Here is a 232,826-nt window from a genome sequence, read left to right on the forward strand (position 1 = left end):
ACAGTTTTCTACAACTAATATGCTGAAATATAGTTTCAAAATTTTAAGCTTACAAATCCTTGGATTTACTAAGGTAAAACTTTCCATTTGTATAGAAAAATGTGCTTCTGTTGTTCTTTTAAGAAATTGACAGAAGGAAAGAGAAGCACAGATACAGAGTGACTAGAGATGTGATTTTCTTTGTACTTTTCTTGGAAGGATCATAGCTCACTGCAGCCTCAAATTCCCGGCAGCCTCCAGTGACCACCCTGGACGATGGGCTCCGACCGCTGGCTCAACTCTCTTGTCTTTCTTTCTAAACACGAAGTAACGGGCAAGCTGCTGCTTTGTATTGTTAAAGCCCACTTTCCAAGGTTTTCTTAGTGAAAACCCTGAGATTCTTAGTTTCAGCTATGCTCTAAGTCAAGTTTGAGTCAAAGAACTTGGGGCCCATAACCTTACGGATTTTTAACCATTACCACACATTTATTTGAAATAACTTTTTTTTTTTTTTGCCATTTCTGTGACTTCCGTGATTTCTGCCATATATATCTGTATCCTAACTATCTATGTATCTATCTCTCTCTCTATCCAAATATCTCTCTGGCTATCTATACTTTACTCTTTCATGTCTTTCACTTTTTATACTGTTTGTCTGAAATTACTTAACATTTTCTTTAACTGGGCTGACCCCATCATCCAACAAGGGAATGAGGCTTGGTGGTGTGAGAGATTCACAGCCTAGCAGTCTTTCTAATAGGGCTTCTGGCTGAGGTGCGATTCAAGAGCCTGGTTTTGTTTTCCTGAGTTTATTTTTCTTTCTACCTTCTGTTTATGACAAGCAATACTTGTCAAGCCACTTACGGTGGTGGTAAGAATATAAGCTTTCTGTTTAAAATGAGTCACTGAAAAGAAAAAATAAAGGATACCAGTATTTACTCTGCATTCAAAAACAGTCAAGTCGTGAGGTAATTATTTGAGTTTAGTTAACAGCCCTAGTTCAGCCCTGATCATCTCTCCTCCACTGTTGTAAGAGCTTCCAAAGCATTCTCCCTGGCTTTGTTCACCTGCACACCGTACAGAAATTTCCTCACACAAAATCATGAATCTGCCGAAGTTACTCCCTGTCCCTTGATCACTGAGTGCCCGCAGAATGCCTTTGGCTACTGCCTCTGAAAAAATGGAAACTCTCCATTGTGGTATGAATAGAAGGGTGCTCAGAATCTGAGCTCTCACCATCCCTTTCTCCTGTGAACTCCGTGCTTAGGGTTACTCCGAGGTAACATATGTGATACCTCCCTAAAATGGATTTGTATAAACTCATACTAATCTCATATTGCTGCACAACCTATTGTGGTTTTGCTGCTGTCTTTTAACCTTTTTCTCATTAATTCTTTAGTTTTCCCAAATTCCATTTTCACCCAGGCTATAGATGAAATAAAGGCCATAGCATCAAGAGCACCTTGCTAGGCTTTGCCACTGCTTACGTGTATGTGCTCTTAGCAGCCTTTGAATACCAATGATAGGCTGGACCCTATTCATAATCGGATGCCCTTATGGCATTTTTAAATCCGGTCTTTCGGTGGATATTACACGCTAGTAACTGTACCACCGCTCCCATCACAAGGGTGAACATGAACGATTCTGACCTGGTTCCAGCTCTCTTGGAGCACATACCCTGGAGGTGATATAGGTAAATAGGTGACTACAATCCAGGTGTGTTAGGGGAACCCCAGAGTAACTTAAAGGAGTTTTTGGCTGATACTTAGGAAGCAAAAGCAGCACATCTCAACCGAGACCTGAATGATGAGGTAACAGGTAGCGAGGTGAAGATAGAGAAGAGGGTCTTAGCAGAGGGAATAGCACATGTACAAACCTGGAGGTGAGCGAGCATAGCAGATCAGCACCTGCGAAGCATCGAACACTGTGCTTAGGCCAGGCCAAGCCACCTGAAGCCCTGGAACAGGGCGTACTTCTGTTAACACGCTTCTGTTAATGCCTTCGTTTCTGTGAATGCGGCACACGGAAAAGGATGTGTCACAATCCATGAAGCTAAATGTCAAAGAGAAAAGAAGACTTTCGCAGGAGGCGGGGAGGGAGCGGAGGGTGGGGAGGGATAACATGAGGAGAAATGCCAGATACAGTATGCACCTAAAGTAAAATAAATAAATTTAAAAAAAAATAAATAAAAATAAAGAAAAGAAGACTTTCGTTGTCATCAACACTGGGCTACGTTCTCTTCCTAAGGCAAGGACTTGGTAGACGCTGCTTTCCAGCAGAGACTGCTCGACAGGGATTAGAGAGGTACAAGTATTTTGAGACGTGAACAACAGCTGACGTTGAGAGGTTTGAAATAAACATTTGCTGGGAAGGTGAAAGCAGATGAAAATGTCATTTCAGAGCCTCCTCTTGTGTACTCTTTTGACAGGAATGAGGCTGCCATTCACCTTTGGGGTGAAGCCAAGTCTCTTCTGGAAATCCACTGGCATGGGCTGTAGTTACACCTGTGGTGTGTGGCAGTCCACAGGACGTACTCGAGGGCCTAATGTGAAGCCTCTCTCTGTCACTCAGCACGTGTGTGATTTGGGACTGCTTACTTTATCTCTCTGTGCCTCATTTCCCTGCCCTGAAAATTGGTGCCAACATTAGTACCAACTTCAAAACCATGCTTTTGTGAGATGAAAACTGAATAACTACAGCACTTAGTGTAGCGCTGGGCGTGTGGTGGGCACCGTGTAACTATTTGCTATGCTATTATTTGCTGTCAGAATGCAAAGGCAGTTTTATTGTTTGGGCTAGAAGCCACCGATGCCTCTAAACCTTCACTTACCTGCCCTCTTCCTTGCCTCCTGGAGTGGTTTGAAGCAAACCCCAGACATTATACCATTTCATCCACAAATATTTTAGTATGATTGAGATCTATTTTAACAGTTGCATAGTAACCTACCAAGTGGACCTTCTACACCTGTATTTAAACATTGCTTTGTAGCCTGCCAGATTTTTAGGTGGTAGATTTTTAACTTTTTACTGTCGAGCATACAGAGTATATGTTTCTGTATATATATTTATATAACATATACATGTATATTTATATATGTTTAGATTTTTTCCTCCTAAATTAATGAAATCAAAGGATGTAAACTTTTTAAAGACATTTACCTGATACATATTCCTGATTTTAATTTATTATTAAATTAAAAATAAATTTGTATTATTAAATTAAAAATAATTTTAAAATTATTATTCAATTAAATACATTTTATTTATCTAATAAATACTTTATTTCCGCAAGCAACATAAGACCAGGAATTTAGTCGGTTTTGTTTAATGCTTTATCTCCAATAGTTTGACCAATATCTGACATATAATAATGCTCAATAAATGTAAATGAATGAATGGCACTCCTTTTACATTGTTCCTGCTAGCATTCATTCATTCGCTGGACAAATATTTGTTGAGCACGCTCTCCATTCCAGACTTCATGGCAGGTACTGGATACTCAGGGGAAAACAGTATTGCCGCCATTCCTACCTTCATGGAACCCGTTGTCTCCTTCGGGGTTCTGGGCGGAGCACCCCAGAGGGAGGTGCTGGGCTCGTGCTGGCTGGCAGACTCTTGGCCTGCAGTGAGATCAGAATGAAAATCAGAGTGAGTATTCCGAAACACATGCAGCCCGCTATAAAAGAGGAATTTTACATTTGATGCATCTTATATTTGTATTTTCTATGTTTAAAACAATCATTTTCCTGGTAATTTATTTTTATTGTATTCTTGCAAAAGTATTTGTCCAAGAAGAGGGGAAGAAAACTAGCCCTTCACTAAAGACAGAATGAAAAGCAACATTTTGCTTGATCTGGGTGCATGAGAAAAATACTAGAGCTTTTTTGCATGTATTCATGTATTAGAAAGGCAATTGAACTTCGAGAGTGTTCGGTTTGGGGAGACTCTGTGTTATTATGATGCCTGTGTGGCCACTTTTCAAGCACAGTTGCCAGGTGAATGAAAGATGTTTGTCCAGTGAATGAATGAATGCTATCACAGTTGCCAGGCAAATGAGCGAATTATTTGTCCAGCGAATGAATGATATTTGCCCAGCAAATGAATGAATGCTAGCAGGAATGATGTAAAAGGAGTACAGTTGCCAGACCTCCCAGAGAACAGTGTAGCATTCACTATGCCTGGGATCAAGAGCGTCCCCTTCTCTCTCTTTGCTTTCAACGTATTGTAATAGCTTGCAGTTTAGTTGCGCCTAGTTAAATGTATTTGCAGATTACATTATCTGATACTAACTAAACCAACACTACAAAATGAACAGGAGACTAAACAGATTCCTGTGAAGAAATAATGAATTGAAGATAATGGCAACAATAAAAACACAAGCTAAAATTAAGAAATGGTAGAGTTATTACTCTTACACCTAAAACAAGCTTGTGGCCAGATGCAGTGGCTCACAGCTGTAATCTCAGCACTTTGGAAGGCTGAGGCTGGTGGATCACTTGAGGCCGGGAGTTTAAGACCAGCCTGGCCAGCATAGCAAAACCTCATCTCTACTAAAAATACAAAAAATTAGCCGGGCATGGTGGTGCGTGCCTGTAATCCCAGCTGCTCTGGAGGCTGAGGTAGGAGAATTGCTTGAACCCAGGAGGTGGAGGTTGCAGTGAGTCGAGATCGTGCCACTGCACTCCAGTCTGGGCTACAGAGTGGCTCTGTCTCCAAAAAAAAAAATCAAGCTCATTATCAGTCACATATAAGGTAGGAAAAAGAATCAGACCTAACAATAAATCACACAGAAATTGAAATTATCAATAAGAAAAAATTTGAAAAATACCAATAATAATAAGCCTCACCATAATGTCTTGATATATATGCAAATACTAGCAAACAGGGACCACAGATAACTCAGTACCTGCAAAGCAGACATCTGGAACACAAGACAAATCTCTACATTTTTACAGACATGTTAATTAAGATAGAAGGTCCCTGGTAACCATCCAGCGCTATGTATCGGTTGCTGGGAAAAAAGTTAAAATCTCAGCACAAAAGCTTTCTCTTATGTCTACTCTGCAGTTTTTGTACTTATAGCAAAAGGCAAACAGCTACATCATATTGGAGAGCTACCAAAGACCCTCAGGAACACACCTGCGGTTGAGGAAGGTGTATCATGCTTGCTGCAGCGAGAGAAAGCGAACACCACGGAACACCGTGGATGTCTCAGGAAGAGGGTGTTGAAACTAGCATAGGATTTGGGTTTGGAGCAGGTGATTTTGAAAGAGGGTTTCAGGGAATGGGGCTTTGGAAAGAATCAATACAGCCAGGAGGCAGGGGCAATTTTACAGATTGAGCTTAATCTTAAAATGAGAAACAAGGCTGAAGCTGTTTGTAAAGAAGCGGCATTTACTGACACTGGCCAGGAGAGGGCGATGTTTGGCCATTTTGTGGTTTGAAAAATACTTTTTTCAAAAAATTTTCATTTTATTGTGGTAAGAACACTTAACATGAAATCCATTCTTTTAATACATTGTAAGTGTACAACACATTATTGTCGACTCTAGGTACGGTGTTATACAGCTGATCTCTACAGCGTATTCATTTTGCTTAACTGAAACTTTATGTCTGTTGATCAGTAACTCCCCATTTCCCCATTACCAGGCCCTAGTCACCACCATTCCAGTCTTTAATTTTATGAATTTGACTACTTTAGATACCTCATATAAGAGAAATCATGTAGTACTTGTCTTTAAATATCTGGCTTGTTTCACTTACCATAACGTTCTCAAGGTCTTTCATGGTGTCGTATTGCAGAATTGTCTTTTTCTTTAAAGGCTGAATAGTATTTCATTACACACAAGTGTGTTTTTGTATATACTTTTTCTTTTCTTTTTTTTTGAGACGGAGTTTCGCTCTTGTTACCCAGGCTGGAGTGCAATGATGCGATCTTGGCTCACCGCAACCTCCGCCTCCTGGGCTCAGGCAATTCTCCTGCCTCAGCCTCCTGAGTAGCTGGGATTACAGGCACGCGCCACCATGCCCAGCTAATTTTTTGTATTTTTAGTAGAGACGGAGTTTTACCATGTTGACCAGGATGGTCTCGATCTCTTGACCTCGTGATCCACCCGCCTCGGCCTCCCAAAGTGCTGGGATTACAGGTTTGAGCTACCGTGCCCGGCCCTATACTTTTTCTTTTTAAAAAACTTTTGCAAAAGAACATTTTTTACTTTTAGAAATGGAGTCTTGCTATTTGGCCCAGGCTGGCCTTGAATCATGGCTCAAGCAGTCCTCCTGCCTCCGCCTCCTGAATGGCTGGAACTATAGGCATGCACCGCTGTGCCCGATGTACCACATTTTCTTTATCTGTTCACCCATTGATGATTAAACAACACTCAATTGTTTCGACTTCTTGGATGTTGTGAATAATGCTGCAAATTAATACGGGAGGACAGATATGTCTTCAAGATCCTGATATCAATTCTTTTGGACACCCACAAATGAGATGGTTGGATCATATGGTATTTCTAATGTTAATTTTTTGAAGATCCTGTATACTGTTTTCCATAGTGGCTGCACTGTTTTGCATTCCTAACACTGGTGTGCAAAGTTTCCACATTCTTGCTAACAGTTGTCCTGTTTTTTGATAGTAGCCGTCTCAGCATGTGTCGATAAGATGATACTTAATGCAGTTTTGATTTGCATTTTCCTAATAATCAGGGATGATGAGCATTTCTTTTCCTCCTTTGCTGTCTGTCTTTGTGTTTTGTTTTTCTTGTGCTCTCTGTGCTGGTGTCTGCTCATTAGACAAAGCAGCCATCTCTGCTGGTCTTCATGGTCTGAGCTCGTATAGGAGGTGACCCCCATCGGTCAGACTGGGCAGAGATTCTGGGGGCCTCTACCAAATCTTTACCTCTCCAGGAAGAGGCAAGAAGCTATCATTTTTGTCCAACCACTGTGGGGAGCAGAATGGGGAGCTATAGTCTTTGCCAGCCGGAGCTGCTCTTCCCACTGTCCTCCAGGATGGTAAGCTGTGGTTGACCTGTCTGGGCTTCAATGGTAGCAGGACAGTGGTCAATCTTCTGGGGAGCTGCCTTGGGAAACTTGGGGTGCTGGACCTGGAAACCAAACCCTTCCCCCATTGGGAGAAACCAGGAGCTAAGAGGTCTCTTTCTGATTACATGGCACTGCACTCGGGACAGGGACCCCAGTGAGTGGGTGTCCCAAATCTCCCTACCAGCTTTGGTGAGTCTGATTTCATGGAGTGCAGGAGCTTGCCACGTACTTTCTGAATTTCTTACAAAGGGAAATTGTCTTGATTAGTCATGGCCACAGAATGACCTTGTCTGATTTTTGCGTTCTGTGAAATAGTTTGTGTTCAACAGTATAGAACACCCAAGCTTACCTGTGAAAGCTAGGTGAGCACCAGTGATGTCTTCCAGAATGTCGGCATTTATTCTGAGGAACCAGAAAGCCATTCCAGTATTCAAACAGAGGAATACCATTTTTTCCTTGTGTTTAAACAGGATCACCTCGGATGCTAGTTGGATAATTTATTTTACAATATAGTACTTTGATATATTTAGGAAGACTTAAAGTTATGTACTAATCTTTCATAAGATGGATTCCAATACTCCTTTCTGGGGGGGTCAGATTTTTGTCAAGCCATCTTGCATTGTATCTTACTGAAAATGACAGAAAACGAAGTGAAAAATAACAACCTTAATTTTTTTATTTTTATTTTTATTTTTTTAGGCAGGGCTTTGCTTTGTTACCCAGGCTGGAGTGTAGTGGCATACTCTACTATAATAGCTCATAATTAAACCATTAATTAGTTTATTTAATAAACTAATATTAAAATTAGTTGATATTTATCTTTTATCAAAAATTCAACCAAAGTTTTGAACATTAAAAAAAAAGATCTGTAAACATTTTTTTACTTGGCTCTCTCTGACATCTTCACTGTACTTAATTATATTAGTTTAAACAGTAAAAAAAAGAAGGAAAATGTTAGGCACTTTATATTATACTGTAGAAGTAAAAGAGAACTTTGCATTTTGCTTAGTCATTCTTTTATTTTAATAAAATTTGAAGCTTCTCAATCAGCATACACAGTAGTACACACTCAAGCAAACACATAGAAAAGTACCAAAGAGGTTGTCTCAAGTCATACTAAAGCTTGTCTTCCCTTCTGGAATTAAAGGAGCGTTTAGAGAAGTGTGGGTTGTGCCAGGCTGCCTGATCACAGAGTCTCTGAGCCTGTCGTGCCATGCTTGAACCCACCAACGTGGAGATCCTCTTCAGACAACTTCTTTCTTTAAAATTTGGTGTCATTCTGCACCTACATATATTCTTTTTAATATTGATCATTTAAATAGGTAATTATTAAATAGTCAAAATGTTAAAAAAAAAAAACAGTAAAAAATGTAACAAGAACCTACCACCCAGATTTCACAGATGTCAGCATACTTCCCTAAGAAAAAAATAACCTTAGATATTTTTGTAGCAATTAACGGACTTATATCGGTGATTTTGTTGACAGGCAGTTAGGAGGGAAAGATTCTATTTGATGTCACATGGATGGAATATATCCATCTAATTTCAGCACTGTTGATGATATTTAAATATTTCTGTAGTACTTTCACCACATCTTTGTGATTTTAAGTTGCCTATTTTCCCTCTGCCCTTGACCCATTCATTGTGAAATGCTGCTTAGGATTTAGGATGTCCAGGCTATGAACAGTTTTATACAATGTGGTTTAAAAGTGAAAAAACTATCTTGTAAAAATGTTCTGAAAGTGAAGATGCCTAAATAAATATTTTAGAAATCATGCTTTTCATATTTGTCACCTTTCCTTGTCTTTCTTGGCATCTCCTTTCTTTTGTTCTTAATCTTTTTTATTTTTTTATTTTTTTATTTTTATTTTTTTTTTAACCCTCCAACAGTCCTGGAAGATCTCCATTCAAAACAATCCCATCTTCCCTTAGTATTCTCCTTCTTACTTATGTCTAGCCTAAGAGTTTGGGTAAGGTATAAGGTTGTATTATATTTTCTCTGAATTAGATATGATATAATTTCACAGTTTCTAAAAATTTAGAATTAAAAAAGCCAGCGTTGTAAAATTAAGTGCATTATTGTTGATAACCACTCTTTTGATTATAATTTTGTCATGAATACATAGAATTTAGTACTTGATTATTTTTCACTATCGATATTGAGAAAGTATTCATGTATATTCCAAATTAAAAGAAAACTAATTCTAATATATATAATCTATGTATTTTTCTCTCTCCTCTCTTTGTGTCTCCCATAGGCTTATAATATATATCTTTCACATTGAGAAAATGAAAGTATTAGTTTATAATTCCTGCCAAATAACCACATTCAGCCACAGTCAGTATTTTGAGAGTATAAGAATATATTGAGACGTGACATTGGAATATGCACTTGCTCCTTGCTTAGGTAATATTCCTGACAGGCCTAGAATGGATGCCTTTAGCACTCACTCGCCTTCCTCAGGCCCCTTTTGACTGAATGTGCTCCACTTCCTCAGCATCTCCAATCTGTTCTTGACTTTCCATCTCAATAAGACTTCGCACGATTCTCATTCCACTCCTCTTTACTCCAGGATCTCCCCTTCCTTCCCATTTTCCAAATAGCCAGGGATATTTTTCTTTCTTTCTTTCTTTTTTTGAGACAGAGTCTTGCTCTGTTGCCAGGTGCCAGGCTGGAGTGCAGTGGCAGGATCTCGGCTCACTGCAACCTCCGCCTCCTGGGTTCAGGCAATTCTCCTGCCTCAGCCTCCCAAGTAGCTGGGATTACAGGCATGCGCCACCACGCCCAGCTAATTTTTGTATTTCTCAGTAGAGACGGGGTTTCACCATGTTGGCCAGGATGGTCTCGATCTCTTGACCTCGTGATCCACCCGTGTCGCCTCCCAAAGTGCTGGGATTACAGGCGTGAGCCACTGCTCCCGGCCATAGCCAGTGATATTTTATATATTACACAGCTCTATACTGATCACGTTCTGCTTAAAACCCAAGCTAACAAGCAAGAAATACAGAACCACTTTGGATGGCTTTTGTGACCTTCATGAACCTGCTCTGGGTTATCTTTGCAGAATCATCCTCAGGTACTCATTACAGCCTAGAGCCTACCATGTGGCTATTAGTCCTTCCGTGAAAATTGTGCATTTTATGTCTCTGTGCTCTTTTTGGCAAATTGTTTTTTCTGCAGGGAATGTCTTTTCTTCCCCTTTTTGCTTGGCAAAACGTGACATAATCTTCAATTGTCACTGTCTCTCAAGGAAGAAAGAACCATGCACTCTTCTGCGGCCTCATTGCTGTGTGTCCAATCTTAGGGCATTGATCAGAGTGTATCCATTGGTACAAATCTAACTACTTTGAGAAAGCCAAGTCTTTTATTAAAATAGAACAACCTTTGGAGAACAGGATTTAAATTTCAGCACTGCCACCTTCAGTTCTGCAGACTTTAGATTCAACCTTTTCTATGCAAAGGGAATCATCATGTCCATCTTGGGGTGCTGTTTTGTACAAGGCAATCAACAGATGTATTGTTTGTTCTTCGTGCATGCTGTCCATATTATGATCTCTTCACGGTTCTCTTCATCCTTCTTTGTACCCAGTACCTAGCACAGACTGTAGCATGCAGCAAACTCTCAAATATTTATTGAATGAATGATAGAATATGTAAGCAGAGATTAACTATAAGCATTGAAAGGGAATGGAACTGAAATTATATGATATGCTTTATTAAGTATATAAACTAGCTGGACTTCAGTTATGGTTAACACAGAGAGAAAATCGTATCTTGTCATCTTATAATAAAGGATTTTCAATTTGACTTCTGATTAGATGGACAAACCAGAAACTCAAATTCTACTTCCTTGATTTACTCGTAGAAAATTATTTTCAGGCTGAAACGACCGGCTTGTATGCTTTAAACTCAGAATTTATAACTCAGAAGTCCTCAATCATTTGAAATTTGGTTAAATACAAAATCAAACCTAATTCAGCCCATTAATTACAGAGCTCCTAATGTTCTATTCAGCTTTGATAGCTATATTCTTTAGAAGAAAACAGCAACAATTATAAAACAGTTATTTCTGTTGGCTAGGAAATTTCAACTTCTTTGGGATTTTACCCAACTCTACATTTATTCAACCACATTTTCCCTCTTGTTAGGAGGAAGGTGGACGGAGAAATGGCACAGATTAGCTTCAGCTACTTTGCATTCAGCATCAGTAAGAGTAAGCCAGGGCTGTGAGGCAAGAAGACTGGACAGATGTCATTTTGCCTGCCCTGTTTGTTCCTCCTCTGGTCATAGCACCCTCATTTTGCTTTAGGGATTTAACCCCTGCACTATCTCAGACTTGGCAGCACTGTAAACCAAGGCATTCTTTCCCGTCCCGCGCCATCAGTGGTGACCTATCTAAGCCAACAAGACGCTCTCTACCCATCTCGGACACCATACCCAGATGTCAAGGTGTCTACTCATTCCTGCTTCTCAGGTCTCCAGAGCCGCCCTTGGTTCCAGTCTGCCCAAGGGCCAGTTCTGCAGCTTCCCTTCAATTCTGGGAATCACCTGAGGTCCCAGAATAATAAATCCCTTTCACTTAACAAAGGGTGGGTTCCCATTGCTTATAACCAAGGAATTCTAACTAATGCATGTACAAAAATTCATTTTATAGGGAAAAATATTTTAATCTCAGTATTATCTTATTCAATGTCAAGTAGTTGTACCCAATCAACGCACTGTACAGTAATGAGTGTTTGACAACAGATGGCTCCTGTGACTGGGAGCAGGCTGCCAGGTCTCCAGAGCTCGGCTTTCTCATCTGTAAAACGATGATTATAAAACTACTAGATACTGTTTTTTACTAGGCTTGCTGTGGCAGCAAATTTTTTCAAAAAAATAATGAAAGTGTTTTTTGAATCATGAAGCAGTCTACAAACTAAGGTATTTAGCTTACGTTTATTCTTTTAACACACATTTCCTACAACACAAACTGTTCCTACAAAAAAAATTACCATGAGAATATTTTGGCGTTCATAGTGTATATTGCAAAGCCGTAGTAGACTCTATCCAAAAGTGCGGAATCCACATATCTGAATGCCGACAATGTCCTAAGCAGGTGCGATGGCCCCTTGCTTTGTTTTCGTTTGCAACAATCTCCAGATGGCAATTGCTTTGTTTTGTGTTTGATGAGTATGCATAGCGAAGAGTATATACTTAGATATTTTGAGAGAGTTTTGAGGGAGAATATCATGGTATCTAATCAACAATTTCAGTTGGCTTTTTTCTTTTCTTTTTTTTTTTTTTTTTTTTTTTGAGACGGAGTTTCGCTCTTGTTACCCAGGCTGGAGTGCAATGGCGCGATCTCGGCTCACCGCAACCTCCGCCTCCTGGGTTCAGGCAATTCTCCTGCCTCAGCCTCCTGAGTAGCTGGGATTGCAGGCATGCGCCACCATGCCCAGCTAATTTTTTGTATTTTTAGTAGAGGCAAGGTTTCACCATGTTGACCAGGATGGTCTCGATCTCTTGACCTCATGATCCACCCACCTCGGCCTCCCAAAGTGCTGGAATTACAGGCTTGAGCCACCGCGCCCGGCCCTGTGTTGGCTTTTTTCTTATGTCAAAATGTAACATCAGGCTAGGTGTGATGGCTTACACCTGTAATCCCAGCACTTTGGGAGGCTGAGGCAGACAGATCATTTAAGTTCAGGAGTTCGAGACCAGCCTGGCCAACATGTCAAAACACCGTCTCTACCAAAAATATAAAAAATTAGCTGGGTGTGGTAGTGTGTGCCTGTAATTCCACCTACTCGGGAGGGTGAGGTAAGAGAATGTCTTGAACCCGAGAGGCAAAGGTTACAGCGGGTTGAGATCGTGCCACTGAACTCCAGCCTAGGCATTAGACTGAAACTCCAACTCAAAAAATAAAAAATGAGGGCCAGGCGTGGTTGCTCATGCCTGTAATCCCAGAACTTTGGGAGGACGAGGTGGGTAGATCACGAGGTCAAGAGATCGAGACCATCCTGGTCAACAAGGTGAAACCCCGTCTCTACTAAAAATACAAAAAATTAGCTGGGCATGGTGATGCGTGCCTGTAATCCCAGCTACTCAGGAGGCTGAGACAGGAGAATTGCCTGAACCCAGGAGGCGGAGGTTGCGGTGAGCTGAGATCGCGCCATTGCACTTCAGCCTGGGTAATGAGCGAAACTCCGTCTCAAAAAATAAAATAAAATAAAATAATAAAAATAAAAAATGAAAAAATAAAATAAAAAATAAATAAGTAACATCAGTCTTCATTGTCTTTCTCGAGGGACGAGGATGTACAGTGGAAAACCACACGTGATGTCAGCAGGAGCATTGGGGTCCAAGGCCAGCCTTCTTCATTTATTATCTTTGTGTCTTCCAGAGACTGGTACTATTCTACACCTTTTCCTCATCCTCCAAATAAACCTAATTCTGTCCCATGTTGTAAGAATTCAGTGAGATTATGAATTCTTTCTGAAGTGCAATGCACCAGCAAATGTAAGCCAATGTTTATCGATCAAGAGTTATTATTTGCTTACAATCAAATAGTTACTTAATGCTACTCATATTTCAACCACCTCATGATTACCTTCAGCTAAACAGGTGTGGTCTTGCCTTTTTCTTCCACTCGGGCATTCCATGATTGATATTAAGAAAGCACCATGTGTGAATCGATGTCATTTAGACGAGGCTGCTCTGTATGCACAGGGACAAGCAGCAGCAGAATCCTCTTGCAGCTTGTTAGAGATCCACATTCCTGGCTCCACACCAGATGGGCTGAGGCAGAGCCCTGTGGAGGAGCCCAGTATCCACGTTTGAGCACGCAGTTGACTAGGTGTCTGAGCAGGTGTCTGAGCAAGTGGTTGAACAGATGTTTTTGAGCAGGTGTTGTTTGAGCAGGTGGTTTGAGCAGGTGGTTTGAGCAGGTGTTGTTTGAGCAGGCATTTTAGTAGGTGTTTGAGCAGATGTTTGTTTGAGCAGGTGTTTGAGCAGGGGTTTGTTTGAGCAGGTGTTTGAGCAGGTGTTGTTTGAGCAGGTGGTTTGAGCAGGTGTTTGAGCAGGTGGTGTTTGAGCAGGTGGTTTGAGCAGGTGTTTGAACAGGTGTTTGAGCAGGTATTTGTTTGAGCAGGTGTTTTATCAGGTGTTTGAGCAGGTGTTTGAGCAGGTGTTTGTTTGAGCAGGTGTTTGAGCAGGGCCTTCAGGGGATTCTGATGTCCACTTAGGTAGAGAAGCACTGGCTTAGACCTTTCCATTCCAGCTACTCAGTTCTACACCAAATGTAACTTTTCATTTTAGTCATAATAACTATAATATTAATGATAGTACAATCATAGTGATAGTATAATAATAACTATAACCACGGTGTCCCCTCCTTCTTTCAGGTTAATATTCATCAGAAACCTGAGTGACCTCAAAAAGATAATGACACTCTTCTGTTCAAAACCTTATAGAGGCTTCCTGTGCTCACTTGAAGTAAAATACAAAGTGCTGACTGTGATTACCAGCTCCTCTGGCTGGCCTGCTGCGAGATGGCTTCTCCACCAGCCTCCCATTCAAGGCCTCCACGTCTTCCTCTGTGGTCTCTGTACTGTTCTGTAGCACCCGAAGCATGTTCCCATCTCAAGGCAGTGGCCCTTGCAGTTCGTCTGTTTCTCCTCTGGTCTGTGCCTGACTGGTTCTTGTTTCTTTTGAACTCTAACCGGGTGCACCTCATGAGAGAGGACTTCCCTGAATTCCTTCCTCCATTCCTCTCACTGGCCCCGTCTGACATGCTTGCCTTCCCCCTCCCCTGCCTCCATCCCCCTGCAAGCCCCATGAGAGAAAGGCCTCTATCTTTAGACAGATGTGTTTCCCCAGAACCCAGGACAGGACAGCCACACAGGAGGCAACTGACACATTTTTCTTAAGTGATGGAATAAAGTACTAACTTTCAAGCACTCATATGGTTTGGTTTTGTGTCTCCACCCAGATCTCATCTCCAATTGTAATCCCCATGTGTCCAGGAAGGACCTAGTGGGAAGTGATTGGATCATAGGGCCAGTTTCCCCCATGTTGTTCTCATGATAATGAGGGATTTCTCACAATACCTAATGATTTAAAACTGGCAGCGTCCCCTGCTCTCTTTCTCTCTCTCTCCTGCTGCCATATATGATATGTCTTACTTCCCCTTTGCCTTCTACTATGATTGTAAGTTTCCTGAAGCCTTCCCAGCCATGTGGAACTGGGAGTCAACTAAACCTCCTTTATTTTTAAATTACCCAGTCTCAAGTATTCTTTACAACAGTGTGAAAATGGACTAATACAGAGAATTGGTACCAAGGTAGTGGGGCATTGCTATAATCTTATTTTACCTAAGAATGTGGAAGCAACTTTGGAACTGGGTAACTGACAGAGTTACCCAGTTGGAACAGTTTGGAGGGTCCAGAAGACAGGAAGATGTGGGAAAATTGGAACTTCCTAGAGACTTGTTGAATGGTTTTGGCCAAAATGCTCATAGTGCATGGACAATGAAGTCCAGGCTGAGGTGGTCTCAGATGGAGATGAGGAACTTACCAGAAACTGGAGTAAAGGCCACTACTTCTATGCTTTAGCAAAAAGACTGGTGGCATTTTGCGCCACCCTGGAGATCTGTGGAACTTTGAACTTGAGAGAGATAATTTAGGGTATGTGGTAGAAGAAATTTCTAAGCAGCAAAGCATTCAAGAAGTGACCTGGATTTTCCTGAAAGTGTACGGTTATATGTGTTTACAAAGAGATGGTTTGAAATTGGAACTTATGTTTAAAAGGGAAACAGAGTATAATAGTTTGGAAAATTTGTAGCCTGACCACACAGTAGAAAAGAAAAACCCATTTTCTGGGAAGAAATTTAAGCCAGCTGCTGAAATTTGCATAAGTAACAAGGAGCCTAACGTTAATAACCAAGACAATGGAGAAAATGTCTCTAGGGCATGTCAGAGATCTTAGCAGCAGCCCCTCTCATCACAGGCCCAGAGACCTAGGAGGAAAAAATGGTATTGTGGGGCCAGGCCCAGAGCCCAGCTTCTCTGTGCAGCCTTGGGACTTGGTGCCCTGTGTTGTAGCCACTCCAGCTTCAGTCCTGGCTAAAAGGGGACAAGGTGCAGCTTGGGCCATTGCTTCAGAGGGTGCAAGCCCCAAGCCCTGGCAGCTTCCACATGATATTGTGCCTGTGGGTTCACAGAAGACAAAATTGGAGGTTTGGAGCCTCCATGTAGATTTCAGAATGTATGGAAAAGCCTGGATGTCCTGGCAGAAATCTGCTGCAGGGAAAGACCCCTCCCCCCATGGAGAACCTCTGCTAGTGCAGAGCAGAAGGGAAATGTGAGGTTGGAGCCCCCACACAGAATCCCCATGGGGCACAGCCTAGGGTCGCTGTGAGAAGAGGGCCACTGTCCTCCAGACCCCAGGATGGTAGATCTACTGACAGTTTGCACCATGTGCTTGGAAAAGCTGCAGGCACTCAACACCAGCCCTTGAAAGCAGCTGTGTGGGCAGAGCTGCCCAAGGCCTTGGGAGCTCACCCCTGGATGTGAGACATGAAGTCAAAGGAGGTTTTGGAGTTTTAAGATTTAATGAATGTTTGGCTGTATTTCAGACTTGCATGGAGCTGGTGGTCCCTTTGCACTGGCCGTTTTTTCCCATTTGGAATGGAACATTTACCCAGTGTTTGTACCTCTATTGTATCTTGAAAGTAACTAACTTGCTTGTGATTTTACAGGCTCATAGGTGGAAGGGACTAGCCTTGGCTGAGATGAGATTTGGACTTTGAACGTTTGAGTTATTACTGGAATGAATTCAGACTTCGGTGATGATTGGGAAGGCGTGACTGTATTTTGCAATGTGAGAAGGATGCGAGACCTGGGAGGGGCTAAGAGTGGAATGATATGGTTTGGTTTGTGAATCTACCCAAATCTCATGCCAAATTGCAGTCCTCAGTGTTGAAGCTGGGACCTGGTAGGAGGTGATTGGATCACGGGGGTGGATTTTTTATGACTGGCTTAGTACCATCCACTTGGTACTGTTCTTGAAATAGTGAGTGCATTCTCCCGAGATATGGTTGTTTACAAGTGTGTGGCATCTCCCGTTCCCCACTCCCTTCCTTACATGGCAAGAGCAGGAGTTTGCACGGGGCCTGCTCTTGCCATGTAAGTTGTTTCTCCTTTACCTTCCACCATGATTGGAAGTTTCCTGAGTCCTTCCAAGGAGCAGAAGCCTCTGTGCTTCCTGTATGGCTTGAAGAACTGTGAACAAGTTAAACTTCCTTTCTTATAAATTACCCAGTCTCAGATATTTCTTTATAGCAATCAAGAATGAACTAATACAGATATAAATACAAACATTTTATTTACTAAGACTGCCAGCTCTTGGCTCTCCTTAGTGACAGCTCAACAGAATCCTTCTTATGTGTCCAGTGAAAATACTATTATTACTTTGACTAAGCACAGCTTCCTCTCTGGATGTTTTTCTTCCACTATCTTGAAGAATAGTTCAGTGCAAAATATTCTATGAAATGAAAAAGAAAAGTAATAATTTAACCATGAGAAAAGATTTTCTTTTCTTTTTCCTGTTTTTTTTTTTTTTTTTTTTTTTTTTTTTTTGAGATAGTGTCTGATTCTGTCACCCAGGCTGGAATGTAGTGGCACAATCTTGATACAGCCTCAAACTCTTCTGGGCTCAAACAATCCTCCCACCTGAGCCTCCTGAGTAGTTGGGACTACAGGCATGCATCACCATGTCTGGCTAGCTTTTAGCATTTTTTTTTTTTTGTAGTGATGAGGTCTCCCCGTGTTGTCCAGGCTAGTCTTGAACTCCTGCTGTCAAGTCATCCGTCTGCCTTGGCCTCCCAAAGTCCTGGAATTATAGTCATGACCCATTGTACCTGGTCTACTGTCTCATTCTTAATGATGAAATAATAGCCAATAATCAGTAGTCATTTGAGGAAAGTCAATAAAGAAAGAACCAAAGAAAAAGAAAGAAGGAAAGAAAGAAAGAGAAAAAAAGAGAGCAAGGAAGAAAAGGAAAAAATAATGAACAAACCAAAATAGGAAAAAAATAAAGGAAGTAAAGGGGGAAAATGATAAATATGTTAGAATAAAACAATAAAAATTATATTTAAGACCCTTGGAAAAACAGGATATGACATTTTATTCAAGGATAGGTATCAGAAGACTAAGAAAAGGGCAGCAACAGGGAACAACAAAGAACTCTGAAAAACAGGTAAGAACTGAAACAAAAACTCAGTTATAAGATGCAGAAGACAGAGTGGAGAAAGCCTTCCAGAAGCAATTTAAAAAGGTATAAAGAGAAGAACAGGAGAGGAAAGATAAAAATTTTTTAAAGTCTGTGAGTTTTAATGTCTCTTTAAGAATTTCACTAAAAGAAGAAAAAAACGGAAAAGAAAATATTTTTAAAAAAAATATTTTTAATGCAGTTTCTTTTTTTTTTTTTCATATCTGAAAGGCATGGCCATACATGACCGCTCATGTCTGTAATCTCAGCACTTTGGGAGGCTGAGGTGGGAGGGTCCTTTGAGTCCAGGACTTTGCCTGGGCAAAAAAGTGAGACCCCATCTCTACACACACACACACACACACACACAAAAAAAAAAAAAAAAAAAAAAAGAAAAAAAGAAAAAAAAATTTAACGAATAATAAAAAATCTGAAAAACATTAGTTTCTGGGAAATTTAAAAAGAATTAATTATAGAAACCTAGAAAATCAAGCTAATAAAAATGTACAGAAAAGAAAATGTGTTGGTAGTACCCTGACTGGTTCAGGAGTTAAAAACAAAACCAGATTGTCAATAGTGTTCACACTCAGTATTAATCAGGAAACTGTTAACTGCTTCTATTTTTTTCCCCAGTAGAACAAATTCTTAAATTTCCCACCAGTGCTCTCTGAACACCTCTGGACCTGCGCTTCCACAGAGTCCACACCTCCCGCAGCTCAGCCCGTCCGGTTTTCTTTCTCCGCTGGAAGCCCCCACGCTCAGGCTCTGGTTGGCACCCGGTGCGCCCAGCTCTGCTGCACAGGTGTCTCCCGGGGCCTCGCTTTCCTCTTGTCTTCTTTTCTGAGTCTCGTGGTCTGTTCTCTGGAACCTGCCTCTTACTCTCTTCTGATGCATGCTTGGTGTCAGGGAACACACCCTCTTTTCTAGAGGGCTGTGTTTTAGTGTTGGAGAAAGGCCTAAATCCCTGTCCTTCACAGCAGAATAGCTCTAAACAAATCAACAAACGTGTTTGAGACGGTTTCTACCTAAGACTGGAGACAGGAAGGTCAATGCCAAGGAAATAGCTAAATGAATTGAATGTGGCAGACTCCGAGGAGGATGCCCTGAAGGGGCAAAAGGGCAGGTCGGGGGCAGACTGTGTGACTTTAATGGCGTGAAAATATACTGCAAGGGTTCAAACATTAATTATAAATAAATAAATATTTTTACAAATTTTAATGAATTGATGCAAATAAATTGTAGACAATAAGTGTAATAAATAAATTATACTGTTCGGGAAAAGTATAATTTCTTTCTGATACTTTCTCTATGCTAATTTCTATATTGTCCGTTATTTTCTATACTTTCCTAACTTAGGAATCTATGATTAAAAATATTCCTGGAACTGGTTTTGTGACCGTATGTGTGTACCAGTCAGGGGACCCGTGGGAATAAGACACTCTTTAATGAGGATCATTTTAGGAAGATTTAATAACAGCCTACATAAGAGGAACAGACTGAGGGTAAGAAGCCACCAGCGCTGTGCCCAGCGTGGAAAGGAAAGTCGTCTGCAGCCGCTGCATTGGCGGACCTGGGGCGTAGGCGGAGGGACTCACCTGCCGGGCTGGGGAGGGCCCGGGGATAAAACCTCAGCTTCCCCTTCCTCCCCCAGATGTCCTGTCCAGGCTCAGGAGCCTCCGGCGACAGTGCAGGGCTGAGGGAAAAAGGATGGAGGCTGCATCTGTAAGAGGCACATTGAAGTTACCTGCGAGACAGGGACGAGGGCACAGCCGGGCATGCACTCCCGCCGACTTATTTCAGGCACGGCTCAGGGGAAACGTGCCTCGCTCCGCCCCTGTGTCTGGCAAGTCTCCCGTTCTGTGCCCAGCGGAAATTGGGACTCTGACATCTGTGTAAACACCTGGGCCCTATTTCTCTTCCTGCGCAGTCCAGGCTTCTAGACTTAGGCCCCTGTGCAACTGACTTCGCTTTCTGAATTTGCAGGCTGTTTGCCGCCTTCACCTCCACTGATCTTTTGTTGTGAGCCACGTCATTTATCATTCACTTGTTGCCTGAAAGGCAGGCAGCACAGAGGGATGGAAGGAGGGCATCCAATCCCCACGGCTCCACGCCAGCTTCACGACTCGGGGAATCGTTTCATCTCTGTGAGTCTCATATTCCTCTTCAGAGCATTGGGGAAAACACTTCTTAAGCTTTCTGTGAGAACTAAATAAGATAATGTATGTGAATGTGGGCGCTAGTACAGTGCCCAGAAAGTGCCATCTCTCTCCTTTATTCCACACAGAGTGGGCACAAGACATTCAGAGAATGTTGAACGGGGGTGGTGAGAGCAGACTTGATGAATTCCAGGAATCAAGGGAGAAATAGTTTCATGGGAGAGAAACCCCTAGACGTTTTTAGAAGTCAAAGGAAATGCTGTGGGAAGTAAGGCGTGCTTTCTTCCACATTACAGCACAGGTAATGGACTAACTACTACGTACAATTTGGTGTCTTCACTTTAAAAGTAGAGTGAATTATGATTGTCCTTCTCTGCTATGATAACGCACAACAGATGCTTAGAACAGCATCAGGCTCACAGAGGGACTCACGCCGGTTAGTTTCGGGTGGTGCCTTGAGCCTTTGAGACATATCCCATGCTCATCACTTTCCAGATTTTTCATTCACTTTTGGTAGAATAAAAACCAACATGCAGCGGAGTCTGATTCTCTATTCTGAAACACAAAGCGAAAGGGGACTGGAGTAATGACAACCCTACAGCCAATCTTTGGAGAAAGGAGGTAGAGTGTTCAACGAGAAACGCAATGTGCAGAAAGAAAGAAAGTGAGCTCAATTTTTAGTAGATCCAGTTGCTTTAGGGGACTCAGCTGTCAGGAGGCCCAGACGTGATTTTCTGACTCAAAATTATCCAGTGTCCATCGGCAGGCTCCCAACGGCATCAAGTTGTCTTGTGGATTTCCAGACACGTGGATTTCTACGTCCGGTTCTAGAGGCGGGGCCTCCACACAGTGCTCTCCGGTGTGCTTGGGAATGTGTTTTCAGCCCTATGAGTCGGGCTGGTGCCCCCTCCATGAAGTCACGCTTCAAGCAGCCACTTCCATCATCCCCAGGCTTTTGTGCTGATGTGTTCGCATTTATCCCTGTTCCTGGATCTCTCTGTTCCTTCTGAGCAATGTGTATGGTGAGGAGTACTCACTGGTAATGTCAGTGCATTATGTTCGCTATATATTCAGCTTTGCCCATCATTGCAAAGCAGAATTCAGTGTCATATGAGATGCGTACAAAAATGTTCATTTTCTGTCTGAAGCTTTTCTTGTTATTGACTTAGTATATTAGCATTGGAGACTTTTCATCCATTCAGTCAATATTTGTTAAGTATCCATTACATACCAGGTACTACAAGGCAGGGGATAGAGAAGTCATACAGACAGAAGTAGCTAGGCATGGTGGCTCACACCTGTAATCCCAGCACTTTGGTAGGCCAATGCAGGAGGATTGCTTGAAGCCAGGGGTTCAAGACCAGCCTGGGCAACATAGTGATACTCCATCTACACAAAATAAAAAATGAAAAAAATAGCATAGTATGGTGGCATGTGCCTGGAGTCCCAGCCACTCTGGAGGCTGAGGCAGGAGAATCACTTGAGCTCAGGATTTCACAGTGGGCTAGGATTGTACCACTGCACTCCAGCACACGCAACAGAGCAAGGCCTTGTCTCGAAAAAAAAAAAAAGAGGTAGAAACACCCCCATCTTCTTGGAGCCTACTGTGATATTTATAAAATGGATTTGAGATTTTACATATATGATCACCCTAAAGATGACAGCCTTGAACTACTAATATACCAGGATTTGATCTGAAAAGCCTCGTCAGACAAGGCTAAGAAATCCACTGGGGTTGCTATATAGGAGTCCATATTAATTTTGTGAGGACCAGCTAAGAAAATGTTTTCTTAATTAAAAATATGTTTATCTATCCCAAGTGGTGATAAGAAGATAGAAATACTTTATTGGGCTGGTTGTCAGTGATGATTTTTTGGGTTTTCAGAATGTTATCTGGAGTCTTAAAAATCAAAGCTGTTTTCCATCAAGTTTTTCAATGTTATTAAGATGTTAAAATACATTTGTTGTTTTGAACAGTAGACTGGGTGTTTTCACAGACTTTAAGAAATACATAGAGCCATGGGGTACTGAAAACACAATGTATTTTTCAAGTTAGAACAGCCGTGAATGGCAAATTGTACTTGCTTCTGGGTGAGCAAATAGTATTCAGCATTTAATCCTATTATCAAAGTGGGTTAACAGAATCCAATTTAAATACCAGTTTAGATATGTTAGTACAGGTCTGAATAATGAATGTGTACTGCAGATCTCCTGGCGTCTGACTCTGAGATGAATACTTGTTTGTTTCAAACTTTTTGACATGCTCTTGATAAACTGATGACCTCTGTGTGGGGGTGTGTGTGTGATATGTGTGTAGTGTGTGTGTGACTTTGTGTGGTGTGTGCATATGAGTGTGTGTCAGCATTAACTACGTCTCTGACATCTGACTAGCTTTTACGTTTTTTGTCTTCATTGAAAGAATGCTACTCCTGTTCCAATGGCAAGCTTTTTTTCTTTGACTAGTATTCAGATCTATCACGATTTTCAGGAAGAATAAGAAAATGTAGACATTCATAGATTTGAGCTGATTCTATACCAACATCTTTGTAGTAAACCTTTGTTTTATTATTGTTGAATAACAGTGTAATATTCAAGGACACCTTAGATATGCCATTTTTGACTCTATGGGAAAAGCAGGAAAAAATAAAAATTCATAAGTCAAAAGGGATTGAAATAAAAATAAAGCTGGAAAAGGGCAGAGAACTACATCTTATAGGAATTCAGAAATCACAATCAGACATGCAACTTACAGAGCCATGGAGATTTGATCTAAAAAAGTCTTAATAATAAAATTTATTTTCTGTGTTATCCTCAAGCAGTCATAATTAAACTTGTTCCAAAATTTAAGGTGAGTCAACGTTCTTAAAAGTTGTTTTGACATTGACATTCCTCTTTTCTAGAGGAAAAAAAATGCCTTGATTTCAACACATTTAAAATAGAATAAACTTTTAAAGGAAGCCAATGTAAAACTTAGTGCTAATTTTCGGAAAAGTTTGCTGATTTTTAAATCTTTTTTAAGCTTGAAAATTTAGAGTACATATAAATAAAATAAAGACCAGATAAGTACCAATTCAGATGTAATTTTGCCCTTGTCACTAACATTCATGACAGATAAATGAATGAAAATGTTTTCATGAAGTGCAGGATAGAGTTTTAAAAATTCTCATGTGGTGTAGAATTAGTACTAGAATCATTTGTTCAGGTAAGTAGGTTGAAATTGTAAATAATTCTCAGAGTATTTTTACATAGATGTTATTTTTAACAATACAGACTTGACAATTTGCAAATGTAATACCTCTGTTTTCCAGAATACTTTTTTATTTCTAATGGTACTCTGGATACTCAAGCTATATTTGGAAGGTTGAAATTATTTTAATAAAAACAATGTAGAATGAACTTCAGGCCTTCCTTGGCATTAAATTTGCGAGGGACCTTCCTGAAGCCTACTACAGTGAAGGCATGATTGGATGTTTACATTTTTTTGAAATGAATCCCTCAAGCTGAGTCATCATGAGCCTCATAGCGACATTTCAGTCAATGACAGACTGCGTATGTAACGATGGTCCTATTCTATCTCATACTATATTTTTACTGTACTTTTTCTAGGTTTGGATATGTTTAGATACACAAATACCACTGTGTTCCAATTGCCTGCAGCATCCAGTACAGTCCCATGCTGCGTGGTTCTGCAGCCTAGTAGCAATGGGCTGTACCGTATAGCTTGAGTGTAGGGTCTGCTCTACCATCTAGGTTTGTGTAAGTTTCACACTATAGCATTCACGCAATGTCAGAATTGCCTAACAATGCGTTTCTCAGAAGGCATTGCTGCCATTAAGCAACACGTAACTGTAATTGAAAGGACTTTGTGGAAATTACCTAATTTGGAGTGAGTAACTGCACCAGGTTCACATAAGTAAATCTCAAGGTAAATACTTGGCAAATGACTTGTTTAGTTAATTAATTTGCTAGGGCTGCCATAACTAAGTAGCGCCAACTGGGTGACTTAAGCAACAGAAGTTTGTTTTCTCACGATTCTGGAGGCTGGAAGTCTGAGATCAAGGTGTCAGCAGAGTTGGTTCTCTTGAGGTCTCTCTCCTTGGCTTCTAGAGAACATCATCTTCCTGAGTCTTCAGATGGGCTTCCCTCTGTGTCTCTCTGTATCCTAATCTCTTCTTAAAAGGACACCAGCCATACTGGAGTAGCGCCCACCCTAATAACCTCATTTTAACTAAATCACCTCTTTAAAGACCCTATCTCGAAACACAGTCCCATTTTAAGGGACTGAAGGTTAGGCCCTCAACATACGCATTTTGAAAGGACAGCAATCGGCCCACAACATTTCGCTTCCACACCTTCAATTAACCCGACACATTTCGTGTCAGCCTAGAACTCTCAACACTTGGAAATTGCCTGGGTATTCTTCCATCGTTTCAAGTGTTCTCCTTTCCTCTTTACTGCCCCGACATTCAGAGTAGCCAGATGTTTCAGTATCGTGGAGAGGAAACTCACAGAGTAACATATTTTACAGAGACGAGACCCCTTCACTGACTCAGGAACTGCACATGGCAAGCTCTGAAAAAACAACTTGGGCTCCGGATGGGGGCTGGCATCCTCGCTGGCTTTCAGGGTCTCCTTCCGCTCAGACCAGATGCTTCTGTCTCTGTGCTTGTGTGGTTCACATGCAGGTGGGTAGCCCCGGACTGCCGCGCTCTCGTCAACATCTTTTGCTGATCACCTTAAGATCGCCTCCATCGCCATCCACAAGAGGCATACTTAGCATGGTCCAATGTTTCATCTGCCTTTTCATTGCTTTCCAACCCAAACTGGGAAATGAAACCACAAACCCACTTGCTTCATATCTCCCTCTCCCTCCGGGCAGTCTTTTTTCTACTTTCTCCAAATGCTTCTCTAGACGGTCGAGCAATAGACAACACTTGGTGATTCATTTCTGTCATTTTCCTTCTGCTTCATCTCCATGCTGTTGGTTTAGCGTGTTCTCATTACTTCTCATCTGCAAAGGTACCCGTCTGTCCTTCAAGTAAATCGGTCATTACTATCTCTCATTGCTTTTAATTTTTACAACTTGAGTTGGAAATGGAAATTCTCTCTACTGTTGTGGTGAATTATCCTCTACAGTCATCTGAGACTCATCTGTGACCTCTGCTTTCCCTCTCCATTCATATTTTTCCCCCAGTTGCTGTGGATGGCTCCTACCCCTCCCATGCATCTTCAACGCATCCCTTCTTTTAATTCCCACTGTCACTGCGTGGTTCCCACCTGCATAATCTCCTGCCTGGATTAAGCCATAAGAGCCTCCAGTCTGGTGACCACACCCCAAATATCACCCTTGCCTCCACAGATCTGCTACAATGCTGGTGGAATAAAGGAACTTTCTAAAACTCATACCAGATAAGGTGATTCTCCTGCTTAAAATTCTTCAATGGCTTCCAACTAAACAAATTCTGAAATTGTTTTCATGACGTTTGAAGCCCTTGAGAATATAATTCCTCCCTATTTCTTGCATGTTTCCCAATTACATTTGTGCTAGGCTGAGCTGACCCCTGTTCCTGTCACCGGGGGGACTTCCAGGACTTCATTCCACCCCTGAATGGACCTGATATGACATTTGCTTGTTTCATATACTGTAGTCAATTATTTTTTACTTGCATAATTTTTCTTCTAGAGTCTAGACAAGGAGCCTCCATGAGCACAGACTTCATCCTTTAGAATGTATTTGTCTTTGCATATTTAATGTAGAATTAGTCCTCAGAACTTACAGTTGGATTAATACATATTTATAAAAATCTGAGGTCAGGTTGTATTCCCAGTACCTTTTAAAAAAATTATCAGTCATTTCTTGAATAATTATCATAATTTACACATCACGTATTTCCAAAAATTGGAATTATCTAACAAGTTTGTACCATGTTAATATACTGAGGCTAAAATGGCAGGAGTTACCCAGTGCAGAATGGATCGGTGTGTAAAATGCCACCTCGACGGTTGGGGGAGAACAAATGAAAAAGTAAAACCAAAACACACAAAAAACTACCTGTCATTGAGTGTCATAGCTTTGTTATTTTTCTTTTTTAATAAAAGGTTGTTGATTGTGGCTCTGAATTTAGTTTCTTACCTTAAAAAATCTTGAACTATGAAGCTGTTCTCTGATAGCTACTGTATTTTTTCTACTGAACACATTTCCCCTTCTCACTACAGGGCTTGTGGTAAGATCACGGTCAGGACAATCTCGGCCTTTGGATTCCATTAGGGTCATATTTAGGAGTTGGCTGGAGTGGGCATTTGGCAGCCACTCACCCCTCTCTAACCAGCATTCTGTTTGGCAAAGCCTGCCAGGTGCCTGATTGTGCAGAGAAATGGGATGGGATCACTCAGTGTGACAGTCGGGAGAGATTTCACAGATCACAAGTGTTTGGAGAGGCAAGGCAGAGCTGAGCCATGGAAACGGGGATGCATCGCCCTGAGTGGGAGTGGCCTGCCAGCAGGAGTCCAAGGTCACAGGAGTCACCTCGCCCTTGGACAAGGCCCAATGCAGAGAGGCCTCGAGGTACACCACCGGGGCATGTAATTCTTTTGAAAATTCTGAACTAGCTGCTTTACCTAGTCAGCCTGCAAGCACAAGGAAATTGGAATTTAACATGACTTGGTGGATAATAAGCCTTTAAATAATGACATTGTTACAGTCCGTCCTCAAAGGAGTACATTGCCAACTTTGTTGTGAGGCAGATGGTGGGGAAAAAGGTGGATGTGCATCTGATCATTTAGCAGGCAAATTAATTTATGTGACAATAACCAGCCTCCAAATTGGGTTTATTGACTCATTACATTTTCTCCCTATGAAATTTAGTAAAATGCCAAACTCTACATTTTAGAGGAGCTGAAGGTTATTTTCTCATTTTCAAAGGGATCACTTTCAGCATTTGTTTGAATCTATACAAATAATATTCCCCCAGCTTAAAGAAAGTTGGTGACTTTTTTGGTAGCTTAAGGAAAATACATTTGTAATAAAATTACAGTTCCTTAGGCAATCCTCAATTAATCTTAAACATAATCAATTACTTAATTTATGGATCACTTTCCTTGAAGCCAAAGTAATTTTCCAAACAAAACTAAAGTAAATTAGACCAGTAAAACCTCAAATCATCTTAATAAGAAAAAAAAAAAGAAGAAAGAAAAAAATTAAAAAATGAAGAGAAAAGAAAACAGACAAAAGATTTTAACATCACCTTAGCTGCTCTTTGAATTGAAGAAATCTCCTTACTGATATAGGTGATGGGGAGGAAGGTAGCAAACCACACTGCCACGTGTGTACCGGTACAACAATCTTGCATGTTCTTCACGTGTACCCCCAAACCTAAAATGCAATAAAATAAAAAAATAAAATGAAATAAAATAAAATAAAATAAATCTGCTTACCATGGAAAGGTGATCTTATTTGATCCTCTAAGATCAACTGAGTAAAGAGGAAATACTTTCATGGTAGAAAATCAAGAAGAGAAACAGAAACTGTGTGGTAGGTTACACAATAAATTCTTACAGCCCACAACTTAGAACTGCTGTCTCCAGGGCACAGGTTCAGGGATGTCTGTGGCCTTTCCAAAGCCAGCTGGGCGTGGCATGCCTCATCACGCTGACAGCTGAAGGCTCCTGGGACAGGTGGACGCTTCACCCTCCCGGGACCCCCAGGACTCACCCAGTTGCAAGCTCCGGGACCAGCTCAGCTCCATCTTTTTGGAGCCACATTCTCTCAGAGCTTTGTCCTTCTCGTCTCTGTTCCTCTTCACGTGCTAAGAAAATTGGGTAGAGATTTCTTTTCGGTTGGCAATACGAACATTAGGAACTATTTTTAAATGTATGTTTTAATACATTTAAAGGGATACATTTAAAGGGGCAAGGGGAAGGAGATAATTAGGACAAATACCGAATGCATGCAGGACTTGAAACCTAGATGATGGGTTGATGGGTGCAGCAAACCACCGTGGCACATGCATACCTACGTAACAAACCTGCACGTTCTGCACACTTATCCCAGAACTTAAAGTAAAAATTGAAAAAATGAAATAAATACATTCTTGTTGGCAAAAATGTGAGCAGTGGGGATAGATATAGACTGATGAGGGCGTGTTCCCTTTTCCTCTCTAGAGCATTGAGGTATTTGGCTATGGATTTATGAAAGCAGGGGTATGAATATGTTGGTATTGCTCGATTTGTTTTTTAACTCAGTAGGCTGATGTCCTGATGATGGTTCCCTGACTCATGTTAGTCACAGAACAACGTGCACATGCTGCGTCACTGCACACGCTGTACCTCAGGCTTTAAATGGCTGCATCATATTCAAAAGCACGGGTGGGTTCCATTTCCTGCATTATAGCTTTTCGTTTCCTTCTCTGAGGCAGATGAAAGGGGATACAGCTTCCTTTTTGTGGACAGAAGTTCTGACTTCACCATTGTCGTATGTCCTCCTCAGAAGGAACAGCTGGTGGCAGACATTGGAAAATAAGTATAACAAAGCATGTCAAGGATTAATCATCAGTAATTTATTTGGAAAGCAATTTATAAGAATTTTTTCCTATACAATGATTTGCTGCCACTGCGGGTCCCCCCAGAATATCCCCTGGTATAGATGCATGGCCACCACGTCCTCACATGCCTCCCGCTGGCCCAGCTCTCTGCAGAACCCTCCCCGTCCTCTGTCTTTCCTGCCTCCCCCTAGCATGGAGCATCACCTTCAGACTTATTCTAAATGCCAACCATGGTATCTTGTGCTCAGAACCTGTTAATGGCTCTCAGCAGCCAGACTCGGATGAACTTGGAGTTCCCCGCAGTGACATCCCTAGCCCCTCGCAGCCCAACTTCAGCTGTAGTCAGGGGAGGGGGTGTTCTGAACGGTCTCCACAGGTGACCAGCTGTGATCCCGTCATTGATCCTCCCCGGGTCTCAGTTTCCTCATCCATAAAGGTAAGATCCTGACCGCACAACCTATGTCATTATTTGCCATTGTGAGACTCACAGCGTATTTCAGCATTGATCAGAGTTCAGAAGTTCACTTTGCCATGCCAACTTTAAGATCAGCAGTGTCTTTCATCCTCACTCCAACACAGTTTAAGATCTTTTGAGGGATTTTGCTTCTGTTTCAAACATGTGAGTACTGATGGTTATTGAAATCCCAAAGCCGGATGGGATCCTGGCTTTCTCACATCCTGGCACCATTCTGCAGCCAGTGACATGAGGTGCGTCTGCCAGCAAGGCCTGTTTTAATCAAAAGCTTTCATCTGAAGTGCAATTCACAATTTCTGGGTGGTAAAGAATGAATCCCCACAGGATGCCAGTACACAGCTGTAATGCTAAACTCTTTAAATGCCTTTTCGAGGAGTTAAAAGGTATGAAACACACTTGCTTCAAGTACTCTTTTTTGGACATCATCCTAAAGACAAGTAACGGTTAAGTTGATGCCCCTGCCCTCAGGCAGATTAGAGTCCAGCAGCAGATAGGCCATAACTACGCTGTGTCCGAACATGGCAAAGGTCACTAGAGAAGCATTAAGAGCTCTGGGAATTCGCAGAAGGGACGCAAGCACTCGTGATTGGGAAAAGGAAGGAAACATTCATAAAGAAAGTGGAATTCACGTTGCCTGGCTTTGCCGTTGTTAGTAGCAGTTGAAGGGGCTGTGAAGTAGGAAGTTGGAACTGTAGTTTAGAATTATGTGTATAGCGAGGTAGATTTCTTTCCCCTCACCTCTCCACCTAGCCTAACTGTCAGCTGATGTTCAGAGATTAAAGAATTCTGGGATGGCACAGATGTCATGCCTCCCTGGAGCACATGTCCGGGCATTTGAGTGGTGGAGAGGCAGAGTTTCAAGTGGGAACCAAAGCCCTGCAGCTCGTACTGTTTGTAAGTTTCAGTCAGCCTAACCTTACCCCGTAAAACCCTGTTACCGTGGTTGAGGTTTTAGTGGCTATAATCCTGCATACTCTGGTTCCTTCTCCAAGCCTGGGAGCAGCAGAAAAATAGATGCAGAAATCAGTTGGGTGGTCCAGGTCATATTCACTGTATTCCTGAGGAGCCTAAGTTGGGGAGTGCAGAAGGGTCTGGACATGACTGGGCTCTGCAGCAACTCCATGCCCCCTTCCTGCCACCTGCGTTGACTTGACCTCCCAAGCCACAGGCCTCCTTGCAGGGGAAGAGTGACTGAAGATCAAGCATGGGTTGCTGAGGACAAGTAGCTAGCCACAGAAGAAAGGATGCATTGCATAGAGACGCAGTTTCCTGTAGGAACCGACCAATCAGAAGAGCTACATCTCCTCTGGGGACAATTGGGAAGCCCAGCAAGTGTGGGGCAGAGGCAGTGGCCAGAGGCCAGGTATGCTTCTCCAGCAGGAGCATCCCACCAAAATAGCCAAGGCATTTGAACATCCCTGGGGGCCTGTTTTTTATTTTATTTTTAAAATTTTCATTTTTGTTTATTTTTTTTGGGGGGGGGAATGGAATCTCACTCCATTGCCCAGGCTGGAATGCAGTGGCACGATCTCCGCTCACTGCAACCTCCACCTACTGGGTTCAAGTGATTCTCCTGCCTCAGCCTCCCGAGTAGCTGATTACAGGCTTGTGCCACTATACCTGGCTAATTTTTGTATTTTTAGTAGAGACGGGGTTTCACCATGTTAGCCAGGCTGGTCTCAAACTCCTGACCTCAGGCAATCTGCCCACCTCGACCTCTCAAAGTGCTGGGATTACAGATGTGAGCCACCATGCCGGGCCCCGATTTTTGCTTTTTTTTTGAAACAGGGTCTTGCTCTGCAATCCAGACTGGAGTTCAGTGGCACAATCATGGTTTACTGCAGCCTCGAACTCCTGGGCTCAAGTGGTCTTCCCACCTCAGCCTCTTGAGTACCCAGGACCACAGGAATGCACTACCATCCCCTGCCACGTAGTTCCCTTAAACTGGCTGCAGTTCATCACTAAAAGCAGTAAATCAGCAGTTTTCTTCATCAGCTGAGCTCCAGCTTATTTCAGGTGGGTGCCCTGGCATTCGGGTTTCCCTGCAGCATTGCTCTGTTGAACCAGCTCAATTATCTCCTTTTTGCTCCAGAAGATTGTTGTCCTAAGGCTGACAGTTTGTTTCCTGTTCTACTCTTCAGCTCTTGGTAGGTACATTTATATGTATGTAGCTCATGTATGTACACACATGTATACATATAATACACACACGCATAAGCAAATCACTCTTGGTATCACAGTTAATCCAAGCAAAGAACCCAGGAGTTAATATCATCTAGAAGCACATGGCTGGCACCAACCTGAGACCAACCAGGGCAAGACAAGGTCACATCTGACAGAAGAAAGAAAATTGATGTCAGCCATGAGGCTGTTGTATAGACGTGGGTTTAATGGCAGGACTCACCCATCAAGCTCATCATAGCTGGGAAGAAAGCTCATCTCTAGAGGCTGTTTTCTCCTCAGCACTTCGAAAATTTTCTTGCAAAATTTAGACATTTGCACTACTTGGAGCCATAGACCCTAGATTTTCTTAACTTTTATTTTTGCATTTACTTCAATTAATTACTTTTTTAAAAGATTCAGTGAGGGTGTACATGTGTGGGTTTGTTTCATGGGTGTATTGTATGATGCTGAGATTTGGGCTTCTGTTGAGCTGGTCACCGAATAGTTAACATAGTACCCAATAGGCAGTCTTTCAACCTGCACCTCCTTCCTCTCCTCCCCAGCCTAGCAGTGCCCAGTGTCTATTGCTGCCATCTTTATTTCCATGTGTACCCAATGGTTAACCCCCACTTGTGAGAACATGGGATACTGGGTTTTGTCTTCCTGTGTTAACTGACTTAGGATAATGATCTCCGGCTGCATGTATGTTTCTGCAAAGGAATCTCATAAAAATGAAAAACCTCATCTTTTTTATGGCTGCATAGTATTCCACGGTATATATGTGCTCCAGTGGTATATATGTATTGTATTTTCTTTATTCAGTTCACTATTGATGGGCACCTAGCTTGATGTCACATCTTTGCTATTGTGAATGGTGCTGGAATGAGTGTATGGGTGCCTGTGTCTTTTTGGTAGAACGATTTATTTTCCTGTGGGTATATACCCAGTAGTGGGCTTGCTGTAGACCCTTGATATATTGAGTATATTGAGGTGCATCTCTTTGCCATCGAGCATAATCAAACCTCTATTTCTAATGCCCTTCTTTTTCTGGTGGCCCTGACCTTTTAGGGCTGAGCTGAGGTCAGGGCTCGGACCGATGCCGCAGCTCCTGTGCCTTCTCCTGAGCAGCGTCGTCTGTGCTCCAGTGGATGCCATCACTGCCTCTGACTGTCGAGTTTCTGGGACTGTGCTGCCTGCCTCCCCTACAGAAGTTCTCCCCTGCAGAGTCACAGTTGGCAGATGAAGAGACACAGCTGATGCTGTGGAAGCCAGAGCCCTGTGGTTGCTGCAGAGGATCAGCCCTGCCAGGGTTCCTTCTCCACCCACTTCCTCTCCTCACTTCGAATTTCTCAGGCAATGAATATCTTGTGATTCTTTAATACCAACATACACGTTTCTTTCTGCCACGTGATTTTCTACAGTGGTGTAATATCCCTCTAGTATTCTATGTTCTCTGTGGTTCCCTTGATCTCTTCTAAAATACTTGGATGACTTTTTAGAAGTTTAACTTTTTAAAGAAACATTTGGTTCCTCCCATTGCAGTTTGCTGAGACCGAGTGCTTTATTTATTTTCATTGTTTTAGACAGATTATTTTCATATGTTTCTAGACTCTACCTCTTGGAAAAAGGTAAGATTCTACCTCTTAAAGGAGTTCTAGGCTGGCCAGCAGTGTCCGTCAGCTTGCCTCCCAACTATGTAGGGAAGGTCACCTGAGTGATCTGACATTATACACAGCTTTAACCAAGAACCAGGCTTTTTAGCAAACCAGTGAGAGGCCAGTACCATCAGCATTCCCTGAAAGCTTCTTAGAAATGTAAATCATCGAGCCCCACCTTACACCTGCTGAATTGGTAATTCTGGGCGTGGGGCCGGCATCTGTGTTTAAACTGCTGTTGCTTATACTCAGTGTTAGCCCCGGCTGCCTCAGCAAAAGCACCATAGACAAGGTGGCTGAAACAACATAAATCTATTCCTCACAGTCCTGAAGGCTGTGCTGTCCACGATCCAAGTGCGGGCCAACTGGATTCCTGGTAAGGGCTGTTTTCCTGCTTGGCAGACAGCTACTTTCCACTGTGTCCTGGCAGGGAAAGAAAAAGAGAGGTCATCTCTTTCCTGTCTCTTTCTAATCCTCTCATAAGGGCACTAATTTCACTCATGAGGGCTCCAACCTCATGACCTGATCACCTCTCAAAGGTCCCACCTCCAAATCCCATCACACTGGGGGGTTAGGATTTCAACACAGGAGTGTTAGGAGCCCACAGACATTCATCCCATAGCACTCAAGTTTGCGAGCCACTGCCTTCAACAGTATCTAGGCTCTGACTGGCTCAGCCACATGGGCTTAGGAGGAGGGATTTCCTGTGCTCCCTGGCCGAGTTGAGAGTTCTGCAGGGTTCATGGATATGGCAGCTCACCTTCTTCAGACTGCTAGCATAGCAGAGGTGGTCCTAGCACTGTAGTGAGAGCACCCATGCTGCCTGGGCTCCAGCCAGCTCTACTGGTTCAAATAGAGTGACCCAGTAGTCTTCACGGCAGCCTTAACGAGATAGGTTCTCAATTTACTCTCTTTTCTTTTCATCCCTCCCTCTCCCCTAACTGTGGGCAGCCAGTGAGTCTTTTGCTGTCCCCATACCCTTCCTTGTTCCAGAATGTCATAGAGTTGGAATCATACAGTGTGCAGCCTTTTCAGGTTGGCTTCCTTCACTTAGTAATATGCATTTAAGATTTCCACATTTTTTCACGGCTTGAGAACTAATGTCTTCATAACTCTGAATAACATTCCATTTTCTGGATGTACCGAAGTTTATTTACATATGCATCTACTAGTTTTATATTCATTTTACTGACAGGAAAGCTGAGGCACTTTGGGTTAACTACATACCCAACCCCCCACACAGACAACGGGAGGCTGGGGTAGGGCTGGGGCTGAGGCGCCACCGTCAGTAGCCACGCTCATTGCCAGAGAAACCCAACGTAAGGGTTACTGCCGAGTTTAAAATGAGGAAACTGAGGCCAGCATAAGAAAATTAAATGCCAATTTATTCAACTCCCTGGCGAGGTTTCAGGGTCCTGGGGAAAGGGGCCAGGGAAGTCACAGTGAGGCTTCGGAGGTGGGGTTTTATAGCGAGTGAGGGTGTCCTGATTGGTTACGAGGGAACAGGCCATGCTTGGGGCAAGCTGCTATTGGTAGGTAGGCGGGATTTCTGGTGAGCAGGCTGCCCAGGGGGCATGGGGCCTGGGCGGGGCAAAATGCTATTGGACAGGTTTTGGTGGGGCTTCTTTTAAATTTTGGCGGGGTTTTTCAACGCAGGCTTGGTGCCCAGTGAGGAGTGGTGACCTAGTGGGATGGGCGTGTCCAGCTCCCGACAGGGCAACCGGCCTTGTACCCACTGTCCTCAGCTGACCGTGTCGGCATCTCTGTTCTGTCACTCACCAGTATTCACGTACTCTGAGGCTCCTCCACACAAACCAGTCTTCTGAGCCTAGTTAGCTCTTACAAAAATAACTCATACAACATACTTGTTTGAAATCATATCCTCAAACATGTGAAAAGCCCGTGTGATTTCTTTCCTGTGGATTAGCTTTCTCTAAGAAGCTATCGAGAAAACATTTCACAAAAGATGCCACATGTCAGGTTGCCACGTGCTGATGGCCGATCAGGGCCACGTATCTCCCCTCACACATAACCAAAGGCACGTGCCACCAAAAGTGCAATGGTTTTGCAGGAAGATGACCTGAGACGGAATTTTGGCATTTGTACTTGGAACCTGTTCTCCAAAAGGAAAGCAACTGCCCTGAACCTCAGGTTCAAGAAAGAAGGAAGGAAGGAGGGAAGGAGGGAAGGAGGGAGGGAAGGAAGGAGAAAAGGAGAGATGTCTCATCCAATACAGATCAACATATCATCCAGCACAGCCAAGCACGCCCCGAGCCCAGGCAGCCCTGTGGGATGTGGGCCCTGTCCGGGCAGGCCCTACTTTCAGTTAACTACGTCGGAAAGTCCTGGATTCTGTCTCTCTCCCTCAACAAGATTAATGCCACAAAGGAAGCTGCAAGCATGTCGGAAACATTTTGGAGCCAAAAGGAAAGTGAACAGAAATCATTTTTCAAGACCTCTGCTATGCACCACAGTATTACCATATCAGGGTTTTTAGCTTTGAAGTTGAAAAACGGATTGGTACTAATAGTCCTTCCAGAGATCATTTATGGGCGCGGGTAGAGTCAGGACATTCAAAAACATTCAACGGGTAAAAAGAGAATTTGCTAGGTTCAGAAATGCACTGCAATTCTGAAGACCCAATGGCTGAAAGTTCCAGGAATGCTGGTGGCAGCTTATATTAAGTCTGGCATACATAACTACCTTTTGCTATAGCTGAAAACTTTGAGGAAAAAGTTACATTTTTTAAAAGTCTCGAGCATGGCTACCTAAAAAAATATTTTGTTAATATAATCTACCGTAATATCACTTATTTAGGGGTTTAGATATGAAAACTTCTTTATGAGCCAATAAAAATATTACAGAGAAAAAAACGCTTTTACAAAACTTGAGGTTAAGTACTATGAGGCATTTTCTTTTTGGGCTGTAAACACACAGTTTACTGTCCCTTCTTGAAACACAAATGTTTGGATTTCCTGAGCTTCATGGATAACAGCAGGAGGGAAGTCTGCATAGAAAATTTGCAGTGTGTCAACAATTTACTTAAAAAAAGAACTTTTAAGGAAGGAAGGAAGGAAGGAGAAAAGGAAGAAGCAGAGAAAGTAATATATCCCTCCCGAGCTTGTGAATATGAAGTGAGCAGATGAGCTGCAGAAATCTAGCATAAGTCTCACCAGAGGCTGCTCAGCCTGACTTTCTCCTTCTGTGTAAAATTTCATATTCCGCATGCATAAAAGTAAAAATGACAAAATGTGTTTTTTATGCACACACAAAGGTAACCCATATTGAAAGTATTCAGCTTAAGTTTGAGCACTCACGAAGAAAACATTGTCAAGGCAAAAAGCAGGTCCTGGCACCTTCTCACTTCCCTGGAGCAGGACTTGGCTTGTTCGTGGAGAGGGAAGTGCAGACAGCCTGGACATCAGGGGCCCCAGTGCCTTGATGGTCACATTCACAGCAGAGACATGCAGGGTTTCTCTTGTCGACATCATTGGACCTATTTAACTGAGGACAGAACAGCGTTTCTGTAGTTAGCTGATGCCAGAGCCACCAGAAACGCAGGAGGCCCGCGAGAGCCTAACCCTTGTCATTCTTAGGAATCAGGCTAACATTTCCTCTTCAGCTGAACATCCAGAAATTTATTTTTCTTTCTGAAGATACTTAGGCGATTCTTTGACTCAGCTGTAGTAGTGAACATTTCATTAGAATGGAAAATGAGGATAAAAATCATCTCATTGAATTAAAGCAAAGGGCTTCTTTCAGAAAGAGGCGGCATGCGTGAGCCCCACCTCGCCACTGCTGGTGAGAGCGCAGGCTTTGCCGAGTGTGGTGAGCACCCGGGACTCAAGCTGGGGCTCCTGGAGTTGTTTTCATCCATGTAACTGTGTGGACTGAATCGTCTGCCCCATATCCACCTGCTGACATCCTCATTCCAGTACCCAAGAATGTGGCTGTGTTTGGAGATAGGTTCTCTAAAGAGGTAGTTAAGGCACATTGTTTTTTTAAAAAGAGGAGATTAGGACTCAGACAGAGACACCAGACAACGGCACGCATGGAGAGACACCCCTGCAACATCTGGGCAAAGGCGACCATCTGTGCGGCAAGGAGAGGGGCCTCAAAGAAACCAACCTTGATGAGCCTTGACCTTGAACTTCCAGCCTCCAGAACTGTGAGAAAATACATTTTCACTGTTTAAGGCACCCAGTTTGTGGTAGGTTGTTAGGGCATCACTAGAAAACGAATCAGTAACACATTCATTTCATTTTTCACTTTTGTTCTGAATGAAAAATAAGGAATGAAGCATGTACCCTAATTTAGCCCCACAATCTCCCTTTTTCTGAGACAGCAAGGAGAAAATGTGTGAGCACTATCTTCAAATCTTTATCTCCTACCAAGTGGTATGTTTTGTGAGGATAATAGCAGATAGATTATATTTTGAGTCAATTCCAAAGTTCAAAAAATACTCTATGATTAATCCAAATTCTTCTAAAAGTAAACATGACATATACATTCCATTAAATTAGGGAATGAAACCACTTTACAGTTGGGAGGACACCATCTGACTTGTTGAAGCAAAACACTATTCAATGAAATCAGGATTTTAAGGGTCTTAGTGAAATATTTTCCGACGTAAAACCAACCAGTATTCATAAATTGGAATGTAAATTTGCCTTGCTCAAACTTCCATAATTGCTTCTAACAAAGGTAATTTTACAAGACTTTTAAGTATACGCCTGAATGATTATTCTAGCTTCCCAGACGAGATTGCAATCGGAACTGCCTACCCTTCAAAATCCATTCTTCCTGGCAGAATGTTGGGAAGTTCCTGGATTGTAAAAGAACATGATCTCTGCCGCTAGCTGACACATCTGTGTCTGCGTGCCATTGTCGATCCTCTCAGGGAACTTCTTGATTCAAAAAGCCTAAAAACTTCCAAAAAGAAGCAGTGACTATCGTCCACATTTGTGTTCTGTGCATTCATAAAAATGACCAGATGTTACAGTCACTAATTGTCTGAGTATCTCTAATCAACAACAAAAAGCTTAAAAAAAAAATTAAAGGTAATTAACAATGACGCTCTAAAAGCTTTCTTTAATGTGCATTCCTCTACAAGACTTTAAAAGTCTCAGAGACTTTTAAAAGGTTTTGTATATATTGATATTAAAGCGGTCTTTTTTGTGTGATGTTTTGTCTACTTGCTTTTGAATAAGTAAAAATAAAAACCTGTTGTAGCTGATAGCAATTATAGCAAAAAAAATTTCAGCAGATCCACATTTTAGCCAAAGGATGTGACCTGAACTTTTGATTCTGATTCTTGCTCGGATGCTATTTCAGACATCATGTGGTGTGATTACAATAAAGGCCACTGAACAAATGAAATGAATGTTAAAATATGAGCAGGCAAAAATGTGTCTGTATTGTCTCATTTCTTAAGCTGGATTCAGGGTACATGAGTGTTTGTTCTATCTGCTTCAGTACTTTTTGGTATGTCTGAAATAATCTCATGATAAAAATAAAATGAAAAAAAGTGTGTTCCCAGCATTTTTTTATTTCCCTCTTTCATGGGTCTTCTGACAACTCTTGGCTCCACTCTTCTCTGCGGAGTGGGTGCCAGGGGTGGCATGGGCTGTGGGATCACAGGTCTCAGGACCAGCTTGGGCATAATGTACCCTGGCATTTAGTCTGTTGATGTCATCATTTTAAAAAGATGCTTGCATGGATTCTTGCATTCATAGTAGGGGATCAAAATGGATTTTTGATGATTGAGAATCTCATGGTGTTTCAGGAAGCTTTAAAGAAAGAAGCCTTAAAAGAAGGATTCTTTTGATACTGGGGTGGGAAGAGCAGAAAAGCCCCTGTGAGGAGGCACCCATCATCAGTCACCAGTGAAGGCAGATTATTGTTTTGTGTGGAAAATAAAAGAATGGCTGGACGCAGTGGCTCACGCCTATAATCTCAACACTTTGGGAAGCTGAGGCAGGCTGATCACTTGAGGTCGGGAGGTCAAGACCAACCTGACCAACATGGAGAAAACCCGTCTCGACTAAAAATACAAAAAAAAAAAAAAAAATTAGCTGGGCCTGGTGGTGTGCACTTGTAGTCCCAGCTACTCAGGAGTCTGAGGCAGGAGAATCGCTTGAACCTGGGAGGCGGAGATTGTGGTGAGCCAAGATTGTGTCACTGCACTCCAGCCAGGGTAAGAATAGCAAAACTCCATCTCAGAAAAAATAAATAAATAAAAGAAAATTAAAAAATAAAAAAGGAAAACAACATGGAAAACAAAGTACCTACCTACGACATAAAGAGTGTGAGAAGCATTTGAGTAGACGAGCTCTAAATTTAAAGCCCTGACCTCCCTATGCAAAAATATTGAAAATTCATTATTTCACAAGTAATTCCCAAGAAACTATTGTATTCCAAAAACTGTAAGTAATACATTGGTATGATGAACAGCCCGAATTCAGAAAGTTTACAAAAGTACCACTGATTTAATAGTAACTGTTCAGAAGAAAAGAAAGTACAATTTCATTAAAAATTTGTAAAGCACATACTAATTGCAGATGTGTTAAAATGTGAAAAGTCATACACCTTAGATTTGAGGAAATACAACATTACAGAAATTGACCTTAATCTGCACATACGGTATCCTAGAGAGGAGAGGGCAGTGCAGACTCGTAAGAGCTTATACAATGTACTTTAGGTCAGGCACGGAGGCTCATGCCTGTAATCCCAGCACTTTGGGTGGCTGAGGCAGGATGAGTACTTGAGCCCAGAAGTTGGAGACCAGCTGGGGCAACATGGTGAGACCTTCACCTCCACAGGAAATAAAAAATATTAGCTAGGCATGGTGGCACAGGCCTATAGTCCCAGGTACTAGGGAGGCTGAGGCAGGAGGATCGCTTGAGCCCAGGAAGTCAAGGCAGCTTTGAGCCACGTTCTGACCACTGCACTCCAGCCTGGGCAACAGAGTGAGAGCACTGCTAGAACTGGCTAATGTTATTACTCCTAGTGGCATGACTTTGTGAAAGTTATTTAGCTCCTTTAAGTCTTGGTTTCCTCATTGATAACATGAGAGTAATAATATTGTCTAATTCGTATGGCTGGAGGAATTAAATGAACTATCAGATATCACATGTCTGGTAGTGTTGAGTAAGATCTTAGAAATGGCCACGGTTATTTTCACCGCACACAATGTCAGGAGTCATCTGCGGGTCCCATTCGTGTCTCTGTCCCTGCTTGTCTATTTCCTGTGTTTCCTCTGTCCTAGCAACAAATCAACCTAAAGTTCACATTTCACCTACGTGTTTCTGTGATTCCTGCCCTGGAATCTGGAAAAATAGCAATCATCGATTAAGTGTCCTACAGATTCCTTCAACGAATTACCTTATTTCTTCGCTATGACAATTTCTGCAAGGTACATGGCACTAACCTCATTTTGCAGATTTACAACCAGGGACAGAGACATTAAGTGACTTGCTCAAGATTCTGGAACAGTGAGGAGTATGCCCAGAAAGAAATAAGAGCTAGATCTCCATGCTCCTTTGACATACTTTTGTTCAGCATAGCCAATTATTGGAACAAATAACCAAACTGGTTTCCTACTATGCTTTCTCAGATTTTTTTCATATTGTTTCCCTTCCTCTCCCAGACTCGTGTTTAAAGTAGGCCACTGTTTTTGACACCATCTCATTACTTTTACATCGTGCGGGTGATTTATTAGTCCATCCTTTCTCTGAGACCTGCACAGTTAAGGGCTGTGCACACTGAGCGTAGCTAGGGAAATCCACCTCATCTATGAGCAATGGCTCAAAGTCTGAGACTGCCAACCTGCTTCTGCCTACTCGGGCTATTTCACAGAAATGGAGTCACACAACATGTGGTCATTAGTGATGGACTACTTCCACCTCGCCTGATGTCCTCAAGCTTCCTAGCATGTATCAGTACTTCATTCTTCTTTAAGGCTGAATATTTCATTGTGTGCGTACACTGTAATTTGTTCATTCATTCATTCATCAGTCAGTGGATGTTGGGTTGATTTTACATTTTGGCTCCTGCGAATGGTGCTGGTATTAACATTCCTTTACAAGTATTTATTTTATTACCTGTTTTCAATTCTTTGGATATATACCTAGGAGTGGAATTCCTGGACAATCTGGAAACCCTGTGTTTAACTTTTTGAGGAAATGTCAAACTGTTTTTCACAACGGTTGAACCATTTTGTAGTCTCACCAGTAATGTATGAAGGTTCCAGTTTCTCCAAATGCCCACCAATGCTTGTTATTTTCATAGACATCATTTTGGGTCGTAAATGCACTTTTACTGTGGTTTTTGACCTGTGTTTCCCTAATGCAGGCACTTATTAGATACTTGTATATTTTCTTTGGAGAAATGTCTATCTGTATCCCTTGCCGATATCTTTTCTACATTTTTCATGGTGGGATTCTTCTAAAACTTTTTTGTTTTTAATTTTTGTGGGTACATAGTAAGTTGGTGATACATGAGATGTTTTGTGATATATTTATGTGATACATGAGATGTTTTGATATAGGCATGCAATGCATAATAAACACATCAGGTATTCATTCTCTCAAACATTTCTTTTATCCTTTGTGTTATAAACAATCCAATTACACTCTTTTAGTTATTTTTAAATATACAATTAGGTTTTTATTGACGATAGTCACCTTGTCATGCTATCAAACAGTAGGTCTTATTCATTCTTTCTATTATTTTTGTACCCACTTGCCATCCCCACCTCCTCTCAACACCCCCACTACCCTTCCCAGCCCCTGATAAACACCCTTCTACTCTGTACGTCCATGAGTTCAATTGTTTTGATTGTTAGATCCCACGAATAAGTGAGCAAATGTGATGTTTGTTTCTCTGTACCTGGCTTATTTCACTTAACATACTAATCTTCAGTTCCCTCCATGTTGTTGCAAATGATTGGATCTCATTCTTTTTTATGGCTGAATAGTACTCCATTTGTATATGTACCACATTTTCTTTATCCATTTATCTGTTGATGACACTTAGCTTGCTTCCAAATCCCGGCTGTCGTGAAAAGGGCTGCAGCAAATACGGGAGTGCAGATACCTCTTTGATATACTGATTTCCTTTGTTTTGGGTACATATGTACTATTTTTAGTATTTTGAGGCACCTCCAAAGTGTTCTCCGGTTGTACTGATTTACCTTTGCCCATATCTTAGTGTATTACTTGTCTTTTTATGATTAGATTGTAAGTGTTTTTTGTATATTTTAGATGTGATTTCCTTATCAGATACATGATTTACAAATATTTTTCCATTTCTGTGTTGTCTTTTTAACTTTCTTGATACTGTCCTTTGATGCACAAACATTTACGTTTTAAGTCCAATTTGTCTATTTTTCTTCTTTTTTTGCTCATGCTTTTGGCATCCTATCTAAGAATCCATTGCCAAATTTAATCTCATGAATATTTATTCCTGCGTTTCCTTCTAAGAGTTTTGTAGTTTTAGATTTCAGTTAGGTCTTTAATCCATTTTGAGTTAATTTTTGTGTATAATATAAAGAAAGAGTTCAAATTCATTTTTTCTTTTTTCTTTTTGTTTTACATGTGGGTATCTGTTGTCTAGCACCATTTGTTGAACAAATTATTCTTTTTTAATTGAATGGTCTTGGCATTCTTGTAGAAACTCAAGAGATCATGAATTGTATATGCATTGATCATATGTATATACTCATGCTAGCATTAATTTGTCTTAACTATTGTTGCTTTATAGTAAGATGTGAAATTCAGAATATTAAGTCCTCAAATTTTGCTTTTTTATTTCAAGATCGTTTTGGCACTTCTGAGTCACTTGAGTTTCCATCCTAATTTTAGGATCATCTTGTCAATTTATGCAAAATAGTTAGCTGGTATTCTGATGTGGATGGCATTGGATATATAGATTGGTTTGGGGAGTATGAACATGGGGTGGCTTTAAATTTATTTAGATATTCTTTAATTTCTTTTACTAAGGAGTTGTAATTTTGACATCGTAAGTTTTACACTCCTTTTGGTAAATTTAAAGCTAAGCATTTTATTCTTTTTGATGTTATATATAAAGCTGTTTTCATAATTATATTTAAGTATTGTTATCCGTATTTAGAAATACCATTGATTTTTGTAAATTGGTCTTATATCCTACAACTTTGTTGAATATATTCTAATAATTTTAAAGTAGATTAACTGGAATTTTTAAAATATACAAGGCATATTATCTGTGAATAGAAATTCTATTAAGTCCTCCCTCCAGTCTGGTGCCTTGTATTTCATTTCCTTGCCAAATTTCCCTGGCTAGACCTTCTAGTAAGTACAATGCTGAATATAAGTGGTAGGAACAGATATCCTTCTTTTATTTATGGTCTCAGGAGAAAGTAAGCAGTTTTTCGTATTGAATATGATGTTAACTATGGAATTTTTACAAATTTCCTTTGTCAGGTTAAAGAGATTACCTTCTATTTTTAGTTTGTTAAGTGCTTTTTTCATTCAAGGGTATTGAGTTTTGTCAAATGCTTTTTCTGCATTAATTGAGATCAGGTGGTTTTTATTATTCAGTTGATATAGTATATTATATCAATTAATTTTTATATATTAAACAAACCTCGAATTACTGGTATAAATTCAAATTTGGTCATAGTGTATAATTTTTATTTTTTAACGTTTCATGTTTTAGCTTACCAGTTTTCTGTTGAGAATTTTTGTATCTGTATTCATAACATATATTGATCTGTAGTTTAAAAATCTTTGGCTGGCTTTGGTGTCAGGGTAATAGCTAGTCTATAGAATTAGTTGAGAAGCGTTTTCTTCTCTTTTTATGAAGGGGAATTGTTTATGAAGAACTGGTATTAATTCATCTCTAAATATTTTTTAGAAATATTGGCCTGGGTGTTTCATTGATGGTAATTTTTTGATTATGAATTTAATCTCATTACTTATGATAGGCCTATTCAGATTTCCATATTCTTTATTTTGTTTGAACTTAATTTTTTTGTTTGTTTGTTTTGAGACAGGATTTTGCTCTGTTACCCAGGCTGGAGTGCTGTGACACAATTATGGTTCACTGCAACTTTGACCTCCTGGGCTCAAGCTATATTCCAAGCTCAGTCTCCCAACTAGCTGGAACTACAGCTATGCACCACCATGTCCAGCTAATTTTTTAATTTCTAAAAATGTTTTATTTTTTACTACTTTTTAATTTCAGTAGTTTTTGGGGGAACAGGTGGTTTTTTATTACACGGATCAGTTCTTTAGGGCTGCTTTCTGAGATTTTGGTGCACCCATCACAAGAGCAATGTACACTGTACCCAGTGTGAAGTCTTTTGTCACTCACCCCGCTCACAACCTTCCCCTTGAGTTCCCATAGTCTATTATATCATTCTTATGCCTTTGTGGCCTCACAGCTTTAGCCTCCACCTGTAAATGAGAACATGCGATGTTTGGTTTTCCATTCCTGAGTTACTTTACTTAGAAAAATGGCCTCCAACTCCATCCGGGTTGCTGTGAATGCCATTATTTTGTTACTTTTTATGACTGAGTAGTATTCCATGGTGTGCATGTGTGTATATCAACTTTGTTTACCTTTTCAAAAAACTCAGCTTTTTGTTTCATGTATCTCTTGTATTATTTTTGTTTGTTTTAATTTCATTGAGTTATGATCTGATCTTCGTTATTTCTTTTCTTCTTCTGGGTTTGGGTTTGGTTTGTTCTTGTTTCTCTAGTTCCTTGAGATGTGACCTTCAATTGTCTATTTGTGCTCTTTCAGACTTTTTGATGTAGGCATTTAATGCTATGAACTTTCCTCTTAGCACTGCTTTTGCTGTTACCCAAAGATTTTGGTAAGTTGTGTCACTATTATCATTCAGTTCAAAGAATTTTTAAATTTCTATCTTGATTTCATTGTTGATCCAAATAGCATCCAAGAGAAGATTATTTAATTTACCTGCATTTGTTTAGTATTGAGGTACCTTTTGTAGTTAATTTCCAGTTTTATTCCATTGTGGTCTGAGAGAGTCCCTGATTCAGTTCTGATTTCCTTAAATTTATTGAGACTTGTTTTGTGATCTACCATATGGTCTATCCTGGAGAATGTGAGCTCCAAGTGTTAGGTGCCTATGTATTTAGGATTGTGATATTTTCCTGTTGGAGTAATCCTTTTATCATTATATAATGTTCTTCTTTATCTTTTTAAACTGTTATTGCATTAACATTTGTTTTGTCTGATATCAGAATAGCTACTCCTGCTTGTTTTTGGTTTCCATTTACATGGAACATCTTTTCCCACCCCTTTACCTTAAGTTTATGTGAGCTCTACATGTTAGGTCAGTCTGAAGACAGCAGATACTTGGTTGGTGGATTTTTAAATTCATTCTGCCATTCTGTATCTTTTAAATGGAGCATTTAGGCCATATATATTTAGCATTAATATTGACATGTGAGGTACTGTTCTATTCATCATGCTAGTTGTTGCCTGAATACCTTGTGTTCTTTTTTTCTTACTGTTATTGTTTTATAGGCCCTGTGATAATTTTGCTTCAAGGAGGGTCTACTTTGGTGTATGAGGTTTTGTTTCAAGATTTAGAACTTCTTTTATCATTTCTTGTAGTGCTGGCTTGGTAGTGGCGAGTTCTGTCAGCATTTGTTTGTCTAAAAAAGACTTTATCTTTTTTTCATTTATGAAGCATAGTTTTGCTGGATACAAAATTCTCAGCTGACAATTATTTTGTTTGGGGAGGCTTAAGATAGAACCCCAGACCCTAATTCCTTCTGGCTTGCAGAGTTTCTGCTAAGAAGTCTGCTGTTACTCTGATACGTTTTCCTTTATAGGTTACCCGATGTTTTTGTCTCACAGCTCTTAAGATTCTTTCCTTTGTCTTGACTTTAGCTAACCTAATAACTATGTGCCTAGGTGATGATCTTTTTGCAATGAATTTCCCAGGTGTTCTTCAAGCTTCTTGTGTTTAGATGTCCAGATCTCTAGCAAGGTCAGGGAGGTTTTCCTCAATTATATTCTCAGGTGAGTTTTCCAGGCTTCTAGATTTCTCTTCTTCCTCATGAACATTTATTCTTAGGTTTGGCTGTTTAACATAATCCCACATTTCTTTGAGGATTTGTCCATTTTTAAAAAATTATTTTTTCTTTGTCTTTGTTGGATTGGGTTAATTCAAAAGCCTTGTCTTTGAGCTCTGCAATTCTTTCTTCTACTTGTTTGATGCTATTCCTGAGACTTTTGAGTGCATTTGTATTTCCCTAAGTGTGTTTTTCATTTCCAGAGGTTGTGATTGTTTCTTCATGCTATCTATTTCTGTAGAGAATTTTTCATTCATATCCTGTGTTGTTTTTCAAATTTCTTTAAGTTAGTTTCAACATCCTCTGGTATCTCCTTGGATAGCTTAATAATCAACCTTCTGAATTCTTTATCTGGCAATTCAGAGATTTCTTCTTGGTTTGGATTTATTGCTGGGGAGCTCATGTGATGTTTTGGGGGTGTTATAGAATCTTGTTTTGTTGTATTACCAGAATTACTGTTCTGATTCCTTCTCATTCTGGTAGACTGTTTCAGTGGACAAATCTGGAACTCAAAGGCTGCTGTTCAGATTCTTTTGCCCCACCGAGTGATCCCTTGATGTGGTGCTCTCCCCCTTTTCCTAGGGATGGGCTTCCTGAGAGCTGGGCTGCAGTGATTGTTATTGCTCTCTGGGTCTAACCACCCAGTGGGACTATCAGGCTCTGGGCTGGTGCTGGAGAATGCCTGCAAAGAGTGAAATGATCTGTCTTCAGGTCTTCCAGCCATGGATACCAGCACCTGCTTTGATGGAGGTGGCAGGAGAGTGAAGTAGACTGTCTGACAGTCATTGGTTGTAGATATGTTTAGTGTGCCGGCTATTTCAGATGCTGGGTATGCTAGTAGTGAAATTGATACATGGATAGACTCAGGACCTCTGGTTACCCAAGATGTTGCAAGCATTGAAATTAACTGTTGTTAACCCTACTTCCTGGGAGTAGAATTACTCTGTCATGAGTTGCTGCAATGGCCTGAGTTGGTGGCCTCTAGCCAGGAGGTGGCACGTTCAAGAGAGCACCAGCTGCAGTGGTAGAAGGGAGATATAAGCTTGCCCTAAGTTGGCCAGCATGAGTAAGGCCAGTGCAGGCAATGGGCAGGGCCATAAAATTTCCCCAGAATTTATGTCTTTTATGTTCAGCTACAAGGGTGGGCAGAGAAAAACTGTGAGGTGGGGACAGGGTTAGGCAGGTCCGAGCTCAGACTTTCCTTGGGCAGGACTTGCCACAGCCACTATGGGGGATGAAGGACGGCTCTCAGGCCAATGAGGTCATGTTCCAGAGGGGATTACAGCTGCCTCTGTTGTGCCGTCTAATTCGCCAGGGAAGTGGGGGAAAGCCAGTAGATGACAGGCCTCACTCAGCTCCCATGCAGTTGGTGAGGCTGGTCTTGCTTCTGCAGTGCTCCGCGAACAGTGCTGAGTTTAGATCCAGGCAGCCAGTGCACGGGACTCAGACCTTGCCCTAGGACATAAGCTTCCTTGCTGAGAAAGCAAGCACACCTTTCAGGCCTCGCTTTTCCCCATCTGCCCACAATGCCAGCAGTGGCTCTTGTGCTCATATCTGCATCAATTCCCATCCCATTCCCAGATTCTGCTCAAGAAAATTTGTGCCCAGCCAAAATTATTACAAAATTCATGTGAAAACTTCTTTCACCCTGTGACCCCTTCCTAATTCCACTGGCTGCCTTCCCCAAGACCCTCCCTTGTGAGATACAGTCAGGGATGTCTTCCCTGGGCCCAGGCTGGATACTGGGAGTGCTTACAACGCTCTCCCTGCTGCCGCTTCTACTTTTATGTTTTGCATGGCTCCCGAAATCTGTTTCAGCTCTAGGTGAAGTTAAATTCTTCTCCTGTTATCTGGATTTTCAGGTTCTTCAGTGAGGATGTGTTTTCAGAGGTAGGTCCGCCCCACCCCCCCAACCCCGCCACACACACACTTTGGGAACTCAAGTTTTTCACCTGTCTCACGGAATTGACAGCAACATGCCACTTCTTTCAAATGATTTGTGAATTCTTTTGGTTTCCTTAGTATGTTCCTGCGGTGGTTCCTGGAGCAAAAGCTCACAGTGTGAGTTTCCACATGTTGTTCTGTTCATCCAAGTGGGAGCTGCATGTTAGCCCTGTCTCCTATCCGCCCTCTTTCTTCACTCTCCCTATTGAGATTTTCTGTTTCTTCTTAAGTCTGTTTCAGTATCTGTGTTCTCTAGGAATTTGTCCTCTTCATCTAAGTTTTCTAATTTATTGACACAACTACTTGTACTATATCTTCATAATCCTTTTTCTAAGATTGGAAATAAAGTCTCCTCTTTCATTTCTGATTTAGTTTTTCTGTATCCTTGTATATAAACTATGTCTTCTATTGACAGCATGTAGCCGGATCTTGTTTTTCTTAAATATTATCTGGCAATTTGCTTTTTGATTGGGTTATTAATTTGGTAACATTTAATGTTATTATTGATATAGTTGGATTTATATCCAACTATAACTTCCAATTTATGGAACTGGAATTCCATAAATCAGATATATATCCAACTATATCAATAATAACATTAAATGTTTACATGGTGTTTTGCTTTTTTTCAATGTCTCATATCTTTTCTGTTCCTCTATCACTCCTTTTTTTGCTTTCTTTTGCATTTAGTGGATGTCTTCTAATGTACTATTTCTATTTCTTCAATAATTTTTGCTATTTTTTCAGGGTTTTTTTTTAGTAGCTGCTCTAAGGCTTACAATATGCACCTTACCTTATGAAAATCAGTTTAATATTTTTATTAATTTAATTCCAATGAAATATGAAAATGTTACGTATATGAAGGTCTATTCCTTTTTACTGCTTTTTTGCGGTATGTATCATTGTTATACATATTATATCTATAAACATTACAAATTCAACAATACATTCCTATAAATGATTACCTTATACAATCTTACATGTGCTTTAAAGAAGCTGAGAGGGAAAAGGAAAGCAAGTAAATATTTATGGTCTTTGTTGCATTAACCCTGGTTTTTAAAGTTAGTGCAGATTTTCTTCATTCGTTCTGTGACTTTGATCTGCCATCTGAAGTCCTTTCCATAATCCAGTATAGTCTTATTCCAACTCACCTCCTTTGTAATGCTATTGTCACATGAATTGCATTTTTATATATTATACGTCCAAAAATAAAATTATGTACATATTTATAATTAATCGTTAAACCAGTTGAGAGAAGGAAGGGAAAGAATATGCACCTTATGCTGTATTTCATGAATATCTGTAATAATTACTTTTTATCTCTTATTTTTTTCCATGTGGATTATAATTATCGTCACTTGCTTTGATATTAAGTAAAGTTCTTCTGCATTTATTGTAAGGTAAATCTGCTAGCAACACATTCTCTTAGTGTTTGTTTGTGTAGGAGTGTCTGTATTTTGCCTTCGTTTCTGCAGAATAACTTTGGTGAATATAAGATTCTCCATTGATTGATTTTTTTTTCCCTTTCTTCCGACCTCCTTCATTACTTTTCTTTAACTTACTTTTTAAACTAACAAATAAAAATTGTATATATTTATGATGTACAGCATGTTGTCTTAAAGTGCGTATACATTGTGGAATGGGTAAATCGAGCTAACTGATGCATGTATTACCTCACTTTTTATGGTGAGAACACTTAAAATCTACTATCTTAGCATTTTTCAAGAATATAATGAATATTATGAACTAGAGTCATTATGTTGTGCAATAAATCTCTTGCACTGATTTATCCTAACTAAAGTTTTGTATCCTTTGACCAACATCTCCCCAACCACACACTCTTTCCCCAGACCGTAGCTGACCATCATTCTCCTCTGTACTTCTATGAGTTCCTTTTTCAGATTCCACATATAAATGAGGTCATATGCTATTTGTTTTTCTGTGCCTGGCTCATTTTACTTAACACAGTATTCTTCAGGTTCATCCATGTTTTTGCAAATGACAGGGTTTTCTTCCTTTTTAAAGGCTGAATAGTATCCCATTAGTATACTGCATGTTCTAGGCCTCCGTAATTTCCTGTAAGTCAACTATAATCTTATTTGAGACCCCCTTCTAGGTAATCACTTATTTTTCTCTTGCTGATTTCAAGATTTCCTCATGAGACTATTCCACTTCCTTGGTGAGAGCTCCTGTATGGTTTTAACAATTTTAAAATTTTGTTAGTATTTATTTTGTTCAATTTCAGAAAATAATATATTATCTTATGGCTTCATTCTGCCATTATTTTATTATTTCATTCTGCCGTATTGCTTCAGAGGAACCTCTCAAATAAAAGAAAGATGGTACAAATTTGCAATTTCATCAGCCTACTTCTTGTGACCTATCCGAAAAGACTTTACATCTATCTTGAGACAAACCAAGAATGTCCAGAAACTAAGCTTCTGTATTTCTGACATGATCCGGGTACAAGAGTGATAAGATCCCACTCTCCCACTTTGTGACTTAACATCAAGAAATGTGTGACCTTACGAAAACACACTGTGACCAGCACCAGTGACATAATCCAGCCCTCCATGCTTTACACTTTATAATTGAAATTAACAGTCCATGGATGGTATTGATGTTTAATAGCACAATTGTGCCATCTGTTTCAACCCCACAGTTTGGGGGATTTCCACATAGTGCATTGAAGGATTATTTTAAGAGGCAAATTTATGATGAAGTCCCCTAATAGTGCCTCTTTACTAAACCAATTTGGTATTTATAAATGCCTAGGGGGAGAAAAAGTTACTGAAATTGCATCACCACCTTCAGAAACATTTTCAAAGGGCGTATTTAATATTAATGTAGTGTACAATTACTGTTGAGCTCCTGCCAAGAGTGCCAGCAGAACACAGGCTGTGAATATCCCAATGTGCCTGAAAATTATTTTAATTTACAAAAACCTACTCAAGCTGCGGTTTGTAGATTTAAATTTGAGGGCAGATTCTGCAAAAAAAAAAAAAAAAGGAGAACATTTGCAAAAGTATGCAAATAGACATCAGAATGAAGCCTTAGGTTTACAGCATGTTAAACCACCTGAGGTTACAAGACCCAAGAGGAGCTATGAAAGGATATTCAAAAGGACAAGAGGCTTTAGGATCTGCAGACCTTGCAGGAGAATTCAAAATTGGTTTTAAGTAAAGGAGGGAGTTACGTAGCTTAGGTAGCTCTCTCATGGAGTCCTTTTCACCTCGCCTTTTCTCTTGGTCCCTGTAATTCCCAATTTCTCTCTCCTAGTCTATCATTTTATTAAGCTACAAAAATCGGATTTCTTGTCTTCTCCAACTCCTTCCAGACAGTGTCCTAAAAGCCTTATTTTTCCCTAGAAAGTGTATTTTCATAAGCTAGGAGCCATCTATTCTAAAGTGAAAGATGTGTCTTTCTTAGTGTTTTACAAAGCATTTTCTCCGTTAGCGCTATATCACATCATCCTATTTTCATGTTTAATCGAATGCTTTTACATTGAAATCATGCACAATTCTAAATTATTATTAGACTGAAAGAGGACAACACAACACTTAAAGTATAAATAAGCAGAGATTGCATGAAAGCCTCTGAATTGAAGCTACTGTATCTTTGTTAATTATCTTTTGGATTATACACAGTATTTTGCAAGGGTGAGCAGACGTCAGTTTTCTCTGAAGTTCTGCCATCTATTGGTTAATTCACATAATAAAAATTTATTCTAACGTTAATTTAAAGCAAGCATCATAAGAAAGTCTTTCTATTTGTGAAATAGAAAATATGTACATTCTTTGTAGAATTATGTGCATTCTTTACAAACAAAGTCTCTATGATGGAGCTTTAAATATAAATTTTAGTGCCAGCAATTAAGTCCGGTTATTTTTATTAGACCTATTTTGTTTTTATGGTATTGTGGCTGAAGCCGAAGAAGAATTGAAAAAGAAGTTGGTAAATATCAAAATTTTATATCCGACCATCAAAAATGTAATACCAAATGTGATGTGTATACTATTTCCGTTTTATGGAAATAGGAGGTAGTTTAAGGAAGTTAAGTAACATCAAAAATCATACACAGAGTAACCAACAAAGCCAAGATTTCAAATCTGTTTATCTAATTTTATTTTTTTCCTCATACATAAGGAAACAATGTTTAATTTTAAAGTTCATGCTAATGCCAAGAGGAAAAGCAGCTGCTCAAAGGATCTATAATCTCGGTGGGTAATCAAAATAGTCACTTAAAAAAAGTATATATGTAAATTAAAAAGTATAGAATGTGTCCTTAGGATGGCTGTGGCTTCTCCTTCAATGCAGGAGTAACTACTATCTCATAGTAACCGAGACACCTACTGAGCATACCCCATGCAATCACTGCACGCAAGGCCCTGCACTGAATATGCAAGGGGAAGGAAGTTCCCATTTCTAGAAATGAGAGTCTCAGTTATGGGGAAAAGGACTAAAGAATAAGCTTAGTTGCTTCAAAGACATCTCACTATTGTCATTTCACTTCATCATCATCACGGGGCAGTGAGGCGGTATTATTCCCATTTCCTATGTGGGAAAACAAGATTTAAAGGTCAGGGATTCAATCACGGAGCCAATATGGTAGAATTGGACTCTGACTCAGGTGTTCAGACTGAATATCCCACACTCTTTCTACCCATTGAGTGAATGAATAATTAGTAATTAATTCTGAACAAGAAGAAAGAACTGGTTGGTAAAATGAGAGTGAGTGGGCTCTTAGAAGAAAGTTGGCTAGAGTATGTTTGTTGCTACAAAACAAACTACTCAAAACGTCATAGCTTAAAACCACATTCATTGTAGGTATTTATAATTCTGTGGTTCGGCATCCAGAGAAGTCTCAGCAGCATGGTTCATCCTACTTTGCGTGATGTCTCCCAAGACTGAAATGTACAAGATGTTCACTTCACTCATTTCTGGCTTCTCAGCTAAGCTGACTTTAATAACTGTGCCGGTTGGGATTGCTTAATGGGGATGAGATATCTATGTCTAGAGTTTGTGGATTTCTTTGTAAGCTGTGTTCCTTGGTTCTGCACTGTTGTAATATCAGGAGTCAATCTCTCTCTGTCTCTCCCCCATCTCCCTCCCAGAGTATCTTGTTTACATGGTGTTACCACATGGTTTCTTCACATGGTCTTTCCAGCAGGCGAGCCAGACCTCGTGCTTGAAAGCTCAAAGCTCCCAAGAGTGCAAAAGTAGACGTTTACAGAACTTTTCAAGATTAGTCAAAACTGGCACAATATCTTTCCTGAAATATTTTAAACATTAAGTCACAGGCTCAGCCCAGATTCAGGGATAGGCATGAATAATGAGAAGTGCGGTTAGATGGAGGTGCTTATTTAATGAGCTGCCGCAGTCCTGACCCCTCATGATTCACATTTCTGCCATATACATTACATATTCACTCTCTAGAATGCCTTCCAAAGATGTCTTTCTATTATGGCATGGGGCTCAGGCTTGAGATCCAGGGTCTCCTTATCTAATTTAGGCCCAAGTGCAGATGATGCTTTTCAGAAGTGGGTTCCGGAATGAGATCAAAATTCAACTTGTCTTCCATACGCCTGACACACATAGGTAAGGCGGTGCCAGGAAAATCAAAAAGACATTCCCGTTTACAGAGGGTGAAAGCAGAAGGCCCACAGTAACCAACAATTCATAGCAATTTTGAAATCCTGACAGGCATAAGTTTCTCATTCCTTAACTGGATCCCAGTCCTGCCCTCTGGGAGTGTTTCTTCACGGCCCTTCGTCTCCCTCCTAGAAGCATTTTTTTTTTCCCCTATGAGAAATGGCTTTTGTTTGGAGTTGAGTGGTTTTTGCAGCCTGTATGTTGGGGTTCCCAAGACCACCTCAGGCCCAGTGATTTACTGGAAGGACTCACTGGTCTTGGAAGCTTTATTTACGTAGTTACGCTTTATTCCAGTGAAAAGATACAGATTAAAATCAGCAAAGGAAAGATGCAAATGGTGTGAGTTCTGGGAGGAACCTGGTGTAAGCTTCCGGGTGTCCTGTTCCCGTGGAAAGTACTGACTCCTCTCAGCAACGATGTATGACCACCAGAAAAGCACCCCTGAACGTTGGCGTCCAGTTCCTTTGTTGAGAAGTCACCCAGACTCCTCCTTCCCGCAGCAAAATGGGCATTCACTGTAAGTCAAGTTGTCAGCGTAAACTCATTGTGAAGCTGGTACTGAATGTCCTGAGGCCTCAGGCATACAAACACACTCATCAGGCAGCATATTCCAGGGTCCCAGAGCTCATATCCCAGGCACCAGCCAAGGACTAGTCCCGAACACAGACTTCCTCAGAATGTGCAGGGTTTGAGCCACGTGGGTCTACTGAATGAACCCTTTCCTGAAAATTTAAAATTCTTTTTTCATTTTAAACTCTCTCCGATCTTTTGAGTTCAATATAGTATAATTTCTATAGAAAGTTAAAACATTTTCTACGTATCAAATTATAAATTCACCTCATTCAATAAAAGCTGTACCCGCAAATCTCTTCAAGACAGATCTCTTTCCACTTGGGCCTCAAAATCAGAGGGATAGGGGATAAATTAAGATTCTTAAAAGCCCCATTGTCTATCTAAATGGTTCCATAAGTTGTAAGTCTTTCTGAAGTCTTTTTTTTTTTCCAGACAAAGTCTTGCTCTGTCACCCAGGCTGGAGTACAGTGATGTGATCTTGGCTCACTGCAGCCTCTGCCTCCTGGGTTCAAGCAAAGTCTCCTCCCTCAACCTCTCAAGTAACTGGGATTATAGGTGTGTGCCACCAGGCCTAGCTAATTTTTGTATTTTAGTAGAGATGAGGTTTCACCATGTTGGCCAGGCTGGTCTAGAACTCCTGGCCTCATGATCTACCTGCCTTGGCCTCCCATTACAGGCGTGAGCCACAACGTCCGGCCTCTGAAGTCTTAACAAAGCATTTCAAATGTTTTTGTTCCTGTGATAACTCTTTTACTTGATTTGATCTTTATTGTGAGGAAATTCCTAATTCACTCTGAAAATCTTTTGCTATGAGAGACGGGATGAGAAACAGTTTTATGTTAGAATCCTCCAGTTCTGGTTTCTTTATATTTATCCTAAATTCTGCTGGAAGATAAAACTTTTTTCTATCTTATTTTATTGCTCCCAGGTTTTAACAGAGGCAGCTGAAAGAAGCTCCTTAAGCAGATCCATCATTTTATTAGAAGCTCTTTCTCCTGTCCATTTACAAAGGCAACAGCTCTCTGTACTCTGCTGCCCGCATATTGTTACGGAGCATCCAGTCTTCAGGCTTGCATCACTGTCTGGCCTCAAAGACCATGTGGCATGGCTTGGTGGTAAGGTCTTCTACTGTGATGATCGTTTTGGCAATTTCCCTTAAAATTCCACCAGGCTTTGCTATATCAACACGAATCACGGAACCACTTTTTAAGGTGTATACAAGTTCGTAATTTCCTTATATTTATGAACTTAATGGTTCCTTATGATTATTACCTGTCCTCTCACTTCATCTGCCTTAACGCTGTACCCTCAAAGTCTCTTTGGTTTGGTATTAATATCTCCATGCTATCTCTTTTTTGGTTTGCCAGTCATAGCATATCTTTTTCTAATTCTTTATTTTCAATGTTCTGAGCTTCTTTGCTTTACTTCTGCCTTATATAAGCACCGTATTGCTGGATTTAAAAAAATCTCCTTCCAGTAATAATAGCTACAGATACATTTGGACATGATTCTACCATCTTAGTTTGTGTTCTGTTTGCCGTTATTGAGGTGAGCCCATTTGAGCTGAGACCTTCGGGGTGAAAAGCATCCAGCCTTGAGACGTGCCCTTTGCAGGCAGAGAAAAGAACAAATGCAGCCTGGCCAGTATGATGAGACCCCATCTGTATTAAAAAATACAAAAATTAGCTGGCTGTGATGGTGCTTGCCTGTAGTCCCAGCTACTCAGGAGGCTGAGGCTGGAGAGTCGCTTGAACTTGGGAGGCAGAGGTTGCAGTGAGCCAAGATCATCATGCCACTGCACTTCAGCCTGGGTGACAGAGCAAGACTCTGTACAAAAACAAACAAACAAACAAACAAACAAACAAACAAAATGCAAAGAGAGGAGACAGAAAAGCACTTGACAAAGTCGAGGGCATTGTGGCTGAGGTGTAGTGAGAGTCCTGCAGGGTGGAGTCGCTGCAGGGACCCCATGGTGCAGGGGTTTGTAGCCATGGTGAATGCTGGAGGGGCTTTCCATTTGGAGAAGCGTCCTACGTCCCCCTGGAGGGGCTTTCCGTTAGGAGAAGGGTCCTGGCTTCTTTCTGTCTGAGGGAAACTAGTGAGTTCGCCAGATGTTGAGACACGGAGAGTGGCAAAGCAACCCTTCTGCATTCTCTCTTTGTCACGGATCCACCTGCCAGCAAAGGGCACGTGTCAGCTTCGTGCTCTACCATGGGGATGGACACTCCCTCTCCTGCGCTGGAACTCACGATTGTCCGGCAGTACCACTGTCCACCCCAGGCCTCTGTGCCAGCGGCTCACTGCTCCACACTCAGAGGCTGCATTTCCCGGTGCTGTCAGAAGTAAAGGTTATGCTTTGACCTCTATACGCCTGGCTCCTGTGTCTGGTAGGATACAGAAATAGTATTTAATATCAGTCCATGGGAAACAAGCAAACCATATCGTACAACTTAGGACTATTTTCAAACTGCAATGGGAAGATTTTGAAGGATTTTAAGTCGTAGTTTGGGTTGAAATAACCTAATGTATGCTCTGAAAAGATCATTTTTACTACTGAGAATAGAATGGAATATAGTGGTCAAAATTAGAAGCCAAGAAGTGAAATAGTAACGGGGAGGAGTTTGTGGTATCCCTTGGACTGTAGTCTTAGTAACTGAGTGGAAGGCACAGCTGGGAGTTTCATTGGAAAGCTTGGGAGGGTATCACCTTTAGGGGGTTTTAGGTAAGAACTCTGGGATTCATTGAGTTTGAAATGCTCATTAGTAAAGCATAGGTATCAGACCTATACTTTAAGTAAGTATAGGTATAGTAATTAAATTTGTTGCTGAAGTTTAGGGTTACATTAGGACTGGAGCCTTACATTTGGGAGTCATCAGCAAAACGTGGCATGGAATACCCTTGGATTCTGCATGAAACCTAACAGGTGTTTGACAGCTATATTACAGGGTGGGCAAGGGTGATGCTGTAACTCTGCAAAGCAGGGAGAAGATGCAGGAGTGCAAGCATCACAACCAGCAACAGTTGGGATAGTGGCTTTGTGAAACCACTCACTCTTCTCACAGTCGAGATAACCAGGAAGGGGTCATGGCATAAAGCTGGAAGAAAAATGTCAGGAATATTATGTCTAATCAAGAGGATGAACCATAATCTGATACAATCTCTGATTTTAAAATTACTTATTTCATTCCTTTATAATTTATTGCTAATGTGTAATTTCATGTGTGTTATTAATCTCATACAAACAAAATTTTGGAAAATAGAAAAGTGCATGTATCAATGCTCAAATCAGAAAAAGAATGATTTAAAATTTTATGCTCCTTATCTGAAAAGCACAGTGCAAACGGAGTGAGGGAAAACCTTAATATCTAAGGGAACAGAAACATCTGCAAAATCAGTGGATAAACATATGATTTTTCATTATTGAAGATAAGTTAGGAATCACTTGGAAGAATGAATAAAAGTAGGAGGAGAATATCCCAAAGTATTTGCCTTTATGGAATTGAAAGTTTTTAACTATAAAATGTAAGAGCCTGATGACATAAAAGGATGAATCTCTTAAAAAAAATACCGCAAAGGGGACTAAAACCATTGCAAACACTTTCAGAAAATATCTACAAATAGATTGCCCTCCCATTATTAGATTGGTGTTAATAATTATTCAGGCGCCAAATGGTAGTTTGGAGAATTACTGAGGGAAGATTTTCAGACCAAGTCTCCTATTTGAGACATTCTGGGACTCAGAAATGTGTGGAATTGAATTAAGGACTGGTAAAACAACTTGTTTTCTCTTCTCTGTTACAAATAAGCCTCTCTAGCATTCTGGTTGAAACCCTGAGCCAAGGGGAGAGGAAAAAAAGGAGCTAACATTTACGGAGACCAGAGGGGTGAGGTCCCCGGTCAGTCCATACGGTTTCAAGGGGAGTTAAGACCCTATTGCTGCATTGCTCCAGGTCTGAGTTCAGGTCCTGGATATCCTTGTTGATTTTCTGTCTTGTTAATCTGTCTAATATTGACAATGGGGTGTTAAATTCTCCCACTATTATTGTGTGGGAGTCTAAGTCTCTTTGTAAGTCATTAAGAACTTGCCTTACGTATCTGGCAATCAAAAACGATGAGTTCACGTCCTTTGCAGGGACATGGATGAACCTGGAAACCATCGTTCTCAGCAAACTGACACAAGAGCAGAAAATCAAACACTGCATGTTCTCACTCATAGGTGGGTGTTGAACAATGAGAACACATGGACACAGGGAGGGGAGCACTACACACTGGGGTCCGTTGGGGGGAAATGGGGGAGGGATGGGGGGTGGGGAGGTGGGAAGAGATAGCATGGGGAGAAATGACAGATACAGGTGAGGGGACGGAAGGCAGCAAACCACACTGCCATGTGTGTACCTATGCCACAATCTTGCATGTTCTTCACGTGTACCCCAAAACCTAAAATGCAATAAAAAAAAGACCCTATTGCTGCGTTCAAGGTGCTCATGTGGCTACTCGATCTCACAGCAGTTCCTGTGACAAGTAAAATTGCTCCTGTTGGATGAGGACACTGAGGCTGAAGAGGAGGGAGTGAGAGGATGAGGGGAGCTGCCCAGGGCCTCCCCTGGTGTGGCAGGAGGGAACCTGGCCCAACCTGGCTGCAGTGAGCAGCAGAAACTGAAGGTTTAAGATATGCTTTACAGGCAGAAGAGCATCAATAACAAGGAATCCGTTATTCATTCATAAGACATGCAATGTAATGCCAGTGTAGCCATACCAGGCACATGGAAGGAAAAGCAAATAACACCATGAGAAGAGACGCATCCTTTCCCTTAACAGTTTCCAGCCTAGCCAGAGGTTCACACAGTAATGATGAGAAAAATGCAATGTGGGAAATACTATGATGAGAAATGCTGTGGGTGTCGACACTTCACTCCTTCACAACTTATTCCGGTAACTTAGCCCTCACAGAGGTCCTGAGTCCCCTCCATCTCTTTTGATCAATATGGATGTTGATTATCAAGGGCTTATAATCAAACCTGAGTGTATTAACAGCTCTATATATGATAATTGGCTGATTATTTGTAAATTATAGATGAATCTTCCTGCTCTAGTCACTCTCCATAATCCCACAATTTTCATTATTTCATGTTTCTCCCAAGTTTTCAGGGAACACAGGAATAGTTGAAATGAAACTCAATAACTATGTATCTTGTTTGCATATTTGGTTAAAAAGAGAATATCAAAGATATATTTTTTAACTACCTGTTAATTTCAATTATACATGCCTTCACTGGCTTCTCTTTTTATTTCCACAAAAGTTTATCTGCGTTTCCAATAATTTGTCTCAATATTATTAAGAAGTAGATATGTTAACAGTTAATATCTTAAAAAATTGAATCAACATAAATTTTAAAAAATAATCTTGAAAGATATATTAAGTTTATGGTGATAAAATTTAAAAGTTCATATGAAAAAGATATTTAAAAATATTTTAATTGGCCGGGCGCGGTGGCTCAAGCCTGTAATCCCAGCACTTTGGGAGGCCGAGGCGGGTGGATCATGAGGTCAAGAGATTGAAACCATCCTGGTCAACATGGTGAAACCCCGTCTCTACTAAAATACAAAAAAAATTAGCTGGGCATGGTGGCACGTGCCTGTAATCCCAGCTACTAGGAGGCTGAGGCAGGAGAATTGCCTGAACCCAGGAGGCGGAGGTTGCGGTGAGCCGAGATCGTGCCATTGCACTCCAGCCTGGGTAACCAAGAGTGAAACTCCATCTCAAAAAAAAAAAAAAAAATTTTAATTGTAATTTTATTAACCTGAGATAACCACTGATAATATTTTGTTATAATTTTACATTGTTCTGGAGCTTACATATTTTTCTTAGAAGTATCTAAGACTTTTTTCTGTATTAGCATATATGCAGTTGGCCCTCTGTATTCATGAGTTTCACATCTGTAGATTCAACAGAGGTTCGGAAATATTCAAAAAAATAACTGCATCTTTACCGAACAGGTGCAAACGTTTTTCTTGTTATTACTTCCTACGCATTACAGTACAACTACTATTTAGATAACCTTTATATTGTATTAGGTAATAGAAGTAATCTAAAGATGATTTAAAGTACACTGGAGGGCCTGGTGCAGTGGCTCAAGCCTGTAATCCCAGCACTTTTGGAGGCCAAGGCAGGCAGATTGCTTGAGCTCAGGAGTCCAAGACCAGTCCCGCCAATATACCGAAACTCCATCTCTACTAATAATATAAAAATTAGCTGGGCGTGGTGGTGCACACCTGTAGTCTCAGCTATTGGGGAGGCTGAAGTGGTAGAATCACTTGAGCCCTGGAAGTCAAGGCTGCAGTGAGCTGTGATCAAGCCACTGCACTCCAGCCTGGGTGACAGAGAGAGACGCTGTCTCAAACATAAATAAATAAATAAATACAACAAAAGTATACAGGTGGATGTGTGTAGATTATATGCAAATACTACACCATTATATATGAGGGACTTGAGCTTTCTTGGCTTTTGATATCCATAGTGAGGGGTGGGGAAGAGGGTGCCCTGGAAGTAATCCCTGGATACTGAGGAAGAGGGTGCCCTGGAAGTAATCCCTGGATACTACATTACAGTAGAATGCTGTATGACCGTTGAAAGGTGATGTAACTTTACATCACCTTTCAACGGTCATACAGCATTCTACTGTAAAAATGTGCCATAAATAACTAAACTATCCTCTTGCTTAATGAGATATTTCTATATGCTCTTTATAAACAAGGCTTCTATGAACATCTTTGCACGTATAGTTGTTTCATTAGGTCTTATATTTAGAAATAAAATTGCAAGGTCAACCATACATGTTTAAGGCTTTTGATACATATTGTCAAATCTTTCTTCAGAAAGGAAGCAATCAATGCTTCTGGCAGCAGTCTACTAGAAAGCTTAGATCCCCAAACCCCTCATCATCATTAATTTGATGAATATAGTTCATTTTAATTAAAATTTAAAATGGGGGCCGGGCGCAGTGGCTCAAGCCTGTAATCCCAGCACTTTGGGAGGCCGAGGCGGGTGGATCACGAGGTCAAGAGATGGAGACCATCCTGGTCAACGTGGTGAAACCCCATCTCTACTAAAAATACAAAAACATTAGCTGGGCATGGCGGCGCGTGCCTGTAATCCCAGCTACTCAGGAGGCTGAGGCAGGAGAATTGCCTGAACCCAGGAGGCGGAGGTTGCGGTGAGCCGAGATCGCGCCATTGCACTCCAGCCTGGGTAACAAGAGCGAAACTCCGTCTCAAAAAAAAAAAAAAAAAAATTTAAAATGGAATACATGAACATTTTAAGTACAATCTTTTGATTTTTAAAAGGTTGTATGTAGGTGATCACAAAATAGGGAGCATGAAACGCCCGCTCTAAGCACTGAGCACACCAAGTGTAATGAAGAATTTGAAGAAAAGCTCTTTTGGATTTCATGCCAGGTAGGAACTGAAAAGCTCTAAGGATTAGGCCCGGCAAGGGTAAATAAAGGCAGGAGAAGGGACCTCCAGTCATGTGATCAGCCTTGGGCCCGCTTCACGAGGACTTCTGAGACCAGGTCAAGCTTTGGTAAACCCTCGAATGAACTGTCTGGAGATGCCCGGGGAAGGAGAATGAAACTGAGATGTTAAGGAACCCTGGGACAGAAACCCAGTAGGAAATTACTACAGGAGAGTAATTGAAATGCCATGACAACTATTCAGAGTTAAAAGAGAGCAGTGCATGGGAGGCTAAGGCTATACCCCTTCCCAGCTCTAGCCATTGCCTTCCCGTCTCCTTCACAGACCTCAACCGTGGAGATCCATGAAGGACAGTGTCACTGCTATTTTTTGATTATTTAAAAAGTAGTATTGTATTATACAGGCCTCTTTACCTTGCATAGCACATGGTGTATCTCAGGTGAACATGTTCGGATAGTCTCCAGGGAAGTTGGAGACACAAAAAGTGTTTGCCCCTTCTGAGACAGGATTGCTAAGGAGGTGGATAATAAGTAGCATGACAGGGTGCCTTCACCAGCACTCCCAAGGACATAAATAAAGGACTTAAGTGAGCACCTGCTATATCCATACAGGCAGTCTGGAGTGTGCAGAGGGAGCGTGATAGGGTGGGGCTTCCCACGAGTCTTATACCAGCCTCCATCCTAGACAGAAAAACTTAACTTCCCTCTGGAGACCTCCGACTGCCCATCCAACTGATAAAGCAACAGCAACGAAGAGACAGTTGCGGCTAATCAGAGATTTGCAGGTGGGAAATGCAGAGGCACCCTGGTCGGGAGCAAAAATAGCTTATCTTATGTGTTCAGATTCTTCATCATCTGTATCCACCAAGGACACCAGTAGTGGGCAATGGCGGCTCATGCCTGCAATCCCAGTGCTTTGGGAGGCCAAGGCAGAAGGATTATGAGCCTAGGATTTTGAAACCAGCCTGGGCAACATAGTGAGACCCCATTTCTACAGAAAAAAAGAAAGAAGGAGAGAGAGAGAGAGAAAGAAGGAAGGAAGGAAAGAAGGAGAGAAAGATAGGGGAAGAAAGAAAGAAAGAAAAAGAAAGGAGAAAAGAAAGAAAAGATAGCAAAGTGCAGTGGCATGCACTTGTGGTCTCAGCTACCCAGGAAGCTGAGGTGGGAAGATAGCTTGAGGAGTTTGAGGCTGCAGTGAGCTATGATTGTGGCACCTTGCTCTAGCCTGAGACCTGGTCTCAAACACACACACACACACACACACACACACACACACACACGCACACACACGATTTATAGGCACGATTGCTTTTCTCTTTCTCATGGAAATAGTCCTGTTAAGGCGGCAAGCTATGACTATTTTTGAATTCCTGTGACATTTTTAACGTTCTTATTAAATCAAAAGAGGGACCTGACTATGGAACTTTCCTCTAATACAGAATGATTCCATGCACAATAGCTCATCGGCTCTGCTCTGCGAGGAGTAATATGGGGTGCTGGGGACCTTAAACAGTCTGTGGTTACACATTAGACTCTCTACCTGCCCTTCTGAAGAAGGTGGAGCTCAGAACTCATTTGAACCTCTGGGGAAAAAAAGAAGAAATCTCATAGCAGATGACTTGAATAACTCCAGCAGAAGGCTGAAGCTAATGGAAATAATATCTAAGTGTTTAATACTTTTTTGGGTAGAGGATAAATGGATAACAGAAAACTTTGGCTAGCCTTAGTCTCTTATTGACACATAATGAACCCCTTGTTAGTTTTCAAAGAATCAATATTTAGCTTAGCTGAAAGACTTGGGCCATCATTAATTTTGACCAAATGTATCTAGCACTTCTTTAAAAGACAAGCTTGTGATAGTTGAATTAAAATATAAATATTACTTTTTCTCTTCACAAATAATGTCACAAAACAATGTTCTTACTCGTGATATATACATCAGAAGAAATTTACCATGTGTTAATGATTCTCCATTCTCAAGTTAGAAAGTACCCACCTTTTAGGAATTTCAATGCATACTGTAACTTTTCTACTGTGAATTTGATATTCTGGTATAATCTGTCATCACTAGAATTACTTCCCTTAGGTCATCTTAGAGAAGTGGCTGGAGCATCTAGAATGAAGATGCTGATTTGATCTGTTCATGCATAAATAAGCTTACATGTGGCTCAGCCCCAAACAGAAAATTACATTAATGTGGAAATATTCGATTAAATGAGATTACTGGTTCCTGAACAATTCTCTTGATGGGCATAGAATTTCTTTTGTTTGTTCCAATATGTGTTTTAAAGCAAACTCTAACCTTCTTAATTTTGCTTCGATCTAGCATCCATTGTAAACTGCAGCCTTGACCAGATGACTTTTGTTCTGAGAGTACAGCTTCTATTACCAGTGCTGGTGTAGAGAGGCCTTCAGAGGGAGATACAAGGAGCAATAGAGGAAGCCACAAAATGGCTGCAGGGGCTGAAATGTTTCACTAGGAAACTTTTAATAATATTTCCTTAGAAGAAAAAAATACCTAAAAGATCATCTAATCCAACTTCTGATTGTATTATTGTAGAATGCCGAGCCATAAATGGCTTCACCAAGGACATAAATGGCTTAATCAAGATTAGATGCAAGTCAAAAGCTAGAATATGCATCAACCGAGTTTAGTTTAATGTTCTCTCTACCTTGATGTCTCTATTCATCTATCCATCCATCCATCCTTCCACCCACTCACCCACCCATCAATTGATCTCTATACCAATATCTATGTAATCATGACTCTCTCTGTGTGTGTCTGTGTGTGTGTAGTGTTTTGGGAGACAATTTTCTGAAGTATCTTGTTCTCAGAAAGAATTTAAATTTGAAAGAAAGTCTAGAACAATTTCCTCCAAACTATGTGACCTTGATTCTTGAAGGAAATTCAGAATTTGAAATAATATAAACATGGCTTACTAAAGAATGCAATTGACTCATTCTGAATTGGGGATTTAAATTACACATTACTCACATTACCACCTTTTTATTGCCTCTACACATCATAATCAATTTATTACTAATTTAACATGTTGTTACAAAGTCACCTAATCTGCCAAAGAAATGAGGTTGTGTTAGCAAAGCTGGATGAATATACCACTTGTGGGAAAAATGTTTCAGAAGGAAGATACACAAAAATATTTGAATTAAAATAAACAAATGATAGGTTAATAAACCTCTGCTTGGCCCATGTGTTTCTCCTAAGTAAAACTTTATGAATATATTTTTGCTTTCGATGTTATAGATCAGAAATTTACTTCTCAGATTTAGTTCCTAGTGACAATAATAATAAAGTGTTAACAGCCAAAGTACCAAGCACTTTTTAATTACACGATCCATTATTTTGGAGATAGTAGAACCTACGTTACCTCTAAGATTCTGACTCAGAGCCAAGACATTGACGAAGGTGAGGAGAGACGGACGGAGGGAGTGGTTACCTGGGAGAATTCAGATCTCTGATAATGCGAAATATCTGCTTCCTCAGTGCACAAGGGCAGGAGGGGCAAGGAGCACTGATTAACGCAGGAAGTAGAATATGTCGTTTCTCCACTACTCATCTCTGCATCACCTTCCTCACTTTGACAAGAATCGAGGACGAGAAAGATCTACTGTTTGCCCAGAGAATGTGCTCAGCACTTTATGCAAGTCACTTCATATCAACCTTGAGAGTAAATAGGATTTTATCCTATTTTAAGGAGACAGACATCACCCGAAGTCTGTCCTGTTAGCCAGTATGTCATTCTCTGGTACCCATCTGCGGACCTGCCTTGTTCTGTTCGCACCTCCCTCTTTTGATCTCATGCCCTCCTGGTTCTCACCTCTGTTTCCCTTTTATAATCCCACTCCTGTTCCTTTGTACTTAGCATGTGATCTTCCTAGCTGTCCTTGAAGCTCCGTAAGGCGTTTGCTTTATTTTTTCCATGGGAAACTGAGCGTGTCAGTTTTGTTGTGACTCCTCTGAACAGGATGTTAATGACAGCGAAGACCCAAGCCTTGGAGAGGTTCAGCTAGTGGGTGGTTAACTAGACAGGATTCTTTTGGTTGAAGTGAGAGAATTCCAAATCAGATGAGCTCACGTAAGAATGGTAATGAATCGTTGGGAAGAAGGTTCTGGAAGCACTGTGCCCTGACATTTCTTTTCCCCTCCATTTATCGCCGAATCAGGCATCTCCTCAGATCTGTGGCCGCTATCACCTGCAAAGCTCTGGGTTTGGGAGAGGTCTCAGGTTCCGCTGAATGTCCCTGGTCATTTTGTTCTATGGCGATAGGCCAGGCAGTTAGCTCACGGGCAGCTTAGTGACAGGGACGGGAATGCTGAAGATGTTGGGGGTATCTTGAAGGTAAGGGATCTGTGGACCCCGGGGGAGGACATCGGTCCAGTGTGATGGGTCCCGAGTGGCTGGATTTTTCAGGATTGGCAAATACAGGAACACTGGAAAGCAAGAAGCTTGGACATGCTGAGAACCAGCAGAATAGTGTCAGTCTACTCTGCACTGAAAGTCCATAACAAGAGGAGAGGGGAAAGAGAGGGGGCCCATTTGTCTCCCATTCCCTTATGAGCAACTGGTTCAAGGAAAGGCTGAAGAGGGGTGAGATGTCTGTATCAGATATTTCAGGAAACGAATCCTCTTTCCTAAGGGAGTGCCATAGGAAGAAGCGGCCCGTCTTTATCCTCTGTCCACATCAGCCTGAGCTGTGGGGGGTACAGATGCTGCTCAGGAGAGCAGAGCACAGAAATGGGAGGACCCTGGCGTCTGGCTGAACTCACCAAGCCAATAAGCCACCCAACCCTGACGCTTCCCACATCTCTCGACACTCCGTTGTGTGAGATGGCGCGTGTCCTTGTTTAATCGAGTTGTAGCCAGGGTTTGTTACACGCTGCCCAATGCAACCTAACTGATGCAACTTGACAAGAGGTTACAAAGCAATTAAGTTAAATGGCATTAACTACAAAAATGAAGGATGGGGGTGGAACGAGAAGTGAGGACAAGAGAGACAGTTATATATATAGAGAGATGAGATGGAGAGGATAGAGACCCTACAACTACGTGTAAGGGGAAGAAAGTGTTCAGAGTAATGCTTAGTAGAAATCACTACAAAGTTTATACCGTGTAGAATTTTTTCTGTGGTTTTGCTTTTTCTGCAGTTTCAGTTATAGTCAACAATGATTGGAAAATATTACATAGGATATTCCAGAAAAAAACCATGTATAAGTTTTAAATTGCAGACCATTCTGTGTAGCGTAATGAGGCTTCACAGGGTCATGCTCTGTCCTTCCCGGGATGCCGGTCATCCCTTGGTGCAGCATCTCCACACTGTTCATCCCCACTCAGTAGCCACTTAGTAGCTGTCTCAAGCCATCAGATCAACAGATCACAGCAGATGATATTTTGAGAGAGGGAGAGATCCGTTCTCATAAATTTGATCACAGCATATTGTGATGATGGTTCTATTTTATTATTAGTTATTGTTACTAACCTCTTCCTGTGTCTAATTAATAAACTAAACTTTATCAGAGGTAAAAATGTATGTATATAGGGTTTTGTGTGATTTCTGGTTTCAGGCATCCACTGGAGGTCTTAGAATATATCACCCCAAGAGAAGGGGTGCAGGGATAGTTAACAGCACTATAGCCAAACTTTGGAAAATGTGTAACACTAGACTCTGGAGCTGCAGGAATCTGAAACTTCACCAAATTACTCTTTGAATTACTAGTGGTGTTCTAATCTTTTTTTTTTTTTTTTTTTTTTTTTTTTAAACAGAATCTCCCTCTGTGGCTTAGGCTGGAGTGCAGTGGCATGATCTCGGCTCACTGCAACCTCCTCCTCCCAGGTTCAAGTGATTCTCGTGCCTCAGCCTCCTGAGTAGCTGGGATTACAGGCACCCCCCACTGGACCTGGCTAATATTTGTATTTTACTAGATACAGGGTTTCACCATGCTGGCTAGGCTGATCTTGATCTCCTGACCTCGAGTGATCCACCCACCTCAATCTCCCAAAGTGCTGGGATTATAGGCATGAGCCACTGTGCCCAGCCTCTAATCTCTTTTAAAAACTCTTACATATGGCATGAATTAGTAATTTACTTAATTAAAAAATCCATTCAACATGAAGAATTTTATACTTTTAATAGCAAGGAAAGGTGATCACCCAAATTTATTATTATTTTAATCATTTGAAAATTTACTTCCACATTCTCACAGCAGTATTGCCAATTTATCCACCATGACTCTCTCTCCCAGCAGCAACCAGCCTCCATAAAAATGGAATTTGGAAAATCATGAAACTCCCATCTCCTTAACGAGTATTTTTGAGTAGTTACTGAAATTTATCATACTGGGAATGTGAGAGAGAAACGAGTTGTAAAATGACAGAACAGTCATCATTTCACCTTTTTAGCTAACAACCATCTTTAATGCTAGGCAGGTTTCCCGGGTTTACTCAGAACCGGTCAAACGCTCCTTTTTTTTTTTTTTTTTTTTTTTTTTTTTATTGCATTTTAGGTTTTTTGTCTGAGTTTCAGACCTGCACAGGGGCGCAGGTGCGGGGAGAGTCACGCACACGCGAACTGGCTGCTTTTGTGGCTGAAACACGCTCCTCTGGGCACCCCCTGGGGATGTTTGTGTGAGCGCCCTTCAGCGGCCGAGGGAGAAACTGCAGCTACCTAGTGTGAGCACTTCCTCCCTTCCACCGGTTCTTTTATCTTTACTTTAAACAAGATAGAAATAACAGGATAATTAGTTTGTCAGCCTGCTGCTTATATCTCGGTCAGGATAGAATTCAGGTGACAGTCTTTAAGACTGGCTCAAAGGTTACATTAAAAAAAATCTAATGTGATATAAACAGAGCAAGTGATACATTTTTAAAGTATATGAGAAAAAAAGAAAAATAACTAACAGTTGGTTGGGGATTGTTTTAGTTTGCTGTGGCTGCCATATCAAAGTACCAAAAACTGTATAGCTTAAACAGGAAATATTTATTGTCTCACAGGTTTATAGGGAATAAGTTTGAGATCAAAGCGTGGGCAGGTTCGGGTCCTTTGGCAGGCCCTGAGGAAAGAATTTCCTTGCTTTGTAGGTGCCCGTCTTCATGTTCACAGGGCATTCGTCCTGTACAAGTCAGTGTCTTAACTTCTGTTTTTATTTTGAGCTGAGATTGCACCACTGCACTCCAGGCTGGGCTACAGAGTGAGGCTCCGTCTCAAAACAAGTTCTTTTCTTTGTGAATATCCCCATCTCAGGAATTCTGTTATAGCAGCACAAATGAACTAAGACGGGGTCCAACGCTGGAGACAGAAGTCTGAGCCCTGTTCAGTTTACTCTCTGTTTTTGCCGACACCTCACAGCTCCTTACCACAGCGCTGCACTGCTGGGCGCAGAGACCTGAAACTCCAAGGAGTGTCCAGGACAGTGATGCCCAGCAGGGCAGAGGGTGCACATTCCTGCTGGAGACCTGCGGGCTCTTAATCCAAACCTACTGTGGACACACATACAGAATGACTCATGACTCCATGTCCAAGTTGACTCTCCCAACTATAGCTAGAGAACACCCAGAAAAGAGCCCAGGCTTCAGAGAGACAAGGAATGTCTGGATTTCAGTTCAGCAACGTTGTGCTTTTATGATGATAATTTCTGAGCTGAAGAAATAAATCTAAGTCAAATAATTGAATTTTAAAAGTTTCTAACAATGGTAGCAACTTATGACACCTAAGATTATTCTATCTCCCGAATGATTATTAGTTTGGAAATACAAGATACAGTTTGGTGCAAAGGCTCATTTTTTTGGAACACATGAAATGTCTTTTGAATAGCAGTCAGACTTCCAAAATTTTGAACGTGATACAGTAATTTACAAAATTAGCATATTTCCTCTGAAGAAATACAATGCCAGTCAGGTAAATCTATCAAGCAGGTTTTTTAACGTCTTTCTTCAGACATCATTGATGTACGATAAACTGTACATATTTAAAATGTGCATTATTTTACATTTCTGTAATGGGTGAAAGCATTATCTCCACCAAGATAAGAAGGTGTCCATCACACCCCAAATTTCCAGGTCCTCCTTGCTAATTCTACCCTTGTGCCTCTCCTCAACCCTGTCCTCCAAACCCAGCCAAACACTTGATAATGTTGAACTTGACCTGAGCCCTGTGCTCCTGAAAAACAGTAATGGCGAAGAAATCCTTCTACATCCTTTTGTTTTCAAAAATCTTCCCATCGTTTTGGATTCCAAAGAAAGAGCTAATAACCATAAACCCAAATATTCTGAGATAGGATCCCTCTCACGATTCCCACTTAAAGACTCAGTGAATCTCTTGTTTAACAGCTTTCTTTTCTCACAGATGTTCCTTATAAATGAACAGTCTCCCGATTTTGCAATAACCTGAATAAAATCATCTCCAGAAGTGCCCTGTGCATTTGGTTTGTCACTGTGGTGCTGTGACTAAATGGGATTGGACCTCACCTGGGAAGCCCTGTTTACTGCGCCCAGTAAGGAGGCCTTCTTCACGAGGCCCTTTTCTGACCCACTGTCTGGGGACCATGGGTATGTCCGATATCTGGCTCTGTGCTCTGCCTTTTGTCCAAACCACCCCCTTGTAAGTTTTTGGTTTCGCTTCTTTTTAAGTATTCACGTGATTTCTGGTGCCAGCTGCTTTTGATTTTATTGTCTAACCATTTGGGGTTCTCTGTAAGTGAATTAATGATTTACAGAAATCTTATGTCTGCTGGGTGAAAAATGACAGAGAATCTGCTTCATCTGTCTTTTCTTCTTTTTGTTTTTTTCTGAGACAGAGTCTTGGTCTGTCTCCAGGCTGGAGTGCAGTGGCACGGTCTCAGCTCACTGCAACATCCACCTCCTGGGTTCAAGTGATTCTTCCACCTCAGACTCCTGAGTAGCTGGGACCATAGGCACGTGCCACCATGCCTGGCTAGTTGTTGTATTGTTAGTAGAGACGGAGTTTCATCATGTTGGCCAGGATGGTCTCAATCTCTTGACCTTGTGATCCGCCCACCTTGGCCTCCCAAAGTGCCGGGATTACAGGTGTGAGCCACCGCGCCCGGCCTCTTTTCTTTTCTTAATTTGAGACAGGGTCTTGCTGTGTCACCCAGGTTGGAGTATAGTTGCACCATCATAACTGCAACCTCCCAGACTCAAACGAGCCTCCTGCCTCAGCCTCCCGAGTAGCTAGGACTGCAGATGGGCACCAGCCTGCTAATTTTTGTATTTTTTGTAGAGTTAGGGTTTTTCTGTATGCTCAGGCTGGTCTTGAACTCCTAGGCTCAAGTGATCTGAATGCCACACAACCTCCCGAAGTGCTGGGATTACAGCTGTGAGCCACTTCGCCCAGCCTGTTCATCTTTTCTGATTGTCTATTTTGAGCTCAAATCAATTAAGGATTCATACTCTCCAGGAAGAGAACAGCTTGTCAACATGGACTGGTGAATTTTGTGATTCTGTGTTTACTTTGACCCATGGCTGAAACTCCAAATTGAAACTATCAGCTTTCTCTCTATGTCATATTGTTTATATGTTTCTATGTCTGTAATTTAGAAAGATATTTATCTCTCGTTGTGTTCGTGTGTAATGTTTTCCCACTTCAAGATGGTGTTAATAACAAATTATAAAAATATCTTAAAGGGACACTACTCTGATTGGTTTGGAGATAAATAAGCACTTACAGCATTGAATATTCCTAAAATTCCCAGAAAGTAAGGACATTGAACTTCCACTATTTACAGTGTTCTAAAAAAGTGTATTCTTACAGAAACCAACTCAAATAAACACTTTCTCTACCGCAGTCAGCTGAAGACAATCACAAGTTCAACCCCCTGGCCCTGCCGGACATCGCCTCCTCTCCTTCTTCCTTCTGCTGCAGGCTCCGCGGCCTCCCCTGCCAGTGTCAGTGCTGGAGGAAGGGCCCTAATGACCGTCAGAGGCTTTATCCAAAACACGCATTTCCATTGTTATGTTATTGGACCTCTTTGCTACATTTCACATTAACTTTCTTCCTACTTAAGAGCTTCTGCTTCCCTGAATTCCAGGATACTGCCTTTTTCCCAGGACTTCTGACTTCTTGGTCTTTTTGTAGACTTCTCTGACTTACCGTAGACATGACACTCCTCAGTGCTCTTCTCTTTTGTTCTCTCTCTCTCTCTCTCTCTCTTTTTTTTTTTTTGCCCTGAGAAGGAGTTTCGCTCTTGTTACCCAGGCTGGGGTGCAATGGCGCGATCTCGGCTCACCACAACCTCTGCCTCCTGGGTTCAGGCAATTCTCCTGCCTCAGCCTCCTGAGTAGCTGGGATTACAGGCACACGCCACCATGCCCAGCTAATTTTTTGTATTTTTAGTAGAGACGGGGTTTCACCATGTTGACCAGGATGGTCTCGATCTCTTGACCTCGTGATCCACCCGCCTCGGCCTCCCAAAGTGCTGGGATTACAGGCGTGAGCCACCGCGCCCGGCCAGTACTCTCTCTTTTTAAGTCCACTGAGAGCACAAAGACTTCCTCTGAGTGAATCACACACAGCGGTCCCCCTTATTTTTGTGGAGACGGGCCTTTCTCTCTTGCCCAGGTTGGACTCCAATTCCTAAGCTCCAGAGTTCCTCCTGCCTCAGCCTCCCAAGTAGGGAGCCCCTTTTAAGTAGATGACTTGGCAGAAGGCAGAGCCATTTCCTCTTGTGCCATGGTCTAGACCAGGGCAGAAGTTTGGTGGGAACTAGATTTCACCTTCATGTCCTGTAGCTACCATTGTCCCAGTTCACAACCTGTGCAGCTGTACAGGGGTCTCTCTCACTGGGCAGTATTCTTCATGCTCGTGGTTTTGTTTGTTTTTTTGTTTTATGGGTTCCTTTAATCCTTGCTGTTTTCATTGTTTTGAGAAATGCAATTTTAAGAATCGGGGAGGGCAGCGGAGCAGGGTAGGTGTAAAAACGTCTAGGTGCAGCAGAGCTTGCCTGCTTTAGCACACCACCCCTTCACTGCACTCTGATAAATGAGATTGGCATGTATAATCAAAACAAGATTCACACCCAACTTTCACATTTTCTGAGCACAGCATGACACACAAAAGCACCTGGTAATATGCATGTTTCTGGATAAAATTACAGATTTTTTTTTTCTTCAGACTAGTTTTTCAAGAAGGTTTTTACTGACCAGGTTTTCCAACTCCTCTGTTCAATGATAAAAATCTTATTAAAATCTATAGGTGTTAGGAAAATTCCTCAGAAACTACTAGAGGAAGGCAGGAGAAAAAAATTTGCTACATAAGGAAATGGCTGCTGATAAAGAATGTGTATATTTAATGATGAACATTCCTTTAAATCTGTTTGTAGTTTTTTTGTGTAATTTTTTCTATATTTACTTGCTAATGCACTTGTATGTCAAAGAAGAATTTGCAAGAAAAAATGCAATGAAATTACAATGAAAAACAGTACTGTTATTTCCACTAGAAGTCAGACAAAAGAAACATATGAAGGAGATTTTTTTTTTTTTTTTTTTTGCCTGAATCCTTCATGAAACAAAGTAAAGACGAGTGGCTTGCAATATGTATGAAATACAGTCACAGGCTTTGTACTTCTGTTTTTCCATTGAGGGAAAAGAGAATGAGTCTATTACTGTAAATTATATTGTTGAAATTGTATCGATTTATTACCCTGACTTTTTAAACAAAATGAATAGTTTATGAACTAGTAACAAAATCGTAGGCTTTTATAATGTTATATTATTTATCCGATTGTTGCTAAAGTGACTCTTGTAAGGATATATGAAATTTCCTATCTTTTATTAAAGGTATACAATGTGAATTAGAGAAAAGGAATTCACAATTCTATTATAGTAACTAGATGGCCACACACGTCTTTGTAGTGAACATATATCATTCATTACAATATGTCCTCTTGAAAAGTTACATCAAACATTAAAACAGTAAAATCTGTACATGGCACTGGGAGTTTTACTTCTTCCTCTTTGCATTCACTAATGTAGAGAGATAGAAAAGCTGGGCTTGGGGTCAGGGAGACCCGGTGTCAATTCTGGGCCAGCTTCTCGCTGGCACTGTGAACCTCTCAGGAGGGCATGGCTTGTGCTCGTGATGGAAGAAGTCTCGGGGAACAAGGCCAGCAGTTGTGACTGCTTTGAGCAGTGACCAGAAATTTTGTGAGGCAGGAATTCAGAGTGAGTGGCGACCGGAAGAACGTACTCTCTCTGAGAACCCTAATACTTACTGGAGAAGGTGCTGGAATGCTCATAGGATATGAGGTAGAGACTTGAGCTAATTCACAGTTTCCTTCAATAGTCAATTGATTCAGAAGCTACAGTGTGAGGACGTTGCTAATACTTATAAATAATGCTGCCCAGAGCTACTGTTTTATCTTGTGACAGTGCACTAAAACAGACGTTACGGGTTCAATGTCCATCTTATTAGCTCATATTCTTCATTCCTGAGTGTCACTGACATGTCATGATTCCTTACTGCAGGCCCCAGGCTTCCTCCTGTCCTCCTCGCTGTTCTTCTGTGACACCTTTGTTCTGTTCCTTTTCCTTTATTGCCTTTGGTCAATCTGCACCACTCCACATTGGTCTAAAACCGCCGTCCTGCATGTTACATCTTTTCTTTTTTCATGCCGTTTTCTTCATTTAGAATGCCCATCTTTTATTCCTTTTTCCAAAATTCTGTTTATTGTTCAGATCCCAGCTCAGATTGCTTCCATGGGGCTCTCTTCAGTCTTACCAGAGATCTTCTTGTGTGTTCTCAGAACGCGTTGTTCTGAGGGCATTTTTTCCCTTTATCACAGTGCTTGCCACATTCTACTTGGTGATATAGTGATGAGAAGGAAGGCTTCCTGGTGAACTACCAGGCTGAAGCACTGAGCTCCCAGCTGCACGGAGTGTGGGTGCTTGGCCGCTGGCAGCTGAGTCCCTCTCCAGAACTAATCTGTCTCGGCTGGGTTGTATTCCCTTTCCTGGGCTGCTAGTCTAAGGATTCATCTATCTAGGATGAGTGGGTTTATAAAGGGCAAGCCCCCTTGCCTCAAAATGCAGCACCTCTGTTGGGCTGGCTCAGCTCCAGAGCTTCCCTTGGCTCAGCCAAGTTCTTGGTGGTGACTACATCGTGGTTCAACTCTTCCTTCTGCTCAATCTTGCTTTCTTCTCACTCCTAGGACTTGGTCCCAAGGGCATTCTCCATTAAGTTTCCACCATGCAAATTTCACCTCAGTTTCTCTTTCCTGGGATCCCACCTTTACCTCACTGGCAGCACGTGGCATGTGTCCACGGAGGTACTGAGATTGTGTTGATTCAGCAGAAGAGAGGTTCCTGTCCTACCTGTTAAAGACCAGTATAAAAAAGGTATCCATTCTAGTTCTTGCTCGCATGACATCTCTGAGTTGTTTAAAATGACTTATATAGGAGACCGGGTCTTTTATTCTTAGGTGAGACTGCAACGGATATTGAATTCAATTAAACCTATGTTTCCTACAGTGGGTGAAACGATTAAAGAAAGGTAAGAATCTCATCTGAGATCACACGTAAGAGAACTAGGTCTGCAACTTACTCCTTTCCACAATCAGGACAACTTCCCATTCATGTAGAGCCTGTGACTCACAGGCCCTCATAGAACTGTTATAGAAAATTAAAAAAAAAAAAAAAGCGTTTAGCTGTACATTGGTCTTCATGTTTCAAGCCCAACTTTGTTGCTGAACTGAAATCCAGACATTCCTTGTCTCTCTGAAGCCTGGGCTCTTTTCTGGGTGTTCTCTAGCTATAGTTGGGAGAGTCAACTTGGACATGGAGTCATGAGTCATTCTGTATGTGTGTCCACAGTAGGTTTGGATTAAGAGCCCGCAGGTCTCCAGCAGGAATGTGCACCCGCTGCCCTGCTGGGCATCACTGTCCTGGACACTCCTTGGAGTTTCAGGTCTCTGCGCCCAGCAGTGCAGCGCTGTGGTAAGGAGCTGTGAGGTGTCGGCAAAAACAGAGAGTAAACTGAACAGGGCTCAGACTTCTGTCTCCAGCGTTGGACCCCGTCTTAGTTCATTTGTGCTGCTATAACAGAATTCCTGAGATGGGGATATTCACAAAGAAAAGAAACGTACTTTCTCACCTTTGCAGAGGCTGGAAAGTCCAAGATCAAGGTGCTGACAGGTTCAGTTGCCAGTGACAGCTGCTGCTCTGAGTCCTCACAGAACAGAAAAGCAGAAAAGGAAGCTAGCCAGCTAGTTAAATACTGTGTGAAGCCATTTTTTAAAAGGACCTCACTCCCATTAACTAGGTAGGAGGCCCACGGTCTCATCACCCCTTGAAGGCCTCACATCTTAATATTATCATATCGGCAACACCTGAATTTTCAGAGGGACAGATTCAAACCATAGCCAGCCCCAAATCCATGGTTCGAATTCCTGATGGATCTGCCAAAACAGTAGAGTAAATGGCTGCAACATACTCAAAGTGGAGGTTTGGGGCTAAATTGTATCTCTCCCCATTCACACGTTGGAGCCCTAACCCACAGTATCTCAGAATGTGACTGTGTTTAGAGATAGGGCCTTTAAAGAGGCAATTAAGGTAAACTGAGGTCATTAGGGTGAGCCCTATTCCTATAGGACTGGTGTCCTTATAAGAAGAGAAGATGAGGAGGTAGACCACGGGAAGGAAGACCACAGGAAGGAAGACCACAGGAAGGAAGACCACAGGAAGACATGGGGAAAAGACAGTCATCCACAAATCTGCAAGCCGAGGTGAGAGACCCAGAGTAAACCCAACCTACTGACACCTTGATCTCAGACTTCCAGCCTCCAGAATGCGAAAAAAAAAAACACATTTCTGTTATTTAAGTCACATAGCATGGGGTATTTGTTATGACAGCCCCAACTGTGGTACAGTGGGTTAGCGTTAGGTGTGTGCCAAAGGAGTAGCTTCTTGGAACTCACCATTTCCATCTTCTCTGATAAGGCACGACCACGTGCCCTGAAAGGAGAAGGTTATATCCACTTGACAACTTTATGGGCCAGTTGTACGACATGAATTCTCTCTGTGGTTCTAGGTGGGAAATTACCGAGGGAAGATTATCTTGCCTTCTGACTTGGAGGGCTGCCCTTCAAATGGCCCCTGAAGGAATTGCACACACTGCAGTGATGTCTGCTTGGTAATCCTTGGGAGAAACAGGACATGCCACACTATGGCTGTATGTTATGCTTTTGTCTTATGACATCTCTGGATTTCCCAAAGCTGATAAAAGCAACCTTAGTATGGGAATTTTTAGAAGAAGCCCAAACATTCTGGAAACAATTAAAGGATATTATTAAGAGAAATTGTTTCTGGTCTACAAAACAGAAGAGTGGATATCAATAAACTATACATCTATTAACCAGGGCTTTTGACAAATTAAATCAGAGACTATGTCAGACTAATTTTCAAATAGAATACTGCATAGTATTGACTGAAAGACAAGTGTTAGAGCAAAAGAGATGGAAGAAAAGTTACAGTGAGGTGTTGAAAGGTGATGAAGCAAGGTCATTGTTGTTACTGTGTATAAAATACACGTAAATCCCATCTTTCCATTTTAATGAATTACAGTCCACACATCATGTAAAGCAAGGCTTTCACTAAAGAGTAAAAAGTTTATTTATATGTGACATAAGCTTTTCTTGCACTGTGTGTCCTAAGCATATCAGGTGTTTGAGGAATCAATTACAGAAACAGCCTCAAAATCATGGAAGGACATTTAGAAAAATGATATCCACTATGGTAGGAAATGAGTTTTGAAATTAAGAGCATCGTGGGAAATGTGTGTAATTCAGTCATAGGAGCAGGCTAAAAAAGGCTATTGAAAAGTTGATTTACTCATTGTTTGGTGCCAGATCCAAATGTAATTGCAGTGGAGAAATTAGCATTAGATTATTGCATAGCAGTTTTGAAAAACTGTATCTTGGCCAATTTGTTTTTCTAAATCAATATAACATTAGCTAACATGAGTCAGGCTGTAATATTTTTCAGGCTCTGCCTGCTTAGTGCCAAAAACCTTTAGATGAGAAGTGACAACTGTATTCACATAGATGCAGATGTTTTTGGCTCTAAGGCACAACCATTTCACCGAGGTGTCTTTCGGGTTTTGCTAATACGAATTATAGTTTTTCAGAAGTTTTCAGTGGGAAAAATAACAACAACGACTCGCCTGCGCTGTAGGATTTTCTGAGGCTCCCTGTTGGCTCCTGACCCTTCTGAAATCCCCAAACTAAGACCTCGGACTCACGTGGTTACCGGGAGGCAGAGGCTCCCAGTGTTAGGCCACGTCCCTCCGCTGCCCCGGGGCTGCGCCCCTGTCTCAGCCCTGACCCTCCGGAAGTTTCTGAGACCAAGATTCTTGCCAATGTGAGATTAGAAGGTGCTCCTGGGGAAAAGTGGTGTGGGAATGGGGATGCGGACGGGCAGAAGGCCATGCTAGGGACTCAGTCCCACCCGGGAGCTCTGGGAACCCTGGAGGTCCGGCGTCCAGGCCTTGTGGGTCAGGGAGAGGGAGCTGGGGTAGTGAAGGGCGGTCTGCGGGGAGCGGGTGCAACCCCCAGGCCCTGCCACCCTGGCGACACCACGGCAGCCTGACGGGGCCGTGCATCATTGGGCGCATCAGCGGTGTGCACCCCAGGCAGGGTGCGCGCACACCACTGTTAGAGGAATCCAGGGCGCCGAGACCCCAGACCCCAGGCAGGGCTGAGCGGACCCTCCCGCCGCTTCCCGGAGCCGCCTCCGCGGGGGACTTCAGGACCCGCCCAGGCCTCAGGGCCTCCTCTCCGCTTCGCTCCGCTCATCCCTGATGATGTACTTGAGCTCCCAGGTCTCCATCCTCCCTGACTTCCTTTCCTGGCCACGCATGTAGATATTCACAGGGTCTATCGGGGAAGACGTTTACCGCGATGACTGCAAATAGGTTGGAGGGCGAGGGGGACGCGCCCCTCAATGTGCCAGGCAAGCACGTGTCACATTTCAAGCCTGAACTCGTCTCATGTTTGACACGATCCTGGATTATCTCCACTTTATGGTACAAACGGAGGCTTCGACTTAGCTCGGGCCTGCCGGGAAGCAGCGGCGCAGGCCGGACGGGACGGTGGGGCGTGGGGGGCGCGCCTGCCTGCGCGCGGAGGGGAAGAGAGGGGGGCACGGGCTTCGGCCTGGGCCGAGTCTGACTCAGACCGAGGGGCGGGCGGAAGAGGCTGGGGCTGAGTGCGGTGCCAGGAAAAGGTTCCCGGGCCGTGGGGGGGGCTGCAGCGCGTCTCAGCGGGGGGCGCCGCTGGCCGGGTGGCGACGGGGCGGCCCTGCGCTGTGCGCGCCACGAGCCTTGGGGCTGGGGACGCGGCGGGCGCGGTCACTCCGGGCCCCACCCAGCGAGAGGGCAAATAATTTTCCGCGCGCGCCGTTGGCCGGTGGAGGGCTGGGGCTCAAGCCCTCTCCTTTTCACCATACTCTGCCTCATAATTGAGTTCTCCGCATTTTCTAGAACTTTATGGAGTTCTGCATTTTATAAGGGAAGGAATTGGGGTCTAGACAAATTCAGTGTTGTTTTTGTTTTTGTTTTTGTTTTTGTTTTTGTTTTCCCTGAGAGATTATACGGTATTAAGAATGCTGGCAATGGAAAGAAAATACGGAACTCGTGATGATGTCACGTGAGGTATTGGGTGATTTTTCAGGGCACCTCGAGCATTTCTAAAACGGAAAACCAGTGTGCGCTGAAGATTAACAGTGGTCGCAGTTGACATAGAGTATGTAAGTGAGATAAATACTACAGAGCTCTACTCTTTAAAAGTTAACCCCGTGTTCTACCTGTTACCATCCAACGGCCTTGAGCAGAGCTGGGTCATATACCATTTTACATTTGTGAAAAGAGGAAAAGGGAGTATCTGGTGACATTTTTTATGTCACTTGCTAAGTCCTTTCTTTACTGACTCCTTCATTCAGTTATTCCAACTCTGTTCTGGTGCCTCTCCGCAGCCCTGAGGAACGATGAGAGGCCCGGGGGTGTAGATCTGGACCTGCTGTAAGCTCGTGTTTCGGCTCCGCAGTCATACGCAAGTTGTGAAGTGTTTGGTGTATCTGAAATCCCAAAACACACGCCCATCCTGTCGGTGGGGATGTTGGGCTGGGTGGGAGTGGAACCCAGTGGGATGGATGTGCAGGAAAACTGAGCCTTTTAGCCTCTTCTGGTTGAATCATATAGGTAAGTGCATATCAAATGTTGGGCATATTTAATCCGTTTAATGAGTGTCCAACAATGGCAAATGTCCATTTTTTAGGAAGAAAAAAGACTGGTTACAATTTTTAAAATAATAGAACAAAAGTAATACTTAAGAAAATAATGAAGTTTAAAATTGCAGTGAAAGGGATACCATGATTTGAAAAACTTTCATCCAATTCTGCACAGGATAAATAAGCCACGGGTTCACGCTCCACATGCACTCGGCTCACCTCTCCCGGTAGAGAAAGTGAGAGGCCCACCTCCACACCCATTCTCGCCTCCTACTGAGGAATGGAACTCCCAACACAAATTATTAGCTATGCACATTATTACCCAGTAGAAAAGACTTCCTCGAGTTAGGTAAGTCCATGTGACTAATTCCAGCCAACGAAACATAAATACAAGTGTGATAGGTGGTGTCTGGGGTGGCTGATTAAAGTGATCTGGCTGAGTTCTGGGGGTTCCATTTTTGCTCTTTGGTCTTTCTTCCTTCCCATAATGAAGGATGCAGGTGAAATGGCTGGAGCTCTAGCAGCCATCTTAGCTGATGTGATAACTTTGAGGATGACAGGTTGATTGATTAGAAACGTAGATGACTAAAGGCTCATTGGATTGCTTACCAGCCTACTTCTTGCCGGAGAGAGAGAGAATTTTTTTTTTATCTTCTTAAAGCTACTCTTGCTGGGACTTTAATATTGTCTGGATAAAGCAAATCTAATACAAATAAGTGTATTATTCTTTATTTATATTAAATTGGGTAATTCTAACATAATTATAAGTCATTAAGATGATAGTAATTGTTCAGTGGCTCTGGTAGACAGTTTTGGATATTTGAACTGAAATTGGACCCAGAAATAACGCTGTCATTTCTCACTCCTTACTAATTTTAATTCTTCAAAGGTATTATGGTTGTAATAACCTAACCTGGGTTAGCCTAATGACTCGATCTTAGCTGCAAACCTGACACGATCTCTAGAGCCTCCCTCCCTGCCGCGGCCCCTCAGGTGCATTACTGGTTCACACTCCACTCAAAGCTTTGAACCGTTAAGAGTGGTTCACAGGGTTCCCAGCACCTGTAACCAGTGTAACCGCATCCGGTGGGCGGGTCTACCTGCTATTGGGAATACCTACCTTGGTGATTGATTGTATGGAAAGCTCCCCCTGCTACCCGGTTTGATGATCATATGGAAATACCCTTAGCAACCAACAATCCTGGGAGCCTCCTGCCCCTGGTTACCAGCTTCCTTCTACTTCACTTGCTTGTTCTGTGTCTGCAAAATTCTGCTTTAGCTAGGCTGCCCCCTCCCCTACCTAAATCAAGGTATAAAGGGAAATCAAGCCCCTTCCTAGGGGCTGAGAGATTTTGAGTGTTAGCTCTTAGTCGCCAGCTGAATAAAGGACTTCACTTGGTTATTACAAGGTGACACACACCTCATACTCAAAGACTGGGAGATTAAGTGTGAACCTGAACTATAGCTCTAGTCCTAATTTGCTCCTTAGTTGTATCTGTCTCTGGGAGCATTTTAGAAACTATTTGGTCTTAGTGTCATTTATAAATAAATAATCTAATAATGAGCCATTGATTTCTTTCCTCAGTGAGTGAAGAAATAATTGAGTAATCAAGTCCTGTAAGACACTGAATTTCAGGTGATTGGACTGTTTGATTCATGGTTTGCTTTACTCAGGACATGCTGCCATCTTGCTCTGAACATTAAAAACTGACATTTTCACTTTCAAATTCAGGTTCAGTGTAGGTAAGACACTGAATATGTTTGAGATCCAAAACAGACAAAGTTCAATGAAATCTTAGCAATGGTTTTAAGCAGCAGTATCAGGGTAATGAGAAAATATTTTGATCTCATTCTTGATTCAAAAAAATATTGGGGTCAGGCATGGTGCTTTATGCCTGTTATTCCAGCAATTTGGGAGGCCGGGAAGGAAAGATCTCTTGAGGTCAGGAGTATGAGACCTGCTTGGTCAACAGAGTGAGACCCTGGAAGTAAATACATAATAAAAAATCTTGAATTATACATACACCTTTTCCTTTGCTAGAGAGCATGCTTCAAGGTAAAAAAAGTAAACTCACTTTCTAGTTCTTCACTAAGCATGTGCTCCCTTTCTTGATATACATATATATATATGTATTTTCAGTCTCCAAAGATAAATTTTCAATGTCCACTATTTCCTCCAACACAGCATTAAGATCAAGAGACATATTGCAATGTCAGCTGCTGTCTGTGAACGAAGTAGTTTCTGGATGGGCGTTCAAGTTTAGCCAGTTTTATTCCAGTATTAAGGGCCTTCCTTTTTTCGCACTTATCACGTACTCCAAATTAGACCTAACATTAAGTATAAATAATGGATCAAAAATAGTCATTAATTTAGCAAGAAGTCTCACAGGCTTTGAATAATAACAGCAAGGGTCTCCCTCACTCACTTTGTGGCAGAATTTTATAGTGTGTGAATATGTGGGCTCCAGACCCACTATGTAGAGTTCAAATCCAAGCCCTGCCACTTAGGAGCTTCATAATCCTAACTTAAGAATTCTGTGTGCTGCTAAAATGTGTGTGTTGAAAACATAACCCCCAGGTGATGATATGAAGAAGTGGGCCTGTGGGAGGTGATTAGATCATGAGAGTTGAGCCCTCATGAATAGGATTAATGCCCTTATAAAAGACACCCCTGAGAGTTAGCTTGATTCCTCTTGCTTTCTGAGGATGGAGCAAAAAAACAGCCATCTATGAACCAGGAAGCAGGCCCTCGCCTCACCTTGATCTTGGTCTTCCCAGACTCAGAACTGTGGGAAATACATTTCTGTCATTTACAAGTCACCCGGTCTGTGGTAGTTTGTTATAGCAGCTGAAATGGACTAAGAGTTTTCCTCAGTTTCCCCATCTATCATTGGTGAGAATGTTGGTATCTGCCTCATGGGAGTATGATTCTTTTTTTTTTTAATTATTATTATTCATTTATTTTAGTTTAGGTGAATACTATATCTGGCATTTCTCCCCATGTTATCCCTCCCCACACTCTGTCCCTCCCCATCCCCCACTGTCACTTCCCTAGCCCCCCCAACTGCCCAGTGTGTGCTGCTCCCCTCCCTGTGTCCATGTGTTCTCATTGTTCAACACCCCATTATGAGTGAGAACATGCGGTGTTTGATTTTCTGTTCTTGTGTCAGTTTGCTGAGAGTGATGGTTTCCAGATTCATCCAAGTCCCTGCAAAGGACACAAATCCATCGTTTTTGATGGCTGCATAGTATTCCATGGTGTATATTACCACATTTTCTTTGTTCAGTCTATCACTGATGGGCAATTGGGTTGGTTCCAGGTCTTTGCTATTGTACACAGGGGTGCAGTGAACACACGTGTGCATGTGTTTTTATAGTAGAAAGGGAATATGATTCTTTAAGTTCAAATGTTTATGTTGGAATTGCCACCTCTCCATTTCACTTCAATAAATCAGTTTTGTATGCCTGATTCATTTGTGGCATCAGAAATATAATACAGCAAAAGAAGACGATGAAAACATAATCAACCTAAACAATACAGCACAAAGAATATGAAAAAACACCCGCTGAGACTCCCTGCACCCCATTCACTGAATGGGAGATTGCATAAGCCAACCCAAGCCATCCTACAGCTCATCTGTAATTCTCAAGAACCGGATGATAAATGGGATTTCTGTGAAAACAATAATTAAGTTCTCCTGAGTAGCTGAGACCCCAGGCATGTGCCACAACTCCCGGCTAATTTTTGCATTTTTAGTAGAGATGGGGTTTCACCACATTACCCAGGCTGGTCTCAAAATCCTGGGCTCAAGTGATTCCCCTGCCTCAGCCTCCCAAAGTGCTACCATTACAGACAAGAGCCACCATGCCCATCCTATTCCAACTATTATGGTGACCTTGTGAGCCAGAATTTGGTTATATAGATGAGTAATTGTGAAAAGAAAGAAAGAAAAAAAGCTAAAATGAGTAGGTTTTCAGGTTGTGTCAAATCAGGCACATTTGACACACTTGTGGATTTTAGAATGCGATTTAACTTTCTTTGTCTGATCATGTAAAGATTGTCATCCTCTTTAGTTATTTTCTGTTTTGTGGTGTTTCTCCCTCACAAAGAGGAAAAAAGCATTGTGATTTCTGAGCTATAGAAAAGATGAAAACTAGGTTTTTCCTTGGCTTTTCTTTTTAAACACCTTTTTGGTTTCTTGCAGAAAAAAGTGGTCAAACAGCACTGTTTTATCAAAATTCGATAAGAGCCACATATGTAATTTTGCATTTTCTAGCATTCTTTAGCATTTACAATGAAAATGAATAAAAAAGAAAAGGGAAAATTCATTTTAAAACTAGACTATATTTAAATGAATGTATTCAACACACTTTTATTTCAACTTGTGGTCTTGAGCCATAACTCAGTGCTCCACAGCTACTGTGGGTTTTTTGTTTGTTTTGTTTTGTTTCCTTGGGACAGAGCGTGGCTCTGTCACCCAGGCTGGAGTGCAGTGGCACAGTCTCAGTTCACTGCAATCCGTGCCTCCCAGGTTCCAAGCATTCTCCTGCCTCAGCCTCCTGAGTAGCTGGGACTACAAGCATGTAGTTCCAGCTACTACAACTGATTTTTTGTATTTTTAGTAGAGATGAGGTTTCACCACGTTGATCAGGCTGGTCTCGAACATTCGACCTCAGGTTATCTGCCCACTTCTGCCTCCCTAAGTGCTGGGATCACAGTCGTGAGCCACCATGCCTGGCCCACAGCTCCTGTTTTAAGAAGTGCAGTCAGGCTACAATGGAAGAGAAGCCAGTGAGGCAAGTGGCTAAGAGGAGAGATTGGGGGAACGGAGGGCAGAACTCCTTCCATGTATTGGGAAGGAGGCTCCACTCAGTGCTGAGAAGAGGATGCATACAGCTGTGCACACGTGACTGAGCCACTTTATGAATCCTTTAAAAGACATCTACTGAACCTAGAAATAGAAATTCCATTTGACCCAGCAATCCCATTACCGGGTATATATCCAAAGGATTATAAATCGTTCTCTTAAAAGGACACATGCACACGAATGTTCACTGAAGCACTGTTGACAATAGCAAAGACTTGGAACCAACCCAAATGCCCATCCATGATAGACTGGACATGTGGGAAAATGTGGCACACATACACTATGGAATACTATGCAGCCGTAAAAAATGATGAGTCCGTGTCTTTTGTAGGGACTGAACCTGGAAACCATCATTCTCATCAAACTGACACAAGAACAGAAAATCAAACACCACATGTTCTCACTCATAGGCAGGTGTTGAACAATGAGAACACATGGACACAGGGAGGGGAGCATCACACACTGGGGTCTATGGAGGGGAACTAGGGAAGGGCAGTAGGGGGCAGGGAGTTGGGGAGGGGTAACATGGGGAGGAAGGCAGCAAACCACACTGCCATGTATGTACCTATGCAACAATCTTGCATATTCTTCATATGTACCCCAAAACCTAAAATGCAATAATATGTATATATTTTTTAAAAAGACATCTCCTGATTATCATAATTCATAACGTACAGAATTGTTGTGAGAACTAAATAATAGATGTAATGCACTTGGGAATTTTCTGGTAAATATTAAATGCCTGATTAATGTTAAAACACACAGACAGAACTTTATAAAAACTTCAGGGTGACTTGCAGTGCCTGTGGGGAATTTGAACATTCCCAAGCCAGCATGTGAGCATCTGCTGCTGCCCTTGAGGAATTTGCATTGAGGTCTGACTGATTTTAAAAGCCTCATGTTATCAGGATGGATAAATTTTCTTATTTTTGTTTCTTCTCCTTTCCCCCATTCGTCCTTTCCTGGTTTTGTAGATTACGTACAGTTTTCCTGCTGATCTAGATGCATCTCTTGCCATGAAAAGGGTACGTGAGAGAGATAAAAACATTCCCCCCTTTTTCTTGTTCACAGAAATATCCAAGAAAGTTGTTGAAAACATTTACAGTTATAGCTTTCTGATGATTCAAAATTGAGCCATTTAGGTACCTAATTAGCAGAAAATTGGGGATACGAATGGAAGATACATTCGTGGGTCTATGTAGACATTACTTGGGTCTGTCAAAGGCTGGCTGCCACAAAATACAACCAAAATAATCTATTGATAAAACTGAGTTCACCTTCACAGAATCTTACCAGCATGTGAGGAAAGGGGGCTGGCAAGCAAGGGGTATTTATGTGATTTGAGGGTCTGGCTTAAGGAGGGCTGTTGAATGCGAGGGCATGATTAGCATCGGGCAAGTTCACAACTTAACACGGTAGGAGAAAGACACACAAAGCTAAGGTTTCAAAGCAAGTCTCAAAGAATAAACAATCACTTGACGTGATTGAGTGTCCTGAGAAGGGGTATTTATTCTGAGAGTACATTGAGTAGTTCTAGTTTTATCTGGTTCGGGTAATTGGATTGTTAGGAAGTTCTTGGAACAGATGATGAAGATATTTTCCATTTTTTATTTTGGGCAAGAATTTCCTGGAATAGTCAATTGGTATTAATGGAGCCAGTCCCCTAGTAGAGGCTTGTCCATGCAAACACTGACCCGTGGCCCAGGTACACAGCCAGCTGTGTGGGTGTGGATGTTTTTAGTCCTTGAGTCTTTGATGAGGCACAGAACTTGAGTGTTCTCTCTGTCATATTTTTGAAATTCAAGTATCCTCGTCTCAGGGATCAATATTTACGAAGATTTCTGGTGGCTAAAAGTTTGACCCTTTAAGGGCATTATTAAAGTATGTCTTAATATATTTTGTGTTGCTATAAAGGAATACTGGAGGCTGGATAATTTATAAAGAAAAGAGGTTTATTTGGCTCTCAGCTCTGCAGGCTGTACGTGCAGCCCTATGCCAGTGTCCACTCGGTGAGGGTCTCATGGGAAAGGTGAAGGGGGCCTGGTCTGTGCAGAGGGCACATGGTGAGGAAGAAAGCAGGGTGGCATGAGGTACCCAGCTCTCCTTAGCAACCAGCTCTCTCAATGAATGGAATGCGAACTCACTCACTTCCCACCCTCATAAGGGGATTAATCCATTTGCAGCAAATCCATCCTCATGACCCAAACTCCTCCCATTAGGCCCCACTTCCAACACTGGGGATTAAATTTCCACATGAGGTGTCAGGAGTCAAATATCCAAACCAGAGCAGCATGATATATCCCGGAAGTGCCACTCACACTTTCAAGTATCTAACCCAAGAATCTAACCCTGGATTTCATTTAAAGCTGAACGAGGCCATCAGTAACAGAAGGAAAATAACCACATTTATATTTGAGAATATACACCTGAGTGGAAAACTCTACTAATAGTAAACAGCAGCTGTTTCTGAAGAGCAGGAAGCTTTATATTCTTTTTGTGTTTTAAATATTTCATAGCTGGTAAAGGTCAGGGCAAATGTCTTTTTATTTGTTGGGGGCGAATTCAAAACTGTCAAACATACACAAAGCAGCTAATGACAAAAAAAAATAATTACATAATTTGGCTCTAAAAATGATATAAAAAATGAACAATTTGCATTTTTCTTATTTTTGGCTATGTATTATAACCCATATTAAGAATTTTCAATCCCAATTGTCAAACGCATTAAGATGTCACATTTTTTATGATATGCTTTTACAAGGCAGACACATCATAAAGTGTGGCGTAAATGTGAAAATGATGCTTCTTTGAGCGACTTTTCCTGGAATGGTGATTTCCTGAAATGGGCCCTGGTGTGTATCTCAACTGTTTCTTGCTTAATGACTCTGTCCACAGAGAGTGGTGAGGTGCTGGCCAGCACAGCAAGCAGGCTGAACACAGGCATGGCGGCCTGCGGAAGAGACAGGAGCTGGTCTCTTGGTCAGAGTTGAGTTGAATCCTGACCCTGGTACTTATCTCTGGGGCATCGAACAGTGATTTGAGTTCATGCTCTCTAACCCTTGGTTGTCTCTCAGTATAATGCTCATCATAATATTCTGTTGCAGTGTGGCCATGAAGCTTACAAGAGGGAATTTAAGGATGTACTCGTGATGTAGTGTTAAGATTTACGAATCTTGGAATCTGTCTGAGCCCTGGCACGTATCTTAATCTTACTTCATTCTTATTTTCCTTCCTCCAGATGAAACCACATCTGATGGGTGACGAGACAGATCCTGTTGGTTAGAGCAGCTAGGTCTAGGAGTCTACACGAGGCTCACGAATTTCTAAATGTGTGAGGCAGTGCGTTCTGCTATTGTCCTGATTACAGAAGGACTATCCACCACAGAACTGGTTTTGTAAAAACAGTGAGAAAGAGGCTTGCCTTGCTTTCAACCAAACACATCTGGGGTCGAATCCCAGCTGCACTGTTTCCTAGTTTTATGGTCTTGAGCAAGTTACTAACTTTGCTAAACACCAGTTTCCTCATCTGTTTAATTGTGCAGAGTGATATTTGCTTCATACATTTTATGAGACGAAGTATACAAAACATCACTGATTGTGCCTGACAGCGTGGATAGTTATTAGCCAATTAAATCTGCTTACTTTATAATTATCTGCTGAATAATGAGAGGAAATAGCAGGGCACTTTTCCCAGACCACAATAAAATGAATGTAGCGTGTGAAAAGAGATGTGGAAAACATTAGTTTTTACAAATATTAATAAAATATTTACATACCATTACAATTTAATTCTAAAAACTTTTTCTAATGGTACAAATCAAAGAATTATTCACCCTCTTCTTTTTATTCAGTTCCATGGCTCCAGTAGAAGGATTTTAGTCCTGTCTGAAGGCCCCAGGACTTTTCATGGGGTGGTATTGATAGCCTGTATATACTGGCCTGAAAATGATCACAGGAACACTCGCTACCAGTTTTTCTTTGTATCATACCCACATACACAGCACTGAATACTATTCTGTTGCCCTGATGTCTGAAAACTTAATCGTCTGAACTACTGGAATAAATTATCTGCAGTGAAAATCTGATGTTTCCATTCTCTGATTTTAAATTTGTCTTCCACATACTGAAGTCTGTGGAAATGAGAACTCTTTAGCGTGGCAGTCTACACGGTGACCCCCTCCTCACTCACTCACTGGGATTTGGCCTCTCACCGTCTCACTTCCCACCAATTTTTCAACGTTTTAAATACGTGAAGCTGATGCCTTGCTGATTGCCATGCTTTTGCACATGGTGTCGTCACTGCCGGCAGCACCTTTTCTCAAACTTTCCCTGCTGAATCAGGAGCAGTATTCTTCACAGGAAATCCAGGTTTGTTAAGTAACCTTCGCATGGTTTTCACAGGAGCCGGCATGTACCCAAACCAAAACACCTGTCGCCATTTCGCTGCCTTCCACGAGGCTGAACTCCCATGGCAGTAAGGAAGTCGGCCCAGCATAAACGTGTTCCGAGGAAACACGTTTATGATGAATGGATGAATGGATGACACGTTTTTGATGTCATCCATCTTTTTGACGAATGAATGACACATTGGTGACAGAGTTGCAGGCGCCACTCGTTGATATAAAATCCCAATCACAGGCCAGACGCGGTGGCTCACGCCCGTAATCCCAGCACTTCGGGAGGCCGAGATGGGTAGAGGCCAGCCTGGCCAACATGGCGAAACCATGTTTCTATTAAAAATACAAAAATTAGCCAGGCATGGTGGCAGGTGCCTGTCATCCCAACTACTTGGAAGCCTGAGGCAGGAGAATCGCTTGAACCCAGGAGGCGGAGGTTGCAGTGAGCCAAGATTACGCCATTGCACTCCAGCCTGGGCAACAAGAGTGAAACCCTGTCTCAAAAAAAAAAAAAAAAAAAAAAAAAAAAAAAAATCCCAATCAGGGCAAGATCCACATGCCTGGCCATGCCTGGCTAAGGGTAAGCTAAGAGCCTGGCTGAGCAGATTTGCGTTTTGCAACCCGTTTTATCTGCATCTTCAACATGTGAGTGTGGTGACTGCATGAAACCTATATTGTGCATTAATGATTATGTTTTGGCCCCTGGTAAATGGTCTCCCATGTACAACTCTGACTTTCCTCTGGGGATCCAGACTTCCCTTCAGTCAATTTAACTTCATTACATGGGTTAAATAGAATTTTTTGAGCCAAGTCGAGTGTAAGTGTAAACCTATTCTAGAGATGTATAAATCTAGGCAGAAACTGAAAAATTAAATTAGGTTGACTGTTTGACGTTAGGTAGAAAAAAAACCTCCAAGGAGAAAATGTGCTATCAAGAATTTATTATTATTTTTCTTTAATTTGAGTTTCTTTAACTTTAACTTACATGAATCTAAAGATATACTCCGTATCCAGAGTAATTTTGGAACCAGAAGGATGGGCCCTCTGTTTTATCACTTATTAGATCCCAGTGAATTTGCTGCTGTTAGCAAAGGTGTTCCTTATGTCAAAGCATTCCCTGTTCTGGAGGTGAATGCCACATCAAAGGCAGTGTCAGCTCGTCAACTGGCCCAAAGTGTTGTCCACTTTAAGGCAAGCAGACTGGCTGTCAGAGCAGAGAGGTCTCCGAATGACTGGCAGTTTCCAGTGCCCTCTGGGGACCTCACCAGGGCTTGTTCCGAACGGTGGATTCCATGGGAAAGGGGTACTAGTCTCCACATAAGAGCCTGAGAAAGGTCACATCAAAACTCGTTATCAATTTTTATTTCCTACCATACACCAAATGTACAGCACTGAACACGATTTTGTTGCTTTGATGTAAGAAATATTAAGTGTTTGGAGAAACAGTATACAAACAAACTACTTCAAATTAAAAAAATGCATACATCGTTGCCTTTTTTGTTGTTTACAAAAGACCCAATTTACAGTATTGATCATTAACATAGTTGAAAAGAAAACAAATTCAGTGCACATTTCAAAACACATCAAGTACAGAGGCAAATAAATACAAACATACTTCACAAAACATCCTGCTCAAACTATGCAAACACAAATAAATTAACCTGAAGTCATAGTAAATCATAGTAATAAATATGTAGGTTGGTAAGAGATTTCTTTTAAATTAAATAAAATATATAACAAACTTGTTAAAATATTTAGCAAATTAAATGTTTGTCTTTGTAATAAGTGAACTCATTTGTATGCATCTATGAAGTACTGTATAGCAAAATGTTTGCAAGTACATAACTGTAATAGAAAATTTTGCTTGCTGTCCCATTTATAATAGACAGCACAGATGGTAGCTCATTTTTTAAACTGATTTTTAAATAAACACCGTTTCTACCTAAGAACAGACGTTTCATCCTCACTAAACTAAGATTCAAGAGTTCAGATGAACTCCAAACCAAAGATAAGCCCCACTTAATGCATAACAGTGACCACAGTTTCATGGGAGTGGAATTACTGTTGAATATTGTTTTTCATTTGTGCAGGTAACAGTAATAACAGTGGAATACATCAAGCCTGTGAATGCCATCACGTTCCATCTAAATATCCATGAGGTTAATAAAAAATAAACACTTTTGTTTATAGCACAGAAAATTAAGCCCACACCAAGTTCATGTGTACATTTACACAGAGGCACGTCTGCACATGACATGTGTGTGCACACCAAAAAGGCAGTTTAGCTGGTTGTCTATACCTTTTCCTTAAAAAAAATAAATATAAAAAAACTTTTGAAACAATGCTTAACTACTTTACAATCCCTGAAACAGACATTGCCTTTACTATAGCAACTATGAAACTCTGATCCATTCGGAAATTCCAGATTGTGGGCTCAATTCGATGTGTGGATGAGTGTGTGTGTGTGTGTGCCTGTATGTGTGTGTGTATGAGTGTGTGTGTGTGTTTGTGTGTGTGTGTATTTTGTAACATTTGAAGTTCTATGGCAAAATTTTTGTCAAATTGAATGTTGTCTTGTTTCTCATGGAGAGTGAGACCCATGTTCCCTGTGTTTGAAGTAATCACTCAGATTGGAGTAGCAATTTTTTTCATGTGTTACTATATTTTCCGTTCCTTTCTAGTCAACCCAGTAAGATAAATGCTATTTCAGGGGATATGGTATCTACAAAATTTTTCATTTGGATGTGTTTGTATTTGCTAAGTACAAATCTACACCAATATTGTCACTTGTATATTGTACCAACATATGGCAGGAAAGCCTGGCTGGTCACACCAAGTCTTATTTTTCATCTTGGGATATGAGTTGCCAACGATCTGATATGACTTGAAAAACAGACAAATCTGCATCACTAAAAAAGCTTATGTTTCTTTAAAACATTTCAAATAAATAATTCATATTAACGAAAACCGTCCAGCCAAGTCGAATACTTTGCTGATTGCTATATTTAATTATTGCTAACAAATTCCGAGCAGGCTGTTTTCCAGCATCCTGTGCTTTCGGGAGTGCGGATTGCCCACCAGTGGGCGCCATTCGTCTTCTTATTCCTTCCGTGCAGCTCACCTTACCGAAAACTCATTTATCAATACAAAAACCAGTGAGGGGTGGGGGAAGAAGTGTGCAATAAAAATCAAACTCAACCATAGTGCAGCCCTCAGACAAGGATTTCCTTCACCCTTTCCTGTCTCCTCATTAAAACCCAGCAAGAAAGATGTCTTAGGAATAGCATTTCTATTTAAATCTCAGTGGAAAATAAATTAATAAACACACTTGTAAAAATATGGCAGACTTCAAAATGCAGTTAAAAGATAAAAAACTCTTTGATTAGTAATAAATAAATTATAAAAATGTCACATTTATTTTACATATACTTTACAAAAAAAAAAGAGTACAACGAGGAAATAAAAGAAAAACATATGAAAATAAATAAGATCTAATAATTGACTGCATTGCATTTAATCCGAGAAGTCTATCATAGTTTTTCTTTCTTTTTTATGTCAGCTGGGGAAAATAAAATTAGTGCAATGTTGCAATTGTAAATGCAGTGCGGCAACCTCCACGCCTTAGCAGTACACGAACCTCTAACAGATCCATCTGGAGTTTACTGCTGTTGGTAATTTCTGTTGCCCGGCAGCGCTGTGATCCTACACATGGATACCCTTCACTGCCTGTTTGATACTTTCCAGTAGAGCTTTGCATTCCGGGGAATAGTCCCGTTCCAGATTGCTGTACATGTCTGTGAGTGTATGTACATATGCTTCAAAATTCTGCTCACTGATAGGTCCCTAAATGGAGACAAAACACATTGACCCAATCACAGTGGTTCAAGCTGAGGGAAAAGAAGGACCCAGAGACACTGAAGAACATCAGCACCAGGATGGAAGGGAAGGGTGCATGCGGCTGCCGGGGGTTGCAGGTGATGGAGGTGGGTGGAGTGTGTGTGCGATTCATCTGTTCACTCTGAATTCGGGAGATGAACGTGACCGGCTTGCCCAGCGTTTGGGGTTGATTCGGAGCACATGAAGCATGTGCCTGGCTGTGGACTTGGACTCCACAAAACTTTTCTGCTTCTCTTGGGAGGCAGCCTCAGACTCGCACAACATGTGCAGAGGCCTCCTGTTTGTGGAAGGTGAGTATTTGTGAGGCTGGGAAGGAAGGGTTGCGTTTATCAAGCGACGCCTTTAACAGCACTGGGCAGAAATTTAAGGAATTTAAGATTTGAGCAAGTTGCTCAGTAGCAGTTGTGATGGGAAATTCTCCTCCTCCCTCCTCAGATACCTTTTAGCCTGTTTTTCTCCTGTGGCATCATTGTAATAAACTTTTTAAAACTTCTCGGCGTCTACAGGCAGAACATCAGTTTCGCAAGATTTAAATTGATTCATCCCCAACATTTTTTTTTTTTTTTTTTTTTTTTGGAGACAGAGTCTCACTCTGTCACCCAGGCTGGAGTGCAGTGGTGCAATCTCAGCTCACTGCAACCTCTGCCTCCTGGGTTGAAGCGACTCTCTTGCCTCAGCCACCCAAGTAGCTGGGATTACAGGCATGCACCACCATGTCTAGCTAATTTTTGTATTTTTAGTAGAGATGGGATTTCACCATGTTGGCCAGGCTGGTCTCGAACACCTGACCTCAGGTGATCCACCCGCTCAGCCTCCCAAAGTGCTGGGATTACAGGTGTGAGCCGCTTCGCCTGACCTCCCTGTTCTTTTTGCATGTTTTGGTCTCTCCTTTAGCCAGCGTGATTCTTCAAGGAGACCACACAAATTTACAGAATCGGAATGAAAGTCACAAGGAAAATGCTATTCAATCATTTCTGTTTCTCCACTTTCCCTCCTTTTTAAAAACACATGACATAAGTCTTACTTCGCAAGAGGCTCGGAAGAAAGGACTTTTAAAGGGTCAAAATATGGCTATTGTTGCTATTTATGAAATAAGCTTTCTAAATTTGAATAGCTCTGCTCTGCAAAGTGATCTAAATTACTAGTATTGTCCGATTGATTCTCTGTCCCCTTCTCTTTCCTGCCTTTACCACGTCTTGTGTTTCTTGGAGAGTCGCGAAATGGATGGGGACCCAGGGAGCAGAGAGGATAAGGGTCGCCCAGCAGGGCTGGACCCACTTGCCTTGTGTTGGCTTGGGAAACTTGATCAAATTAGGTAAGCTCTCTGAGCCCTGATTTCCTCAACTGAGGACTGGGAATACCAATGCTCACTGGTGCTTTTGTAACATTTTGTGTGATCGGTCCTAAAAATCACCACAAGAGTGTCCTGTGTGGTGAGTATCCAAGGCGCGAGTCGACTTTTGTGGTACCTATTTTTTATGGCAGTGGTGAAGAAGAAAATACTAAGGAAGGCATATTCAAAGTATGATTTACACAATGTTAATAAATATTACAATGATTTTTAAGAATTATCTTAATCCTGGCCATAGTGGCATCACTTATTTTGGTTTGTGCTCCTTATTACATTATTGAATTTTTGGCAAGGTTGTGGGGAAGCGGGTGGGAGTCAGGAAACACATTTGGAATTGGTTAAGATAAGAGCTCCGTGCTAGGAAGCTGGGTAAAATTGAGGGGCTTATTGGTTTAATCAAACCCAATTATATTTACCACATTGCTGCTTCTATAAATAATTTCATATATAAAATCGACGTCTTTGGAAAAATTATTCTAAAAATGTCAGTTCCGAGGAAATTAAAAGCATTTAGCAATGCAGTCTCTCCTCCAAAGATTTGTCTGTATTTAAGAATATGTGAAAGAAGCTAATTTTCTATGAATTCCAAACACAGTCAAGCAATGCATAACAGCATCTCAGTCAATGATAGACTGAATATATAATGGTAGTCTCATAAGATTACAACACCATATTTTTATGGTTTAGATATGTTTTTCCATGTTTAGATACATGAATACCATGGTGATGTAAGTGCCTGTTCAGTTCACTAACATGCTGTGCAGGTGGGTAACCTCGGAACAGTATGCTGCACTATACAGCCCAGGTGTACAGTATATAAAATAGGTTCTGTCATCTGGGTTTGTGGAAGTTCACTGTATGACATTCACACAGTGTCAAAATCACCTAAGGACACAGTTCTTAGAGCGCGTACCCATTGTTAAGCAATGCAGGACTATAGCTGCACACCTAAAAGACACGCTTAGATTTGGAAAATGAGGACGCCTGGCTCATTTGTTACTTTTTATTTTCTATGAGGAGAAGGGAAGTGTGAGGAGAGCACCTAGTCCATTGGGAATCGAACATTTTTGGCTACAGTTCTTGAGTTGGGAGGATGATGCAATAATTGGGTCTCGGATTTTGTAAGACGTGGACTCTTCTATTTGGAAATACGTTTTCGTCGAGGGAGTTTTTGCCTCCGACTTTCACATGACATTATTCACCATGCTTTAAAAAAATCCTTCCTTTTTCAATGGCTTTGGCCTCTAAAAAATTCTTGGCCTTAATATAATTTAAATAAATGCATCTACTACATTCCCAGAGAGGGAGATTACTCCAAGCCAGACCGTGATGAAATGTGGTCACTCTGTAACTGCTCACAGGTCTCCTCAAAGCTCAGTCGTGGCAACCCCGTGGGTAAATGCATAAGGACAGTGCAAACGCTTGTAACGGACCTGCAAGGTTCTGGCCTTGAACTTACCATCTGTGGAAGCTGGATGTCAGCGAGGCTTGAAATGAGAGCTTGGCTCAGACCCGCCAGCTCTTTCAGCAGACTTTCATTGTTCTGTTCTATGAGTTTGTTCTCCTCCTCTATCGTCTTTAAGTTGCTCTCCATAGACGTGATCTACAACAGAAACAGCTTGGGAACAGGAGAAGTGGAGTTTGGGAGGAGCACAGACATTTTCTCCCTGAAGGAAAAGGCATCAAGTGCATCTGAACACTAAGGGATGCTTGCGAGCCACTCCTCAGCATGCAATTGCTGCCCCATGGGATCATCTGAAGTGCTGGAATCACACTGGCAGATTTTCATCTTTAGCCCAGACTTCCTCGTGAATTGTAGAACTTCTCCACATGGTTGTGTGGTGAATTACCTCAAACTCACGTGCTTCCAGCAAACTTGGCTAGTTTCCCCAAACCTGCTCCATCCTCAGTCCACCTTTTCCAGCCAACAGCAACTCAGCTGTAGTGCAGATCTCCACACATCCCCATGGCTCTTTCTGTCATACCTCACCTCCACCGGTGCCTCCTTCAAAATATCCGGGATGGGACCACTGTCCCCTCCTCACTGCTGCCTCCTGGGTCCAACCACCAGTGTGACCGTGTCACCTTCTCGTGGGTGGCCCTGTGTCTGCCATTACCCCCTGTAATCTCTTCTCGGCCTTTCCTCAACACAGCCACCAAGACGAGCCTCTTAAAATGCAAGTCAGCATATCGATCAGATGGGATTATGTCACTCCTTGGCTCAAAACTGCGCAACAGTTCTGGATACATTCAGAATAAAAGCCAAGGTCTTCAAAATGGCCTAAGATGCCCCATGCGGGCTGCTGTGTTGCCTTTGAGACTGTCCTGTGACCCGCGCCACCCAGCTCACTCACCTGTGGCCACACTCCTTCTTGCTATTTCTCAGATAAACAGACCTTCTCATGACGAGTGCTTTTGTACCTGCAGGGTTTCTTCTGTCTGAAACACTTTTTCTCCATACCTGTTTGGCTAACTCCCTCATGCCTCAGGTCTTTGTGGATGCCTTTCTTCTCCCCGGGGGCTAGTGGTCCCATTTAGTATTGAAATCCAGCCACTTACCCAGACTTCCTCGTGAATTGTAGAACTTCATGTTAGCATATGACACAACTGATCATTTATGACCTTTTTTGGTTATTGTCTGTTCCTCCTATTGTCTGTTCTAGCCTGTAAGTCTCAGGAGGGCAGAAGCCTTTGTGTTCTTTGCTAATGGTTCTCTAGAGGAATTCCCGTGACTTCTAGACAAAAGTATCAATCTGTGGACCAGATGGCCATTAACAGATGATGGCGACCATGGTCACGCTGGGTAAGGAAATCAGAATTTCAGCTGGATTAAAATCCTTTATCTTAAGCTGCTGTGTGAGGACTTCCAAGGGATCCAGTAGCCATGGTGGTATAAAAATCCTACATTTCGGTTGGGCGAGGTGGCTAATGCCTGTAATCCCAGCACTTTGGGAGGCCGAGGCTGGTGGATCACAAGGTCAGGAGATCGAGACCATCCTGGCCAACATGGTGATCCATCTCTACTAAAAAATACAAAAATTAGCTGGGCGTGGTGGCGCGCACCTGTAGTCCCAGGTACTCGGGAGCCTGAGGCAGGAGAATTGCTTGAACCCGGAGGCAGAAGTTGCAGTGAGCCGAGATCGCGCCATTGCACTCCAGCTTGGCGCCTGGCAACCGAGCGAGACTCTGTCTCCAAAAACAAAAAAAAGAAAAGAAAAAAATCCTACATTTCAGAAAAGGAGAGAAGGGAAGGGGAGAAAGACACTCGGTCCGATGCTCTGTCTCATTCTTTCACTGCTAACTTGTTGCAAGAGAGTTATGATTCGTGTTTTAAAAGTCTTGGACCGAACTGTTGATTTCCAGAGGGAGAGGCAGACATCAAAAAGAAGATGCAGAAATGAGAAATTGCTTGTTTTTTGGGTAAATAATTTGCTCAAGAAAATGTTCAGTAAGCTCTGTTTCTAATAAATACTTAAACACTCACAGGTGTTCCAAAACCTTAAATGAAAAAGTTGCTATGTTTCACTTGAATTTTGAATAAAACTAAGGATTCTTACATTTTCATCACGTTTTTTTTTTTTTCTAACGCACTACATGTTCTACCAGACACTTTGAATATAGGCTGATCTGCCTTGTTCGATTATGAAAACTTTGATGCCACCAGGGCAAAAACATGAGAAAGCTTGCCCACAGCTACTGAATAAATGATAACCTGGGACGATCCACCTATTCAGAATTTTAAAATAATTACGGAATCTAGAAATACTCAGCATATTTAAGATGTCAGTATATTTTCACACAAGTTTTAAAAACTTCATTTTGTTTCCACCAAAGGTTATGATTACATTAAGGATTATGAATTACTTTTTTTTTTTTTTTTTTTTTTTTACCTGGGTCTGAAGTTTCATCATATCTGCTTCAATTTTAAGGTTGGATTCATTCAGTTCCTTTATTTCTTCATCCAAATGTCTAATTTCTTCATCACTCTCTATTCCTGTAAAGAGTAAGGCTGTTAACAAGTGAGTCATTTTATGTTTAATTTGTGATTTGCTAGTTGAAAACGAGACTTTCATTTGAAGTGTCTTTACCAAAACCATGCATATCCAGGATTCTGAAAAAGTGGGTAAGAGGAGTTACAGATTTAATTTCTTGGTAAGAAAGAAAAGAGGGAGTAGAAAAGTGCCGCCATTGCATGTGGCTCAGTTATGTTTTAGGGGTGCTGCCAGACACGTTCGTAAACGTGTCTTCAGTTACGTCTCACCGCACCCTGCAGCAGGATTTGCTCCGTCATGCCCTCCTCACATATGAAGACACCGGAGCCCCAGAGAGGTTAAATGAGGCCTCAGGAATCACTGACAGAAGTTGAATAACCTGCCCAAGTTCAAATTAAGAGGCAGAGCTGGGATTAAACCTCAAAGCCCTTGCATTCTCTTGTTCAAAATGCTGCAAGGACACTTTTATGCTGAGTAACTAAATATCTGTTTAGTTGAGTTAGACCTTAGGACCCATGACTGCAGGCAGAGCTGGGGGCTTCTGGCAGGTGAATTAGAGTCCAGAGACACATTGGCAGGGTTCTCCACATGGATATGGATGAGGAAAATGTGATTTAGGGGAAAGAGCATCAAATCAGGAGTTTGACTCCTGTTCTTGAACTTGGACAAACTCTTTTTTTTTTTTTTTTTGAGACAGAGTTTCGCTCTTGTTACCCAGGCTGGAGTGCAATGGCACGATCTCGGCTCACCGCAACCTCCGCCTCCTGAGTTCAAGCAATTCTCCTGCCTCAGCCTCCTGAGTAGCTGGGATTACAGGCACGCGCCACCACGCCCAGCTAATTTTTGCATTTTTAGTAGAGACGGGGTTTCACCATGTTGACTGGGATGGTCTCGGTCTCTTGACCTCGTGATCCACCCGCCTCGGCCTCCCAAAGTGCTGGGATTACAGGCTTGAGCCACCACGCCCGGCCGAACTTGAACAACTTCTAATCTTCTTTGTGCTTCAGTTTCCTCTTCTGTAAAGCAGGCACAATATCTACACTGTGAGAATGAATGCAATAAAATGTAGCACGCTAAACACGCCACAGGCTCTCAATACGTGGGGGTTATTTCCCATGATTACTTTGTAGAAGGAGTATGACTACATTTGAAAGGTTTTGGGGACCTGGGGAAGGTGGTCAATCTTAAGGGTGCCAGAAGCAGGATTGGAGCGAATTCTACCTTCCAGAAGAATGAGTCTGCACCAGCGTGAAGAGGAACACACGTGAACTTCCACACTGAGACTTCGTAAGAGCCATTTCATGAAGGCCGGAGAGAGGGTACTTGGCCTGACAATTGGTTTGAAAAAGATCTGGGCTCTTATACTTTCCCAGGGTGACTACTTTGGGAAGTCCTTCCTTGCCTCGTGAAGGCAAGCGCTCACGTTCTCTATGACCCTGCAATTTCTTCCTTAGGTACACACTCAGAACAAAAGGTTGTATACAGGAAGCATTTATACAGTGTACACAGCAGTACTGCTCACCAAAAGCACAGCTTGAAAGGAGGCCACATGCCCCCCAAAAACAACATGGGTGACTCTTAGTAATTCAGCACAAAGAGAAAAAATTAAGCCCCAAAGTTACATCACATACATTATGATAAAACAGACGGCTATCCTGTAGATGCTTACTGCTTTATTAAAAATGAGTACTAAATAAAGTGAGACATGCGTGGACCAATGGAGAGAGTGTGTCGTAAGATTGATCTCACTCTGGGCTCTAAGAGTTAACGGAAAAAGGAAAATACACTAATGTGTAAGATCTAGGTATCTTAGTAGCTAGACCAGTTTGAATGTGAATCAACAGTATGACACAGCTATGAAGAAAACAGCCCATAGTTACCCACGGCCATACTCATAGAACTAGAACTGTAGTATCAGGGACTCAGGATTCATCCTGTGCTGGCCGGCTGTGTCTGGAGAATTCCATTGCATCTCGGGGCACCATATTTTACTGGATGGTGCGCTGGCACAGGAATCATCTCTCAGACAATTGATGGGTAAGAGCTGTGGAAGGAAGGACTGAAATATCTGGATTCTCAATGAAAACAGGTATTTGGAGTGCTATCAGCGCTTGAAATTTTTCTGATTTGAGCAATTGAAAACTTCTATTGCTATATATTTCTTTGACATATTGTTTTTCTTTTCTGTCCTTTTGCAGTAAAATTCCACTTCAAAGAATGGCATTTTCTTACATAATATCTGGTGAGGCAGACAAAAACTGAGGAGACTCCTGTAAAACATGAAGTGCTCTAAAGGAGGCACACAGGGTGCTGGGAGGCCCTTTGCTGGAGAAGAGGCACTCTTTTTAAGACTTTAAAGAGCAGAAGGAGGCAGGCCTGTGAATAATCAGCCAGAAGCTGAGCATCCGAGAGGAGGGAGAAAGCCCAGAGCCCAGCGTGGGAAGGCAGTGGGTGCCCCGTGGACAGGAAGAATGTGAATGATGGAACTGAGCCACGGGGACCTCCTGGGAGCTTAGGTTTATTCCAAGTGTAACGGGAGCCGGGGAAGGGTTTTAGGTGGGGGAGGTGGGGTGATCAGGCTGCTTTTCATAAACATAATTTGGAGTTTTGAGTAGAGGATAGATTGGAGAACAGACAGAGCAGAAGCCAGGAGACCCGTGGGGAGGTGATCGCTGGAGTCCTGGCTGGATATAGGGAAGTGAGGTCAAGAGAGGGAGACAGATTTCAGGCTCTAATCTGTAGGTGGAATTTGCAGGACTTGTAAGGACTGGAAATGGGGTGAGAGAAGGGAGGAATTGACCATGATGGCTTGTTTGTGCCAGAGCAGGTGAGTAGCTGTAAGCTATCTCTGTGATGAGGCAGACTGGGGGTCTGAAGCCTGCAGTAGAGTAAATAAAAGTTCAATTTGACTAAGTTATGAGTGCTTGTGAGAAGACTGTTTAAGTGACAGCCTGGGGTTCTGAGATTCCTTTAGGATTATGTTTCCCTGAGGCTGATGTTCCTGAAGACACCCCAGCCTCTTAATCAGATGGGGCCGTTTGGAAGATGCCTAATAACAAAGGATGCCTGGAGCTTGTGAGGAAAGCTATGATCATAACATGAGATCCCCCCCACAAAAAAAAAAAAAAAAGTCATGTGATCTAATATGTAACAGGCTCCCCATACATTCTCACAGAATTAATAAATGAAGGAACTAATGTTTTTATTATAATTTCTGGGATTTGGGAAGCTATTTTAGCCACAGGATCAAATTCAATCAATCTCTTTATAATTCTTCCTGTTAACACATCACTTTATCTGGTTCCATGGAGTCTCTTACCTGCCAAACTCCTCTGCATGCACACAGTGTTTAAGAACCTTTAGATTTCACTCTGCGCCTCCAAATATTAACTCAAATAATCTTCATTTAACACCCATGAGGTAGAAACATTTATTACCTCAAAGTAAGGACTTTTCCTCAAAGTAAGGAAACTCTCTGGTTCCAAAATATGTTCTTTTAACCATGATAACGCTATCTTTACTGACAGATGTTTAATCTGTTTTGGAAGCATCAGTAAAAAGTGTGCCCTAATGTTTATAGGCATACTTCTAGTAAAATGTTGGACTAACTAGGTATTGCTGATGATCAAGAAAACCATATAAACTTTCCCTTGGATATTTTACTTAACTGTTCAGGAATTTTGATTATTTATGCAATCCAGCTATATAAAAGCAAGAGCATATGTTTTCTTTTCATTTAATAATTCTAATGTTTACTTGGTACTAATCTGGGTCTAATTTGTGTAATTGGGGATTATGTCATATATTTTCTTTACGTTCTGTATAATTATGCAAGTTATTTACATACCTGTATAGATCAGGTATTCTCAACTTATAAGAGGCTTTAAGTACTATAGTTAAGTTTTTCACATTATACAAATGAAGCAATTCTATTACATTTCAAACAAATTCTATTATATTTCTTGAGTGAACTTTTATTTTTAAATTGGGTTCCCACACCAAAATTGTACTTTTTTATTTAGGGGAAAATGAATTAATGTAAATTTGGCTATTTAGTTTCTAAAGGAGTGAGGAGAATTAACACCCAGAAAGAAATGATATATAACAATGTTTAGGACACACGATTTTGTCACGTGGGAAGAGCTAGCATGAACTCCTAAATGCAAGACTGTATATATAGATCAATCATCCTGACTTCTGCTTGTTCCTATGAAGCACAGAAGGACCAGCATTCTTTCTTATACAGATGGCCTAATTTTATTATCAAGGACTAGTAAAGGTCTTTAAAAATTAACATGGCAATTTATGACAAGGATGGAGAACTAAGGATCAATTCTTCTAAAATTAATGTACACATTTTTTGGTATAGACCATCCATGTTTGAACTGGTTTGTATGTAATATTCCCCTAAAATATTATCTAATTCAACTAATTGCGTGAATGATTTGTATCTAGTTTAAATTAACATAGTTATGCCAAAGTTAAAGCCATATGCACTTTATATTTTATTGCAATTTGATTTGACGTTTTAAATGTCTGAAGATGTGTTGGTTTACACCTGCTTTAAAGATCATCCAGACAATTATTGTGGCCACACTTTAAGGTAAGGGACCACGAGACACAGTGTCCTTAGTGCAGACCTCCAAATTACTTTAGATCCTTCTTGACCTTTAGTGAACCACTGACCTGAATTCAGGTGGGTGTTTTCTAATGCAAAGTCATTGCAGGTTTCACAGAGCATCAGCCTATATTTTCTTGGACTGTAAAACTGTACTTTCCCAGTTAGTTACCTGTCCACCTAGAATGACTGCACCCTGACACTTGTCAACGGGTTCGACCCATCTCACGGCTGCTGCATATTCTTTGAAAGCTCAGCTGAAGATGCTAGACATACAGGCACCTTGGAAACGTGCGCTCAGCCCTGCTGCTCCGGGGTCTCTGGGAAAGTCTGTAGTGGGTTCAGACAGACCAGCAATATGTGTGCTGGCCCCCTGCAAAGCTCTATCATAATTTGATGTAATGTTGCCGGGTCACTGTTTTATCTTTCTTAGGAGTAACCTTGTAATTTATATTCTGTTCAGAGTATGGATGGATGGTATGGGTGTTCCCATAATGAGAACTCATAAGAAATATTTCCTTTGTGCACTGGGTTCCAGAAGGAGTTTTGCCCTGAATTTTCTTACTACCCTGTGATTCATGTGGCGATTATAGCTTTCTTTTGTGTTGGCTTCTAAAAGTTGAGGTCAAATTTGCAATCCTTACTTACCTAGCGAGAAACAGCCCTTTGCACTAGTCTTAGTGTCCTCAGGCTTGCTCCGTCTCATTCTTATCTTTAACTTTCCTTTGTCTCATTTTTAAATTAAATTTTAACTAGATTTTTTTTTTAATTTCATGTAGCTTTGCAGTCCTTATCCTTGACATACTGTTTGAAATAAGTTGATAAATGAATACATATTAAGTTGTCCTCATTTCACTGCAAATGTACTGAGAAGTATTTAAGGGGATATTTCCAAGGAGCAGTAAGAGCATCGGGGGAAAAGCTCTTTTACTGAGTATGTGAATGTCGGAAAGACTGGAGGAGGCAGGCCTGTTCCCCGTAGCCAGGGCGTTATTTCTCTGCATGTACACTGCCCTCCTTCAGCGCTTAACAGTGAGGACCCACGGAGGGAGGGCAGCCCCCCAAGGACTACTTTAAATAAAGCAGATGAAGGTCTCAGAAGAAAGCAGTAGGAAGCTCGAGTGCTTTCCTCCCTTGGATACCACATATCTTCTCTTTAAAAACCACATACACAAATTAAAAGGATTGGGCAATGCTTTCAGAGAAAGTAACAACAGTGAAAGTCCCCAAAGTGATGTGCCAAAGGCACCATCAGATAAAGTCTCCAGAGCAAAAGAATCGCTCTGTCATTGTTTCTCAAATGCTTTGGAATGATCTTTGATGGAAACCAACACAGGACCCAGATAATGCTGATTAGAAATCTCAAGAAAAGCATTCAAGAGTCAAAGGAAAATTGGATGTTCCAAACAGAGAACTCAGAAACAGTATCTCTGAACTTGGAGAGGGAATTGACATTAAGGAACTATCTAGGGAAATGTAGACCTAGTTAAAGACATGGATGCTAAATCCAAACCTTCCAGAATCTCCGTAAAAATACCATGTTGAACACAAAACACAATTGAAGGATTCAAATACAGATGCCAGAAGCTGCTTCCTGAAATTTTATAGTGGACTTATACCAGAAAAATGCACACACACACACACACACACGTACACACACACACACACACGTACACACACACACACACACACGCACACACACACGTACACGCGCGCGCACACACACACACACACACACACACACACGAGAGAGAGAGACTGAAGGACACAACTTCCACCAGTGTATCTCTGCTGTTGTTGCTTTGTTTAGAGATTTGATTTCTTGCTGTCGCCCAGACTAGAAAGCAGTGGCATTATTATACTACCTTACCTCACTACAGCAGCCTCCATCCTGGGCTCCTGGGCTCTACAGTCCTCCCAGCTCAGCTTCCAGAGTAACTGGGACTACAGGTGGGCTCCGCTACCCTGGGCTAATTTTTTTTTTTTTTTTTTTTTTTAGAAATGAGGTCTAGCTGTGTTGCCCAGGCTGGTCACAAACTCCCAACCTCAAGCAATCCTCTTGCCTAGGCCTCCTAACACACTGGGATTACAGGCATGACTCACCATGTCCTGCCAACCACCAGTGTATCTTAATCTATCATACCTCACTGGCTGACTTTCTCTGTTGAAGATCTTTCCTTAAGAAGAAGGAAGACACCAAAAAATTTGTTTTAAAACAAATTTATAATTTCAGTTCAAATCTGAGGAAATCTTTCTTCTTGTACATTAAAATTACACTTCCCACCTAGAGAATACTCTGACACATGGAGCCCTTTGGAAAGCCAGGGTCTACACCCTGGCAGAGGTGGTGGCAGCCAGCCCTGCGCTCTTACCCCCAGTCGCTTTGAGCTTGATGGTCATGAGTTCTTCGGAAACCTTGCCCTTTTTGATAGCTTGTGCGTTGAGAGGACATCCAGATAAGCTGTGAAAACAGAAATTGCACTAATGTATGAAATGCACATGATTTCTTATAAAGCTTAAAACTTTTTATTCACAACCATTTGTGTTTTTGCTGCTGATGAATTACGTTACAACCCATAGTCTCTCTGTAGAGAGTAATGAATACATATCCATTTGAGCAAAGGCAAAAGGCCCACAAATAATGTCAAATGTTTTGTTTTCTTTCCTTAAAGTACAAACAGTTACTGCTGATACACAACTATTATTTAATTTATTTTGTTAAGTTGCTATTCATCTGCATTCAAGTATGGTCTTTTGTTTAGTAGTGGTTTATTTTCTGCAAATGTGAAATTGTACATATATATTATCAATGAGAATTGTTCCCAATTAGTCAAAGTTCCATGAGTAGTAAGGCAGAATCTAGTTCTTCCTGCCTTTATATAAAGTGTTCCTTGATCATTATAGAATGACTCAAAACAATAGAAGTCAAAATAACACCCTACCCACACCCCCATGGCAAATTCAGTTTGGTTATGGAAAAGTTTCTGATCTTTTTCTTTAACTTTTAACACATTTTTTTGAAAAAATCTCTCTTCCCTGGAAGGAGAATAAGAGGAACTGCCACAAGTCTGTCCAGTGTATCCAGATGCAATCACCGTACAGGCAGTCTGTTACATTGCAGTGGTGTTTATAACGCTTTCCATTAGTCGTGGCACTCTTTAGCAGGGTTTCTTTCCCTTAATGTCACCTGTTTCATTTAAATTGCACCAGCAGGATAAATGACCACACTGAAGAAAAACTTGTTTTCCATCGTTTATGATCAGATAATTTTGTTGTTCTAGGCAGTCATTAATTCTTTTGCAATCTTGCTGTGTTTTCGTAGAAACAATTTTTAGATTAAAATCATGACGATCATATTCAGTCATTCAAAATCTTTTTTTCTTACAGAAAGTTAGTTACAACTCATCTATAAAGCAATCATTTCACACTGAAGCGTAGCACATTTGGAAAAGTGAAAAAACAATATTTCCGAAGCAAAGCGCTTAATAAACGTGCTTAATTACTGTATTTTTCAAGAAACTAAATTATTCTACACTAAGAGCCTATGAAATATAAAAAATAATAGACATATATTATTATATATGCAGTCTGCCTAATGTGATAAGCTATACATTTTTCTACACAAAAAAGAAAATGATGAAAAGCAAAAACTTAACTTGGAAACTGCATCTTCTATTTTCGGAAGTTTCTCACTGTCAATTGTGGCCTATAAAAGTTTTGTTACCTTTTTTTATGGGGAGTTTGCACAAGTCTGTCTTCTTTTATGTCACATATTGCATTCTCGGAAAATAGTCATGAATATTTATTTGGTAAACTGGATATTTAAAGGTGACCTTTGGAAAGTCCCTTTGTAACATAATGGATATTAATACCTCATTAGAACTTCTCTGATCCTCACCCTTAAAGGATCTACTCTGGTCAGACAACACGCCAGAAAACTTTCAGGGTGACAGTGTTGTGGAAATGTTAATGAAGCATCCATCCATAATTACATGACTCAGAAGCAAAGAAGATAGTTATGAAAGAGAGGCTTTGCTTCCAAAATGCCGCTTCATTTTCATCTTCCAATGTAGATATTTCGTATCTTCCAGAATGTAAGATGAATCTTAAATTTTTTTAAAAAATGAAGAGGATAAACACTTTAAAAGTCCTTTTTCCTTTTGAAGGCAGATTTTAAGAGGCAGAGGTACAAACTTCTGAATTTGGCTCCATGTTGGAAAGGCAGAAAAAAATGTGGCTTATACGGTTTTCACCAAAATTGCCATTCTATTAAGACATATTAAGGCAATTTTTTTTTTTTTTGAGACAGAGTCTTGCTGTGTCACTCAGGCTGGAGTGACAGCCTGGTACAATCTTGGCTCACTGCAACCTCCACCTTCTGGGCTCAAGCAATTCTCCTGCCTCAGCCTCCTGAGTAGCTGGGATTATAGGTGCACACCACCACACCTGGCTAATTTTTGTATTTTCAGTAGAGACAGCGTTTCACCATATTGGCCAGACTGGTCTCGAACTCCTGACATCAAGTGATCTGCCCACCTTGGCCTCCCAAAGTGCTGGGATTACAGGCGTGAGCCACAGTGCCCAACTGCAATTTTAAATTATATTTTCATCTGCCTTCTTAAAGCAAAATGGCAGGCAGTGCAATGTATGTTGTGAACATAATTGCTTACAGTATATTAATAAGCTTTGATAAAATTGCAAAGATAAGGCATAGAACTAAATGAGTTCTATTGATCACAGAACTTCTGATCTTAAAGCTACAAACATTCATAGTAGTGTGTGTGTGTGTGTGTGTGTGTGTGTTTTAATGTATCACTTATCTTCTCAGATTGCTATTTTTTTCAAAAGGAAAATTTTGTCATATAGAGATTTAAAGCAAGGTTTGAAGGTACTCATTATATAAATATAATATGGATAGAGTGTGTGGGTCAGATTGTTCTTAATCATCCAACAAAGTGCATTTTGTAATTATTCTCATTTTGGTTGAGAAAACATCTATGCATTAGCATCTGTGATGCTTCAGCTTGGTGCCTGGCCCATGGCGAAGACCCATCTTTAAACCTTAGGGGAAGCAGGGTGACGCATGCTCTCTCGTGCCAACCCGTATTCAAAGCAATTCCATAACTTCCCTGTACTTGCTTCATCCTCTGTCAACTGAGGATAACTATAACACCTGTAGCTCACAGGGTTTTGTAAAGGTTTAAAGGAATAAACCCTGCCAGTTACTTTTAACAGCACTGTCTGTGGGCGAGAACCCTGAATATGTGTCGGCTATTATTAGGTAAAACAAGTGATGGAAAAGAGTACGAAAAGCCTCAGAGATTTCAGATTCAAAATACGTAACGTATAAAGCCTGTTGTGAGTTATAGTCAAGTCTAAGTCATTCTGCATATGTACACATAGGCTTAATATTATTTTCACAAACAGGAAAGGAAATCATCTGTGTTGAACCCCTACTGTATGCCAAGCACAAGCTAAGCGTTTTGTGATATTATTCCATTAAATTCTACACATAGGCTGGGCACAGTTGCTCATGTCTATAATCCCAGCATTTTGGGAGACCAAGCTGGGTGGATCATTTGAGGCCAGGAGTTCGAGACTAGCCTGACCAACTTAGTGAAACCCCATCTCTACTAAAAATACAAAATAAATAAATAAATAAATAAATAGCTATGTGTGGTGGTCCCAGCTACTTAGGAAGCTGAGGCAGGAGAATCACTTGAACCTGGGAGGCAGAGGTTACAGTGACCTGAGATCGCATCACTGCACTCTAGCCTGGGTGACAGAGTGAGACACCATCTCAAAAAAAAAAAAAAAAAAAAAAAAAATCTACACATAGAAAAGAGAGAGAGTCCCATCTTACACAGAATACCCCAAATTAAATATAGTCTCTTAAGTATTTTAAATAGCAAGATAAATTCAATTTCGTTAAATTCTACACACAGAAAAGAAAGAGTATTCCACCTTAAAGAGAATACCCCAAATTAAATCCAATTTCTTAAATATTTTAAATTGTAAGAGAAATTTTAAGTGAAGAGTGCTGAAATCTGAATTACTCTTTTGTCTAAATTCTTTACCACTTTCCATCTCCTAGAAAATAATACTTTGGAGGTTGGGTGCAGTGGCTCGCGCCTGTAATCCCAGCACTTTGGGAGGACGAGGCGGGTGGATCACCTCAGGTCAGGAGTTCGAGAGCAGCCTGGTCAACATGGCAAAACCCCATCTCTACTAAAACTACAAAAATTAGCATGGTATGGTGCCATGCACCTGTAGTCCCAGCCACTTGGGAGGCTGAGGCAGAAAAAAATAGTACCTTGGCATTAATATTGTAGTCTATGTTTTTGAAATCAAAGTTTCCTTTTTCTTATTATAAAATGCATAATATGTAAATGGGTACATATGATGTGTATTTGCAGTTTAAGGAATATTTTGGCTGGGCATGGTGACTCACACCTGTAATCCCAGAACTTTGGGAGGCGGCCGAGGTGGGCAGATTAACTGAGGTCATGAGTTCCACACCAGCCTGACCAACATGGAGAAACTCCATCTCTACTAAAAATACAAACAATTTTGCTGGGTGTAATGGTGCATGCCTATAATCCCTGCTACTCGGGAGGCTGAGGCAGGAGAATTGCTTGAACCTGGGAGGCAGAGGTTTCTGTGAGCTGAGATCATGACTACACTCCAGCCTGGGCAAGAAGAGTGAAGCTCCATCTCAAAACAAAAAAAAATTCTTTTTTCAGAGATGGTTTCTTGTTCTGTCACCAGGCTTGAGTACAGTGTAGCAATCATAGCTCATGGCAGCCTCAAACTCCTGGACTCAAGAGATCTTCCTACCTCGGCCTCCTGAGTAGCTGGGACCACAGGCACACAGCGTTACCAATAAGCACTGCTCATTTACCCACTTAACTGTTCGTGGGCACAAAGGTTGTTTCCAGTTTGGAGTTAGTAGAGCAATGCTGCTCAGATGTGCTCACACAGGTCTCTGGGTTCTAATATGCAGAGATCCTCTGGGCACAGGTCTGACAGCTCATAGCTGTGTGCTGGGGCCATGTGCATCCAACTTGACTCTTTAAAGGTAATTTGCTTCTGAAAGTGGCACTACCAGTTGCTCTCCCACCTCCAGAGTATGAGAGCACCTGTTGCTTCACATCCTCACCAAGTCTTGGCATCGCCATTTAAAACTTCCTCACAATTCTTAAAGATAACTTCATGATTGCTAACTGAGCGATGTGCTCACCACAGCACGGCATTACTATTTCATTAGCAGAATCAACACGGATATTACTGAGGTCATTACAAGGAAGTCAAGCTGCTGTGCGGGCAGGCACACTTGATTTGTGACTGAAGTTCCTGAATAAGAAACGATAATTCAAACTCAGAATAAAACAATGTGTGCTATTGCGCATAGAGGGCTACATCTGAAAACCATCAAAAAATAAACCACTTGAAAAAGTCAGGTTTTCTCCATAAACAGGTTTCACTGACTATTTAAATACCTTTACATAAGCAATTCCTGGAAGGCCTTATTTTCTGATCTCATCCATATATATCTTTAGAACTGAGCAAAATGTCAAAATGCTCTGATTTTGCTTAATGTTTACACGGCTCACATACAAAACATCGATGGTTTTCTAAAGCTTCATTGGGTTTTAAACTAGCATCATGTACAATGGCCCAAAAGATGAGCAGGGATCTCACTGGCTGGAGAAATATGGAGGGAATCGTCTAGTCTTTTCCTTTAGGTGAAATGTAAACCAAAAAGCTGGACAAAGATCACCGCTGCCCACCGAAGGGCTTGGTTGAACACATGACCCTTGCTGAGAAAGGAGCTCAGTCACTGAGAAGCCGTGAAAGGGCTTCTAGATGTTGGGCGCCCTGCTGCACACTTCACAGTCACTGTGTCATTTTCTTTCTTGCTGCTGCAGATGAGTCACATCTTCCCAGTAGCAAAATAACTACAATTCTGGCCCAAAATTGAGCCAGTCCGTTAAGACAGAGGGACCGCTATAAATATGTAAAGTGAACGTTTGCAATTACATAACATAATAGAGTAGATATGACCACTTGGAGCTGAAGTAAACCATTAAAAGACTGAACTGTTAAAAAATAGCCTAAGCAATATTTTAGAATACAAAAAAAAAAAAAAAAAACCTGCACATTTTCTAGAGCACTTGAGACCTGTGTAGCGAATTTTCAGAAATACAGAAAATAACATTTTTCATTCTTCATGCTTATCCAGTATCTATATGGCAAGACTTCATGTTATGACATCTCAAGTGCTACAGTGAGCAAGCTTTAGAGGGTTGTTCACAACCCTCTCCCCAAGGCAGCCTAGGTGACCACCGGTCACAAATGACAACAAAAAGACAAAAAACTCATGTTACCTTCGGTGGGTGACAAAAACATTATTTACATGGCCCAGCCCATTGCAGCCTGGCAAAGGACAATGTGGGAGCTCTTGCTTGTTCAGTTTCCAGGAGAGGGAGGTTCCATTGAGAGGATTCTCCTTCTGTCTCTTGGCAGCCAGGGGACAGCCAGAAGCTGTGCGATGTGACGTGTATTTACCTGATATGTGACCTTGGCCATCACACCCTATCACGGGACATCTAGGGAGAAAGCAGAGACATTACCAGCTGGAAAGAAGGTAGTGATAGTCCTACACTCTCCAGAGAACAAACATGCAATTACGGAGTTTTAATAAAAGATGCCACCACCACTAGCAAAACAGCATTGCATAAGTAGGCTCTGAGCTCTCAATCTATTGAGTAGAGAGTATTATTATCTCACTTTGTTGACGGGGAATAATGAGGTTTAGAGAGCTCGGGTAACGCCACCCATTTTACAAGAAGTGCAGTCAAGTTCATGCCCACACTTTTTAAGTCTAGAGCCAACCACATAAGGACTATGTTATGCTGCTTCCAAAGAGCAAGGGTAGAAAACACGCACTGCCTTGACCAATGCTACATAGCACATCATGCATAGAATTGGAATTTGGGTTTCTAAATGTTTAAATATTGCATCTAGAATTGTTGTTGAGAAAATAACTTAAAATTCTATGTCTATATCTGCATATAGCATCCAAGACCTTTCTTAAAGGAAGGAATTCAATTTAGATACAATTTCGCCTTAAGTAAAATTAAAGTTTCAGTGGGAAATGCTGCTATATTTGTCACTGTACAGCACTTCCACAGTGTTGCTTTCCTCTAAAACAATTGAGAATCATATGAAACTGTTCTGGTTTTCTTTTATCTTCTGCATTATCAAAGAACTATGGAAATATAGTTATAAATAGGAAACTTTTCTCAAACCTCCAAATAGTTTGACTCTTGCTTATGTTGAATACGGTACACCATTCCTGAAATTCAATCCATGTTCAATTGCATCCCAACCCCAAGGGCCCTTCCTTTTTCTTTTTCTTTTTCTTTTTTTTTTTTTTTGAGACGGAGTCTTGTTCTGTCACCAGGCTGGAATGCAGTGATGCAATCTTGGCTCACTGCAACCTCTGCCTCCTGGGTTCAAGCAATTCTTCTGCCTCAGCTTCCCAAGTAGCTGGGACCACAGGTGCGTGCTACCACTCCTGGCTAATTCTTTTGTATTTTTAGTAGAGATAGGGTTTCACCGTGTTGGCCAGGATGGCCTTGATCTCATGACCTTGTGATCTGCCCGCCTTGGCCTCCCAAAGTGCTGGGATTACAGGCGTCAGCCACTATGCCCGGCCAAGGGTCCTCCCATTTTACTAGCAAGAGACAGCTGACCCCCCATGTCTCAACCATTGCACTCACTTCAGTTCAGGGTCTTCTTTTTCTTCCTTGGTCGGGGTCATTTTGACACCACCTTTCCTTGCACGAGGGCATCCGGACAAGCTGAAATAGGGGCCCGACAAAGAACAAAACAAAGCCATGTGATCTCTCTGACTGCTGCGTACAAGCTCATTTCCACATCTCAGAAACAGGATCAATCCTACCTTCTGTGGGAAGCATAGTTTCCAGTCACGTGACCTGAGCCATCGCAGCCTGGGGTTGGGCACCTGGAAGGTACAGAAAGACAGCATCTGCCGAGAGGTTGTAGTGGAGGGGGTGGGGGTCACAGCTAAATTATTCAGATTCTTTAGTAATTACATTAATGTTCCACGTCTCTGTAGTTCACGTGCAGAGAGGGGGGCCACACATCCAAATACAACTAAAGACAATGAGCTGCTTTCTGTGGGAGTTTTTTTTTTTTTTTTTTGATTTTTTGTTTTTGCTTAAATATAATTAAATGTTGATTAATAATCTTTAAATATTTTTAAGATATATGACTACTGAGTGACAATGGATTAGTTGTTATTTATTGTACGTATTTTTTAACCTCTTATAGAAGGGACTTGAAAATCAGTCCATAACTTCTTGCTGGGCTTATGTCTACATCATGCAAAGTTTTTACCTTTTATGTAAAAAGAAAAGTTTCCCAAATTATTATCATTATATTATTATTATTTTTGAGACACAGTCTCACTGTGTCGCCCAGGCTGGAGTTTAGTGGCACGATCTTGGCTCACTGCAACCTTCGTCTCCTGGGTTCAAGCGATTCTCCTGTCTCAGCCTCCCAAGTAGCTGGGATTATAGGTGCACGCCCCACCCATCTAATTTTTGTACTTTTAGTAGACACAGCATTTCACCATGTTGGCCAGGCTGGTCTCGAACTCCTGACCTCAGGTTATCCACCTGCCTTGGCCTCCCAAAGTGCTGAGATTACAGGCATGAGCCACCATGCCCAGCCTCTAAATTATTCTTATGAATAATTTATTTTCTCTGAGATGCTGTGCTGCTATGACAATCTATTGATTTCAGATGAACAGCAGGGTACATGTGAACTGCAGAGACGAGGAACATTTATGGGATTACCAAAGAACCTCAACAATTTGCACCTGGTCTGTCCTGCCTCATGGCCTCATGGCACACGTTAAATGGTCTTTGGGGAAAATCCACCAATAACTGTATCAACAATCAACCATTAAATTTGAAATGAGAAAGTGAAGGATTACAGGGAATCCAATTTCTACTTGGAATGTAGAATGATTAGGAATAGGTTTCAAAATATTCTTAAATATAAAAGTTTATATAGACTTTCACCTTCCTTTTTTTTTTTTTGTCTTTTTAGAAAATCCCCCCAACATGGTGAGAAGTCATCACAAAATACTTGCTTTTCTGAATGCCCACCATGGTTCAGATCAAAAGTTCTATTTGAGAAAAACAATAATCCAAAGAAAAATGTGTTCACTATCCCTTTTCTTAAATTCCATTCCTCTAAACTTTCACAGAATGAATTTATATTCAAGCCTGAGGCAGAAAACAGGGAACAAATGCCTTTTTTTTTTTTTTTCAAATGAAATATAAGATCAGCACACATCTCTTCTGGCTAACCAGGGCAAACTGCATTGAGTCTTCTGTCAAGAATTTAAAGACATAATATGTATCCTCCATTATAAGACATTTTTGCATGCTAGTCTTTTTCTATTAACATTTTTTAGTAAAAAAAGTGGTTTTATAGCATATTGATACGGAAATATTTGTGCCGAATAATTGTTTTGGGGGATTCTCTGTGAATAGTTAAACAAGAGGTCAATAAAATCTCTTTGATTTTTCTTGCATGGAAGAAACTTTCTTGTATGGAAAAAATATCTATGGAAAAACCAAAGATATTACTTACTAGATAGCTGTATAAAATATTAAATAGTGAATATTGCTATAGGATCTCTCAATTTGCGTGTTTTAATGTATTACCAACATTTTTCTAGAAGTAAGTTTTAGAGAAAATAAGAGAACCAATAGCTGTAATTAAGATGTGGCAATACAGAATTTTAACGCAATTGAGCAAGCGTCTTTGTTTCTGTACATCTCACTTTTCAGTCTGCTACTTGTTACTCTCTACTTACTACTCATATTTTAGCCTAGAAAAATGGGAGTCAATAAAGTGATTTCTAGAATCCACACTGACACAGTAAATTGTACTTGACACTGAAAATGAGAAAGGTGGCCAGGCATGGTGGCTCACGCCTGTAATCCCAGCACTTTGGGAGCTGAGGTGGGTGGATCACCTGAGGTCAGGAGGTTGAGACTAGCCTGGCCAACATGGTGAAACCCTCTCTCTACTAAAAATACAACAATTACCCGGGTATGTGTTGCACGCCTGTAATCCCAGCTACTAGGGAGGCTGAGGCAGGAGAATCAGTTGAACCCAGGAGGCAGAGGTTGCAGTGAGCTAAGACCATGCGATTGCACTCCAGCCTGAGGGACAGAGCCAGACTCTGTCTCAAGAAAAACAAGAAAGATAAAAGGAAGGAAGGAAGGAAGGAAGGAAGTAAAGAGAGGGAAAGAAAAAGAGAGAGAGAAAGAAAAAAGAAAGAAAGGAAGGAAGAAAAGAAAGGAAGAAAGGAAATGATGCAAAAATTATATTTCACAGTTTCTTTTATTATTTTTGGTACTAAGATTCCAAATTTGCATATCTGATCATTATCACATCTTCTTTTATAAACTTAGTTTTAAAAATTTTTAGATAAAAAATTTTAAACAACTTAGAAAAGGAAAGACTAACAAAATAGTAAGAAAATACAATACATGAAATGTTACATGTGTTTTAGACACCAAATGCTGATGCTATTGTCTACACATATTGTTTTACCACTAGATGTAGTAATACGCATTTTTTTCCTAACGATTTCATTATTTGTAAATAAATTTAATTCGTTTGTTTAATCCTATTTATCTTTTAACATTTATGCCCCAATATATTTTAAGAAGGTAAAAGGTAGACTTTAAATGTTTATTGTTCTATATGTAATATAATAAGATATGAAAATAAACAAATGAAAACTTTGTATTAAAAGAAGATGAGCATGAAAAATAAAATCAATAAGTAGAAGTTAATACACATGTGACTTTGAGATCTTGTAGATGAGGCAGGAATGAACCAAGCTGTTTTCGGTACCCAAAAGTGAAAGGCAGTTGTATGAATCAAAATATGCAGACGGTAAAGGATTATGCAATTTCCTTAAAATTAGATGTTAGACACATTTTGGTACACCTTCACGGCTCTGATTTAATATGTACATTCTGAAATTTACAGAAAAAGTATTGTGTTTAACTATTACATCATTCTTTTGAAAATTGTTATAAAATACAAAGGCCCTGAAGCAAGTAAATTAACTAAATTAAGTTACAGCGATTTGGTTTCAGTTATCCAACAATTTATCGAGAAAGTGCCTTTGCCGCCATCCCGGCCGGCAGGATGTACTGCTGGTTGCAGACCACTTGGGCAATGAATGGACACTGAATGAGAGGGTCCTACCGTGTGGACAAACGGCAGGACGGCCACACTTCCCGCACTTACTTAAGCTCCTGAGAGTTGGCAGCCATGAGGGATTTAAGAGTCTTATCTGCTAAAGGACATCCAGAAACACTAGAGAGGAATGAGAAAAAACACAACACTGACGTATACAACTCTGAGTCAAATGATCCTGAGTCCTGACCATATGTTAAATTATTGGTGGTTGGGGAGTGGGAAAAAAGTAACTGGCTTTGAATCTGGCTGTTCTGTTCTCACCAGTCTGGGCTGGTGTCACTTCAACTATTTCTCGTAGACTCAGATTTTCTGTTCATCAAATGAATGGCTTTAACCAATGAGACTCCCCAACTCTAAAGCTCAGGGATGCAATGATCATCCACACACACAGAGTCCATTCCTGCTGGACCACCAGGTGATGGTGCTTTTCCAAAGGGAAGACAAATCCCATCAATGGAGATGGTAAGTGGAAAGATTAAAGCAGCCCCTTTGCACTGCTTAATCTCTCAAATGCCTCAATTTGTTATTTGCCCAGGACTGCGGGCATTACTTCCCCTGGGGCAAATGGTCAATTCAAATCACTCTGCTGTCTTCACTCCTTGTCCGCAAGCCACACGGAACTGAAGCCTGACATGAGCTCAGCTTTTCACTTGCAACCTGGGCTACAGGATCAGAAACATATTTTGACCAAGAATCATGACTTTTATGCCACATAACTTTATTTCTGAAAAACGAAATAAACCAAAAATCAAACCAACTCACTCTCCATTTCCTGCTTCAGATAATACCTGGCTAGAAAGGGTGAGAATAAGTATTTGAAATAGAACAAGACGATGAAAATCAGACTGCACATAAGGCCTTTGCGTACCTGCGATGAGATGCATAGTTTCCTGTCACGTGGCCACTCCCATCACATCCTGGTGTTGGGCAGCTGAGTCAATAGAAAATACATCATTAGAGTCAAGTGCATGTCACAAGTTCATTTCCTCTGCCCAGCAGATTATGGAGGAGGTAGCTTCTCTGTGCAAGTTAAATCAACAGAGTATAGGACGCGCAGAAGCTAGTGTATCAAGGATTTATATTATATGAGAACCAGTAGACTATCTAAAAGAAAACTAAAAATCATAGCCTGAGGTACTTTTAGGTGTCTGTTTCAACATCCCATGCGATTCTCTGATTCCATTGATGTGGGAAAGCGTTGTCCCAGTGATGATGCTGTCAGTTAGCAATCAATAACGTTTTAATTCATTTAAAAAATGTGTATGTTATAAACAATAAATATTAGAAACCCACACTTTACTATGATAGCAGATCTTAGGAACACCAGCACCAATTATATGACAGATTCCAGAAAGGAATTTTTGTGAGTTTTTAAGAGCAATGAAACCTAGTAACTTCATAAACATTTTAGAAACCAGTGAAAATCTTTGACTAAATGTAAACTGATATTTTAGGTGGGAAAGTTGCTGTCAGTATGAAGCAGGTAAGAAGTTTAGTCTGTAAAACATTCAAGCAATTTCACCCAAAGCTTGAAGGCAGCAAAGACGATTGGTAATTCACCAGTGGCCTAAGAATCGGCTCTCAGGTCATCTACGAAGAATCTCACTCCATTAAGATCTATGCCCCTGCATTTCATTTCATCTTAGAACCTGGCCATGTCCTGTCCATCTTATATGTGTTGTAAAAATAATGTAATCAGTTACTCAGGAGACTGAGGCAGGAGGACTGTTTGAGCCCAGGAGTTTGAGGCTACAGTGAGCTATGATTGTGCCACTGCACTCCAGGGTGGGTGACAGAGTGAGGCCCCATCTCTAAAATGATAATAATAATGTAAGAAGGTAGTAAGTTATCCTTAGCAGTTTTCTTCCACAATTAATAGATTCCTTGGTTTCTCAGTGATTTTGTTCCTCTGATGTTGTTCAGAAGTCACTCATTTGTAACAAGCGGTGGACTCCAGCCTACTCAGTGTTATTTGTGGTGGTGTCAGCAATCAGAGGGGAACATCAACTACGCCAGTCATTCATCTGATTTTTTCTTTTTTTGACATCCTGCCTAAAGTGAGGGCTTATCCAGATATACAGAATACAGGCTTTGCCCTTTTGAAGAGACATTTTGGGATAGATTAACACTATTCCTATATTTTCCGAGTTATTTTGTAAGTATTTCTTTTTGTGATCCACTTTCCAATTATTTTCAGATATCTAAAGAAATCACGAGAGGTAGAGCATTCCCGTCTTTCAAAGGAATGTTTGATTTCCAGGGTCTGATCCAAGCTAAGTCATCTATCTCTATTCCCCATCCATTTTCCTGGATAAGATCAGAAAAAAAAAAAAAAAAACTGTAAAAGCTATAAACACATGTTAAAAACTAAAGGAAAAATAACAGTTATTAACGTTTTGGCTGAGTTATCTTGCAAATGCCATTCACTCACTAAACGTAAAAAAAATATTCAGAGTGAGAAAGGTGTGTCAATTGCCTGGAAATTCCCACTTCAGAAATATATCGCCATCTAGTGTTAAAAACAACACTGCATTTATTATATATATATATATATATATATATATATATATATATATATACACACACACACACATATATATAACATATATTTACATATGTTCTATTTTTATTTTCAAATTACTCCCATTAATATTGCCAGGAGAAGCCAAGAAGTGTCAGTAGTTTTTAAGCATCAGCTATAAATTACCTATAAAATACAACAATAAAATATGCATTCAATTAGCTGATTTTTTTTTTTTAAGTTTGGTGGTATTGAAAGGTCAAGAAATAAAGAAAGAACTAGAGGCAACATTATACAGGGAAAAGTTTCAGTTTAGAATTCTGATAGCTACACTGAATTCCAAATCTACCGTGAAAATTCTTATATAGTGACATGTGCCAATATTAGTTGGGTGATACATTTTGGGAAGGTTCTCAGATGAAAACATAAAAATTAAAAGAAAGAAACTAGCTAATTATCTCAGTAAGTGGCACTGAAACTCTAAGGAAATTCTGAGATGATTAGCGACCTCCAAAATATCCTAATCTTAACAAAGTTTTTGGTAAGCAATCAAGGTACAATTATGTTAGAGACACAAAGGGAGGACAGGGTGACACGGAGGGCAGTATGACTTTTAGGAGACAAATATAGCAACACAGACACATGCAAATAAGTGATATCCATTAAAGCACTCACCCTGTCTAAAATGCATGAACCCGGCCAGGCGCAGTGGCTCACGCCTATAATCCCAGCACTTCAGGAGGCTGAGGTGGGCAGATTACCTGAGGTCAGGAGTTTGAGACCACCCTGGCCAGCATGGAAAAACTATGTCTCTACTAAAAATATAAAAATTAGCCAGGTGTGGTGGTGGGTGCCTGTAATCCCAGCTACTTGGGAGGCTGAGGCAGGAGAATCACTTGAACCCAGGAGGTGGAGGTTGCAGCAAGCTGAGATCGAGCCACTGCACTCTAGCCTGGGTGACAGAGTGAGGCTCCGTCCCAAAATAAATACATACATAATTGATGAAATTAAATGCACGAACTACGAGGCCTCTATGAGAGCAATCTCCTAGAAATTTTTGGAATGATTATATTTCAAAAATCATTCAAAATCTTTTTGAAATCCTTCCTCTTTTGTATTTACGTTCACACCAAAGAAGAGTGCCCATTGCACTTCCTTTTTCTGACCCAGAATGGCCTTGTAGGTTAATTTTCGATCTTTTACACTACATTTAGTTTGGGATGACATCTGGCAATTTCCAACAATCTACCTTCAAAGCATAAAAATTTGCCATTTTTGAAGACATTAAAAATAACACAAGGAAAAAAATACATACAAGGACGAAAAGTTTCAAACAGCAGGTCCACATGGGAAAAAGGGTCTGGCTGGCCTAAGAGGCTTCAAAGAAGTTTCTAAGAAGTTAGAAGTGGCTTCTAAGGTTTCAGGTCACTGAACCTGAAACAGTGTTCAAGCCGATGTAAGTTCCAGTATGTCTGGAGCCATCCATTACGGCGTCAATCACCAAGCCCCAGGCAGACATTAAGTTGATAAGGGAGCGTGCTATTTCAGCCAGTCATGTTTGCCTACAAAATCCTTAGAGATGCAAAGTCTAAGCTTATTTTAAAGACACTCACATGTCAATAGGGCAAACTGATGCCAGACTTGGAATAATGTTTACTGAGCACCTATTGTGTGTTCAGTAAAAATAATTCCGTCTTGACACTGGCATTTGAAACGTGTTCCCTGGTCCCAAGTCACTGTCCATGTAGGTGGGGAAATAAGAGGGAGTACAGTACATATTCTACACCAATGAGGCAGACAAGTAAGAGAACGAAGATGGGAAAGAGAAGACCCCTCACTTCGTGCCCTCTGAGGCTTTGTTCTTGGTGAAGATGGCAGAAAATAGAGAGTGGAGGGAAGGGAAGGAAAGATCTGGGAGCATCAGGGCTGTGGGTGGGGAAGTGCAGTAGCCTGAAGGCCTCTTACATAAATGATGTTTGAGAGAAGAGCTTCGCTGAGGGAGGGAGGAGAGGATGTGAGCCCTGCAGAGGCTTTGGGAACAGCATTCTGGGCAGAGGGAACAGAAACCCTGAAGCCCTGCCTAGTTCCTAGAGTGCTTATGGAGGTCACAGCGAGGTGGCAGCCAGGGAGTCCTCAGCAGGAGTGAGTGCAGATAGCAGGAAGGAAGGGTCCCAGGACAGAGCTCTGAGGCACCCCACTCTTTAGAGGGCTACACATAAGTCTAGAAGGGGTCATGGTGAGATGAGTGAGGAGTCCAGAGGTGAGGCATGCAAGAGGCCAAGTGTAGACAATGGATTGTGGAGGAGGGAGACCAGCTCTGTGGCATCCTGCTGCCTGTCAAGTAGGAACAGGAAGATTCAGGACCAAGATCCCAACAGGGGAAGAGGGCGCTGAGGGAAGGAAGGTCCCTGGAGATCTGTCCAGGACAGATTCAGAGGGAAAGTGGATCACACAGAAGCAACCACTTTCTTGATACATTCAACTGGAAAAGGAAGGGGAGACAGAGCGTCCAGATGGAAGCTGGGTCAGGAGAGGTTTTTACAGTTTGGTTTTTTTTTTTTTTTTTTTTTGGAAAAGTATTTTTTGATGAGGGATACAGAAGAGAGGGTACAGGCCTGATTCCTAAGTGGATGCATTACTCTTTGCTAAACTCTCATTAACTGACAGCTTTAAAAAGCTTTACATATGAGTACACTTGATTAATATTTAATCACTTATACATGAGAAACAGTTTCCTGCATTTCATTCACTCACTCACTCGCTAGTACATAACTCATACTGCCTTCGGGTACCCTGGTCTTTATGCTCTTCTGGGGCCTCAAAAACCATTTAAAAATGTGATGAAAACCATTAACTCCCTTGCCCAAATAACAATTTGCATCAAGTGTTAGAAGGTTAGTAGAGTCCCTGAAGACAACCCTTAGATCTGGGGGTCAATGGATATCAGGTTAAGAATTTTGGGTCAAAACATAAGCTTCTCTAAATGTGTTATCTTCTTTTGGTTTTTAATCAACAGGTTTTTAATTCTGTTAGCATAAGACCATGTATACCCTCTTAGTTTGAGTTAGATGCATGTTTAACATTTATCTGCTAGCTGGTAGAAATCACCTTAACATCAACTGTATAAGCCAAGATACCGTAACCCCAAGTCACAGACATGATTCTTTATTCCGGAATCTTAGAGAGCATGGCATTGGGCACTACTTACGTGATTAGTTCCTTTTTGAGATCTCTTGCATGAAGCTTGGGTTTAGGGCTTGGTATAGAGGCCTCTCCAGGATACTTTTTTTCCTCTAAATTTTCTAGAGAGCTCACTGGTTCTTTCTGGAAACAAAAAAATACAGAAGCCATTAGGGAACCCTGGAAAGACAACTAGATTTAAAATCATTGGGGCCAGGCTTGAGTTTTGTGTTGGGAATTGGACGTGGCTGGAATATCTTAGAGAATTTGTACAATAAATAAATGAGATAATGAGGATAAGAATATGTCCTGATTATTACAGATCTTTATCCTTAGTGAAGAATGAAAAAGCATAACTGATATGGAACACCTTTCAAAAGTTCATGTTCAAAACAAGAGCTTGGAGTCACAAAGAAGAATCAGCATTCTGGCAGAAAGCTTTCTCAGCAAGGCAATTTACTTCTGCAGAAGGGTGCCACTCGCACCTGGCATGTTTGCATCAGTACACCGGATAAGGGAGGGGAAGGGTTTCTTATTCCTAACAGAGCTCGTCTCTACTGCTGCATCATTCCCCTACTGGCTAGGGTTGGGCTGCACAGTCTAAGCTAATTCCGGTTGGCTATTTTAAAGAGAGCAAGGGTATGAGCTCTCGTGGCAGGGTGGGCAGTTTTGGCAGGAAGGACGACTACAGAGCAGGTGGCTAAGGATGACTAAGGACTCTAAAGATATGAGTATAAAGGCTAGAGGGGGTTGTGTACTGAAACTAAGGGCAAGGAGGTGTAAAGAACAAGGAAGTTCAACTTTAAAATGGAGAACAAAACTTAAGGAAGCTGAATATACTGACATACTGGTTTTTTGAAGACGAACTTAGAACTTGTACTTAATAGTTCACATTTTGGCAAGTATGATTACAGAGGTAGGTATTTTTTGAGCTATGTAATTAATATTTTAGTATGCTTCATGATTTCTTGTATAAGGAATGCTCCCTAGAGAGCACAGGAATTGTTTATATGTCTGGCAGTCATAACAGCAGTAAAACCAAAGAAATATTGCAAAAACAAATCACACAAACTTTTAACCAGAAAAGGAGAAAGTAAGTTTAGGTTAACAGAATGCCCTTTCTAATGTACAAATAATTAAGATCTAAATTATTTGTTTAAATATGTAATAACTGAGGCTTACTGTATTTAGGCATTTAATTTGATCTTTCTGGATAATTGGTTTTATTTTTATATCACTTCCTGTTTTTCTGAAATTACTTCTGTTGCTAAGTTGGTATCCTGTAGCACTTTCCTTCCTGGATAGAATATCTTGTTAGCTATCCCTAATTTTCATACTCTTAAGTTTAATACTGACCTTGATTTCATAAAGAAGGCTCCCCAATTCTTTCAAATAATTTATTTACCAAGTGATGTATTATTTTACAGATGACTAATGATGGTTTTTCTCAATCACATAATTAGCTTACTTTCATCATTAATCTTATATCCAGTAAATATAATACTTTCTGGATTTAATATTAAAATCAGATTAACTAATATAAAAAACTGTATTCTAAATCTCGAAAGTACTGATCTATTTAAGGTAAGTAAACAATTTTGAATTGTTCACAGTAAATCTTTTTAAAAATTAAATGAACATAAAAATACTATAGCATAATATAATTTTCGTAATTTTGAGTCTACTTCAAAAGTAATGAGGAAAAACAAAATTCCTGGATTTTCTCAACCAAAGAAAAATTCTAAATACTGATCTCAATCAAGGCAAATGTAATTTTTTTCATTAATTACTTGGATGACATTCAATCAATTATTTTACACAAGAGCATACTGTAGTAAATACATTGGCACACTGTCTCAACTGACGTTGTCTTCAGATCACATTAATACAACCTTATTCAGGACTATCTCTCCGTATTATTGATGGTGTTACATGTTTCATTTTGTTTTACTGGTAAATGTTTGAAAATAGAAGCTGATAAAAATACACATTTTAAAAATAAAGAGAAATGTGTGCTTGATACTAATTGCACACTAGGGTGCAAAGAGAAGTGCTAGTTTCATGCTGCGTCTGTGGGATCTACAGCAAAAATAGATGATTGAGACTTATCCTTTTAAAGTTTTACACTGTAAATGGCTACAGTGAATCAATTCCAAATGTTAAGGCCTTAAACCTGATAATTCTACCATCTATTCCATTTGGTCCTATCTGGATTTGGCCTGAGTGGTATTTTCCACTATAATTTAGAAATGTTTTGGCTTTTGGAAGTAGAAACAAATGCTAAATCCGATATTGTCTTAATGTGGAATAGCCTTTGTTTTTCTGTTCAGATGCTGATTTTTTCAAATGAAAATGGCATAAAGTAAAAAGTCATTTTATTATTTCTTTATGACAGAGTTAAGAACAAAGTCTTTCTAAGAAGACATGTATATTTAAGGATGATCACAAGTTTCCACCACCTGTTGTTTTAGGGCTGTGTCTATACATTACAGAAGGCAAGAGAATGAGGAATTTTGAAAGAAATGATCAATTATGAATACAAACATAAAGCTTGCAGAATATGTGTTATTTTACTTGGTATAGTAATATGTGGTAATGTTTCAGTAGGATAATTTTATTGCATATGACCTTTTAAGTATTTTGCAACTTTTTTTAACACATAGACTCATATGCATACAATTGTTTTATGAAATAATTGCTTTTCCTCCTTTTCTTTGCTCAACATTCTAGCCTTTGAAACCTGAAGAGAGTATATGTATCACAATCCAGGTGGCTGTCACTAAAAGAATTTATTTTGTTATGGAGGCATTTTATATTGAATGAGTTCCTAAACAGCCTCCAGTGTAAATCAATAGCATTTGTAAAAATCTTTTTTCAAAATTTAAAGAATCACTTTGAAAATAATAGTTTTATTTTGTGGATATGTAAAAGAGGATGTAGTATATATATGTGTGTGTTTAGAGAATACACACATGCAATGAAGTTCTTTTAATGTACAGATGGAAGTTTATATTGATTTCAGTAAAGACCAGGACATAATGGTAACATGAATAACAGATAATAGCATCTGGCACTCTTAACATTTTAAGCCCTGAAATCTTTGGAGAACTGACAGTTGAATGAAACTGACAGCCCTAGTTATCTCTCAACACTTTCCTTCTGAGATATTTTGAGTTTTTTCCAGATTCAGGAATTTTTTTTTTTAAGGGGGCATCTGGACAGGCTATTTCACTGAGAGAGACAGACAATATTTTCTGAAAATTACCACCAAAATTAAGCAACTGTTGTGCATATGAACTAGATAACAATGAATTAGAAATAATCACTCAATTTCTGGTTGTGTAAGTGTCTTATGTGGTGCAGGGAGAGGGAAGCTGCATGGGAAAGACATGGGTGGGAGCAGGGACATACGACAGTCCGGTGTCCAAACGCTAACAACAGATTTTCTAGGCTGCCCATAGCCATTCCAGGGAAGCTCACTAGTACGTGGTTTTTATGGCCACATTGTGTGGACTTGCCTGGGTCACAGGAGCTCCAGCCCTGCACCCACAGAAGCACTTTAGACAACTGCTGTCCCCAATGAACATTCCCACCTGCCATGTCTTCATTCTTCTCTTTTTTCCTTTCTCCTTAAATTTTTCTAAATATTCCCTAAGCAGTCTTCGGGGTTTTGGTGATTTTTTTTTCATTTCCTTTACCTTCTTCTCTTTTTTTCTTTGTTGCAGGGAATTCCAGGCCTATTACCTAATTTCACATGACCAGGAGCCGTAATTTTCCCTCCCTGAGGCTCAAATTTCTCCTCTAAAAAATTTGATAATAATCCTTCTTTTCAAGATTGTTGGGATAATAAGACATTGTGTATTAAGGTTCCTTGTTTTTATTTTATTGTACATGGTATCCCTCTGATAGCTTTTCAATAAGAGTGTTTAGTACAATCTAATTCTTCAAAATAATACCTACCAAGATTTCATTTTCAAGATTCAGAACAGGATGTGAAAAATACTGTTAATAAATAACCTTGGCACAGTTGAAGGAACAGAGAATAAGGGTGAGAAACTGTATCAGGAGTTACAGTAATTCAGAAGCACTTTTATGCGTGTGTCTCCATCAGACTTAGCTTCCCAAAGCAGTGAATCACCCTGTTCAGATAGCTGGGACAATAAGCATTTAGCTTAAAAAAAATTCTGTCAGTTCAAACCTAGGGCAAGTGCATTGAGCCCAAGAGCTCACTTAGCCTCTCCAAAGTCCTCTCCGGTACTCTTAGTGACACTGAATTCCCATATAGCTTCTAAATTCCAGATGTCACAATACTTTGGTTGAAAAATGTAGCAGTCCAAGCCTGTATTGTTAGACCTGGAGTAAGTAAGCCATTCTGTAAAGAGCATAAATCCACTCTAAAGAATCCCATTTTGTGTGGGAGAATTTGCTGGGAAATGAAACACTGTCCCAGATCTATATGCATGAGATAAAAACATGCTCTAGCTAAATCTATACAGCTGCCGCGATGAATCCAGATTTTTTTTTTGGGGGGGGGGGAATTAAGCAAAAACAAGATTAAAAAAACAACATAAAATATATCTTATGAAACCTCGTATCCTGGCTTTCTGGGTGATAAGAACTATGGCTAAGAAAGTTATAGAAGGGCCGGGGACGGTGGCTCACGCCTATAATCCCAGCACTTTAGAAGGCCGAGGCGGGTGGATCACGAGGTCAAGAGATCGAGACCATCCTGGTCAACATGGTGAAACCCGATCTCTACTAAAAATACAAAAAATTAGCTGGGCATGGTGGCGCATGCCTGTAGTCCAACTACTCGGGATACTGAGACAGGAGAATTGCTTGAACCCAGGAGGAGGAGGTTGCGGTGAGCCGAGATCGCGCCATTGCACTCCAGCCTGGGTAACAAGAGCGAAACTCCATCTCAAAAAAAAAAAAAAAAAAAAAGAAAGAAAAGAAAAGAAAAGAAAGAAAGTGATAGGAACGGGTCTCTGAGAATATGAAGAGTGCAATGTTGACATCGTGCTGAAGACGCAAAAGTCTAGTCATTGTCAAACAACACAAGATGCCAGTAGGTGAAGGTGAGAATCCACCTGAGGCAAATGCATTTTGCTACAACTCACAATTGGATGCTGATTGCTGACATTTTCTGGTGAATACATTCAACAGAGTCACAAGGGTGAATGCAGAAAGCCCAAGTGCCACACTGCAGATGACATTGAGATATGCCCAGAAATGAGAACATGCTGGGATTTTGACCCCGCGTGAAGCAGGTATACTTCATTCATAAAACACTGTCCTGTAACATAAGGACTTCTACTGAACCCACATCCACACATCCTGGGCCCAGGGTCAGGTTTCCCTTTAGGGGTGTGGATGCAATGTGCCATGATCTGAGCAGCAGTGGCCTGGCTGGAGATTAAGCTGCCGTTTGAATTGAAGGACATTCCCTTACCCAAAGCTAACTTGTATGTAGCAGGAATGCCTCAACAATTCCGATCTCATCACAGTAGTGCCTTTTACCCTGCCCACTTCCCAGCTGGCTGCTTACTTCCATTTCAGACAAGACGTGCAGAATGCTCAAGGGTTGTGAACACTGGTAGAATTTTAGATGATATGATACACAAACACAGAATTAGGTGCAACCTCTGCTCTTCGGCACAAGCCTGAGATGGCAGTGGGCACAGTGGTCAGGGAAGGATGCACGCCTGCCAGTTTGTGATTGTCACTGAAGGCAAATGAGCTTCTTATATTTCGCAGGCATCAGTTTCACATTCGTTATCAAATACATACTATTTTAATATATGGTTCTTCTAAAATTTTACCACGATAGATGAATTAAGGCCATCCTTGGATGCTTTGGGTGAATTTTGGAAAACTAAGCAGAATAAAATGACTAGGGCCAGTATGACTGAGTCAAATCAAAAGCTGCAGTGTGTGAACCCCCTCATCCTTCCTTGTGACGGCTTCAGTGGTGGAGACACAGAGGCTGCCTCAGATGCTGAGGATGTCTTCCAGGGACCCACACCCAGCCACCCAATGCAGTTAGCTATTCCTCCCCCTCCACACTGTGTGTCTGAGTGAGCTACTCTGTTTATCAGTGTATTTGGTTACAGGTCGGTCCTCTGAGCCTATGCATGACTACGGCACACATGCATGGTGAAAGCGTGTTCTATCCATCACTGTATCTCCAGGTTCCATGTCACGGCCTGGACTTGGATATGTTGGCCAAACTGTACTGAAGGGAAAAAGGAAGGAAGGAAGGGAGGGAGGGAGGGAGGGAAGGAGGGAGGGAGGGAAGGAGGGGAGGGAGGGAAGGAGGGAATCTCCCCTCTGATTCAAAAAGAATTAGTAAGCTGGCATTTCAGTGTTGAAAGATACATTGCCCCTTACAGCTGCTATATGAAGGGATAGATCCTATAATCTCTTGCACAGCACACAAAATTTCAGCCATAATAGGAGCAAAATTCACTATAGTGACATTATTTTAGGCAAGCGATAATAAAAGTTGGATTTGTTAATGAACTTCCTCTGACATTAAAAATCATCACTTCATTGAAATCTAAGACAAGGTACAGAATTATGTATCATCTAAACAGGAATGTGAAATATAATTTAGGAGGGAAAAGCTAGTTATACCCTGCAATCATACTGTCTTCAACTTACTGATCGACATACAGAAACAATACCTCTTTCTCCTCCTCTGTCTTCCCGTGGGTTTTGCTATAGTTGATAGGAGTGTCCCAGCCCTCTTGGTCACAAAGAGCCTGATAGAATGCCGCATTGACCAGAATGCTGCTTGTTTTGAATGGGGAAGAGGAAGGAGTTGGAATAGAAGTGTTAGAGGAAGTTAGGGGTGCAGCCTTGTCCAGGATTCGATTTTTTTTCATGCTTAAGTCCAATGTGCCATTTTCATCCACTTCTATTTCGGCTCCCTGGTATACAATAGGAAACAGAAAAACATTTAAGCCATTTGCAGTTATAGCCTAGCCATGTGGGGCTTTCAAGGGATCATTTTAAATGTCAGCTTTTATGTAAGTGTATCTGCTTTTAAGTCTAGCTTTCTGGTTTGCATTGGGTAATGTTCAATTCTTAGGCAGACTTTTAAGAACAGCCCCATTAGTGTGCTTTGTGTTTTGGGTTTAAACAAAGTAAGCTTAATGTAAATAAGATGCTCCACATACTAAATGTGTTGGTTAGAACGGTTTTGTAAAAATGTGTGTGTGTGTGTGTGTGTGTGTATACAAATCTTCTTTTCTAGTTTACGGAATTATCACTCCCAATGCATCATTTAAAGCATTCACATTTGTGTTTATCAAAAGCATGTATAACTTCCCAGCCCCTCAAATCACAATATTAATCTCACATGAGAAATATGCAAAAATAACCCGCTGGAAGAGAATTTTTATTGGAATATTAAACTAATATAAAAGCAACATTTCACCCTAGGCTATCTGAGCCGGAAATGCCTTGCTAAATTGTGGGGGGCAGGGAGAGGGAGGCAGTGCAAAGCACACTTCACCCCGGCGGGGGTGGGGGCTTTGGGTAGCAGCTGACAGCCTGAGGTTGAAGCCCTATGGTGAAAACTTCAGAATACTATAAAGGGGCTTGTTTTCTCCACATTTAGTGTGAGACTTAAAATTAAATCCACCACACAGTATTTCTTCTTGAGATACCTTCTACCTTTTGCCGTGTGTTATTTCTTGGTTTCGTTTTGTGTGTGTGTGTCGGGAGGAACAGTACCCCATTCTGTATTTGGTTGACGCTCTAGCAAACTGCTCACGTGCTTTGTCTGTTCTACAAGGTTCGCATGCAGGGATGGCTCGTGTGGCGTCATGAATGGTAAACATTACCACGCAGTCATTCTCAGAAGGTAGGGGGCAGGTGCCTGCCATTTTTCTAAATGGGTCAAGTAACACCTTTCTGGTGTTCTTACCATCATCGCCCGGTTCAAAATGAACTTCTTGACTATTTGGCTACTCTCTTTTTTTCTTTTGGCTGGGCACTGTTCTTTGAATATTGAACAAGAGCCTTAACTCTTGAGGTAACCGGCTATTTCCCGGGGGATTTGTTTTAACTCTTCCCTTTAAACGACCCCCACCCCCCGCCCCCAAACAGGCACCACTGGGCTGCATCAGCCGGGCTTCCTGCTTGCGCCTGACTTAGAAAACAAAAGCCCTGCTTTTATTTGCTTGTTTCACCTGCAAAGTTCATATTTTCAATCTCTAAGCCTACGAGACAGATACGCTTTACTGTATTTGTGGGAGGTAAATACACTTCTAATATGTTGTACTAAGATGCTTTGGCCGTATCTTTCTGTCCCTTTTTAGTAAATAGTTTAATCTCTCGTGATAGTTTTAAGCCCCGAATTTGGCAGTACAGCTTATCCGGGATAATAACTTAGTAACCACAACATCTTATGCCATCTGTATAATATCAAATACGTTTTTATACCGGCATTAATAAACCTTAGTTACAAAAATCCAAGATATTAACCATATCAGTGCCACATGTGCTCTGTCTCCATGATCTCACAATGTATTCTGCCAGGAGTGCCTCAAAACAATTTTTGGCTTCGTAGCTGATATGTAAATAGCAATGAAACAGAGCTATAGTAATCAAGTTTAATGGCCAACGTAAAGTAAAATGCTAAATATTGTAGTTGCTGACATTTTTCATAAAAAAAAATAAAAATAAAAAAACTTGGGTTAAGACTGCACAACCAACATTCACATAAAATTCCAGACCTCTGTGACAGATGGCTTAGGAAAAAGAAGCCATGTGACTGGGCTGCAGAGTTTTATAGTGCAAAACCCATAAATAGTGCAGATTCGATTTCTCTGAAAAATACCAACTCTTCCAAGACAAGACTAATACATATTTTAGTTTTTGCGGACACAAATTCTAAATAGTCCATTAAGACAATGATAGGTTCTAGGAGTTGTTATAATTATGCATTTTGACTCAATCACTCCTAATGTTCAAAAGAGGCGCTTTTCTACATCCTGCGCCCAGCCGGCTGCTCTGAGCACCTGACTTCACTGGGAGAGAGCGGGCGGCTCACTGGGGAGCAGGGTACAGATGGGCTTTAAGTGAGCGCACAGATGCCTTCAACAATTACACGCGGTACCAGAGAAGGGTCCCTTTCTGCCCATAGATGGGCGATCACACGTTTACAGCATGGGCTTTTATTCAGAGCAGTATCAATGGGCATCACTTCTCTCTGTGCTTGAAACTCCAAATGGCAGCACAAAAAGGAGGGAGGGGCTGGGGGAGCTGCGGCAGAGATGCTCCTCCACCCCCGCAAACTTCTAATATTCTGATTTGCTCAAGCGCTTTTTTGAATCTTTATTTTAAGTATTTAAAGTTCTTTTGTGGGTAGGTATAGGATTACTACTATTCATGTTCTTTCCAACTTCGCAGGCCATCCATTTCAGCCACTTTTGAGCTACTGATGCTACCTACGTTTTATTTACTCATTAAGTTATTGAGAAGGTACTTCATATTTTTAAGACACTAAAGGGAAAATAAAATTGAAAAATAGGTTGCTTCTGCCTTCAAGGAGCCTATTTTATGCATATAGATTTTTAGTGAAGATAATTTTATAAATGTAATGCAAATTAGAATTAAACTGAAGGTTGAAATAATTGCTCATTGTAATCCTTATCTTTACTATAAACTAAGAAATGACCAAGATGGCCACCAACAGAGAAATACTTAATGAAAATATGCTACCCCTACTTAATGGTGCATTATGTGGTCAGGAAAGTGTTCATTATGAGCCCTGTGTCTACATGGAAAATACTTATATCACTGACAGCAGAGAACAATGTGCCATTCCTGCTATACTTACTACTAGGGAAAAAAAGAAACAAGTTTTCTTTTTTTGTTTTTCTGTTTGTTTTCTTTTTTTGTTTTGTTTTCTGAAAAAGAACAAACAGGAAAGCACAGAAGTAATTGTAGGCCTTTGTATATAGAAAGTATGCTGTGGTTATATTCTTCCATTATTTTTCAGGCAAATGATAACATTCTATTTCTTTTGCAATCAAGTGTGCCCTCAAAGTTGGTGATGAAGTAAAAATAAAATTATAATTTAATCTCAAATGTTATATTGTGAAAATTATTAATTTTCCTAACATTGATAAAACAAGAAAGCTCCTGTTTTCCTGACTTGGCAAGCTGTCTTATGAATACAGGATGGGTCACCTGCCATCTTTTCCCTGTTGACTTGGCTGAGAGGAAGTGCTAAACTAAGTGTCCTTCTGACTAGGTTTCTGCCATAATTAGGGCCTGGCTTTCATCTCGCAGCTGATGTTTTTCATTCTTGCTTCAGGGTTTTTTGTTTTGGGAGTATCTTTTCCATCCTGAAAGCTATCTTAAATATGTTTTCAAAGTAGGCAGGGTATTAACAATAAACAGATGAAATGAAAATATCTTATTTTTACTAAACAGTGATTACTAAGACTGTTTAGATTATAATTTGTGAAATATACTCAATATAAATAGACGAGAAATGATCAGAAGAGAAATAACTAATATAAGGGGTAAAATTTAAGTGAAATTTAAAACAGCTTCCACGAGATCTTTGAGACTTGGAATCATGGTCCATGCTAATTGTCCAGCAGTTTAGGTGCTCTAAGATCTTAAGAAGTCAGACAGGCATGAGTTCAAATTTCTATTCTAACAGTTACAGTTGTGCCACTCAGAGAAAGTGATTTAGTATCTGTGTATTGCTGTTTCTTCATCTGCAAAATGGGATAATAATACCTGCTTTACAGGCTGGGCATGATGGCTCACACCTGTAATTCCAGCACTTTGGGAGGCCGAGGAGGGCGGATCACAAGGTCAGAAATTCGAGACCAGCCTGGTCAATATGGTGAAACCCCATCTCTACTAAGAATACAAAAATTAGCCAGGCGTGGTGGTGGGTGCCTGTCATCCCAGCTACTATGGAGGCTGAGGCAGAAGAATCCCTTGAACCCTGAAGGTGGAGGTTGCAGTCCGCCGAGATCATGCCACTGCACTCCAGCCTGGATGACAGAGCAAGACTCCGTCTCAAAAAAAAAAAAAAAAAAAAAAAAATCTGCTTTACAGAGATTCTAGAGGGATTAAAAAGGATTAATGGGAGCCACATGCTTACTTATAGTACCTGGCACATAGCATGTCTTCCGTAAATGACAGCTGATAATCATAATAATTTGACTGAGTTTGTTTTTTCAACTTTTACTTTATATTCAGGGGGTTGGACTAGGTTTTTGAATACCAAAAGAGACATGTCCCTAGGCTACTTTGCACAGGGCTAAAGAGCCAATTATTAAATAGCTGGTTTCCTTGCACCGGGATCAACCAGTTCCTTGTGATCCCTCACTCAAGACCCTCATAATATTTCACTCACAATGTGTGGCAAACCTGCCCTGCTCTTAGAAAGTTTCCAGAAAAGGCGGCATTAGGGTTCTCACCGCCCAGAGGGCCGCCAGACTTCCTGATACCAGGTGGCAAGAATGGCGCTGCCACATCATGTTATTTCTAGGCCATGTTCGAGCACAAAACAGACTTTGAACTTTAAACATTTCAAGCAAGTGTCAGTTTTTTGTTTTCTTTGAAGGCACACTCTGCATATGCCATTTTGTCTAAACAGGTGGGGAAACACCAAAACAGACAACAGAATGCCTGGCAAGCGGCAGTGATGAGGGTAAAGATAGATTGCAAGGCCTGTTCCTACCTCTGGTGATCAGGGTGGGAGGAAGGAAGAAAACGGGAGGGCATCTGCCTGCAGCCTGCACCGGAGGAAGATGCTCAGCAGGCCCCGCGGACCCAGGACCCTCTCCCACCTGAGGCCCCGTGGCCAGACCAAAGGGGGCTTTTTGGAGCTGTGGCCCCTTGTGTCTTCCAAATCACATTAATTCCAAATTAAAATGAAGGACATTATACACATCTTACAACCACGTTCTAGAACCACGTTACAGTGGTTCATGCCTGTAATCCTAGAATTTTGGGAGACTGAGGCAGGAGAATCTCACTTGAGCCCAGGAGATGGAGGCTGCAGTGAGCTATGATCACACCACTGCATTCCAGCCTAGGTGACAGAGCAGATCGTCTCTCTCTCGGAAAGTTCTAGAATCAAAATAAAGCTAATACTGTGACTCAACGCCTGTAATCCCAGAACTTTGGGAGGCTGAGGCTGGTGGATCACCTGAGGTCAGGAGTCCGAGGCCAGCCTGGGCAACCTGGTGAAACCCCCGTCTCTACTAAAAATACAAAAATTCGCCAGGTGTGGTGGTACACACCTGTCGTCCCACTACATGGGAGGCTGAGGCAGGAGAATTGCTTGAACCTGGGAGGTGGAGGCTGCAGTGAGTGGAGACCGCACCAATGCACTCCAGCCTGGGCAACAGAGTGAGACTCCATCTCAAAAAATAAAAATAAAGCTAATACTTAAGATGAAATTACTTTAACCATTATGTCATCCACTAAGCATTGCTAGTGCTAATTGTTTTCTCCTGACTTAATTCCTTAAAGAGATACTTAAAACATGTAAGCAATGTTGGTGGTACAAATATATTATATACATGCTGGACTCTATCCTAACAAATAAATGATTCCTTTGAAAACCTTCTGCCTTTGGGACATACTAGGCCCTAGTTTGGGCACTGGTACATTCAGGCTGGGGCATGATGGGAGCCTGCACCTGAGGGATGCTGGCTGAGTGAACGGATGACCGTGTGAACAGCAGCATGAGCCTTCTGTGTTGGGGAGGGGTGGATCAGTAACATGTTCCAGTGTTGGAGGCCATGGGACTTTGGAAAAAGGAGAAAATTTGGGATGTCCATATCATTTTTAGAGTGTGTAGGAAATCAAAGGTTTTTTTGCCCCTCTAAAAACAACCTCTGCTCCTATGATCTTCTGTAAGAGCAGTGATTTTACAAAGCACCAATTCGGATTGCCCATTAAACTTGGAGTCCGTTGTAAGAATACATACAGCCAGTTAATCTGTATTAGCCCCAACATGTGGGTGTGAAGGCAATTTCAGTTAGTGTTCTTTGGCTTGATGTCAAAAAGGTGGTACCCATGGATGACAGTAAAGTCTGTAATTCATACTCCTATGGAGTGCTTTATGCAAATGAGAGATGCTCATTGTGTAAAAGAAAGAACTGGATGGAAGCAGAGGGGAAGTGAGAAATCAGCCCTCACCCAAGTTCTGGTCAAATTCACTGCAAAGCCACCATGCATGCCCTGGATGAGAGGAAGCTGACCTCTTCAAGCGTAGCTTTCTACCGAGAGCCATGCAAGGCAGGGACAGCTCCCAGAGGGTCACTCCTTTCCTCTGCTTTGTTTGTCCTTTCTCCTCAAGGGCAGAGTCTGTGACTGACCCTAACCTGTGGCCGGAGCAGTCTAGCACTTAGAGGTCTTCGGTTGGTTCAGCTGTGAGTCCATCTCCCAGGATGTCTCGCTAGTACATGCAGAGTGCTCAGCTGTGAAAGTCTAGAGTAAGGAGAAGCTGTGCATCTCAAGACCCTTGTTTCTACAGGTGAAACTCAAGACTCAAGAGATAGATACATTTCAGCTATGAGAAGTAAGCATACTAATAGCCTGCCATAAAGGAAGAATCAAATCGTAGTGAAGAGAGAATCGGGCTAGTATTCAATGTGGAGGCAAAGTCTGTCTCTGCTTAATCCTACATTAAGTCAAAGGCAGCACTGACAACAGAAAAGGCCCACAATCAGGCATAGTTTCATCGGAGGCTCAGTTCCAGGGTGAATTACCTTGGCTCTCTCTCACTTTCACTAAAATAAATCTTTTGTTAATTCAGGAATACATGAGATTCTCTTCAACGTTTCGAAAATAAGATAACCAGGACAGAATTTTAGGAATGTTACAGTTGTGTACAAATGTTTGTGTGTGTGTGTGTGTGTGTGTGTGTGTGCGCTTGTGCATGCACTGGCAGAAGGATTCTACACAAAGTAACAATCTAGGGCGCCATATTTATCCCATTTTAGCAACTACTATGCAAAGGCGACAATTTTCGTGGGAAAATGGTTTTTAGAACTCCCAGCGTAACAAACTCCTTTGGGAAGTCAATCTGTGTGCTCTCTGTCTCTTCCAGTCTCGCCACCACATCAATTGTTTGGTTTCTGCGGTTAAGACTTGGTTGGCACTGCAAGGCTGAGGCATGCGGTGTGCTCCTGTCACCTGGGCATGCAGGATGAGCTCTGTGGAGCAGCCTGGCACAGAGAGCTCCCACCAGGAGTCCGACAACACGCACTGGAAATCCACTATTTGAATTTTCGAAACGTGTCCATTTAACAATTGCTTTTCTAACCAGAAATACCGTTTTTAAAAGAAAGGAATGTAGTTCAACAAGGGGAAAAGCCCTGTAATTTTAGCCATCTTTGTTTGATATGTTGCTTGGTGTCAATGTCATAGAACATGGAGAATCTAAAGGTGAGAGACAGAATCCTGAGGACCAGGAACACATCTCCACGTGCAGATGGATGGCATCCATTCTAGAACCACTTACCTAAGTAATTTCAGTAACATCAATAATTAGAACATTGGTACCTATATTCTCATAGGACAGCCTGAACAACCAAATACTAAAGGACTAAGAAGGAAACTATTTTCGTGTTTCTCCGAGTAGAGGATTATTAGAATACATACCTCTTAAAAGGAGAAATTTATTCAGATTAAAAAAAATAAATTTCAAAATAAAGTTGTATTTAAAAATTCCCCAAATCACCTATGTAAATAATTTGTGACTAGGAATCTTTTGAATTTGGATGGCCTGGTATACATATGTATATGTTTTTCATTTTTAGAGGATGTGTTTCTCTTTGTTTAAGAACCTCATTTGTTTAAAAATGGTTTCTGAGTGATTTTTGGCCACCAACTCTTCCTGGGGCTTACTTGGCTCGGCTTTGTCCAGAAGCTAATTTCGATTCTTCTGTCAAATGCTCGGTGGCACCGTGTTACCTGCTCTCCTGAAGGCCTGGCACGGCTCAGGCAGCAGCTGACCATGCCGGGGACCGGCACACTTAAAGGGGAAAAGAACTATGGTGTTCAAACGCCCGAGTTTCAGGGTTAGGGTTTAACTCAGAAATCTTCCACATAAAGCAAGCCAACACTTCTCAAATAATTCTGGAAACTTATTTCAGCGGCTTCAGCCTTCTAGGTAGGGAAATCATTTCTTTGAACTGAAGCTTTTTATGTAAACCAGAGTTCCTGCTCCAGCTGACAGCAGGGGCAAACGGCTGAGCCGCTCTTACAAGCTCTGTGGATCGCTGTGACTGTGGCATCAGGAGCCCTTCGCTGTCAAAGGGCATGGAGGAGCTTTGTTTCTTTGTTTCTTTTTTTTTTTTTTTTTGTCATCAAATCACTTCTCATTGTCAGTTGGGAGGGAAAGGAGAGGGTACTGGAGAAACGTGATTAATTTCATGGGCTTCAGAAAGGTGGTGTTTTTAAAAATTCACAGAATGTGATTTTGTATTTGAATGCCCTGAGTTCTCAACCTTCCATGAAACATCTCCTGTTGATTTAATGTATTCAGGTTACAGTATGTGTCCTTGGAGAATACTATAGCAACTTAGGCTGTCTTATGTTATACAACAGTAACATGTGCAATGATAAAATTTCATGGGTCAATTTTGCAAATGTTTTACAAGCCACCATTTAATCGCACATTTCTTACCATCTTTGATTTGCAGACACTGAAAGGCTTCCATTGTTGAGATTTATTTTAATAGCAATCCTCTTTCCTTGTGTGCCAAACTCCCCATAGCAAAAATAGCTTTGAAATGTGTAAATTCTCCCCAAGCCCTCTCTGTAACTCACTTGTCCCCAACTTTGGTACCCGAACTTCAAGAAGAGCCACAGAGCAAGAAGTGCACGCTTTCATCCTTCTTTGACCCCACCAAGCTCATCCCTGCCTGTGTTTCTCTGAGTCTCTTCCTGAGACAGGGAGGGGATCGCTTCAGAGGTGGGGGAGCGGAGTGGTAGTGAATGTGGTTAGAAACATGAAAGGCAGTTTATTCTCACGGTTCAGTCGCTGGCCCACCCTCTGGGCTCTTGGACTGGCCTACCTTGGCATGCAGACTCTGTGGCTTGTTGGAGAGGATGTCTGTGGCTTCCCTGCAGCGGGTGGAAAGGTTCAGGATGGCAGCAGCTGCTGCTATGTGGGTGTCTTCACTACATTGACCGTAGCTATAAGAGCTGGCACGGCTAGGGCTCTGGGTGTGGGCGCCTGCACTAGGCAGTCGATTTGGAAATTTCACTGGATTTGAAAAATGCTTTGCTGTTGAAGAGAGATTTGATTAGCAATTGCATGTACGTGGTTTCAGTCATTAAATAGATTTGTTTTTTTAAAGCTATAACTTCTTGCATTGATATAAGTGAAGAACAAATTCAAACATGATCCATTATCCATGGATACATTAAATGAAGGTTGTCCAGACTGGTTTTCAGAGATTTATAGAACAAACGACGTAATTGCTGGGAGAGAATGCCTATTCTCTTAATACTTTTTGCATTTAAACTTCTTATGACAAAAACTCCATAACTAAAGTTATGGGGCAGGTGCACTGGCAACATTTGTGGCAAAAATTGTAGATAAAAAACACACTAGCAAAATCCACCAGGGATTACAGAATGTTTAAGGTATGCCCATTGGAAAACTGCATGTATGGGAGGACCAGTGTTTCCAGTGGCGGAAAGAAAAAAGTGTCCTTTCAATATTTGTTTTCACAATAACAACTTCTACTTGGACATGGAATTGTATTTTTATTATTTGATATACAGGCTTGTTTTTTCCTTTAACCAGTAGAAGTTGTTCTTCATTCAACTAGATGGAACGAAATAGATGGTGGAGTCTTTAATGAGCTGGCGTTTTGCATATTCAGGGAGAAAGATAAACAAAGGGCAGGGAGGAAATGTTCTCAAGGTGAACAGAAAGGCAATTTAGCTATCAAGGCTGAGTTTCCATTTTATGCTTCTGTCGTGGGTACCAAGGCATTACTGAGAAACAGAATTAAACATATTTCTCTTCATTCTTGAGTATTTGTAAACATCACTCAAGGTTACAGGAGAAACACTTAAGATTTAATGTGAACTCACGTAAAAGCATTTAGCTTTTTATTTTACGTTAAATATTTTTTATTTTAAATATTTGACTTCATAAAACAAAATTTAAAACACTGGCAAATATCGTATTTCTATAATCACAAGAATGAAAATGTCACTGAATGTTTTGCACTTTAAAAAGTCAATATCCATACTATATGAATATATTGAGTGTTCTTATTAACTAGCTTCACTGGAATTAAACATATATGTATGTGTGCATATTGCATGCATATATAATAAAATTGTATATCTATATAGGCACACACAAAATTGCATGGATAGATAGATATAAAACTGTGTGTGTCTAACTTTTCCCCTAAATCTAACAGGTTGTTAGTGGTTATTTATGTTGGTTAGAACCTATTTTTGGTAAGTTTAGGCAAAATATCTTTTGGGGTGTCATATACCTCTCCCTGATAGGCAAGTTCCTTTCAAGTCTGTTTACTACTGGGTTTGACATAGAATTCTAGTTTTCTGAAAGAGTTTATCAACATCACACAATGAGCTAAACATTCTGTGTTCTTAAGAGCACTCAGTTTCGGTAACCTGGTGTAAGTTCAAAGGGATTCTATGGCTATGCAGAATGCTGTAAAACATTCATGGTGTAGGAGAACTCAGTGTGCACATTATTTAGCTCCTTCCTTTATGGAAGTTAAGTGACCATAATGAAGAAATCACCGCTTCTATCGGTTCCCACTATTTACTTTCGCACCTTTTCATTAGAACGTTTGAGGACTCTAAACAACTTGAAGAAACATGTAAGAAGAAAAACCACCAGGTTTTATATATTATACCATACTCAAGTTGTGGTCTTCTATATGGATGTGTTAGCATTAAAGAATATTAATGCATTTTAAATGTTTCTCTATTAATGCTTCAGTTTGGGAGTAAACATTTCCACAGCCACACAGTTTATTCTATTGTAGTAAAGTCCCGACTCTAGAATTGTTTCTTAGACTTCTTACCTTCCCTTTCACCTTTAGTTTGAATGCTTTTGCTGATTTAAGTAATTTTTTAAGCAGCATTTCAACATTTTACCTATCAAAGTTCCATTAATTTCTTTTTTTGAGACAGAGTCTTGCACTGTCACACAGGCTGGAATGCAATGGCACGATCACCACTCACTGCAACACCCGCCTCCCAGGTTCAAGCAATTCGCCTGCCTCAGGCTCTCGAGTAGCTGGGATTACAGGCACCCACCACCATGCTTGGCTAATTTTTTGTATTTTTAATAGAGACGGGGTTTTACTATGTTGGCCAGGCTGGTCTGGAACTCCTGACCTCATGATCCACTCTCTTCAGCCTCCCAAAGTCCTGGGATTACAGGCATGAGCCACTGCACCCGTCCAGATTTCCGTAATTTCAATAGAAATAAATATTACTGCATTACAACAGTCATCACATTTTTCAATATAGTAATCCAAACTCCAGCTAACTATGAATTAAATATGTCTTTAGCATTATTGTACTTAGATTCAACAATAGCATCATATTTGTAGAATAATTAATTTATTAACTATTCACTATGTTATATGTAACTTTCAGTATAAAATCAGTAATGTCAACTTATTCTCATTTTCCTTATTGTATTTCACTCTCCCGCCAGCTGTCTATAGTATATCATATATTTAAGTACATTCCCCAGGCCCCTGACACACACATACACCCATACACAAGAAACATTTTGGGAAAATGAGTATTAGAACTCAAAGCTTACATTCAGGAAATGGTGGTGTTTTTCGTCCTTGCCCTGTTTGTATGAGAGGGCGTTTACCAAAAACTTGGGCATCAAAACTGGCATAATCAAATGGTACTTTTCCAAACTTTTCCTGTTCTTTTGACACTGTGGCTCTGGAAGAGGTGATGGCTTGTGACGGGAAATTGAATTCAATTTGTCTCACCAAGCTTGTCCTGGAAAGCAGGGCGAAGTAGTACAGAAGAAGTACAATGAAACTATTGGCGGGCACGTCATTGTCAATTTACAGTAGATACATGCATCATCCCTGAAGGTACCCACAGAGACACTGAACAGTAAGAGAGACAGGGTCATGGCAGGAGAGAGCAGTTGTTCTCCGGACCCACAGCGAGAGATGGAAAGATGTGCTGGGCTCTGTATGGCTACGATGATGCTGCCTCCTTATTTCCCAGGCCTTCCAACAGCAAATTAAGAATATGCAATCCTCCATTCATCTTATGAAGAAGTCCTGAGCAAATATTTGATGCTTGCTATCATTTTGAGTTCTTAAAGTTCTTAAAGGAAAGCCATGTCGGGTGGGTGCAGTGGCTCACACCTGTAATCCCAGCACTTTGCAAGGCCAAGGTGGGTAGATCAACTGAACTCAGGAATTCGAGACCAGCCTGGCCAACATGGTGAAACCCCCATGTCTACTAAAAATACAAATATTAGCCAGGTGTGGTGGCACACTGCTGTAATCCCAGCTGCTCAGGAGGCTGAGGCAGGAGAGTCACCTAAACAAGGAGACAGAGGTTGCAGTGAGCCAAGATCGCGCCACTGCACTCCAGCCTGGGAGACAGAGCAAGACTCCATCTCAAAAACAAAAACAAAAACAAAAACACTGTGTCACCATCAGTAAATACTGGTTAAAGCACTGACAAGGTGTGCATGTTCTGCTTATTAGAATTGTTCATAAGGTTGGCAATGAATAGTCACAACTGTGACCAGTGAGGAAATGTCATTATATTCCATTCAGAAGTGATGCTAGGCTCTGCTGAGTCCTTCTGAGCTGGCAGACATCTGATGCCTAAGAGGGGCAGGCAGAGACCCGAGATATTCCTGAATTGGGTGTTTCTTTCTGGACTGTTCACCTTTTTCCCCTGCCTTCAGTCAGAATGTTTTTGCTGATTTAAATAATACTTCATATAGCATTTCAGTATTTTATCGATTGAATTGTCATCATTTCATATGAATCAAAATTACTGTATTATAATAGCTATCATATTTGCAACATAATTATCACAATCTAAGCTAAGTGTGAATTAAATATTCTTTTAGAATTGTATTTGGATTAAACAAAGGCATCAGATTTGTATAGCACTGATTCCAGTCAAATAAAGTACAAATGATTTTCTGCTGTGGTCTAATGGTAAGAGAACATAAACAAATATACCATTCAACATTTAGCATTATTAAAATATTTTTTTCTCTTTTTTCCCCCAAAAAGTGTTAAACTCATTAGAATGTCGAAGTTTTCAATGAGGTTTTTTGGATTAGATTTGAAAAAATCTTTTTATCTGCTGTATAAACATATTTGAGCAGCAAATTGATCTTATTATTGTCTATATAACTTGGTTGAGAGCCTAAAGCTACATGTATATTCTAATATAAAACAATCTTAAACTTTTAAGAAATGAGCAAAATGAAATGCAATGTTCTTTCTATTTTTGCTAACTAACTCACTTGGGAAGAAACTAGAGAATACAGTCATACCAACCAAGAATCCTACTTTAAGATTTTTCATTGCTACTTATTCAGTAATTCATAATTTTCACTTGACATATGTTCTTCACGCATGTGATTTCAATGCCAATTTTGACTCTTTTAATCAAATCTATAGAAGCAAAATATTAAGAAAAGTTGTATCTTGAAAATATGGAAATGTCTAATAACTGGTTTGTACTTCAGTGACTCAGTAACAATAGTTATTTATCATCTAACTTAATCCTGAAATCATCTTCCCTACAAAAATGATCTTAAGGTAATAAACATATAACTTCGCCCTAAATATCATCATACATACTTTAGTATTTAGATATAAGATCTTCCAAATTTCTAGACAGCACAAAGAGCCTGGGAGCTACCAGGACCACTAGAAGAGATTCTACGAATAGCCGTCAATCATGGAATGAATTTTTGTTTTAAAGACATTATATATGTTTGTGGAACTGAAGAATAAATACATAGCATCACATATTTCAGGAAGGTAGGAGTGACTTTGGATGGCATTTTCTCCAGGCAGAAAGGTGAAGTCAGTCATAAAGCTTGCTCATCTGACTTGTGGGTGCACTTAGTAACCCAAAATTCTGATTCATGTATGCTATCGTGTATGAATTCTTTTAGATTCACCTCCAATATGTTTCCTTTGCAAAGAGATGATTTTCAAGTTAAACTTCTAGAAGGCTTAGTAGTTTATTTCAGCGACAGTGTCATTAACGAGACCAGCCCCTGGTCTAGTGGGCCAGGCTGTACACCCAGGTCTACGAGGGCTGAGTGTGGAGGTCGAGCCACAGGGAAGTGACACACGAAGGACCAGGGGCCCTGCTGTGCAGGAGCCAGGAGGAAGAAAGCACCGAAGACATTGTGGGGAGTTCATACCTGTGGGCCTGGTCAGGACACTGCCCAGTTTGGGGAGAATCAAGCTGATTTTTATCCTGGGACATGGCCAATTTTTCAGCTGCAGCAATTGGACAACCAGAAAGACTGTTTAAAAAAGGAAACATGGCAGGACTTGAGTTAAAATGATAATACGGTTTGTTCTGGCGTGCGCCTCTCAGCACACTTGGCACGCACTGAATGTTAAGTCATATTAATAGTTCACTTAGCACCACGCACACACGGAAAGATCCCAAGGGCTTTTGCAAACGGCAGTGTCAACACTTGCTCCCATCCCCATCTCAGAGGTGAAAGGTAACAAACTCATTTTTAAACAAAAACATGATGTAAGAGATGAATGACTCAAGCATTCGGAAACCTCTTAATATTCTAAGTGAATGTGCTCATTCCGATTGCAATGTGTCCGACTCTAGAAGTCAGCATGCTAAGTCCTTGACTTATCTTCGCATCTTTAGAAAAATTTTAGAGACTCAGTTCTTTATCTCAGTTGAAATTCTAAGTGCAGAATATGAAGTTCTCTGGCACAGTGCTTGTAAGTCAAATGGCACCTCATCACCACATAATCTACTTGTAATATAAAATGTAAATATCAAACAATCAGCATTTTCACCCCAAATATTTATATATACATAATGCATTTGCATGTAAATGCACATATGTGTGTTTTACGCTAGTTGCGATTTCAATGAAATGATGTGTACCCTCCACCTGGTTTACAGTCACAACCATTGAAGCCCTGTTGGTACCTTTTTAATGTCTATTGGATGGAATCCAGGATAACCCAGAAGCAACTCTTTTCAATGTCAAAACAGCAATAATGAGGTTCTGGTGCAAAAGACAGCACATTCTATTTGTATGATTATATGAATATGTAACCCCAGCACCTTCAAATATAATATTTTTTCATTATCATAACTGGCTACTAATACCCAAATTTCTAAGAAAGGAAATGATGAGGTCCCTTCTTTCTGACAACGCACATGCTGAGAATATTTCTTCTCTGTTTCAAGTGTCACATATTGGACACGATGCAGCAATTTTCATGACACATCGCTAACCCATTATTTTATTGGTTGAACGGTTCCCCCACGTTTTTAAATGTAAAATGATTAGCGTCTGATGAGAATTACCTCCTGTGGGTGTTACGGTTGCTGTTCACATGACCCCTTCCTGTGCACCCCGGCGTGGGACACTTGAGCACATTTTCATGCATGGCAAGAACTAAGCACAAAACAGCACATAAAGGAAAGAAAACTTTACCATAAGTACAAAGCACACTAACACATGTATCTCTCAGCTTCACATTCAGGTGACTTCAGTTACGTCATCCACCATGCTCCCTCTCTATATATTCAGACACAAACAAGTGAGCATGGAAGAACTTCAGAAATTAAATCCAGCAAGCCTGATCAAGTTTTAATTTCCCTAAACTTCATGCTATGTTTACACTGGACTTAAATGAGATGATTCTGCTCATATTTGGTGTAAACTAAGAAGCTCATAACCTTCCCTTCACACAGATGTGATTTTCCTTGGGGGAGCAGACAGAGAACACTATTTATCATATAGTTCTTTCCATCTCTTCCCTGCAGTTCGAAGTTCTGTTCATAGTCTTCTTTATTTTCTAAGTGATATTATTTTATTCTTTCTCCATCCACCCCCTCCTCCCCGCACCCCACTGCCATTTGGTTACTGGGAGAAAAGGATGATCGGGTGAACAGCCAGAGAACCAGTCTGAGGAACTGCTAACCCAGCAGAACAGCACTGAGCTGATTAGACTTGGTGGCTTGCAAAATCTCACTCCCGAGAAGATTGATATTGAGCCCTTCCATTTTTGCGATTTGTTTTGGCCCAAGAGATGTCTCAGTAACTAGGTTCACAAAGCGGAGGATGGACCAGGTCGATGTGGTACCATGCAGAAGGTGGCCGCCCTCTGCTTCCCTGCCAGTGGGTAGCTCACAGTGGGGCTGAGGGCGGAGAAGGGGCTGAGGCTTGCTCCTGCTCAGGGACCTCTACTGCTGCAGGATATCCTGAGACAACATCAGGAGGGCGTCCCCACTGCGGGAGGAGGCCAGGAGGACAATGGTGACTGCCTTGTGATGCCCGAAGGCTGACTGGAAACCATGCCTCCAGGTGAAAGACAACGGTGCAGTCACACAGTTTAATAACCATGTCTTATTTTTATGTTCTGATGATTCAATATCTGGGGCCTTGCTGACTCTGGAGGGACTGCCCCTCCCAGGGCAGCCAATTCCTGGAGAGAATAAACAACTTCCTCACAAACACACTTTAAAAATGCAATCCAGCCAATCTGGAACCCACAGCCCAACCACCTCCTCTACTGAGCACTCACCCTCTGGGGCACGGTTCTTCCCTGGTCATTCCAGGGGCAGGTGCCAGACAATAAGGGACAGCCCCTATGCCCCAGAGCCTGTTGAAATCATTCAAACTGGCCAGTCCTAAGGCTGCTTACCCTGCCCCATCAGAAGCCACCAAAAAGGCTCTGGTCCCCTGTCCCCACTCCCTCTACCCCCAACCCACCCTGGTGCTTTCCTGCGTGGCTTTCTGTGTGGCGGCCTGGCCCTTCCTCTGAGCACTGTGAGGAGCTAGCTGTCTTTCCTATGGCAATTGTCCTTGATCTGTTGGTTTTCTTGGGCCTCGAATTTTCTATAAATACACTATATTTAAAAACCCATAGCTAGATGGAATTGGCTTCACACAGATCAAAAAACTTTATGTTTCCATTCCTAATTCCAAGTTGGAAGAGGAAGAGGATAAGATGGTGATGATCTGGCATGTATAAGAGGGAGCCTGTTTCTTTGAGGGACAAGCGGTACTCACTTTCCAGGGGAACCCGCACTTTGTGGGGGCACCCCGAAAGGCTGCGGTGGTGGGGGTAGAGCCCCGTCACATGTCCTGTGCCATCGCACCCAGGGATCGGGCACTTGGTCTCCCTCTTTTCAGGCCTCGGTGAATCTACAGAGAAATTAAATTGAGAAATGCATTTGGCTTCTCTTAGTTCCCTTCCCATTCAATAGAGTGGCCTTGCAGGGTGACATTCTCACTTTATTCAGTTTTACCGTCATAAACATTCTTCTCACATTGCCTTGAATAAGACCCTCAACTAAGACCTGTGGAAACAGAAAACATGTTTTCAATTTTCTTGGTTTCCTAAGCAAAGGCTGACACAGGGCAAGGGAGTGTTGAAATACAGAGATGGTTTTACGTTGTCATGTCACATATTGCAGTTAGAGCCTCATTATGAAAAATCAACCCTGTGCCAGGGGATGAACAGGCTCCCAAAAAGAAAAAAAAAAGTGAGAAAGAATTTATTCAAACAAAACCACTTCTTACTGAAAGTCTAGAAAGAGCCAGATTCAAAATGACAAAAATGAAGAAACCACCGTATCTGAGAAAGACCCATCTGGCCTTGGCCCTGCAGGTCCCTGGGCTTAGGGGTAGAGAGCAAAGCCTGCTCCCTGCAGAGCAGCTGGTGGAGTTAGGGCAGGGCAAGGGCACTGGCTGGGGTCCTGCCTGTCCAGTGCTAGTGACACACAGTCTCGAGATTCTAACACCCCCACAGGTTGCTACTTAGGATCAGCGTGCAGGGAGTGTGGGGAAGAAAGCTGCTGATCTCACTCTAAATGCAGAATCCGAAAACTGAGGCAGCAGGAAGACTTGGAAGGGAAATGTTCTTGCGGGAGATTTACAGAAAAGAGAAGTGCAAAGACTGCCGGCCACTGAGCAGCGATCCAGGGAGCAACCCTAGGGACACCAGTGTGGGCGTGGCTCACAGGAGCAGCCGGGCATGGCAAGGGACACCTGCTGATGCATTTTCTGGGAGCTGGGGTGGGAGAGGCTGCAGACAAGCTCGGGGTTTGATTTTTCTGGCACACACTTTCCCACAAGTTAAAGGGTTATATGAATACATGCAATAAATGAGGACCAAACATGAATGCTGGTGAGCTTAGAGCTAACACAGACGAAGCCTTATTCAGAAACGTTCACATTCGTGACTGAGGTGGCAGATAAAGTTGAAACAGAGATGTACTCATAGAGCCAAAATTGCCTTCCTAACTTGTGTGGGAATAACCCAACCATGGGGAGAGCCTGTCCCCCAGCACTTGGGGCATGGAGAAGAAAGAGCACCAGAAGATGAACAGAAGCCCTCCAAGAGGAACAATGTGGGAGGAAACGAGACTTTTGGGGTCTGCATCACGAAGCCTCAGGTATAATGAGCACCCTAGATGTGTAGATGTGAAGAGTGAAAATGGCCAGTGAGGTCCTGCCCAAGAAGATGCTGGTGATGGAACGTGGGGCCTGTGTGTGCTCCTGTGCAACGGGACACGAGGGCTGGCCGCTGTCGCGGGATGTGGCAGACATCTCCGGGGCACTGTATTGCGAGAGCAGACGTGCCCTCTGCGATATCATGGCACCCCAGTTGCTGGAAGATAAACAGTCCTGGGCAGATGGGGCACAGCAGGTTGTATGTAATGCAATTATATGGGGCATGGATTCAGCAGAAGGGGAAGAGCCAAGGATCCTTTGAGTCGTCCTGCACTGCAGGTTGGGGAGGTCAGGAGGCGATTCAGGAAGTCCTAAATGAGCAAGGAATGGTCAGTTGATGGGGCTGTGGCCAGCAGCGGGCATCTATGCTAAGGAAAGACAGGACCTAAATGTGCTGGTGTCGATCCTGTTCTCTTTGCATTTGTAAGAGACAAATTAAGAGTCTTGTGATACTCTATGATTTGTGGATATGTTTTATTTAATCCAAAAACAGTGCCAAATTTCAAGTGAATGTGAAATCTGTAGACCACTGGGTCCAAATTCCTAAAGTCTGATTAGAGGAACTGATGGGGCTGACGCCATAGCATAGTAAGTTAGAAAAAAGGAGACAAGCAATAATGTGTATTTCGATGCCCTTCCTCTCTTGGACCTTGCCCAGGTAAGGCCATGTTTCTAAACCACATTGAAAGGATTGGCGTCTCGCACTTCTCCTCCTTGCCACACTGTCTGCAGGAAGCCGGAGAGGGTGCTGGTGATAAGGCAGGCTGGCTCCTGCCCAGGTGCGGCCCACTGACAGTTCACGATACCCCTTTGTCTGCAAGTCCCTCCTCTTCTGGGCAAAACAAAGATGCAGGGAAATGCTCTGGAGGGTAGAACCTGTTTGCATGATAAGAAGCCAGAGCCCGAGCTTGGGGCGACTCTCAAGTGTGGCTCTTCCTCTATTTTCTTTACACAATGTGGCATAATGAGGGTGACCTTACACTCTGGTGATGTTACACCTTGGTTTTCCTGGGACTGTCCTCATTCACACCTGGGGTACTCATGTAATGATTCATAGTGTTCCCCTTTTCATAGGCGGGACAATCAATGATGTGGTGACTCTACTTACATTGCAACCTACATCTCACTACACGCTGACTAGCAAGAGTCTAACCACACTAATTTTGGAATTGCTGACTCATCTAAAAGCTGTGGTAAAATGAGGTTTTAAAATTCTTGCATTCTTTCCTTAACAGCGAAGTTGCATGGGCAAGGTGTCTGGGGAGTTAGGACGGTATTTTGGAGACTATGGCTCTCGGTTGGGATGAGCATTGACTTAGAGCATGGAATGCATGTCAGACAGAGAAAAAAAAAATGCTTCTTGTGCCATTAGATCCCACACTGGGAACAAGGAACAGGAAAGGGGATACTCGGTTTGGACTCTGCAGGCCTTCTGTAGACTAAGCCTGTGATTCCCCTGCAATGTGGGCTGTGCCTTCTTCACCTGTTTTGCTGACTAGCCTGCCTTGCAGAGGCTGCCTCCATGCCTTGGGCACTAAGACAGACCGCTGATTCATCCAGTCCTAGTAGGAATTCAGCAGGTCTCCAACCGGCCCAAATGTTTACAAACACAAATTATATACCCTTAATTTTTTAAAACAAACAAACAAAAAAAGAAGTTTCAAAAGCTCTATAAAAATATCCAAAGGATCGTCAAATACTTTAAGCTGTGGCTCAAATAAGGTTCTCTAAAGACTAGGTTCCATTGCCTGTAAGGTATCATCAACTGTAAAACAAAACAAAATAAAGCATCATTTTGTGTGCTACTTAGAAAGAAAAAAAAGGTTGGTAATTAAACTATGGCATACCCTTCTGAATTCAGAGATGATAAAACAGAGAGATGATGATGTCTGTAATCCCAGCACTTTGGGAGGCCAAGGAGGGGCAGATCACTTTCGAGACCAGCCTGGCCAACATGGCAAAACCCCATCTCTAATACAACATTAAATAATAAAATACAAACATTAGCTGGGTGTGGTGATGCACACCTGTAATCCCAGCTACTCGGGAGGCTGATGCAGGAGAATCACTTGGACCCAGGAGACAGAGGTTTCAGTGAGCTGAGACCATGTCATTGCACTCCAGCCTAAGCAACAGAGTGAAACTGTCTCAAACAAACAAAGGGAGAAATGATATCTCTTGGGATCAATAAAATATAGTGTATAAGAAATTGTGGATTTGGGGAAGTTTGGGTAAATATTCATCTTTTTTCTGATTTTGTAGTTTACTTAGAAAGTTAAATACAACCAGTTGCACATTAGTGGGAATGCACAGAGCTAGAAACAGCATCCTGTCCTGAACCACGGGCTAGTCATTACTATTCTGTCCCCACTGCAACCCTTGCAGGATGCTCACATGGGGTTATCTCGGTCCTCACTACATGACACCATTTTAGCCTTTTTTCTTTCCTCAGCTCTGAGCTGCAAGACATCATTTGTCAAGATTGCAGGTGAGTGCTAAAATGGATAACTCTCAGCAATCGGAACTTCTCAACCACACTAACATGTTATTCTTGTAAGCTCCTTGAGTTCACTGCCCTGAATTTTTCTAAGGTACTCCTCCCCCTAATTCTGTGGCTCTCAGGTTTCAGAGAGACCAATAATCACCTGGAAACTTATGGAAAATGGAAAAACAAGTTATGGTGCACTGATGATGATGGGATCTGGAAATACTCATCCTGATCAAGCAGTCTAGGCACTAAGGACTGCTGCTGGGAAGCCCCATAAGTGCTGGGAACAGCATCAGGCTGGTCTGGTGCAAGACTCCAGGGAGGAGGAGAAGGGAAATGCTTCAGTGAAGCAGAGACATGGTTTCCCCAAGGTCTGAAGGACAGTTCTAAAGTCTACTCAGAGCACATCTACTCTCGCATTCAAGTTTGGCCCTGAAATGTATAGGACCTCAGTTAGATAGCCGGTCTCATAAACACATGAACAGCCAGGTTTATCCCGAAAAAGACCAGAGCGTTCTGCCTGGATTGCAAGTTAGATAATCCAAGAATGAGGGCGGGAAAGAAAAGTTAAGTTTCTGGAACTGATTTGGCAATAAGTGATTTAAGATCCAGTAAATACTGAGGTATTTCAGTATTCAGTATTCCAACAATGTCAAATAAAGTGATTTCTAAAGGTATGACGCATTTTTCAAAAGCAGTTAAATTAAAAGAAATAGATGCAGTGAACCTTTTCTCATGTGTGAAAATACTCCAAAACTAACACAACTTGATTGGAGGATAATCTAGAGAGTGGGGAGAAAGACAGAAATTGTTTATTTTATAATTATAAATTGATTTCTAAGTTGCATTAAATTGTCAAAAAGCTATATGAAAAAATAATCAAATCTGACCTTTTTTTTTCCAAACCCTAAAGCACTCTTATTCCTAAAATAAGTGCAAAAAGGTGTCTTACGTTTATTGTTAAAGATTTGTCTTCCACCCATGTCAACAACTTTGGTTTGCCTCCTTTCCCCGGCTAGGTGCTCCAGCAGGAACCTGTCGAGCTCTTTGTAGGTTTTATGGAAAACACAGCCTCGCTCAGCCTGCAGAGCAATTGCCTGCTCCAGCAGACTTAAGTTCCCCTTGGCCTCTTCGAGGTCTTTAGACTCCTCCGTCATTGCTGCCAGGCTCTCGCTATCCTCCTCCCCAACATCGGGGAATGAGGGCCGGGCACTGCCATCCAGGGGTTCCGCGTGAGCATTCTGTGGGTCTTTCCTTTCTGTTTCAGAATCACACTTGTCCTCACAAGGGATAAACTTGTCACCTTCAGTTTTTATTTCAGGAACTTCCAACAGGTCTTTTTTATGATCTGTTAGAACATACTTTGGGGCCCCAGGGGGTTTGGTTTCTTCTGAGAAGTCGGAGCCACTGTCCCAGCCGTTTTCTGCACTTTCAGAGTTACGTTCGTTGTCATCAGAGGAGGAGAACAGTGGCTGAGAGTCCTCGATCTTGTCTCTTCCATCCTCAGAATGAATCAGAAAGCATTCTTCTGCTTCATCACTCTCTGCTCTTAAAGACTGGATGCCACTGTCATTTAAGTTTTCACTTATGGTCTGAACAGATACATTTTTTTCAAATTTCCCCAAGTGCATTAAAGACTTGACCACGAGCTCCTGATAACAAGGGTATCTGTCTTCCTTCCTACTGGAGTTTTCTTGCGCAGTTGAAAGAAGACTTTCATCCATAGATTTTATCACGATTTCCTCTATGGAAAAAGAAAGCCAATATTTGAAGAGCAAGAAAAAAAATATTTTAGGAAAATTTCACCAAGTTATATGTATATAAACATACGTATTCACATACATATGTATACACACATACATATATGTACACATATACATACTTAGTATGTGTAATATGCCATCTCTATTAATTTTATAAACATTGGTGAGAGAAACACATATCCTCTTAAGAGAACTTAATATTCTGAGAATTGTGTCAAAAGAAATGAGCTATTATAATTTCTAACATGTTAAGAGCTAAGTGCGTCTGGGGTATTGACCAAGACAAGAAATAGATATTTAACGATAATAGTGTTTGCTAAATGTGAAATTATTGCTGCTGTACTTCTTATATTCCCAACTCTTAGCCAACTAGAAGAAAATTAAATATATATAACAGTATACACCGTAAAGGCAGTATTAATCAGCTTCTCTGTTAGCATGGCAATGTATTTTCAAAGCCATTTGGTTTATGTTCTCTACTCTCTAGTCTTTCTCAGACATGCTTTCAGATTTCATGGAATGTTAGCTAAGATGCAAAATACATCTTCCTGAGACTTTCAAGACTTCCTATTTACCTTTGTAATTGTCAGCTTAAAATTCCATATTGAAGGAAATACACACAGGAAGATTAGCGTGATCAAACCATATCTTAAATCCTAACACATTTTCTGGTCCATGACTCGCTGCATTTGTGTAACGAGAAAATGAGACGAGGTGGGGCTGTTGGAGGGTGCTGGACGGTAGGTAACTAGCTGTTCTAAGTACCAGGTTGCTTTGGGTCCAGAATGTGAAGACACCCCATCAGGCGCCCCCCCCCGCCCCGTGCCTGTCTGTCCAGGACAGTCCCTTGGGTGCCTGTTGTCACAGGCAGCTGTTGTTGTCATGCCACCCCCTTTTGCTCTGGCAGTTGGCAGTTTGGGGTGACGGAGTGTATAGATAACAATCAGCCTACCCAAGCCCGTCCCACTGCAAGACACAGCAAGTGGGATGGGGAATCATCGGTGACTCCGGCCCAGGCCCAGGCACGTGGGGTGTGCCCAGCGCACAGCAGGCTGTGAAGTGCCTGCAACAGCCCCCAGACACCCGAAAAATAGGAGGCCCGTTTCTGTGTCTCAAGGGCAGGGTGGAGGGATGGGAAGCACCCGATCATAAGCCCCATTAAAAACTGTTAAATACCCCAAGAGCGGTGCATTCTGCGCTAATAAACATCTTTGGAGGGAAGAAAGGCACAGCCATCCGGTGTGAGCGCTGACAGAGAGGGTGTCTGTGCTGAAGACAATGTGTCTTTTTGGTCTCATTTAATTTTTTATAAACATTGTCTCCGACAAGGACACTCAGAAATACATCTCCATCATCTTCCTTTCTGGTAATTATCTCCCTAAATCAACACTGGACTGCCAGGATCAAGTAAATATTGCCATAGTAACTAAAAGCATTTTTGGATGCAGGGAAGAATTCAGTCACAACACTAGCCCCTGTAAATAATGCTGATTATAGGGTGCAGTCTTTTGTTGGGATCTATTCAACATAAACTGAAAAATTTAACATTTTAGTTCCTAGAAAAGAGGCTGGATAAACAGGCACATAATATTTGATAGGATGGCCTACCCTCTCCTGAATTCATATCGGAGGAACTCCAGGTTTAAATAATATATTAAACACAGTCTAAAATGCAAATGAAGTTTTTCTCAATATCACAGTTGGCTATTAAGAGAAAGTGTAAAGGGTTATGATAATTTTAAAGTATTATGAACTACGGAAAACAAATAAAAAGCATTTTCAGTGAATATGCTCAATTCATTGAACTATTCTCTCACTGCACTTAACTACCCACATGTGTACGATAATGATTTATAGACATTATACCTAATTATGCATATTTGGGCTGTGTTAGAGTGCTAACAAAAGCTCTAGAAAGCAACAATTACCTCTGTTGCTTAGCTACATAGTTTAAAATATTCCTATTAAGTGCAGATCACCAGAGAGGCGGGAGTGACAAAAACGCACATGTGCACGACAATGCATTTCACTGTGCTGCTGCCAACTGCTCGCATTTTGGGTCACTTCCAGTTTACATAATTGTTTGGTTCAACTGTTTGTTATATGCTAAAAGAAAATATTTATTAATTATTCCTCAGAAAAAGAGGAGCCCCACCGACAGAGGTGCCTACGTGCACAGCACGTGCGGGTTTCTGCAAATCTGTAAACCAACCTTCCACGTCCTCCCCCTCCCAGGATTTCGCCGGAGCCCTGAGAAAAGAAGTTGAGTCTGCGTTGGAAGCTGAGAGATCTGTGATGGGGCGCTTGTTTCCCCCAGCTTTGTGATGGGCGGCCTGCATTTTCTCAGGCTGCGCGTGTCTATTTTCCTTGGGGGCCTGGTGATTTATTTCTGCCACTGAACCAGCGTAAAGAGCCCTGTCGTTAGCATCAGGTGGACCCAGGCTTGAGTTCTGATCCTGACGCCCTTTCTTGCGAGCTCAGTGGGGCTGCATCACCCGCCTGAACCTGGCGCCACCATTGACGCATTGAGGAGAGCAGTGATCGCCCTGTGTACCCTGCAGGGGCCGAACGGAAATAGCCAACAGGTATCCAGCCAAGGGTGGCTTTCTTGTCCCTGCCCCAGGTATTATTTTAGAACGTAGTCACGGCATGGGTTGTATGCAACCCTTATCATAAATAAGATCGGCTTGTGTGTGTGTGTGTGTGTGTGTTTAACCTAGGATAATTGCTAACATTGACCCTCAAGGGTCCCGCTATCGAGAAGACTCAATTCAGCTCATCCCCACTCGCAGCACACTATGCCATGTTCACCAGCTGCCTTTGGAAACCGGGAGTGAGTGGGCAGTGTGCAGGGTGGAGAGGGAAATCTCTAGGGGGCTGAGGGTGTGGCTGGCCCGGAATGCCGGCCGCGTGACCTTGGACGGGCCCTTGGTTGCCTGAGACTGGGTCCTCATCTTCAAACCAAGGACGAGCCAATGATCTGATGACTGGATTAGCTCAGTCCAAGGATCCCTCTTAGGACAAAACAAACTGTTTCTGGCCTGGGGTTCAGCTGTGTATTTCATTTAATTGTCACAATAAGCACAAGAAAGGCACTTTCGACTCCAGCGCACACAAGGGAAACTGCAGTTCTATGGAGGGCGGGGCTTGCCTGAGACCACGTGGCCAGCCAGGGCCCGTCACTCCAGGTCCCACAGCCACAGAGGCTGTGTGTCCTGCTCGGTGTTTTGGAAACACAGCGGCACTTAGGAGAAACGGCTAAGAACACGAGTAGCTCATGATTTTCCCAAGTTTGAATATTTTCGAGCATGAATTTATATGAAGATCCTAAAATGCAATTGTCAGCTAACTTTCAATGAGAAGGATGAGGCTGAAATTATAAATAAAATAAACAACACAACAAAATAGAAACTAACAAGTGAATCAACCTCAGCTTTCTTAGCAGCAAAACTCTAAGAGGTCAGAAAATTTCTAGGGTCAGCTCTTGGTGGGGCATAACCAGAGGGTTACAGCCAGAGAGCAGACTGTTCACGGGTCCAGGACTTTCTCCATCCTGAGCCCATGTACAGTGTGGGGAGGGAGCAGGGGCTACAGCTGGGTTGCTTTCCTAGAGCAAAAAGTAAATGCTTCTGCCTGATACATACAAGTTCAAGGTTGTTTATTTACTTTAAACCAAGACCTCCTCTCGGAGTTTTCTGATAATCCTACAGATAGATACTAATGAATCCTGGCATACATGCTGGCTGTTCTGCGATGACACAACTTTAAAACATCCTCTGAAAGTCACAACATATTTTGAGTTTGTCTCCTTTGGTAGCTGGATTTTACTATAATTGGATTTCAGTTCTGTTTCTGTAACTAGCTAGGTTCCTTTTATAGGTAAATCGGTTTTCCAGGCCTTTTGAATATGTACATTTTACTGGGAATAAAAGCCTTGGAAAAATGAATTCGTGTTTCGAAGTTCTGAAAGCAGAGTGGTTTACGCCTTATGTGCTATCTGTTGAAAGATAATATATGTTAAAAGTGTTCTTCCAGCCCTTAAAACTTTTATGACTGTGACAGATTTCCCCATGAGTTTGTGGTTATGCTGCTGGGGACCCCACACCTGGGCTTGCTTCATCTTCCTTCCAGCGACTCTCATTCTCCCTGCCTGTGTCAGGAAAGCCCATCTTATTGCTCTTCCTCCTTTCTTTTAGTACTTACAAGCTCATCTCCCACGGAAGGAAGAGGTAACTGCATGGCTTGTCCATGTTTTCGTCTACCCCCTTAACAGGGACCTGGATCATTTTGAAAGACAGCAGCTTGGGGATATGGATGAAGTTTGTGCCATAAAACGGAATAAAACTTTGCAGCATTGAAGCTCCTGACCTCAGTCTCTTCCTGAGCACTAGCCCTTCTCTCACCATCTGAGCTTCCCAGTTGTAAAAGATATAATTGGGCACATACCTGCCAGGTAAATCCCCTGGGGTACCCAGAGTAAATGACAGACTGGATGAAAAGCCCTGTGCTGGCTTAGGCACTAACTCAGCTCTCTTTCCTCCTAGGAGGGTGGGGGCAGCTTGTTCAGAGGGCTGAAGGCAACTTAGAATCTTTGTTCTTTTGACCAGGCATGGGTCCTGCCATTACTGGAAATTGTGACTTCATGATTTGACATCGTAGGAAATTTGCCCAGTCTGGAGTCTGAAGGTAGTCGTTGCATGAAGACAACTGAATTAGACAGCACAGTTAGCTGGGAAATAATTATTTTGCTTGTCCTTCCTATTGTTTCCTAATTATCTTCCTTCTAACACCTATAAGATGCATTACCTTCAGCATCAAATCTCTTTAGTCCCCAGTGATTTCATCTGTACAGCTGTGCCCATAATCACACACACTGGTGGCATCATGTGGACTAAATGATATCATTTATGTGTCTGGAATATATTAAGAACTCAAAACCAGTGGTCACCCCTGTTGTAATTTTAGTATATTCATTATTATTATTATTATTATTATTATTAGTGGTTCTAATATGAAGTTTAAAAATAGTTAACCTATTTTTGTGAACTGCAAATAGATGCCCATCAATGCTTGTAACTGTATGTTTAACTGGAGTACATCTGGACTACATATTCACTTGGTTAATATTAAACATGTACAGTTATCAATAAACTACAATAGAAGGTGGCAAGTCAGCGACCACATGTAGTCGGTCTTCATAGCACTTCCAAGAATATGCTGATGCAAAAGTACACACATTTTCTTAAATACTTGACTAATTAATGCCAGCTAGAAGCATTATACTGCAAGTCTAACCACAAATGATTCAAAGACTTTCCCTAATACTAGATTCAACCTGCAAATGTTCATGAATTAACAAGTAAAACTGAGCCAGGAGCAGTGGCTCACATTTGTAATCCCAGCACTTCGGGAGGCTGAGGCAGGCGATCACTTCAGGTCAGGAGTTTGAGACCAGCCTAGCCAACATAGTGAAACCCTGTCTCTACCAAAAATACAAAAATTTGCTGGGCATGGCTGTAATCCCAGTTACTCAGGAGGCTGAGGCAGGAGAATTCCTGAACCTGGGAGGCAAAGGTTGCAGTGAGCCGAGATTGCACCACTGCACTCCAGCATGGGCGGCTGAGTGAGACTTCATCTCAAAAAAACAAAACAAAACAAACACACAAACAAAAAACAAACAAAACTGATCAGTTCAAGGAAACAAAAGAAGTCAAGTGTAATTACAATTTACAGATGAGCTATGAGGCTTTAAATCACCTGATAAATGCAGCAAAGCCAAATAATTTACTTAAACACCTTCAAATCAGAACACGACTTTGTTTTAACCGCAGAATTGCCAACTCTACTTCAAAGCCAATATTACTGGATCCAGGATGATTCTGACCTGAGATCTGTGCTCACTCATAAATGTGCTTTAAAATCTTTTCTATTAATTCTTATTGCTAACCATAATTTTATATGTCATAAAAATTTATCACATAAGAATCTCATTGCCTTTTGTTTGCATAATTAGCACTTCTTTTTAAGTAATGAAGCATTTTGATTCCTTTAAAATTCACATTCAGAAAAAAAATTAGGTTTAGTAGAATATACACCTAGTTTCATTTTCTACTAAGTCAAGTTTCAGATATTAATTGTTTTCTATAATTTTTGAGATTTTTTGCATGTCCCTCAGCTTCGGCCTCATTGCAGAAAGTGATCAACGATATTCCAATTCCTAGAGGCACGTGACTACCAGGAACTAAAGTGAATAACACTCAGTGGGGAGAAAAGAAATCCTCAAGTTTTGAAACAGTAAACACATTACACATAGCACACAAAGGGTGTTTGATGAATGTGAAGAAGTGAATCAATGAACTAAAATGTGTACCTAAAAGGAAACTTAAATCATTTATTTTTTAAACGATGGGCACAGTGGTATCTTTTCTATAATACATCATTTTCCTTCAGTCTCTTTCTGAAGAAGACTCTAATCTGCCAACTTTAGGTTGTTTCTGTAGTGGATTGCTATAAGCATTTATTCAAAAAAATATTAAAAATATTTAGGTCACAGACCAGTTGCATTGGTTCATGTTATTTTGGAGTAAATACCATCCATGTTGATTAAAAAATAAAAAACCAGTGTTTTAGCTGTAATATAGTATATATATTATAATCATTAATTAACATTATATGTAACTTGATCATTGCAAAGGTGTCTTAAAGCTTAAACATACCCTTGAATTTAAAAAATTCTTTCAAAAATCCTTCCTGTTAGGAAGAAAAAGTGCTCTTCAACTCTAAGACTTAGTATCTCATATTTTCTTCAAAAAGAGACGTAGTCCAATCCTCTGCTTTTGAAAATGGATAGGGCAAGGACTCTCCGTCTCTTCTCTATGGACCCTCCACAGTTACCGATTTAAAATGGGTCCTCAATAAATGAATGTCAGGTAAAATACATGTTTGATTTTGCTTCCAGATCTAAATATGCTCTTACAGCCATACAAGCCACATGCTCTAGGTGAATGAGGACAGAGTCCCTTGAGCCAGGGAGCAGGTCGGGTGTGGGCGGCCCTCCACGCTACCTGCGGTAGAGCGATCGCGTGTTTCCAGCGGGCCGTCGCCCTCCGTCCTGTCGTCACGGTCTTCTTGGCAGTCCGCGTTTGGGCTGTAGTGTCGGGGCTTCATTAGCAGGGATTTCCTTTTGTTGACTGGGACCCCCAACGCCTGATCTTCGGCTCTCCTCTTTTTTGCCATGGAGCAATCATAGGCAACACTGTAGTGATTGAGGCAAATTAAGAATATGGTCAACGAGCATTTACTGCTGTTTGGCATTTGACTTTCATGCAGTCTAACCTAAAGCCTTTGGAAACTTGGGACTAGAGGGTTAGGGTTAGTCACTGGCACTAACAAAAACGTCCCATCTGTGGAATCCATTGAACTGTGTGGATTCTATTTGACTGCCTATCAGAAGAGTTTTTTTTTTTTTTTTTAAATCATCCTTAATCCTGAGTAAGCATATGTTAATCTGTGCTTTGCTTGGCACTATACTAAATACCCAGGGAGGGATGAAACAAGATTTGCACTGGTTTGCTGATCCTAAGAAACAGCTAATGTGAAAAATATACCACCAGATAAAAAAAAAAAAGTGTCCAGTATGGATAAATCACAAGGTTTCTCAAATAGTTGTTTGCTACTGAAACTGCTTATCTCTGCCACAGTTGTGGCTCAAACTTGAAATGTCACACATCTTGGGCTTTGACTTGAAAGGAAAGCGCACAGAGCGAGGGGCTAGCTATGAGCCTCCTGTCTGCTCATCTCCAGTCATCAAACACAGAAAACATGAAAAGATGCTACGTGGCATTTTGCCTCCTGATTCTCACTCACTTGGCACATAGAACAAATAAAAGGAGGAGAAATAAGATTGGATTTCACAAAAATGGACAACAGTTTATCCTCACTCCTGTTCTCATGCGGTTTTATTTGGAAATGCTCCTGAGGGTGGCCCTTTCAGAATAGATTTCCTACATATACCTCACTCAGAATTAATGCATATCACTCTATGTGTGAAGTTAAGACAAACATTCTCTTGGCAAGATCCATGAAAATCAGAGGGTTTAGCTAACTGTGAGTCTATGAGAGATATTTATTAAATGTACTCTGAAGAAAAATGTGGAGCTGTACATGAAAAGATCCAGAGGAGAGACTCCTAGATTCAGAGTAAAAACATAGGACTTACTCCATCTCTAAAAGGTGACTAAATCCTCAGGAATATTACTTAAATAAAGAAAGGCCTTAAACCATTATTTTACAAACATCGACGCAAAAGATGGTGACCTATTCATGAAAATGACTCAGTTACAGTCACACAGGAACTCTTGGCTTTAGAAGAGCAGATTCAAAAACTTCCAATGGGGAAAAAAGCATCATTTCTTCTAAGAAAGAAAGAAAAAAAGATTCTGGAAGAAGACATAATTCAAGAGCTGAAAATGTCTTTAAGAAGATTTAAAAGTGTAGAATTAAAAATCACCTTGATGAATAAAACAAGAATGAAGTTTCTAAATCAAGCAATGTGCTTTCACAAAACTTCTCTGATGAGCCCACATTTAAAGGGACCATGTACAGAATATGGAGCAAAATAGAATATAACCAGATGACTGTGAGAGCACACACCACCGTGATAAGAAGACTGGGCAGAAGGTGAGGACCTGCATGAACTGCCTCTGCTCGTTTGTCAAGGACAACACACGTCTACACCGTAGATTATGATGTAGTGAGAGCCAGCACAGAGAAGGAGAAACATCTTATGCATGCCTTCTTTGTCAAAGGAGCCTGGCTTTGAGGGGTTCAACGAGGAGGCAGAAGACACAGATCAAAGGGGCATAGAGTTCCTAGAGAAACTCTACAAACCTCTTGAAACTTAAGAGTTAAACAGGTTCCCTAAAGTAGTTAAAGTACCCTAAGTCAAATGAACTTCCACCAAAAAAACCCTACAAAATATAAAACTAAGATCACTGAGCCATTGTCATGAGCCAAGATTTGTAGCAAATGAGAGAGACTCCTATGTCGTTCAGATATTAAAGCAGGGAAAAGAAGTGGATTCTAAAAATCACAGTCATTTAGGCATAACATTGGTAGTGGGGAAAAGGCTAACAAGGGCTATTAAAGTGAAAATGTTTCGGGATCCTGATTTCAATTCCTTTGCATAAATACCCAGAAGTGGGGCTGCTGGATCATATGGTAGTTGTATTTTTGAGGAGCATTCATCCAGCTTTCTGTGTTCATTACATTTCTGTGTTTATTGCAACTATTCCCAATAGCCAAGGTGTGGAAAGCACCTTAATGTCCATGAATAAATGATAAATTGATATGTGGTGCATACATACAATGAAATAAATATATTGTAATATGCAACAATATAGATGAAGTTTGAGGATGTTATTCTCAGTGAAATAAGCCAAACAAATGAAGGACAAACACGGAGTGAGTGCACTATAAGTATCTACAATAGTCAGAATTATAAAATCAGAGTGGGATGGTGGTTGCCAGGGGTTAAGGAGGGGGAAATGAGAGTTACTAATCAACAGGCATGCAGTTTCAGTCAAGCAAGATGAATTAGCTCTAGCATCTGCTGTTCAACACCGAACCTACAGTCAACAATAGTGTACTGTACACTTAAAAATAAGATCTCATGCTGCCTGTTCTTACCATAATGGAACAGAGGAAGGAGAGGAGAAAGAGGAGATCATCTGTTGGCATCAGGAAGCATTGGTCAAGGAGAACTTGTGTGGTGGGGATGGTTAATAAAGTATCAGTCATCAAAAAAAAGTCATTTCTTTTTTTGACAGCTGGGACGATGAGTGGGCCTGAACTCACACTACCATTGAGAGCCTTATAAACTGTGTGTTGTTAATATCATCTTCCAAATTTGTTTAGACTAACAAGTAACATTTTTAGAGTCACGTTAACTGCTAATAGTGAGGCCGATATTTGAATCCAAGTCTGTGAGTCCCCAAAGCTCTTGCCCTCTCCTCCATTTTACCACACCAGGACATAGATGTGAGTAATCTCTATATGCACCGACAGCTGGTTAAAGTAGAAGCTGGATGAAATAGCAATCTCTCGAACTAGAAGAAAGGTTCTGGGCACAGGACCTTGCCCAGTGATTTGAGTGAGGATATACACAATAATCATTCAATCTGAAGAAGATAGAGTTACAGCAATGAGAAACACATAGAAAAATATAGCTAAGATGCTCCCAAAACATCCATAGCCTGGGACAGCAGCATGAACCTAATGAGATGGCAGTTGATGGCCATAAAAATCAAGTTCAATATTTGGGTCCAAATAATAACTGTGTGAGTATAGAATAAAGAGGATATGTAAGGTTTTTATCACAACTACCCGTTTAGCTTATAATAAACTATTGTATTTGATAATAAGAGTATGTGAAATTACTTAGGTAATACTAGCTGTGTAATCTGCAACAGATAGTTAAATTTCTGGAACATCGCATTCTTCATCTACCAAATGGGAATAATAACTTCTATATCCACAGGTTTTGTGGATAAAAGAGATAACATCTGTGCTAGTAGTGACAAAAATAGGTAACGATGGAACTGTCCTGGCTCCCAGCTCAGGGCTCTCTGGATTCCATCAACACTAGCTAATGCTGTCACTTTGCAGGCTCACGAGCTTTCTCCCTGGCACGCTACAGAGATTTACGCATGCATGTATGTCCATAAATGCATTCTACTTTTTAACATATTATTTATATTTACATAAATTGCATTAGATTTACACATAACATTTGCTTTAAGTCTCACATTCTGTGCATTTCTCCATTGGAAAATACCCACAGCCCAGGCAGCATTTGGAGCTAAAATGAAAGGCTTTATAATAAATATTACCCTTTGTGTGTGCATGGAAAATGGTCCCTTTTCCTAGTTTTCCCTGAGGGCACACTATTTTGGCTTTATTGTGACACTTCACTGTGACACTGCAATGAGGGAAAGCCATGCTTTACATGTCACTGAGAGAAATGCCACAAAATGCTAACATATCTTCTCAAGGTTGCCAGAAATCATTTCCACTGGGCTGTGTTTTCCCATCTGTGGAGCTCTGAAATGTTAAGGAAATAAATGAGCTCTATTATCTATATTTTTCTAGTAGATGAGAAAGAAAGAGAAAAAATACACTCAGCTCTGCATTTATTGTTCTATTCAATCAAACTATTGCTTTAAACATCCGACATCCCCCAGGGAACTTTATCAGTGCAGAAAATATCTTTCAACTCCATACTTTTCAGGTTTTGATTGTATTAAAATATATTTAAAAGATCTACATTTTTTACCTGAAACTTTTTGATTACATATTTGAGAAATGCTTCCATTTAAAAACTTGAATTCTCACTTGAAATGGTATTTCCTTTGATGACAACAGTTGACTGAAATTTTATTTGAAAAATCATGGAAGCAAACCATTGTTAGATAACACTAGCGATCAATTCTGTGCTGGAAGTATGTTTAGAAGTCAAAGGTGTTGACTTTTCAGGTTTCAGAAAAGATATGTTAGGAAACTGTGAGTCCCCCAAATCTAGAGTTTTCAACTTGTCTACTATTGTAATAGATTCTCAATGCAGTTTTCAGAAGATATGTAACATATTTGTAAAACGTAGGTTCAGCAATAGATACATTCTGTGCACACATCTCGAAAAGAATAAAATACAAAAATAAACAAAGATTGTGAGCCTCTGAGTCCAAGGAAAACACTTACATGCTCCAACATTTTCATGGGGAATTCATAACAGGTATTCCTACTGATTTCTTCTAATTAGACATAACACCACAGATTCATTGAAAGCGGCCAAAAAGTATGAATCTGAATTAATACTAAGAAGACCGACAGAAAAAAAAACAAAGACAGGATGATTTGAAAAATAAAAAATTAGTCTATTATTATTTACAGAGACATGATTGTGTTTGAGGTAAATCCAAAAAAAATCTACACATACAATTTAAAAATAAGTAAATTTGTTGAGTTTACTGTTCAAAAATTAATTGTACTTCTATAAACCAGCCACACATAATTAGAAAATAAAAATTAAAGCGTACGATAACATAGAAATATGAAATACCTAGGAATAAATCTAACAGATGTACAAAACATATACACAATAAAGAACATAGTAAGAAACTAATGAAGACCTAAACAGATAGAGAGATTTAATGTGCTCATGGATGAAAAGAATCAGTATAGCAATTTCAGCTCTCCCCTTACTTGTCTGGTAGATTCAGTGCAATTTCTACCAGTGTTCCAGGGGATATTTCTTAGACATTAACAAGTTAATTCTACCAATTCTGTGGGAATGAAAAGAACAAAGAAGAGCAAAGACAACGTTGGCAAAGAACAACAAAGTTGGAAGACTTGCAATCTTAGATGCCAAACTTTATCATAAAACTGTGGTAGTTGAGACTAGGTATTACTGGTGCAAACATTAAAAACAACAACAACAACAACAACAAAAAAAAAACGGACCACTGGAACAGCACAGATATTCCATTTATCAGGTCCAGAAATAGACCCACACGTATATGGTAAATTGATGACAAAGGCGTCATTGGGCAAAGGGCTGTTTTTTCAGTGAATGGTACTCAATCACTTGTATATTTATCTGAAAAAAAGATGCCTCTACTTGTACTTCACAGTATATACAATAAACAACTCCAGAAGGACTGTGAATTTGCACAGTAATATAACAAAACTTCTAAAAGGAAATGTGAGATAATATCTTCATGACCTGGTGATAAGCAGACATTTCTCAAGCAGTTTACAAACAACGCTAATTTAAAGGAAAACACTGACAAATCAGAGCACATTAAAATGAAAAACTTTAATTTGTCTGAGGTTGCCAACCAGTAAGGGGAGCCTCCTATTAATATCCTACTTTTCCATCCATTTATACAAGCACTGTCAGGTTGTGAAGAGCCCTGAGCCCTGCTTCTTGATATGCACGCTCTTCTATATGTATGTCATGCTATATGGGTTTCCAAAGACCATTAAGAGAGAAAAAGCAAGCCAAAGAGTGGGAGAAGGTATTTGCAGTACTTACATCAAAAAGTAACTTATATACAGAATATATAAAGAATTCTTCCAAATAAATAAGAAAAGACAGACTGCCAATTTCAAAACTAGGCAAAGTACATGGGCAGTCACTTCACAAAAGAACTTTTGGCTGGTGCACAAATGCAAACGTGCTCAGATTCTTTCACCTCCGGAGAAATGCAAACACCTACTTAGGTACTGCTCATGCCAACTGGGATGGCTAAAATGAAAAGATCGACAAACCCCAAATGTCGGTAAGGAGGTCAGGCAACTGGAACACTCACTGCTGGCAAAAGTAAATCCGTATGGCTGCTTTGGAAACTTCTCAGCAGTATCTACTAAAGGTGAATAGATGTCTACCCATGGCCCAGAAATGCCATTCCTAAGTGCACACCTGAAAGAGCCATGTCCGTATATCCACAAAAAGGCATGTTTAATAATATTCACAGCAGTGGTCTCTCCCAAACTGGAAACATTGTGTAGCCCTTTGACTGCAGAATGAATAAAAGATGGTGGAATATTCATGCCCCTGAATACACTAGCCATGAGGAAAAGGCAACTGTTGCTACAAATAATGCTGATGAACTCCATACACATATGGTTGAGGCAAAGAATCTAGGCAATGAAAGTGGATACGTAACGTCCAAAACCAGCACAACTAATCGACAGGGGCAGAGTCAGGGTGATTACTTTTGTGAGGGTCACAGCTGGGGGAGGTATGAAAGAGATGGCTGGGATGCTGATAAAGTGCAGTTCCTTGTTCTGGTGGTGGTTTCATGGGTATATTCATCTAGTGAAAACTCATAAAGCTATACATACATAAGTTGTGATTTTTTCTGGATATGTGTTAGACTTCAATAAAGTGTTACTTTAAAAAAAAAAAAGAGTCTTAGCAGGTGCATTTGCAGCCTAGTATAATGTACCACCAATGTGAGCTGCAAATTTCTTTGATTACCAAAAGTATTTACAGACTCAAAGTCAAAGGTCCTGACTTTAATTGTAGGTTCTAAACCCAGGCGAGCCAATGATAACAGGTGAGATTTAGTGAGTTAAAACGTGCCAGGGAGTTTTCTAAATGATTTACACGTATCGGTCCACCAAATTCTTGTAATAGTATCCTGAGGTTGTTGCTATTATGTCTCTAAAGCTCAGAGAGGTTGATATGTCAAATATAAAGCAGCTATTAATGAAAGAGATTTGAACCCAGGCAGTCTGGACCTAAATTATATCTATAATTATGTAATACTAGCCTTAAAACTATCCATATCATACTACTCAATGATTTAATGAGCAGACTTGCTCCAGTGAGTGAACATAGCCAATGATGGAAGAGCATAAAAAGCTTTCCAAATTATGGTCTTACTTTGTAGAGAGCAATTGCTGAACTTCATTTGGCTTAGAATTACAGCCCTCAACTTTTTCTTATAGGATACTATCAAATTTCCTTTATGCTGATGAACCCCGTACACATAGGGTTGAGTCAAAGAATCTAGGCATATGTAACGTCCAAAACCAGCACAATTAATCCATGAGGGTGGAGTCAGGGATGACCACTGTTTTGAGATACTGATGGAGAAAATTTTCCTTGACCTAGGAAAGAACAGGCATTTTTCATTCACAAATATAAGACGAGGCATGACTAAAGAGAGGTGATTCTTTTTGTTTTTTTGGTTGAGAGTTTGCCTTGCAGCTGTTCTCAATGGTATCCATGTGTACATTTGGCCTAATTACCTAAATACATAAATTACTTAAAGAATCACATCTGTGTTAATTTGCATTTCCATACGACATTTCTAAAACAAATGCAATCTATAATTAGAATAATGGTTATTAATTAATGCCACTGATTTTTAATCCCTTTTGTATATGTCTAGGTAAAACAAAACTCAACAATTACTCAGCAAAATCAACGTATATGGACAGTGCTATATTTCTAGTTTATTTACCTTTGGAAATATTCACTTATTCAATAAACATGTAATAAGTGCTAAATAAACATTTATTTAGCAATATCCTAAGTTTTAAGGATACAGCATTGAAGAAAATTGAAAAAAAAATGTCTCTCTTCCTAGAGGTTTATTACGGGGAAAGGAGATAGAAAATTGTTAAATTAAGTAAAATACATAGTATGTTTGAAGATGTTTGCTTTGGAAAAAAAAATACAGCAGAAGTCCTTGCCTATGCCTATGTCCTGAATGATTTTGCCTTAAAAAAATATACAGCAGAAAAGGGAAGAGGAAATATATGCTAACAAAGGATCAGAGTTTTAGACTGTGTGGTCAGGAAAAGCGCCATCAAGAAGGCTGAATTTTAGTAAAGATCTGAAGGAGGTTAGGTAAGGGAGAAAATGCAGAAACAGTGAGGCACGGGATTTGAGGCAGCAGAAACAGCAGGTGCAAATGTCCCGAGCCAGCGTTGCACATGGCACATCTGAAGGCGAGCATGGAGGCTTAGGCACAGGGAGGGAGGAGGAATAATAGGACATGAGGTCAGAGAAATAATGGATTCAGATTGTGCTGAGAACTACAGATCATTTTAGGAACTTTGACTTAGTGAGATTTGAAGACATTGTAGTGTTTTGACAGAGTGGCAGGCTGATTTGTATTTTAGGAGGACTGCTCTGGCTTCCATGTTAAGAACAGGTTGTAGATAGGAGGTTAGAAACAAGGAGAATGGTCAGGGGTTATGTCAATAAACCAGATGAGAGATATAAATGATTTTTGACTATGGCTGTGCTAGCAGCGGTGGTGAGAACTGGTGAGATTCTGAAGATATTTGCAAGAGTAAGCAAATGGAATTATGAGAGATTAGATGAGCGATGTAAAAGAGAGCGAAGGATCAAGGATGCCCACAAGGTTTTTCTTTTAAGAACTGGAATCATGTAGTTACCATCGCTGAGATGGGTAGGACTTGCAGAATCAGGATTCGCAAGTGTTGGAGATTGGGAATTCGGACTGGAGCATGTTAAACTTGAAATGCCTACTGCGTATGGTGACAGGATCTGGGCCTTTCGGTTGACACACCAAAAAATATTAAATCCTTAGAGTGCCCTGGACCCTCTGAGCCATACGATTAGTCCTCTTTTCCTTGAATCACCATGGAGATGATGAATGCATGCTTCCGTCTCCCCTCCTTGCCCCCTAAACAATAACCAAATTCAACACACCACATCTGGCTTTCTAAGAGTGGGAAGGGTACCCGGGGCAAAAGGAGCTGCAGGATCTAGCTCATACGCATGGCAGGAGCTTGAGGTGTACAGACAGGCTGGATTCTGAAGGTGCTGGGTCCAAGGTATGGAAGATTAACTTGGATAAAAGAACGTGGATGTGCAAGCCATCTCCTATGCTGGACTGGCTTCTGAAAGCCTAGACAAACAATGACCCACACTAATCAACAATTCCAGAACTGCATTTGCAAAGGATAAAGAAAGGATCAAAAGATTCCGATAAGGGGACATTCTAGGACAGATGGCTTGCACAGGTCAGGAAACACATCCCAGTAAAAATCCATCATCCTTGGCCTTTTGTCTCTATACCTGTGGCAGTTGTTAAACTCAGAACCCAATGACTGAAAGAAAAGAGCCACGCCCTCTCAAGGATGCTCCCAACAGTGATCCTCTCCATAGTCTCTTTTCTTGAGGACCTATGGTCATTTATTTAGAGAAAAATTACTCTGGGGAAAAGGGCTGCACGAGCATGCAAAGACTGTTGCACTCACTGTCTGAGTTGATACCTAGGGTCCGAAGCTTCATCATGACCCTTTGATAGAGTGGGAGGATGTGGGGGCAGATCACAAATACAGCCCTGTCCCAGTGGGTTTCCTGGCTTCACAGATCTTTCTCATGGGTGTACCACTGGTCTCTGCATGTATAATTGGTGCAGATACATATTGGTTTCTTGGCTGGTTGTATAAGAGCTAATAAAGTGAGATCCACAAATGAAATCCTCTAAAACTTCTCCCATCCTGTTACCAGAGAGTAGATTTCAACATTCTATTCTGGATGGAATGGCAAACATTAGTACAGGTTGAGTGTCTCAAATCCAGCGATCCAAAATGCTCCAAAATTTGAATTTTGGGGGCATTGACATGATGCCACACATGGAAAATTCCACACCTGACCTCGTGTGACAGATTCAGGCAAAACACACAGTCAAAACTTTGTTTCATGCACAAAATCTTTAAAAAATATTGCATGAAATTAACTTCAGCCCATGTGTAAAACATGTAGATAAAACATAAATTAATTTCCTGTGCAGACTTGGGTCCCAACCCCAAGATATCTCATATATATGCAAATATTACACATTCTGAAAAATCCAAAATCAAATACACTTCTACGTCCCAAGCATTTCAGATAAGAGAGATTCAAGCTGTACTGCCCTTAAAACTTATAGGATGCATGGCTGATGGTCTTTATCTTTTTTTTTTTCCATTTAATTAAGCAGTGTGTGCCCTAAAAGACTGCTTCTAGAGACTGACAGTGGACTGCCGTCGAGTTAAACAAGTGCTGATTCCAACTGCAGCTGTTACGCCAAAATATGAGCTCTTTGCTTTAGTGGATTAACATAGACGCAAATGCACGTTTTGCAGTCCCTGATATGGTGTTCTTTTCCATCTCTGTCAGGAAGCGGAACCAAGAGTTGTTAGCATTCTGATGATGAAAAGAGTACAGAGTTGTGATCTTGCTGAAGGCCGTGCTAACTGTTGTCCTTTGTCAGGATATAGTCTGAAGGGACCCAGTTAATCTGGATAACCCACACACCATCCCATTAGTAAATTTTGTTGATGATACCATGCTAATGAGAACAGCGAAGCAAGAAGATTCCGGGCACACCGTTATCATTCAAGTGCTTAGGGGCTCAGTGGTCTGGGACATTCTGGCATGTGCCTACTTATAACAAAGGACCGATTATTACATCTCACACTTCCCACCACTGGGAAGGAAACATCGTGCCATATTGGCTGTTTAAGCTTCTGGGGATAGCATATTCCATACTTGGGACTACTGCTCTGAATCACACGTTGAGAGACAAGGCCAGCTTTGTGCACAGCAAGTCCAGGCTGCAGTGTGGGAAGCCCTGTTGCTTGGACCATACAAGCGGGTAAAGCCAATGGTTTGATTAGGGGTATCTGTGGTTTGAAAAGATGCCGACGGAATTCATGGCAAGGTCTAATAGACAAATCGCAATGCAGACCTACAGGGGACTGGAGCAAGGCGATGTCATGTGCTGCAGAGAATTATGCACTGCTATGAAAACAGCTCCAGCAGAGACAAAGTCCTTGACCACGATGTCAGAGCCAACCATCGTGAACTGGATCCTGTTAGAGCCACCGAGTCATAATGTCAAGCAGGCCCAGAAACAATCCATCATGAAAAGGAAGGTCTAAGATTCAGCTGAAGCATGTCTAGGGGGAACGAGCAACCTCCACGAGCAGGCAGCTCAGACCCACGACATCCACCACAGTGGCGGGAGTACCTCACCCTCAACTACCACACGCAGGGCATGTGCAGGCTTCGGAATACCAGCTATGAAGAAAAGAGAAGGAGGAGTTAGTTCATTCATGGGTCATTTCAGCATCTGAGTGCAGTCTGAAGACGGGCAGCAGGTCACAACTTAAGGGTGAGTCTGAAAAGAGCAGAGAGAAGAAATCTTCCCAAGGGGCAGAGTTACAGGGTGGCTGGTTCTCCACGTTGCGTGGAGAGAAAAGCGGCTGAGGTAAGAAAATACGTGGGCCCATGGGCAAAGTGAAGAGCTTAGCTAGTTAGGCAGGGACAAGGGGATGAAGGGTTTGACTGGAATACCAGGGAAAAGGAGGTCTGAGGAATAGGCATGTGGGTGAACTTGGGAGACTTGGGGTGAAATGGGAAGGTCTTAATCTTGCATGAGAGCAGTCACTGAAGAGCATTTCCAGAGGAGGCCTGAATCCACCCACAGGCAGCATGACCCGGCCAGGTGGAGCCGTCTGGTCTGTTTTCAACCTTCCCAGGGCTGGCCCAGTAGGGTCATTGATGGAGTAGCATTGGTGGTGGGCATTGAACAGGCCCAGTTAGCTATGCCCATAGCCCAATGTCCAATCTGCCTCCAAAAGACATCAATGCTGACAATGAATCCTCCCAACAAGGCTGCATTCCTGCATTCCTGGAAGAAACCAACCAACCACCGGACCTTTCCACTGTAGAAGGAGCAGTAACTGAACTTGACTGGAGCAGACATGAATTCTGGACTTGAATTTGCCTTCTCTGCCTTCAGAGCCTCAGCCAGGACCACTGTCTACTGGACGCCATGCAGAGTGTCTGCTCGGCCAACAGGAAATCCCCATGCATCTCCCGGGACCAAGGAACCCACTTAGGAAAATAACTGTGGGACTATAATCACAAGATTCACTGATACTATCACACCACACAGCCCAGAAATTGCTAGCCTGATGGAGCAGTGAAATGGCCTTGTGGAGGCATAGCTGAGAGGCCAGCTCGGAGGTAACACCTGCCAGGATGAGTGTCTTCCTGGGAGGTATCATGCCCAATAAAAAAATCATTAGAGAATGCTATGTCTTCAACAGTTTGAATGCAAGGATCCAAGAACAAAAAAGGTACAGTTAGGGGGAGCTTGGTTTACCATAATTCTCAATGACCTACTTAATGCATTTGTACATTTATTACCCCAAATCTAGGTCCTGTGGGTCTGAGGATCTTGGTTCCCAAGGAAACAATGCTTTCACTAGGGTACATGGCAAGAGCCCTATTGAACTTTGAGCTCAGACCCCTTTCTCAGTCACTTGGGTTCTTGTGCTGAGGGACAGCAGGAAGGGAGAATAGTCACCATCCTGACAGGAGTCACTAGCCCTGGTCACTGGAAGTTGTAGGGCTGGGGGCTTATGACATATTGGGACAGGATATATATATATAGAACCCAAGTGACCCACTGGGGTATCTCTTTACAGTTTCTGGCCCAAACTTGTCAGCGAATCAACAGGTTTGCAGCCAGAGAATCTGAAGGTCATGGTGACCAAGGGCTCAAAGGATCTGAGTCATGCAACCAAGTAAACTGTCTAGATCAGCAGAGGAACCTGGCAAGGATGAAGGGACGGGGGAGAGGTACAGGTGGATAATGACCTTAATATACAAAGCACGTATAAAAGGATTCAAGCTGGAAAGGTGCAGATGTGAGTGGGTACCGTGGTGTGCACTCCACGTCTCCTCAGGACTAAGGTATGCATCGTCCCAACCAGCTGAATGTGTGGGGAGCTGATGGGCCTTAGCTGAATTCACTTCTGAAAACTGCCCTCAACCAAAGAGCCATTTAACCCAAAGCCATATCTCCCTGGGAGAGCCCCTATTCACCCCCGCCTCAAGACAAGACTGATCTGAAGCGCAGTCTAGCACCAGAGGTCTCGGCAGAGCTGGCTAAGGCTTCCATTGCACTTGCTCTGCAATTCAACGTCTCCCCGTTCAGTCCTGCTTCCCTCACATCTGACAGGTACTGCTCCCTGGCAGGCTGGGCTGCAGGATACACAATCTCCACATGGCTAACTGGACTGCAGTTTTAGGAAATCAGGAGACAGAACCCTGGGGAAAAGTTCCAGTCTCGTGCCTTCATCTGAAATAGGCCTTGTGATTCCTAAGAGAGTTAATGGGCCACTGTAAATGACAAATTCACTTTTATCCAGGGAGGACTGTGGAGCTATTCCTCATTCTGCAAGGATAATCCCTGAACTTCATGAGCCGACTCTCTCAGCTATGTCTTAGAAACTTTGTGACCGCACTCATGTTTACAGAGCTACAGTGTGTCCAATAGTAACCCTATAATTGAAGGCTTTTCCTATTACTCATGTCATAAATTGAGCAACTAATAAGTTGTTGCTATTTATCGATGATTGGTTTGCTGTCGTGGAACACTGATTCCATTGGCAAGGTTATCTAATAATATCAGGTTTATAAAAGGTGAGAATTTTTTTCCATAAGGCTAGAGCTAATAGATGCTTTTTTCTCATTTAGTTGGGATTAAGTTTTATGAATGATAAATTAATTGCATATCATCTACCACACATTTTTTTTCATAAAATAACCAAGCCATTAAAAGACACAACTTAATAACAGTAAGAGGAGTAATAGGAAATTTTCCCCCGCTACAGAGGATGTGTTTTTGCAAGACAGCCAAAGAAGAAACAGGAAGTAAGTCAGCAGAAGCCAGTGAGCCATGTAACCCTAACTGGTCCACACAAAGATTGCCTGAATGGCCTCAACATCATGAACTGATCAGTTCCAAACTCTACTCTTCAAGAACATAAACAATCATAGTTTTAAAGATAATTTAATCCTCACGTGGACCAAAGTTTTTAAGGAAACAATTGTTTGATCATTGGCTAAAACACAAAATGATACAACAAAATTTGAAATACCATTTAATCTATATAAATGTCTTTCAATTCGTACTCAAACATGATGTGTCTCTTTTATTTTATTTATTTATTTATTTATTTGAGACAGAGTCTTGCTCTGTCGCCAGGCTGGAGTGCAGTGGTGCAATCTCGGCTCACTGCAACCTCCACCTCCTGGGTTCAAGCAATTCTCCTGCCTCAGCCTCCCAAGTAGCTGGGACCAGAGGTGACTGCTACCACACACCCGGCTAATTTTTGTATTTTTAGTAAAGATGGGGTTTCATCATGGCCAGGATGGTCTCGATCTCTTGACCTCATTATCTGCCCTCCTTGGCCTTCCAAAGTCCTGGGATTACAGGCATAACCCACGGCGCCCGGCCAAAGACGATGTGTCTTAGTTAAATCATCTGAGCACTCCCAAACCCCTTTTAAGTGCCTAGAGATTAACTGAGCCGTTCAGCTACTGCACAGCCATGGATTAGCTGTAAATATAGAAACAGGATCTGGCTTCTTCAGAAATGTGCTATGATGGATCACAGGGATGTACCCGAAAGAATAGCAGTTGAATATTATAAGATAAAATCAGAAAATTGAAGATACTAAGAGATGAACATTATGTGGATTTTAGAATCGAGATACTGAAAGAATTCAGAAAGAATTCACATACAGTGAGAGAGTTATTCGTATTTTTCTTTGCTAGTATATTTGGCTTCATTAAAGCCCACACTGTTATTTTAATTTGAGTAATACTTCAAATTACTTTCTTTTGAATATATAATGTAATAAAATATATGTGGTTTTATATCTATTTTGTCAAACAGCATTATAAAATGTAAATTATCAGAAAAAATTAAACATAAATTATCTTATTTTGATAATAAAAATAAAAATAAAATCCATATAGTTTATGAATATTTGCCTTACTGAAATCATCACTATGTTTGAGGAAGGAATATTTAAAATAATCTTTAAAAAAATTTAAAGAAGATTATTGCAGCATCTTAGTTAATCTTGGATAAGTACTGGATTTTATTATAGATGGTATCTGCTAAAAAATGTGGTTGAGTAAGAGGAGCACCTTAATCATTTAAGGTGATCATATTCCAGTTAAATGAATTTATAGAATTGAATTCAAAGAGCCTCAACTTTACCTTAACTAACTTGGTGAATAATCTAAATTCTCTTGTTTTGCTTGAAGTTTGTATTCCTAGCCAAAAAATAAAGTAATTGTCCATGCGTTCATTTTCCATGGTTTCAGTTGTCTGCAGTCAACCGAAGTCTAGAAATAGATGAGTATAGTACAACAAGGTATTTTGAGAGAGAGACCTCATTCACGTAACTTTTATTGCAGTATGTTTTTATAACTGGTTTATTTTATTAGTAGTTATGTTGTTAATGTCTTTCTACGTCTAAGTTATAGATTAAGCTTTATCACAGGTATGTATGCATAGGAAAAAGGATAGTATATATAGGGTTTGGTACTACCTGAAGTTTCAGGCAGCCATTGAGGTCTTGGAATTAACCCAAGAGGAGAAGGGAGCTGACTGCCCCTTGTGCATAGCGGGGTCTCCTGGAGGTCAGGGCTATTTGCTACGCATCTTGTGGGCACTGTGTAAACACTTCTTGCAGTTTGAGAAGAAATGGAACCCTTGCATGCATGCTTCCAAGAAAAGGACAAACAGGTAACTTTGTCATAAAAGTTAGAGTTCAAAGTAATTGCCGTTATTTTATGAACAAAATAAGAATGTTACCTTTTATTGGAGGTCGTTGAATAGAATGCGGAACCAGGAGCCAGGTTCTAGCAAAATCCATTTCAAAATTCTATTTCGGCTCTCAATATTGAATGGGGACATTGGAACATGTAAGTGACTGTGATTGTAAAATACTTAAAAAAAAAAGTCTGCTGCAAAGTTACTCTTGAATAAAAATAACAAAGGCAATTAATATTTTATTCATGTACCTAAACTCGAGTTCATGTTAATTATACAGACAACTCGGGGTGTGTGGGGGAGGTTATTGTGGACAGCCTAAAAAAATTATCTCTGTAACACATCATGTCCACACCCATCAAATACTAAGTTCCTATTTCTGTTTGTGAAGCAGGCACAGCCTTACTAATGAAAACGATCTCATTTATTCACAAAGTAAACATCATTAGCTGATGATGGGGTTTGGAGCTTCTTTGTTACTCTGGGTCAGTCACCCCCAGAAGCACTCAAACCAGGGCTACATATGTAAAATTGAGTTAATTTAGGAGGGCTTTAAGCGAAGACCAGGAAACATAAAGGTCTAATTAGTAAGATAATGAATAAAGTACAGATGTCCTTCTCTTCTCTAGCATGAACATTTAGAGTGGAACTCTGAAGAAGGAAAGATAAAAAGTGAGAAAGAGTGGGTAAGATGGAAGGAAACCGAAGGAATAAGGGCAGGAAGGCCAGAAAGAAGGAAGGGAACTAAGTGTGCATGTGCCACAGTTACATAGTCAAAGTCTAGCAGAAATACAGACACACAACCCACACAAAGACAGCCTACAGGGCAGACACAAGAATAGAAAGTAGAGACCCACAGAGGGAAAACACAGCAAAATAAAACAAGCACGAACACACACACACAGACAGAACTTCCTCAGTAATATGAGCAATAAAGTAATTTTCTGGCTTTTTAAGTTACTAAGACAAAAGGCATTTTAAAGACCACGTGGCTGTTGTATAACTACTACCATACATGTCAATTTCACTTCCTGACATTTACCTGAATACAGAGGTTTGGCCCCATAAATCTAGTCTCCTTTTTTTTTTAGCTTTTATACACACAAAAAAGCTAGAAACCTACAGATATACACAGGTCTTTACTAAATATGAATACGAATTGTTCAATATTTGAAATGCTTCAATGTATCCTTCTCCACTTCACTAGAACATTGCATGAATCACTTAACAGAACTGCTAACATACTGAAGTAATATTTAAAAGGAGGACCATGTGTTACAGTAGTCATGTGCACACTGAGTTAGCAGGGATCACCTACTTTGATATATTATTATAATTATGTGTATATAAATGTATGTGTAATATCTCTATGTGTGTGTATATGTATATATATGTACATACACAAATCTGTGAAATGTTTCCGCAGCCAAGTATCCTATTGAATTACAAATAACTTGAAACAGAAATAACCTGATAAAGAAGCACTCAGCTGAAAATGAAGCCTGCAAGCTCCACATATCACTTCCTGAAGCTCTAACCCCTCCCACATGCACCTGTGCCTTCCTCCACATGCAACAATAGAGCTACTGATGAACGACACTTCCTCAGGCCCACTTCCTTCCAGCCCCACTGAGGAGCTGTGGGCACCTGGGAGTCAGATAGGATTAGCCCCAACACTATTTCTGCCATGACCTCATTGATACTCATGGGTTCCCTGACGTTTCAGATTCACCAGTGGAAGTGGAAGTGGCCATTTTGCCAGTGCTTACATCCTCGTTGAAGATTCCATCACATAACCTTTTTTTTTTTAACATTTCATATTCTCATTCAGATTATTATAAAACTGCTCTTTCTGAAGAATGCCAAAACCACCCATAACACAATTCTGAGCCAGGATCTGTTCATCTAGACAAGGTGGACAGTAGCACCCACCTCCTGGTACTAAAGATCAAGACAAGGCATTTAAAGATGTCTGCACAGTTTCTGAGACACATGCCTCGCTTCAGGACATGGAAGGGCTCCGGATGCTCAGTTTACCATTTGGCCCTCATGTTGACTGGCTGGACTTCTGGAAGCTATCTTGCAAATGTAAATCATTACTTATAGGGCTGTTCCCTTGGTACACAGGGATTGTGGGAAGAAAAATCTGTCTGCAGCCTTGGTCTGCTGTGTTGCCAAGAAAAATTGCCCTGCATCTGTTATAAATATAGAAATAAACAGAACATCAAAGCTTTATTCATGAAGGCACAAAATTATAAAAATTGAAGACATTTGGTGAATTATAAGCTTTCTTTTGATACATGATTTTCTGTTGCTTTTAAAATATGGGGATATCTTGTTAAACATAGACCAGTAGAAGTCAGTTCAAAGTAATGGAGGGAATTGTGCTTCATATATACTCAAGGAGCAATCTCTATTCCTATATATGCTTGCTCCTTTGACCCCTGGCCACCTAAACCTATAGCAAACCAAGAACCAGGCTTCTGGAAGAGTTTGCCATGCACTCTCGTTTAGCTCATTTGAATGGAGTGCCTGGTTGGTGACAGCAGAATTTCCCTGGGCAAGTTCTCTTCCTTCAAACTCAGGTCAGACCCCCAGCCAGAAATCTGTTTCATAGGAATTACCGCAATGTGTTTTCATGAGTTGTAGGCTGTTAGCTTTCAAAAATTCCTGTGTCTCATTGCAGTGCCTTCTATGGTACTCAGAACACATTTATTCAGATTTTTTTTTCATTAGCTCCCATAATGTGGCAGGCACTATTCTAGATGTTGTGGTTATTATCAATGGGATAAAGAGATTCCTGCTCTCACAAAACATATTCTTATGAAGAAAGACAGATTAAGAATAAAGTAAATAAGTAGTTGGATTGTGTGTCAAAGGTGACAAGTTTTTTTTTTTTTCATAAAAAATAAAACAGAAGGAGAATAACAAAGAAAGCTGGAATAGGGGCTTGTAATTGCAAAGGCTAAGGTCAAGGAAGGTCTTGCTGAGAAGGAGGCATTGAGTAAAGACCTGGTGCAAGTGAGCATGTGAGACTCACGGCTGTGCAGGGAACAACGTTACAGACAGTGGGAACAGCATGCCAAGGCCTGAGGCCTCAGTAGGTCTGGGGTCCCAGTGAGGATTTTAGGTGGGCAGGAGGCAATGAACAGGGCAGGGAGACCAGTCCAGAGTAAAGATGTGTGGTCTTCTCCCTTGAGAAAGGGGAAACTCATTGAAGGGCTCCCAATGGTCTCCTGGAATGAATTTTACATGAGGAAGAACAGACACAGGGAAGCCTGTGAGAAGGTGCTGACAGTAATTCAGGTGAGCGGCGATGGCTTAGGGGCCTGGCGATAGCAGCAGAGGTGGTGAGAAGCACAGATTGTAGATTTGTTCTGAAGTCAGAGCCAGCAGGATGTTTGGACAGGTCGGGTACAGAATCTGAAGAGAAGAGTCAAGGATGCCTCCAGGACTCTTGAACTTTCGCATTTACTGACATGGGAAGGCAGTGGGTGTATGAATTTATAGAAGAAGATGATTTTAATTTTGAATACTCATCAGGGATCCATCTGGAGATGCTGTCTACACAGTTGGTTACATGAGTCTGAAATTCAGGGAAAAGAGGAGACCTGGGGATGTAAAATTACGGACACGCAAATGTACTGCAAACCCCAGTGAGATCACCAAAAGATCACTGCCAAGAGGATTAAGGATGCAAAGGGATCCAAAGAGGATCTTGGGGAATCCAGTGTCAGAGATTAGGATGTTGAGGAACCAGCAAAGATACCTGAGTCCGAGAGGTGGCGGAAACCAGGGAGGTGCAGTGTTGGGAAGCCATGTTTCTCTGACAGTGGCCGGGGGTGTGTGAGCCTTCCAGCTCTTCCTTCAAGAACACGGAGCTTGCTGATCCTACAGGACAGACTGTAGGCTCTGTGTCAGCTTCCAAAGACCAGGAGGATGGCCCACAGGGACTCGGGAGCAATTACCTTGAGGACTTCAAGAAGTGTAGGGGTCTACGTCGCTCTATTCTCACAGGGGCAACCAGGAAGAAGAGAGTTTGCCCTGCGCTGAGACATGGTGGCAAAGGCAAAGAGAACGCCCCCAGGGGCATATTCCAACATTTCCCTAGGCAGGTTTCACTCCCCTGCCCTGATGTTGCAAGAGTCCCTAGAAGAACATTCCCCCTCCCAGCTTTGAGAATCACCTCCAGATGAGCCTGCCCCATGGACGGGAGTGGTTCCTGTGCCTCAGGCAGAGAACCACAGTGAGAATCCTTAAAGAAAACTGCTGTTCAAGAGACTCTTCATCCTAATCTACACCTTCCATAACACCTTCCATGCCTGGCTGCTCAGCTTTCAATTTCATCTAAGTGTTCCTGGGTCCTGGCAGTCACTTGCTTTCTGACCCTGCAGCCTGAGACCATGCCCATCCTCAGACTCCCTGGGCTGAGCCCTTCCTACAAGCAGCTCAGGGATGGGCATTGTGTGCCTTAATTCCAGTTTTGTTTTCTCTCCTCGACTGAAAATGGCCAAATGAGACCAAGACAGACATCAGTAGAATTAAGAGCATCTCCCTTGTATGTCTGATAATTTGATAAAATATACTTATAAAGGAAGACCCTTATTGATTGTAGAAAAATGAGTTAGAAACGATTAAACATAGAATAGGCTGATTTGCAGTTGAGGGGCCAATGGAAACTGTTGGCTAAACAGTCTTGGTTTGAAAGGGGCAGAACTAGGTTGTTACGAGAGTGGGGCTCAGGTGTTCTTATCACAATAAAATAAAATTTTCTTAGAAAAAAAGTAGAGGGACAGCATTAGAGAATGAACTTAAGAATTTGGAAGGAAAGAAGTTGCAGGCACTTTAAAGACAGTTGTGGAGAATCAACATGTTAAATAGAAATGCCTTTATCATGAATTACAAGCTACATTATTTATTCTCAAAACGAACAGGGGTAGATAACGTAAAATCAAATATTTCTCAAGTAACATCATGTACGAGGCCTACACTGGTAAATAAAATAGATTCTTTGTCTTCAAAGAGTAGGCAGCATATTAAAAAGACAAGATTATAGATGATAAATTAAAGTTGTTTTTTTTAAAATATAGCTTGTTCCGTTTTTATTGTCTCCCCAAAGAAACTGTAAAGCCAAAGGCGGAGAATCTGCTTTCTTCTTCTGAATGGGTGGACAGATGGATGACTGAATGACGAAATAGCTACAATTCAAAGTAGTAAGTGTTTTTGAAACAGACAAGTGAAGAAGTGCTTGGGGAATACAATGGGAAAAAGTCTTAGTCTGGGAGGTCATGGAGACACCTTATGGAAAAGATGGTGTCAGTCCCGAGCTGAAAGAATGAGTACAGATTGCATATGTCGAGAGACAAAGGGGAGGATTCTGCCAGGCACCGCCCAGAGCAGAGTGGAGATGGAAAGAGCATTTTATAACGAGAAAAATCAGAAGTAGCTTCAGGTGCAGGATTTCCTCAGAAAATCGGATGGCGATACACTGAAAAAACAAAGTTTGTTGGTGGGCGGGGGGCTTGGGTACGAGGGATTTTCTCCTACAGGGACAAGAACTAAATGAGAAGAAAAATTATGCAAGTAAAAAACCCATATGAAAAGGTAGCAAAGAAGAGTATCAGAGATGAAGATGAACTCAAGACATAGCTGAAAACAGCAAGAGGTTAAACACACATGGGTTGATAATATGAAATAAAATATTTCTCAAGTAACATCATGTACGAGCCCTCCACTGGTAGATAAAATAGATTCTTTGCCTTCAAAAGGTAGGCAGTATATTAAAAAGGCAGAGTTATAGATGACAAAGGTTTTGTAAAGGATATGTTTTGAGATGGAAGGGGCAGGGGGAACCCTGATACCAGGACTCGAAGTGCTAGATGCAAAAAGTTTCATTCCTCAAGAAGGCAGCAAGGCTCAACCTTTGCACACATTACCAAGGTCACACAGCTAGTCAGGGAAACAGCCGTGGAACCCAGGACTGCTATTAACCCAGTGTTCTTTCCACCACACCGACTCTTGACATTTCTGCCAACCTTCATGCCATAGAATTTGACAAACCAGTCAAATCCTAGGCAAGGGTTTGTGGAAGAGTTATGAGGATTTGCCCATTGTGAGGAAATACTGGAAGCCACGGCACATGATGCTTGCTTTGTAGGGAGTCCGTTTGTCAACATTGTGGGACACATTTTATTTCAGTTCACATTTTACACAGGAAAAAAATTTACAAGGTGTCAGAAGCATTATGTTTGCAAACATATAATGTAACTAAAATAAGACCCCAAATAGGTGTAGTTTATGTAAAAGAGAGCAAGAAAGAAAGTGTTCTGCCCAATGATTAAAGTTCACGCATTTCTTCCAGCAGGACTGGGGAGAAATCAGAGAGGCAGTCAAATAATTTTGTTTGCGTTGGAAGTGCCGAAGAGCGCATGAGGGTGAGAAAACTTGGACCAAAGGGAGCAAATGACCCGAGCAAGTCCAAAGGAGCCTCAGGAATTTAGTTCCCAAATTATCAAAGCTGCAAGGGAGCTCTGTGACAGACATATGGAGGCTGGCAGAGACTTCGGATTTTGTGTGAGTCATGTAATTAAATACTCTGAGAACATAATCTAGGTGGCTATAGAGTCATCTGTGGAGGCATACAAAATAGCGTCTTCAAAGTTTCCTTCCTTAAATTCTCTTTTCTGATACACAATGAATGTTTAAGGAAGATCTGGACACTTCCAAGAGGTGGAAACAGAGACTCACAGAAAACGAAAGATTGTGCTTTTGGCCACACTACTGTCAAGATCTGGACGTTTGTTCTGTATTCTGCTGCTCTTCGTCAGGTAGAAATACAAACAATGATTAATATTCCCCAAGAATTCATAGGTCAAGAAAGATGCCAAAGAAACCCAGACTCTTGACTTTTCTACCAACTTGCATACCACCGAAAATTAGCAATGGCGAGAAGAGCTTTTCTAGGTCATTAGTAAAGTCTAACCTAGGGTCTCTGAGATGTGTGCCTCCCAGACTTCCAAACACCCATGAATTTCTTATAAATCTTGTTAAAAGGTGAGAGGGAGCCTCAGAGTCTGCACTTCCAGTGAGCCCCCAGGGGATGCCATGCTTCTGAGCCAGCAGGCTCTGGAGGCACCTCTGAGTCCCAAGCTAGACGTGGTCTCTCCTGCAGCAATGCTACTACATAATTCCCTGGATGTGTTACTGATGCTATGAATTGCATATTACTGCAGCATCTAATACTACGCTAGGTGCACAAGAACAAATATCAAAGGAAATAGTCATCCCTCAGTCAAGAGTGGCAGATTCTGCTGTGTAAAAAGATTTCAGTTACAAGAAAAGAAATACTAAATGGATGAAAAAATTATCTCTACAGGTAAGCTCCGACGATGCAAAAGCAACTATGCGAGGCAGCCTGCGGTGGGGATATTTTGCCACAGTTTTAGAAGATGTTTGATTTTTACAGGTGTTAGTGCCTTAGACTCTCAACTTCTGTAATCTGTTGGTTGACAGAGGCCACCAATATCCTTGTGATCATGTTTGAATGTAGAGAAAAATAGGGAAAGAAAACAAAGCACGTTTTCTTGTTCTTATTTTATTTCTGAGTCTCTTAACTCTATGGATATTTATTCATTAGCCCCATAGTATTTCTCTCAAATACAGATATTAAAATGTAAAGTAGACCTTAGACAAGCTGGGGATGTTCTGTCCTTTGTAATCAGCTATATATATATATATATTATCTATATAAACACTGTGTATAATAAAGCAAACACACACACACACACACACACACACTATGCTTTATTATACACAGTGTTTAATAAAGTCCTTCAAGTAGGACTGGGGAGAAGTTAGATAGGCAGTCAAATAATTTTCTTTGCATTAGAGGTGCTGAAGAGTGCATGAGTGTGAGAAGATACACACACACACACACACACACACAGCTTTCTTCCACTGTGTTGATATAATCGCAGTTTTATATATATATATGTATAATGTAATATGTAATTTGTGTAATAATATATATTTTTAATTACATACATGTGATAAAAACAGGAAAAACATAGCTATTTAGTCCTTTGTAGTTAGGGTACTAGGAAGGAACAGGATTCCACTTTTAGCCCGTTTGTAAATGAATATTACAGGCCTCAGGTGAAGGCTGTGACTCACACCTCTCATACTGCAAGATCAGCCTTGGAAGTACAAGGCCCTTGGCAGTTCATCATTTATTTGTTTTTTTCTTTTGAAATGGAAGACGGCATTTCAAAAGAAAAAACAAGTAACATAGATATTTATTTAAGTCATTTCTAGATGTTTTAACATCTATTTAAAATCAAACAGTTAACTCCTGGGAAACAATTTAGAAGGAAATGGCAGTGGTCTGTTTTTTTAAAAAAAATTTTTTTGAATTTTAATTTTCTTAATTTAATTTTATTTTTGATGGAGTCTCGCTCTGTCACCCAGACTGCAGGAGCACAGTTGTGTGAACTCGGCTCACTGCGACATCCGCCTCCTGGGTTCAAGCAACTCTCCTGCTTCAGTCTCTCTAGTAGCTGGGAATACAGGTGCCCGCCACCACCCCCAGCTAATTTTCATGTGTTTAGTAGAGACAGCGTTTCACCGTGTCGGTCAGGCTGGTCTCAAACTCCTGACCTCAAGTAATCCACCTGCCTTAGCCTCCCAAAGTGTTGGGATTACAGGTGTGAGCCACCACATCCCATGAATGGTCTCTGCACTGCAGGCAGTGCAGGGAATTAGGAAGGTGTGGCAGGGTCTGTCTGAAGGTTAGAATACTTTTCGGCTTGATTTATTAATTTATTGATAAAGTTTGAATTAGTTATCGCCCAAAGTGTGGACGATAAAATGGCACGCAGCAGCCACAGTGGCAGCAGACAATATGATGTGGCTGCAGGGGGAGCGGGGTTTGGACCGGAGATGGGACCGGAGTCCTGCCTCTGGTTCAGTGGCTTCCTCAGAGGCCAGGCATAAAGCCTTTAACTTCCAGGCACTCAGCACATGAGTTAATGCAAGTCAGGTCATTTGCCCTGACAACCTTGTGGGCTTGCTCTGTGGCTTCAACCAGATGCTGGGCACACTTTTCCACCAACTCGTTCAGTGTGCGCCTGTTGAGGCCCACTCAGTACACCTTCAGAGTTAAGTGCTGGAATAAGCTATGCAGATACATAAACGCACAGAGCATCAGGGTTCATCGACTTTTCTTGTTCAACTACAAATTCTTTTTTGTTTTTACTCTTGTTGAAAACTTCCCATATATATATATATATATATATATATATATATATATATATATATATTTTTTTTTTTTTTTTTTTTTTTTTTTTTGAGACGGAGTTTCGCTCTTTGTTACCCAGGCTGGAGTGCAATGGCACGATCTCGGCTCACCGCAACCTCCGCCTCCTGGGCTCAGGCAATTCTCCTGCCTCAGCCTCCTAAGTAGCTGGGATTACAGGCACGCGCCACCACGCCCAGCTAGTTTTTTGTATTTTTAGTAGAGACGGGGTTTCACCATGTTGACCAGGATGGTCTCGATCTCTCGACCTCGTGATCCACCCGCCTCGGCCTCCCAAAGTGCTGGGATTACAGGCTTGAGCCACCGCGCCCGGCCCCAATATATTTTAAGACACTTTTCTGCTCTAATAAGAACAGTAAACATGAAATAATCTCTGGGATGCTCCTGTTGGTGTGAAGTCTCCAGCCTCACATTCCACACGGAGCCTCTCCCTCACACAGAGGCACAGACAAGGCCCACACCTGGGTGGCTGAGCCCTGCAGACGCCTCCCCCACACCCTGGAGGGTCACTGTTCCTCGTCTAAATTAATTCTTAGCATCAGCTTCTTGGGTGGTCACTCTGGATAGGTAAAAAGGGTTTTCTTTAAGGTGTCAGTTTCTTGGATTCTAATGTACAGGTCTGGTCTAGTATTTAAAAAGATATATTGCCAACACGATATAGTAGTTATGCTATTAAATTCCAAAACATGCATTGAGCCCCACATTTGGAAATGATACCAACAAAAAGAAAGAAGAGAATTTTTCTCTTTTTTTATCTAACCTCCTGATTAAAACTATTAATTTTCTTTGACCTGGCTGATGAACTTATGGAACACTTAGTATTAGAAATCAGTATCAGATTTTTCATTAGTTGTCACCTCCATAAATCCTTAAGTAATAAGTTCCAATAAAATCATGATCACTAAAGGAAACCTCATTCTTAAAAAAACTCCAAAATATTAAAGTATTTATTACTGATACAAAGACTATAGTGAATGAAATAAGATAAAAGAAAAAGGAGAAAGACATCTAGATCCATAATTCATAGCAAAATTCACATACTCTTGAAATGTTATTGTTAAATCTATAACTAGGCCAGGCACGCTGGCTCACACCTATAATCCCAGCACTGTGGGAGGCCAAGGCAAGAAGATTGCTTAAGCTCAAGAGTTTGATGGAGACCAGTCTGAGCAACATAATGAGACCCTCATCTCTACAGAAAATAAACAAAATTAGCCGGATGTGGTGGCACGTGCCTGTAATTCCGGCTATTCCAAAGGCTGAGGTCGGAGGATGGCTTGAGGCCAGAAGGCGGAGGCTGCAATGAGCCAAGGTCACACCACTATACTCCAGCCTGGGTGACAGAGTGAGACCCTGTCTCAAAAAACTAAGTAACTAAATAAAATAAAATAAATCTACAATTTATTGGAGAGCTCATAAAAATTTAGCATCTTTAAAACTTACAGGAAAATGCCAAATGATCGGATTTTTGGTAAGAAAGAAATTACGTAAGAAACTAAGAAATTATGTAAAATCAAATAAAGAGAGAAACTTAAATTAAAACATTCATTACCAAACTTAAGCTGACAAATTGGTAAGCAGCAGTAAGACCATGAAAGGACAGAGAGATTTGACTCCAATATACTTAAGAGCTCTGAATTCACTTATCTGTCTACGTAGTCACGTAGGAAAGTCAACTCGGGAACTAGAATATATTTTTCTAATTAGAGGAAGGGGGCTGGACTGGTGTAAAAACACTTTGCCAATGCAAGAGACAATTACCGATATTAGCAGCTGCAATAGCATGAGGTTCAGACTAAGGATAATAGTGATAAAAGAAAACAGCAGCAATAATGCAATGGTCATGATTTAGAAAGACACAGGAGAGCCTGCTGGACACCACCTGTAACCTGAATTGTGTTAGAGGAAAGACGGGAAATGCTAATAAGGAATATGATTAAAGGTGGGCCTGTGGTTATAAATTGCTTTTTTAATGGTGATGATAGTAGCTGACATAGAGTATAATAAGAAGATGAGAATGTCAGTATCAATTTTATTAGTGCCATGAACGATATACAGTATATTTAAGTTAGCTTCATTTGTATTAGTATTTTTGTAAGTAGTCACCCTGGAAGCAATAACATGTCCAACGCATTCTAAAAAGAAGAACAAAATAAAGTTGCCAGTGTTCTCTACAAAATAATCACAACTTTTATGCTGGGGAAAACATGCCACATTTCCTAATATATTCAGAATTCAGGTACATAGTTGTGCTGGATCACAACAAACCAGTGGAAAAAACTGGAAGAGCCGTTGTAGGAAATGGACAAAAGTTTAAAAGATGCTAAAAATACAAACTTCCATATGAATCAGTACTTTTCTCCCAAGATTGATATAGAACGATAATTAAAGCCTGGGTCTGGGTCAACTTAAACTACTTACGAAACAACTTGGGGCTGGGTTCTATGGCTCACATCTGTAATCCCAGCACTTTGGGAGGCCTAGGCAGGCAGATCACAAGGTCAGGAGATTGAGACCATCCTGGCTAACATGGTGAAACCCTATCTCTACAAAAAATACAAAAAATTGGCCGAGTGTGGTGGCATGTGCCTGTAGTCCCAGCTACTTGAGAGGCTGAGGCAGGAGAATCACTTGAACCCAGAAGGTAGAGGTTGCAGTGAGTGGAGATCGTGCCACTGCACTCCAACCTGGGCCACAGAGCGAGATTCTGCCAAAAAAAAAGAAAGAGAGAAAGAACTCGGGACCTTGCCTGTCTAAGCATGGTCATTCCGTTGAAGAGAAATGATTATAACATCTCAAATGATCACTTAGTAATTTGCATAAGCTGGGTCTCATTAAAGAAAAATAGGTGAATTAACAACGTGTATATATTTTCCCAGCAATTACCATCAGCTTTCTGAGTTACTCTAATAAACAAATTAGGTAAAATGAAATATCTGAGAAAAAAATAATCTTCGGAAAATTGGGAAAATATAAAACATTATCTTAAATTAAAATAAATTATTGGTCCAAATTTAAGAAAACTAGGCTGTTTGAAAGATAAACCATATGAGTTAAAAATGTAGACTGAAAAATCTGGTTGCTTAAATCGCTTTTTGATTCATACTCTAAAGGGTATGAATTGTGTGAGAGAAAGACGAGTCTGGTGGGTGAGAAGCTGGCCTTTGAGTCAGAAGTCTGCATTGCCTAATAGTCGTGCGGCCTTGGGCTGTTTTCACAAATTATTTATTTTCACTTTCTTCATCTGAAAACTGAAATATCATAGTTTCTGCCTTATAAGGCTTTAGGAAGGATTAAGTGAGATAATAGAGCGGTAAAGAAAGCTCAAGAGTGTCTGGCACATAGGACCCCAATAATTATTAGCTTATTATAATTATCGATGCTAATGACATGCTCAGATAGTAATTTCTATTTCTCCACATAGACTACAGTAAGCGTTTTTTTCCCACAATTTGCTTCTCTCTGCTAATACCTTCATTTTTTCTCTATGAATTGTATTTTTTTTCTTAGGCCAATGCACACACATTAGTTCCTTAGCAATTCTCTTGTGTAAAAGTTGTTTTCAAGAAACATCACCAAAATTAAAGCCTTTTTTTCTCCGAATGGCTTGATTCCTTTAAAAGACTCTGGGGTCCCTCACTAGGTAAGTGGCCTTGTGTCCACAGGAACACTGATTCTACAGCAAGAACCAAGAAACCACTCCAGGGACTGCCAACATGTCCCCTACTTGGAGCACTGGATCATTTTAAGCTTCTCTTGATCATTCTACAAGGGACATAAATAAAGCCTCCAGAAAGACAAGAATTTTAAATAAGAGCAAATTTTAAAGGTAATTAATTTAAATAAGCCAGCTTAACCCTGTCCAAACGTAGGAGTATACTATGTGTCCTACTCCAATCAAAGTACTTTCAAAATTAAAATTCTTTTTTTTTGAGACAGAGTCTCGCTCTGTTGCCAGGTGTCAGGCTGGAGTGCAGTGGCGCAATCTCAGCTCACTGCAACCTCCACCTCCCGGGTTCAAGCAATTCTCCTGCCTCAGCCTTCTGATCAAAATTAAAATTCTTAAGCCAAATGTGGTGGCTAACTCCTGTTCATCCCAGAGCTTTAGGAGGCCAAGGTGGAAGGAACACTTGAGCCCAGGAGTTTGAGACCAGCCTAGGCAAAATACCAAGACCCTGTTTCTACTAAAAATACAAAAATTAGTCAGGTGTGGTGGCACACACCTGTACTCCCAGCTACTTGAGATGCTGAGGCAGGAGGATCACCTGAGCCCAGGAGTTTGAGGCTGCAGTGAACCATGATCGCACCACTGCACTCCAGCCTGGGAGGACAGACTGAGACCCTGTTTGAGACCATGTCTCAAAAATAAATAAATGATTGTAAAGAGGGGAAAAATAGAAGCAGAAGAGAGCTGCTATTATTTTCCTTAGTTTCTAATTTGGCAAAAGTATATAACTGCAACATTTGAGAGTCTAAAATTTAAGTAAGGGCCCACATGGTACAATAATAGCAATTTTAAATATAATCCAAAATCATAGTCGGAGAGCTGGAGAGTGGGAGGGGCTGGTAACAGGGATTCCTGGAGAAGCAAGGAGAGACATCCTAGGACATCCTGAGAGATATAAAATGAGATGAAGCAGCTTTAGGTGTCTGCAGACCAGGAAACATGGCTAAGGATCAAAAGTCAGGAACAGGGGCTACCCTCCTGGTGGACGACGACTTTGAACACCACCCTTGCTGTAGAAATTGCTTAAATTAAACCTATATCCTATGATCTTTGCTAGACCCAAGTACAAGTATTGATGGGGAACGTTTTCGCTTTTAATTTGTCCTTAATGTTTCACATATTAAAATAGTACTTCATCAAAAAAATAAAATAAATAAATAAATAAAAATAAAATAAATTCTTAAGACAGAATTGATTATACAGGTAGGGCCATGGATTCCCTACTGACAAACTCCACAGAGAAGAGTATGTGCTTGAATGCTAGCAGATAGGTGTTTTGTTACGTTAATGAACCAAGGCTGTGAAAGAGATCATAAGCCACATAGAAGCAATGGTGACGGCCTGGGTTTCAGTGGAATCACAAGCTCGGTTGCCTGGAGAAAGAACTGTGTAAATTGCATATCTGACAAAGTTCAAGTGTGTTAGACACTGTTACACATCCTCCGTTTTTCAAACATTTCCCTGAGGAACAGGTACAGACCACCGCTGTTTCTGGAAAGGTGGACTAAGTAACGGATTTGGGATTGGCTAGGTTGTCAATAGCACAGGCAGAGAATGTACAGAGCGATCATCTTGTTCCTGACAGAAAATGTGTCATCTGCATGTGTTTCTTCTTAAAAAATATACTTTTTTTTTTTTAACAAAGACTCTGAAAGAAAATCTAATTAGAATTAATCCTGGGAAACCTGTTAAGATGGAATTTTCACAGTATTGTCTGGGGTACACTAGCAACAATATTTATGATGAAAAGGCATGGACCCACTCAAAAAATCTGTTGGTCACATTATGTTCCCACGTCTAGGTTAAAAAAATTAGTGTCCCAGTGGAATCATCTATTTAATGCAAGAAGTGGATAATTTAGGATCTGGGATATCCATCCATCAGGTTCGTGGCATAGCTCTGCTCTTCCCTGACCATCCGTGTGAAATCCAGCCGCATGTGAGGTGTGCAAAAGGCAGCACACACTCGATGAAGAAAAGTGGGCCACCATTCACACCACAGCAAAACGTTGTTTTGTTATGTCATTAATACAATAGATGGAGTTTTTCTGGATCACTTATCAGTACAATCATTCTCCTCTGCCTTCCTGGTGCACAGACAGCATTTGGATGGAAAAAAAAAAAAAGCCCTCTTTAGCCAATTCCTTCTGCTAAAACAAGTATTCTGAGGCTTGAGAAGTACAAATCGTTTGAATAATCAAAGAACATTAATGTGAAAAAAAAGTAATGTTCGGCAAATCTTACCTGAGCTCCTGGAGTAGTGAATCCATTGGCACTGTTGACCAAAAAGAAAAAAAAAAAAGACTCGATCAGTTGACGATTTTCAAAACTGTATAAAGGAAACTTTTCACCCACCTAGAGGTAATGACCAATAAGTTTCTCACTGGGTGGATCCATCTTTTCTTGTTCTGGTTCTTTGGAGATGAGAGGACAGATGGATATGGCATGGAATAGGCTGACTGTGGGTTCAGTGCCTTGGGTGACCCTGGGGCCTGGTAATCATAGACTGGATTTCCATGCACCTGTCCTTAGAGATTCATTGAAAATTCACAGGAGCACAGATGACTCTGATTATTTTTAAATACCTTTCATTTTTAGTCAAAATATTATTCAGAAAGAATCCCAAGATTATATTTTTATTGATATTAAACACCTATTCAAAAAAACTGGTAAAGCTTTACTAAATAAGTATGTCCCATGATTTTACTCGTAAACTGCCTGCATATGGAAAGGGAAGAATGAGCTTCCACCATGTTAATATCACCAACCTTTTAAAAGTGAAAATCTTACAGGAAAAACAGCTTTGATTTTTCTGACTAAAATGATGGGAACGAAAGAAGTTCATGTTTATAAATACCTGCCTACACAAGGGTAAGCAGCATATTGAGAGAGACAACAGGTGGTTTTAAAGATTACTCATGCCTCACGAGAAACAGTTGTTTCATTTCTAGAAGAACATTTTGGCTCTATTAAGGGTGTTCATGCCTGTGCCAGAGGAATTTGAAGTCCAAAAGGAATTGCAAATTAAAAAAAAACCCACATTTTAAAAGTATGACAGAGTAGTGTGCTTTTAGAAGTCAAAATAAGAAATTCAAATAATCCAAATACTAGCTCTAGCATGCTGATATTTATGTCATGCATAGCTTATTCCAAATAGTGGGATGGACTGCTTTTCTTAAGCTGGTATCCTATTGAGAAGTTTGCTCCATAAAAAAGTCATTGTTTAGAAATACTGCATTCCAAATATTAGGATATATAACGTGGTTACTTTAAAACTAAAGTAAGAGTGGAAGATAATACAGCGTAAAATATCTGTTTAGGAAGAGAAGAGTGTCATATGTGCATAGCATTATGTTTGTATTTTGGTTGCCATGGTTAATGACGGCCATGGTTACATTTAACTGAAAAAAAAATCCTTAAATTTATTAAAAATGTGGGGATTCTGGACTTTGCCCAAACAGGAAGTGATTGCCTTGACTACATATACAGATAAGGAAAGCATTCCATTAGATCAGCCGCTGTCAAATGTACGTCTCTACACAATTCCAAAGGGCTACAAGGTCACGGCTGTGCCATGGCTCTTCCTACGCGAGGTAGACTCTGAGGGGGTGCGGTGAGGTGGGTGGGGAACAGCTATCCAGAATGTTTTCAGAAGCTGTGGTGAACCTACAGTTTTCCACTTCAAATTAAGGGTCACAAAAATATAGCTAATTATAATAAAAGTTATTTTCCTGAAGGGGTATTATTGCCAGTCAATCCTGTTTTCCAGATGTTTAGATCATCAAGGGCCTGTTTGTATTTCAATATTACATTACCATCTGTTGGTTACAAAAAGAGAGGGATAACCGGCAAGTTAAACCTTCCAAACATCACTTTGCATAGCTGCTGGAAATTCCCAGCAGAGACAGTCAAAAAACAAACATCATCATTTTACTTGAACTAACTTTGGGTTGGGAGCCTAGACAACATAAAAATCAAAACCTGCTTTGGCAATAAACTAATTCGGTATTTTCCCTTGGCCATTAAAGGCCGCTTCCATAATTTGGAGGTTTCCATGAAACATCCTTCACTTGCTGGACCTTATGTTGTCTTGTGTGACGTTCAAATCCACTCATGATTGCATTTTGTAAAAATTAGCATGATACATCATTTGGACTTTTCTGAGTCCTTTAACTCCTGGTTCATAGTATTTTGCCTTTCTATGCCACGAGCCGGTGTCCTGGCTTGATTTGAAGAAAGAAGCCCTGAGAAAGTTGCAATCATTCTGACTGCACATGAGGGACTGAGCACTGGAACTCTCCTATTTCATGGTGTGGTGTGCGTAGTGTCATAGAACCTGCTTGCTAACTCACCCTCGGTTCCTTTAGAGCGAGTACACAGTGTTTTATCTTCAGCCTCTGCTTCCATCTATAACATGAACACAAAGTCCTGAGGTCATTCCTTTGACATTGACCAAAATGTGAAAACATGTAATTAGAAGTTCTGAAGGTCATTATGAAAAACAGTAGCCTTCCATGCTCTTGACCCACAGCCCGGCTCTGTAGTACTTAGCTGACTCCCCCCCCACACCACCAGCTTTGGAAATACATCTACAGTCGCTGGAAACCAGAGAGAACAGTGACAAGAGGGCAGATGTCCTTGTCCACAAGGGTTTGAAGTGACTCAAACACTTCTGGCATTGCAATGATAGAAAAAGGCTCGTCTCATTAACAGTGGCTGTGAAGGAGATGAAACCTCAAATGTCAAACCAAAAGATTTCAGACTGATTTACTAAAACCTAAGTCCCACTACATTTCAAGACTCTTCCTAATACATATCTCTTTCTAAGATGGAAAAGCAAGACTCCCCATGTAAAAAAGCACCATTAAGACAAATCCCTGAAATACCCCCAGAAAATACCATTGAAAATTTTGATTATCAATAGTGACATATGTTTACTCTCAGAATTTCAGAATAAGTATCAGTTACAGTCACTCAAATACATGAGGAAGGTGAAATTTGAGTGATATATGCGTCAGTATCAGATTCACCAAAACATCATTATTAAGTATTGTAAATGGCATCAAATCAATTATCAAAGGGATGCAAAGACTTGTTTCAGACTCTGACCTTGATACACCCATCCATTTCACTGGCATCCGCTAATCATCTCTTAGTTTAATTCACTTCTGCACATGATCAGAAGGAATTTTTAAATATAAATAAGTTGCTTTGCTCGTTGAAAATCAGAGGCAGGCAGAAGGTGCACTCAGTGGCTCCCATCCTTAAATCCTGACGCTAGCTCCAATGCGGTGTGACTGCAATGGTAATGGGAGCTGCATTTCTGCTCTCGGAGGCTGAGTTGTGATTGAAGGCACTGACCTGCCATAGACTTATAATAGGGGAGCAGGTGTGGCAATGATGGACTTTAATTTCCTTTAATAAACCTTTTATGTGCCACACTTTTACTGCCATTCGACGCTCTCCAAGGTCCTGCACATAATAGGTTCATTACTTTTGATTACTATAGTCTATTGAGACAAACAACTCCAGAACACACTATATATTATGTTCAGTTAAACCAATATAGACTATTTATCCATTGTGCATTTTTTCACCTGCAACACTACAGACAAAATTAACGACAGCTCTCCTAAGCTAAAACTATTAAAACCACCAGAACTCTTTTGTCATCATTTCACAATAAACACCACACCAATCATTGAACTGCTTTTTAAACTAGCAAACACAAAGTGTTCACTGCCTTCGCTGAACAGCAGTGGCTATAGTCTAAATAAAATGGTGCATTGTTAGGAATACTTTACACAATAAAAGAAAACAACAATAAAACAGAGGTGATTCTTTTTCCCGTCGATTTTCCTTCTTTTTAAACCACATGAGTTTACGACAGATGTGACACTGCCTAAGATAAAAATGGCTTAGTTTACTCAGGATGGTGAGCGCTGCGTTGTGAAATCCCCCTCCTCTGGTGAGTATCTCTGTTGCATACAGAGTGGCTCAACTCAAGTGAATGTCGCTCCACGTGCTAAATGAATAACTGGATTACAAGAGATCAGTAGCATGTGAGAGTTAAAATGATGAAAACCAACACATATTTCTGAGGAAGCCACTTCTATGTGTGAGCCTCCACAGAGCAACACCAATTTATTGTTATCCTGCCACGTGGACGCTATTAACTCCCCTAATCACTCTGAAGATTTACTGGAAAGGCAAGGATGAACTCTGAGTTTCTTTACCAAAATTGAAACACGGCCTGCAAAGAGTGCCAGTGGACACAGAGAAAAGTTCCAGAAGCATACTTAAGTTCAATCTTCTTTACACCAGCGTTAAGCTGAGTTCCGTTTTGCAGTTCAGCTACCCAAGGGCCTTGTCACCACCCCACGCAGCCGCTCCCCACTAAAGTCACGGGAAGGGAAACATAAATATTCATGGACCTCCCTTTGACTGTGCTTGGAATGCTGGTCTCATAATTGTGTTCTGTTGAGCTATTGTCCTCTTGTTGATGTAGCATATACATATCCTGTACAAACATATTTAACAGTAGAACTAAGTTTTCAAATTTAACCTGTGGGTCAAGTTGCAGGAGTGAAATGGAGCAAGGCCGTAATATACAACTTGACTGTTTCACTTGCTTTCCCTTCTTCACACTTAAAAAAAAACGAAAGTTACTACATTGTGTCTGCTCATGTCTGGGGCTCGATGGGGAATACAAACATAAGAAACCGAAGGCATGTATGCTTTTCAGTGTGGAGAGTTTATCATTCATGAGATGGTTCTTTTCTTCTCATAGATTTCAATTCAAAAATAGATTTTGGTTTCTAGAACCTTGTTTATGGGAGTAGATATTTTAAGTATTCTTCATTTGGATGATTCTCATGAACATCAGTAAATTGCCAATGGGTACGTTGAATTTTTGTAAAATCAGACCTCATATTCAATGAGTACCTTGTCCAAGTAATGGATCATTAAAAATGGAAAGATTTCTACTTCTGTGTGTGTCTTCAGGCCCCTGGGGTGGGGTGGAGGTAGATTATCATTCTTTCAAAGTCTTCCAGAATTGGAGACCAGGCAAATGAGTATGGTGTGATTCGATAAATCAACCTAACTTGTACTGCAGTCTTGAAAATTACACTTCTTCTTGGAAACTTTGATTGTTTTCCCCCTGGAAGAGAAGACTTGATCGTCTTTACTGCTTAAGCCCCGAATTCTACTGACAAGCTTGCAATTAATTCTGTAAAACCTAATGAGCCATTTCTTTTCTCAAAACAGAGGTTTTATTTTTTTAAAAAGCTGTCCCTCTCCAGATTTCTTAGGGCATTTATGTGCTTCATTCTCATATACCTCATTGTAGATGAAAACGACAGAAGATATATTCTGAGATTTCTATAATGGGTTCTTCCAGGCTTTGAGAATCTACTTCTCAATAGGAGTAAGAACAATAAAGGTAAACTCTGCCACTCTTATTTTCCCTAACTTAAAACTACTTTAAGAAAAAAGTTCAGTTTAAAGGATAAGTATCAACTTATTATGCATAATATTTACAGAAAAAGGGTAGAAAAAGCAGTTCTTGCTCAGTCTCTGGTACTTAACAATGCCATTAAAAAAAAAACCAAACAAAAAAAAAAACTTTGAAAAGGGCTTCGTGTCCCAGTTTCCTGGGGAGAGGAGTGAATTCAAGGTGAAATGGCAAGAGGAAAAGGCATGTATAAAATAAAGAAGGCCAAGAGGTAAAACGTGGAGGAAAACTTGCAAGAACTAACAATGGAAATAAGCAGATAGGCAATGAGGAAGAAAAATGACCAGAAAACGAAATTGAACTCTTGGGTTGAATTTGGAAAGCTCTCATTTAATAACTTTATGTACTTACGAACCTATAAACAGATGTATAAAGTGATTTCCTAGTACTTGTACTTAAAGTCTTTTCTTACTGGAGCTTACATCAGGGGCAATAAGCAGGCTCTCTTCCACATCGCCCCCACGTACAGATCTCGTACCTTCTTTTGGGCTGAAGAGGAAGTCCTGGAATTGCTGTTTTGTGGGAGGGAAGAGATTCAAGGAGCAGGACATAGAATTCATAATCTCAATTGTGCTTCCATTCACACAAGCCAGTTACTGACATGTGGGGAGGTTTTATTTCCCTTAGATTTTATTTCTCACTTAAAATTCTATTTTAACCTAATGGAAAATGAAACAAAAACAAAAACACAAAACAAAACCCAGCTGTCCAAGTAAAAATTTAATTGCTTTTTTAAAAACTGAACATAAGAAATCCCTTGGTTACATTGAGGTTTTGTTTCTCTCAATAAGGCTTTAGACATGAACAACCTCAATATATATTTATAATACACATCTATAAGTAGTCTTGACTTTCTTAATATTTGTAGAAAATGTCATGGTGACCACAATGTTTTGGGGGTATTTTCTGAAAACACTTAAAAAATTAATCTTAATACTGTCTATTTAGGTATCTCATGCAGGTAGCTACATTTTTTTTTTTTTTTTTTTTTTTGGAGATGAAGTTTTGCTCTTGTTGCCCAGGTTGGAGTGCAATGGCATGATCTCCACTCCCTGCAACCTCCACCTCCTGGGTTAGAGCGATTCTCCTGCCTCAGCCTCCTGAGTTGCTGGGATTACAGGCATGTGCCACCACACCAAGCTAAATTTTTTTGTATTATTAGTAGAGACAGGGTTTTACCATGTTGGTCAGGCTGGTCTTGAACTCCTGGCCTCAAGTGATCCACCAGCTGTGGCCTCCCAAAGCTCAAGTGATCCACCAGCTGTGGCCTCCCAAAGTACTGGGATTACAGGCTCCTCCCCTTAATTTGAGAAGTCAGTCACACACATTCAACTTGCAGTCAGCTCCCTTTTGAACAAGATTTTGCTGTGCTCATCCCCTGAGATTTTTGACCTGCCAGTGTGGTTCTGTCGTTGTGTCACATTGTTCTTGTGACATGTCATTTCAGTCCTGTGGACTCACAGCAATGGTGGGAAGAAGATCTGTGGCTGCTGAGAAGAGTTGCTGGGGTCCTCTCCATGAGGAACACTTTATCTACAGTGGACGCTTCCTTTTCAAAAACCACATTTTAAAAAAAAAATGATGAAGAAAAACTCAGGAAATTAGAAATGGCTAGGCCCAGAGAAACCATGCAACTACAGGATGCCAGCATCTTGGACTGAAATTTGGCCAGACTGAAGAACAAAGAATCTTACATTGAGTGCCCTTTCTTTTGACGATTCTGGCATCATTTTGTTTTAAACAGAGCTTTGGAGCAGCTCACAATGGAAGCAGAAATATTTACCTGTTACCCAAGAAATCATGGGAAAAATGAGTTGCAGTTCTAAAAGGATGCTCGCTGACTTGTGGAGAGGAATACCAAGAATGTTTAAGTATGTTTTTTCTCTATTCTTCCCCTCTTCTTATTTTTCTAGTCTTGTTTTCACACATTTATTAATAACTCAAGAAGAATAGGAGCAAATTCAGAAAGTAAACTTAAAAAAAAACTGTAACAAAACCATGTTTTTTTTTACACCATCCATGATGACATATTTATAATTTTCAGAACTTTTCGTCTTTTATTTGCACACTATTCTTGATTTCAGTGCTCTGTGCTCATATACCTCTTACTGTCCTATCTTTGGCTCTATAGACAGAGCTGAAGAATTGAAGGATGTGTGCACTTTGAATTTATGATCCTTCTCCTGGTCTCCCCTAATCCCTCCCACCCCAAACTCAAAAGGAAAAGTAGGCTGAGTCTGCTATCATTTTAAGTACAGTTTTCTGAGAAGTAGCTCTTCCTGAGGGCCATGAGTAGGCACATTCCCCCTACAGTAGATGATTTTCAAAGGAAATTTTCTAGAGCTCTTGGAAATGCATTGCCATAAAAGAAATCTGAGACCTGAAACAAGCTTGGGTAGCATTACAAGGTGAATGGCTGGTTTTGATTCCCCCTTCGGATTTCTGAGTTGTCACTGCTGGTGTAGACTTCATCCTGCAACTGGCAATGCTGAATATCAACCAAAGCCCTGTGTTGGTGTCGTTTTGCCAAACGACTCCAGCAAATAGCCCTATTATTCCCTTAGGTAACCAACTTGTGCCAAGGATTTCTATTAGTCACTGTACCACAGCCTCAGAGTCACAGCTTTGTGACATTAGGGGGCAATCTCCAGCTTCATGTTTTAGAAGAGGGTTTACACATACATACACACACACACACACACACACACACACACATATATATATATATATTTAATATGCCTCGTTTAAGGATAACTCAGGGAAAGTAACACACTAAAAGGGCCTTTAAAATTTTTTTCTTGCTGATATTTTGAGATGCATCTGTTGCAAAATACGTCAAAGTAGAAATCAAACTCCTTCATCTAGAATCCATCATCTGAAATAGATTTCTCTCAAGAATAATTTAATTCCTTACTTTTCAGTGCTTGCTTATGTTCATTCCAGAAGTCATCCATGGTACTTTTTAAAAAATTGTGCTGTTCAAATCTCGCTTATTTATGCTTAATCCGTAAACAAACTAATTTCTAACACGAATGATGTAAACTGGATTTTGAAAAACATTTTAACAATGCAACTTTCTTTAAAGGCAAACGTGTGAACAAATAACACATACTAATCGATATGCAAAAAAGTTTGTAGGCTCAAAGGACTTTACCTATTTAATATTTTAAAATATTAAATGGCTGTGTTTCTGACAAAAATCACAATTCTAAATTCAGCACTAACAATAAATTTGTAAGCGAATCCACAGAAAAAGATCTATCATAGAGGAGAGCTTTTATATATATTCTTTGATGGAATTCCTTTTCTTTCAATGTGTTCTACTTTTTAACGAATAAAAATGCTGCCTTACCTCTCTTCTTCTCCAGGTAACTTGTATGCCAACTCAGTTTGCCCTGCTGTGTCAGAGGGACTAAATAAATGTCTTTGTCTAGTTTAGTGATAAATCCTGAAATTCATTCTATTGAGATAAGAAATCAAACAAGAAAAGCATATCAGGCCAGACAAATAAATAGAAGAGCAGCAATAAACAAGCGAACAATCAACAAAGTGTTGACACGTATCTATAGTTTGGTTGTACTAGAGTACAAACAGAAGAATGATAATTTTTATACTATGTATCAATGGGAAAAATCCCTTTTTATTTTTTAAGACAAGCCAAATTTATTTTTGTCTTTATTATCAAATTATCTATCTATCTATGGATCGATCTACCTACCTCTCTGTTACTTCTTCAATTTAGTTGGGAAATTAGATAAAAGGGACTGTCAATGATCATTACCATTATTTTTATTTTTAACCACCCAAATAAAAAGTTGAGACAGGATCTAGAATGTACTATACTCCAGAGGTCACAAAAGGCAGATTCCAAATGCATTGTTTTGTTACTTAGAGTTCTTTTTCATGAGTCCATCATAAAAATGATACTCATCTTTTTGCTAACGTTTTAACTTATCCAATGAAACGATTTGCTCTTGGTTTACTCTGTGTTGAGTTATAATACACAGAGCTGCCTCACCTCGATTTGGTCCCAGGGATGTGCACAGAATCAGTTTTCATCAGGCCGATTGGTCCTTGAGAGAAAACTTCGCAATTCAGTGTCATGCGCTCAACATACTAGAGGAGCCAATTTACACAAATACCACATGTATCCATGCACATTTAAAATATTTATGTCTGGCAGTTCTAATATTTTAAAACACAAGCCACCAACCTTCCTCGCAGAAGATTTCTACTGTCCTGCCTTCTCTACCCTTTGTAGTATATCAAAGTGCTCAGCTTTTTAATCGTAGAGCTGTGTATTTCTTGTAGGATTTGAGCAGACATTAAGCAGATGCTTCTTCAACTCAAGTCGGCAACTGTAGTTCCTGGGGAAAAATGGAGATAAAGCTCTCAAGTGATAGAGCAGATTACTGCACATAATATAAGAATTGAAAAGTAGCGCAGGAGCTTGGGAATTCTTAGTTTGCGTTTGATTGCCACTAAAAAAAGGGGGGGGCTTTCTCTCCAATGTTTTTGGCCTATTCTATTACGCCCTCAGTTCAGAAAGAGTTCTGAAGCTTTCCACCTGCCTATTTCCCTTTGTTTCCCATACACTAACCTAAAACAAAAGATCCTGGAAAACAGTCACACTGGCAAACAAAGCTCTTTCTAAATCCTGAAAGTAATGGCTTTTTGTCTAATACCCTATCCTGTTATGTATTTATTAGCAATACATTTTCCATTTATTTTCTCAAAGATTGCCAATAAAGAACTGAATCACATAAGGGAGTAGCTGTAAAGCCTCTGAGTTCCCTAATGTCAAACTCATTAGCATTCGAATAAGCACACAGCAGCACATCATCTGCACAACTGCAATTTTTTACTACTTTTAATAGCATTTCTCAAAGGGCTCATTTTCAACTTTCTTCAGTGGTTAGTTGGTTCTCAGGGGAAAAGTAGCTTCCTGACGCTCACAGCTTCCACTCAACAGCCCGGCCGTTTGCTGTCAGATGCATCAGCCCTCTGCCCTAACCCCATCTGCCGTGGCTCCCCTCCCTGGGGAAAAGTGAAGGGAGCACAGCTGAGATCGGCTTGGAGAAGTGCACAGAGGGCACTGACAAAATATAAGTTTAGAAATATGATTTGACACAATGGAGCTCATGAAGTCTAAGCACACCAAAACACACATGTGAACGAGGAGCCCCGCGGAGGCTCTCCATCCATGTGTCTATCATTAATAACTCCACCCACCTGCTGTTGGAAGCACACCCTTGGCAGATACCAAAAGGAATCTGCTCCTGACGTCGGATCCCTCCAGCCCCTGCATGTGCACTGTTAGATCAACGAGATACCTCTAAAGAACATTTTTGTTAACTGCCATGCTTTTAGAGTCTGATCTTAAATGTTATGAAAGTTAAGGACTTACCAAAACATTCATGCAGTATGCGTATTTTTGAAGGCAGTTAACCTAAGACTCAGAATCTCGATTAAGCCCCCAGAACTTGTAACAGTTAGTTTTAGCCCCCACCTACTCAGATGAACACTTTTGCATTGAAACTCATTTTTTTTTAATGTAAAAAAGAATCTTAAAAGAGGAAATGATATGACAAGCAAGGTGTTAGTGACCTAATGTGCTATGCAGTTCTTAACTGTGCTCTCTGATGACGACATGGCTTCATGTGTTAAATGGAGTCATCACGAAGCACTACTTTGTCCACTTTACTGTCTGCTAATAATTAGGGACTCTCAGTGCTTTACAGCTGCTTCATGGGTGAGTATTGCTTCTGAGAAAAATGGTTCTTTAAACCTGTGCTACAAAGGTAATGAGTCTGGTGTGTGTGTGTGTGTGTGTGTGTGTGTGTGTGTGTGTGTTTGCAAAAACAGAGTATATCAGATTGCATTTTATCAGGTAGAATGAATGACCTAAACTGATAATGATATGCATGTTAATTGTATCGTCAAAGAGAATCATAGATTTACTTATGGGCCCTTGGCCAGGTGTGGTGGCTAATGCCTATAATCCCAGCACTTGGGAGGCTGAGGGGTCAGATTGCCTGAGGCCAGGAGTTCAAGACCAGCCTGACCAACATGGTGAAACCTGGCTCTACTAAAAATACAAAAATTAGCCACACATGGTGGCGCATACCTGTACTTCCAGTTATTCAAGAGGCTGAGGCATGAGAATCACTGGAGCCCAGAAGCAGAGGTTACAGTGAGCCAAGATTGTGCTGCTGCAATCCAGCTTGGGTGACAGTAAAACTCTGTCTCAAAAAATAAAAAATAAAAAATAAAAATTGACTTATGGTTCCAAAGCATGCAATTTTTTTTTAAGTCCTCCAAACTAAGCTCAAAGTGAAAAATTTGTTGAAAGGGCAAATGAGTTTAATATGAAATGTGTGTAGCACTCACAGCCCTGTACTATAGTAACTAACATGAGATCATCATCATCACCAATTTCATTTTGGAACTTGCATACCTAGGGAACCAGATCACTCTGCAGTTCTGATATAAACCACAGTGTCCACTCAGAAGTTCATAATGTTGATACAGAGTCCAAAGACCACTCTGAGATTTGGTTTCTTAATAAGTAAACATAAAAATCTTAGGGCCAGGTGTGGTGGCTCAAGCTTGTAATCCAAGCACTTTGGAGGCCAAAGAGGGTGGATCACTTGAGATCGGGAGTTGAAGACCAGCCTGACCAACATGGTGAAACCCCGTCTTAAAAACAAAAACAAAAACAAAAACAAAAACAAAAAAAAAACTTAGCACATTTACCTTAGTATTGCTATCCCTTGAGGCCCTATCTCCACAGTTTATAACAGATTAAGCTCTTAATCGCTCTAACGTTAATATTATCATCAATTGTTCTTTAGTTGGAATGATGCAGAAGAGGGGATTATCTTTGCCTGGTTCAGTTTTTCGAATGGTAAGACAATTTCTTTACAGTCCCCAGTTTCTAACTTTATTTTTATTTTCATCAGTATGATCATTTAAGTTACAGTCAAGTTTGTATAACCCATTTTGCTCCATTAAATTTCTAATGAAGAGTTAAACTTTTTATTTTGGAGTTCCTAATCAATCAGCTGTTAGAACTGGTATTTTTAACATAGCAAGAGATTAGATGTTTAGAAGTTGATGAACAAAACTTATGTAAGCCTTTTGCCACTTAAATGACTTTCTTCTGCCTAGCTTTCCAGGTTGATATTAGTGCATATTCTTCATTGGTTGGAGCAAATGAAGATAAGCAGTGAATTTCATTTAAGATGTTTAGGCAAAGACAAACACTCTTCGTTGACCATTAACTTCACTTTTACCACCAGCCCATAATTAGGCCTCTGATCGCAGCAGGGGTAGAAACAAGAGCTTCAGCAAAACTGGAACCACTCTGCAGGAAAAACATCTCCCATGGCAAAGTGAGTCCATGGTATCTTGCTTATTTTTAGGGAGGATGTATCAGATTTCAAATCATTGAATATTCAAAAAAACCCGAGTTCTTTGATATTAGCAAACAAATTACTTTTCTTGATCACCTTTTAACATGATTTGCTTCCCCAAGTGATGGCTGAAGTTCAAATAGACACACAAAACTTCTTGTTATTCGGTATAGTTTGTCATTTAGAAAAATAAAATTTGAAAATGCACACAATTTCCATGGACAAATTTACATGATTTTTACTAGTTTGTCCAGCTTTTTAAATCTTTGCCTTAGAGAACCTTTCAAAGAATTTTCAGTACAGGGAATGCTATAGCAATTCTGATAGCCTCCCAGAAAAAAATGTAATTTTTGATTTTGCAGATTGCTGAAGTCATACAGAGCATCACAATAACTTCTGGTTTCTACTGTGATAGATATGAAGTAATTGTACTTACACTAGTAGGCATAACAGTGTTTGTATTTGCCCTTCCAGTCCCTGTAAAAATAAAACATAGATCTCTTCTCCTTAAGCTCTGAAGCAATTCCAATAACTTATGCAAGACCTATATTTCTCTCTGCAAGATGATTTAACTTTCACCTGATTTAAGTAACAAAATAGCCCTCAAAGATACTTAAAGCCTTGCTGTAATTAACATAACTGCATTTAGATGCCATTCATGACTGATAATTCTAACACCTTGTGGGAAAAAAAAGAAGTTCCATGCTGTAAACATTATAAACATATTCAAATAAGCTTAACACAATCTGCCATGCTTATTTCTGCCTAGATCATGGACCAGCGAAATGGTTAATGCAAATGGATTTATAATTTGCTTTGGGGGGCCAGTTTCTTCTCCTTATTTATTAGCCCAGCTGATGGGGCAGATTTGATGAGGCACTTCTGGAATAATTGAGTCATCACACAAAGAAGGCTGCTAGCATTCAGAGTGGTTTTATCAGCAGCAAGCAGGCCTGATTACTGACAATTACACTCTGATCCGGTGATGGAGGAGAAAGAGCCAACGAGTGGGAAATGTCCGTGTTTCTATCCAGGAATAATTTCTACATTCATTTTACATGCTAAGTGTTTCCTATCTCTGCATAATAAACTGTAAACAGGAATAGATGGCACAATGTCCCTTAATATTTCCTGGTAATGAAGACACAAATGTACAGTGAGTGCTGATAAATATAGATGAAACATAAGCTATTCTCCCAGTCTGTATTGTTACCTTTAAAACAAATGCATTTTTGTGGTAAAAGCATAATCATAGCTAATGCAAAAAAATGACAGAAGATTGAAACTGTCCTTGTAACTACATAGAAACTTTGTAAAAGTCCTGTTAATCACTGCTGCTTTAAAGGCTGGGGAGCTGAAGGTGAGATACTAGAAATCACATCATTCTGTTTCTCAACAGTCAACTGTGAAGAACTCCTTGGGTTAGATGCAGCAAAGGACAGAGCAATAGTGACCTCCATTAACACTCAGAGAGAGCACATCTCCATGCTAAACTGAGAAAACAATGAAGCTGGCACAAGAAGACATCTTCACTAGCATGGATTTCAATTTCCCTTCCACCAGGCCTTTCAACAAAACGTTGATCATGAATAGTAAAGTGAGACCTGAGATGGCATGATTCGCCACACAGAGCAATGCCTGGCTGTCTTTGGGGTGGCATTTTTAACCACTTGTTTGAGACATGGTTTATTAACAGAGTACTATGAGCAAAAAGTGCATCTCACAGAGATGTCCGATTAAACTTGCTTTCCCACTGACTCAGGATCCACTTGGAAAGACCTAGAGAAAGGGAATGTTCAGACTTCTTAATGTGCTTCCATAGATTTTAGTGGGAAAGCTTTAATTTCCTGTATTATTAAGTTTCCTCTTTTAAAAAGCCAGTCGGGTATGAAGCCACATATAACGAACCTGCCTGGGTGTGTTTGCTTAATTTTTTCTCTAAAGCCACTTCCTGGCTTCCAGAGAAATAAAAATTATTCTCTGTTTTCCTGTGGTAACTATGGAAGTCTGTTTTATTAAACTAACCACTTAACTTCAACGCCTGTGTTGCAACTAAATGTGCTATTTTGAGTAAATCTACACTAAACAAACTCATGATGTCAAAACATTTTTAATAAAGTTCAAAGAGCACTTGTTTCACAAATAAAGCTTTTTACTATATAAAGGGAATTTTCTCTATTTAAGCTATTTCATCATACAGATTATTACACAATGTACTCGATAGCTTTAGACATTTTCCATTTTCTTTATCCATCTTTAAAAGGTTCTTTAGAATTTTATCAGAAAGTTGGCTCTTTTTCCCAACAGTAACTGTTTGTTTTTTTTTTTTTATAAAATCTCCCTCATATTTTGTTTTAAATTAAGATAAAAACATAATTATTTATCTTCATTACCTGACTATGAAATATGGAATGGGAGAATATACTGAAATTTGCAAAGAAAATGATGTGACTCAATTGTGGAGGTCAATGGGACATTGGATTTTTGCAGACTGATCCTTGGATTTTATTATCACTACAGTATTTAATTTAATACAGATTTTTTTAAAAGTACAATTATTTTTCTCCTAAGAATTTACTCTTTATTGGTTCAGTACACACTTATTGAGAAGATTTCTATGGGTTTCCATGCTAGACAGTGGGCATAAAAGAATATATAAAGCACAACTCTTGTTCTCAAGAGCTCAAACAAGGAAGTTGAATATTCCAATATAATGTGCCAGGTATTATTACAGAGGGAGGCAGAAAAAAGAATGGGAGCACAGACTTAGACCAGACTGGAAAAGCTTCCAGAAGATGGTGATTCCTAAAAAAATTCATCCCTAGAGAGATTCGGAGAACTGTGACAAGAATAAAGTAATGTCCCCAAAGACCAATTGAAAGGACACCAGTGGTTGAAATTGTAGTTGGCTTGGTTAAACAATGCATTAAGGCCATATTTTTATATAGTTACAAGAGGGTCAGAGACTTGATGGTCAAATTAGAGAACTAAAATTAAATGCTTTGAATTTCATGATTTCATTTGTATGTTTCAAAGGAACGTTTCCCTTTAGTGTCAGAATGGCAAGACTTGTCTGCTGAAATGTGATTTGTCATTCATATTGCGGTTGAGAGCATCGCCCAGAATTCTATATTCCAATAGTGTTTTGATAGCACCCTCATCTTGAAGACTATGTTCTGCCCGATATGATGCTTGCCCAAGTCTATTTTTTCTTCCCTGGGCTGGTGTGGGCACATGGAAGCAAAGGGCTATCTTGTTGACCTTTTGATGCAACATAATTTTATGACTATAGTAGGTGCCCAGTATGTTATTATTGAATTGAATTAAAATAAGAAAAAAAAACACTTTTCAGATGCTTGAGATAATTGTTTGTTAATTGGATTTCAATAGAAAGCAACCCAGACATCTTAGCATCTGGAATACTATAGATTTTGTTTGTTTGATTGCCATGCTAGTTAAGGAGAATTTACAATTTTGTTTTCTCTGATGTTGAAAACATCAGCTCCCAACATGCAAAGGAGAGTGGGTGTGAAGTCTAATAGATTTTGTGGTCAGACTTTTTTCAACGTCTACTTTTATCTCATTTATATGAAAAGTTATGGCCTGTGATTTAAACAGGTCCTTTTGCAGGAAAAGTTAAATGTAAAATAGAAATAATAGTCTTATTTTTCCAAATTTGGAAAGAAAACTATATAGGAACATCTTCAACTCATCTAAACTGTAACACAGTCCCTCATTCATAGGCTTCACTTTTCTCACTTGACGTTTTCCAGAATGTTAATAAAATTCAAAGAGCCCTTGCTGTGCACCTGACTATTGTGCACCTGCATTTATTTTAAGCAATGCATGTCCATAGAGTCATACTGATGACTTTTGCACAGGAGAGAAAATGGCACTCACCATAAGTAAAGACAAAACCAATTTATTTTTTGAATGAAAATGGTGAGGCGACACAATATTTTCTAAATAAACACACGTTACCTTTACCAAACTCATAGAATGACAGACACTCTTGCTAGAATTTATGTGTGTTGTTTTACTTAGTCATCTTAGCATGCCTACGGTGAAGTATTATCAATGTTACATGTGAGATTAGGGAAGGAAATTGAGCTCACCACCTTACCCAGGGTTCACACCGGTAGAACGAGGTAGAACCAGGATTCACATGGCCACCATCTGCTTTCAAGCACTAGGCTTAGCATTCTTTGCCTGTCAGATCTCTACAGCAGAGACCTGGCCTTCGATCCTTTGATGTTCCATTCCACTCACCCATGCTCAAGTAAACAGAGACTCACTAAAAAGTCCAATAAAGCATGTACTCATCTGCATCTTGGGTGACACAGGAATTGTGTTTACAAATATGGCATACAAAGAATTTCTGGGGAAGGAGGGATATCACAAAGTAGAAAACAGAACTCTCTAAGCTGGCAAAAAGCATCATTTGAATCAACAAAATCAATATTCCAATTCTTATAGACTATCAATCTTAGCCTCTCAAGAAAAGTTTTTCTTCATTCAAATACAGAAATTTACTCACAGGATTTAGATCAGCAGCTACAAAATATGTCCCATCTATAGGTGGGCCTATTATCCGTTCTAGTTTTCTATTATTGCTGTAACAAATCTTCACAAATGTGATGGCTGACAAAGGCACAAAGCTGTCATCTTACAGTTCTAGAGGTTCAAAGTCTGGTATGGTCTCACCAGACTAAAACCACGTTAAGCTACATTCCATTCTGGAAGCTCCAAAGGAGAATGCATTTCCTTACTCACTGGACTGTTGGTGGAATCCAGTTCCTTGCTGTTGTAGAACTGAGACTGCTGTTTTCTTGCAGGCCTTAAACTGAGAGCCATGCCCAGCTTCCACAGCCCACTGCCTTTTTCGGCGAATGGCCTGCTTCCTCTATTTTCAACGTCAGCAATGGTGGGTTACTCTGAGTCTTTCTCACATTGCATCTCCCTGACTCATTCTTTGGCCTTTTTCTTCAGGATCATGTGATTAGTTTGTCTTTTTTAGATTAACAGGATAATCTCAAAGTTCCTCATTAAATCACATCCCTTTGCCGTGAAAGATAATGTATTCACAGATTTCAGGGAGTTCATGGATATTTTTGTGAGGGACTTTATCCTGTCTACCACATTTTTTAGTCATACATTTTAATTCTGAATGTTTTACATATTAATGCCCCTAATATCAGACATATGAAGTCACAAATAAGAACAAACAGGTGTAAACACTTTCTGAAAAAAATCTGTATGAATATAACCAAAATTACCATGAGGATACCAACACTAACCAAATCAAGCATCTTTGCTGATCCTCCAAAATGAAATTCCTCAACGTCTCAGGTTTTTGATGGATGTTGAAAAGTTGGAGATTCTTTTTCTTTGGGGGAAAAGTTTATTTTTCAATAGCTTTTACTTACCTTCCCTAAAAGCTACTGGATCTGAACTGGAGAGTTCCCATCGCTCCTGAGGAAAAGCATCAGAGGCGAAAAAATGGAAAGAAAAACAAAAAGGAAACAATTAAATGGTATTTATCTACAGCTTATTAACTATATAAAACAATCCTTTCAAGTAATTTCCATGCTGACTATTAGAATATAGGTTGGGGTATTACCAATCTTTAGTAGTCAGACAATATTCATTTGAAAGAAGTCTCTCAACAAGAAAAACAGGTGTCTACTGTTATCAGAAAGTGCTTTATAGATTTGAGCCCTTTTGTTTATAAGTACATTTGAGAACCTTTTCTAGGGACACACCTGAGAGTGAAAGTGAATTATCAATGACAGTCTTTTTTGGGGAGAAAAAAAAAAAAAAAGAATCAGTGGTTTAACACTAATTTCTAATCAGATCCTACAGAAAGGAACAGCCCGCACGGCAGCTGTACTTTTCCCAGGGTTAATTACCTTTCACTGCTCTCTACTAATGAGTCAGCTGTTCCTGTCATTGCACACTACACTGGTTCATCTGGAACTCTAGCTGTGGACAAACACAGGAGTGACAGTCTCATTTACATATGGGGTGGGGGCACGTTGTGTGAAGATTTCAAAAGGATTTTAAAAAAATCCTTTAATTCTCATGCGTTTCCATGCTACAAATATTTTTACAAAGAAGGTTTTACTTGGTCAGCTACTGTTTTTCCTCCCAGGTCCCTGGGTTCACCACTAGTAGATGCAGAAGAGTGCCGAATCCTTGGAAAGGGGCAAACTTCACCATCTTCACAGAAAGCTTTGTCTCACTGATGTCTTAACCCCAGAACAATCACCCTATAGGGAGCCTCAAAGGTTTGCAACTTCTTTCAGTGGTGAAAAGACTTCCTAAAAAAATCATACTACAGAAAATTAGATTCAAGGTAAAAAATGACCTAAGAGAAAAAGAACCCCCGAATATCTTAGCATTGCTTGTACATGAAAAGTGAATGAGAAAATGGAGAGTTTTACAAAAAACTGTGAATCGAAAGCTGTGTTTTGACCTAATATGTTTAGATCATTGTGGGAAATTATATATATGTATGTGTATGTATGCATATATATATATATATATATATATATATATATATATATATATATAATTTATTACTCAGATAAGAGCCCTTTTATCCAGATAATGGCTCTGCTCCCCATCCCATAATGCAGACACAATGTGCCCTTATGTATTTTCTATGCTTGCAATCAGAAGTTTAAGCATCTCTTCCCTCCTTTTAATTACAGAGGTTACTGAGAGGATGTACAAACAGTAAAGCCTCCACTGAGTTTCACTTGCCCAGCCTCCAGAATGCCTCTGAGTAAAGGATGCTTTCCCACTGCTAAGTTCCTGACTCTGAATCTTCACATTTTTGAACAGTGGCTTTCAGACATTAATATGCATCTGGATGGCTTTTTTTTTTTTTTTTTTTTTTAGACTGAGTTTTACTCTGTCACCCAGGCTGGAGTGCAGTGCAGTGGCACGATCTCAGCTCACTGCAACCTCTGCCTCCAAGATTTAAGCGATTCTCCTGCCTCAACCTCCCAAGGAGCTGGGATTACAGGCACGCACCACCATGCCCAGCTAATTTTTGTATTTTTAGGAGAGACAGAGTTTTACCATGTTGGCCAAGATGGTCTCGATCTCTTGACCTTGTAATCCGCCGGTTTTGGCCTCCCAAACTGCTGGGATTATAGGCATGAGTCACTGCCCCTGGCCGAGTGGCTTCTTAAGGGGAATGTTCTGGTGCTGACACTCTGAGGGTCTCACAAGGGTCCAGGTGTCCCTGCCTCTCCATGGACTGCACCGAACAGCAGAGTGTCAGAGCAGTGGCTCTCGAACATCAGTGACATCAGAATCTCCTGGAGGGCTTGTGAAATTCCAGGCTATGCATTCTACAGATCTGTGGTGGGGCCTGAGAATGTGCATTTTTAAGTTTCCAGATGATGTTGGTGCTGAGAAGTTTGGGCACCATACTTTGAAAACTACTGGCCTAGGTACTAGCTATTGAATGCATTGAAGAATCCCAACCCCCAAAAGCTAAATACACCCACGTGGAGGCGAAGCACTTCCACTTCATTTCTGAGCTATTTATTTGCTCTGGTTTTAATACTTTATGATCAAAAGGAACAGATAAAAAGTGAATGTTCTGGCCCATCGTTGAAGTACATTCTCAGAACCACTTTATAGCTTATTGAACTTGATCTTCCCTTCAGATGAAACCATTCATGGCAAGAAAGAAACAGCAATTATGTACTTCTCCATTCAAGGTGCCATTATCAAATATAAGCTCACAAATTACAAATCTAAGAGTTTGCACAATATTCAAACTTAACCAAAAGCAAATAAAATATGGGAATGAATTAATTACAAATTATATCATAAAAACAACTTTAACTGTCAAGCAAAGATGCGAATTTCCTTGACACATTCAATGTTTTTATCAGCCCTAGTAAATTCTGAATTACTTTCCAAATGATACAACGTGTTTCTTATGTACAGTGGTATATGAGATGCTCTTTGTTGATAGCTGCTATTTTGAAGAACACATTATCCTGAAAACTTCTTGGAGGATGGAAACATTTTAGTCTAATACTAAAAAAATATATTTTCATTACTGTTCATGTAAATATCTCTGTGGTAAAGCTCTTACAAGGGTATTTTGCAATATGGTTCACAGGAATACATATTTTAGAAAGAGGGAAATAAGATAAATTATAGACTGAAACATCTGCTAAATATCTTTCAGTAAAGAGATGGAGGGTGCTTCTCTAAACAGCAAAACATTGACCAAGCAGAAGTCGGGCACTTTAGCACTGATCTGCTCAGTTCAGGAAGGACTAGTGAGTGTTCCAAACATGAACTTATCGACTAGTTCTCCAGTAAAGCTGGGAGAATGTAAGCGCAGGAAAAAGATTTTAAAAGAACCAGTGCCCCTTCTAAATTCTCACTGCCACCTGCTTGCTTTTGCTGTTTCACAGATGTTTATTTGACAAAGCTACTTTAGAATATCAGTCTTATCTTAATATAAGAGGATAATAATATCACAAATAAGAAATTTGATTCATACCAGTGTAACCAACCCTCTTGGTATAGAACAGTATTGTTTAATTAATTCATTAATTTATGCACTCAAATCTTCATTAAGCACCTATTCTTCTGGAGAATGTTTGTATAAACCAGTGGGGCCCTCAGTGAGTGGAGAGGGGTGTACGGTGAATGCCACTCCAATGGTGAAGCTATTTTTGTTGCTTAAATCAGAGGCAATAAAAGAAAAATCTTCCTGCAGATGTGGGGGCCTAATTTATTTCTTGATTACATGGGAGAACAATCTGATGAGTTTGACAAAACTCTGCTCTAGGAGTACAGACATCAGGGTGTGTAGTTTAAGTGAAGAAAATCTCTAATCCTGTAACTCTTGGATGGACGTACACTCTGCTGTCATGGGTGTGGACCTGCACGTGAAGGTCAAGATCGCAGTTGATCCTCTCTCCTTGGATGGTTTTCAGGAGTTACAATGATTCAGACTAAATATGTGCCTCTGGTTATTTGAACATCTGGTTGATAGATGTCTCCCATGACCAATCAGAGGTCAATATTTTTTTTATCAGGTGTTTTGTCCAATGCGTGCCCAATTTCAGTCTATTATTTTCCTTGGCTTTCACTAGCCAATTGGCTTCTCTCTAATTCCCTAGTATTATCTTTTTGGCTTTCTTTTTTAAGTACATTGAATTTAAGAGAGTTTGTTTGTTATTGGATATTATAACTATATATTTGTGGAATACAAAGTGATGTGTGTATACAGTGCAGAATTATTGAAGCAAGCTAATTTGCATATTCATCACCTCAAATATCTATCATCGATTCCTCTTGCCTAACTGAAACATTGCACCTTTGCCTAACACCTCCCCAAATCCCACTCCCCAGCCTCTGGTAACTACCATCCTGCTCCCTGACTCTATGTCCAGTCCTTCTTGGTTTTCTGTCCATGGTAATGAATTATGTATTTTTTGGTATGTTAAATTTTTCCGAAAAAAAAAGCATATACAGGAAAAAAATGCCTTAGAAGAACTACAGAATCTACACCTAATTTGTACAAGGTGCTTTCAAAGTGAATGACTACCACTATGGAAAACAGTGTGGTGATTTCTTAAAGAACTAAAAGGAGAACTACCATTTGATCCAGCAACCCCGCTACTGGGTATCTACCCTGAGGAAAAGAAGTCATTATACAAAAAAAAAACACTTACACACGCATGTTTACAGCAGCACAATTTGCAATTGCAAAAAACGTGGAACCAACCCACCAAATGTCCATCAATCAATGAGTGAATAAAGAAACTGTAGTGAGTGTGTGTGTGTGTGTGTGTGTGTGATGGAATACTACTCAGTCACAAAAAGGAATGAATTAATGGCATTTGCAGCAACCTGGATGGCATTGGAGACCATTAGTCTAAGTGAAGTAACTCAGGAATGGAAAAATCAAACATTTACGTTCTCACTCATAAGTGGGAGCTAAGGGGCGAGGATGCAAAGGCATAAGAATGATACAATGGACTCTGGGAACTCCGGGGGAGAGAGTGGGAAGAGAGTGAGGGATGAAAGACTACAAATTGTGTTCAGTATACACTGCTTGGGTGACAGGTGCACCAAAATCTCACCAATCACTACTATATAATTTACTTGGGTAACCAAATACCACTTGTTCCCTCAAAATGTATGGAAATAAAAAAAAAGTTTTAAAAGCACAAGCATTCATAAAAAAATGACACAGATGAATGCCACTTAAAATATAAATAAAAATCGGCTGGGCCCAGTGGCTCAAGCCTGTAATCCCAACACTTTGGGAGGCCGAGGCAGGTGGATCACAAGGTCAGGAGTTCGAGACCAGCCTGGCCAATATGGTGAAATCCTGTCTCTACTGAAAAATACAAAAGTTAGCCGGGTGTAGTGGTGCACACCTGTAGTCCCAGTTACTCGGGAGGCTGAGGAAGAAGAATTGCTTGAACCCTGGAGGCAGAGGTTGCAATCAGCCAAGACCGTGTCACTGCACACCAATTTGGGGGACAGAGCAAGGCTTCATCTCAAAAATCATCAAAATAAAATTAAAAAATAAATAAATACAAAAAATAAAAAAAAGAACGCTCCTTAAAGGAAATCCTTGCCTCACGGTAAACTAGATGGGTTCCCTTTCATCTCTTGAACTCCTCCTGCTCCACACCTGGTCTCTGTGTTCCCACCGGAAACCACACCTGCTCCCATGGCAGCCCCTGGCCCACTGAGGAGTCCTGGTTCAGAGCTCATGGTCAGCTCCAGACTGGAAGCTCCTGCAGGAAGGACAAGGGTGCTCTTCTCTCTGCTTCTCTTCCATAAGCAAGGTGCTCCTGAGGGCATGGCCTATTCACATGAGAACCGGCCAAACTAATGGTTATATTAAGAAAAAAAGAGAGCTATGATGAGGCCCCTGCCTCTGTGATTTGAATTTTAGGATAACAACAGACCAAATATTTAGAGATATAGCAATAAATATCCACAGCCCGTAGCAAAAAGTGATGCTGGTAAAAACATACAGTTCAGATTCATTTTAAGACTCATACATGTAAAACCAAAAACAGGTAATTTTGTATTATTTATGTTATATCTGAAAACGACTGAAGTAGGAAGTATTCTTACGAACAGTTCGCTCATAAATTGAGATTAGTTTTACAAGCTAAGAAAAAACAAATGGACAAAAAGCCTATGTAGTATTACTATATCTTTAACACCTGCACAACTATCAACTTTGGTGCAGGGGGAGGGGATATTGACATGGAAGGACCGCCGTTGCCAGATCAATCATATGTTACAATCAAAAGAGTGACTGTCATAATAAAACTGCCAAAAGAAAAAAGCTAAGCTGGGTACTTCTGAAAATAGCAGGAAATAAATAAAAAGATAATAAAAGAAATAAAATATTATTTATCGTGACAATATAAATGAATATGCTAAGGAATATACTGATCTCGGATTAAATAATGGCAGTGGTAGGAAAGAGAAAGTAGCAGATGACTCTTCAAAATATTCTAAAGGAGGCAACAGGTAAGCATGAATCGGAGCAGGCATCCAGCAATTGCTGCAGTCACAATACATTGACACTGACAGAGAAATTGGACTAGGCATTACATAGTTGTAGTATTTAAATCTCACCACAAGCTAAGGAGGTTTACATTATTATTCCCAACCTAAGGTGGGCAAACCTAAATCACTCTGTTAGTACAAGCTAATATTCAAAACTTGGTCTGAGCTGGGCATGGTGGCTCACACCTGTAATCCCAGCACTTTGGGAGGCCAAGACAGATGGATCACTTGAGGTCAGGAGTTCAAGACCAACCTGGCTAACATGGAGAAACCCTATCTCTACTAAAAATACAAAGATTAGCCACGTACGGTGGTGGGTGCCTGTAATCCCACCCACTTGGGAGGCTGAGGCAGGAGAATTGCTTGAACCCAGGAAGCAGAGGTTGCAGTGAGCCGAGATCATGCCACTGCACTCCAGCCTGGGTCACAGAGTGAGACTCCATCTCAAAAAACAAACAAACAAACAAAAAAAACCCACAAAAAACCTATATATGATGCCAACGTTCTTTCTGCTGTGTAGCTCTAGCTAAGATGGCAGTGGAAGCTAGATACCTGAACATCTTTCTTTGAGGAAATCACAGAAAGACCCACAATGATAGGGTGGTCATTCAGGAAATGTGAGGTTTGTGTTGAATTTAGAGAGGAGATAGACTAGATAGACTATTGGAACACCAGTCATAAGAACTAAGATAATGGGAACACCAAAATATGGCAAAAATCTTAAGACTGTTATATTGGGGACGACAGCAATAAATGACCTGGGAAATACTTCATGGATGATCGGAGTCTGTGAGCACCGTTCAAGTCAGCAGAGTTAGAATGGTGACACACTCTGTCCCTCAAGCAACACCAACCTAAGTTTGATTTCTAACTCTACTGTTCTGTGATTTCAGAACTGCAGTTACCTCTCTCACCTTCAGGTTCCTCATCTGTTAAAAGGGACGTAACCGACCCTCCCTCTAGAGCTGCAAGGATTGCGTGAGATGCCACTGATAAAAGGCATGGCACACAGCAGACCTTCAGTAAAATACCATGATCCAAAAAGAGATCAGCCCCTAGGCAAAGCCCACAGGTATGTGGTCCACAATGCGTGCCCATGTAGGCATGGCGACGACTTGTGTTGATGAGAGTAATTAAATCTCTGAGGAGTAAGCAGTTCATTTTCTTCAAGAGAACATGGAGTTAGTGGGATAATTCATTAAGCATTCATTGGAAAATACTCTTTTTTTTCTATTATTCTATTATTTCTTTACACGAGATGCTATTATAAATGCTTTATGTATATTAACTCAATCTGCATAACAAATATATGAATCAGGAACTATTAATTATTCCCATCTTTAAAGTGAGGAGTTTGAAATGCAGAGCACCTCAGTGCTTGCCTGGGGTCACACAGCTCCTGAGGAGTAGCACTGGGATTGGTCTCTTACATTAAAACCCACTTATTCAATCAAAACAATCTGTCATCATCACAAGATGAGTGATGGAGAGGAAGGGATGGACAACACAGATACTATATTCCAGTATGGGAGCCAAATTCAAAAACAAGGAAATCATAATCATGCAGTGCAGTTGATAGCAGTAGTAAATACTATGGGAAAATCATGTAGGCTAGAGGACAGGCTATTTCAGACTGAGGCAGGAATGCCCTTTGCTAATTAAAGAAAGAATGCAAGAACCATGTGCCACAGTGGAAACAGTTAAAGCCCTTGTATCTAGAATAAATAAAAAACAATTACAAGTCAATAATAAAAAGACAACCCAATCAAAAATGGGTGAAAGACTTGAATATGCATTTCTACGAAAGAGATACACAAATGACCACTAAGCACATGAAAAGATGTTCATTAGAGAAATGCAAATTAAAATCACAATGAGATACCGCTGTGAACCCATTAAGATGGCTAAAATAAAAAAGACTGGCAATGGCAAGTGTTGATGAGGATGTGAAGAAATTCAACCCCCACGTGTTGCTAGAAGAAATGCAAAATGATTCGGCAACACTGAAAAATAGCTGGCAATTTCTCAGATGGGTTGAACATAGAGTTACTATATAATCCAACAATTTGACTTCTATGTACATACCCAGGAAGGATGAAAACATGTGTCCACTTGAGAAATTGGACACAAATAATCATAACGGCATTATTCATAGTAGCCAAAAAGTGGAAACCACCCAAATGTCTATCAACCAATTAAAGGAAAACAAGAGGTGGTATATGCAATCAGTGGAACATTATTCAGCAATACAAAGAAATGAAGTACTAAATTAATGCAACCTCTATGGAAAACAGTAAAGATATTTTACTCAAAGAACTATAAACAGAACTACTATTTGATCTAGCAATATGACCACTGGTGTTTACCCAAAGGAAAAGAAATTACTACACCAAAAAGATATTTGCACAGGTAAGTTTGTTGTAACATTAGTCGCAATAGCGAAGACACGAAATCAACCTAATTGCGCATCTATGAATGACTGGATGGAGAAAATCTGGTATCCACCCACACATGTGCACATATACATATCTACCATGGAATACTACTCAACCATAGAAAAGAATGAAACCATGTTGTTTGTAGCAACACGAATGGAACTCCATGTCATTATCTTACCAGAAATAACTTGGAAACAGAAAGTCAACTATCACATGTTCTCACTAATAAATGGGAACAGCGTATGCACATGGACATAGAACATGGAATGAATAATAGACATGGGAGACTCAGAAGGGTGGGAGGTGGGAGGAGGGTGAGGGATGAGAAATTACTTAACAGGTATAATGTACACTATTTGGATGATGGCAACACTAAAAGCTTAGAATACACCAGTGTGCAATATAACCATGTAACAAAACTGTAACTTGTATCTCTATGTCTATACCAATAAAAGGAATGAAGTACTTACATATGCCAAAACATGGTTAAGCCTTGAAGACATGCTAGGTGACAGAAGCCAGACAAAACAAAGACCCCATATTATGTGACTCTATTTATGTGAGACGTGCAGAATAGGCAAATCTATAGTGACATAAAGTAGATGAATTATTGCTCGGGGCTGGGAGGAACATGATGTATCTTCCCTTTGGAAGGTGATAGATAAGGGTGCAGAGTTTCTTTTTTGGGAAATAAAAGTGTTCTAAAATTGACCAAGGTGATGAATGCAAAACTCTGAATAGACTAAAAACCATTAAACTGTATGTACACTTGAAACGGGTAAATTGTATGGTATGTGAATTGTATCTCAAGAAAGCTGTTAAGAAAACAGGTGGACCCATACAGACCACAGTAAGGTGCCTGCCTGCTATTTTAAGAATGATAGGCAGCTCTTGGACTGCTTTGAGCACTGGCATGACATAGGGAAATCAGTTTTTGGACCATGGCAGTCAACCGGGTGTGGGAAGATGAAGCTAGATGGGATGGAGATAGTAAAGGTGCAGATAATATGAGCAAGTTGAAGTTTTATCCCCTTTATAAACAAGAAAAAAATAAAAAATAAAAAAACAGAAATTAAGAACAGACCTGTATCTGCTGCCTGCTATGACTTTCAACTCCCCAACACGTGTTCTCTATTAGAGAAGCCAACCTCTTTCCTCTCTCACGCCTCCTACTCTTTCTCCATAGGACCCCAGATGGAAGAACAGTCTCCACTTCCCCGCCCCACCCCCTTTTTTGAGACAGAGTCTTACTCTATCACCCAGGCTGAGTGCAGTGGTGTAATCATGGCTCATTGCAAACTTGACCTCCCTGGCTCAAGCAATCCTCCTACTTCAGCCTCCTGAGTGGCTGGAACCACAAGCACATGCCACCACACCTCACTAATTTTTGTATTTTTTGTAGAGACAGAGGTTTGCCATGTTGTCCAGGCTAGTCTTGAACTCATGGGCTCAAGCGATCTGCCTGCCTCAGTGCTGCCTCCCAAAGTGCTGGAATTGCAGGCATGAGCCACCACACCCAGCCTCCACTTTCCCTTTAGCCTTTCTAATTGCATACATCTTTTAAGACTGTTTCAAATCCAAGAGAAAAATCCCAACCTTTTCTTGTTCTCATTAGTCTTGTAGTTTTCTGAGTTTCTATGCCAATATCAATTATATGTAATTGATATAATATAAAATTTAAGAGTTAGACAGAATGTTTTCTTTTTGATTACACTATGCAAATATAATTAATAAAAACTAACATGTTAAAGGAACTTGCAGTTTAAAACCATTTCACTGCAAATCAAAACTACATTGAGATACCATCTCACACCAGTTAGAATGGCAATCATTAAAAAATCCAGAGATAACAGATGCTGGAGAGGACGTGGAAAAATGGGAACACTTTTACACTGTTAGTGGGAGTGTAAATTAGTTCAACCATTGTAGCAGATAGTGTGGCAATTCCTTAAGGACCTAGAAATAGAAATTCCATTTGACCCAGCAATCCCATTACTGGGTATATATCCAAAGGATTATAAATCGTTCTACTATAAGGACACATGCACATGAATGTTCATTGCAGCACTGTTTACAATAGCAAAGAGCCAAAACCAACCCAAATACCCATCAATGATAGACTGGACAGGGAAAATGTGGCACATATACACCATGAAATACTATGCAGCCATAAAAAACGATGAGTTTATGTCCTTTATAGGGACATGGATGAACCTGGAAACCACCATTCTCAGCAAACTGACACAAGAGCAGAAAATCAAACACCACATGTTCTCACTCACAGGCGGATGTTGAACAATGAGAACACATGGACACAGGGAGGGGAGCATCACACACTGGGGTCCGTTGCAGGGAAATAGGGGAGGGACAGCAGGGGGTGGGGAGTTGGGGAGAGATAGCATGGGGAGAAATGCCAGATACCGGTGATGGGGAGGAAGGCAGCAAATCACACTGCCATGTGTGTACCTAGGCAACAATCTTGCATGTTCTTCACGTATACTCCAAAACCTAAAATGCAATTTAAAAAATGAAAAAAAAAATCAGGAAAAAATAAAAACATTAAATAAAACCATTTCACATTGAGTCTATAGAATTTTCCTACCTTATTTTACAGAAAATTTTGGGACTATGAACTCTGAATGATCTTAACATCTCATCCATAGGCTTATAAAGGTATTGTAATCTGCCTGCATCCCTTTTTTCTTCTGGTTTTAGAGGAAGAAAGAGATCCCCTCCTTTCTAAGGATAGGTTCTCCACTGGGCTCACTTTAGATTTGCTTCATACTTCATCTACTTCTTTCAGTCTTCTTATCTCTCCTGGTTCTTTCTCCTCAGCTTAGAAACATGTTTCTCCTTTACATATTACTATCGCTGTTTTTCAGGGTCAAGCTGCTGCTGCTTCTTTTTTTCTTTTTCTTTTTTTTTTTTTTTTTTTTTTTATTTTGAGATGGAGTCTCCCTCTGTTGCCCAGCCTGGAGTGCAGTGGTGAGATCTTGGCTCACTGCAACCTCCGCGTAGCGGGTTCAAGTGATTCTCCTGCCTCAGCCTCCCAAGCAGCTGGGATTACAGGTCCCCACCACCATACCCGGCTATTTTTTATTTTTTATCTTTTAGTAGAGACAGGGTTTCACCATATTGTCCAGGCTGGTCGTGAACTCCTGACCTCAGGTGATCCACCCACTTCGGCCTCCAGAGTACTGGGATTACAGGAGTAAGCCACTGTGGCTGGGTCAAACTTCTTAATATTCCCAGAGACCTCTTTTCATTCCTTGCTTTCCCTACACAATTCATGGGCTGCTATCTAGCACATTTAATGATACAGGATCAGTTTATTTTCAGAGCAACTCACGTGATTGCTCAGTCTTTCCTGGAGAAGCCATTTATGTCTGGTTTCTGTCTCACTTTATATATTCTCCTTGGAAACCACATCCAAAGATGTATCTCTTCATCCTAGGCCTCCCTCCTGAATTTCAGATCCACCGATCAGCTCAACATCACCACCCGATTATTTCTCATTCAATGTGTATGAGAAAGGACTCTTTAAAAGTTTTCCTCTAAACAACCTCTTTCTTCCGAATCTCCTGTCTTGGCTCACCTTTCACCTGGTAATCCAAGCCTGATGCCTGTCACTTACGACTATATACCAGTTTTCAAATGTCTGTCCTTGGCTTGCCTCTCGCATAGCACAGCTCCTACTCTACTCTGATGGCCACTTGCCCCTGTCACCTGCTCTGGCATGAGCTCCTTGAGTATCTGTGTTGGCATCCTCACTTCCTGACTCAGTTGCTGGAACCCAGCAGATGCCCAATGTGTTTGTCAAATGGATGGATTCAAGACTCTTTCAATGCCTCTTCTCTAAAACCTTCCCTGATGCTAACGCTAAACAAAGGTGGTTATTCTATTCTTTAGACGAGAACTTTATTTTTCAGAGGAAAAATAGAATTGGCTATGCCTGGTGAGATGCTCACACATAAGTTAAGGCTGAGTAGTATAGTGAAACTGCGTGTGGCCACAGCCTACTCTGTCTTTGTACAGGGTTCCGTACAAACCTGCCCTAGCATGTGAACAGCAACACAGCCAAGGTTGGCAGTTTTGCCTACGTCACTTTCCTCTACTGTGGCTCATGACGTTCTTAGGGACAGAGGTTGTAGCGGATATTCATTGTCTATACTTCTGATACTTTTAGGCCTGCAAATATTTCTTAGTCAACTGATCGCACAGAACCTAAATAACTTGCTCACAATTTTCTAGCTCTGATAGTTACGTTTTCTACTTCACTGTCTTGAAAACTTTAGTACATGAAAAATACAACCATCATTTTACATCACATCGAGCTGGAATAAAATATTGTAATCTCTTGTAGATGTGGCATCTACCGAGGAAAAGCTATAATAACATAATTGAAACTCTTCCTTCTTCTTTTTTTTCCATTAGGGTCACAAAACTGGGGAAATTCTTCATTTCTACATGCTTTCTTTTATATAAACAAGCATGTATACATTTCTCAGTATGTTAAAGTTTCTCTGCTAGGTACTGAGGAGAATAAAATAATTTTAAATACAGTTTCTCTTTTAAGAGATTTCTGTCAACCCTCAATAACTTAACTCTTTACTTCTTAGAGTACTTTCACATGTTGTTTTCAAAAGACTAGAAATGCTTACAGATTAATCTATAATAATTTAAGAAAACTGTACAAGCATTATAACAGTAACTGCCTAATTAAGATCTAAAATACAAAATAAATATTAAAGTGTGTCTAAACGTATTAGCAACCTGTAATCTATCTTTTCAAATGTTTTTTAAAGCAATTGAGCCTCTTTCAAGTGCAGTCCTAATGACAAGCCCATAGGGTAAAAGCTCAGAGGTGGACTGGTGGAGGTGTGGCTGCACACCTCTTCTGGGGGCTATGGTGCCTGAGGTTGAATCCAGGCGCTGACCAAGCAGCCATGGCCTCATGGGCAGATTGCATGGCTCTCCATAGTGCAATTTTCTCAGCGATAAGCAGGGAATGCTAGCCGACCTTACCTTACAGACTGTTGCTTTGGTGACATTGTGAGAATTAAAATAATTAACAGATACAAAGTACTTAGGTAGCCAGGCTTGGTGGCTCATGCCTGTAATCCCAGCACCTTGGGAGGCTGAGGTGGGTAGATCACTTGAGGTCAGGAGTTCAAGACCAGCATGACCAACATAGTGAAACCCCATGGTTTAGTAGAAACCTCTACTAAAAATACAAATATCAGCTGGGGGTGGTGGCTGACATCTGTAATCCCAGCTACTCAGGAGGCTGAGGCAGGAAAATCACTTGAACCCCGGAGGCAGAGGTGCGGTGAGCTGAGATGATGCCATTGCACTCCAGCCTGGGCAACAAAAGCGCAACTCTGCCTAAAAAAAAAAAAGTACTTAGAAGAGTGGTTGGCTCTGTGTCAGTACTTTTATTATTATTATTATTATTATTGGACAAAAATATTTTCTGCTTGACACTAAAATACTCAGAGGAAGAATTCAATCACCAGATGTTTCTGTGTATCTATGTTTATACTCATGGAGCTAAGATTTCTGGCTATTTAGCCAAATGTTTAACTTTCTATCCAATGCGTAGCATCAGAGCTGAAGTTCCTGTGAGTCTCAGAACAGGCTACTTCTCATAGTAACGTTAATTGGTGTGCTACATATACATGTCTTCCAGGGATATAATGAGTGCTTCTGCAGTCTTTGAATTACTTTTCAAATTCATAGGATGTTTTAATTTTTAAAAGTTCATAGAGTTACAAAATTTGGAGGATAAAAAGGGCTCCAGGGGTCCCCTAGCATGACCCTTAATGTGACAGATGTTATTAACAAGGAAGGTAAAGCAACTTGTCAAGTCACTTCCTCAGGATCATTCAAGTACTTAATGATATTTAACTATGACTGGAACACAGATGTACTTGGGACTCAGCGACATTTGACACTATATTGCTGACACTGGTTTTTCCTCTCTGTTCTGTTCCCAGAGACACCATATCCTAAGGAGAGATTAAGGGAAAGGGTTTGGGGGACAGTCAGATTTGGGCTCAATCTGAGTTCAACGCTGGTTCAATCTGGGGTCAAGTGATTCCTCACATCTCTAGTCAGTTGCTTCCTTTGTAAAAATGGGATACAAATGGAATTATTATGAGTGCTAAATTATATAATGCATGTAAAGAACTTGACACAGTGCCTGGCACCGTGTAAGCACTTTGCAAATATTAAGGATCATTATTATAATTATCGTCACATATATCATCATTGTTATGAACAAATTACATGTACAGTGTTGGCACCACAAGATCTTTTACTCATTTGCCAAACCCTAAGACATATTTCTTCAGTCAGTGATTTTCTGCAGGGTGATGGGGAGTGTGTGTGTGTGTGTGTGTGTGTGTGTGTGTGTGTGTGTGAGAGAGAGAGAGAGAGAGAGAGAGAGAGACAGAGAGACAGAGAGAGAGAGAGAGAGAGAGAGAGAGAGAGTGTTGTATAAGTGCATGTGTCCATTATTTGATAAAGTCTAGTAGCCCTGGATCCTATAACTTCTTCAATTCCTCTCAGCTTACTAGCAGTCCCTGTGATAATGGCCTGTGTACTAACCCTAAGATGCAGAACCTGACCCTTGCATCCTCCAGTTGATTAGATTAGATTATGGAAGAAACATTGCCAAGGAAGTAGGGCATCGGGTATGGAACTTCAACAAACTTCACATGTTTACAGTAGCAAAGAAGGGCCATGATGAGGCCGATGAGACCTGCCGTGAGAAACCTGGTCAGTATGTGATTTCATACCAAAATAAAAATGCTTGGAAATGTGACCTTTAAACCAAAAGGTCTGTATCAAAACTTGCAAGTTGTTCTACAATTTGAAATCTAAAGCTGGAATGGTCTTTGATTGAATGTAAATATTACAGAAAAATAAATATCAGTGGGATATTCTATTAGTTCCGAAAGTCTAAGTGAAATACACCTCATGTACCTGTGAAAACCAATGTAAGCAATATCTGGAAGAGTTTTCTTGTTTGCTCATTTTGTTTAGAGTTGGAACCTGCCTTTCAGGAATGAAATGACAGAGCTATAATCCCTAGGAAAAAAAAATTCCCAAATACATCATAGAAACTAGGATAATCCTTCATGAAGTCAGAAGCAAAAAAAAGAAAACAGAAAATAACTTCCTCTACCATTAAAATAACCACAGCATCCACTTCTATCCCCATTCTTTCATTTCCCCAGGTCTGACATTCTGCAGATGACCGCCCTTATTTGTCCATACATGTTTTCCAAAATATAAAAGTGAAATAGAGTCCCAAGGGCACTGTACTTGAAAGGTTATGAGAGTTAGAGAATTTTAACCATGCCTGCCAAACCAGCAGATGGCTTGTGATTATAATTATATGCATCAATAAAACGAATAATCTTTACAAAATTTGAATTTCTACTAAAGTAAGGGATTTAGTAAGCAGATGCAACAGAATGCATTTTCTTTAACCCTTTTGGTAGACACTGGTGTCTTTCACACAAAAAAAGATCCAGGACTCCATAAATAATAGATTTATATTTCATATACTCTAATTTTTTACCCCTTTCCAGAGTAGTCATATTGTCAGCCTCAATCTTTTCCTGATTTCATTTTCTTCATGAGCATAGCCCAACCTCACCTCATTTTCACCCTTCAGAATAGAAATGTTAAGACTACTTAACACATTCTCCACCATTGTTTGATATTTGAAAGAAAATTGAAAAGAGGTAAATACTTTGATTCTAATTCATACCAATATACTATAGAAACAAAAGAATAAACACTGGACACATCTTTCTATCCGATAGGATTCTTTTACAAATTGAGTTTTCAATAACATTTTTTTTGTTTTCATATTCTTTTGAATCTACATTCCAGGAATGAAAATACTGTTTATTCTATTTAAATAATTAACCATTTCCTTTCAGTTGGCTTCTGCCTGTCATTATAAGTAAGGGTAACTAAGTTTTATCTCATGTCAAGCATGAATTCACTCATATTGAAATTGGATATATATGACACATTTGAAAAAAAGGATGTGGTGAGGTTTACACACTGGCCTTCTGCCATCTTTCCTTTCATGAGGGACCCTCAAAATTTAGAAAATTAAGTTAAGCTAGCTATGTTTACTTTTAAATCTTGGAAAGAACAGAGAAAATGTACCACAAAAATTTTCATTCTTTTTTTTATAAGATAGTAATGCAAATATTTTTATAGAATTACAAAGTGTAACTCTTCATTAGAACAGTATCAGTTAATACAAATTTCACCTAGCATACAAACAAATATAATATTTAAGAATATTTGGAGAACTGATATTTAGTGCAGATATCTATCTCTAGCATCTTCAAAGTTAGTTGCACTGTATAAATCAAAGAAATTAAAACAGTCTGATCTAAAATGCACTTATACTGGTTTACTTAATTCCACTTAATAGTGTAACTAAATTACTAATAGAACTTTAAAGGCATTGACATTTTTGCAGATCAATTCAATTTACCTAACGACACAAGATATACGAGATCAGAAATTCTCAGCAACAAAATTCTTTCAAAGTTACAACTTAAATGTATAGACCAAACCCTATCAGGGCAAATATTCCTGCAATCAAAATCCAAAAAGTTAAACCAAAAGGGTCACACATTTTTGTCTAAAAATGTATAAATTTGATGTAACATTTGACAACACTGTATTCAAACATTTGTAAAGAAATTCAGATCTCTCTTGAGTTCACTGGAATGGTATTTTGTCATTTAAGATAAAATATTCAGCAATTAACTGGGTTCAAGATTCTTTACATAGGCAACAAAAATAAGTAAAATATTTTTCAATTATAATGTTCTTAAGGAGGAAAAACTTATACCAAATTCAGTGTATGAACTAAAAGAAACAATCTAAGCCAAAAAACTTAAGAAATAAATCCCAAAGGGACAAAATTTTTAAAAAAAAATTAAAAAAAAAAAAAACAGAAAGAAAAAGCCCCATAATCTTAATAAAGACCTATGCTGTAAATACTTAAGTTTCAGATGTTTTCATTTTCAATTAAATGAAATTAAGTATTTCTGCTTACAGAAAGTTTGGGTTGAAGTGTAATAAAATTTTAGGTATACTTTTCATAGCAACGAATATAACTCTGCATAATAAGCCAATTTAATCACATACACTTCATATATCTTCAGAGATTTTAACATGTTACCTTAGTCTTGATATGAGCACGCAGACACATAAAACCGAACCGTCACAATGCTTCAGGGTCTCTCACAAAATTGGGGGCTCTGCAAGTGAAAATACGAGAAAGAGTTCTGTACTGGTACGAGCGAAGGCACAGGCGATGTGTGACATGGCATTAGCACGTCCACTCGCTGTCTCAAACTGCAAGTGAAAGTTAAAAACACCAAACACAAAATGCCAGGGGTGTTAGGTATATGATCTTATTAAATTTTCACGGAAGTTATAAGGCAACATTTATCTCCCATCACCCTTGCCCCCATCTAACAGACCAGGAAACCGAGGCCCAGAAAAGTTAGAGAACTTATCCAGGGGCACAGACCGAGTCAGTGGAAGAACCAGATTTCAGACATGGGAACTCGAGAAGGCAGAATTGGAGCTTCTCTCATCACTTTGTCACTCATATGCACTTAAGATGACTGCCTTATTCTCTAGGAAGCGTTATATGGGATCTAAGAGGAGCTGCAAAATGGAAAAGAGGAATTACCAGCAGCATCTACTACAGTCCTCTGAACCAAGCAGTTTTAATATTTATTTGTTAAATGAGTGAGTCAGAATAAAAGTTCAGTAATACCAAGTTTCTTTCTGACAACAGAAATTAAGTTTCTCAAGTTTCTTTAAAGAAGGGAGTTGCAAAGTAGATAAAGCCAGGCATGTTTTCTTCAAATTAAAAAATAAATATTTCAGATGCAAGACCAATATAGGTGGAAACGAGTTTGCATGAACCAAAGGTAAGGATCTGGGCTCTTCTCATCTTAATGACAACACAGACCTATTCTGTTTTGAAGAGTGACAATTACATTTCTGTAAAAGTAACTCCACTCCTTTCCATCCACAGCGATGCAACTAAACGAACTTCAGTCTAGTTTGTATACCCTTTGCTGTACGGTAAGGATGGAGGTAAAATATTTATAGCCAGACAAAACAATTATGTGTTTTCTGGAACATTCAATTCTTGTATTAACAGTAGGAACATTAACAACTATAGGAAAATACATTGTAATACATGAGATTCAAAATAAAACATTCATCTCACAAGGATAGTCTAATGCATTTATAATGCCTGGAAGAGTGAAGTAGTTACACAACTCTGCCTTAAACTAAAACTGGGTAGGTAGCAACTGTAGCCATTTTTAGATGGGTTGCTTTTGCCACGATTTCTGTCACATGAAAGGCATAATGATGCAACGACATATCAGAAAAATCTCAGTTTAGTAAAATCAAAATCTATCTTCCCCACATATATTTTACTTGAAATTAAAAAGACATTATTATATCACTTTCTTCACAAAATTTATTGCCTCCTAATTTCTGTTTATTGTTAAAACAACAGTTAGAATTGGTAATATATAACATATATTACATTCTCTACATACACACATATAGTTCTAAACAAATTATATAAACAAAATGTATGTTAGGAGCACATTTAATAGAGGAAAAGTACTTAATGAAAAAAATGGTGAAGAAGTGTGTGACCTCTGATCACCCAGACCATATTATCAATGTTATGAATCTTTCGTGAATGCTATTAATAAGCTATTTGTTCAGTGTCACAATGTTGCTATATCCTTATATAAATAAATATTTTTCAGTGTAAGTAATGAAAGTTAGCAAACTGATTTCTATGCAGAGTTTTAATTCATGAACAGACGATTATGACATGCCATTCTCAAATTAAATGACAGTGGCTTCAAAATTGAATACTGATACCAATATTACGAACACATCTATTTTAAAACACCACACTTATGTTAACAATACTTTTTAAATGTTTTTGATGAGACCGTCAGAGTTTATTAAACCACTGACAACCCACTTAGCGGACAGCTTTTAGAATAAAATATTTAATTTACCTGAATGTCTTGTAACAATATCATCCTCTCTTGAACTAAACATCCTCTGAATACACAAATCTAAGGCAGACAGATATTTCAGCAAGGCAAATATGACTTTCTGGCAACTTCCTGTTGCCATATTTCTCTAAAAGGATCCTGCAATGTTACACTTCAATCCTGCAAACGCATTTTTCCAAGGGACACAGCAAGCCAATGCTGCTCCAGTGTCAGAAGCTTTGATTTTTTTTCCCAAGTACAGCAAGCAAATAACCACTAATCCTATTCAATATTACAGATTCACAGTAATGATTCTATTTCCAGATTCAAGAGAAATTAAATACATGAGGAAAAGAGGAGCTTTTCTTTTTCTGTTTTGTTGTGTTTGATTGGTTGGTTTTTAAGACACTGATCAAGGAAATAGTTATTCCACCCATGATATTAAACATATATTAGGGGCTAGGGCAGTTTTATATGATCACAAATGAACTTCACTGCACACAGTTCATGCCCCAGGTTTCCATTATCTTTCAGAAGCAGTAAGACTAAATTTAAAGTTGCTTCATACATTTGAAAGTTTTCAAACCTGAACCGGTAATCTCAGTGGTACTTACTGGCGAAAGTACCATTTCTCCAACAAATAGCCTACCTCTCAAATTCAAGTTCACCTGCGTTATGGGTTCACTTTACTTTCTAAATTTACAAACTTTTGTGAAACGGCAAAACAAAACAAAACAACAATAACAACAAAATAAGAACACTGATCACGGAAGCGGCATTTCCAGAAGTGATAGCAAAATCCCTTCATTCTGACCTACTTGTCGAGAAACGGACTTTCAGCCCCACGGTTAGGCTAAGATCTGTTCTACTTTCTCCCTAGGGCTTAATTGCCAGACTGACTTACCGGTGCCTCCTAGCCTTTGTTCTGCCTCTCACGCTGACATCAGGGAAGCAGTGATGTAGAATAAAGCAGGGGAGGGCTACGTTAGTCCAGTGTTTGTGTCGTTGTGTGGTGTGCAGGGACACTCTGTGATACTCTAGTGAGCTGCTAAGCTTTTTTTGTAGGCTTTGTGTCATTTACTTAACGACCAATCTCATTAGCTGCCAGGGTACAATGGGCTGATGCATTTTCTATGTACATACTCCACACAGTGACCCTCAAGGTTGCCGAAGGTCTATTTAATCAGTCAAATGCTGAATATATTTGCAGTAAATCACTAAAAAAATAAAAAAAAATATGAGAATACAGAGGTATCTCACAGGCTTAATATTTTCTGGTGGTTATTCGCAGGTAATAAAATGCATGCATATTTAGCCCAAACAAGGGTAAAGCAGGTGGAGATGAATTGTCTGGTTTGCACTGGTGACCTTAATTTTAGGAAACTTTCAGACCAAAGATATTTTTCTCTTAGCAAGGAGACCAGATTTGAAATTTAATTTCTGTCTTACTTTAATCATATTAGCACAACAGAAAAGAATTGCTTTCTGGAGAGTTTCTCCTTCCTCCTTCCCCAAATCCCCCCACCCCCGGCAAGTCCTACCCCCTGCCCAAGCAGCCTCAGACCTGGCAAAGTTGCATTTATGCCCTCTTTCAGTTACAAGGTAAAAACCCTTTTAACTCCTATGAAAAATGAAATGCTGAGAGCACTATGAATGACGACAGCTGTCCATAAGTATCAGGGAGAGTTCTATTGTCCAGCTTGTCCCTGGATAAAATGAATACTTTACAGCAGAGGCTGTTCAGCTTGGCTAAAGAGTGTGGGGAGAAGGGGAGGAGGTCACTGGAGATTTCGCACACTAATTTAATCTGGGAAAAGGACAGGCTCCGCATCTCCCTTGAACAGACTGGCAGCAATCTGGGCCCCCACAGAACTATCTCCTTTTGCCTGTGCTCTATTTATTCCTTATCTCTGTTTACCAACCGCTAGGTCCCTTTCATTCACACCACGAGGCCGTTTTCCTACTATCAGTCAGCAGCTGACACTGTGGAAGAGCCTCAAAGGCAAAAAAAAAAAAAAAAAAAAAAAAAAAAAAGATCAAAACTAAACCAAAGCTGTATAAACAATGCCACAGTACAAGTAAATGCATAAACCCTGATTCTTAACCCAACCCACAGGGTGCAAACAGAACCTTTATAGTAAATCCAACAAACCCACCACAGTGAGCTGTGGGCCGCAGAGAAAGAAAAGTCAAAACACCATTCATGAAATCATCAACCAAAAAAAAACATTGCTAAAATGTATACTGGCTACTGAAGCAACCTCACTTTCAGGGGTATGCTTATCTCTATCATAGATCAATTAACTGGCCAGCAAGAGACATTTACCTTGTGGAGAAGGTGAGTTATGCATTTTTAAGGGAGGCCTGGCTCTCATTAAAATGCCAGCAGTTAAAAGAAAATCCACCAATGTGATTATAAGCTAAAGAGGATGAGGCAATACCAACTTTTCCAACACCTTATCACATGGATTGAATTTAAACAGTCCAAGACTCAGAATGGTGTTAAATCCCCATTATTTTCATGTAAAAATATAAGAAGGTCCTATACAATCCAGCCAATGAAATCTTTTCTCCATGTCTTGTGGATTTTGTCTCCTTATGTCAAATTGATTAACATCGCAGAGAAGTTGGGAAAAGACTACCTCATGGACAACTTTGTAATATTTTGAAACATTCTGCAGGGTGTGACCAAAAACAGAGACCGAAGCAAGTAGTTTGAAGTCTGGAAAGAGGAGAAAATAAAATAAATGTTTTTTTGAACCTTGTAACCTTTGGGGAAATATGAATCTTGAAAACTTTACTTATATTAATGTTATAATATAAGCAAGTGCTAAATACTTATTTGAACATTTCAACAAATAGAAAAAGACATGCTTAATATAAACATTTCTTTGAAGTGATTCAGAATTTGTATATAATACATATGTGCATGTAGAGATGTATATATATGAATATATTATAAGCATAGGTATACACACTGCCTCCCACATACACATACACAAAATGAGAAGTGCGTAATTTCTAATGCCTAGAGTTCCTCAGATTAAAAACTGATATTTACTTTAAATTTCCCCAAAGTTTTCTTTTAATCATTGAAATGATTGGAAATGATTGGTTATTGTCATAAAAATCAACACCGTATTGACTCAATCACTAAGATCTTTACCAGAAAAAGGAAGGACAACGCAGCTCATTATCTAGGATGATCAATTGGTCTGGATTTCAGTTTGTGTTTTCACCTATATGCATTATGAGCAATGAAGTCTTTACTACTTGGATCCCTTTTTCCAAATGAATTAATGAATTAAATTTATCCTTTCACCAGCTGCTAGGCAGCAGATGGAACCATTTCTGAAGCCTTGTTGAATTCAATCCATAAAACTCATTTCCTAGGATTAGCCGTCCAAAGTTTCTTTTAATGTTTATATACCGCTTGGGATTTTGAATTTCATGATGTTAAACTTTCAATTTAACTATTCTTTTTGCATTTCATATCAAACAATTATGATCTTTTGGATTTCTATAGCAGACATGGCAGGTCACATAAGGACAAGAATTAATTTCAAGAGCAATAAAGTCATGCAAGTTACATTTTTTTTGATATGTTTGTTCACGTTGCTCTACTGCCATAGAAACTATTTGCAATGAGCTGTTGTCAACCTAGAGGGGAGTTACATGTTTAATAGCTATAAATTTTATTTGTGCATAAATAGTTTAAAGCTGCAACTGGAAGCACTCATTAACATTATGAAAGCTTAAGTTTGGGTTTTGCAGTTTAGTTACAGGAGTAAGATTGTTACTGCAAGTAACATTGTTAATTAACTGCAAATAATTTCTGCATATGCCAGGTTAATTTATCTAATGAGAATTTAATTCTGACTTTAAAAAATGGAAATAAAGGCAATTATTCAGAGTATGTATGCTAACTCTTTAAAGAGAAGCTACCATGGACAGCTCCCAACATTTCCTGTCTTTTCTAGGTCACTTGGCGGTTGTCTAATTTAAGAGAAACCAGGAAATTTCAAATCTTACTGGTTCATGTTATAGTGGAATACTAATGGTCACTCTAAAAAAAAAAAAAAAAAAGATTCCATTAAACATAACCACGTTCGGATCTCATGCAAGTTTCAATGTACTTTGAAACGTTTTAAATACAACCACCTTATGCTCTCCAAGGTACAGT

At 40.5% G+C, this 232,826-nt stretch overlaps 1 protein-coding gene across 4 annotated transcripts; it reads right to left on the bottom strand.

Annotated features, from left to right (window-relative positions):
• Nucleotides 1-90,843: 90,843 nt before the first annotated feature.
• ST18 (ST18 C2H2C-type zinc finger transcription factor) lies at nucleotides 90,844-226,855 on the bottom strand. Of its 4 annotated transcripts, XM_074386651.1 has the most exons (23): nucleotides 226,777-226,855; nucleotides 220,020-220,061; nucleotides 208,959-209,004; nucleotides 192,954-193,008; nucleotides 190,846-190,876; nucleotides 159,456-159,646; nucleotides 151,581-152,372; nucleotides 146,695-146,829; nucleotides 144,984-145,074; nucleotides 143,836-143,940; nucleotides 141,220-141,413; nucleotides 138,464-138,675; nucleotides 129,077-129,322; nucleotides 122,419-122,534; nucleotides 117,558-117,620; nucleotides 116,738-116,806; nucleotides 113,334-113,396; nucleotides 113,152-113,232; nucleotides 111,754-111,975; nucleotides 105,739-105,827; nucleotides 98,647-98,750; nucleotides 96,216-96,359; nucleotides 90,844-93,351 (listed from the first exon to the last, which is right to left on the bottom strand). In XM_074386651.1, the coding sequence occupies exons 4-23, from the start codon at nucleotides 193,006-193,008 to the stop codon at nucleotides 93,211-93,213; spliced, it is 3,144 nt and encodes a 1,047-aa protein (XP_074242752.1). In that variant the 5' UTR covers nucleotides 208,959-209,004; nucleotides 220,020-220,061; nucleotides 226,777-226,855; the 3' UTR covers nucleotides 90,844-93,210. The 4 variants fall into 4 exon arrangements, with proteins under 4 accessions (XP_074242752.1, XP_039320630.2, XP_010349901.2 ...); XM_039464696.2 differs by lacking the exon at nucleotides 220,020-220,061 and having other exon boundaries at nucleotides 226,777-226,820; XM_010351599.3 differs by lacking the exons at nucleotides 208,959-209,004; nucleotides 220,020-220,061; nucleotides 226,777-226,855 and adding an exon at nucleotides 199,470-199,560.
• Between the last annotated feature and the right edge of the window lie 5,971 nt (nucleotides 226,856-232,826).

This window comes from Saimiri boliviensis, chromosome 15 (assembly GCF_048565385.1).
Source record: "Saimiri boliviensis isolate mSaiBol1 chromosome 15, mSaiBol1.pri, whole genome shotgun sequence".
NCBI lineage: Eukaryota > Metazoa > Chordata > Mammalia > Primates > Cebidae > Saimiri > Saimiri boliviensis.

Excerpts from the sequence above, each read along its gene's own strand:
- ST18 (XM_074386651.1), bottom strand. The coding sequence starts at position 193,008 with ATGGAAGCAGAGGCTGAAGATAAAACACTGTGTACTCGCTCTAAAGGA. Across the intron at positions 143,941-144,983 it reads AACCGTAACACCCACAGGAG|TCTTTCTGGTTGTCCAATTG; the intron begins GTAATTCTCATC and ends TTTTTTAAACAG. Across the intron at positions 96,360-98,646 it reads TGATGAAACTTCAGACCCAG|ATCACGTCTATGGAGAGCAA; the intron begins GTAAAAAAAAAA and ends TTTCTGTTGTAG.